Genomic DNA, 288,358 nt, shown 5'->3' on the forward strand with positions numbered 1-288,358 from the left:
GAGGTAAAGAGGAGAGGAGAATTAAAGAGAAGAAACAAGTGTAACCATTGCTCAGGTTCATATTGAAAAAAATGAAATGATGAGTCAGTCATGCCCAGTGTCTCTTTCTAGTCCAATATTTACTATCCATGTGACTATGGGCAAACCTTCAATGTTCTCATATGTAAAATAGTAACTTCACTTAAGAATGCTGTTCATATAATATGCAAAATGACTAGAATATACACGAACTATCTTCTCCTGTGACAAATACTAGTTATAACTAATAAGAGGACAACTTTCAATCTCTGAAGGACTGAGATTCTTGAGGTAAAGTTTATTTATATAGTTCATCTGTATGATGGAGAAAATCTGAAAATAATCTATTTTCTTTAAATTTGAAATAAGAGAATTCATAGCTGCACAACTCATTAAAAAATAAATAAATAAAGATGAGTACATTACTCAAAATCAGTCCAAGAGTTTAAGTTAAATAGTATCTTTAGGACCACCAAAAATATAAAATATTAAAAAATAAGGTCACTATACTTCAATAGAGAAACTTCAGTGTACAAGGTTCTATAACATTTCTATAACATCTCAATGAGAGTGATTCTAGTATTTTAACTTGGATTTCTTTTCCCAAGACATTTTGATGAGGGCAAAACTTGTAATTAGTAGCCTCGAAATTTAATTGTGTCATTACTCTTGTACATCCATGTAGTGTCCACCTTTCCCAAATTAGCTTACACAATTAGCTCACGTTGTTTCCCACCTGTAAGGACAGAGTCAAAGACTGCATGGGAGAAAAGTAGCACTGGCCAGCAATGTTTCTTATATAAGTCCTGTCAAGGTGTTTTAGGCTCCTAAGCAGTTTGGAGAAAGGGGAGCAGAGATAAATCTTGCTATGGGCACTTAGTGCCACTCTTTAAATTTCACTATATGGCCCAAATTTCAATCAAACATAAGAAGTAATTGCACCCTTGTGCTTGAATCTGCCTTGGCTAATGCCTATCAATATTTTCATGACTCATTTTGAGGTGTGGCCAATGGTAAATGTCTGAGTACTAAGCAAATAGCATTCAGTGTCTCAGTACTAGGCAAATACAATTCAATTAAATGCATAGAAAAGAAGTTTATTCAAGAAAGATAGAGGGAATCACAGCACAAGTTTTGTAGACTGTGGTTAAATCTAAGCTCTTTGTCACACTTTCTTAAAGCCTTTTGAGTATATATGGGAAATTGAGCTAATGCTTTGGGTTTTTGTAAATTGAGTTTGGTAGTAAACTCCCCTGTAAAAACACCATTTGACATGCATTTTACCTTGCATTTCTTCATCTCAATTCCCTGAAACTGAAAAATAAATATGTAAATATAGTCTACTTTACATGGATTTACAGATTAATCAGTGTCTAATGACTCCACACTTTGAAATTAAGAATTATATAATTTGTTAAAGCTCACAGCATTCTTCTTTCTTAATGACTTATTCCCTGTCTTCCTAATTTACAAATGCTGACTCAGGCATCAGTAGGAAGATAATAGTGGTCAGTATAACTTGGGTCTTAATCAGTTTCAGAAGTATTTCAGAGAAAACCATGCATAGTGCTTACTCATGTTTGCATCTGGTTTTTTGATACTGTCAGATGTTTTGTGGGTTAAATTCATTATTACAAACTTATGTCAAGGAGCTACTCACATTTTTATTGCACTAATTATCACAAAAAATAATTTAACTGTATTAGATTTTTTTAAAAGAACACATCCACTGAATTGGAAATTTCTTTCATAAACATAGTTGTGTTTGAAGATAATATTGGCCCTGGAATATAATTTTTGAACACTTAAATTTGCATTCTTATTTGACATGATCCCTTCATATCTCAGCTGTACAGAAAGAGTTAGGGACATGACTTATGTCGACATAACATGTGGTGCTTAGATACATGAAAGATACGTCTTAATCACTTCTTCAGTTCCTCCTACCTGAGATTTAGTTCAGCTGTCCCACTCCATCAAAAATTTTGCACTCTCAGAAGTGTTTTCTATGATAGTTTATAAGAATTTAGTGATCTGCTTTACTTCATAAAGAAAATTATGAGGAACAAGGTGGAGAAATTACACTCCATGTTCCCTCTGTATAGTGACATCTGCTGGGCTATAGCCACAGTGATTTTTAAGCAAGTACCTGCTCATTTTATGGAGGTCGAAGCTCATTTCTCCCGAAGTTCAAATATCTAGTTCATTGTGATCCGGAGAAATAATTTTCACTTAAACATCAAAGTCATTCCAGAGTTTAACAAGTTTACCTGAAAGTAGTGCTGGAAATATAACCCCTGAGGTCTAGATTTGTAAACCTCTATCTGTTGGCATAGTTCAGAACAGCCTTCCTCTACAAAACTGTGAAATAATTTCTTGTAATTATGTTTTGGGAATATCTGGGAGGGTGGAGGTAGAGTATTGTATTATGAGTCAACGTGGTGAGGTCAACAGAGTTACTGCCTTTCGGACATTAAGGAAACACAATAGGAAACAATACCCATTAAAAGGATAAACTTCTGCGATGAGACTGTTGGTTCATCTCGACCGGTTTTAGAAAATTTTCTACGGGAAAAGGACGAGACTCATGCCCTTTTAAAAACGCATCTCTTTGCCTTAAAAGGATTTAGTGATCCTTCTCTTGCAAAAGCTGCTTTGCACTTTGATATTTAAGGCCAAGCTTAATCTTGAATGCCTTCCAAGAGCAGCCGGTAACAAACAAAAACCTTGGGGCACACCCTGTAAGTTGTTCACTCCACTGCAGAGCGCGAAAGCAGCAGAGGTGTTCAGTTCGTCCCCCAGACTGCTGCGGCGCATTCCTGTATCTCTAGGGCGGCTCGTCCTGGGGTCGGCCCCGCCCTGGCGGCTCCCTGCCACCCTCTCGCGGGCGCGCTCTGGGTGGGGCCTCGCGGCGGGTGGAGATGCGGCCGAGCGTGCTGGGCGGGTGAAGCGAGCCGGCTGGGCGGCGCGCCGGGGCAGCCAGAGCCGCGCGCCGCGTCGCTGTAATCGGACACCCGAGCGCTCGCCCCATGCGCCGGCCACTTTCCATTCACTCCGTAGTGCTTGATTGAGCGACGCAGAGCAGGGCTCCGGGTGCCGCGCCACTGCAACGCTGAGGATTCCTTTACAAAGAAACTCAGAGGACCGGGAAGAAAGAATTTCACCGCTGGGACGCCCTAGAAATTACGGTCTTTGGGGAAAAGGACTACAAACACGCGGATCCAAACCTGTAGCAAATTGACGACTTTTCCGTGCTGATCGCGTCCCACCTCGGTAAGCTGGATTCGTTGTTTTCAGCATTACAAATTTAGAAAAATATAACTTTTGGGTCTGTGTATAGACTTTTCACATATCGACGTGCTCAGGTCTGGATATTTTCTTAAGAGCGCTTGCAGTTTGTCATGGAAGTGTTTCCCTTGCTGAGAGCCCGGCTGGAATTGTTTCTTTAGGTTGTGACACCTGCGGAGAGTTTAAAGCTGAGTATTTCCCTGCCTTCTAAGGCAAAATTACTCGAGAGGATTTTATAAAAGAGTCCTTTTCTTACGTGTTATTAGTGTTCAATCAGTACAAGTGAAAACAACAAGCAGCATGTCTTAAGTGTTTGAGTTAAAGGGAAGAAGTCATAAAATATGAGGGGCGGAGGCGTGTATGAGACACTTGGCTTTCAGTCCCTTCTCAACTCTAGGTTGGCTTGAAATCACATTGCTCTGTATACTCACTCCACTTGACCTGTCATTTCATCTCCAATATTATTCTTTGCAATTTGTGGCATATGTAGCTCTCGTGGAGGCATATCAGATAAGATATTGTTAATAGCAATATGTAGAAATGCGTGATTATTATCAGCCTGCTTAATAAAGAGACAAAGTTTAGGCATATTTATAGCTTTGTGGGCGGGGGGGGGGGTACTTTATACATAAAGTCAACAAAACCACGGAGCAAATTACTAAGGGAAAGTCACCCTATAAAATCAATTTTCTTCTAAGTTAATTTAGGGATGACAAGGTGAAGAGGTTGTGGAAGCAGGAAGAAAGTGTTTCTTTTGAAAATTACCAACACAAACATCTCTAGGGTTTCCTCCATCTGTGTGGTAAAAGAAGCATACAATTTTGTTTCTGCCTCTTATAACATATGTACCACCTAGGAAATCAACTTATAATTTTTGCTTACAATGGCATGTTCGGTTTAATTGTTACTTTGCTTCTGTATTACTAAAGCTTTTCTATTGCTTCTGTTACTTTTCAAATTTTAGTGGCATTTCTTTATTGAATAAAATTAGTGGTAAAATTTTAATTTTGAAAGCCACATAATATTGAAGATCAGTATTGTTGTAACCTGTAAAAATAAATTTCTAGATTAAACTCTGTCATGTCATCTTATTGTATAATTGTGGTAGATTCAAAATGATGGGGTTTCTTTTATGGTCCTGAGTTTATTTTGCATATTGTGGCCACTAGAGCTCCTACAGATATGAAGTTACACATTACCTGATCTTTGTTATTCAGACATTAGTTAATAGCATGTATTAATTTTATAGCTATAGTTTCAAACAGTAATACCTGTCTCTCTGATTTATCTTTTGACATTTTGACAGCCCACTTTCTAGTCGATTTATTTTAAATATGCATTGAGGGATATATGGTTCACTCGATTGCTCACCACTAAGTCATTGGTTTGAATTTGGCACAAATCCATGGTTACCTCATCTACATCATTTAACAGCTGTATGGTCATCTGTATAAACTGGCAGATAACTAATTCCAGTGATCAAGGATTGAGCACTAGTAGATCTCTGTGTAGAAATATCATTTCAGAGATGGTTACTCCAAAAGAGCTAATGAGTGTGTGGAAGTGAATGTTCATGTGGGATTTTCCTACTGCTACTATATTTATGGTAGAAAGAGAAGTTTTCATCCACTAATACTTATCTGCATCATTCTCAAGTCTTTTCAATGTAATGTGTTTTTTAAAGAGAAGAACAAGTTTAAATATCAGCTTTTCCTTTGGGAATCAGTAACTTTTTCCTGGCTGCCTTGTTTTATATTAGCATTATTTTGCTGGAAGATGAAATAATTTCACTTTTAACAAAGACTGCCAGACACAAATGAAATCAAATCCAAATTTTCACATCTAAGAAACAGTCACAGCACCTCCTACTGTTTGCATGACTGTAAAAGTTCAGCTGTGTCTTTTGTGAATAGAGTGCTCTGTCTAGATTGCTGGTTTTGTGTGGGGGGGGGGGGGAGGGGGGGTGTGCTCCTAAAATGTGAAGTGAAATATAACAAACTTGTTATCTTTATTTTAAAGGTATTTTCCCTTGGATATTAACTTGCAAATCTGAAGAAATGGCATTCCAGGCAATTTGGGTCTTGGTTGGAGTATTTGTTTGTTCTACCTGTGTGAAAGGATCATCTCAGCCCCAAGCAAGAGTTTACTTAACATTTGATGGTAAGAAAGTTGATAAGCACTCTGAGGAAAATGTTATTTGAAGTCTTTTTTTCTTATCCAGATTCAAAAATTACTAAAGACAGTAAAATATTATTGAGTATTGATTAACTTTAAAAATATCTAGTGGGCAGCTTTTTGGATGACAGCTATTTTAAATTATTGGTTAATAGACAAAAGCCTCTATTGCATTTGTTTATGAAAATGCTTGAAGTATATTCTGCCCTTTCTGAAGTTTCTTCTGTGTTTGCATGCACATGTATGAGGAGATGGTGAAGAACTCAAAGCCTAAGATCTTTGATCTTAGTAGTCATTTGGCTTTGTTGAGGAACACCCCTTAAGTGCTAATCCTCATCAGCAGAAAGAGCTATGCAGGTTTAATTATTGAAATTTTTTCTAATACATTTTGGGCCTTAGCCTCAAAACTGGTCTCTCCATACATTGTTCTACTGGTGTTTCTTCTATTTCCATGAGGAGTTCCTGAGGTTGGCAAAGTCTCCTAATTAATTGAAAAGGACCTAAAAGAATAGTTGGAAATAGGCTTTTGATTGCTGTTGTATGCAAATGTTCTCTTCAGAACCTTAGGGAAACGAGTGTGATTTCAAATTTTCACAAACATGAAAGGCTTAAGGTCCTCTGAGGGTATGGTTTGCCAAATGTGTGCATGAGCTTTAATGTATATAGTTCAAATGACTTGCAGATGGATGATTTTGGTCAGTCACGTAACCCATACTAATTGGACAGATGGAATAAGAAATGGATCAGGAAGATCATCCTGCCAGTCAGGGTCATTTATATTTTTATTACTTCTTTCAGCTCTGTCTCTGCTTAAACCTCAGTGTCACTGGGCATATTTTCATTCATTTGAGAAATAGTATACTCTCAAGCCTTATATAGCAGGATGTCTTTGAAACTCTATCTTGAATGTCAAACAGCAGTATGACTGACACTTATCACTCAAATGGCTATCTTTTTTTCTTTCTTTCTTATATCACCAAGTGCTTTCCCCAAGGTCATCATAAGCACTGAAGGAGCCTTATTTAGAACTTAGAGTGTGTGAGCTTCTAATTGTTTCCTTAGCTTCTGAGTTAGGCATTCCCCTCAAAAACCCATGGCTATCCAGTTAAGTTGGGAAGAAAGGAAAAACAGACCTTTGAAGTATCTTTTTTTTTTTTTAATTACTAACAAATCTTGCAGTCTGCTAACACCTCTTCTCCCAAGTTGAGAACTATGTATTACCTAATCAAATAAAAAGAAAGGCATTAAGGAACAGTACAATTTCTCCTCAGTTTTCTGTATTTCTCTCAGCATACAGGAAGATGGAGTGGTCTCATAGATGAGGTATCTAAACCTGCTCTCTCTATTACATTGAAACTAATCGAACTTCTTTTAACTGAAACTTAAGCCAAAATATGTAAATATTAAAAACAAGTATGTCACTAGAGATAATTCATCAAGTCTGTGTTTGAAAAGATGATTACAATTTACCTTTTACAGAGGAAATTAAGTAATACAATCTTTTAAAACCAAACTTCAATACCATGTAGGACAATGACTGCTATTTACAAAGTGACTAGAAATTATGATGGGCTTTTTAAAATTCTGCATATCTAAAATTTTAAATGCTCTTAAACTCAAAACAGATTCTTACAGAATAATACTTTAATTTATAACATATGCAGAATACAGCATGATTAGATAAGCTAATGATCTGAAAGTCTTATAATTCCTATTTTATTCTTCCCAAGAGTCTTACTAGGAAATAATTAGACAGAAGTCACTTAATTAGAATACTGTTTTAAAGAGATATATCAACAAGCATAATGAAATGCCACGATTGCTAAATTAATACCAAAAAAACTCCAAAAATGAACTGTATAATAGACAAAATATCATTGGGAAAGTACCTTGAGCAAAACCAATTGTTAAAATGTATATATTTTAATCATTAATTCGTAGTAATTTTCTTAAGAGATTTGACAGTGTACCTGCTTGAGATCTTGTTCCAAATTTCTTATCACTTAAAGTGTCTCTTTGATCTTATTATGACTTCTCTGAGTATCACACTGAATAGGTTACTAAATTTCTTCCAAAATGGTTTAGTCTTAACATCAAAATATAGAACTTTGTACAGGGTTGACATATATATGAATATATGTTAATTTAAATATATACAGATATATACTTTCATTTATTTCATGTTTAAAAATTTCTGAGTGACACATTAGAAGAATCCTCTCAGTCTTGTCTTACTGTCCAATTAAGAATCACAGTCAATTTAAAGGTGTGTGAAATAAGAGATCTCTTCTCCCATCCAAATTCCATCCTTTCTTGTGGTGGTGATAACATTTGGGAAACAATGATTTACACATTTGCCTTCCCTGTTCATCTAGTGCAAGGTCAACAAGATGGTCATCACTACTACGGGAGAATGTACTTCAGGTGCTATTAATTAGTTACATTTGTGCTAGATAAATCTTGCATGTTAAAAGAACTGTGACTCCTCTTAGATATTGCATTTCATAATTTTTATAATTCTTATTTTATGCCATATACCTTTTCAAATGAATAAAAAGTTCATGCAAATTATTTTTGTTTGAGTTGAATTTTTCTTGAAAAAAATTCCAATTGTTTGACAAATTCACATTTCATAACATTATTGTCCTATTTTTTTTCCAGAAAATCTTTAAGATCAATAAGGGTCATAAGGAAAGGCAAGGCTATGTATATAAATAGACAAAACTTGTTTTGCTTGCTAATATACAAGGGAAATCATTGTTGAAAAGATTCTGCTTTATCAAGAAGAAATTTTAGCACGTAATCTTTTACAAAATCAGGAATAAATACTCCATAATTTGACAGAAGATATCAGTTGCATGTAATTTTAAGAAAAGGTGCTGAGCTTCAGAAAAATGGAAATATTGTCTATATTTGAATAGACATGAAATCTGATGACTGCTTTAAATGTGTTAAATATTGTTTCTATTTAAAAATGAGATAGATTCTTTTCTCTTTTGTTTACATTTTTATTGAGATATAATTGACATATAACATTGTATTAGTTTTAGGTGTACAACATAATGATGCGATATTTGTATGCACTGCAAAATGGTTACTGCAACAGGTTGTTACCATATGTCATTGTGGAAAGTTCCAAAAATTATTTTTCTTGTGATGAGAACTTTAAGATTTGCTTTCTTAGCAACTTTCAAATACAATAGTATTAATTGTAGTCACCATGCTATATATTACATCCCCATAACATATTTATTTTATACCCAGAAGTTTATATCTTTTGACCCCTTCACTAATTTTGCCCACCCCCCACCCCCTGCCTCTGGAACAACCAATCTGTGCTCTGCATCTAAGACTTGGATTTTTTTTTTTTTTAAGATGCCATATATAAATTAGATCATACAGTTTTTGTCTTTGTCTGACTTATTTCACTTAGCATAATGCCCTCAAGGACCATCCATGTTGCTGCAAATAGCAAGATTTCATTCTTTTTTGTGGGTGAATAATATTCCATTGTATATGCATATCATATCTTCTTTATCCATTCATCCATTGACGGCAACTTAGGTTGTTTCCATATCTTGGCTACTTTAAATAATGCTGCAATGAACTTGGGTGTTCATATATCTTTTGAGTTAGGGTTTTCATTCTCTTTGGATAAATACCTAGAAGTGGAATTACTGAATCATATGGTAATTCTATTTTCAGTTTTTTGAGGAACCTCCCCAATGTTTTCTATAGTTGCTGCATCAATTTACATTCCCACCAACAGTGCACAAGGGTTCCCTTTTCTTCACATTCTCGCCAACACTTATTTCTTGTCTTTCTGTTGGTAGCCATTCTGACAGGTGTGATCTAAGGTGAGCTATCTCATTGTGGTTTTGATTTGCATTTCCCTGAAGATGAGTGATGGAGTATCTTTTCATGTGCCCCTTGGCCATTTATATGACTCTTTGGAAAATGTTTATTCATATCTTCTGCCCATTTTTTAGTCAAATTATTTGTAATTTTGCTATTGAGTTGTATGAGGCCTTTATATATTGTGGGTAATACCCCTTATTGGATATATAATATGTTTTGCAAATATATTCTCCCATTCAGAAGGTTGCCTTTTTATTTTGTTGGTGGGTTCCTTTGCTGTGCATCAGCTTTTTACTTTGATATAGTTCCATTTGTTGATTTTTGCTTTTGTTGCCTTTGCTTTTGGAGTTAGACCCAAAAAATCATCGCCAAGACTGATGTCAAGGAACTTATTTCCTGTGTTTTCTTCTAAGAGTTTTTTGTTTCTGGTCTTACTTTTAAATCTTTAATCCATTTGGAGTAAATTTTTGTGTATGCTATAAAATAATAGTCTGGATTCTTTTTTTTTTTTTTTTTGCATTGGGCTGTCCAGTTTTTCCAACACCATTTATTGAGGAGGTTGTCCTTTCCCCATTGTATATTCTTAGCTTCTTTGTTGTAAATGATTGACCGTGTATGCTTGAGTTTATTTCTGGGCTCTGTGTTCTGTTACATTTACCTATGTGTCTGTTTTTATGCCAATACCATACACTTTTGATTACTACAGCTTTGTAATATAGTTTGAAATCAGGGCACGTGATATCCCAGCCTTATTCATCTTTCTCAAGATTGCTTGGCTATTCAGGGTCTTTTGTGGTTCCATACAAATTTTGGAATTGTTTGTTCAATTTCTGTGAAAGACGTCATTGGAATTTTGATAGGGACTGCATTGAATCTGTATATTGCTTTGGGTAATATGGACATTTTAACTGTATTAATTCTTCCAATGCATAAGCACAGAATGTCTTTTCATTTCCATGTTTCTTCTTCAGTTTCTTTCAGTATATAGTTTTCAGTGTACAGGTCTTTCACCTCTTTGGTTAAATTTATTCCTAGGTATTTACTCTTTTTTTCCTTTTAGATAAACTTTACTGTTAGAAGAGTTTTAGATTTAGAGAAAAATTAAGAAGGTAGTACAGGGAGCTTCCATATACCCTACACCCAGTTTCCTCTCTTGCTAACATCTTATATTAATATGGTACATTGGTTACAATTAATAGACCAATATTGATATATTAGTATTAAATAAAGTCCATTTTTTTAGATTTCCTTAGTTTTCACCTAATGTCCTTTTTATGTTCCAGGATCCAATCCAGGATAGCACATTGCATTTAGTCATCATGTCTTACTCAGCTCCTCTCATATCTGCTTTTCAAAGCAAAACAAAGAGAAGCTCCTCCATAGTTCCTGTGGTAAATTAGTCTCTCCTGCTTCTGTCTTTGGTCTTGGGCCATGCACAACTAAAAGCTTAATATTTAAGGCATTCTTCCTGATGCTGGTTTTTGTAAGAACAGAAAATAATGGGGAACAGTAATATTCTAACACTCAAAAATTCATAGCACCAATGTAGGTGCTGAATACATACTTCACTGAGTTTATGTAGTGATCCAGTGAGGTAGTGTGTATGGAGTCTTCCAAAGCCACAGTCTGTGTTTTCATTGATGATAGAAGTGGGGATGCTCCCTGGCTGTCTTGGTCCTCCAAATTTCTTTACAAGTATGAGTGGCTATGCGACTCAAGTTTAGCCAATGTGATATAAGAGAAAGATACTAGGTAAGGTTTATATAATGCACAAACTCACCGGCATTCATTTGGCCCTTTATCCTTTGCCCTAATCCATGATTCCTATCTGGAATATCAAAAATGGTTTTGATTAATAGAAATAAGGTATTTTATTCTTTCTGATGCAATTATAACGGGGGGATTGTTTTCTTAATTTCTCTTTCTAATAGTTCATTGTTAGTGTATAGAAATGCATCCAAATTTTGAATATTGATTTTGTACCCTGCAAATTTACTGAGTTTATTAGTTTTAACAGTTTTTTGGTGAAGTCTTATGAATTTCTATATATATAATCATGCTGTCCACAAATAGTGACAGTATTACTTCTTCCTTTCCAATTTGGATGTCTTGTATTTCTTTTTCTTTCCTAATTGCACCGGCTAGGACTTCCAATATTATGTTGAATAGAAGTGGCAAGAGTGGGCATCCTTGTCTTGTTCCTAATCTTAGAGGAAAAGCTTTCAGCTTTTCACCATTGAATATGAGGTTACCTGTGGGTTTGTCATATAGGGTCCTTATTATGTTGAAGCATGTTCCCTCTATACCCCCTTTGTTGAGTTTTTATTGTGAATGAACGTTGAATTGTGTCAAATGCTTTTTCTGCATTTATTTGAGACAATAATGTGATTTTTCTCCTTCATTTTGTTAATATGGTATATTATGTTGATTGATTTGCAGATGTTAAACCATCCTTACATCTCTAGAATACATCCCACTTGATCATGGTGTATGCTCTTTTTAGTGTATTGTTGAATTCTGTTTGCTAATATTTTTTTGAGGATCTTTGCACCTATGTTCATCTGGGATGTTGGCCTGTAATTTGTGTGTGTGTGTTTGGTTTCCTTTACTGGCTTTGGTATCAGGGTAATGCTGGCCTCATAAAATGAGTTTGGAAGCATTCCCTCCTCTTCAATTTTTTGGAAGAGTTTTAAGAAGGATAGATATTAAATCTTCTTTTAATGTTTGGTAGAATTCACCAGAGAAGCCATCTGGTCCTAGACTTTTGTTTGTTGGGACATTTTTGATTACTGATTCAATCTCTTTATTAGTAATTGGTCTATTCAGATTTTCTGTTTCCTCATCATTGAATCTTGGAAGATCATATGCTTCTAGAAACTTATCCACTTCTTCTGGGTTGTCAAATTTGTTGGTGTTTAATTGTTCATAGTAGTCTTTTATGATTCCTTGTATTTCTATAAAGTCTCCTTTTTCATTTCTGATTTTATTTATTTGAACCCCCTCTCTTTTTCTCTTGGTGCATCTAAAGATTTGCCAATTTTGTTTATCTTTTCAAAGAACCAGATCTTAGTTTCATTAATCTTTTCTGTTGTCTTTTAGTCTCTGTTTAATTTATTTCCACTCTGATCTTTATTATTTCCTCCCTTCTACTAATTTGGGCTTCATTTGTTCTTCTTTTTCTAGTCCATTTAAATGTAAAGTTAGATGGTTTATTTGATATTTTCTTGTTTCTTGAGGTAGGCCTGTATCACTATGATTCCCTCTTACAACTGCTTTTGCTCTATCCCATAGATTTTGGTGTGTTTCATTTCTTGTATTTCCATTTTCATGTGTCCCAAGATATTTTTTGATTTCTCCATTGACCCATTGGTTGTTCAGTAGCGTGTTGTTTAATCTCCACATATTTGTGGGTTTTTTTCATTTTTTTTCTTGTAATTGATTTCTAGTTTTATACTATTATAATCAGAAAAGATGCTTGAATTGACTTCAGTCTTCTTAAATTCATTGAGACTTGTTTCATGGCCTAACATATGATCTATCCTGGAAAATATTCCATGTGAACTTGAGAAGAATGTGTATTCTGCTGCTTTTGGATGGAATGTTCTGTATACCTGTTAAGTTTTTCTGGTCTAATGTGTTATTTAAGACTGATGTTCTGTTAATTTTCTGTCTGGATGATCTATCCATTGATCTTAGTGGGGTACTGAAGTCCCCTGCTATTATTATACTGCTGTCATTTTCTCCCTTTAGGTCTGTTAATATTTGCTTTATATATTGAGGTACACATATATTTTGGGTGCACAAATATTTACAAATGTTCTATCTTCTTGTTGGTTTAACCCCTTTATCATTAATGACCATCTTTGTTTTTTTTTTTTTTACATTATTCATTTTAAAGTCTATTTTGTCTGATATAAGTATAGCTACCCCATCTTTCTTTTTGTTTTGTTTGCATAAAACATCTTTTTTCATCCCTTAACATTTAGTCTATGTATGTCCTTACGTCTGAAGTGAGTCTCTTGTAAGAAGCATGTAGATGGGACTTGTTTTTTAATGCATTCAACCACTCTGTCTTTTGATTGTAGAATTTATTCCCTTTACATTTAAAGTAATGTTTAATAGATATGTACAAATTTGCTAATTGTTTATTTGGCTGTTTTGTAGTTCTTCTCTGCTCCTTTCATCTTCTCTTACTCTCTTCCCTTGTGTTTTGATGACTTTCTTTAGTGTTATGCTTAGATTTTTTTCTCATCTTTTGTGTATCTACTATAGGTTTTTGCTTTGTGGTTACCATGAGGTTCACATATAACAGCTTATATACATAACAGTCTACTCTAAGTTGAAAACAAGTTTTAAATTTGAATGCATTCTAGAACTGTATACTTTTACTCCCCCCACCACCTTTTATGTTTTTGATTTCACATTTTACATCTTTTTAGTTTATGTATCCCTTAACTAATTATAGTTATAGTTATTTTTACTACTTTTGCCTTTTAACCTTCACACTAGCTTCATAAGTGATTAATCCACTACCTTTACTATATAGTTACCTTTACCAGTGAGATTTTTATTTTCATATGTTTTCTTGTTATTAATTGGTACCATTTCTTTCATCTTAAAAAAGTCCCTTTAACTTTTCATAAGGCCAGTTTACTGGTTATGAACTCCTTTAGCTTTTTCTTGCCTGGAAAACTTTATCTCTCCGTCAATTCAGGATGATAACCTTGTGGGGTAGAGTATTTTTGGTTGGAAGTTTTTCCTTTCAGCACCTTGGATATATCATGCTATTCCCTCTGTCCTGCCAAGTTTCTGCTGAAAATTCTGCTGATAGTCTAATGGGGGTTCCCTTATATGTAACAAGTTGTTTTTTTTCTCTTGCTGTTTTTAATATTCTTTCTCAATCTTTAAATTGTGACAATGTAATTATGATGTGTCTTGGTGTGGATCTCTTTGGGTTCTTCTTATTTGGAACTCTCTGGAATTCCTGGATCTGGATTCTGTTTCCTTTCCCAGGTTAGGGAAGTTTCCAGTCATTATTTCTTCAAATAAATCTTCTGTCTTTTTTCTCTCTCTTCTCCTTCTGGGACCCCTATAAGGTAAATGCTGTTTCTCTTTATGTTGTCCTATAGGTCCTGTAAACTATCTTAACTTTTTAAAATTCTTTTTTTCTTTTGCGGCCCTGTTTGTGTGAATTTCCACTGCCCTGTCTTCCAGATTACCGATTCTTTCTTCTGTTTCATCTAGTCTGCTGTTGAACCCCTCTAGTGTATTTTTCAGTTTCGTTTTTGTATTCTTCAATTCTGAGACTTCTGTTTGGTACTTTCTTATCTTTTCTATATTTGTTCAAGTTCTCAGTGTGTTCATCCAGTCTTCTTCCAAAGTCAATGAAAATCTTTATGACTAGTACTTTGAACTGTTTATCAGATAAATTACTTGTCTTCATTTAATTCAGATTTTTTCTGAGGTTTTATTTTGCTCTTTATTTGGAACATATTCTTGTTTCCTCATTTTGCTTAACTCTCTGTATTTGTTTCTGTGTATTAGATGAAATAGCTACCTCTCTCAGTCTCAAAGGAGTGGTCTTATGTAGGAGATGAACCTTGTTGTTCAGCCTTGCAGTGACTCTTGCTTGTCTCTCAAACCTTTGTGATTGTCTAAGCAGCCTGATTTATTTTTGGTATGTCACAGATGTTGAGGGTGTACCAAGCCCCATCAGTGTTCCATAGGGAGGGATCTCAGAGAGCACCTAGTTTCAGGCTGATTGGAAAGAATACCCTCAGGTAGCAGCTTTTAAAGTATGCAAATATATACAGCTCTGTGGGACCACAAATGTAAGCCCTGCTGTCTTCCAGATCAGGTGATGTGGAGGTGTCCCCTGGATGACAGTTGCAAAACTCAGGGCTCCAGACGAGTGTATAAATTCCTTTCTGGGAGGCACCAGTGAGCTGTAGTGAGGCCAAGGGAGGAGAATACAATGATGGCATTCCCTGGCCTACATTCCCTGAGAGCACTTCCATAGCTTCTAGATGTGTGGCAAACCTTAAGTCTCCCCCTCAGGCTGAAGCTCAAGAAAACAGGCCTTTTTACACAGAAAGACTGGGGTTGTGTTTCATTTTGCTGTCTGTTCAATGCCCTGGGTGTGGTAGCCTTCCAAGAACTGACTCTCTGATTCAGTCCTGTAGGGCCCAGAAACGAAAGCTCCCCTGGCCACTAGAGGCAGGTGATCAGTGTGCATCTCCTGTGTGGACTGTGCACACCTGCTGGCTTTAGCGAGGCAGCAGGAGAACTCAGGGTCATGATGCATCTGCAGATGTTAACTTTAGAGATGGAGCAGGAGAGTACAGTAATGCAACTTCCAGCTTTAGAAGGCAGCAGGAGAACACAGGGCAGGTCATGAATGCCAGAGATTTAGCGGAGCCACAGGAAAGTGCTGTGACTGTATGTGCCTGGTGGCACTAGCCAGGTAGAGGGGAGAACACAAAAAATGTCACCCACCAACACCTCCATCCCCAGAGAGAGTCCTAAAAGGCCACTACCCCTCCAGCAGATGCTTTAAGATTAGCAAATGAATTGCCTTCACATATAGACTAGGAGGTTTTCAAACTGCTACTTCTGTGCTGAGTCCCAACGCGAGTTGTCTGTATGTAAAAGCCCTTTAATAGCAGAATCTCACTTCCCAGCAGCCTTTTGGGTCTCCTGGACATAAGCCCCTTTGTTTTCAAAACCAGATATTATGGGGCCTCATGTCTCCTTTGCAAGTCCCAAGGGTTGGGGTGCTTGATATGGGGCACAAACCATTCACTCCTCAAGGAGAAGCTCCATATTTGTGAGATCCCTCCTAATTGTGGGTTGCTGTGCCAGAGGTGGATTTTTTGGCAAAGAAGCACTAATTCAGTCATGTGGATGTTTTGGTTTTGTTAGTACAAACCTCTAAGTTATCAGACCTTATTTTTTTAAGTAATCCTGATAAATACTGGATTATCATTTTTGTTTATGTTTTTAGATCTAGAAAGATAATATTCTGAAATAAAGAAGTAGGATAAGACTAAGGTACACTCAATAAAACACAAGCTTCAAAAAGCCTGAATATCATTTTACTGAATAGGCAGCTGTCCGGCTCCACTTCAAGTTTTCTTTTTAGAGTTTCTAAAAAACTCTTATGAGTTATCAAGATAACCATGGAAATATTTTAAATTGCTTTATAAAGCTATGAATGCTCAAAAATAAATTCATTGATAGTTAAATGCATGGCAGAAAAGTCAATTATTTGTGACTGCTAGTAATTCCTTGCTATGTTCAGTAAAGACTTTGTACTACTAAACTGTTCCTCACCCCATTTAAGCCTGTGACTAATTACCTAAAACTCAAAAGAAAATACAATTAAAAGATTAAAACTCCATAAAGATTTTTACTATTTGGATACCTAGCTAATATTGGCCAATTTTCCAGCCCAAGGTTGGGTTTTACATTTACATTTACATATGCATGACAGTGGTTTAAAAACATAAAAATGTCAGTGTGAGTTGTATTGGGAAACAAGTGTATTTAGTGTAGAGACTAGGGTTGCATAAGATTATAAGCTCTTTCAGTTATTTACTTTGTGATTCTTTTTGCCTTCTTTCAGTGCTGAATTTTAATTAATAAAGTTGTCAAAGTCTCCAGGTCATTGATAGTATACAAATGAAAGATGATGGAATTTTACAAAACATCTTTTATCTTTTAATATCTGCCTCATTTGACAAAAAGCTTAGTTAATTAAACAATAAATGAAAGGACCCCTGTGAACTAGTAGGCTGAATCCAAAAGCTGATAAATTGTTATTGGACAATAAACTCAAAACAATAAATTGCCTCTTTATGAACTCTGGTAGCATTAACATCGCAAGGCACATTTGTTGAGAACAGTTTGTCTACTGGTTGCCCAAGAGATAAAAATAAAGCCTTGATTATTCCATTAATATTGGAGAATGCTCACTCTGGTTGTATTGAATCTTCTGAAATACTTAGTTCTTGGGAAAACTTGTGTTACTACAATTTCCTTTAATTTCCCTTCCAGTGGTCTCAGTTAAATGTCAATTAAACATCTTAAATAACACCTGCATGTTTTAATAAACCTAACTCAACAAGGGGTGCTGTGTGAATAAGAAGCTCTTTGCATTCTTCCCCTGTGAGAGAGTCACTGAACTCAGGAAGGGATTGATGAATGCAAGTGTGAGTTGGATGTTACCTAAAGCATAAAGAGTCTTTAGAGTAGCACTAAATTTGTGATGTAAAGAGCAAGTTAAAACAGTTGTAAAATACTGTGGGAATAGAAAATGAGAAGAAATTGCCAAAAAATTCATATGTCTATTTTGCCCTAAGGTATATATTGACATGGGACTCTAGTAGTCAAAATAAGACAAAATCTGTTTCATAGCCTTGAATTGGAGGAGAGAAGTTTTAAGTATAGCAAAGAATGTCTCTTGGGAAATATTAGGATAGAAATGTATTACAATGTATGCCGTGGATCTCTTTTTAAATGATTTTTAGAAAAAAAGTTGGAAACATATTTTCCTGTCATAAAAAAGTAATTCTTGTTCTAGGTGAGTTTTCTCAGAATCTAATAAGCTTAATTCTGTTGCCAAAAGATGATGTTGTGATGTTAAGCCATTCCTAGAGGTACAGGGTTCCTGCAGTTGGGAACAAAGAGGGATGCTTCAGTAATCTGAAATCAGAAGAGTGAGCTTATGTGCTCTGTTAATTTAGTCAACCAACTATAGCAATTCCATGAAAAAATGTGTCATATTCCATGATTATCCATAGATACATGTGAATATTTATGATTGAACTGTCAAATGAAGGTGGCTCACGTGATGCTTGATAGATTATTTTAAATCCATTTTACATGTTGATCAAATATGTGGATATGTTTTTCACAAGTGTGGATAATAGGATACGTTACATAGACTTTCTTTGCAGTTTTGATTTAGAAAAATATACCTAGAACTAAATATATGCATTTTTCCATCCTTCATAGATGTGTGCTACCATTTTGTCTTCTGTGTTTCTAAAATATTTTGATAATTTATTTGTATTCATTATAATAATAATCACTAACATTAATGTTGCCTTTGTGCCAGGCACTATTCTAAATACTTCACATTATCTCATTTTATTCTCTAACAACACTGTGAATTAGGCCCTATTTTCATCCTCATAAAATGGAGGTACAGAGAAAGTAACTTAACCTGAGGTCACAGGAATGGAAAGGGACATGATAAAACACAAGCAGTCAGAGTCCAGAGCCAGAACCATTTCTGTAGATGCTGCTAGAATTAGTTTTAAGGTCCACAAAAATCACAATTTAAATAAAAAAACATTTTCTGAGGAAGTCACACTATAACTCACTTTATCATGTTAAGGGTGTCACAGTATATTTTTGCTCTTCTCTTGGAACAGCAAGCCTTCCTGAAAATAAAGGAAATAAAACTCATTCTGTACACCATTCCTAATTCCCTCTTCAATTTCAGTTTCATCAAGGTAAGGATGAGGGAATCACCCTCTGGAACAAGTTTATTTTGTTGCTGCAGGTGAGGTCTCCTTTTGTGGCTGTGAGAGCAAATCTGAGCTCAGACAAAGGATAACTATAGAAAAACTTATTATTCACTCTCCTTACCTCACTATACAGATTTATCAGGGTGTGTCTCCATAAGTTCAATATAGCCTATACTTTCTTTTAAAGAAAAAAAAAAATTCAGGTGTTCTTTTTTATGGATACCATTGCAGCGTCAACTAACTATAGCACTGAGACACACTCAATTTTTTCAATTTCCAAATATTTCTTATATAATGAGGTTAAAAAAAAGCCAGTCATTTTTATTTTAGTTCCATTACTGTCAAAAAATAAAAGTATTCATAAAGAGAGCTGCAGGCTTTGGGCAAACTCCAGGACTCTTTTGCCTTCTGCATTTCCATTTATGTGTTACTGAGAACCTCTGCTGTTAATGAAAACAGTTAAAAGCAAGGAACAGAAAGGTTAGACGTTTTCTAAGGCAGAGTATGAGTTGGCAAGAAGGGCATATAAAAGGCAGAGCTGAGTGCTGAGCCATGTGCTATTTTAGGGCAGCACTAGCCATGAAACAATGTGCTGAGCTGTAAAAGATGGCAAGTACAGTCTACATTTCCAAGATGCATGCTCAGAAACAGTCATTTCTACACTCCCTCCTTATTCAGTAAGAATTAACTGCCTTTGAGCACTCAGTAGTAATATTTTACTTCTGCAGGGTGCTTTTTACTTTTTGGAGAATTTCCACATGTTATCTCATTTATTACAGAATGCTTAGGCAATAGGTGGGCATGGAGGCCCCAAGGAGCTAAATGTCTTGGCTAAGGATCTACAGCTTGATGGTAACAGAGACAAGACTGGAAGAGGGAAATGGTATAGGAAAAAGAAAATTAATTATGTAGAGAATAAGAGACATTCTGCAAATGTATATTACAAAATCTGCAGAAATGCCAGGCCATTAATTTCAATATTAGCAAATTTGTCACATGCTATTTGCTTCCCCAAAATATGTACAACACTGTAGCTTTAACATACCTTAAATTTTTAATTAACTACTGATTTTTAGCAATAATTTATGGATTATTATATGTCAGGCTTCAAATATATTGAACAACATATTAGAAATGCCTGTAAATTTTCTTTGAAAAGATTGAGGCAATACGTAAATACCAGAAGTTCATATTTTTGTTTCTAATTCATGTAAGTTAATGAACATACTTTCCTTGCCTTGCCTTCCCCAAGTCACTGCTTTTGTAGTCAAGAGTTTCACTTGCTGTGCTGTGTACATTAGGATTCCATTTTCCCCTTTGTCAATCTTTAGAACAGAGTATTCTATGTATTATCTTAGAAGGAAACAATCATTAAAATAACCTTAAGATCTGGTTTGAAGTGATGCCAGTGAAAGTGCCTAATATTCTTGCCTTTCTCAACTTTAACATTTTCTAACATTTAAGATTCTTGATAATAAAAGTGTAAAATATTCTACCTAATTAATTCCTAAATTACTACTATACTGAAACTATTTTCTTATAAAAAATTAGCAGATACCAGACTTTGGATATAAGATTGCTTATATTTAAGCTTATATATAATGTAATAGCTAATGTCAATTCTCTAGCCTATATGGAATTGATAGGCCAAAGGAGTCAAAGCAATATAATTTTACAGAAGATAATTGCTATTTATCTAAGAAGAGGGTCAGACTGCTGATCATGCGAAAAGAAAACCTTGAGTCTCTTTAGGAGTAATAGCACTAAAGAAACAGTTGTTAAATTCTTTCATGAAAAACTTCCTCTTTCCTTGGTATAGATTTTCACTTTCTAAAGATAAATGAATTATGGAGAGGGGGTATATATCTGAGTAAAGATAAATGCATAATCTTTACACACACATACATGTATACACATACTCTGTGGGTAAAGATCAATTATATTTCATTACCGTTTTGGTGTTTTCTAAGTATATGTTCTCTTGTAAGTGCATATAACAAAAACTGAGAAGTCATGAAGAAAAGAGTTGAATTCCTGTTATCATTTTCAATGTGTTACTCATATGTTTTCTTACTTTAAAGTTATAATTAGCACAAATTTATCATTTAATAATTGGATAATTAGCTTGGCAAACACTTTAGTACTCTAAATGTTACTGTAACACTTAGTTATACAGTAATAGCTAGTGCAAGTGAGCTGAGGACCAGGACAAGAAACTCTGGTGGCTTGTGTATTTGAGCTTTGCCTCCCTCCCATTATTTATGGCTAGTAATAGTGAGAACAAAATGACTTGCTGCCAGAAGGAGGTAATCCATCCTTAGCACAGAAAACAGGAACTTAAAGGGAGCGAATGGAAAAAATAGTATGTAAAGGCACTGTAAAATAAATACCTAAATTTGTTTACAACATTTGCTTCTTTTATAACCGTAAAGTCTTCCAACCCAAGTGGCTAGTGTGATTATAGTTAGCATCTATTACCAAAGACTTAGCAGAGTCCCAATTATAGCGTATGACACATAATCTTTCATTATGAGCTTCTCCTTTCTAAAAATCTTTGCAAAATTTAGATTAGAAAATCCCTTTTGTCTTTTGTAAATAGACAGAACTTTATACAAACTGTGTGACGTGCACCAAGCTGGGACTTCATTCATTGCTGAAATTTTATGATGAATACAAGGGTCTGAAGCTTTTAAGACAGCACTAACAAAATTAGAAACTGAGACTAAGAGGAGTAGAACATCCTAGTATTCCTTTCCTTGCTTATTTGGGTCAGGTAGAAGTGGTGCATGTGTCCACAGTTTCTTTTAAATGGTAGAGACTATTACAGTTCTACAGAACTCTAATTCTTAACACAGGGACTTCTTTTTTAATGAAGAAGTGAGTAGTAGTAAAGTGATAATAAAATTGGCTTGTATAAAAAAGCATTATCATTGAATTTCATTATGGAATTAGAGTTACGTCTATATGTATGCAAATTATTCAATAGACTGGATTGAAAATATTTTAATAAAGAAACTTAAGATGATGACCAGGCATGCAGAAGTTTTGATAATATGATGTGGTGAATATTTTGAAGCTCTTTTTATAACTTTTCCATCCTCTTAAATATACGCTAGTTGTCATAATTCAAGCAAAAACAAAACCTCATGACTTAAATTATCTCTTGATTTGAAAGATTCTTTGGATAATTAATTGTGTCAGTTGCCAATAAGAACCTTAAGTGATCTCTAAACATCATCAACCTAGTTCTGTATTCACACCTAAATGTCATTATGTAATAATGATGCAGACAATGGGAAGAGATTGGAAGCTCATTGCTATTATCTACAAATCTAGGTTTAAATAGAACCATTCCTTTCAGAAGCAGTCTTTCTGGCATCAAAAGTTTCCAACTTTTATTGGTCTATCCAGCCAGATTGTCGCTCCATAAACTCAAACTCATGGATTTTTTTTTTCTTTTCCCTGAACAGTAATACTCAGAACATTTCAGGAGACCAGAACATTAAGCTGGAATAAAACAATGAGCGTATTATCATCACCAGAAGAGCATTTTGAATTTTATTAGAAGAAACCAATTAAGATGTTATTTTCAAGCAAAGGGCTTGGCAAGACTTCAGAAAGTTACAATACTTTCCGGAGTCGGGTAGGGGTTTAGTTGGCACAGAGGGCAGATCTTTAGCTTAGAGTCTTGACAGCTTTAATGCACATGCAACTGGGATTTTTTTGTTTAAGCTGATTCTCTTAAAAGCCATGCTTCCTGCCACTGTTCAACATAATTGCATCAATTCCACTTTCCATTAGTACTCAAAACCTGCTGATATGACTGGAGTTTTAAAACCTTTGTGTGAAAATCTAATTATGCATATTTTTTCCAGGGAGATCTGATAATGCATATGTTCTACAAAGTTATGTTTTTTATTCTGATATCTAGCATAGATTTTTATGCTAGTCATATACTTTGGTTATTCATTTAATTGTATTGACGACAGCGGTGTAAGCAATTTTCTATTACAGGAGGAGAAGAACATTCAATGGGCTCTATTTTGTTGAAGGACAAAGGAGCACATACCTATTTGCTATAGAATAATAAAATATTCTGATTTCAGGTGAAAGGAAATGATGATCTTTTTATTATGTGTATAATATCTATGTCCCTTTTATAATGTGCTTATTTTCAACACTTTGTCTTTATAGATATTTTATAATGATCTGCATTGATTTACTTCATCTCATATTTCTACTTTTTTGATATGTATTTGACACTTTTCTATACTTACAGTTATGTATAGACATTTCAGATATTACATTAGGAATTTAAAGTGTAAAATGTATTTATCTAGCAGTTTATCACCTTGCATTTGTTTTCCTCACTTTCTTTCTTTGGTTTTTCTTCTTTTTCAATTGAATTAAGAAAAAGATTATTAAGCTTAGCCTGGACTCATTCACAAAATGGTGAAAGCCTCAGAGCCTAGGTGCTGATGGAACATGTAGCAGGAATTGAGTTAAAGATGGCCTAGAGTTAAGATGCATCGTTTATATATGCTTTGGAAATGAAATGTAGTGCCATAAGCACTTAGATGAAATTACCTTTAAAGCAATAACCATCTTTGGTTTCCAAATTTTACAATAAATATTTGATACTAAGGCAAAATTTTAAAACCTTTTCTAAAATTGCTTCTGGGTTAAAAAAATAGAATTTTAATAACCAAAGATAAATTTGCTGAGGCCCATTAATAATAAAGCATAGATATTTTTCAAGGTATGTAAGTATCTGTATTAAGTTCCAACAGCACACATTATGTTCACCTTAAAGTGGAAGCTGGAAAATCTGGTTAGAATTGATTGTTGGCAAATTATGGGTCAATATAAGAAAAAGCTTTCAGGCTTTTATAAAAAATGTTGTATCCATCTGTCTCTTATCCCTTTACTCCCCTCTCATCCACCCTACTTTGGAGAGATTCCATTAAATACATTGTTCCATTTTTTAAAAAGACCCAAAGAACTGCACTGAATTCCACGAATATTTTAGAGAACCTACCTTGTACAATGTGGTTACTACATCTATAGGTACAAAGAGAAGTATGGCATGAATCCTGTCCTCAGTAACCACCCGTTCTAATCAGCAGGGTAAGCCAACTACATAAATACTACACCAGGCACAGCCTAATGTATGCCATAAAAGGGACACAAACAACTTATAGAAGAAGCCAGTTTTGAAATAAAAACATTATCTTAAGTTGGTGTTGAAAATTGGCTTTAAACCCATTGTGGGCATTAATCATTCTGCAAGCAGGGATTACAGTTTTATCATGGTTATAAACTGGACTGAGAGGGGCATTCAACTGGAATGCCAAGAAAGAGGTTATTGCACTTAACCAAGGTTCTCCAAGCCTCTGGGGCAAAGCTCTTTTGCTAGGGTTTGTTTTGTCTTGTTATTCACCTCTAAATCTCTAGCAGTCCTGTACAATGTAGAATCATTATGAGTGATATACTGACAAACAGTTTGGCAGCAGTTTGCCAAACTGTCTCCAAATGCCCAGAGCATTTAAAATCCTAAACTGTCTATAGTGGTGGTAGGAGCAGGGGACTGTTTTTAGAGTCTTCTCCATTTCTCAGTTTCCAAATCTCTCTTGTTCTCTTATTTGATTTCTCTCTCTCTCTCTCTCTCTCTCTCTCTCTCTCTCTCTCTCTCACTCTCACACACACACACACACACACACACACACACACACACAAATACACAATGTTGGCCATGTGTGAGGCATAGAACAAAGACATGAAGCAGCCTGTCTTAAACATCAGAAGTTCAAAATAACTAGGTCTTGAGAAATATCTTCTTTTATACACGAAAATGAATTCCATACCAGAGGTCAGAAGCTCCTTTCTCTGGGCTTTCATTCCCATCAGCAGTTTGCATCTCATCATAAGACTACAAGACAGAAGAAATTAGACCAGGGAAAAATCTATAACTCTAAATGTTTGGAACGACTGATCATGTTAAGCCCAAGACTTTATAACACTGATTCTCCATGTTGGCTACACATTAGAGTCACCTGGGAGCTTTAAAATTCTGCTTCCAAGGCCGCGCCCAGACCAATTAAGTCAGTATCTCTAGGGATGAGGTATAGCCACTATTGTTTTTAAACTACTCCAGGTGATTTCAATCTGCAGTCATGTTTAGAGACCACTGCCTCCAAATCCCTAAAGTTCAGTTTCTGTTAGAGAACATGAAACCTCCAAGGTTCTTTTAACAATGAAATATAATTCTATTCAGTCTATTGCTCTAATGGTTTCCAAGATAGAGTCTTTGCTAAACATTGAAATATAGCCACTTTACTCAACAGTGGAGATTTTCAATGCCAGAAAAATCATCATTAGTGTAGCCATAATGCAGCTTGAGTGTTCACTACCCATTGAGTGAACAAATACCCTTCACTTATTTCTTTGTGAAATATGAAAGTCATGTAAAAGTTATGACCTAGAGAATTATGTTCTATTTTCTATTTCCTTTATATTTTGAAATGTAGTGACATCTCAGTGAGATTCTTGACAACCTAAGCTAGTCTTGATTTAGGTTATGTCGTCAGGTCTAACAGAGCCTGGTGCTAAGAAAATTCGGTAAAGATCTGTGCAGTATGTACTCTCTCACAGACAATTTCATTTGTATGTGTTTGTGTCTAAATGTGGGATAGCAGACTCTCTAAGACAAAGAGGCCGTCTATAGTGGTAGTGGTAGGGAGGGAGAGTGGGAGTGGAAGATAGGGAAGGTTTCTTCTCACTCAGGAAAAAATATTTCGCCTATGACAATGGGAACAGATTCTGATCCTTTTTTGTATACCATTCTTTTTCCAGTCTCTTTAATGATGTATGATACATAGTAGATGCTTAATAAATTCTTGAAAGTAAAAGAATGAATGAATTATGTCTGCATTAGCAGCTTTAGAGAACTGGAAGAGAGCAGAAGTAGGTCAGAAAACACAAAAATGGAGAATCAAACCCTGTCCAGCTCTGTGTTCCAGGATCATAAGTTGCCAATAATTCAGAGAGGCCTTTCTTAATATGCTTTTAACCTTCCTCTTGGCAAATTATCTTGGTTTAGATCTCTATCCTTTGTACTGTGATCCTACTATTGCCATGAAGGCAGGAAAGCCATGGAAAGCTTTCATTAGTTTATGATAAATATCTGCAATACTCACAGTTGAAGACTTTCTGGAGAAAAAAAACTATGTGTAGGGGTTACTAGGTAGAAAAAAACTAAGCAATATTATGGGCAGGTCAATAGTAAACAGAACACAAACTGAGAACTTTGGGCCTTTGAAAATGTCAGTATTCGCTGTAAAGGACATGTCATGTTTACCTGTTCTTATTAAAACAACATGAATTAAAACGTTTTCTTGGCCATTGTCAGGAGCTTTATAGTATATGTTTGTTTACCAAAATGATGTCTTTCATTAAAGGAGAAATAGGGAAAAAACTCTCTTTTTGTGGAAGATGTAAGTTTAACACCTTAAAATGCACAATATACCTCAAATGGGCAAGTTCAGAAAAATATGTTTTGCTTATTGGATGCAGTTTAGGAAAGAAAACAAGCAGGCAGCTATCTTATTAAATGAAACAGCAAATGATATTCTAGGACAGTGTGGGTTTTTAGGATTCTAGTCACATCAAGCTAAGTTATCATTCTTTCCATGCTTCCACCTATAACTTTATTGATTGATCTTTAATGGAAAGATATGTATCTTGCCTTTGAAAGAATTAGATTTAGTGTGCTCCTATTATTTAGGACTTGGTCTGGCAAAGTAAATGAGGAACTCACAAGTAAGAGGTAAATGCTTAAAATATTTCCAGGGTAAAATACCAATATCTGGCTTAGCAGACTGTAAGAATACAGCTCCGTGTGTGTCAAAATGCAAGTTACACAACTGTACTTCTCTGAAGGGTATAAAAAAAATCGCTTTGCTTAGTGGAAATTACTGCTGTAAAATACTAAAATAGCTACATTAGTAAATTGTGGAGTCAGGTAGTCAAAGGTAGTTTTTATTTTTCCTGGAGTATTTCACTTATCATTTATTTGTTTTGGAATATTGTTGTTAAAACCCAAATTATCATTTAATTCTAACTTGACAATCAGAAAATTTGCTTGACTATCTTGTGACATTGAGGTTCTTAATTCATTTCTGGAGTTCATCCACCAAAATAAAGTGTGGTAATTCTTTCTACCACCTTCTTCAGCAGGCAAAACTATGACTCATTTCCCCCACCCAGTTACTCCAGAACTGTTCACTGCAATGTTACAAAATGAGGTGTGATAGTACAATATTTCCCAATTTATTTTTGAGCCACTCAAGCAATGTATGCAACATCTTCTGTTCTAGGGAACACACACTAAAACACATATTACACATTTTCCATACTTCATTCTTGTCTCTGTGTTATCTCAGTAGTAAAGAGGGGAAAGGTGATAAACTAGTCATGAAAGAACTATATTTTATAAATTCATTTGTTATATAGAGGGACTTTACTTATATTTAATGAACAATTTATAGGACAGTAGTGAATGGGCCTTCCTGTTATCTTTGCCTTGTTTAAACCAAAATGGAAATTATTTTGTTTTGCACAATCTCTACTAGCTAACGCAAATGCTCAAGTCTAGGTCAGGCCCAGGAGCAAATTGCCTGAGTTTGAAACATTGCTCTACCACTTATGAGACATGCAGCTCATGGCAGTTCCATCAACTTCTTTAAACTTTGTTTACTAGGCTATAAAATAAGGATAAATTAGTTCCCACCTGATAATGTCATTGTGAATATTAAACAAGGTAACGTATATAAAACACTTAGCAAGACATGACAACAGTAAAAGTAAGTACTAAATGCTAGATATTATTATAATTATTTTGTATAAAGTGAGAGAATTAAAAGATGACTAGGATATATTCCATCACCTTAAGAAATGTATTGTCTAGTTATATTAAGAATCATTATTCTAGATGTGGAAAACTTGTGGGACACTGGCCTAGAAAAGGATGTTCTTGGCTCACATAATATTTAACAATGAGTAAGATGCTAACATTTAAGAATCAGGAGATTTTAGTTTATAATGTATATTTATCTTTTTTCTTGAAAAGTCAGAGGAGCTAGGAAGCACTGACAGGGGCTGAGTAGGACTTTCCCTTCTAGTCTGGTTTCCTTTATTCACTCATGTTGCCTGTCTGAACCTCACCAACATGGACTTTTCTACTCTTGGGTCTAGAGTGGGACACGATGACGGATAAAAAATAATTTCTAGATAAAGCAATAGATCTTGTAAGGATCCTGTCTCCTTGGTGGTATTGGGGCATAAAAGAAAAGAAAAATAGAATTCTTTCTTTCAAGGAACATATAGTTAGGGAAAAAAGGAAATAAAATCATAAAACAAGACATATCATATCTTCCTAAAAATACATATATCATTTTCATGATACCCACACTGAAAATAATATAATACATTAACTTTTGTCTCTGCTTATGAAAATATTAGTTTGTTATGAAAAAAACAAGTTGAGAATATAGGGCATGTAAGAATGCTTAAATAATAGGAGCCCACTAATCTAATGGTTTCTTTCAAAGGGAATCAACAACAGCATTTCTTTTTCATAAATATATATGTATATGTACGTGTGTTGCGCTTTGCATGAAGGCATAAATCACCTATAAAATAGTCTAGGCTATGTTGACAGACTTTGGGAAAGAATTTATTGAGCCATTCTCTGATCAGCAGTTCTAGTTTTTTGATCTCAGAGAAGTTATGGGTAGGCTGTGGTTAATGATGTGAAAATATGGGCTATTATTCTCTTATTTGTCAAGTTATTGACAAAACTTTTTACTTCGTCATTTCAATGAAAATCTAGTGTCAGCTATCCTCGCTTCATGCAGATTTATTTAAGGAAAGAAATATCCTACATAAGTTTCCTGATACTCAATACCAAGTTATTACGGAAGTGTGATGCCCAAGTCCTGTGAGCTGCAAGATTGGTGTGATTTGGTTCTACCCATATTTTGCTAAATACTGATAGACAAAAAACACTGCCTGGAGCATATGTATCCTAATGAGTACAATAATTCTTGTTTTATTATTAATTATTATGACACATCTTTATCTTTGCTTCTGTTCTTATACATGGAGCTCAATGTTACTCATCTTTAATAAGAAGTATTTCACATTTAGTATTTGGGTTTATATATTTTTCATCTTTTAATCTGGGAAATTATATAGAAAAAGTAAATCTTCTGGAAATGGTCAACATAAACTGCATCTAAATACTCTCTTGTTATTGTTTATGACAGTTGGCAAGAGTTTTAGCAAGTCATGTTAAGCTGTAACTACAAACAAAAAAAAATACAATTTCCAAGTTCATGAAGAGTTTAGAAAGTTTCATTATGTATTCATTCCAACATAATTTCTGCACTATCTGACTATACTGTCAATGAATAAAGGTACTGAATAACAAACTAAAAAAAGTCTTAATTTAAAAGTTGATAGTTAAAGTAGCACAGTAGCTTTAATCTTTAAACTATAAATGCAACAACCTTCTTAGCTTGAATTTTCATTCAACTCTGTTTTCCTCAGTAGCAAATCTTGCAATCAATTAATAGCTTCACACTGTTTTTCAGTATTTTTCTTCAGCTAGTTATCTTTCTGCTCTTTGATTTTTCTGATTTTCATTTCTCCCTCTTCTTCACCGCTGAGCACTCTTTTCTACCTGTGTGTTCTGCCATGCACACCTCCTCTCATTTTTCCTTCAGTTTTCTTCTCTGGTGTTCATGAAGGGAGGCCAGAATTGACCTAGGCATGTAAGCAAGTCTGAAGACTGTGGTTTAAAGCTTACCTAAGCAATCATTTTACCACTAAACATCTTCTATAGTCTCCAACCCCCAAAAGGAGACATTACTTCCCTCTGGATATCTGCTTATTCCTCAAAGAGGTAAAAAAAAAGATGTTGATTTTTAATGGATTGTTTGTTGTTTTATGTTTTATGTTTTGGTGGAAATTCCTAAATTTAATGTCTCCATTCAATGCCCTACAACCCCATACACTGCTGCACAACCCAGGAAACAAAAATGAATAATTTTATCTAGCCCTAGTTTATTTTAGATCTTCATTTTTCTAGTAACTACTAAAAGGGAAGTTAGAGGGAGAAGAAGAGAATAGAATTACTAACTTTCAGAGAATGTAGGCTGGTGGATTAGTTGGGCCATGCAAGCTGCTGGATGGTTGCATAGCCCCATGCTGCCCTAAGGGGTCTGTGTGACTCTGTGCCTCTCTCAGCCCCATCTCCCTCCAAAGGTGGTACTCACCAAGCCTTGCCACCCTGCCACACACAGTCTTATCAGATCTCCTTTATTGAGAGGTTAATTCTGGAAGAAGCTGAATACAAAATAAAAGCTGGCACAAAAGGAAAAGGAGCCAAGATGTAGGCTAGCTGTTTTGCAGGATGGCCAGACTAGAGTAGACAACACAGAAGTGATGGCCACTTCTGAAGGAACAACCACTAGGGTTGATTGAGGGTCATAAGAGATCCATTCAACTATTAGAGCTACTAGTGTACTCCAGTTGAGGTCCAGTTTATTGTTGGGCTGGTCCAGGTGGCTGCTAAGATAACTTTGTTGCTTTCCCTTTCTATTTTTTTTTTTTTTTCTACATAGATCCTTTTACAAAAGGTAAACTCAGATATACCTGTTCTTGATAGGTATATGATTGAAGCCTAGTTAAATGACAGCATCTGGAGATAGTGAAATGAAGAACTCCCATAGTTGGAGTAACTAAAGGGCAACAACAAGAATTTTTACTATTACCTTGATTTAATGAAAATGATGATACCTATAGGTACCCAGAATAATCACATTAAGATCCTGATTTTATTGAAGTTGGGAGCATTTTCAAGTTCTCTGCAAATACATTGTTATTATAAATTAATAAATAAGTCCAATGTTTATAGTTGTAGGGCTATTTTAAAGCCAAAAATCTACTATTTAAGCGAATTAAAAATTAAAGCAATTTAAATATCATATTGTGGGAATTCCCTGGCGGTCTAGTGGTTAGGACTCCACGCTCGCACTGCCGAGGGCCCGGGTTCAATCCCTGGGTGGGGAACTAAAATCCCATAAGCCATGTGGCACGGCCAAAAAAAAAAAGCTGTAATAAAAATCATATTGTAAAGTGAATTATAATATTGTGATTACGCTAAAAATAGTGTGGGAATATTGAGTAGAATCAACATGGAAAAGCTAAACACAAATCTTACATTCATATTACTGTATTCTCTGTATTTTCTCTTTTTATTTGATAACATTTTAGAAAATATTATGAAAAGCATTAATTAAGAAGTGCCTACAAACTTTATTTATATACCAACATCATATGCCTAAAGATCAGTCAATGTAAGGGTGAATTGTGTAAGGAAATTTTTAAAATGAGAGTAATTGAAATAATTGATTTTTGTAGGATAAACTTTGCCTTAGATCGCCTAAATTAAATCATCCCTTCATTTTTCCAGGTCACAGAGATATTTTAGAAAATGAGGTAACTGTTTGGATGGTTAACAGGAGATTTTTTCAGGCATTTTCCTCTGTGTTTTTTAGTGTCCCTCATTTTTCTAGACTTAGATAATTAATAGATTGCATGTATTACTGAGACCCTTTCATGTTTAAACTTAATCTCTGCAATTTTCTAATCATTCTGTGCTAATGTGTAGTTTGATGTGCATATTAGGAATTTGGATTTGTTTTATTTATCAGTGATTAGAATTTCTGCATATTTGTATTTAACACCTTTATGAAAGTTTGCCACTTTGTTGAGCATGGTCAAGAAATACATTTTTAAAATTAAAAGATTGCTGTATCTGAACATTGGATGCAGGGAACACTGCCCTGCATTGTCAGTTTACATAGGGAAAACTAATGAGGCTATAAAGAAATACTATCTGTTTTATTAGAATTGTTTTACTAGTGAAACAGCTGGAAAAACAGAGTTAGTCTGCTGGCTTCCATTTTCCATTGCTTTGTGCCCTTTAAATTCAGATTTCCTCTTGTTCGTGACCACATGCTCACCACACACAGACTCCTTGGTTTGTTACTTTAAGCCACATGGAGATTAAGCACCATTAGTAAAGACTAGTTTAAGAAAGGTTTTAACTAAAATAAATGGCACTTTCAAAGAGAATGAGGATTTATGGAGTGTGTGTGTGTTTGTGTGTTGGGATAAATCAGTAAGGAAGAAATCAGATCATAGTGCTTGGGTTGGGTGCCATTAGTCATTGAGACATATCTTATGTTACAGACTTATTTCTAACAGTTTAATCGTAGTAAAAATGCCAAGTGGCATCGTAGTGACCAGAAAGAATATGCATCACTTTACTGTATTTAGAATCAGAATTCTATTGCTGAAAGAAAAATTAGATATCACTTAATCTGGCCCTTTTATATTACAGCTGAGGCCCAAAGAGATTAAATGTCTCGGCCACTAGGCAGAATAACTAGAACTTGGGTATACTTGTTACTTGTACATAGCATTCCCACATCATCATCACTCTCTTCTCTACCTATCTGCTAAAGGGGTATATGGAGAAATTGGAAATGCAGTGTGAAGGATGATAAGGGAGAGGATAGAGTGGAGCCAATCAGGCTTTAATACATAACTGTGAAAGGTAAACTGACACCAATAAATTGGGAGAGTTTTTGGACTACAAGCAAATGAAAATTATTTGATTTTTTGAAAAACACCTATTGTTTGCAGTTAGATCTGAAAAAAAGAAGAAATGAAAGCATTTATAGTTATCTGCCTCCAAAAACCCATTAAGTGCTAATTAGCCAGTATCAGAGAAGGTCCAAATCTGTCTACTTTGGAAACATGCTCTTTAGGGAAATATATGAATTTTGTTTAAAAAAATAGCATCTGTTGGTAGAAACATGCATCCATGACCTCTACATTTCTGAAAAATTCCCATAATCATTGTGGGAAAAAGAATCTGAAAAAACAAATCATGTAAGTTTAATTCTAACAAACATCCTACTGCAATGATAAAGTGAAATAACTGAATAACACATGAAATACAGCTTATATTCCACTTTATCAGGGAGGCACAAGGAGTTTAACTTACATGTATCCAAATCAAATTCACTGCGTTTTTTTAATATTCTTTACCAATAGAGGCCACCACATTAAATAAGAAAAAAATAGTATATTCTAATACACTCTCTTATTCAACTGCCATAATTAAAATGATAATTCACAATATTCACAAACTAGTCTGAAGTATTTGTACTATCTACCAAGGGAAGAATTATCTCGTTGTTGTACTATAAATTGGGTATTTATTTCATAACAATGGCAAAAGTGGGTTGTCTTTGGGAGGTAGGATTAGTTTTCTCAGCATTCATGTGTGACAAAGGTTAAAACTCAAGTGAATCATAGCAATAGTATTCAAAATAGAGAAATGTCTTCAGTTACCTTTCAGTGATGGTACAGCATTAAAATTCTTGTAACTTTTAAGGGTTTGTTTACGTTTTAAAAGTGCTTGGCTGTTTCATAATGGCTGAGGGGCAACTTAAGTTAATTTTTTGATAGGGTGGTCTTTCTTTAGTTTTCAGGAATTATTTGATATACTTTGGAAATATCCTTAATATAACTCCCTGAATTATTCATGTAATCTCAGAGCTAGAGTCTACATCAATACAGGATGACAGCTAACACAGTTCACAATGGTACACATAAATCTGACACCTCCCTCAGCCTTTCAAGGTATTTTCTAATTTAAAATATTCTGACTGAGAACCTACCACATTTAAGGCATTATCTCCTCTTTTGAGTGGAATATCAGTAAATGATAGATTTCTTGCTTTCCAGGAATTTACAGTCCTATTAAGGAGATGAAGAGAATAATAACTATGCAACAGATGACACTGTTAATTAGTGTTGAAGGCTAAAGAGATAAGGAAAAAATGAAAGAGGAGTGGTACAATCTGAGCTTTACCTGAAGAAAGAATATAGTTTAAAAATATACAAGCAAGAAAGATGGTAGAAAGTGCATCTGATAGAGCAATGGTGTAGAAATCGATTTCTCAACCTGATCTGTTTGAGTCTAAGATCAAGTCTTTACCATGTGATGGATTTGAACAATGTTGACTATAGGGATTAGGATGAAATGGAACTGGAGAAACTAACCTGTCTAACATGTCGTCCAAATAGTGAGGCAAGTTGCCATGGCAAGGCAGTTGGGTGGCATTCAAGGTACAACAGTAGGAGAAACGGAGGGCTAGACAAGGAAACCAATATAAATAAACTAGTGAAAGGGGATTATTATGATTTAAAAATAAGTAAAAACTCTAGGTATCACATTTTTTGCCTCTTCCTCATTAATTATCTAATGAAAGAGTTTAGGGACAAAAGGTTTCATAAGGTTGAAGTACAACTTCAGGCTATCCAATGCAGCACCATTCCTAGCTTCCATCCTTTTCTGAACAATGGAAAAATAATCAATAGTCAATGTTGAAATATTCCTTCAGAATAAAATCACAAGAAATTTAATCTTTTCTTGTTACAGCAATAATAAATGGAGAAAAAAAGATCATAATATAGCCACATATTCCAAACTTTAACAGTGGAGTTAGTTATTCAGAGTGGGAGTTTTGTTAGGAACCTGAGGAGACAGAGAGCAAAGTACTTACACCTGAATCATTAGAAACACCTTTTTTAAAAAAATGCATGTTAGATAACATAATTTTCAGTAGCCTATATTTGTGAAAATGATTTAGTGGTTTATACTTCTCAACTCAAAAAATATTGGTGTCTCTATAGTGTCTATTAGGTGTAGGACACTATCTTGCTCTTTTTTTCCCTTCGGTTTCAAAGTTTTTTAGTGTATCATTTTCCTACAATGCCTAGGACCTACTTCTGTCTCCTTTTTAGACAATGTACACACTGAACTTAATCACAGTTAGGTCTATAATAAGAAGTAGAGAATCATCTGAATAGAAGAAAACATCATGACTATCTTTGAAATATTGTGCATATACCCCCAAGGAAAGAATCTATATAACTGCAGAATATAAATTACCTTGGTATTATAATAATCAAAAAAGACTCACATTAACTGTTAAAGTGAAGAATGATCTCTATAAATACACTTCAATGATCTGTACTATCTCCTATAAAACATTGCTATGTATTCAACTTTTAACTATGAAAGATTACAGAGAACTGCAAGATAAATTAAATGTCAAAGTGACCTTAGTCAATTTGTATAGCAATAGTTTATTGTCTCCTGTAAAGATATTACCTACACAAGCCAATGATTTTATATGTGATCCTAAGGTAGTACCATTATGCTAAGAGTGATTGCAAAGCTGTATTTCTAAATGAAACAGCCTATAACCAATAGAAAAATAAATGAGAGGAATATATGGTTTTTAAAAACATTGACTACTTCAGACTTTTGTTAAGGTTATTATCCTAAGCATATAGTAGTTACTTTTAGAAGGGCGAGAGGAAAAAATAAATAAATTTTCCTAGTTGATCATTCTTGCCTGAATTCCACAATTTCTAATGCTTTTTACATTCAAGAATAAATGTTATAGTAATACCATTTTCTAGTTAGCATGGGAAAAATAATCATTTAGGGAAAGTATAATAGTTCAATTATCTGGAGAACTTTTTTTAGATAAGAGGGTGAAATTACTAGTCCTTGTAGATTTGTAATTTCTAGTTTGATTTTGACTATCATATTCAGCAAAAAAGATAGGACATTTTTTCCCAGGACTCAAGAAAATAGTTTGCATATTTTTGTTTGTTCTTTAAGGAAATTTGATATTTTCTTCTTTGAATATAAATAGTTTTATCAATTCATCTCGCTTATGTATTTTATTTAAAACAAGGGAAAAAGCATGAAAAGGGAACATATTTATGCCTTCTTGTTTTTCTTTGTTTTTTTGTTCTCTTTGCCTCATTCCCATTCCTCTCTGTGTATCCCAAATTATTTGAAGATTTTGTATGTGTGTAATGCAATGGATGACGTCCATTTATAAGCAAGGCTGGAGAAGATAAGCTGGTTCTATAGGCTACTACTACTACAGAAACAGTAGAGGTATCAAGGGGAGGCGGAAAAAGGGGGGAGACTCACTCTGCAACAGGTTGTGCATGGTGAAGAGGGACACCCATCAGGAGTTTGGACTCAAGAAGGGGTGCACAGGAAATATGGCAGAGGGGTTTCAGTGACTGATGAGACCCCTCCTATCTCACTCGTAGACTATTTGTAAATTTGCTAAGCATCACAAAATGCTGAATGTGTCCAAAATTTCAGTGGAAACCAGCAAAAAGTGGAAATTTCCAAGCCCTATCTCACATGGTGCAGAAGTGTGCTGACTTTTCTGAACCAACAGGCGAAGCAGAGAAAAAGCACAAGAGATGTGGAATTCCTGGGAGACTTTTTTTTTTATTTATTGGAGTATAATTGCTTTACAATGTTGTGTTAGTTTCTGCTGTACAGTGAAGTGAATCAGCTATATGTATACATATATCCCCTCCCTCTTGGACCTCCCTACCCCCGCATCCCACCCATCTAGGTCTTCACAGAGCACTGAGCTGAGCTCCCTGGGAGACTCTTAATTGTATCAAGCCCAGAAATATGGGGTCTGAAGCAAGATCCACTAAGTCTTGTAAGTCATGCAGGGCACCTTGGTAATATACAGATTGCCTGTGCATATGCCTCCCAAAGAAGCCCACTGAAATCCAATACTGCAATGATCATAAAATAATAGCATTATACCTAGATAATGCATACATTTGATGCACAGGACATTTGACTGTTGTTTTGGATTTTGGAGAAAGTGATAATATGCTAGTAATATCATATGGCCTATGATAGTATTTGTCTAAAATCTTGTCAGAATCTAAACTTTCCCTATAGAGACATTTCTCTGACACTGAGCTCTTGGTTCTTCTTTCGTATTTTTGGAACTCCATGAACTCTGTAGTTCATTGTGTGCCAAACTAGTTGGGGAAAGTTCAGTCACTACTGAACATGTATATTTCAGCCTGAAAGCAACAGATTTAAAAAGTAGAAAGTATATATAATAAAATAACTCAGCCAAACCTCAAGTGAAAAACAACTTTGGTCATTTTTGAGCCTTTAGATTTGGTTGTTTAGAAGTGGTTTCCAAAGTTTATTTTACCAAGTGCCATTTCAAGATTTTAAACTTTCTGAACTTACTTTCATTTTTCTTTATACACTCTTAAACTTGTCATTAATTTTTATTGAGCTTTATGGTCTATGTTGAAAGGGTGCTGCAAGTAAAGGGAGGGATACTTTTGGAACCTTGGAAGGTCCTCAGCTTCCTTCAGGAAGCATTTGCCCATATCAACAACTGAGGAGATCAGAAATAAAAATAAGCTTTTGTTTTTGCTTGCCCTTGCTTGAGCCATGGTAAAATTTTATCCGAAAGTAACAGCAACAAGCATTAAAAATTTATGTATTGAAAATGTGATAGATTAAATTGGACAAGTGCCCAGATTGTCAAAGACAACAGACTTTTTAGCCACAATATAAGTGCCTTCAATATGTCAAACTTCTAAAAGCAAATGGTTTCCTCTAACACACATCTAATCTGATTTTCTTCTGCACATTTTAATTACTTTTTCCAATTATGAGGACAATAGACTACATATAAGGAAACATTTAAAAAATGAATAATATGGCTTCTAATTTTGCTTAAAGTTGCCAGAGGTATAATTTGAATGATTGTTCACCCACTGTCAACTCCATACAGTTGACTTCACTGAATTAGTTATTTGTCATTGTGTTATTAAAAATTGTCATAAATGGAAAAAATATTTATATTGTTGGGTATTATTTAGGAAGGGTGCTACAAATAAATCCTTTTTTTTTTTATAACAATATATGATGTGTCCTCATATCTATCGTCATATTTATGCTTAAGATAACTATAGCTCAGCCTTTAAAACACTGTGCTGTATTTGGAAATGTATACAATTACTTTGATTTGTATTCATGTTATCTAAAATAATATATATTTTAACTAATAATGCATAATGAATTTGTAGCCATACTTCTTTAAGAAAAATATATTTTGCAGGTTAAACTAAATTATAATTTTGAACCAATATAACAGGTGTCTTAAGTCTATTACAGGGATGTGTGGTAATACAAGAAAGAGGAAAATGGCATGTTCTGTACTAAAAGGAAATCATGAATAATAATTATTTGCAGATTTATTTATAACATAAAAAGATGATTATATATAACACAAAGTATACAGGATTAGGATGAGACCTAGATTCTAGTTTTAATTTTACTATGTCTTATTCCTTTAAACTTCACAATCTTTCCTTTTCTCACATCAAAATTAAAATAGTAATAGCTACCCTTTCTCAAACAGGGCTATTGAGAGATTAAATGGAAAAAAAACATTTATTTTTGTAATATAAAATTCAAAACATATTTCAAGTTTAAGATCAAATCAAAATATGCTTTTGCACTAAACTATGAGACAAAATACAGCATACATTATCTCCTTAATTAGATTTAATAACTTTCTTTAATAATTGTGGTTATAAATATTTAAAATGTTTATTATGTCTAAGCATAATCAAAATCAGTTCAAGGATCCTTATACATTTGAGACATGGAACAGAAGTAGTGGTGTAGACAAAAATTCAGACACCTAAGAATGGTACCAGACCTTCTTCATTCTTTGTTAATAACAATGTAAATAGATATTCACTGTATACCTCCATCCTTTCAGATGTCTCTTCACTAAATTAGTGTTGTAAACTTAGTGTTCATGTCAGTATCTCATATAATTACAAAGTTATTTCACTTTAAGTTTCCTAGAGGCCATCTCAGGAATCATCTCTGACTTTAATTGGTTTAAGGGGAAAAAATGCCAGTACACATCTTTCTAAAAATGTTTTGTTTATTTTATAATTATAAATTCATTAATCTTTAAAACTTCTTTAGAGAAATAGTATTAGTCTATATTTCTGTCTTCCAAACTACATTCTTTATATAGATGGTTTACAATTGATAAACTAAAATTAAAATTATAGTCTTTGGATGTCTAAGATAACATAAAATATCAATATTTATAAAACTTCTATAGTAGACTATGTTAAATATTTGAATATTTCTTTAGAGAGATGAATATATTTGGAGTCTTCAGATTATTTTCCATGGTATGCAATTGCAGGTAGTTATCCAATCTCAATTACTCTTTATACTCAGGGTAGGCAGTGCTTTCAAATCTGTGTGATTATATAATTAACTCTAAGAAATGTGAAACCTGTAACCAGCATCTCGATAACTGGTTTGACAGACCGAAGGTAATTGTCTTTAACCTTTGCTTCAAGGCTACTGTATCTTTCAATACTGTAATTTGTTAGACATACTACCAATGCTTTGATTTGGTGATTCTATTCATCCATTTAATCTTGGTTTATGGAGTTGAACCATTGATTTAATCTTTCTACTTTTTCTAAATTCAGTATATTTCCTGGAGATAGAACCTTAGTGAGAGGCATTCAAAAACTCAGTTATAAAATTTCAATGGGTCACTCTTTTCTATTTATTAACATTTATTCTTCAACCTGTCTATTTCTGTTATACCAGATTGAAATAAATGTTTTGGATACTAACTAAAAAGTGGTAAGCTCAACTGTTTAGATATTTGATATCTCTGTCCATTTAAAACTTTGTTTTAAATACTTTACATATTTAAATACATTTAAATAACTATTTAAATAAATATTTCAGGTGAGAAAATGTAAATGTACTTGATGTATCATGCTTTAAATTGGATCTGCTCTATAAAATTACATAGCTACATTAAAATAGAAATCTTTTCATGCAATATTTTAATTTAACTATCTAGTAACTCTGAGTATAAACTAAGCACTGAGAGAAGGACAATGCATGCCATAGTTTAATTAACATAACCTGTTATTGATTTTACACATACACATACACATTTAAAGATCTTAGTGGTCAATGTTGGAAAGAGAGGAAAATCCGTCAATATTTGTTACTTAGAAATACTCTAATTCTTTTCTTATTGGTCTTGTTATAAGGAAATATTGACTTACTGAGATTTTTAAATACTTATATAAATTCAACTATATTTTCAGCATTAAGGACTAGACTGATTTCTGGTGATTTTTTAGCACAAGGCTGGTTTAATAAATTTTAAGATATTACATTTAACTAACTCCTACAATTCTGCCCACCAAGCAATATTTGCTAAGGGAAATCCTGAGAATGCAAGTAATCCTTAAGAAATTTAATTTCTAACTAAGTACACACTCAGCTGAGCCTTTTTTCTTAGATACATGGACATATCAATACATACTGCATATACAGTATAAGTTTATTGCACAAATGCCAACTTAGAAACACTTTACCAGATGTTAGAAATAAACTCACAAAAGTAAAAAAAAAAAAAGAAAATAGATATGTGCAAAGCTATAATTAATTAATTTGCTCATTGGTATTTACTGTTAGATAGCATCTTCAACGGGACATTCATTAACTGTCCCTCAATTTGAATTAGTTTGAATGGATAATGTGAGTATGCTCTGGACTCAGTGGAATCTTACAAAAAACACAGCTGCTCTAAAGTCTCAAAGGGGAACAACTGAAACTAAAAAATCAATATGTCACCAGCAGGTTTGTTGTAATAGATACTTAGCACAGCAGGTTTGTATAAACTAATGGCTCACTAGGCAATGACAAGACAGTTAAATTAAAGGACTGCATAGGCAGAATCACTGGGGCAGCAAGGCATGCAAATATATAAATGAAGTATTTTTTTGGCGGGGAGAGGGGCAGGCAGGAGTGTGGGCCAGAGTTCATAGGTACCTGTGTTGGGATATAGTATTGAAAACAGATTTTAAACATAACAAATTTACATGGATGTAACAATCGCTTTGAATTGACTCATGTATTTCAAACTCATTATCAAAGAGCTGTTAATTTTTTCTTTAAACTATTGTAATTTTATATGAATTCACCAATGTACAGGTTTTTTAAGAAGGCAAAAATTATTCTTTACACAATTGATCTAGGGATCGAATAGGGAAAAAAGCTATGTTCTAAATATCTGAAAACATAAAAAGAAATTCTATTTATACTTAAGAGATCAGGTAATAGTCTGCTTCAGAAGCAACATATAGGGGAAAATCCCGAGCTGTAAAACGTTAAACAGGTTAATCATAAGAATAATCTTCTTTGTCTCATTCTAAAGAAAAATGTTATCACGATACTGTAATCTTATGAAAGCTTGCAACTGAAATGATTTCATTAAAAAAATGACTTCAACTCAACAGTAAAATATTTTACTTATACTACCTCATGGGAACCAAAGATTTCCTTACAAGGCTTTTTTTAAAGGCACTAAAGCTGTGTTTTTTAATCCATACACTGACCTTAATATTTATTATTCTCTAGTTCGTTACACAGCTTTTCTGTACCGTCAACGTATTATTACAACCTGAATTGTGATGTTTCAACACAATCTTGTGACCTTTAAGTAGAAATTTATAGTGTACATCAAAACAGTAATAAACACATAAAGAAATTCTTCTACAAAGAAACACAGTTATTTCAATATTTCTGCTGAACATGTGGCTAGAGTTTACATCTTGGTTACCTTGCACCAGCTTCTATGAAAAACAATGCCACTATTTGTAGGAGAATGTACTGCTTATGTTCTCCCATCAACACTTTCCCTCCAAGGCTGGAGTTTTTCTCTGCCTGGCCTTTCTGTTTAGACTGCTGGAAAATATTTGCTGCTCATCTTCACTATAGAATTGCCCATAAAAGTCTGTAAAAACACAGGTTTTATTCATTTCTTTACCATATTGTAGGATAGTTGTATTTTTTTAAAATCAGAGAGTCTTCAGTGTCTCTCATGTTTGAAAAGTTAGTTCATGGGGCCTTGAATTTTTGTAGCAATTAAATAGAGGCTAGTTATGTAGTTAAAAGTCATCTATAGTGAAATCAAAAGAACTTTACCTTGATTCTTTCACTAACAGCCTTATGATCTTGGACCATTCTCAATTTTCTTACCTATAAAATGTAGAAATTCAAATGGATCCTTATATCTAAAATATTTCACACCTTTTAAAAGGAACAAGTTTATTGAATATACGAAATTTTACTTATATATGCTAGTATATAAAATTAGGGATACATTTCTTTTGCTTACAGCTTTTTTGACTATAAAAGGAAAATAAGCTTACCCATGAATTAAAATTTAAATTTAAAACTAATAAAATTCAAATGAAGACTGCTAAGTTAACATAGCAAATGTTTTATACTGAAATGACATTTTTGTTCACAAAGTAGCCGTGACACTGACTTTAATCCTAGAGATTAGGGTATATAGTGCCTAACACTTAGTGTGGACTCTAGAAACATTTCTTTTACAGGAAATAATGACTACCAAGTGAAAATGAAAGATGAGTGATGATTCTTGCGAATTATGGGTTATGATGGCATGAGGTAATTTTGTTGACATCGTGGATCTTTTCCTCATGATTTAAAGATGTGCTTTGATACTGTGAAGGACTACAGAGCAGTGAACCAGTGCAAAGCTGCCTGTGAAGCTTGTCTTAGGGAAAATTGTGAGCCTTTATTTGTGTCCAGGGTGGGAGGAGCAGCAAGAAGCATGCATGAGTCATAGGACAAAAACACAAAATGTCATTCCAAAGAGAGAGTGGTGACCTTATGTCTGAGGATGCAGAAACCGAATTGGGGAAGTAAGCTGTTTTGTTCTCAAAGGTCACGTAATGAGGGTAAAACCAACTTTTTCCCTTAGAAGGTTATACCATTGGATTAGAATTACTTTTATTTGATATTCCAAGTGAGTTACCTCTGATTCAGTTTGAAACTATCCCAGATCAGGCAGAGTCCAAACAAGGGGTGCTGTTAAGGTGTGTGCTTCTGCCCTCTGAGATTTGGAACAGAATCTAAATTCTGTGTAGGTTGTGATGTACTTAGGTAGAATCTACTTTTCCAGGCCCGTTTTAATTTTAGAAAGAGGCTAAATGTTCGAATTACCATTCATTAATTTGTATATTTTTTATTGATTGCTAAATATAAAAAGTACAAAGGGTAGGTTATGGCATATTAGCAAATACTCAAGAAAAAAAGTATTATAATAATAAAACATGAAAGAAGTCATCACTTGATGGAAGAGAACTTCTTATTTTCTGAGTGTCTGGTGTCATGGAATGTCAGGGCATGGAATCCTCATTCTTCTCTTTCAGGTGTTTACCATCATTCCTTCTTTTTGACAAATGGGTTTAGGTGAATTTCACTTACTGATAGGAGCCTCCTCTTCAGGATCTTTTTCTTTTTTAAATTTTTGTATGTGTAGATCCATTTTTATGTGGAAACTGTCCAAATTAAACATTTGTGTATAAAAGTTTTCCAGAGAACTCTCAAAGAGTTCTATTGGATGTCTTTACTGTATTATAGGACTTATACTAAAAAAATGGTACAAAGAATATATCCAATTAAAACAAGGAAAGAACTCTTGAACCCAGCCATGCATACAAGAAAAATAAATTGTCTGAAGTGAGACATGAGGTAATAGTGACTCCTCAAGGGGGAAGCCAGTACTAATCTGGCTTCTAGTGTGCTGGTTGGAGATGAAATGTTTCATTGACATTAATGCTTAACAAATCACCAAATATTCGATGAATACTTACTGTGAGTCAGGAGCTCTGTTAAATGGCTTTTCTTCATATGACTGCATTTCAGCAAATATGTAAATATATGAGGCATAGTTGACAGTGTCAAATACCAGGAAAAAATGCATTTCCTATAAATTCCAGAATGTATTTTGAGGTTTTACTCAATGCTATACAGTGATTCAAAGTTCTTGCTACAGTCTAGCCTCTGAGAAAATAAAAATACCAGAAGGTGTATTGCATTTCAGGCCATGAAAACACTTCCCAGGAAATGAGGACTGTGCTCATAGACATGACTAACACATCTCATTTCATATATTGAGATTATTTGCGATGGGTGGGGGGTACATTTTAGTGGTCTAAGCCATGCAGTATTGAATCATAGTATTTGGGGAACTAGGTGTAGTAATCTATATGATCAGTTATAATGACTAACGTCAACTTCTATTGTGGTTCTTTTTCATATGATCACAGTAAATTTAAAAAATGATCAGGACATTTAAAAGAATAGAGTCACTTCCTGTGTGCCCAAAGGTTTCTGTACGCTATCATTTTTCCCCTTACAGCTATATTTATGTTTTACTTAAATATAATGCATTCCAAAATACTTATTATTATATCAAATCAACAGAATTACATGAGTAGTTTATTTCATTATTTTCCCCCAATAAACAATATTTGTATTCATTTATGGACGAGCTTTTTCAGGCTTTTATGATTTTCAGCAGGCTTTCTTTGTCACTACAAATTTTATGTGGCTTGACATTTTCTCCTCACACTGTCTTTATGGTAATGTACCAGCTAATTAGAGGTTTTTAGCCCTACTCATTGGTTATCTCCCCAAAGAACACTATGAATCCAGTTCTTTAACTTTATTTCAACTCATTGCTGCTGCTCCTGCTGTTGCTGCTGCTGCTGCTGCTGCTGCTGCGAAGCTGATTGTAGATGCAGATAATTGTTTCCATGATTACTAAGATAAGCACCACATGTAGGAGAGGTTTGATTTTTCCATACTACAAAAGATAATCCCTGGGAGAATGTAGCAATTGTAGCATTCTGTTTCCTAATCAATTACACAAGCAAAACTCCTCCAGTGATGCCATAACTTGTCCATTATTTCTTGCAAGCAGTGTGTAAAACTCAGAGTACACTCAGAGGAAGTTATCAATCTGTTTTCTTGGAAGCTAGTGCTGCTACGTTAGTGTTAAAAACTTCATCAGAAACCACATCTTATAGGTTGTTTTTGAATATAAAAATGATACAAGATTAGCTAAGAAACTATTGATAGAATAACATTTGGGTTTCCTTTGGAAGAATAATAATGTTGGTCTTGATGAGTTCTTGGGTAAAATGATTGATAAACTTGAGACTGTGTGTGTGTGTGTGTGTGTGTGTCCTTCCCCAGGCAATAAAAATAACAATTAGGCTTAAAAATTCTTGGTAGAAGATCATTCTTTCAGAAACACCACTGTACATCCTAGCAATCAAATTAACTTTCGTTGTTTTTCATCAAAGTTATAATTCCATAAGAATGATTATTATTGAATATTTACAATGCAAGGGACTTCCCTAAAAGACATGCTGATTTATTTCTTGCTGTAGTATGATCTACATTTGGATAAGATTATTTTGAATGGAGGTAAGAGTGAACATTTCAATATCCTAAAAGGCACAGATCTTTTGAGAGATTTCTATGAATTATGTAACATGTATTTCTAAGATAAGCAACCACCATGATTTTTAAACATAGTAAATCTCCAGGACATCATTCAAATCCATTCATTTAATTAACAAGTGTGTATTATTTAGCACTATTATGTGTGGGATATTCTTACAGACACTCAGAACGTATAAGTGAACAGAACAGATACCCCTTCTGTAGTGGACCTTATGTTCTTGTGGAAGGGGACAGATAAAAAACACAAAACATGACAAATAAATAAATTAGTATCTTAGACAGTGGTAGGTACTATGGAAAAGAAAAAGTAGAATAGGTTAATGGTGTTTTGCAGAGATGGGGGAGGGCAGCTTTAAGTGTTAAAATGGTAGTCAGGGTAGGTCTCTTTTAGACTGTGAGATTTGCAGAGACTTGAAGAAGATGAGGGATAACCAAGGGAATATCTGTGGGAAGAGCATTCCAGACAGAGGAAAAGAGCCAGAGTAAAGACCCAAAGGGGTAAGGGAGCATTCCTGGAATATTCTAAGAAGAAGCCCAGTGTGACTGAAGCAGAGTGAGTGAGAGATAGAATAGTAGGGATAAAGTCAAAATGAGTTGAAGGGGGGTTGATGCAGATCTCTTTACGGCAGTACCGTGATGAGTGTCCTTCAAAGAGGAGAACTGGATTTTATGAAAACCGGATAGAGAAGCCTTTTAAGCCTCTGGGCTCAAGGTCACTTGAATTAGGTTTGGTAATGTGTCCAAATTCATTTTAAATATCAGCTAACCTCTTCATGGTTTGTCTCCTGTTATTCTTATATTCTTACTCCATGCTGGTGTGGCTTTAGCACAGACGTGCACACACGCGCACACACACACACACGCACACAAAACTAGATGGATGGATGGATGGTTGGATGGATGGATGGATAGATAGAAAGAAAATTCTTTTCTAGGTCCAATTGTATTTATATATATAAATAAATATTCATGAATAATTCCATAAATTTATGGATCCCTAAAATTCCATGAATAGTTGAATGCATGGCCTGAAATGGGGTTTCACAAAGTGTTATATGTGTTTGGAATCTGTGCTCCTTTGCCTCCCCTTCCTTCTGCATCTTGAGGACACAATCAGGTGCCTGCAATCTTGCTGCCTCTATATCTCTGCCTCTTGCCCTCTTGACTGAAAAGAATCAAGTGTTACTCTTTCTAATGCTATTTGATTCCCTGTGCTTTGGAATTCTGTATCCTTTGTCTGTGAAGGGACTTTGTTCTGTTACTTATTGTCCTTTGTATCTCCAACAAATCTTGTTTAAATGACCAATTCCATTAATACATGCTCAGATGTCCCCCATCATTAAACAATTGCTTTCTAGGCCCCGTTTTCTAGCAGCACCTGCCTGTTTTCTCCTTTTCAATACCAAGCTCTTTACATGCATTTCTGTGTTTGCTGTTTGCACATCATCTCCTCCCCTTTAGTCTTCAGGCCTCTACAGTTGGGATTTTTCCATTATCTCACTGAAGAGTCACCTACCTCTTCACTGCTACGTTAGTATTATTTTCATTCTTTATCTGATTTGATCTATTTATAACATTTGAGGCAATGGACCAATTTTCTCCCTGAAAATATTCTTTTCTTTAGCTTCAATGACAATATTCTGTCATTTTTTTCAAGTCTACCTCTGAGGCAACTTATTTCTAATCTTTTCAAATTCCTCCTTTTGCACACACCCCATAAATACCAGTGTCCCTAGAACGACATTCCACACTCTGGACAATCTGAACCCCTGGCAAAACTTCCATCACCATCTTCATGCTATGATCTTTCCCAGATGTATCTCCAGTTGAGGTCTCCCGTGAATCCAATGTTCTTATATAGAACCATGACCTAGACACCAGTGTGAAAATCCATATCCCATAGGCACCTTCAAATTCAAGATGTCTAACTCTAAAACTCTAAACACCTCCCAACTTCTTTCTCTTCCTTGTCCTGTATTTAGTGATTGGCAGCCCTAAATACCCCACTGTCCAAGCTAAGAACCTGAGAACCATTTTTTTGGAGAAGTATTGGATTCACAGCAAAATTGAGAGTAAGGTATGGAGATTTCCTATATACTTCCTACTCTTCCACATGCACAGCCTTCCCCAATATCAACATCCCCCAACAGAGTGATACATTTATTACAATTGATGAACCTACATTGACACAATATTATCACCCAAAGTCCATAGTTTGCATTAGGCTTCAGTCTTGGTGTTATACATTCCATGGGTTTGGATAAATATACAATGACATGTATCCATCACTATAGTATCATACAGAATATTTTCCCTGTGAGCACCATTCTTGATTCCTTTTTCACCGCCCCTATATGATCAATTACTTTGACTTTTATAGTTTATAACATAAAACTTCCTAAATTACCTCGGTGTCCCAATGTAACTTCTTGTGAAATTATGTTTATTTTTTATTCTATAAAACTTGAAACAGATACAATAAATTCCATTGTGAAAATAAAACTCACATTAATGGAAGAGGCTCTAATCATAAAAAGTTATTAAATTTAAATGAAGAATATAAATTTTAAACTTGTCATTACAAAAAACACTAATCAAGAGTTTGATTTAGGTTGAAAGAAATAATTCCACCCTTAGTGGGAATTCATTATGTAAGATCTACTGAGAGAAATTTTACCTCCTTTGACTCATATTGCTTCCAACTGCACTACATCCGATCTCATACATCATAAACTATACTTTACGTTTCAAAATCTGTGAAAGAGTTAATTTGGGGAAATTTTTTTTAAATACAAAATACTTTGTTAAACCAGTTTTCTTATCAATGCAGAACAAAAGACTAGATGGGAAAATATATTTAAATTATATAATCACTAAAACTGTGTAAGATGGAATTTAATTTCAAAAAAAGAGGAAAACAGTGTGAATGTATTTTTTATTTTAGTTCCATATGTCAACTAATAAGTATATTTAAAAAGAAATGTAGTAAAAATACTGTTTGAAACATCAGTGGCCATCATCACCACATGGCATGAAAACACTGAGATAAGATTAGGTAGTAGAGTATATGGCAGTTAAAATCACATTTTAGATTAATCTTTAAAGGAATTTTAAAAATAAACATTTAATATAAAGGAAAGTGTTTCTGCCAAAGTTAAAGAACCTCAGGTTACAAAGAGCTTAGCAATTGGAGGAGAATGAGGCAAAACATTTCAAATTTGAAGAAAAAATCAGTAGGGCATGACTAACAAATGTTATAACTGGGAATGTATAATAAACTAGCACACTTGTTAAAAATATATGGTAGCCACTGTAGAGAAAGTTTATAATTAAGAGTGACTTACGTATGTTTCCTGTGATATTATGCTTAAATTTTGTAACTATATATGATCAATATATGCTCATAATCTTGCCATTATCTTTTTCCAAGATAACTATAATTGCTTCAGACATTACAAGGTTGGCTCAGAAGTAAACTGTAGCATGTCAGAAAAGTAATCTCCACAACTCACAGCTAGCTAGTGGTCATCTAACATAACAGATGGCGCCCTGCCTGTCCTCAGCAGCTTGTGGGACAAAGCTGAATGTCAACACCACTGGGATGTAATTATTGCAATCTCTTGGGTCCAGTTTGGCGTGACCCTGAAAGCAATTCCCCAGGAACTGCTGAAAGCAATACAGTGATGGAAAGAGCAAAGAAATGGGAGCTTTTTGAGACCAGTAGCGTTTTCATTTTACTGACAAGTGTTTTCACGCTGCTTGAGAATAAGTATTTTTCATGCGACAAATCAAATTGACAAGGAAATTGAAAATTTCTTTCAGTTTTCAGTGTGACCTAATTTAAATATTATCAGTGTGGCTTTTATTTATATTGCAGAAGGAGCTATTCAACGATCAAAATAATTTTGAAAAATATTTTTAATGATTAAGAAGCAGTATCAATTATATTTAAATTCTGTTTGCTAAATAACTTGATAATGCTTTGTTATATTTGGGGACATACATTGTAAATTACTACCAAAACTTATTTAATCTTTAAAACTACCCTGTAAGTTAGATCTTAGCACTAGCTCCAATTTACAGGTGGTGAATGAGGCACAGAGAAGTTATGACACAAAACCAGTGATAGATCGAGGGCCCAAACCAAGCCATCTAGTTCCAAAGCCCCTGTTCTTAATCATTTTACTTCTCTGTATTCTGCCTTGTATGTTTCTTTAAAATGCTCAACCTACCTGTGTAGTGTAGTAGTACCTACAAAGATTATGGGGCTTGGTACTGAATACATAATGTAAGAAAATCTAAAATTCCAAAGATACTAAAAAATAGGTCATTAGAGAAATTATTAATATATGAATTGATTACTCATAAATTTCTCTCCAGAAAGGTGCCTTTAAGTAATATATATACTGAGGATGCTGAAAACGTTTTTTATTACTAAAAAATTAACGTCACAAAACAGGTATGCTTTCAAGTGCGTTTTAGTGGGGAGAACTTTGTAAAAATGTCACAAATTTTTTTTCTGATTTACGAATAGCACAAACATTTCTCTTGTACATGAGAACAAGCATCTAAAGGCCCTGCTGCTGATGGTAGTTAAGAAGAACTGAGCACTGTTATCTCATTTAATCTTCACAGCAGCCCATGAGGGAAGTGCTGTTTATTATAACTTCACTTTACAGGTGAAGAAACTTGAGAGAGAAGATAAATAACTTGCCCATAGTATTTTAAATAATACGTAGAATAAGGTGATACCTCTGTGGTAAAAGCAATTGTACGTAGTATAGATAAAATTCTGGTCATTTCTCAAATGTTTGCCTATCATGATCAATCAACCACTAAACAAGAGATGGTGACAGCCTAGACAACATGAGGAAAGCACCTAAGGAACTGTAATTGCTAGTTGTGATTTTTTTCTTGTTGGGGTTTGTAGGAGCAGTCAGTTCTAGGTAGTAGAAGCAGTAGAGAGATATATTCAGGCTCTCAAAGAATTTACAGTCTATGATGAAATTACTCTTACTGTGAAAAGCTCTAAAACCATGGATTATAAATTCTTTGTGTAAACAAGGAATAGCATAAGAGCCTCAGGGGGCGATTGTGGTCTGAGGATACCTCCCACTACATCTCCACTTTGAGGTAGATCTTAGAGGAAGAAAAGGTAAGGTAAGGTGTAAGTGGGAGGAAGGGCATTATTGTTGGGAAAGGCAGGAGCGAAGACCAAGTTCACCATGCTGGAGGTGGGTGGAGGGGGGTGGAGCCTGGTGAACATTTCAGAGGAGCTTCTACTCTTGCCCCTATAATTACTTTCCACACAATAACTGGTTGTCTTTTAAAAACATAAATGAGAGCATGTTTCTCCCTGCATACCACAGTTCAAAGATTTTCCATTTCAGTTATAATCAAGAAGCAAATGCTGCAAAAGGAGTCCCTGCTTAGAGGTTTCACACATACAATGTATGTGTGGGACAGGAAAATGAGTTTAATGAGTGAATCAGGCCAGAATGGATAGCACTGGAGAGGGCTTCAGCTTTGAAGAAGCCATGGGGAGTGGTGTAGACTATGGCTCCTTCAAATGCGGTATTAGGTGCTACTCAGCTCTAGCTGCCCCATGTAGCAGTAGCTCTCCTTTTGCCTGGTGTTCCGGTCTGCTTAAGAGCATCCAGAAATCCAGATTTTTAAGTGAAATCCCCTTTTAAAAATATTTGGCTCAATAAGAATAGTGGAAGAAAAAAAAAAAAAAACACGGTGCAGACAAAATACATCTGCAAGACAGATGTCTAGATCAGAACCACAGGCCACTAGCTTCTGACCTCTGCCCTGCTCAGTCTGGCTCTGCCTTGCTTGGCAACCACAGTTCATACTACCCTTTCCCCTGCTCACCATATTATCACCACAGTGGCTCCCTTTCAGGTTCTCAAATTTTTTGAGCTCTTCCATACTTTGGGTCCTTCATGTTTCTTGTTTTCTCTGTCTACAGTTGTTTGGGGGCCTTCTCATTCTTCAAACCTCAGCGAGGCTTTCACTTCCTCAGAGTGGTATTTCCTGACTCCTATCTAAAAGTGCTACCCCACCCCTTGCCCTTTGTTTCCTTCCCTTATACTAGTGGTTCTCAAAGTGTGGTCTGGGGATCCCTGAAGACCCCCATGATCCTTTCAGGAGGGCCCACAAGGTCAAAATTAGTTTCATTGTAGTAGTAAGATGTAGCTTTCTTTTTTCACTTTTGTTCCTTCATGACTGTATAGTGGAGTTTTCTAGAAGCCGTATGACAGGTGTTACTGCAACAGACTGAATGCAGAAGCAGATATGAAATTTCTGGTCACTTCTATTAAACCAGGCATTAGATCTGAAAAATATGCTACTCTTCTCATTAATCTTTTGCTTTGAAAATATAGTTATTTTCATAAAATCATATTACTTACATTAATATGTAATGGGTTTTATGGTTATTCTTAATATATTAATACATATTTAAACTTTTTTCAATTTTAATTTCTATTGTGGTAAATATCACTGAACATAGACACAAAACAAGTTCTTTGAGGTATATAATAATTTTTAAGTATGCAAAGTGGTCTTGAGGCCAAAATTTTTGAGAATTGTTCCTTTATAGATATATATCAAACACTAAAATTACTTCTCTTATCTACTTGTTTCTTTTACTAAACTATAAGCACCATGTGGGCTGGGACTTTGTTATATTCACCATTTTAGCACTCTTCAGCACATAGAACAGTGCCTGAAGCATAATGGACACCCAGCAAACATATGTAGAACAAGTGAATTAGTAAATGAACCTAAGATGTCTAAATGGGAGTTCTGTTTAGAAGGATAGGTTTGAGCTAGCTCTGTTAAGAAGTTTTGCATACAAGGCAGGACTGTTAAACTGATCGTGCAGTTAATGCAGAAAATTAAAGGTCTGCAAACGAGGAAGTAACAGGATATAAGTGGCATATTTGAGAAATGATTTTATAGTAAAAGTTAAATGAAATAAAATCATCTTTAAATTTTTCTTCCTTTTCCCACACATCTTTATCAACTCTTCAGCCCACTCTCCCCTTGGCTTTTTGAGTGGGGAGAAATTTTTGAAACCCTTGTACATTTCTTACAGCTATACATACATTATGTCCTAATGAATGAGATCACATCGATTTAAATGGAACACTGACAGAAAACACAATTTAGTTCATTAGTAAGGCATGACAAATTTACAGCCAGAAACTCATGTTGACTTTTATAGAGGAACATAAATTAAACATGGTCCGTATTAAAGTCTGAACTCACTCGGGCAAAAATGCACATATTCCTCCAAGGCAAGCTGTTAACATAAAGCGAGGAGGTGTGGTATCTGTGGTGTGATTTGAAGGGCTCCAGGGGAGGTCTTTCTCCCTCCCACGCAGGGAGCACAAGTGTCTAAACTCTACCATTAGAGAGACATTCTTTGAAGTGACTCTTTCTGCTGTACTCTTTTAAAATACAAATCCCATAGAGAACGTTAAGAATTTGGGCTCTGGTACCAAGCTGCTGTGTTTAATTCCGCCTCCATGTTATATTAGCTGCATGACCTCGGGCAACTAATTAAACATTTCTATGCTTCAGTTTATGCATTTGTAAAATAGAGATTCCAATAGAGTAGTTGTGAGAATTAAATAACACATGTAAAGATAGTTGGAATGGTCCCTGACAGGAGGTATTCCCTCTGGCAGTGTTAGTGTTTATTGTTATGGCATTGTGGGTAGCATAGGAGGCTGGGTGTCAAGGAGAACTAACTTAACAACTAAATGGCCAAGAAACCCTGATTAAGTAATTTAGCATGTCTAAGCTTTGATCTACTAATCTAAAAATAAGAAAAGTCTGACTTTAGTTCAATTAAAAGGGAGAAAATGTATTCAACAAATGGATGTGCTGAGTGAAAGGAATAAAGAATGACTTTCTAAAAAAAAATAAATAGTGGTCTCAGGTAGTTTACAGTCTAATGGGGATAGAACTAATGTAATGCACACTCTGCCGAGCACTTTAATGGAGGCATCTACAAGGTGCTGTGAAATCATGGAAGAGGAAGATGAGAATGTTGACTACTGTCATCAGAAAAGACATGGAAGAGAAAGGAGCTTCTCAGATGGGCTTTGGACATATTAGAAGGGTGTTGTCATGCTACTCAAGTGGGATAAGGTAATTCCACGTAGGGAAAGGCTCTGATTGAGCCTGTTTCTATATGGAGGAATGCACAGTGCTTAGCATACAGTAAGAGGTGACGTAGTGGAAAATCAATATGGGAAAAAAAGAGTTCAGAAACACTGTGGAGAACATTGAACTTTGCAAGTTATAGGCTGGGCTTTTACTCTGCAAGAAAGAGAGAGTCTTTGAAAATTTATAAATATGAGAGGTTTCGATCATCTGTTATCATCTGTTCTATAAGAAAATAAGCTTTGGTAACAAGGCAAAGGAAGAATTGGTGAGAAGAGACAGTAAAGTCTGAGAAAGTAACCGGAAAAAAGAGGGACTTGAAGTTGCAGTTAAAGATGAGGAGATCCCAGACGTGAAACCATAGACATGAGGCTCTTTTTTGGTTTGAGAAATGAAGGAATAAGGGTCAAGGATGATACTGGGGTCTGAATCCCAGAAACTTGAAAGATGCCTTTAAGTAAATAGTGCTTTCAGGAAAGGAGAAGCTGGTTTAGGGAAGAAAATAATACATCTAGCAATAAATTCTCTGATTCTAAATACCAACAGAAGGAAAACATATTAATCCAAAACATATTTGAGGTGCTCACAGCTCCTATAATTCACTTCCCTCCTGCCACAGTGCCTGGCATGAAGAACATCAATAAATATGAATCCAACTCTGATGGAAGGGCTCTGTTGTGGGTCTGGAAAGGCGAAGGAGAAGAATGTAGAAATGGGAGTGAGGCTATGTAGAAAAACATCCCATACTGCATATTTTTACTTCTTCTGTGAGAGTTTTTATGAGGCTATAAATGTTAAAAGTAACACAGAAAATTTGTGCTTTTAACATTTAAGAACTGATCTATGAACAAGTAGGTTTATACATCGAACAATCTCTGCTTATCTTGTAATGAGATGCTGATTTTCTTTGCTGCTAAAAAACACACTTTCATTAACATTTTCTAGCTAATTACAGTTAATTATAACATTAAATTCATATGTGATTACTTACAGGAGTGCCAGGTCTGGGGGAGGGGAGCATTCTAGTTCATTCATCCAAGTTACTAAAAATTGCACTGAGTTGTAATAATACCAGGATTTTACATAAAAATACCCTTTTGAAAAATCTCCACTATCCTCATTGTAGTTAAAATTTTAGTTACTCATAATTTATCCATTTGAAATATACAAGGCATTTTATACTCTTAAATATACATTTAACTTAGGTTTTAGGAGTAGTAAATAGTCTTTCCTAATTTTAAATGTGTATTTTAGTGTTATAATATAGCTTTTGCTTTGATGACGCAAGCTTATTATGCATTTAATATGGGTAATTCCCAATTTACAGATACATTGTTTTCTAAAATGTTGTTGGTTGTTTGTTCCAGTTCCTTTTATGACACCTGGTATAGCCACAATAGCAGCTATAGAATCACACAGACATCAGCTGTGGATTCCTGCAATCGGCTATTTGTGGAATTTCTCCAGCCAACTGTAATAAACTCTCCTCCCCCTACTCCAAACAACAAATTTTGACATCATCATATAAATTTCATGAATAATCTTTGCTTCCTGAGAGAGGAAAGTATATGGTCATCAGCTGGTTACAAATACATGACTAATGAATATCTATATTAATAATCAGTATCGTATTTTAAATTATAAGGGAGGGATCTAGAGAGGAAAGAAGAAATTGCTGTTCCTGGTGCTGCTGTTTGTTTTGTTTGCCTTAACTGGAAGACAGAAGTGCAACATCCTGTATTCTGGAAGTCACAGATTGCTACCTGCAGGTCAGATGACTCACAGACATGTAGACCTTGATCTACACAGTGTTAAAAAACTGCGGAATTAAAAAAAAAAAAAAAGGATACAGGGACTTCCCTGGTGGCGCAGTGGTTCAGAATCCACCTGCCAATGCAGGGGACACAGGTTCAAGCCCTGGTCCGGGAAGATCCCACATGCCACGGAGCAACTAAGCCCGTGCACCACAACCACTGAGCCCGTGTGCCACAACTACTGAGCCCGTGTGCCACAACAACTGAAGCCTGTGCGCCTAGAGCCTGCGCTCTGCAACAAGAGAAGCCACCGCAATGAGAAGCCGGCGCACCGCAATGAAAAGTAGCCACTGCTCACCGCAACTAGAGAAAGCCTGCATGCAGCAACAAAGACCCAATGCAGCCATAACTAACTAACTAACTAACTAACTAACTAATTAAATAAATAAAGATGTACCTGCGTATGTGTACAAAGATTTCTTTTAAAAAAATGATACAAATAAACTTATTTACAAAACAGACTCACAGACTTAGAGAATGAACTTATGGTTACGGTGGGGGGGGGGAAGAAAGGGGGGGAGAGATAGACTGGGAGTTTGGGATCGACATTTACACACCACTATATTTAAAGTAAAATGCCTTTCCATGAAAAATAAATAAATAAAATAAAATAGGTAACCAACAAGGACCTACTGTATAGCACAGGGAACGCTGGCTCAGTATTCTGTAATAACCTAAATGGGAAAAGAATTTGAAAAAGAATTGATACATGTATATGTATAACTGAATCACTTTGCTGTACGCCTGAAACTAACACAACATTGTTAATCAACTATACCCAATATAAAATAAAAAGTTTAAAAAAATTAAAATAAAAAATGCCTTTCCATGAATAAATAAATTAATTAATCAATTAAATAAAATAGATAACCAACAAGGACCTACTGTATAGCACAGGGAATGCTGATTCAATACTCTGTAATAACCTAAATTGGAAAAGAATTTGAAAAAGAATAGACAGATGTATATGTATAACTGAATCACTTTGCTATATACCTGAAATTAACACAACATTGTTAATCATCTATGCTCCAATATAAAATAAAAATTAAAAAAAAACCCTGTGGATTAGTTATCTAATTTTGTAAACTGCGAAATTTCATAATAAAAACTAAATTGTCTGTTTCTCTTGAAAAATTGGAAAATCTGTCAGTACAGAGACTATGGTAGCTAAGAAATGGCTACCCCCTTTATAAGGGCATGCACTTTCTTATTTCTACTGTCCTCATCATGCTTTACTGTTATCCTAAAACTGAGACCAAGACTCAGTTCCTATTGACCATCAGTTTATAGTATCTCCTGGCCTGTTTGACTCATTTGCATTATATACGTAGTCTCTAAATGTATGGAGTACTTCCCTCTCATGATGTCTTCTTCAGGGAGAAGGTTAACTAGTGTGGTGTCTGTGTGTGTATTTATACATGTGGATATATAAAGAAATGATAAATGTGTTCTCAGCATTATAATGCCACTCTGCACCCTATTTTCTTCCCTGGTTTCAGATCTATTACATGCCTCCTGCCTGTACTAACAATTCACAAAGCACTTGGGACAACAAGACAGGGAAACAAGGGGAGGTCAATCAACTCAACACTGTAGACAAAAGTAAGAACAGAATTAACTTCAAAATATTATTATATGTTAGTGATTTCCAAACTGTAATACTTTGAAATATTGGCATTTTTATTAGGACATTTGTCCCAATATAAAAATAATTGCCGTATGTATACACCAACATAAATACATTTTCTCTTTGCTTGAAATGATATATTTTGATTATTTCAAAATATTTCCCTACAACCATTAATCAGAAAATATTATGAATTCCCATAGTAGCATGTTAAATTGGTAATTTGTTGTTTATCTCATATATTAACAAATAAATGCTTTCCAAATAGGGATTTCTCAAATAGGCATTCCAAGGGGACCCCTTCCCTGGAATTCTCTCACTTTTTTCTGCTTATCTGTACTCATTTTTGTTGGTTCACAAGCTTCATTGTTTCCACAACTTCAGTCTCACATTACTCTCTGCATTCTTTCTAAGCATATCTAGTTAAGCAAATACGTCAGCTTTTAAGCTATGTAGTCCTAAGAACTTACTTCTGTGGAAATTTTATATTCTTATTTATTTATTCTACCATAGAAATCTTATGTTAAAAATGCAGTGTCTCTAAATGCAAATAATGTTCCATATATTTTAAATGCTTCATATGTCAAGTGATTATTTTAAATTACTAGAGTTATAAGAAGCTATAAGGATGAGCTCCTTCAACACTAAGTTACTATTTGTTTCTTCAGAATGCCCAGTTTTCGGTCAAAACAAGCACCTTCTCCAGCTGCCCTGGCACCTTGCAGGAGTGCTGATTATAATTATGCATAGCCATCATCATGGAATTCACTGATAAACTAGGTTTTAACCAGGTGACATGACCACTTCTTAAAGAACTGTGAAAAATAAGTGGAAGTAAAAATAATTGTGTTAGAAGGAAACTTTTTACAGTGTGGTTTTCATTGTTCAAATACATTTCTTTAAATTTGAATATTGACCATAATATTATAGAAAAAACACTGAACCCCTCAGAAGAGAGTCTTTCTTTTAATCTCAGGCCTGAGTATCACCATCACTAGTTTATATAATCACCGATTATATAATCTTGACAAATTACTTAACTTACCTAAGAATCAGTTTCCTTATATGTAAATTGAATCTGTGAGTTTTATGGGCATTAGTGGAGGAAATATCAGAAAGCACTTTGGAATCATTAACCTGATATTTCCAATTGTTAGATAATGGTTATTGAAGAGATACTTATTCAATACTTACTATATGCAAAACACTGAATTAGGCACTACAGGGGACAAAAAGAGAAGCAAAATATAGTGCCTCCTCTTAATGCATTTATAGTTAGGAACTATAATGTAAGGAATTATCTTCTTACAGATCAAGCAAAGTAAAAGCACTATAAATTAAGTGATACGGACATTGAAAATAGAGAGGTCAGGAAAGTCTGGATATTTGGTTTGCATCCTTAAAGATAGAAAGATGAATTTGGAGAAAGAACATTACAGATAGAAAAGACAATAAAATTCAGGACATGGAGATAGAATGATTGGAATATGTTTGTGGCATATTAAGTAGATCAGTAGGCCAGAGTGGAAGATAAGTTTAGAGGTATCATGGATGATATGGCTAGAGAAGTTAATTAAGTATTATTGTCTAAGTATATATACAGCTGACCCTTGACCTACACAGGGGTTAAGGGCGCTGACCCTCCACGCAGTTGAAAATCCACATATACCTTACAGTCAGCCTTCTGTATATGCAGTTCCTCCATGTTCACAGATTAAACCAGTGGTGGATTGTGTAGTACTGTAGAATTTACTATTGAAAAACATCCAAGTGTAAGTGGACCCACACAATTCAAACCCATGTTGTTCAAGGGTCAACTGTATTTTGGAGGCTTTAAGGTGTTTGTGGGGTTTTTGTTTGTTTTTCTTTATTATTTTTTAATCTCCTACATTATACTCAATCTTTCTTGATATTTTCTCTAATCACTGGATAACTGGAGTTTACTTTAGTAACTACATAATAATCCTTGCAGCATTGAACATTGAATAAAAACTCCATACAGAGAGAAATATGGTGTTTAATTCAACATTGTATTCTCAGAGCCTAGTGGCTGACAAATAATACACACTCAGGAATATCCTTTGAAATAATTAATGTTGCTATGTCAATGATATTTACATTTTTAAAACTTTAAGATCATCTTTCTAAAGGCTTTAACCATTTAAATTTATAGCTATTTAATTTGCATGAACAAAGCTGAATTCTGGCTTGGTATATATTTCACTTGATATATTGCCCAAATAATTCTTATAAAATATGATGTGGCCATAAAATGAAGTAACTTATAGAATTTGGGTATTTTATTGGATAGTCAAAGCAGGCCCATAATATTGAAAACCATTGCAAGTAAATATGTGACTGTGACATCATGCTACTCAGAACAAATTTAACTGCATATTATAATATTACAAATGACTGAATTATTTCTAATGTATTTATAAGTTTTCAGAACTAACTGATCTGGAAGCAATGCCTTTTGAACATACTTTATGATATATATTTTTTCCTTTTAAGGATAGACACTCCTGTGGTTTAGGAATAATGGATGGATGAATAGATTTAAAAATCAAAGTTTTACTGAATATAGGAGAAAGTAACTTTTTTTCATGTGCCCTACACTCAAAATCTGTTCTGTAGTGCTGTTGTCAGGACATAAAATGGCAAAGGAATGCTCATATTGCTATGTTCTCATTTTCTTGTGTTTGGTCAACTGGATAAAGGTCTTTGTTAATTAAGTGAAAATCCATATTATTTCATCCTGTGTGCCTTTGATTTAAAGTCACACATAAAGCTATGTCAACATTGCTGACATTAAATAAACAAACATCAATTAAAGAACAAAACTGTGCTTTGGAGGTATCTACAGAAGAAAAAGCACTCACCAAGCAGTAGGTCTCCCCAGACAGAATTTTTCAAGCCCCACAGCACCTGTCTTCACGGTATTCTATGAAAAGAAGCAAGCAAGAAAACAAAGGTTTGTGTGGGTGGCCTTCTACTCACTATCTATCCCCTTTGATTGAATGGACTTGCCAGTTCTGCCTCTGCCACTGCTGGAAGAATAATGGCTGTGGGCCCTTGACCTCTGCAAGTCTGGGATCTCAAACCTCCACTCTGGGTTTCTGCCAATTAAACTTAGATCTTGTTCCCTGATTGAGATTATTTTAATATTATCAAATAGAAACAGAATAATGCCTCTGTAGCCCTCAGGCTGTTGGACAGAACTCAAGCTATGTATAGGTTTTACCATGTTAAATCAGTTTTCTCTGTCATGTTGTAGCAGTGTTTCAAGGGACGCGGTTGGACCATTGTACGTCCAGAGACTCATGTTAGCAGAAATGTGATGGTGCTCCACTCTGAAAGTGGCTATAATAGAAATGATGAAGTATCTTAGGGAAGCAATAACAGGATTCATATATTTCCAAAATCTTAACAAAGAAGCCAGAAAATAATTGGCCATCGTGGAAGATTCGTAATCTTTTTTAAAAGTTTATTTTTATGATTATAAACTTAAGCTGCTGGACCTTAGTCATAGTTTACTTTATTCAGTAAAAACTAGGCAATAGTTAACTTCTCCTAGGAAATAGTAGTATTGCTGAAAAGTGAGTGGGATAAAAATGCTAGTCTATATGCATTTGCTGGGCATACATTTAACCACAAGGATTATTTCAGTGGAATTAAGACTTATTTGAGTAAAACCTAAGGGGGATTTATATAAATAGCCTTTTATATTTTCTTCCCTCTTCATTAAAATATTTTTCCCAAGTTTAAATATAAGTTTAGAGCCCAATAGATGAGACATTCTTGAAAACTGATTATTTAAAAAATAAATTATGTCTGGCAGACTTAGAAAGGGACTCCTAAACCAAAACATATGTGAAAGGTGTTAGAGATTTCTAAATTTCAGTTCAGTTCAGAAACATTTTCTGTGCCAGCCCCTGAGCTGGGAGCTGAGCTATCATCACCAAATAAGGCCTCATGCCTCGTCTCAGAGAGGAGCTTACCATCCAATGAAAGACACCCAAATGGAGGCTGTCAGCAAACTGTGGCAATGGAAGGATTTTCAAAATGTGTGCCCCCGAACAATTGTTAACATAGAAAACACACACGCCAAAAGTCATATCTTTGTTTTCAACATGGAGTTCAGTTCATGCAGTTGTATAGCCATGATTGAGAGGACTAGTTGCTACCCTGGCTTAAAGAGGAGCTTGTAAGCATTTGTGAGCTCACTAGACCAACCTGAGGCTTGATGTGAATATTTAGGATGAACTTGGAAATGATAGAGTAGAAGATCAGTTATCCCTTGTGGAGAGTGTGTTGGGTACTTTCCCAAAACAACCATAACTCTAAGACAAGCATACCAAAATTTAGCAGTACACCTGTTATAAAAAGCAAAGGAAGTGATTTCTAGACCCATAAACATTAAGGAAAAAAAAGTTATCTAAATATGTATGTCTAAGCATATAATTAGGGTAAACCATTATAATACCTCATCTATATAGATGAAATAAATGTACTTCTTTTTACATACAAAAAAACTGGGAAATTATCTTGAGTTTTCACCTCTATTTTTTCTTGGATTTTTGGTCTAAGAACTAAAGTGAGATGAGTGCCTGTCTCAGGAGGGAGTTTTAGGCAAAAGTTTCAAATGATGAAAGGTGAAAGAGAGGAAAAAAAGCCTGAAAAATCATAAGCTCCTATAAAGTCTGAGTGTTGCAGTGAAGGAGACAAATAATGCAACTCTAAGTAAGGAGCCTGAACTTCGTCCTCTTTAGATACCATTCAGTTCTACATGTCTAAGGTTCAGTTATATTCAAATTCAAATTGGATTGAAAAGGTTTGTTTCCTCCCTAAGCTAAGACTCCTAAAATAAATGGAAAAGACCAATGGAGAGTTACCTCTAATTCACAGTTGCTCTATGTAAAGCTAGATCCAGTCTCGACTAAAATGTATCTGGTCTAATTAAACTTTGCAGGGCTGTGTGAAAGGATGTAAAAAGGTTGGGCTCTGATCTACACCTGGCAGGTTCATGGCTCAGCCTGATGTAGCTCAAGCTTCTTATTTCAATTTTTAAAAAAAAAATTTTTTTTTTTTATTAATTAATTTATTTATTTTTGGCTGTGTTGGGTCTTCGTTTCTGTGCCAGGGCTTTCTCTAGTTGCGGCGAGCGGGGGCCACTCTTCATCGCGGTGCGCGGGCCTCTCACTATCGTGGCCTCTCTTGTTGCGGAGCACAGGCTCCAGACGCGCAGGCTCAGTAATTGTGGCTCACGGGCCCAGTTGCTCTGCGGCATGTGGGATCTTCCCAGACCAGGGCTCGAACCCGTGTCTCCTGTATTGGCAGGCAGATTCTCAACCACTGCGCCACCAGGGAAGCCCTTCTTATTTCAATTTATCTTAAGCATTTAAAAAAATTTTTATTCATTTTATGTACTCCATCTGAGCATGTGTGATTTGTAAACACCAGTACTTGATGTAGCATTTACTTTATTTGATGATTTCCTTGTCTGTAAAAATAGGGACTGAAATTCCTCCTCCAAAGTTTTGTAGTTTTATGAGTTTACAACATAAATCTCTAATCTCAAAGTCTCTTAAGTGCAGTACCTTAGTTTGCTGTACAGTATTCACAGAGGTTTTTCAGTTTGGAATATATCTGGACTTCTGCATAACTAAAAATTTTCCTTTGGGGTTTAGTGTCAAGTCATCAGTTAAACCAGATGGAAGCCCTAAAGGCAAATATCTTTGTTCTTTCATCATATAGATTAGTAGGTCTCAAACCTGCTTGAACTTCAGGATTCTCAGGAAGATTTATTTAAAGTATACATTTTTGAGCCCCATCCAAAGGAATTGTCAGCCAGTGGTTTATAGTAGGGTCCAGGATACATATTCTTATATGACTCTCCTGAAAGCCTTCCTCATATACAGATAGATTTAGAAGCCTACATAATCTAGGGTCACAAATGCCTAAGAGTATTTTCAATTTGTCAGTGCCGTAAGTGTGGTTGAGTCCTTTAGATGCTTTAAAAAAATAAGGTGAAATTAAAGCAATATCTTAGATAACACAACAAAACTCCCCATATCAGTGTCCAATATCTGAACATTGTGGAAGTTTTAAGGGAAGAAGAAAAAATCATCAGGCTGTTTGATTCAGTTTCCAACTTTGTGAACATAGAATATCCTTCGTCATATTTAGAAACATCACAATTAATAACAAGATATTAACAAACATGTCATACAACTAAAACACTGGTAAATGTTTAGCTGGTAAAAATGTTTGAGCTGATAGAAATTTTTAGTTTGTTTAGTTAGCAAAGAATCCTTAGTTCCTTTAAAATATTCTTCATGCTGACTCTAAGCTAACTGGTCTGATCAAAATATTTCCTTCAATATTATTGTCAAGTGGTCAGGAGTCTAGAGAAAGGGAAGAGCTGGCCATCCTCTCTAGAAAATAAGTTTCTGACAGATTTAAATGCTCATAAGTATATGATTTTAATTTTTTATGATGTATTCTTGGATGGAGAAAAATCCATTCATATCAGGTTATGACTACTAATTTAAAAAAATTTAATATACCTTCAGCAAACACTTCATCTAGTGATAAGTAATACTGAGATGTCATGGCTAATTTAGCAATCAATCATGCAATTAAGACATTGTTTTGTTTCGTTTTTCTTTTTTTGGTCTTTTCTTGCCTTTTCCTTTCCTTTCCTTTCTTTTAACTTTTTCCTTTTCCTTTCTTTTAACTGCTGAACATTTATGAAATTATTGTTTTGTTGAGTGATTTGTTGGGTTTAAGAATATATGGCACATGGGCACATCCTTGAAAATTCAAATTCCCTTCAGTAAAGGACCCTATGTCACTGACGCCAAAGCCTGCATCATTTGAAGTATTTATGTCCTCTTCTTGGAAGTCAGGAATTTGACTTGAATTTAAGGAACATATATATATACATAAGCAGGCAAAAAGAAATTAAAATGGATTAAATTCAAGAATCAATTTAATGAAAGGCTTAGGTGAAGGTGAAGAGAGACTTTCTTTTTTTAACATCCATTGATGATGAAATTTGTGAGGTTAGGGCCTCAGTGACTGCTTCTCCTGATCCCATCCAGTGGCATGTGGCTGTTAGAATGAAATAAGAGGGAGGAAGAGGAGAGGAAGGGGAGGATGGAGCTAATGTTGATTTTTGCTTCAAGCTAAACCCCAGAGGCTTTAATTTTCATCTCGAAACAGAGGGGAGGCAAATGGAGTGACCATTTAGGTTGATTAACACCTTGAATTTCTTCCATACTAGGTGACATGGTGTGGGTGGGGCGGAAGTCTCCTTGGTCTCTCACTAAGGGCCAGAGGCCCAGGTAAAGGATCAGATCTGTTTCTTTACTCAGTCACAGAACCGTCAGTAAGATAATAAGATGTTTATAACATTTTTTTTCAGAAAAGAATTTATATCTACAATGCTCCTTTGTTTATTAATCCTTAGACTCTAAGATTAAAGTACACAGTTTTTATCAGCATAAATTCCTCTTCTGACCTACTTTTCCCAACCATTGCAGGATTGTGTGTCCTTGGAAAATCTCTGACCGGGGTGGCACCATTATTTTGAATGCAGTGCAGCACAGCAGTGCCAGCCTCTCCTGGCTTTTGCTCACCCTTGTTCCTTCCAGGTTATCATTTTGTTAGTTCAGGGTGAATTTATATTCTTGTTTTTTGTTTGTTTGTTTGACATGCCTTATCTGCTAAACAGAGGAGAGAATGGACAAAAAACAACAACTATTCTAAAATGCAGCCTCAAAGGGATCATTTTTTAAGTTTAGATCATCTGTTAAATCCATTGTTATCCTGACACCTTTATGAAATCGGAAGAATGGTAAATTTTTACCTGCATTCATGGAGAGCCTTTTAAGAAATAATAATTATAATTTTAAAACTCTAAAAAAATCAGTAACAATAGTTAATTAAAAATTCTTTTTCTGATTTATTAAAGACTATTTTAAAACTGGTTATCTGAATACATTTAATCCAAATATCCCCCCCACGCAAACCCTTTTTAAAGAAGCAAGCAATAAATTCATAAAGGCTTATCTTTTATAGAAATACATGATAATGAGACTGCTAAATAACATGCCAAGTCTGGTTAAAACATAATATGAGAAACTGAGAAAAAGAAAGCTCTTTTTAAAAAAAGCTTCAAGGTGAAGTGAAATCTAAACACAAACAAAAAAGTTATCTCCTCAGCTCAAACTGGTGTTACAACTGAATATTTCAAAGGAGGTAAACTGTTAACATTATAATCTCCTTTTATCTCTATCAGTTCCTTGGAGTTTGCATCATGTTGATTCTACTACAGTCCTCCAGGGTGTGATTAAGATCAAGGTCTCTGGAGCCAGGCTGCCCAGGGAGCCAGGCCTGATTCTGCCACTTAGTAAATGCTGTGAATGTGGGCACATCATTGAAATATCCGTGCCCAATATCCTCCTCTGTGTAAGGCTAAAAATAATATGTATGGTAACCATCCATCATAGTTTGCCAGGGACAGTTCCCATTTATGACAGTTGTCCTGAAGTAATTATAACTAGCTCCCCCTTTCACACTCAAAAATGTCCCATTTTAGTTGATAAATTATAGTTTCTTTTCTTAAATGGCTATTGTGAAGATTCACAGTTATGTAAAGGGCTTAGAGAAATGTTACCTATAAATGTAAGATTGTTGTATTTCTTTTAAGATTACTGTATTTCTTGTCTATTATGATTCCAATATAATTCCAATATAAAGAAACAGAATTGACAAGGGAAATCTAGTAGTTCCACATGCCCTGTGCAATAACATAATGGACAGTGGAATAGCATGGGCATCCTAAATACTCGCAAAAGTCTATTTTCAAAGAATCTGGTTGTGTCTTGTCTTATATATAAATATAGAAACAAAGTTGTTATATCAGTAGGTCTACATTCCAAAATTTTCAAACCAAGGGAGTAATAAAATGCAAAAATGAAAAATAATGCTATTGGTAGAAAAACAGGTACGGATGTTAGTCTTTCAAGCAGACATCATTTTAGGCAAACAATAGGTTATACATTAGCCATAATATAACTGGGTTTAGTTGTTGGATAAACATCCTCTCCGTAAAGATATAAAAGAGCACAGATGGCCACCCATTAATACAATGGCCTGATATTTGCCTGATAAGCATCAATATACCTGTGCTGTTATTAAAATGTTGAAAAACCCCAAGTAACCTTTCCCAGCTTTGTTGCCTCAGCCTTACCCAAGAACCTTGGTCTCACCCAGGATCCAGCAGCTAAGAGGTTCATTTTTGCCCGGGCTGTGGATCCCCAGAACTTGGCTCTAGCTTAAGCCTATGACCTTTCTAATGGGAGGTACCTCTGCTGTTCCTTTAATAGTCCCCCCTCCCCCAGAGTGGAGGGCATAATGAAATTGTTCCAAAACATAATTGGGTAAAGGAAAGTAAGTCTCCCCTCTCCATGTAAATTCGTAAGCTTGTGCAAGTGCATGTGGAGTCTGCTGTGAAGGTCACCTCAAGCAAAGGACAGATGGGAAACTTTGGAAAGACTTTTGGTCATTGTCTTTGACAGAATTTTGGGAGGAACATATAATTTTCCAGAATTAAAAGAATATTTTTATCAGTAACCTCACCTTAAAGTACATAACCTATTTTTCAGGATCATTTTAATGCCTATTTATAATCGAACTGTATTAGTTAGAGCAAAATAAATTTTTTTTGAATTTTATTTTATTTTTTATACAGCAGGTTCTTATTAGTTATCCGTTTTATACATATTAGTGTATACATGTCAATCCCAATCTCCCAGTTCATCACACCACCACCATCCCCGCCCCGCCCCCCCCACTTTCCCCCCTTGGTGTCCATACGTTTGTCCTCTACATCTGTGTCTCTATTTCTGCCCTGCAATAGAGCAAAATAATTTTTAATTGTGTAGTAACCTTAGTATTCATTATGGAGATTATGCCAATGAAATTATTTTATTTTCTTTGTAAGGATGTCAGAAAAGAATCTCCTCTTCTTTTGAAGAAATTTGTGAATAGCAAGTGACCCCAGCTACTGTTCCAAAGGGACAGGCATGCATTTCAAACCAGTGACATCAATAAGGTCAGGGATTAAACTGCACACGTAACAATAATGTGAGGAACAGACACTTGAGAGTATCTTGATTTTCCACAGGGATTGCTTTCAGAGACCCAACTGGGGACTATAGTGAAAGGGTTCTTTTGCTTCTAGCAAAATGTGTCTGAGTCTTGTTGTAGTGCCAGGGCGATGATGAAATGCTTGATCTCTAGCAACACTCTGTCAGTGTGTTTGCATTAGCAACCTGAGTAACTCTGCATAACAGTAATAAGCACAGGCATTTAAAGGCAAAGGGTTTCAGAAGTGTGGAAAACAAACGGAAACAAAAATTGTTGATGATATTCACCTTTCAATCAAATTTTTATCATATGAAAGTTACCATTTTCACTGGTATAATTTCTGATGTACAAATACAGTTAAAATTAATATTCTCTCTTTTCATGAAAATGTACCACATTTTAGGCACATGTTGATTTCTTTTACCAACAGTGGACTATATTAAACTTTGTTTTTCTTTATCACTTGGCATCTTTTGTGGCCATTTTGGACTGTGACGGCCTGTTTTTGTCTACATGTTCCAATACCATTATCCATAAAAATACAGTTTTCCCTCTTCTGTTCCATGAGGGATTTCAGCTGATTCTAGTACTTTGTTATTTTTCTCCCCTCTGAACTCATAGTGATTACTGTCAATGGCACTAGGTATGGTAGGCTGAATAATGGCTCCCTGAAAGATGTCCACATCCTAATCCCTGAAACCTGTGAACCTTACCTTATATGGCAAATTTGACTTCACACACATGAATAAATTTAAGGTCTTGAGAGCTGGAGATTATCCTGGATTATCCAGGTGAGCCCTAAATACAATCACAAATTTGCTTATAAGAGAGATTTGACACAGAAGAGGAGAAGGCAATGTGACCACAGAGGGAGAGATTGGAATGAGGTGGTTTCTAGCCAAGGAATGTCAGTAGCCCCAGAAACTAGAAGAGGCAAAGAAGAGATCCTCGCCTAGAGTATCCAGAGGGAACGTGGTTCTGCCAACACCTCGATTTCAGCCCAGTAATACTGATTTTGGACTTCTGGCTTCCAAAGCTGTGAGAGAATAAATTTGTTTTCTTAAGCCGCAAAGCTTGTCGTAATTTGTTATGATAATGAGGAAACTAACACACCATGATTCAGAGACTATGTACAGATTTAAATACCTTTTCTTTTCAAAACTACGATTTTCAACAAATCATAGATACAGAAAAATTACAAAAATCATCATTATAAATAAATTACCACATGAGTTGGCACATACTTGTGTAACTACCACCCAGGTTGAAAAATATGTGTGGTTTCTTTTTGTCCATCTCAATAACTATCCTCTCCTTTTGATCCCGAAAGCTCGGTCTCTCTTCACCGGTGCCAAATCAAATCTCAGAGACAAGAGTTTTGGGTGAAGTAGAAAAGAATAGCTTTATTGCTTAGCTAGGCAAAGGAGGACACAGAGGGCTCCTGCCCTCAAAAACTATGTGTCCCAACTTGGGAGGATTTGAGGAGTTTTATAGCAGTAGTTCAAGGGCGGGGTTGCTGACAAGATTAGGGTGTGTGCAGGGGCTGCACTCTTAATGTCATCTCAGGTGGACAGTCTCCTAATCTGATGAGCTTCTCTGGTCCCTTTAATCTGGCCTCAGGTGGTTTCTTGACTGCTCCTCCCTTGATTAGCAACTGTTCGAATCTGCCCTTTGGAACTCAGGGATGGTCATGGAGGCTGGAGTCTTACCCATATGAAAACGGGGAGACAGAAAGGCTTTCGTGCCTGGAAGCCCCACAGGGTCCTTCTTGTTTTCAACTTCTCCTTGAATGTATCTACTGTCCTGATTTCTAACACCATAGATGAATTTAGCCTGATTTTGAACTTTACGTAAATGGAGTTGTATAGTATATTTCTTCTTTTGTCTGACTTATTTTGCTTAATATTTTGTTTGAGACATTCAGTGACATTGCTATGAGTAGAAGTAGTGTATTCCTGAGCAATACCCATTGTAGGAAAATACCATAATGTGTTTATCCATTCTCCTGTTCATAGACATTTGTGTCATTTCCAGTTTGAGGTTATCATGAATAAAGCTGCTGTGAACATTTTCATATCCTTCTTTTGTACATACCTAAGAATTGAATTGCTGGGTCGTATTGTATGCATATTTTCAAACTGAACAGTTAAAGCCAAATTATTTTCTAAATGGTTATATAAATTTATACTCTTTTAGCAGTATACAAAGTTGTTCTATATCCTTGATAAACTTGAAAATGACCATACTTGAAAAAAAAAATTTATTTATTTATTTTTTGGCTGCATCAGGTCTTAGTTGCAGCACGCAGGATCTTTTGTTGCGGCACACGGGATCTTTCATTGCAGCACGTGAGCTCTTCGTTGTGGTGCGTGGGCTTCTCTCTACTTGTGGTACGCAGGCTCCAGAGCATGCGGGTTCAGTAGTTGTGGCACGTGGGCTCTCTAGTTGTGGCACATGGGCTCTCTAGTTGTGGCACGTGGGCTCAGTAGTTGCAACACACAGGCTTAGTTGCCCCGTGGCACGTGGGATTCTACTTCCCTGACCAGGGATCGAACCGGTGTCCCCTGCATTGCAAGACCGATTCTTAACCACTGGACCACCAGGGAAGTCCTGACCATACTTTATTTTATTATTTTTGTGTTGAGGTATATTTGACGTACATTATATTAGTTTCAGGTGTATGACATAATGATTTAATATTTGCATGTTGATAAATGGTCACCACAATAAGTCTAGCTAGCATTTGTCACCACACATAGTTACAGAATTTTTTCTTGTGATGAGAAGTTTTAAGATCTTGTCTCTTAACACCTTTCAAATATGCAATACAGTATTATTAATGGTAGTTGCCATGTTGTATATTACATCCCGATGATTTATTCATTTTATACCTGGAAGTTTGTACCTTTTGACCCCTTTTACCCATTTCACCCACCCACCCCAACCATCCACCTCTGGCAACCACCAGTCTGTTGTCTGTATCTATGAGCTTGGGTTTGTTTGTTTGTTTCTTTCTTTGTTTTTATATTCCACATATAAATGAGATCATACAGTATTTGTCTTTCCTTGTCTGACTTAATTTCACTTCGCATAATGCCCTCAAGTTTCATCCTTGTTATTGCCAATGGCAAGATTTCATTCTTTTTTAATGACTGAATAATATTCTACTGTGTATATCAAAATATATGGCGCATTTTCTTTATCCATTTCTTTGCCAATGGACACTTAGGTTGTTTCAATATCTTGACTATTTTAAACAATGCTGCAGTGAACTTGGGGGTGCACGTATCTTTGCGAGTTAGTGTTTTTGTTTTCTTCATATAAATAACCAGAAATGGAATTGGTGGACCATATGGTAGTTCTATTTTTAATTTTTTGAGGAACCTCCATACTGTTTCCCATAGTGAGTGGACCAATGTACATTCTTACCAACAGTACTCAAGAGTTCTCTTTTCTCCACATCTTCGCCAACACTTGTTATTTCTTGTCTTTTTGATAATAGCCTTTCTAATAGGTCTGAAGTCATCTCTCATTGTGGTTCTGATTTGCATTTATTTCCCTGATAATTAGTGACGTTGAGCATATTTTCAGGTACCTGTTAGCTTGTATGTCTTCTTTGGAAAATGTGTATTCGGTTCCTCTGCCCACTTTTTAATCGTTGTTTGCCTTTTTTTCTTCTTTTATTTCTTCTTTTATTTTTTGCTATTGAGTTGTATGAGTTCTTTATATATTTTGGATATTAACTCCTTATCAGATATATAATTTGCAGATAGTTTCTCCCATTCAGTTTATTGCTTTTTCACTTTGTTTATTGTTTCCTTTGCTGTGCAGAAGCTTTTTAGATTGATGTAGTCCCACTTATTTATTTTTGCTTTTGTTGCCATTGCTTTTGGATGGAAAAGATGGAAATGGCCATCTTTATTATTTATTTTTATTTTTATTAAAACAGAAATTTTAGTGAACCTGGTAGCAATATAGTGATATCTCACTGTAGTTTTAATTTGAATTCTCTGGATCACTAACGAGTTTAAACACTGTTTCAAATGTTTATTGGTAATGTAGATATCTTGCAGAGTACAAGACGTTGCCTATTTTATTTTAGTTTATATTTTTCTTATTGATTTCTAGGAGTTCTTTATACATTTTGGATATCAGCCCTTTATATATTATATGTATGAGTTTACAAATCTTCTCCTATTATTTGGCTTGCTTTTTCACACACTTAATGATGCTCTTGTATAAATGGAAATACCAAATTTAGTGTATTCCAATTCATCATTCTTTTCTTTATGACTTATATTGCTTTTGCTGTATTTAAGAAATTTTTACCTATCCCAAGGCCATAAAGATAGTATTCTGTTTTATTCTCTAGGGGATTTGTTCACCAACTGAGATTGAAAGTACCCTCACCTATAGTGTTTATTTCCTTTTTTCTTTGAAAAATTATCATGAAATGGTACATTATTATCTACTACATTCAGTAGCACACCTCCTTTAAGAAAATGTATTTTTATGCATAAGAATCTTTTTATTATGTGTGAAGTAGAGACCTTAATAAAAATAACATATAGTCTATCAGTTTAAAAGATATATTAAGGCTTTAAAATCAGGGAAAAGTATTATGTCAGCAATGGTAGTTTTTCCTTTTATGTATCTACTCAACAAAAGTGTCAAAGTTCTTTAATTCTTACTCTTACTAAAGCTTAGTCATGCTACTTCCCCTCTGGTTTGAAATTCTAGATGGAAAAGCTGTTTATAAATGATACAAAATGAAGGCTAAATAAATATTCTTGTATTATTTTTCATGCAGAACAGTAACTGTAGAAGATTAAGCAATTATCCACTCATGGTAGAATTAGGTAGACATACTTAAAGCTAAATTTAGAAACTTAGCTGCAAAATGATGTTTTGTATGACATTCAAAAGCTGGATGAAAGAGGCAGTAAAATCTCTTGCCTTAAGAAACATGTGTTGCTGTGAAACATGATAAGGGGAAGGGTGCCAAAGTGAGTTTATGAGTGATCTTATCTCCCCAAGTAAGAGACTGTGGTCAATTTCAAGAGAGGGATTCTAGAGTTAGAAAAAGGCAGAATTCCTTCATCTAGATTTTACAACGAAATTGTCATGAATAGATCCATCATAGATTGAAAAATGGAAGGAAAATATGGATGAAAATGACTACGTTCTATAAAATACAAAGGCTGAGTAAATATATGTAAGAAAGAAATACTTCATTAAAACAAGATAAAGAAAGGAGGATGAAAAAGAATGTTCTGTTTGAAGAAATATTTGGACTTGGAATATTTTGCCTATGTTTTCTAAATATAGTTAACAGAGGAATAGAAAGAGTAGAAATCCTTTGAAAAATAAAAACATTGAAAAGTATAAAAAGGATGGGACTAAGAAGTTGTTTTAGACTTCTCTAAAGAAGGCTATCTTTTTTTTTTTCCCCAAGTGTATTAAGGGAAGAAATATTTGACAGTGCTCCATGACCTGACCTTGGCCATATTCTATTTCCAGGGTATGGAGACATGAAGGTGGTAAAGTTATCATCTAATAAATGTTTAAATTGCCTGATTTATGCATAGCATATACTTGCTGTTTGTAGACACGCTGGATCTCATGCCTGCTGCCATAGTAAACTGCAGAGACTACTCAGTATTGGAAGACTTGTTGACTAATTACATTATTGACTCATTGTCTGAAATGCATCATAAGCAAAATGAGAATGCCAAGTGAATTTGCTTTTATTAATTTTGGAAAAGGAAAAAGCTACTCTGTACCAGTACTATTCAGATTTGGTCTCTCATAAATGGCAGAGAGTGCCCACAACGTGGTAAATACAGAAAATCAGACTGTTGTCAGTCCACAATGTGGTCAATACAGAAAATGAGAGTACAACCATTTGACAGAGTACTGTACAGTAAGTCCCCTACATATGAACCTTCAAGTTTCGAACTTTCAAAGATGTGAATGTGCGTTTGCATGTCCAGTCACGTAAGTTCACGTGTCTGGCGTATATTGTCACGTGCTTACATCCTCTACAAGTGGTTGTGCTTTTGTGTACTTTACTGTACAGTCCTGTATAGAGTACAGTATCTTTATTTCAAGCTAGATCTGCAAAAGGATGACTTCATTGAACTCCTTGCTGTGCAACACAAGGAGCTTACTAATGAAGACCTGATGGAATTGGAGGCCCAGAGAAAGGACGAAGAGAGACAAGAGGAAGAAGAAGTAACTGAAGAACCAAAGAGATTCACAACACAGGAAATGGCAAGGGAGTTTTCTTTATTTGAGGAGGCACTGTTAGTTTTTGAGGCACAGGAGCCGAATGCAGAATGGTACACGAAGGTTGCAGCAGCCGTTCAGAATGCAATCTAGTGCTACCGTGTCATCTATGATGAGAAAAAAAGAGCTACTATCCAGACATCACTGGATCGTTTTTTCAAGAGGGTAGATAGAAGTGAATCCAGCAAGGAACCAGAACTTGTGCCATCAACGTCAGGCATGAGTGAAATTGCAGCTTGCCCTCCGTCTCCTATAGCTGAAGATCCTTCAGCTCTACCATCTCCCACCTCCTCTCCCTCCTCCAATCAGTAACACTTCTTGCCTGTTCACTCGATGCCAGCCCCTGTATGCCAGCTGTTGCAGTGTACTACTGTACTTTTCAAGGTACTATACTGTAAGATTAAAAATGTTTTCTTTATTTTTTGTGTTTGTTTTTTATGTATTATTTGTGTGAAAAGTATTATAAACCTAGTACAGTACAGTACTATATAGCCGACTGTGTTAGTTGGGTACCTAGGCTAACTTTGTTGTACTTAAAAACAAATTAGACTTAATGAACGTGCTCTCGGAACGGAACTCATTCGTATGTAGGGGACTTACTGTAATGTCAACTGAATCTAATGTTAAGAAATTTGGGATTGAATTTTGTATGGCTGAGTTGTTAATTTTCACTTACCTAGAAATTCACTTTTATTATATGTTACAAAAATAAAACAAACAAAACACTTGTCCTTCACCACTGATCATTTGAAAAGGATTAGTCTATACCACTCTGGCCTCAAATTCCCTCCATGGTGAATGACAAATAGTTGAAGTCAGGCAACACTACCTGCTGGGACAAATAATCCTTTCTCTTCTCTTCTCCCTCCCTCTCCCCCAAATTGAGTTGAAAATTGAAGGCCAGTTTAAGCAATTTTTTATTGAACAGGCACAATCTCCCAATGTCTCTAAAGCATTCCTGAGGTTTCTAAAATAAATAATAAAATTTTAAAAAAGTGCCCACATTTGTGGGACAGATGCATCTGGTTGAGTCCAATATGTATAAGAATAGATGTGTACTCACTGTGTTACAATGGAAAGAACTTCAGAGTCAAGCTTTCCTGGATTCTAATCCTGACTCTACCACTCCCTAGCCATAATCCATCGACACACTTAACTCCTCTAAGCATAATTTCTTTATGTATAAGACACGAAGTACAAAATATACACCTCGCAGTGCAAAGATTAAATGTATGTAATTAAAACACCTATCTCAGTGCCAGTAAAATAGTATGTTATTAATAAAGATAAGTCATTATTTTCATTTCTCACAGGAAAAGTGGGAATTGGTTAAGACTCTAAAGAAAGTGTAGTATTGGCTAAGCCTAAAAAACATGGAAAAGTTAGCAAGGCAAATAAGACAAAAGAGACTAGTATGAACATAGCTGAGAGGCATGAGGTAAGAAGATGATTTTTAAGACATTACCGGCAGCTCTACTGGCAGGACCATAAAGATCAAGGAGGAAATACCAAGTGCTGGGCTGAGGAGGTAAGCAAGGGTCAGGTCATGAAGTGTCTTGCTTAGTACACTCATAGGCAAGGAATTTTCTCTTTAGGTGGGACATTTATAACGTGAGTGTGTGGACCCCTACCTCCTATGCATCACCCCCATGGAACATGGAGGGATACTTGAATGAATTCCAGAGTTTCAGTGATACCCTGAAGTTTCACACATTTTACGACTATGATCATATATGAAATTTTTGAGAAAAAAAGTACCCCATGGCTTCTAACAAGCTTGTAACTATTGGTGTAGAAAATAGGAAGTCACTGAATAGATTTAAAGTGGGACAGAAGTGCTAAGTGTAAAAGACATGGTCATGGTTAGCTTTTGGATGGTAGTTAATTCGAGTAGAAGCATGAAGCTGATGTGAGAAATCCACTTGACTCGTAGAGTGGAGTCTAAGTCTTTTATCCCTAGCTCCCAGCACACAGACTGCCCCATAGTGCCCATGTTTCTCCAACATTCAATAAATATTTGAACAAAGGAGAAGACTAAAAGCAGGAGGAACAGTTAGAAGGTTCATGCAATTATCTAGTCAGAGACATGATAAGTGTCTAGAATTAAAGAGTGATAATTGGGATGGAGAAAAGATGACAGATTTGAGAGACATTTTAGAGGTAAATCGGCAAGACTCAGGAACTGATTGGATTGGCTGTGAGGGAGGAATTAAGAATGATTTCCTGGTTTATAGGTTGGATGATGGATGCTGGTGCCCTTCTGTGCCTCGCTTTAAAGGCAGTTATCTTATACTGCCTTATATTACCTTGAACATACCATATCTTCTCTTGAAGACTGTAGGTTTCTAGAAAGTTTTATTTTTTAATTTTTATGGTATTCTCAATAGCAGTTGGTTTAGCCATGTCCAGCTAAGAAGTACTCAGGAAATATCTTTTAAAAAATTAAAGATGCCATAGAGGGTATAGTTCAATTTCTAGAGCCTGTAGGAATGATTACCTTTTGTATCCCATTTTCAAACTTTCTGCCAGTTTTGGCCTCACAACAGTTTTCAGTTTATGTGAGGAAACAGGAACCTCTCGTAGAATGGGAGAGAAAAGCTGAGCAGTATGACTGACTGTGCTTTGTAAATAGTGAAGTAGGAGAGGTCGGATAGGTAGGGTTTGGGAGTTCCTACTAGAGACTCAGAAAGAGCCGTTTCTCACTGAGCTGTTTTATAGTTTGACTTCTGATTTCATTTGGAAAGTTCTGCTTCTGAAGCAGGTAGGGAATGAAACCCTCTGACAAAGAGATATGTTTTCACAGAACAGATACAGAGAATTTAGAGGGATATTTTCATGGTGGCTGCGTTATATATCTTGCAAATGATTTCAATGATGTACTAAATTATCACATCCCATGCATTTCCTCAAAAAGACATGGTCCACTGCTGGTTGGGTAGAGTTCAAAGGTTGGTGCCCTGATAGTATAGAAAGTTGGTATGGTGAAGTGGATAGGACAGTGGTTCTAGTGACAGAAAGACCTAATTTCACTTTCCTTCCATTGTCATTTTCATTGTGTGACCTTGAAAAAGATGTCTGATTTTTCTGAGAAATATTAACCATTAATCCCTGAAAATAGTAGTAACAATAATAGTTACTATAGTATGAGCAATGTAATGTGACTATAACTGTTCTTACTGCTTTAATTTATTAACTTAATTCACCCTAACAGCAAATCCATGAGATAGATGATATCATTATCCCCACTTTACAGATATGTAAATGGAGGCTTCAAGGAATTAAGTAACTTTGCTCGATAATACAAGGAGCAAGTGTCAAGGAGAGCATTTACCCTGGCACTCTGGACCCAGGGCCTAAACTGTGTACCACTATAGACCTTATAGGACTGTAATGAAGAGAAGTAATTTATGGAACAATCTTAGAAAATATTGGACAAACATTTGATTCAATATTTTCAGTAGAAATACTAACATGACAGTTAGATTTTCAGGGAGAACTGTGGATCTTAGTACAACTTATAACATTGGGTTTTTTAAAGGAAAAATTAGTCTTGAACATCAAATAATTAGCTTGGTCATTAATTTTTGGATCATATTTGTATATAATATAGGGATTTTCTGTACCAAAAACTGGGGAGAAGGCCTTTCTGCACAGGTATTATAGCTGTACATAGGGCGTCAGTCCCTCTTGCCTATTTCCTTCTCACACATTTTTGAGACTCTTTCCAAATTCTTTGTGGAAAGAGGAGAAGTGGGCAAAAGTGTAAGTTATCTCTGATCTTCACAAAGTCTTGTGAAGAAAAGTAAGTTCACCTTTTGGAGGATCTTGAATTCTTTGTCAGATGGCTTCAAATTAAAGTCATTGTCAAAAATTAGCACATAAACGCATAGACTCCAAAAACCATTCTTCTAGTCACACACTGATATTCATTCCACAACCACCAGCATAATATGTAAAACAAAGTTGAGGCTTTAGGCCAGAAACAATTTTAAGACCTTGAAGATAATAAAAATAGAGGTAGTCCCTAGTAATATGGGAGGGGCTTGTTTAGATAAAGTGGGAAGGGATATCCCTCCAGTGAGGTGTCAGTTGAGTTCAGAATCAGAAGAAGGAAGCAGTCTTTGGAAGATCTGGTTAATCTCCTTGGCAGCAGCCCTGGAGTGTGTTCAGCAGAAAGATCCGAGAAGACCCTCTGAATAAGTATTTTTGGAAGGAACTATTTTTATTCCTGTGAATTTTTATTTTTAATAAGCAATTCACATATCTCTTATGTGTATTAAAATTTGAAAACCACTACTATATTCAGGGAAAAGTGAAGGAGGCCAAGTTCTCCTGCCGAGTATTCCTAGCCTCCTTGAATTGCCAGAGAACGTGGACTTTGGATCATACAGACTTACATTCAAAACTTGAGAAAGTTACCCAAGATTCATCCAAAATTTTTTCCGTATGTTTAACGCAGAAAACAGTAGGACCAGTTTATAGGCTTGTTGTGAGGATTAAGTGAAGCAGCGTAAACTTTTCTTAGTAAATTGGGTACTTTGTATGTTCTCAACAGATAGTAGGTAGCACGAGTGGTAATTTAAGAAAGGCAGACTGGAAGAAGATCAAGAAAAATTGTATTCTACAAAAATCATTTACTTTTGTGTTGGAATTGGAGAATTATTTTTGCTAGAATTTTGAAACATTATAACATTTTATTGGTGCACAGATTGCACTTCTATACAAATTAGATGTTAATTCAACAAACTTTATTTAGTAGGATTAACTCAGAAAATAACTGCAGAGTAATGCCCCAAAGCTATGACAGTGCACAAATACCCTGTTTAAAATTGAAACTCTCGTCTTAGCACAGAAACTGAGCTATGAGTGATAGCTACTATGCTCCAGGAGCTTTACACCTATTTTCTCTTTCAGTTAGCACAATTGTCCCCTGAGATAGGTATTCTTATTCCATCATTCAGGTGGGGACACTCAGGCACTAATAATTTAAGTTACTTACCTAAATCCATGTAGTTAGATGCAGTGCCAAAATTTGAGTGTAGATGTCTCTGTCTCCAAACACCAGTCTTTATTCCAGAAAAATGCATTGTTAAAAAAAAAAGAAAAAAACTGAGTTTTATTTTAATTATCTGTATATCTTAGGTTAAAACTATTTTGAGACTTGAATTGTACTAACTTGAATTAATTTTCCACTTGGATGTTAAAAGACAATCTTGGTTGTTTTTACGTTCATTATTTATGAGTAATCAAGCTTGCAAAGTTTTAAAATTAAGGAAGTAGAACTTTTATGTCTTTGATGAAGATAAACCAAAGGCAAATGCCTAACTAAAACCTGTTTATCCACTCTTCTAGTTTTAGGGCGTAAAGTGGCTTGTTTGACTTAGTCTTGCTAAGTCACTTGAATTGTGTAATGTGAAGTCCCTCAAATAACACCATTCCAACTATCTACACCTGTCGTTTTGCCTAATAAAATGTGTTTTGCTTTTTGAGATTCAGGGATAAAAATGGCTATAAATCAGTAGAATGAAACTTCCCTCCACATTAAATAGGCGACCGTGAGCTGTTAATACTTAGGTCAAACTTTTGGTTTTTAATAGCTTGTCACTTCCTTGTTTAAGTGTGCCTTATTTCCACCAAAAGATTTTACTTGTACCCTGAAAATTAAAGAGACAGCCTTGGCTAATGCTTACCTCATGGAAGCAACAGCATTTTGTAAAATAAATAAGCTTTGAGTCCATATTCTGCTATTCTCCTTGAAGTGCTTGCAGGAATGATAAACATTATGTCCCAGAGCAAAAGCAGAAAAGTGCAACACTGATCTTCTAGTTTGAAAAATTGAGTGAGGCTGCATCTACTCCTTCTCAAAATAGGATCACGTTAAATTTGGAAACAAATGGTTTCCCAATCTAGGATGAAGTAAAGAGAAACCTCTTACATATACATTGAAAAGCCATTGTATATGCGATGAGTCTTGGGCTTTTCAAAGCTGCAGGAAACATGGTTGGATCCTTTGTGCTTCTCTTGAAAAGAATCAAAGGGTAGCTTTATTACTGTGTAGAGGCACACTCCCAAGGACTGTTTAAATCTCCTCTGCAGCAGCTGAGCGCTGCAGTCACTGACCTTGTATTTTAGACAGTGTTAGGGGAGAGAGAAACAAGAAAAAAAGAGAAAAGGGAACTTGCGCATTGAATGACTGATGAATGTGTTTAAAGTGAAATGAACACGTCTCCACTGTCCTCTACATTTTCCCAAATGTGTTTCTTTGTTTTGAAGCCAAAAGCAGTAACTTGGCTAAACAGTGAGTCATGTTGAATTAAATAATGTTTAGATAAAATAGCTGTCTCTTTAGGAAAACATCTCTGTATTTCTTTTTTCATAAAGTCTGGTTCTTTAGATTTGAGATTTTGTGGTATACAGTTTATTGTATTTTTTTCCTGTGTGCAAATGAAAATGGGTTTAAAGATGCATCAAGTGAAAGCAGAGTTGAAGAATTTTGGTTAGTGGGAGGAGCTGGATTGTTAATTTCCAAATACTCCGTCTTACTGAAAGTTGTGGGTGGTCTTCCATCATTCTGAAAGAATCTAGAGATAGAAAAATTTTGGCAATATATAGCTGTTTTCCAGTTAGTGATAATTGGTATTTCTTTCCTTGTCTAGTTCAACACTTTGTTATATGTAGTGCAACCACATTCTGGTATGAGAATATATTTAAATCATAGAGGTGTATAGAGAAAGTTTGCACTGCCTGATTCTTGATTAAAGAGTAATTACAATTCTTTAAACTGACAGAATGTTGAAGTGAGCCATCAGTATTATCGGTTTCTTATTTCTAATTGAACACATCATGAAGAAGAATGTTAATAAGCTGAATTTTTTCCAAGACTTCTGTCCATGCATCTATGCAGGCATCTTATAGTTTAGTTATACAAAATGTTTTATTCTACTTTATTCACTTAATATTCTGTCATAAAATAATCTCACTCTTGATAACTCTTTAATAGTAGAATGGTCTTTGTAAAACTTGCAAGTTATCATGTAATGTGCTTTCTCAGGTTTTTTCATTGGTGCCCCAAGCAACTTTGAAAAAATTCAAGCACTTTGGTTTGATATATAAGGAATTTGCGTCTTTACAGGTTACTTGTGTGACAACCGAGAAGTTTGCATTTTTGCGTGTTGGTTGATTCCTTGATTCTGCCCACCCAAATCCTCTTTCTTATCAACTCTAAAAACTTCTAGACATATTTGAATCTTTCATCTCAGTGTTTCAACACAAGCTCTTTCTTCTCCCTGGAAAATGCTTATCTCTTATCTCTTTATTAAGTCATGTTTATCCTTCAGGTCACAGCTTATATGACACTCACAGAAGCTTTTTCTGACCCCTGATGTAAAGCAGCTGCCCTTGCTTTAAACACTTATCCTGTCTTTTACCATACTTTGTGCATTTATCACTGTGTATTAATTTAATAGAGTGGCTCAACTAATATTTGCTGAATGAAGAAATAAGGTCAAGTGCTTCCTTCTTTTTAAGATTTTCTTGTTATTTCCAGTAAGACTTAATCTTCCTTCCTCAATGTCCCCTTAATTTCCTGAGTCATCTTCTTGTACTGCAATTGTTTGTGTACCTCCATCAATGACTATCCATTTTGAAGGGAAACACCAAGAATTTTCATCTTTTAACTGGCCTCTGGCTCATTTACTATCTATTGAATGATTGAATAAATATATACCTCAAAGAATATTTTCATTTTGTGAAGAGCCTGCTGTATTTTTTTTTAAATGTAAGCTTTATATCATAGGGAACTGGCATGAAGGGTCAGAGAACTTTATGGGGGTGAGATGGGACAAGACACCCCACTCAGCACAAGGTATCTCCTACTACTTTTGCTCTAATCAAGTTTGCTAACTAGAAGTTCCCACTGGAGGGCCACAGGGTATCCAAAGAAAGTTTTATTGAAAGCATAGAAAATCAATAAATAGTATAAATGTTGTGATAGACAAGTGTTAAATGCTACTATAAGAATCTTTCCATATGATGGTTTGTGTGGGGAATGGTTCACACTGGGGATTAGAGTTGGGGGAGTGGGGTCTATAGTATTCTCTCTGCCCTGGGATTTTGCTGGCATGATACAACATGTGAGCTTTTCACCTCTCCCCACTGCAAACAGCTGAGTCTGAGGTATTGTCTCCCTACCTACTGTCCTCACCTTGGACCCACTGTTTTTGAATAACTTGCCCCAAAGCAGCTTTTCCAGAAGTGTCAAGAGCTCTAGAAAGGAGGTGTCAGATGAAGTGTTTCCTCCTTCACAAGTTTATCTCCCTTGTTTACATCTTAAGTGGACACTCTGAAGCTGCGGTCTTCCTGACAGTAGGAATGTCAATGGTAATGACAGCTCAGCTCATCCATGCTATCCTCTACAGCTTAGCAATAGGTTCAGATTTGGTTCTACTTTCCAGAAGTTACTTCCTTCTAATTTAAAGACTCTCAAGACATCTTAGCTATCCCCTAATTGTATATTCTCCATATTCTGAGAGACTCCAGCCACCATTTGCCACATACATGGAGCCAAAGATTGACATCTAACATCTTTTTTTTTTTTTAGAATTTTTAAAAAATTTTTATTCTTTGTAATTGAATTTTATTGAAGTATAATTGGTTTACAATGTTGTGTTAATTTCAGGTGTACAGCAGAGTGATTTACTTTTGGTTTTGATTTCGTTTTGTTTGGATTTTGGCTGTGCCTCATGGCATGCAGGATCTTAGTTCCCTCACCAGGGATGGAACCCATGCCCCCTGCAGTGGAAGCACGGAGTCCTACCACTGGACCACCAGGGAATTCCTGGCATCTAACATCTTTGAAGCCAGCTTTCATGTCTCCCAAGTAAGCTTAGAGGAAGGAAAGTCAGAATTTATAATTCTCTGGTTGATTGAATCACACAACACAAATGGAATATGCTTTAGGTAGGGAGAAAAAAAGCCTTGGTTTTTGGTTTAGCTTCTTTTCCAGAAAAGACACAGTTATATTACTGTGTATTATATATTGCTAAGATAGATTTTTAAAGAGGCCCTTTCTTCTTATCATTTTTATAGTAATATGAAGGATTACATTAGCTTTACAGATATTTTACAATAGTAGATAATACTTGTAAACAGTTAAAAAGGAATTATTTTCATGGACATTTTTATTGCTGCAGGGAACATTGGAGATCATTCTGGTTAATAAATAATCTCATTCCTCCTTTTATTTTGTAGATGTAAGACTTAAGGTGGGAAGAAATAGAAGAGGGGGGTGATTCGGTGAATGGGGGCAAACCAAGCCCTGTATCAACAAATGATGAAACAAGAACTTCAGCCCCAGTTGGCTCATTCCAAAACTGAGCCTTTCCCCCCATACACCTTACCTTTTAATAGTAATAAATTATTATCATGAAAACCTTAATTTAAAAAATTGGATAGCATTTATTTCACACTTTATTGGTTCATGCTCATAATTTATTTTTTGAATTTTATTTTATTTATTTTTTATACAGCAGGTTCTCACTAGTTATCTATTTTATACATATTAGCATATATATGTCAGTCCCAATCTCCCAATTCATCCCACCACCACCAGCCACGCCACCACCTTCCCCCATTGGTGTCCATACATTTGTTCTCTACATCTGTGTCTCTATTTCTGCCCTGCAAACCAGTTCATCTGTACCATTTTTCCAGATTCCACATATATGCGTTAATACACGATATTTGTTTTTCTCTTTCTGACTTACTTCACTCTGTATGACAGTCTCTAGATCCATCCACGTCTCTACAAATGACCCAATTTCGTTGCTTTTTATGGCTGAGTAATATTCCATTGTATATATGTACCACATCTTCTTTATCCATTCGTCTGTCGATAGGCTTTTAGGTTGCTTCCCTGACTAGGCTATTGTAAGTAGTGCTACAATGAACATTGGGGTGCATGTGTCTTTTTGAATTATGGTTTCCCAGTAGTGGGATTGCTGGGTCATATGGTAATTCTATTTTTTATTTTTTAAGGAACCTCCATACTGTTCTCCATAGTGGCTGTATCGATTTACATTCCCACCAACAGTGCAAGAGAGTTCCCTTTTCTCCGCACCATCTCCAACATTTCTTGTTTGTAGATTTTCTGATGGTGCCCATTCTAACTGCTGTGAGGTGATACCTCACTGTAGTTTTGATTTGTATTTCTCTAATAATTAGTGATGTTCAGCAGCTTTTCATGTGCTTCCTGGCCATCTGTATGTCTTCTTTGGAGAAATGTCTAGGTCTTCTGCCCATTTTTTGATTGAGTTGTTTGTTTTTTTAATATTGAGCTGCATGAGCTATTTATGTATTTTGGAGATTAATCCTTTGTCCGATGACTCGTTTGCAAATATTTTTTCCCATTCTGAGGGCTGTCTTTTCGTCTTGATTGTAGTTTCCTTTGCTTTGCAAAAGCTTTTAAGTTTCATTAGGTCCCGTTTGTTTATTTTTCTTTTTATTTCCATTACTCTAGGAAGTGGGTCAAAAAAGATCTTGCTGTGATTTATGTCAAAGAGTGTTCTTCCTATGTTTTCCTTTAAGAGTTTTATAGTGTCCGGTCTTACATTTAGGTCTCTAATCCATTTTGAGTTTATTTTTGTGTATGGTGTTAGGGAGTGTTCTAATTTCATTCTTTTACATGTAGCTGTCCAATTTTCCCAGCACCACTTATTGAAGAGACTGTCTTTTCTCCAGTGTATATCCTTGCCTCCTTTGTCATAGATTAGTTGACCGTAGGTGCGTGGGTTTATCTCTGGGCTTTCTATCCTGTTCCATTGATCTATATTTCTGTTTTGTACCAGTACCATATTGCCTTGATTACTGAAGCTTTGTAGTATAGTCTGAAGTCAGGGAGTCTGATTCCTCCAGCTCAGTTTTTTTTCCCTCAAGACTTCTTTGGCTATTTGGAGTCTTCTGTGTCTCCATACAAATTTTAAGATTTTTTGTTCTAGTTCTGTAAAAAATGCCACTGGTAATTTGATAGGGATTGCACTGAATCTGTAGATTGCTTTGGGTAGTATAGTCATTTTCACAATATTGATTCTTCCAATCCAAGAACATGGTATATCTGTCCATCTGTTTGTGTCATCTTTGATTTCTTTCATCAGTGTCTTATAGTTTTCTTAGTACAGGTCTTTTACCTCCTTAGTTAGGTTTATTCCTAGGTATTTTATTCTTTTTGTTGCAGTGGTGAATAGGATTGTTTCCTTAATTTCTCTTTCGGATCTTCTGTTGTTAGTGTATAGGAATGCAAGAGATTTCTGTGCATTAATTTTGTATCCTGAAACTTTACCAAATTCATTGATTAGCTCTAGTAGTTTTCTGGTGGCATCTTTAGGATTCTCTATGTATAGTATCATGTCATCTGCAAACAGCGACAGTTTTACTTCTTCTTTTCCAATTTGTATTCCTTTTATTTCTTTTTCTTCTCTGATTGCCGTGGCTAGGACTTCCAAAACTATGCTTAATAATAGTGGCAGGAGTGGACATCTTTGTCTTGTTCCTGATCTTAGAGGAAATGCTTTCAGTTTTTCACCATTGAGAATGATGTTTGCTGTGATATGGCCTTTATTATGCTGAGGTAGGTTCCCTCTATGCCCACTCTCTGGAGAGTTTTTATCATAAGTGGGTGTTGAATTTTGTCAAAAGCTTTTTCTGCATCTATGGAGATGATCATATGGTTTTTATTCTTCAGTTTGTTTATATGGTTTATCACATTGATTGATTTGCGTATATTGAAGAATCCTTGCATCCCTGGGATAAATCCCATTTGATCATGGTGTATGATCTTTTTAATGTGTTGTTGGATTCTGTTTGCTAGTATTTTGTTGAGGATTTTTGCATCTATATTCATCAGTGATATTGGTCTGTCATTTTCTTTTTTTATAGTATCTTTGTCAGATTTTGGTATCAGGGTGATGGTGGCCTCATAGAATGAGTTTGGGAGTGTTCCTTCCTCTGTAGTTTTTTGGAAGAGTTTGAGAAGGATGGGTGTTAGCTCTTTTCTAAATGTTTGATAAAATTCACCTGTGAAGCCATCCGGTCCTGGACATTTGTGTGTTGGAAGATTTTTTTTTTTTTTTTTTTTTTGTTGGAAGATTTTTAATCACAGTTTCAATCATTACTTGTGATTGGTCTGTTCATATTTTCTATTTCTTCCTGGATCAGTCTTGGAAGATTATACCTTTCTAAGAATTTGTCCATTTCTTCCAGGTTGTCCATTTTATTGGCATAGAGTTGCTTGTAGTAGTCTCTTAGGATGCTTTGTATTTCTGCAGTGTCTGTTGTAACTTCTCCTTTTTCATTTCTAATTTTATTGATTTGAGTCCTCTCCCTGTTTTTCTTGATGAGTCTGGCTAAAGGTTTATCAATTTTGTTTATCTTCTCAGAGAACCAGCTTTTAGTTTTATTGATCTTTGCTACTGTTTTCTTTGGTTCTACTTCATTTATTTCTGCTCTGATCTTTATGATTTCTTTCCTTCTTAACTTTGGGTTTTGTTTGTTCTTCTTTCTCTAGTTCCTTTAGGTGTAAGGTTAGATTGTTTATTTGAGATTTCTCTTGTTTCTTGAGATAGGCTTGTATAGCTATAAACTTCCCTCTTAAAACTGCTTTTGTTGCATCCCATAGGTTTTGGATCGTCATGTTTTCATTGTCATTTGTCTCTAGGTATTTTTTGATTTCCTGTTTGATTTCTTCAGTGATCTCTTTGTTATTTAGTAACGTATTGTTTAACCTCCATGTGTTTGTGTTTTTTATGTTTTTTTCCCTGTAATTGATTTCTAATCTCATAGCGTTGTGATCAGAAGAGTTGCTTGATATAATTTCAGTTTTCTTAAATCTACTGAGGCTTGATTTGTGACCCAAGATGTGATCTATCCTGGAGAATGTTCCATGTGCGCTTGAGAAGAAAGTGTAATCTGCTGTTTTTGGATGGAATGTCCTATAAACATCAATTGAATCTATCTGGTCTAAAGTGTCATTTAAAGCTTGTGTTTCCTTATTAATTTTCTGTCTGGATGATCTGTCCATTGGTGTAAGTGAGGTGTTAAAATCCCCCACTATTATTGTGTTACTGTCGATTTCCTCTTTTATAGCTGTTAGCAGTTGCCTTATGTATTGAGGTGCTCCTACGTTGGGTACATATATATTTTTAATTGTTATATCTTCTTCTTGGATTGATCCCTTGATCATTATGTAGTGTCCTTCCTTGTCTCTTGTAACATTCTTTATTTTAAAGTCTATTTTATCTGATATGAGTATTGCTACTCCAGCTTTCTTTTGATTTCCATTTGCATGGAATATCTTTTTCCATCCCCTCACTTTCAGTCTATACGTGTCCCTAGGTCTGAAGTGGGTCTCTTGTAGACAGCATATATATGGGTCTTATTTTTGTATCCATTCAGCAAACCTGTGTCTTTTGGTTGGAGCATTTAATCCATTCACGTTTAAGGTAATTATCGATATGTATGTTCCTCTTACCATTTTCTTAATTGATATGGGTTTGTTTTTGTAGGTCCTTTTCTCCTCTTGTGTTTCCCACTTAGAGAAGTTCCTTTAGCATTTGTTGTAGAGCTGGTTTGGTGGTGCTGAATTCTCTTAGCTTTTGCTTGTCTGTAAAGCTTTTGATTTCTCCATCAAATCTGAATGAGATCCTTGCTGGGTAGAGTAATCTTAGTTGTAGGTTCTTCCCTTTCATCACTTTAAATGTATTGTGCCACTCCCTTCTGGCTTGTAGAGTGTCTGCTGAGAAATCTCTCATTATTAGAGAACTCTTATTAGAGTTCCCTTGTTTGTTATTTGTCATTTTTCCCTTGCTGCGTTCAATAATTTTTCTTTGTCATTAATTTTTGTCAATTTGATTACTATGTGTCTCGATGTGTTTCTCCTTGGGTTTATCCTGCCTGGGACTCTCTGCACTTCCTGGACTTGGGTGGCTATTTCCTTTCCCATGTTAGGGAAGTTTTCGACTATAATCTCTTCAAATATTTTCTCGAGTTATTTCTCTCTCTCTTCTCCTCTGGGACCCTATAATGTGAATGTCGTTCCGTTTAATGTTGTCCCAGAGGTCTCTTAGGCTGTCTTCATTTCTTTTCATTCTTTTTTCTTTATTTTGTCCTGTGGCAGTGAATTCTACCATTCTGTCTTCCTGGTCAGTTATCCGTTCTTCTGCCTCAGTTACCCAGCTATTGATTCCTTCTAGTGTATTTTTCATTTTAGTTATTGTATTGTTTATCTCTGTTTGTTCTTTAATTCTTCTCGGTCTTTGTTAAATATTTCTTGCGTCTTCTCGATCTTTGCCTCCATTCTTTTTCCGAGGTCCTGGATCATCTTCACTATCATTATTCTGAATTCTTTTTCTGGAAGGTTGCCTATCTCCACTTCATTTAGTTGTTTTTCTGGGGTTTTATCTGTTCCTTCATCTAGTACAAATTCCTCTGCCTTTTCATTTTGTCTGTCTTTCTGTGAATGTGGTTTTCCTTCCACACGTTGCAGAATTGTAGTTCTTCTTGCTTCTGCTGTCTGCCCTCTGGTGGATCCATGCTCATAATTTTTAATTCACTAAAATTAAAAGATCATAAAACTCAATATAACAGAAAAATGGGATAGAGTGTGAATGAACAAAGAACTTTGTCTCATATTTAGAGGCAGTTTCAGATGCAAAACTATACAGAAGACAGTGCGGGCCTTAGCAAGTCATACAGTATAGTCCCCCACCCCCCAATCCATGGCATTTTAAACCATTTCAAATGATCTTCCAGGCAGCCTTTAAGAGAAGAGAAAATTCAAAGGGAAATTGAGCAAATCTCAGCAGATCTGAGACCTGACATCAAGAGACCTGATCAAGAAAGCCTTTATGAAGCAGTCCAATTTAAATTACACTGAAATCACTGCTTGAGTTATGAGTAGGAGTTAGAAAAAGGTAGGAAAAGTCCTCTCAGCAAGAGGAATAACATGTATAAAGACCCTAAGGCAGAAAGGAGGAAGGCAAGTTTGAAGATGTGAAAAGGTCAGAAGGGCGAGAACACAAACAAAATATCCAAATAGTGATGACTGAGATTTTCTAGTGAGGTAATCTTGAGCCAGATTATAGCAGGCCTAAAAGGCCATGTTAAGAATTTTGGATTTTGTTCTAAAAGTAATGGAAAGCCATTCAAGACAGGAAGAGAAAGCTTAAAATTAGACTAATCATTTAAACCATGAATCTTTTGAGAGTGTAAAGGGGGCACTATTGATAATTACACTGGTAAAACAGCCCAAAGCTGGGCTGTTTGTGGCAAACCAGGATAAGAATCATCTTTAAAAGCTCTTATATATTGGTTAATTTGCCCTCTGATGCAGTGCCTGGGAGATACATTCTGTATTCACTGTTGTCCTTCCCTGGCCAGACTCACTGAATAGAACTGTTTTCCTTTTTCTTTCTTATATCCATTTGGCAGTTTGCTTCCACTTAGCCAATCATACCCATCCATCAAAAACAGAGAAAAGTGGAACCGTTTACCTCTTACATGAAGCTATATCTGACTCTGATCTCACTCTCATGTAGCTTTTCTTGGACTTGGTGTGATGATTTAATGAGAACAGCATCACTGAGAATTTGATTATTCTCAAGTTGTTTGGAGTATGTTCTCCTCTCCCCACCCCATCTCACCCCCTGCTCCTCAAATTGGCAAAGAAAAAATTTGAGAAACTGAGGCATTTCTTTTACTATATTTGGCACTGCGCAGACTCATGGGCAGGTCAAGAACATAGTAAAAACCCAATAAATAAGTGTTTAAATTGTCAGTCTTACTTGAAAAACAAAAGGGTGTCTGATAGAGTTCACAGATTAAGGAACCCACCTTGCTTTGAATCCTGGCTCTAGCCTCTTCTATTCTTTCCTATGTGATCTTAGTTAGATTGCTCAAATGAACTGAATTTTAGTTTCCTTAAATGTGGAACAGGAATAATATTAAAGCCTAACAAAGATGTTTTAAATGCAAATTAAACAGGTTTTTTAAGCACCTAGAACAGTTACTCCTGCTGTTAAACCCACAAGTGGTAGCTATTTGGGTCTATTATTTTTGAGCAAGTGTACTTTTACAACATTCCTTCTGGTGTCTCTTTGCCTTAGGAATTAGGAACTGCAGTGTCAGCCTGCTGAAGTTTCACTGGTCTTATTTTTATCTGCCTGTTTGTCCTAAAGGGATAGGTGAAGTTCAGTTTCTAACCCACTTTCAAGATAGTGAGCCTCAGGGAGAGGATGGGTCATTTAAGCCCACTCTAGTTAAAATTCTTCTGAGATAAGACATTCAGGAGAGGAAATTATCCTGTCAGTAGCAATGTCTCCAAAGTAAAAGACATGCTAAGGATTTACTTTAAAATCTGTAGGTGTGCATTCTGCCAGAGGGAGAGCTGAGGTTTATGGTGAGGAAACTGTCATGATGGGCTTAGCCAAATAAAATAACGGAATGTAAGGCGAGATTTGGAATTGTCATAGGGGCCTGGTATGTTCATATTAGTGTCCTGTTTTGTGAGCAGATGTCTAGCCTGCCTTGATAAGGGCTTAATAAATATGCATTGAATATATAAATTAATAGCATATCGGGGTACATGTGTCCTTTTGAATTATGGTTTTCTCAGGGTATAGGTCCAGTAGTGGGATTCCTGGGTCATATGGTAGTTCTATTTTTAGTTTTTAAAGAACCTCCATACTGTTCTCCATAGTGGCTGTATCAACTTACATTGGCACCAACAGTGCAAAAGGGTTCCCTTTTCTCCACACCCTCTGGGGCACACTCACTCACTTGGTTATTCCTGCACTCCTTCCACACATCTATTCTGAGTAGCTGCTCTGTGACAGGGCCCATGACATTAACATCCCTTGATTTCCAAACCATGCTTTCGCTCTCTGTGATAACCTTCACAGCAGGGGCCCTGGGGATGGGACAGTCTTCAGGTGTGGTAGACACTTGGTCTTCATTAATTTTTCTATTTAATAAATAGTGTCTGATGGCAGAAGATGACCTTGTTGCTTTCCTGCTTTGTAGCTTCCCAAGGCTCACAAATGTCCTTAGAACAAAGTAGAAGCCTCTTATGTTGGTACTCAAAGCCTTTGTGATAGGGATCCTGCCTCTCTGATATTTACCAGAACTTCTTAACTCATCTTGTGGTCCCTAAAAATAAAATTTTGAAGTAATGTCAAAAAAATAATTAATTAATTAATTAATTAATAGCACATCATGAACTTTAAATATAATTAATAAGCCACCATTGCATATGCTTCTCATAAAGAGACCCCTGGGGATTGATTTTCAATCAAGTAATCTTTTGTTTGTTTTTGAAACTTATAAAAGGCCAAAGATAATATAGTATTCTGAGGGAATGTGTTCCCTAATCAGTAGTTTAACAGATATATATTATTCATAAAAGAGAACTCTAGACTCTCCACCTTCCTCCACCAAGATCACATTTTCGAGCACATGAATAAGTTCTGACTGACTTAGTCACCTCAGAAATGTTAAGATCACTAACAGAGAACAAAGGTTAATTCTTAATATGGTTAGGGATAGAGTGTTAATTACAGACAATATGTTCTGTATATTAAACTACGTTGTAATTGCTATAGCAGTGTGTTGACTATATTCAAGTGGTCCCAGAAGCTTATATTGCAAGGGTTTATATTTGGGGGGAACTTATTTTTCTCCCAGCCCTGGTTAACTTCCCAAGACTTACAATAGTTTCCATACAAAGATAAGCCCATGTCAATACATGAATTTCAGGTAAGCGTATCATGCTACAAATTTTCCCTCAGGGAACACTGCCATGGAAGGCATTACAGTAATTTTCCACCCTAGAACGCTACAATAATGTGGATTTCAGGATAGAAGCATGTCGTATTTTTTTTTAATACTGTTTCCCAGGAGATTTTCCCAAGGATTTAGAGACCTACACTGCCCTTTGTGGGGCCGCTGCATTTTCTAATACTGCATACTCTCAAAGTTCCTTCTCAGTCAGTTGAGCATGTCCTGAGAAACAGCTCAACTAGCTGTACCTCCAGTGCTGTAAAAAGAATGACATAATTATTAAGATGTAAAGAAATGTAGGACAGTGCCATTCTGTGACTTGTTTAGATGAGAGACCAATAATTGTGAGTTCCTTCTCTCACTGTAGCCAAATCATTAAATCATTTTCTCTAACTGTAGCCAAATTATTGAATCATTCATTGACTTAAGTTGGATCTGCATTAAACCCAAAATGATGGATTATTCAGTCATTCTCTTTATAGATAAAAATCCTGGATGCTTTGAACTCATCTCTTTATTCTCTAAGAAAAAAAAAGGTTCATTTTGATTTTTTTGTTTTTCCCAAGCCCCAGAGTTCAACTATAGCTAACTACCAGCAATTTAAATAGCATTTAAAAAAAATAGCCTTAGCTTCTAGGCTTCTAACAGAGGCACTTCTAAAGTAAATCTTCCTTGGTTAACAGCTGTCAGCTATCAATGAGCTATAGGTAATTAAATTTGAAGATAGCTTTATGGCCCAGAAAAAGAGATAAAATCCTTGGACCAGAAAGGCTTAAGTTAATGCAGTTATTGCTCCCTCTGGTATTTGAATTAATGTAAGAAATTGATTATTTTCTAACGAAACAGGTAAAGAGGAGAACTGCCATTGTTTGCTACTTGCAAGTAAAATTTAGTTGAGACTGTTTTCCCAGCTCAGCTCACACTCTTGGTTTTATTTCAACATACATTGGGAAGAGAAGGCAAAAAAAAAAAAAAAAAAAATTTTTTTTTTTTTTTTAAATAGCCATACTAAACAAACCATGGTGGAAAGAGTGAGGAGGTGTTAGGGGCTGTGAACACTGGAGAGATATTATCAGTTAGTAAGGGTTTAAACAACAAACCTCAATTCAAGGTGCCTAAAAAAAAGCAAGGATTTTTTTTTAAAAATCATGTATAACAGAAGTAATCCTGTAGTAGAGCAGTCGTAGGGTTAGTGCAGACATTGAATGATTTCTTATAGAACTCAGCATTTTTCCTAAATTTCTGCTTGCCATTCTCAGATAGCAATCTTTTTGGTAGCAGCAACTGCTGAAAGTTTTATATGCTCACTTACCAATGTCCAGAAGCAGAAAAAGAAATCACCTCTTTTTTGTGCCATTTTTAAGACCCAAGAAACCTCTTCTAGTAACTTTGCTGAAAGCTTCCCTCTAAATCTCATTGGCCAGAACTAGTCACATGGTCATATTTTTAGTCACTCACTTGCTGGGGGATCCACTATGGTTGGCATATGGTTCCCTCCCAACAGGGAAGAAAAAGAAAATATCTGTTAGACAGAGGATCAGTAATCTCTCCTGCCAAAAGGAGCACACTGATCTTCTACCGTGTGCTGGTGGAATATCCTTTGAGCTATGTATTAACATAACCAATTTATAGATGAGAAAATCGAAACCTGGGAGAAATCAGGTAGTTTTCTTAAAGTAACAGGTTAGTAAGTGATGAAACTGGGATCTCAACTCAGAACTGTCTGACTCCAGTTCTGTACTCTCTCCACAGTATCACACTGCTGCCTGTACATCATGACTCACTTTGAGTTTCAATTACAGAGATACTCTTTTTGGATCTAATGATCAGTGCATCTCTGTGTTTTGCTTTTCACTTTAGACTTACTCTTCCTCAGAGCTTCCTCAGAGCTGTCTACTCTCTGAGCTTCATATCATCCATGAGAAGAATTGGAAATCTCTCCCTGCAGATTTGATATTTCTAATGACAAATTAGTTACCTAATTTTACATGCTTGTGGGACATTTCCACTTTTACTTGAATTTAATCTATCAACACTCAAGTAATCTCTTTACCAAAGAAATTTCCCTTTTGAATCTCTCAAAATTAGTAAAGCCCATGTTCATTTATCCTGTTCTTAGTTTACATCTTTGGAAGATAATTACCTCTTCCTTTTACCCAAAGACCAACTTCATATAAAATCATTCCAAATCCCTTAAGTGACCCTCACATCAACTCCTCTCTTCCTCTCTATTTCTGGCAAATCAGGTCTTTATCATCATCATATCTGGAAGAGCATCTCTTAGTTTTCCAGTCTCACATGCCCCCAAATTATCCTACACACCAAATTATTATTCTTAAAAATGATTTATTATTTTACTGTCCTGCTCAAATAATTTGAGTAGATTCTACATGTGACAAAAACAAATATTAAATATATTAATACATATAAATCAGACAATTTAGTCTTCCATATTTTCTCCCTGTGTAAAGAATTGTTCTTCTTACTTGTCTGGCTGAAGCTTGAAGTCTTGTCCCAAGTCATAATAATAGGTAACCCATGTAACCCATGTCACTGTGAGACAGGTACTCTTTTAAGCTCTTGATGTATATTAACAATTTAAACCTCACAATACCCCTGTGATGTAAGGACTATTATTATATCCTGACTTTAAAGATGAAGACACTGGAGTCTAGAGGGATAAAGGCACTGGCCAAGTACATATATAAATGAAATGGCAGAGCCAGCATTCAGACTCCAGTGGCCGGGCCCCAGATGCCACGAACTCAGTCATATTTTACTTCTTTAATCTGTGTATTTCACTGGAGAGTTATTTATTCATGAGGTATTTGTTGAATATCTATTCTGCACCCAACCAGCACCCTACAAATGATGTTTTACAGGAAAATTATGCAACCGTGAATCTCCTCCATAGGATGAAAAGCAAGCTTTATTAAACACCCTGGAGTTTAGGCAAAATCAAAGGAGAATGTGTCTTCTCCAACCTTTGAGTGGCATTTGTTGCATTTTATATTCTCTCTCATGTTCTGAGCTCTTGGATTTTTTTCCTACTTCAGCAATAACCTCTGGTCTAGCAGAGGCTAACTTTTTTCCTGCACAACATCCCTCCACTCTTTTTTGCTGTCCTCGCGAAAGAAGGTGTTCCAGTTTTTAGGCCAGTCGCACCAGGGCTGCCAACTGCATCACCTGTCTGTCTGTGATATCTAGTGAGGCTCAGAAACTAGGTTAGCATGCTGCACAGTGCTCAGCATCTCAAATCTTTTATTTCCAAAGATCTGTCTTCCAGTTTCTTGTTTAAATGCTCTTTCAATGTCTTGTCTTTTTTCGTGAGTTACTTCTTTTTTTTTTAAATTTTTTAAATTAATTAATTAATTTATTTATATTTGGCTGTGTTGGGTGTTCGTTTCTGTGCAAGGGCTTTCTCTAGTTGCGGCAAGCGGGGGCCACTCTTCATCGCGGTGTGCGGGCCTCTCACTATCGCGGCCTCTCTTGTTGTGGAGCACAAGCTCCAGACGCGCAGGCTCAGTAGTTGTGGCTCACGGGCCTAGTTGCTCCGCGGCATGTGGGATCTTCCCAGACCACGGCTCGAACCCGTGTCCCCTGCATTGGCAGGCAGATTCTCAACCACTGTGCCACCAGGGAAACCTCCCCCCCAACCCCCCCACCCCCGCCGTGAGTTACTTCTTAAGACTCTTCTTAAATACTTCAGTGACTTGTTAATGGTTTCTTCCACATAAAAAATCTTACACTTTGCTGTTACTGAGTGGAAAGAATGTCAGAGACTTTGATTTAAGATCCTGTGTTAGTAATTTTAGGAATCTAGCTCCTTAAGTTTAAAAAAAAAAAAAAAAAGAAAAAGAAAAGAAAGAAAAGAAAAGAAAAAAGTAGGAAAATAGGCATCTATTTTTTTCTAATTTAATGCTTTCCTGTAATTAATGATTCAGAATTGATAATACTAACAGTAATAATTATTATAATTGATTGAATACTTCCTCTGTCGCTCATTTCAAATATTTACATGTATTCTATTGATTTCCATATGGACTCTCAGTAGAAGATACCATTATTGTTGCTTTTTACAAATGAAGAAATTAAGGCACAGAGAGGTTAAATAATTTGTTCAATGTCACAGAGAGTTTGGTGCCACAGGTGGTTTCATAATCACTATGCCGCTCCCATAGTATTTGTAAATTATTGGCTAGATATAAAACCATTTGAAGGATATTATGACAGACATTCTGAACTGTGGTGCCCAGAGAACAGGTTAAATTTGTTGCTTCTCTATCTTCACACATGGGATATGGCCCAGGTACTCACAGAATATAGTTTGTGGCTGCCTATAAGGGCTCTTATACTTTTTAATTTTGGTTTAAATCAATCCACAGCCCTATCAGAATTTCTTGAAATGTGTTTGTGATTCAATGACTAAAAATTTAGAAATAGTTCATCATTGAAAGAGTATCCCTGAAAGCAGACTCTTTTGTAGAGTTTGTCACTCTCTTAAGATCATGATCAAAAGAACTCCTGGGCTTCCCTGGTGGCGCAGTGGTTGAGAATCTGCCTGCTAATGCAGGGGACACGGGTTCGAGCCCTGGTCTGGGAAGATCCCACATGCCACGGAGCAGCTGGGCCCGTGAGCCACAGTTGCTGAGCCTGCGCGTCTGGAGCCTGTGCCCCGCAACGGGAGGGGCCGCGATAGAGAAAGGCCCACGCACCGCGATGAAGAGCGGTCCCCGCACCGCGATGAAGAGTGGCCCCCGCTTGCCGCAACTGGAGAAAGCCCTCGCACGAACCGAAGACCCAATACAGACAAAAATAATAAATAAATAAATAAATAAATAAAAAAGAAAATCCTTAAAAAAAAAAAAAAAAAAAAAAAGAACTCCTGAACTACTTGAATGGAAAAGTCTTCAATTGTGCAAAGGAGCATTTTGAATGGAAAGAAAATTGAATCTGCTATAATGATTATTGATTTTTTTTTTATTGTCCTGGTGCATTCATTGTCTTGAGAGTTCAGCTATACAGACACATATTTAATGTAAAAGAATTTAAGTGAACATGCGTCACTGCCCATTGAGATGATAAAAAATCTAAAAATTCAGAATATCTGAAAATTCACATTTTTCTTTTTATATATACATAGGCATATTGTCATTTAAATGACATTGCCTTCTGAACGACATGTAATGGAAAAAAAAGTAGGTCTGTTTCCAAGTAATTTATAGAAAAATATATTAAACTAGTTAGAATTACGTTGAGGAAGTAAGGTAAATATTCAGGGTAGGAAACAACAATCCTAAAATGATGAACGTATTGAGTCCAACCATAAAATATTAAGAGAGTCTAGGAAGACATTCACACCATCATTGCTTTTGTTTTTTGTTCAATCTACTCACTTGCTGTATTTTTTTGGGTGATTTATTTTAACAAGCTTTGAGCTGATGACAAACAGTAAACAACTGAGCTGAGGTCCTAGCAAAATATGAATAATTTTGTAATCAAGTAGTACTACTATAAACTTTAACATTGCATTTGTGGATTTATTTATGTTTTAATTCAGCATAGAGGCAATAAATAAAAATCTCCATTAACATAACTGTTTTAAAATTAATTTATTGTAGGAGGAAAATGTATTTTGACTTTTCTGGTAAATATTTCCATAAGATAATTTTCATTAAAATAATGGAATCAAGATACTCAATTTTCACTTGTGCTATTCACTATTTCAGAGCTTCGAGAAACCAAGACCTCTGAATACTTCAGCCTATCTCACCACCCTTTAGACTACAGGATATTATTAATGGATGAAGATCAGGACCGGCTATATGTGGGCAGCAAAGATCACATTCTTTCCTTGAATATTAACAACATAAGTCAAGAACCTTTGAGTGTAAGTTTATCATTTTCATGAGGGCAATGTTAAATTCCGAAGTGTCTTTTTCTTTAAAAGTTTCAAATACAATGAAAAAATTATGTGCATCATTAGAACAATAGAAAATACAGGTCATGTATCAATAAATACTTGGAAATTACTACTTATTTCAAGGACTGAAAATATAATCAATTCAATTCTCCATGTCTAGTTTCATAGTTTTTAGTCATCTACAACTTGAAGCTAAGTGAGAAAATACTTCCTGTGTATACATACATCGAAAGGGAAAAGGAGAAGCATGTAGTATAGCATGAAAAATGGTCAGATTAAAGGACAGAGTACCTTGTCATCTGTACATAAACCAAGAAGGCCTTGAAAAGAACACAATTATTAAATGCAGTGTTCTTTGAAGAAATGTGGCCTATGCAACAGGGATTTGAACTGCACGGGTCCACTTATATGCAGATTCTTTTTGGTTGTAAATACTACAGTACTGCATGATACATGGTTGGTTGAATCTTTGGATGTGGAACTGAAATATAGGGTCAGTGTCCCTAGCCTCTGAGTTGTTCAAGGGTTAACTATATTTATCATTCTATTTCACAGCAAGGAAATAAATTGAGCTTCATTAAAGTAAAGAAATAAAAGTAAATTAATTATAAATTTATTACAGCAAGAACACATCTGACTTTATTATTTTAACAATGAGCTACAGGCTGACAATGAAAAAAAAAAAAATCACCCCCATCAGACCTGACCCAAGGCTGCAATGACTTAGCATGCTAGCACAGTATGTCAGAGAGAGAATCTTTATTCAGGTTATTTTAGCTGTTGAAGTACCTAGTTTGCAGTAAATTCACCAGCCTAGCTGTGTAGTTTACCAAAAAAACCCCAAGATAGCAGTATAAACATAAATTCATTGTGATATAAGCAGTTGTGAAAAGTGTACTATAAATCAGAGGGAGGGAAATATACATTATATTGTGCACATCAATAATTTCCTTATTTTAAAATTGTACCATTAGTAAATGAGCACATATTATAGAAAGAATTGTTGACGGAAAAATTCATGGAACAAACAAAAACATAATTGTTGGAATAAAGTAATAAAATCTTTATTAACGAGTTCATAAAATGAAAGAAGAAATTTGAAATATAAATATAGAATTAAAGAAATCTGTTAGCATAAAGTAAATGAAGAGCACTGAGCTGTCATATATACAAGTGAGATTATGCAACCTTTATTTTCCTTTCTGAGCAGGTTTTCTGGCCAGCATCTACAATCAAAGTTGAAGAGTGCAAAATGGCTGGCAAAGATCCCACAGTGAGTGCTTAAAAAATCCAAAACTTAAATATTTAGTCTTTGAATTCATGTACTTTGAGTGCATCCAAGAATGAGACAAAGGGTATTGGTGTTTTGAATCCTCTGCTGGACACATGGTAAGAAATGTAAATGCAAAGTGATTGGAAATCTTAAACACTGTAACATAGGAATTCCTGACTGGGTAAAAATTTCCTGCGTTGCTTTCATTATTGAACCCTGACACTTTTCATGATGGATTTCAGTAATAACCCCTGTTCAAAGTGGATCCAACCTGCAGAATTCTCAGCAGGCTGCTGAAATAATGATAATTCAAGTGTCTGGAGTAGCTCCCAGATACCATGTGGGCTTTTCCAAAGAAAGATTCTCGTCAAAAGGGTAGTGGTTAGCCAGCACATTCCAGAAACATAAATCACCAGTAATGGCTGTTATCTTTGTTAATTAAAAATAACCACAGAAACAAAAATCAAGGCAGATACAAATATCAGTAAATGTTCAGTGTGCAATACTTTTACAAAATGTATTCCATATAAAGATTCCATATAAAGAATCAAGGAATAAATCTATATTGATTTCTACAAATGACTTGCTGAAACTGACACATTAAATTATTCTTGAATATTATAAAAAATACATGGAACAGCTCTTTAATGTGCACAAGTCATTTAATGTTTATAATGAAGCTTAGATGTCATTTCACCTTCTTGTCTCAAACTTCTTCCTTGTGGAAGAAGAAGTGTGGAAATGAAACTTTTATATTTTATTGATTCTTAGCAGTTCAGAACAAAGTTCTGAAAAAGCCTGGCTTAAGGCAGGACCACAGCAGACTCTGGAGTGCAGATCTCTGGGTCTCACCAGCGGGTGTTTTGGCAAGAGTGCTCACCAGGAGTGACTCAGCTCAGGGTTTCATTGTTTTAGTTTCATAATTCACCTTATAAGAGAAAATTTTAAATGGGCAAAAGGAGCTCACAGGAGCATATTTGCTACCCACAGGATCTGTTGGACCACAATCGAAAAGGAAAAAACTCCAGAAAAATGTGAAAGAAACATTCAAAAGAGTACATTACAATTGTTTTCTAGGGAACCAATAGCAGAATGAAGTATAATGTTGTGGAAAAGGCACTTTTTTTTTTGGTCCCCTGAAGCTATGATTTCAATAATTTTGCATGAATTAAACTATTTTCTTTCATCCTTTAATGTAGAGATTTTTCCCATTGATGTTTATGCGATCATGTCTCGCCTTTTGCCACAATAATATCCTGTGGTTGTAATTACTGGATTTAATTGTTCTTTGTTCAAAAAAATTTCTGTGTCCCATTCATACAAACTGCAACAGGCAGAATATATAGGATTTAGATACCTTTGCACATTCTCTTTCCAAAAATTATTGTTGATTTTCTGAAGAGTCTTAGCCAAGTCATTTGATTTCTTTCTCCCTTTGGCAAAGTAGAAATGCTCTGTTATTTGCTTTCTTATAATTAGACGTCATTAGATGAAATCTTCAATACATGCTTACGTTTTCACGTAGTTTTGTCATGCTGTAATATCATTCATGGATATCTTTATATTCTGCCACACGGCCAAGCAGAGGTAACTGGTAGTGGACTCTGTTGTAGTACAGCCAATGCTGTTGGGTCCTGGGAAATAATAACCAAACTAACTTTCAAATATATGTTCTGTCTATGCAAGAGAAGAGAATGTTGACAAATTCATCTCGCTTAAGGCATGTGAGGTACTTACAAACAAGTGTCCTTTAATCAGGATACCAGTGGCAGAAAAATGATGCTAAATAGAAGTTCTATAGAACAACATTTTAATTACACTTCTCAATGAAACCAAATATTTAAGAACCTCTTAGCTCTTTTGGAATAAATATCATCTAATTACTTAATATTTCATTTTTTAAAATGCAGGAACTGAATATTTTAATTTGTACAAATCGGTTAATTGAAGTGAAGGAACCAGAGGTAAATAAGGTGGAGTTCCTACCTTCAAGAGTCTTTACAATATACTGGAGATGATGAGACATATATACAATAATTACCAAGTAATACTAGCCAACACTTAATGCAATGGGCCAGGTGCTATTCTAAGTGTTTTATTTTAATCCTCATGACAATGCTGCAAGATGGACATTATTGTCGTCATCCACATTTTTAAGATAGATAAACTGAATCACTAAGAGAGTAAGGAACTTACCCAAAGCTGCACTGCCTGCAAGTGGGAGGCCTCTGTCCGACTCAGGCACATATGGCTCTAGATCTTTTTGCTCTTAGTTGATAAAACATGCCACTTCTCCGGGGAGAATATGATAAATGCTGAGGATACACACAAAAGACAAAGAAAAAATTCATTGCACCTGGGATATTTAGGAAAGTTTTGATAGATTTGGTGGCAATTATGCTAGGTCTTATGTTAACTTTTCCCCTTATTCTAGTTCAATAATACTGAAATTCAAATAAGTTGTACCCTTTCTCTCTTTCAGCCTTTGGTGCAGGCTACATGTGATTCTCTTCTTGTTGAATTACCTTCCCATCTTTTTAGCCTGGAAATCATCTACTCATCCTTTCAAATAACAGTGCAGATGTCACCTCTCTGGAGAGTCCTTTCTTGCCACCCAGGACTGGGCTAGCTGCCCCTCCCTGTGCGTGCACCTGAAACACTCTAGAACTTATTTCACTGCATTTTTAGTGATTGGATCCAGTGCCCAGATCTGTATCTAGGCACTTCATGAAATTTCAACAAGATCTGGAAAAATGGAGATGGAAGCAGTAAGCATGGGGATCTATTCCAAGTACTTTTCTCAGGTTGGGGGTAGGACACAGTGGATACTGAGTTATTAATACCTTTAGATTAATAAGTTTATAATAAATTCATTATGCACAATTTTTAAAGGTATATTTTGGTTAAATTAACTTTTTTACTTTTAAATATTATATTAGCCTTCTACTAAGAAAAGCATAAACTAGTGACAAATTTCATATTTCTATAACAATTGAAAAAAACCTGTAGAATCAAACATCTCTTATTCCTTTAGATTTTTTACTTATATCAAACTTTAATTAAAGCTATAAAAATAATACTCAATTATTAGAAAATAATGCAATATAATTTAAAATTTGATCCCAGGTAATGTGTATCATAATACTATATAATAAACTAATGTTTATCAGGAAAATAAATTATCATGGTGGGAATATAGCTTATTGTCTGCCTCAGCTAAGAGAGTATAACTTACCTCCCAATTTCCCTTTTTGCCCCTATTTATTCACATTCCTACATGCTCTATTTATTTCTGAACGTTAATATTTTATTCATACGCTAAATAAATTGAGCTTAAACAATAACACATGCTGTCAAACATATCCAATGAGATGGAGGATAATGAATGTGCTAAGTAAATACTGTATGAGATCATTGAAAAATTAAGCATGGTTACATATATTTAGACCTATATGCATTACATACACACAGTGTCAAACTTGATTTATTAATTGTAGAATATCAATTTCCCTGTTTCTGTGACCAGAGGATCCTAAACTATTTGAAAATATATTTTCTTTAGGAATACATTTATCAAAATACCTTGATATATTCCCCAGACCAAGAAGTATAGGCCAAGAAGAAAAAAATTAAGAGGTATTTTTTTTTCCATTGCATAATATGGACCATGAAGAGTCAATATTTTTAAAGCCCTATTAATCTGAGCTCCAGGATATATTATTTTAAAACATCTATTTTAAAATTATATAATTAATACCTGTTAACACAGAAATTTTTGAAGGCCTAGAAAAGCATGCAGAGAGCAACAGAAAACAAACTCTTATTAGCTCTCTGACCCTGGAGACTTAACCTCTCTGTGTCTCATTTTTCTTAACTGTGTAATGGGCTACTCATAAAACCTACCTTATTGGGTTATTAAGAGGATTAGTGAATTAATATTTGCAGAGAGCTTAGAACAGTACATAGCACATAGTAAGCACACACTGTTAAGTAAATAAAATAAATTACACTACCCAAACATAATAACTTAAAAATTGGGGGTATATTCTTCCAGCATTTTAGTATATGACATGTATATGTATATACATAAAATGGTATTACATTCTGCATAATGTTAGCAACTTGATTTCTCATTTAGCATTGTACCTTGAAATAGTTTTGAAAGAGAATTGAGCAATAAAAAGAAAGCATACATGGTACTGAGTTTCACTGATGTCTCATTCCGCAAACCTTTTATGGATGTCTACTGTGGTCAGGACCAGTACTAATCTCTATGCAGGACAAATTCCCTGTCCATTACACAGGGTTTGTACTGACAATTGGAACTGAAAATATATATGAAAGAACCTAATACCTAACACTGGGTATATTTATTATGTGCCAGACACTGTTCCAAGTGCTTCAGTAGTATACTGCTTACAACAAATATTATCATCACCATTTACAGATAAAAAGATTGAAGCACAGAGTGGCTAAGTAAGTATCTCAAGTTCAAACAGCTAGTAAAAGATAAAGCCAGAGTTTGAACCCAGGTTGTCTGGCTCTGAGATCTGTATACTTAAATTCACTCTCTGCTGCCCATCATGCTATGGCATGATGATAGTCCAGTTCTAATTGCCTCTCTGGTTTCATCACACAATAATCCTCTGTCCTCTCTAGGCACTATTCCCCAACTAAATCCTGCACTATCATGCCTCCAGTTTTTCTGTTCATGCTGTGTTTTCTGTTGGAATGTTCCTTTCTTACGCTTTTGCCTGTCAGAATCTCTAGCTTATTCTGCAAGTTCCAGCTCAAGTGACATCCACTCTCAAACCATTACACCCACTTCAGTATTACTCATTTCCTCTTTCTTTCTATAGCACACTTTGAAAAATATAACCCTATTATAGCATCTACTACAGCCTGACGTATTATGCTCCCCTTTCTCTGAAAACAGGAATTGAATCTATTCATTTCAGTATTGCTAGCACCATATACAGTGCTTTCACAGAATGAGTTCAGTAAATAAATATTTTCTGGATGGACTTGACACAACTGCAGTGGTCTAGGACAGAAATAATGTGGACAGAAACTAAGCACAATGGAAATGGAAGGGACCTAGAAAATGATTTTCAATAATTAAAGCAATTGATGTATTTTTCCTTTCATGTTTTTCTCTTCGGGGAGGCTTTGGAGGAGCACAGTAAAGCATCACCAGATAGTGTGGGAATTAGTCTTCATGGTGGAGGGTAGCCATGATTCAAGACCCAGAGTTATTTATTAAACCTAGAGCACTTCATTTAACATTTTTGAGGACTCAATTTCCTCATCACTAAAATGGGACTGAATACTTTAACTGGAACATTGCTGTGAGGATTAAAAACAGCTAACATCAAAGGATTAAGAGCTCTGTAAATATTAATAATTGTTATAAAAACTTCCCTGTAACAACTATGGAATTCTCACCCAATGACAAATTATAAAGTGGTTAAAAGTACAAGATTCAATGTAAAACACATCTGTGTTTGAAAATCTGCTTTACCTGTTTCTAGCTACATGACCTCAGGCGAGTTAACTACACAAGATCTAATAAGCTTTTGTTTTCTAAAAGGGGTTGAGTTGAAAAATCTGAATGAATATAAAGTGCCTAAGTACATATAGTTTGCTCAATAAATGTGGTCTATAAATGTAAAAAATCAAACTTCCTGGGAAGTAAAAGGGGTTAAGTATATAAAATGATTATTCTAATGTCTAGCACATAATTTTCAAAAATATTAGCCATAATAAGCATATATATAACAAATATGTTGCTATAAACATATACATGAAACGAGTATAACCTGTATTCGAAATGTAAAGACAGAACCTATTATTAATAGAATTGGATCGAATTCATGTTTTACGGGAAAATGTTATATACAGAATCCCAGAATGACTGGACTTGGATGTGAAAAAAATAAACACAGGTGTCATTGCTCACAGATACCCTTAACATAGGCATACTGTATATACACCGTACTTCATCTATGCTTTTTTCTCCAGAGAAACACATTTCATCTGCAGTTATGTAGTCAATTTCCAGGTACCTCTATAAACAGGTGTCAAGATACAGTGACACTATATATTTAACAAAAATCCTTAATGTCTTAAAATAAAAATAAAGTGTATAGTCTGGTCTGTAAGGATAAATTTATTTAACAGCAGAGTTGGTGATTGATGATTTGATAATATAAATCCATAGTAGAAACATGTGTATACAGTTACTACATATGAAAATAAACATATATTTGCTGGCAAGTAACAATGAGTATAAAAGGAGAAAATGATGAGAAAATATAAAATAATATTGACTTTTAGTTTCTATTTTAGCAAAGTTTTTTTTTTTTAGTTTTCTAATAATATAAACAATAAATGTGCATTATAAAAATTTAGTAAAATACATGGTACCTAGAAGAGAAAAAAAATTACACTGTTTGACCACGCATGGGAAAACCCGTTAGATTTTGACATATTTCTTTATAAAAATTTTTGTCTCTAATTTCTAACATTATTTTTAATAATGTTCTTTGCTAGATCAATGACTTTGTAAAGGGAACCACATTCAACCTCAGACTTGATTAATGTATAGTCAGCAATGGATAGTGACCCTGCAAGTGTAGAACATGCAAGGGTTAATTCAGTTTCAGAGATCTGCATTTGGTGCTGACCATGTTTATGTATTTCTGCAAAGTCATAATCAACTTATAATTACCATAATTATTTTGCATTCCATTGAGTGAATAAATGACAGCCTTTCCAATGGTTGGATTGGGAACAGGTGAGAAAGGAGTTTTGGGGGAGAGGAAAGTATTTTAGGGTATCAAGAGCAGAGAGATCCAGGATTCCATTATTTTTCATAGAAAGCCACAATGCTGGCATTTTGTTTAAGGTTTGCTTTATTCACCAATTATGAAAGCCAATAGTGTTTGCCACTGTAACTAATGATAATATGGACCTTCTATAAACACAAGTTCATTCAAAACATGTTTATATAATACGTGAGGGTGCGTGTGTGTATGTGTAATGTTTTGAGGAAAATCTGAGCAAACAATTTGGTGTACCTTTCAATTTCTAAACTTTCTCAGATAAAGAGTAAGCTCATAAAGTTTCAGAACATAAAAAAAAAACAAAGTTTCAGAACATAAAAATTTTTTTAATATATTTATTTCAGTATATAAATACTGAAATACGAGAGACATATCATTTTACTCATTATCTGGTAAACTACCTTCCTCCTAAAATACACCATGTTCTCTTGTTATCTCCTAACAATAATCAAAAAGGACAGAAAGGAAAATATATAACAAAGTATCACAGTGATACTTAGAAATAGCTATAAAAGTCATTCGGTTACTAACCGCTTATTTACCTATTGTTTTAGCATGGCTGCGGGAACTTCGTCCGTGTAATTCAGGCTTTCAACCGCACGCATTTGTATGTTTGTGGGAGTGGTGCTTTCAGCCCGGTCTGTACTTATTTGAACAGAGGGAGGAGATCAGAGGTAAGTGTAACAATTTGTCATTCTTAGTTTGATGTTAGTGTCAAAAGACTTCTTACAACTGTATTTAACAGTAAAAACTTGGAAATATCATTAATGGCCATAAAAAAAAGTTTCAAGCCCTTTAAACACAAAATATATTACATTTGGTTCCTGTCTGCCAGGTTACTTAAAGTGTAGCCTTTTGCCTTCAATTAAATATATATGTTTCTGAATGGAAAAGCTGCAGAAGATAAAGGAAGGAGAATGGTATAATTTCATAATTACGCAGAGCATAAGGCATTGATAATATTTGCTCCAAATTATAGAAATATTGTAGTATAAACTCACTTTCTCAAATCTATTTTAAGTAATTTCTTATTTATTATATTTTAAATTTGGTAAATTTTTATGAGGTAGACACCTGTAAGAGATGTACAAAGCAGGATGACAAGTGCCTTAGCTGAAAAGAACTTTATATAATTAATAAATCATACTTCCATTTTAGACCAACATTGGTCTACACTAGGCTATTATAGCTTTATTTTTACATTGGTTAAAATGATTTGGGGTTCTGTGAACAAAAGCATTTACTAAAGACTAAATACATAGCTAATTGTATAGTCAAATATAAGGCTGGTTGAACTTCACCTGTGATATTTAAGACTGTGTTTATCTCAGTTCACAATTATTGACTAAGGAAACTACGCATTAGATCAAAAGAGTTTTCCTTATTCTTTTAATGAAACATGTTGCTTTACTTAATACAAGTATTTTAAAACTGAATTCTTTCAAATTAACTTGCTTTTGTTTCATTATGCAACTTAAATCTAGAAAGTCCAGTTCTTAAATAATACCTTAATTCAATTTTAGAGATTAGAATTGTAAAAAAGGATTAAATATTGCTACTGATATACTTAAGTTTATTTTTCTTTAACAAGGATTCATCCACTTTAGTACTAACATAATTGAACAATGATTTCCTCTAGTCTTTTATTATTAAATTTTTTTCAGACATGTAATTTATATGCATCTATCTTTCAGTGAATAAAAAGCCATTTAAAAATAAATGAGTAATTATAATTTGACCCCAAATTGAGCCATTTACAAGTAGTTTAAGGTGATATGAAATATTAAAATTCTTAAAGAAAACTAAAGCTATGCTTCTTGGAAGAGTACAGTTGGCTGCATTGAGCTTGTCATTAGAACCACATGCCTGTGATCAGCTGATTAAATAAACTAGTGGCCCAGACGTCTGCAGTCTGTCAGACACTCCACTGAGGGCTGTGCAGTCACTGTACAGGCCAACTGCATAGCGGTTTTCATATTTTAAATAAAATCATTTTCCCATGTACAAATTGCCCACTATACACTTCAGGGTTTAATTGGGAAGTTGGTCCAAAAAATAATCCCCTTTGGAAAACCAGCATGGAATAAATTTTAATCACTTTACTAAATATGAACTACTTTAGTCTCACTTCAAAAGATGTGTTTCAAAGGGGAATCATTTCCATTAATTAATCTCTTTAAATAATATCTTAAGAGCCTATTTAAGTGTGAAAAAGATTATGAAATTTTAAGCTTTTTGTTTTCCTTAATAGTCAACTCAAGTCAAAGTGTTTCACCACATCATTTTTATATATCTGTAGTATATAAATAATAATATAAATATATAATGCACAGTTTTATCAGACATCTTATGTATTTATTTTCTTTAGTTTAGAATGAAAGACCACATGATGCAGAAAGTTGTATTTTGAGAGAATTCTCCTTATTCATCACTAACATTGTATTTTGTAGTGATCAGAGGTAGTACTTACTGCTAACACCCTATGTTAGTACTAAGATATGACAGTTTTCATGTATTTGAAACCACTTTGAGAGTGAACCAGGTTAGGGTGGCACACTCATTAAGTATTCCTGTTTATTTCTGAGACACTATCTACCATCTTTTATCTGCCTGTCTAATAGCAATTCACTGGTTCTCAGAGAACATTTTATAACCCTACTTAACATTTGGAACACCACGCACTTTCATGAGACTCTATGGCCCTTCCGTTATTTTGTGAGACTGATTCAGAGCTTTCCTAGAGCAATTCAATGGTGTCCATCCAAAGAGCCTACAATCTTTGCTACATAGATTCCTAACCATAGTTCTTCTCTTTTATCCACTGTCTTCTGTTTCTGGAAAAAAATAAAGCAACACAAGTAAATGATGACTTTAAATAATGAATAAAACATTAATAAGAAACAATTATTGGTTAATTGTGCTGCACATTCTTGGAATGTTACCTCTCATCTCTGGTTGATTTTATCAGATGCCTCCATAACATCAGTTCCCATAATTGAATACTGTTTAAGCCCTGGATGCTGCCACTCATCAAGCAGATAACCTTGCCTTTGACTGACCAAGAATATCACAGGCATTCAAATTATTCCATGTGCGTTTTGAACAAAATTAATCACCAAACTTTTCTGTTTATGCATCTTTTTGTAGCTTTTCTCTTGTCAGAAGAATAGCTGTGCATTTTCCTTATCAAGAAAGTTCTCTGATCTTTAGCCTTCACTGTTTTACGTCTTCATTCCCTTTCCCCTGTATTTACTCTTTTTTTCTTGTTCAACAATAAGTTTTCTTTCCTGTGACGTTTTTTCAACTCTTCTCCTTTCTCCTTCTTTTACTTTATCACAAAACTTCTCGGATTAATAGGCTATATTTTCAGCTTTTATAGTCCTATTTTCCATGTCTTTCATTAAACCTTTCTAATCGAAATTTCATTTTCACCCATTAACTGAAACTCTTCCCTAATGACCAAGATTCTCAGTGATCAAATGGACTCCCCCTAATCAGCATCCTTTCTCCTAGACCAATCTATGACATGTTGGTCATGCCCTCTATTTTTCAGTGCTGTTATTGACATCTATAACCATGGGACATTTTCCCATGCCTTCTTTCCTGATTTTTCACCACGTACTCTCTTTCTGGTCCTATTTTTTCTCTTATTGATTCAATCTACAAATATGTATTTATTTAATAAGAGTAATGGCAGAAACAAAATCATTTCAGAACTTGTAAGCTACCTTTAAGATACTGGTTTTTGTCCTGTGTCCAAGAAGAAGCAACTGAAACAACCTTAAGCAGAAAGTGCCATGAACAGAATTGTGTTGTCACTTGTATTTTACATTACATTGATGCTTTTGTTATTCATTTTTTGTTTGTTTGTTTGTTAGCTTCTTTAATTATAAAGTTGCCATGAACTGAGATGAGAAACAATGAAGAGAACCATGTCTGAGGTTAAAATTATGAGCCTGGGTTTGATTCTGTTGAGTCTGAGATGCTGCTGAAAGATACAAGTAGAAATATCAAGTAGGCAGCTGAATATAAATTTGTCTATATAAATGTTTGAGTAATTGTTTCATAAGAGTAACTGAAGCCCAAACAAAGTGTAGGTTTAATCATGCAGAAAGAGTATAGTATGAAAAGAGTGGTTATGACTGAGACTTGAGGATCTCCTAACTTTAAATGGCCAGATGGAGGAAAAGGGATCTCCAAAAAAAGACTAAAAAGAAACAACAAGAGGAGAGGGAAAAAAAAAAAAAAAGAGTATGTTGGTTCTGGGAATAAAAACAAGTCATTTAAAAAAGATAGAAGTGGACAACAATCTCAAATACCATTGAGAATCCAAGAAAGAAGAGGTCTAAAAAAATAAGCGCTCAATTGTGTACATGATAGTCATTAGGGGTCTTGCCAAAAAAGGGTTTCAATAGAGCAGTTGAGGTTGGATGCCCAACTGAAGTGGATTGAGAAGAAAGTGAGAACTCAGGAAATGGTGATGAGTATATGTAATTCTTTAAGAAATGTGATTCTCAAGGAGAGTAATGTATAAGAGCTGAAGGGGTTGTTGAAATAATGTTGTAAAGGATCCAGTTAATGAGATTAAAGAACAAGTAGGGGACTTCCCTGTTGGCACAGTGGTTAAGAATCCACCTGCCAATGCAGGGGATACAAGTTTGAGCCCTGGTCCGGGAAAATTCCACATGCAGAGGAACAACTAAGCCTGTGTGCCACAACTACTGAGCCCATGCGCCACAACTACTGAAGCCTGCGTGCCTAGAGCTCGTGCTCTGCAACAAGAGAAGCCACCGCAATGAGAAACCTGTGCACCGCAATGAAGAGTAGCCCCCGCTCACCACAACTAGAGAAAGCCCGTGCACAGCAACGAAGACCCAATGCAGGCAAAAATCAATAAATAAAATAATTAATTAAAAAAAAAAAAGAACAAGTAGGGATAATGGAAAGTATAAGTTGCCTAAGAAGACTGGATAAGATAGGATCTGAAACACTGGTGGAAGGATTGGTCTCAGAGTAAGAGAAATATTTCCTCTCGTGTATTAGTGGATGTATTAGCGTATAGTTATGTATTTGGTAGTGAGAAACTGATGCCTCATTTAAGGGCTTCACTTTCTCAGCAACATGGTTGGCAATCATATGAGCTGAGAATAAATTGGTAGATTTGACAATAGTGGCAATGGTTTGAAGTTATCAATGGAAGAACCAGTTGACAGAGTGTCTTTGAAAGGTTGCTGAGCAGTGTAGAGGGTTCATTTTAAGTTGGTGATCACAAATCTATACTATGTTGAATACACCTTGTTGGATAACCTTTGGCAAAATGCTTAGAAGTTTGGAGGCAGGTGTGGAGAATGTAGATAGATGTGTCTTTACAGGCTATGGGTGCAATGAAAAAAATCACAGATTCAAGGAAATTAATATTGATATTTTTGCAAAAAAACTTAAAGTTAAAAAGCATGGAATCTAAACTGGTTAATAAAGAAAGTCAAGAAGATAGAAGGCTGATAAATTGTAAAAAATAGAAAGGGTTCTTAGGCGATGAGTTTGAAGAATTGTTGCAGGGTGCTTGAATTAGTCATTATTCACGTGGATCACATCCCTTCCTGGTGATGACAAGATCTAGACTATCACTTTGTGAGTGCAAGGAAGCCATGCAATGGAGAAGGAAGTCAGTGGCGAGCAAGTGGTGCCTAAGTAATCTCTTCAATTCCTGCAGTGCCAACTGTCACTTTTTTAGTCAAATCTATGTATGACTCTGGCTACACAACCAAGTTTACTAAATTGTATTGTTTTCCTGCAAGTTTATCATTGTTTAGTTTAGTTATTATATAAATGATGACCTCTTGGAAAGCAGACATAGGAGTCAGGAGACTGAATTTTAATTTTGCTTTTGTCACTATTTAACTATGGGTGATCTTGGACAAGTCATATTTTCCTCATCTTTAGAGTTAATCCATGAAGAGCGTCGTGTTATAGGACCTTTCTAGGCTAGAGCATTGTGATTCTTTTTAAGCTGTCTAATTTGCCATTACCTCAGGGATTTCCTGCCAATACGTCAAACTCAGTATAACAAAAATGAACTAGTTTTATTTTCTTTAAAGAGTCAAAACTTCAGAATCAACTTTGTTTTCTTCATCTTCTTGAGTTACCTCCAATTTGTTATTGATTGCCAAGCTCTGTTGATTTTCACTTTACAAATCCTCTTACATCTTTACCACTCTTACCCTGACCACTGAGACCTAATTCCTGGACTACTGCAGTTCAAAACAAGTTTGTTTTCTTGAATCCAGTGTCTGTCTTTACAACCACCATTCTCAATCTTCTTAAAGCACAAGTAAGGCCCAATCTTCTTAAAGCAATGTTTTGATCCTTTTATTCCATGCTCAAAAATGTTGAGCCTGCATTTCATTCAGGATAATTTTGAAAAGCAGCTTGATAATTAAAGTCCTCCATCATTTAATGCAATCTACAAATGTGATCATTTTTCTTTGAATTTTAGTAGTAGCTTTTACTAACTTTATATAAGAAAAAAGATAAAATACCAACAAAATGCTCCCTCTCAGTGAGGCTACACTGACCATTATATTTCAAATTGAACCCACTGCCCCCCATCCGTGGATTTCCCTAGTCCCATTCCCTGCTTAATTTTTTTCCTAAGCACTGAGTACCATCTAACATACTTTATATTTTACATATTTATTCTCTTTATATTCTTTATTTATATTATCTGTCATTAGATTATAAATTACCTACAGGTAAGGATTTTTGTCTATTTTGTTTACTCTACCCCCAATGTTTTGTCAGTGTCTGGCAAGTAGTAGGTGCTCAATAAATTTTTGTCAAATAAATAAATGAATGAGTAAAAGAAGCATTTTTATCTAAATTATGAATTATTTTGTTGAATCTAGTATAATGCTTTATATAACAAAATAAGTGGTAACATAAAATTTTACGTTTAAAAAAAATCTTGATTATTTTGAAAGTGTCATAATTCTTATACACATTGTTTCTCTGTAATCAGTTTTCTTCTTTTGGCCAATGTTCAACATACCTAGTTCAGGTTTACAATGATCCTTGATTCCAAGTGTTTTTTATTGATGTTGATTTGAGAACTTGTTGGATCAGCTTTATGGGGAGTGTAGTAGGATGTGAACTTGACCTGCTGAGGTCAGCTTTATAACTTACAAATGGATTCCTCTTATAGGCCAAGAAAGTCTTAATATAGTAAAATTGAGAAGGCATAAGCAACCAAGTAGAAAGCATCTTATTTATGATGGTGCTTTGTTTTACTAAAGAACAACTGGTTAACTAAGATAAAGTAATTTATTGTTAACTACATTTCCAATTTTATCTGTAATAAAGGACCAAGTTTTCATGATTGACTCCAAGTGTGAATCTGGAAAAGGACGCTGCTCTTTCAACCCCAATGTGAACACAGTGTCTGTTATGATCAGTAAGTGGAAAATAAAAGAGGGAGGGGGAAATATTTTTTAAAAAAGGAAATTAAAGAAAATAAATTCATGATACCATATGTCCATTTTGGATAGCTGCATGGATGATAACACCTGAGTAAAATAATAGAAAGAATGTTGTGAGAAATTTTAATTTCTCATTTCCAAGAATATTCATGATTAAATGATAACCATGTATTTTTTCATCTAATATGACTGCTGTCATTTGTAGAGCAAGTCAACCATTTAAAAAGCGTATGTATGTATATACATATATTAACAGGTATTGTGTATATGCATACATATATTAATATATATTATAAAGTAAATTTCAGTGTTTTCTGTAGTTGTTTTTCTAGTATTAATTATATTCACTTTTCCTCATGTTTTAGTAATCTTTTACAAATGATTAAAACTGGTATTTCTTTCACGCGAAAGAATAACAAAGTGCATGTGTTAGCCAAGTACATTCTCTGTGGATTGTCTAGAAGTTGCTGTACTAAAAAAGATGTGCTCGTAAAATCACTTTTTTATTTTCTCATTTTTTATAAAATATATCAGTTAAGAAGCAGGCCCAGTTGCTTGCTGCTACACACATTAACAAATCAATGTCCTTGAGTCTCAATCATCCAGTGCCTGTCTATTCCTCACTTAAAAGACATTCTTTTCTGGCTAATTAAGACACTTCTAGAATATGTCTCACTTAACATTAGTTGACTATGGGACAAATCTTGGATTTCAGTATGCCGATTATATAGTAAATGCTTTTCCCTTTTTGTTTCTCTATGTATTGCCAGTGGTAAAATTGCATCATTTGACAGTAGAACAGGTGGAAAAATAATTAATTTGTTCAAAACCCTTTGCTTTGATTCATTTAAAAAGGCAACTCATCTTTCTTTCTCAGATCTGGAAACTAAATTAAGACAAATACATCCAGCACTGGCTGAAATGTGAGCTTGGAAATTAGCCAGTAAATTATTTCCCTATAGTCATTCAAATTGGGCAGGGAGGAAACGAAAGTGTATCATTAGGACAGAAAAATTAGAAAGCTTTGAAACAAGATATCCAATTAAGTCTGAGGCAGAGTATTTTCAAATAAGTTTCTAAATATTATTTAATAGAAGCAGTGTCTCAGAAAGTATTTTCTTCATGAGGAAGAAAATTTTATTCACCTTTAGAAACTGTAAGATTTGTATAGTACTAGATAAAAATATAAAGTTTTCACTTATTTCAAGTTAAATACTGTGAAAATAAACTTCAAAATTCTAAATTATTGTTAACATATACTGGAGTTTTATCTCATCAAATATTATTTAGAACAAAAAAGGGTTAAAACAAGGCAGTATAAATTTTCCTGTTAAACTGTAGTAAGTCATGTAATAGTTTTGCACTTTAGAGAATTGGATTCATTTATGAAATTAAAGTTGTTATTGCTCTTCATTTTTCAAGGACCTGAGACTTCAATTTCTAGGCTTATATTCCTATGCTACTTTTTAATATTTTGATTAACATTATAGTTTTTACTCTCAAAGAAAATCATTAAACAGTTTGTTTAACTTGAAACTTGAAACTAAAAAGAGCAGGAAGCTTTATAACCTTATATTTATCATCTTATTTATTGTACTGATTATCCCTGTAATATTATCTCTAATATTGTGCATTTCATTTGTGTAGTCATCTCACTTTGCCATTTGATGTTTTATCATTTCTGTTCAATTGCAGTGCACTAAATAACACAACTTGGTTAAAATATTTCTATCTATTAAAGTGCCAAGAAACATTGAGCATTAGAAGAATTTCAAATTACATAATATAGCGTGGAATCTGGCCCAACGTGCTAGTGTTCTTTTGCTATTTTTCGTAATTATTGTAGCAGAACAAAGTCAGATGACATCTCTTAAAGAACCTCTTCAAAACCTCATGAGATATTTTTTAGTCAGTGGAAGTACAACTGGAAAGCAAAATATTTTTGGATTAAAGTTTAAAAGGAGCAAGTTTATCTTTGCATAAACCCTACAATGAAATTCTGAAAAAAAAAATTTCTACTCTCAAATAAAATTCTTTCCAAAATGACATTAATTAAATATTTCTTACACAAAATAAAGCAGAAACTTTATTATTCTTAACTTGCTATTAAAATTGCTGAGAATTTAAGACAGGAAATGAAGCCAATTAGCCATCTAACTCTTTTGTAATGTTTAAGACATAACTAATAAGGTGGTATGCAGTAGGGTTAGAATCAGTCCTGTCTACCATAAACCATCCTCTGAGTGTCCTTTTATTTTCCTTCCTGTAAACAGATACGATAATTCAGAGCTGTGCTAATAAATCTATTGAATATCAGGAATTTATAACCTCCTCTTTTGGGCATAATTGGGTATAACAAAGCTGTGAAATAATTAATTACAAAGTTATCTCGATTTAACAATCATTGTATCTACAGAATACTTGTGTAGATGCTTCACAAATGTTCACAAAATTGTAAAGAAGCTAAATAGCTCAAAATTCTTTCAGGCACGTTTTGTTATCTCCCTATAATCTGTTCCCATGGACTTCAGATCTCTACCAGGAAGCAGAACTTGGCGACACAATGCCTGACATACCCACTTGCTAACTGGTAGGGGTCCAGTTTGTGACCTGGTGAGCACATATTAAAAACATTCCATTCTCCATTCTATCCTAGGCCAACTGGTATTGCTTATTACTAAACAGTGAGCTTAGAGTGTTTCAGTCCTGCCAAAATGACCACAATCTGAAGGTAGCCAGGGGAGTAATTCTAGAACATCAGTCAAAGAACACAGCTGCATGGTAGTTCAGTGGGCCAAACCTGATCAATTTTATTATTTTTTAAATAGATACTTAACTTTGTACTCAAAGGTCATATATACCAATTTACTGCTTACTCTCCTTACTAGAATAAAAATTAATGTGGATCTTAACAAATAAGCAAAATGTCCAGTGTTGTGAACATACAGATTAACATATCTTATTTTGTCATTAATGATGATAATTTAATTTAATTTTAAAATATCTTTTTTCTTATCTTTAAGTTTTATTTTATATGTACTAATATGTTAAGACATATATGGCTTATTAACATCATATTATATTGTTAACATAATGTTAACATGTTATGTGTTACAATTGAAAAAGTAGCAGTTTGTTTACCTTAGAGAAACCTTCTAGCATAAAGATCAAAACATATACATTTAATGATGAAATTGTTTTATCATTAATAGTACTTTGACAATTTGATGTGGCTTCCATCTCATGAAATAATAATAATAAAAACTATTATTTTCAATCCATTTAGTAAAATCATAGAGTTTTTAATATGTAGTGTAAACTTTTGATCATAATCCAATTCCAATAGAAGTTCGATATTCAGGGTACTAAATGACTTATCCCTAATTCCCAGTTTAACTACAGCCAAAATTAGAAATCAAGTTTTCTGACTCTTACAGTATTTTTTATTTATTAAAGAAGTAATAATTAAGCCATTTCTTTATTTTTATACCTATATTATTTCTGCCATTTCAGATACACACTACACTATATAATTAAGTTTAGTTAAGTATTTAGTATAATTAAGTACAGGCAGAGGAATTTTTATCTCTATATCAAAAAGATTGTTTTGGTCATTATACAGGCAATAATGAGACCAAATTAAACTTTATCCAATTTTTAAATTTAGTGGGCAATGGAAACCAATTAACAACTACAAATATTCTGTAATATGTGTCATGATCTAGTAAGCAAATTCTCCTTGATTTTAAAAATAGCCTTAAAAACAGTTAAGATTTGCTTTTAATTTTGTTCACATTTGCTTTTTCATAGATGAGGAGCTTTTCTCTGGAATGTATATAGATTTCATGGGGACAGATGCAGCTATTTTTCGAAGTTTAACCAAGAGGAATGCAGTCAGAACTGATCAACACAATTCCAAATGGCTAAGTGGTAAAATAACAGTTTATCCATTTTCTGAGAATCATACTTTAATTTGTTTAATTTCATAATGAAAATTACATTAAAATGGTTAAAAAGTTAAAATATGAGTAACAACAATTCTGTACTCTGTGATTTTAAATATTTAGGCTAAATAAGTAAATGAAATGAGCCGTATTTCATATTCTAACTCTTTATTAACAATCATAGAATTATCATAGGATATATGAATAAATAAGAGTGACAGTGATATTCATCATATGTACCTATAGACAAGAATCTTCTCCAGTTGTTTAATTGTTGCATATTACAATTAAACGTCATTTATTTATTTGGTCTACTTGTATATTTTAATAATGCCAAATCTAAACATTTTCCTAAATTTATGACAGATATAACAAATAGGGCATATTTAGGAACTCCTATTTGTTTTATGCTTAGATTCTAAAATTATAAAGCTGGTATATATTATTTTTCACAGTTTGACTAATACTTAATGGAAATCATAAGTATGATAATTTTATGATTATCAGTGTTCAAATGTTTTCAATTTTGGGGGTCACATGGAATTCACGTCATGAAAAGTACTCATTTGACTTTAATGTACAATTCCAATCAGTTACTGTTGTTTAGAGGCAGAAGAAACCACTAAGATCTTTGTCATTTCACCCTGGGGAAAATTTAAGCTGACCTTAGATTTGGCAATTCACTTAACATTGCACAGTTAAGCATGAATCACTACAGTTAAGCATCTTATTTCACTGACAGACCAGCACAAGAAAGCAGTGATTGTCCATTTACTTCTTCAAATTATTCCTCCAGTACATCTGGAAATAGAGTATTCCAAAAATTGTTTTGTTCTTGAAATAAGGAATCCCTCTATGTCGTCAAATGACTGCATTTTTTCCTTGAAAAGTTTCCCCTTCATTTCATATGCTGTATTTTAAGTAAAATGTGTTTTTCAGATCATGGACTCCAACTCCTCATTCTGCTTCAGTGAATTTGAGTTTATATGCACTAGATTGAAAACCACACGTTTAAAAACAAACTTTTTTTTCTGTGAAACGACTATCAGATCCCATGGGAAATAACTGGTAGAAAAGTTTTTCAATATTTTAAAACTCATCAGGCACAAAGAAGTTTTGCAATTAGTGTACTTCCAGAATGTATTTCAGACAGAGAAAAATAGTTTAAGCTTTATATCATAGCTATACTTTGTGGCACTTGACCTTCCAAATGCGGTATGTTCAGTGAATACAATTGCTTGCTTTTAGGCTTTCTGGCTATGAATATTGAATTGTTCCTTTATACCAAAGATGGAGAAGGCATGTGCCTGTGGTCTACTTGGATGGAGAGTAGATGGATTTTCATCATGAGTATATATATCGTCTTTGTATTTTTTTCTAGAACCTATGTTTGTGGATGCACATGTTATCCCAGATGGCACTGATCCAAATGATGCTAAGGTGTACTTCTTCTTCAAAGAGAAACTGACTGACAATAGCAGAAGCACAAAACAGATTCATTCCATGATTGCTAGAATATGTCCTGTAAGTATTAAAGTTGTTCTAATTTGAAGAAAGACTAAGAAATTCAAATTATGTAAACATGTCTTCTTTTTCCAATAGTTTATCTTCCTACTTTTTAAATCTACGGTTACAAATTAATAAAATATTAAAAGGAGACATTTAGATTTAATGTTTATTCACATCAGTCATACAAGATAAACACACTATTTTGGAAAATAATTTAATCCAAGGAATATTTTGGTTATGGTTTTACACAAACAGTTTTGATTACTTTTTGCTTTTTTCCATTTAATGCATTAGTATTAAAAAGAAATTGCTAAATTGTATATTATAGAAAGAAATAGAACAATTCTTGTGAATAAAATACAGCAAAACATCAGTAAAAGACAATTATTGAGAAACTGTCTATAATAGTGAGAATTAAGAAATGCTTTAGTAAAATACAGTTCTAATTACAAACTGATCAAAATGTTCTTGTGTATCAAGAGTAAGTATATGAAGAAACTCAAAATAACTCGTCTTCTCACATAAGAGTATTACAGGCTTGTCCTGACTCATTTATGATTAGCATCTTCTGTGCAAAAGTATTTCTTAAAATATTTACTGTTTAAAATAGTCTATTTTTTTTTTTTTTTTAATTTTATTTATTTATTTATTTATTTTTGGCTGTGTTGGGTCTTCGTTTCTGTGTGAGGGCTTTCTCCAGTTCCGGCGAGCGGGGGCCACTCTTCATCGCGGTGCGCGGGCCTCTCACTGTCGCGGCCTCTCCCATTGCGGAGCACAGGCTCCAGACGCGCAGGCTCAGTAGTTGTGGCTCACGGGCCTAGCTGCTCCGCGGCATGTGGGATTTTCCCAGACTAGGGCTCGAACCCATGTCTCCTGCATTGGCAGGCAGATTCTTAACTACTGCGCCACCAGGGAAGCCCTAAAATAGTCTATTTTTAAACATTACAATATTCCACCGATTTTGGAGCTTATGTGCTTCTCAGTCATTTGGAACAAGGCAGTAAAGCCAGCTGATGATGTGAAAGGCTTCAGGGAGTACAGAAAAAATGTCATTCAATAGAGACTATTTGTGAATGATCCAAATACCATTTTCCCTGCCCTGACCAGAGAAATATGTATATAAAGCATCTGATTAGAAATAGTAAGGATTAAATGATAATGCAGAGAAATGAAGGAGAGAAAATAGAATTATTGGGGACTATTTGGTGTAAGTATAAACCCACTCTCCTGACCACGGTAGAATCTGCACGCTTCCCTGTATACAATCATTTATGTTTGTACTGAAGAAAATGAGTTATCAAGAAAAGGCAAATTAAATTATGTAGTCTCCATAACAGTTTACTCATATTTTCATCAGAAATTTAGAAAGCGTTATGGCATATATTTATTACATTCATTTTGATACATTTTCAGTTGATATCATATTATAGGAGAATAACAGTATAACTAAGGCTATTTTTAAAAAATACTATAGATCTTAAATATTCCTCTTTAACTATTGATATGCAGATTTGGTTAACATTTCCATCTTTCAGATTATAACAAATCCCCAAATAGTAAAATTTACCCTAAGGTAAATTTTAAACACACTTCAACATTTATTGAAGCAATCTGAAATGTGTTTACGAAATGGTTTCAGAATGACACTGGTGGACTGCGTAGCCTTGTCAACAAGTGGACTACCTTCTTAAAAGCAAGGCTGGTATGCTCGGTAACTGATGAAGATGGTCCGGAAACACACTTTGATGAACTAGGTACGTAAATGTGAGATTGAAAAATGTTCTTGAAAGAGAGTTTGTAAAGTTTACGTATTTTAATAAACTCTCAAAAGAGGATGTATTTTTCATGAATGTTTTCAGCATAAATAAGTGCTGATTTGAATTAATGATCTGGATACTGTTCATGAATTTCCTGAAGTATTTTTTAAATCTGTCTTGCCCCTAAGTGCACTGCTGAAACATTTAGTTCATTGAATGCACATGATATATGAATCCGTGTGTTTTGTGTGTGTGTTTGTGTCTGTTTTAGAGAGAGAAGAGAGAGGTATTTATATTATTTACATATAAGTAATGATATGTTTGTGCTTTTCTAAAATAAATGTGTATTTCATATATATTTGAATTCTGATATTCTGGTTTAAAATCAGTTTGTATGAGAATACAGCTATATATTTTGACTATAGTTAATGGACAGAATAGAGGTTAGATGGAAAAGTGTCAGAGTAGAAAGTAGACTTGTGCTCCAGTTTTAGTTCTTCTTGGTGACCCTGGGACTAAATATTCTCAGCATGTGTGACATGGGGAGGGTTATGCTTTCCAGGTCAAATAAGGACTGACAATCTGATTCCTTTCTACCAAGGAACAGTTCTTTTTTTTAATTTAATTTAATTTTATTTTTTATACAGCAGGTTCTTATTAGTTATCTATTTTATACATATTAGTGTATACATGTCAATCCCAATCTCCCAATTCATCACAGCACCACCACCCCCCCATCCACGCTTTTCCCCCTTGGTGTCCATATGTTTCGAACAGTAGGATAACTTGGTACACATCATAGTATCATGTTTACTAAGTGCCATTTAGAAATGACTTTTATTTTGCTTTAATCCATTAAAATATAAAATGCTGGTTAGTCTCAAATACTGAGGCAGGTGATGAGGTAAGCAATAAAAATGTATTATAATATGGAAAAAATACTGGTTCTAGCAACTACAATAACTGAAATAGACAGTTGGTCTCCTCAAAAAGCCATTATGTTGATCACAGAAACACAAGTTTTTATTTCAGCTTTTCTAGAAAGAAGTTCTAAGTATGATTTCATGTTATAACCTAGTTACTCATTATTTCCCCCCAAATTCTTTGCAAGTATATTTATGTTTCAGTGACTTAGAATGTTTCAGTCTTTCCCGTTTTTAGGGAGAATAGAGAGTGCCAGCCTTTTATGGAAAGACTAGTGGTTATTAATTTATTGCTTAAGAGGTTCTAAATTTATTGTGAATAACAAAATACATCTTTCTTTGTATTGGTCAGCAAGAATCTTACTTGCAAAAAGGCCACTAAATCCAGATCTTTCTTGCATTCATAACAATTGGTTGTTAATTGGAATTTCCTATCAGAAATTTACTTCCAGGTTCTGTTATGTATTACTGCACCTTACGATCTATACTTTTGCCTTTGCCTCAATATACTTTAAAATTCTTGTTGTTAGGGGAACTATTGATTAAATAAAAATATCACTAGCAATTTTGACTGAAGGACAAAAAGTCTTATTTTATAAGTCATTGTGAAAAAGTTTTCTTCCATGTTCCAAATTCTAACCGTAGATTAAAAAGAAATTGAGATTTGTAATACTTTTTAAATTTAAAATGTAATATATTGTCATTAAGGATATTTAGAAAATTCAGGAAAAAAGAAGAAACAGGAAAATTTCTGTAGCTTTGTTAACCAGAAACACTCACTGGTAATCTTCTTATTGTATTCTGATGTATAGTTTTAAGGTTTACATGGTTCTGGTCCATATTAAATACCATTGTGTCTTTTCTATTTAATATTATTTCATTAGCATAGTTTCCATAAGTGTTTGTATAACATTTTATTTAATTTACTTTACCATGTGCTTATCATTTAGTTGCTGTCAAATTATCATGATGCTGCAGGAATATCTTTCTGAATAATACTTTTCGTAGTTGAAATTATTTCTTAGGATAAATTTTTTAAATATTTGGGCATCTTAAAAAATTGATATTTCCCTTTTATAGAGGATGTGTTTCTGCTGGAAACTGATAACCCAAGGACAACACTAGTGTATGGCATTTTTACAACATCAAGGTAATTATTAAACAATTGCATTGTATGAGTTAAACAATAAACTTTATTAAGTAATAGTAATTATTATAAAAACGTTCTTTTCAACTCTTTAATTTTACTTAACACTTAGGATGTAACTCTCTCATTTTATTACTTTTGCCTGATTACTAAAATATATTTAAGCTGAACTCAGAGTTTCAAAATAGTTTTGTATGGGGTATTTATAATGATTATATGCTATTTTTCTCAAAGAAAGGAAAATATAAACTGCAATGCAGGGATAATGTACATAAGCTATATTGTTTTAAGGAAATAATTTGAAGACTCATGATGCAAATAAAACTCTTGGCATTTCTATTATAATTTTTATTTCAATAGCAATCTAAAGTGATAACTATCAACACACTAAACCAGTTTTCATGTTCCATGTGACAGTATTTTAGATATTTGAAAATAGCTTTGTTTTCTAATTTATCTGGAATGCCCAATCCCAATTATCATGTATTTCAAGACAGTTCAGCATATTCTCATCCTTTCCTGTGTGTATTCCTGTGTACTCATTTTACACCAGGAATGTTATTCAGAATTCAGCACAATACTCCAGTTGTGATATGGCCAATTCAGAATGTCCTTTTCATCAGGCAGTCAACTACAAAATGAAAATCTAAAGATTTTACCATTCTTCTCTAGTTGGGGAAACATGGTAAAATTGTAAACTGTAATGAGCCATTCACAGTAAAAGAATATCACAGGGATATTGATTATAAATCATATTTACTTTGCCCTATAAGATATCTAAAAAGATGTCTTTCAGGATGAGTTTAACTCCTGTTTTAACAAAGGAAATAGTCTTGATTTAACTCACAAAGAATTGAACGAAGCAAAAAGAACCAAATTCTTAAGAAGAAAATGTTTGTCTCAAAAAAATATTTCCCTAGTTTCTGTGTTTCCCTAGTTCTGTGTTTCCCAACACCAATAACTTTAACATAGAAAAAATTTTGTCATTTCTGACTATTAATGCTAATGATTAATAATATATCTTGGTTTTCTCAATGGGCATCTAAGTTTCCCATTAGGCATCTAATTTAAGAGAAATATGTGATTCACAAAAATGTTGGTTTCAGTCAGTCTGCCTAGTGACAATGGAAATAGTTTTCAGTACGCATCCAAATAAACTTTATGAGAATTTATTGACTAAACATAATTTAAGGAATCTTTTTTGGACTCTATTGTTTACAGCAGAGTAGCAGGGAAAGTTTACAGCAATTTCTCCAACTACTATTTAGGACAGCATTGTAAGAATACTCTCACATTGAAATAATCTTAAGACAAAGAGATACAGTGTTCTCTTATTAATGAGATTTATTTCTGTGAGGTAAACTATGATAGGTTATGTTGACACTGATTTAGAATTCAAATCATATTTTTTAATAAATCATCAATTCACTTTTTGTTTAATATCTTCTGCAAGATAAACCAGTTGGAAATTTCTTTGTCTTGTCCTATATTTAGGACAAGTACATTGAGTACTTTTCTATAACTTATTGTCTACTACCAGCATGGGTGAACTAAATGTTTTGATGCTTTTCATATCAATGGCTTATTTCAAAACAGTAGAAGTTTTTTAGTTTTTTACAATGTGTACCATAACATTCAACTTTTCCATGATGAATTACATCAACTTATCACAAATTTTACCATTTATTTTTTAAATTGTATTTAAATTTTAAAAATAAGACAATTAATATTTTTCTATTTTCTTTTTTAGCTCAGTTTTTAAAGGATCAGCAGTGTGTGTGTATCATTTATCTGATATACAGACTGTGTTTAATGGGCCTTTTGCCCACAAAGAAGGGCCCAATCATCAGCTGATTTCCTACCAGGGTAGAATTCCTTATCCTCGCCCTGGAACTGTAAGTATCCAGGAAACTTTCTTTGTTATTTTACTTTTTTAAAAAGTATAAGTTACTAAGATATGAATATCATGCTGATGTTTATTAAATATAACTATAGACCTATTGGTATACTCTTTATAATTTTTCAGCTCACAAGTTCTTAGATTTGGGATTTAAAAAATATATATGTTACAGCTTTCTGTACAATTTTTTCTAAGTGCTATTGATAATAAAATCTCATTTGTATTTCAAGACAGCTGGATATGTTAGATAGGGAAGAGATATTTTCCTAATTTTACTGGCATAAAAACCATAGCTTGGAAAGTGTTAACATTCTGGAGGCAGCCTAAGAATTTGAATGCTAGTTGATTTTCACAATCCTTCCTTATATTAAGCAATCTCATCTACTTTAATGAAAGAATAATCATGTGAGAATTAGTTTAGAGATAAATCATGTGGAGATATTTCAATTTTAGGGATATATTTAGTTAAAAATTATACGTTGTGTGTATTTCTCAAAGAAATAAAATGGTATGTGTGAGCAGGTAATGACAATGAAAGTGATGTAATTCACATAAAATATTTATAAAGTTTTGAGGCATACAAATATAACCATGTCTTGCAACATTGTAGTATTAAGGGATATATTGTAAACTACCTTTTCCAGCTGAAGTTACAGTGTACTGGCAGATTGGAACTGAGTTTTTCTAGGACAATGATCACAGTCTTACTATTTGTTTTTAATTTGGACCATAATAGTGCTGCATTGCATTCTAAAATATTGATTAGTTTCTGTCTCTGTAAAATGTCATGCAACACACTGATTGAGAGGAGATGTTACACAACTGACCAAGAGGAATATAATTCTCTTATATCCTTGCATTTCATAAAGTAAGGTTATATTTATAAATTGGGTTGGAGGGAAGTAAAGAATGATTTTTTTTAATTGAAGGATTATTTATTAAAATAATATTTACTTAAAATGTTTTTCTTTTTATTTGAATATGAAATCCCCTTTGTCAACATGCTTTCAGACATTCATTCCTCGTAATTTTTACTGACTGTTGATTCACTTTAGTTTTGTGTTATTATTAGAGTTTCTTTGCGATGCATTATTTGCTCCTTTGTTTTCTCATCATTTTAAAGTATACTGCTGTCAAATTTTTTAAAAATAGAAAAAAGTGTGCTAAGACTCTAAAGAACATGTTTATTCAAAATTAAAAGGGCTTAGGTTTGGTTCCCTGGCTAGGAAGCTCAAAGATTAGTCATTGATATGTATTTTATTAGAACAATTAACTTTTAATTAATTTTGGAAAGATTATCAGAATTGCTACTTATCCAGGAAAGAATTGTTTTAAAAAGTTGTAGTTAATCACGGCTGGCAACAAAGTCTTAACCATAGAATTACCTTCTCCTTTTAAATGATTTCAATTTGATGCTTATAGCTCAACAGAAGATGGAAGAAACATTTAATTATTTGGTACCACACAAGGAAAAGAAGTCAACAGATATATCCATCTTAGGGTACCTCAAGTTGGAGTGTGTTGGATAAGAAGCAGGGTTTACATAGGAGAAGGGAAAGCAAAGGGGAAGCTGAGTAACTTTCAAATTCCATCATTAACTGAAGGCTCTCATTATTTCATTGAATGTAGTTCATGTATTTTCAAATGATTCACTGATAAAATATCCAAAGATTTGTCATATTTTTGAGAATTGCTTGCTATTTGAATTTGACCAAGTCATTGCTTCATCTTAAATCAGCAAATTAAGAGGCGGTTGTGATTATATATGCTTTCATCAGTTATTCCTTTGAACAAAATATATATGGGATTAGTACAGGAGCAATTGATTTGTAAACTGAATAAAATTCCATTTCCCCCAAATAAAACCTTAAGAGAAACCTCTCAGATACAGATAAAAGAGAGCCACACTCATTGAATCAGGGTTCAAGGCCTCAGAGCCTCAATGAGTGTGTGCTGGAGTTAGCTTGTACCTGGCTGGCAAGAAGAGATTGTGTTCACCTCATCTCAATTAAGGATATCACAGTAGCAACTGGAAATCAGCCACGGTGGGAGTACTACACCATGAAAATTGGCAGATGTTACAAATCAGGGTTTTTCCCCTAAAGAAAAGCACTCCCTGGTCCCGCACTGCCTCATAAGACTCTTCACCCAATGGCAGCTCAAAAGGACTCTGAGAAGGACACTCATGTTGAATGGCAATTATCCTACATAAAATGTGAGACTAGATAAATCATTTTTAGTAAAACAATATAAACCAACGCTAAATTAGAAAATTCTGCAAACAGTCCCACTTTTCACTATTTAACTCCTAAGAATAAACATTTTTTCCTGTTCCAAAGCAGTGTGACATAAGCCAGGGCTTAGTGACACACATTTGGAGGAGACTCCATGAAAAAAGGGAGTGAGTAGTCAGTACTTGAGACATATTTCTATAATGTGGTTTCTTACATCTGGTGCTGAGACCAGAGCAACTCCTTTAAATTAAAAAAAAAAAAAAAAATTGTCAGATGAGTAATCCTTAGGGAATAAAAGAGGCTGGGTGGAGGAATGACCTCTGGAACTGCTCCTGGAAAAACATACCTCCCTGAAGATGCAGTTCCTCCACCCTTCACTGAGCAAAACACCATGAAGTCAGCTCTCTGACTCAGAGTGGCCAGTATCTGTCTCTTTCTTGGGCTTCTAAGGTTTAATATCACCTTCATGTAGCCAGAAGGCCTACAGCCAATTGACACAAAGCATTCTTTTTCTCTAGGGTTAAGAATGTTGCCTCTGAAGCCTCCCAATGTAGGATCAACTATGATCGCCATACTTTATTTCCCTATACAGTAGTCCAGTTGCCAGGTCAACCTCATAAATATATGACTGGATTCTTAAAGAAATGACACTGGCAGAAATCCTATATCCTCATTCTAATGTTCCTGGTAGGTGCTTCTTTTAAAGCAGCATTGATAGCTGTGTTAGCAAACTCCCAACTAGCAAGCCCAAGTCAGTAGGAAGAAGCCTGCCAATTGTGTCATAATGTTTTTCCATAAGTAATACAAGTTTGTGGAAGAAACAAGACACCTTTGGTATGTTGCAAAGGGCAGCCAAGGACTGCAGATTCTCTCTGTGGCTGAGCTAACATATTACATTATTCTGATACAACATGTTTAAGCTTCTGTAGAAGATTGTGTTTGCTTATACTATACTGTTAAAGCAGAACCTCACAAAAGTCTTCAGTTTTAACATCTGTTTATAACTGGACCAGAACCATCTGCTTCAATCACCGTGCTTTGAACAGGTCTACAACCTGGTGCAGCAAAAGAACACAGAAAATTCATGATCCTGACAAAATTGCCGGCAAAATAGTTTCCCTTTTTCTTGGGACCACTAACTATATGGATAATGTTCAAAGCATCTTTTGGTTGTTCTTACATTAGAAGCATTTTTATTCCTCATAGACATTTTAAAACATAGTTAGCAAAGTTTACAATAAAATTGAACACATGAGGCATATAGGCATGAAAAGTTAATTACATATTGTTTCACATAATTATTCAAGACATATGAATAAAGCAGACAATAAATATTATTGAAGTCTAGAGAAAAAAGAGGCCGTCATGGGACAGCCCTGTTTGAAAAGGCATATAAAAATATATGAGATTGAGCTGGGCCTGAAGGGTAGTTGATGTGGATAATTTGGGTAAGTAAGGAGGGATGTTTCAGGCAAAGGTTACTGCATACATTACAAAGCAAAGACAGAAATTAATAAGTGAATCCTAGAAGCTCTGCATGGGCTAGTAGGACTGGAACAAAGAGCTGTTTTAAGTCGCGGAGGATAAGTACAGGGAAGATGAGGGCCAGCTGGTGCATAAATACAAGTCTTCAACTTTGTAATTCTTTGGGCTTTAAATAAAAGGCCTAGATTACCAAGGGTTTAAACATAAGATCAATTTCTCTCCGAACACAAGTTTCAAAGACCAATGCTAGAAACTAGCCGGGATTCTAGAATATCATTTATTTATGTCCATTTATTTATCCATATACCACTTGTCCGTCAAGTGTTAGGTCAAGCTCCTTTTGAACATGCCAGTCACTCCTTCTGTGAATAGTTTTGCATTTATTTTCTGTTACCTGTCTTTAGCCTCAACTCTACCTCTTTCTTTCACTTTGTGCTCTGTGATTCAGGATTGCCCCAGGATTTATAGTTCCCTAAATATTCCAAACTCTTTTTATTTTTTTTAATCTCTAAACCTCTTCACTAATTCTGGCAGCCTTAAGTTCTCTACTATTCTAAATTCATTTAAAAAATATTGGCTCTTATGGATCATGAACCAAATTCTGTTATTTATTTTATATTTATCTTAAATTGTATGTCTCAATTGTTATTTTACTTTGAATATGTCCATCTTCCTTACTAGAACACTTGTGTCTAGAAGACAGTGGTAGCTCCCTATTCTTAAGTCCCCAACTGGGCACATCAAAAAGCATTTTGAATAAAAGCTGTCCAAAGAATTGACATATGAATTAATATGTGAATATATTAATGCTGAAAACTAGTATAAATGGGTGAGTGGATTAGGAGCAGATGCTCAAGAATACCTGAGAATAGGAAGGAAATTTGTCATACTTCCTTAACATGGCATTCTTATTGTTCCTGCATTTCACTTAGAACTTTAGTAATCAAAACACTTAAAATGTCTTTACTCAAAAAAGGAGTGCTTATCACCATTTGATAAACAGAAGCCAGAACTGGAGAAAAACAAACACTTAAAGGAGAAGTTTAACCAAAATTACTTAATGACTATTTGTAGAGCAAAATTATCCTTCTTAAGAATGAGACAACAGCCCAATTAATGGACAAAGGCTTTATTTTATGGTAGCACGTGGGTGTTATATTATCTTGAGGTTTCAGTACACAGGCTTTCATATATCACAAGGTGAGGGATACGTTAATCACATCTTATTTATACTTGGCAGTTTTATACTGAGCAAACTCACAGTTCCAGATGGAAAGTCTGCAAAGGGTAATCAATTTTTGTTCTTGTCACCATCACTGTCACTCATTCTGTGTCTTATCTGCAAGCTTTATGCCATGAATCAATGGAAAAATTAATTATTGTCAAAAAGAATTCTTCTGTAGTTTTGAAAACAAACTTTTACTAGGAGACACTTGTTTCTAAGTTAAAAGTTTATTGTGAATATAAAACAAAAGTCCCAAATGGAGAACATTTGAATGAATATAAAATAATTGATTTGAGTTGATTTATTTGGGTTACCTATTTAATAACTATGGTTTTGAGCAACTGAACATAATTTTTATCTAAATTTCAACTACTATTAAGTAAAACCCAGAAACTAGACACTTACAATTTAATAAGCTTATCACTCATGAAAATCATTGCTAACTGGAAATTGTATAAATTGCCTAGTAATATATGCTAACTTTGGATCTTTCTGGAACTTACAAATGAGAATACTTGCAAATATTTAAGGAGATATCTCAGCTTAGTAGACCATCATTAGTGGTGTTTTATGAAGGACTGGAACTATTTAAATTGCCCATGCATTTGTTCTTTCCATGTTTTCATTCAGTGAGCAATGTATTTCCCGTTTTCCACTTTGTGTGAGGAATGAGGGTAGAAAAAACCCATAATACTACACTTTTCAGAAGTATGGGACACACCCATCAGTTTAGAATACCCTCACATGGAATTTTTTGTCCTCATTTGGTCTTTTAGTGTAGGCAATTTATAAACATGCATAAATATAATACTTCTTCCTAAAAGAAAAGCATATGAACCCCAGATGAACGTCTACTTAATGGGATAATGAATGAGAAGCTTGGTTTTATTACTTGTCTCATTATCTCTCTTCAGTGAAGTCATTTAATTGCTCCTTATGCCTTTCTACAAAAAGAGAACTATATTTACTTGTCCTAGAAAAAAATTCTAGTAATGTTAACTGGTCAAAGTTAGTCTAAAAATTGCATTCAGGATGATACAGTTCAAATGAGTGAGAGCACATTCATAATCTGCTGAGACTTATTTGCAAATGTAGGACTGACTGGCAACACTGGCCCAGAGGCAGTGACATTGTAGGTCAGCTGTTGCATGGATTTAACCCAGAAATTGCCATGTTTTGTTTGGTCCCTAAAGTTGTTTTTCTTTTTTTTTTCATTGAGTCAACATTAAAATTTTGGCAGATTTCACATAAAATTCCACATTTCTATCTTCTGTTGGAATATGGCCACGCTAGGCTTATATTCCTGCATAGGAGCAGTCAACTAGAAATAAGTGTTCATTGCCACTGTCGAATGAGCTATAATTTTCCTTTTATTACTGTCCCCATCACATCTTGCTATTCACCACAGATGCTGTACCCATTGCTATTGAACAGGAAGTTTGCTTTGTTGCTTTCCTTTCACTTTGTACCTCTCTAAAGAGGATAAATGAAAGCTAGAACAGTAGTGCTTTTGTTTTAAAAAAAAATGACCAAGTATTTTTGTTTCTGAAAGTAGAGGTATTGACAGTGTTTAACAGGGTTAGACAAATAATGTTTGTATGTGTTAAAAGCTTACATGTTGCTCATATAACTTAACACTCAGCTCCTATTAGTGAGTGTGTTTAAGTTCCAAGCTTCAGCACCTCCCAGCCTACCCATGAGTTTGGCCTCAGATGCTCTGTAAATGGAATCCTCTTCTCAGAAGCCCTTGTCATGCTTCCTTTCCAGAAATGCTGAAACTGTCCAGCAGTCATTTTTAGATCTCATTACTGCTTTCTCTCTGCCCCTTTAAACTTGATGCTCTGAATCTCTCCTCTCCTCCCCAGAACTGAGGCGCCTGGTTCATGCAGCCCCTGCACCAAAACTGGATGCCAGATATAATAGAGTAATTCACTCATTCAGCTACTCTTTGTGGAATATTTAATATTCTTCAGCTTTATTTTAGGTCTGAGGGTGAAATCATGAACAAAATATACCCAGTTAAGACTAATTCACAGCTTACATTGTAGAGGAAGAAACAGACAATAAAGATATAAGCAACAAATATATTACATACAGGTAAATAGAGCTGTGAAGAAAAATAAAGCAAGCTAAGGAGATAGAGAGTGGAGATGGCGATGGGCAGCTATTTTTGTATGTGTCATCACCTTTAAGGAAGTAACTGTTGAACTGAGAACTGAATGAGCCAACAGAGAAAACCATGGAACAAGTGCCAAGGTCCTGGAGTGGGAGCTGGCTTGAGGCTCAGGAAGAGCAAGAACTATGGGAGGGGTAGATGCAGATGCAGGCCAGACATTCAGGGGCTTATAGCCATGCTAAGCTGTTGGGATTTTATTCTGAGAGTAATGGAAATCACTGGAGTGTTTTCCAGAGGGAAATTATAAGGTCTAGTTTACCATATCCAATCCAAGCTCCAACTTCGGAGAGCCCTCTTTTGGGAGAGGGGATCAGATAGAATAAAACTCTCTCAGGTTAGAGTTCTGATTGAATTTGATAATGATAATCTAATTTATTTTAGTCAGTAGCAGCATTAGATTATATCCACAAGATTTTTTTTTCTAACAACATGACCTGGCACAGAATAAGAAATAGAAAAGTGATGGATGAGAAGGGTGAAAATTTATATCCTATACCAAATGGTGTCAGCTCCCCTCCCCTCTGAAAACAAACAGTGCAGGATAAGTGGACTTAGCCTATTTAAATGACCAAATTATACACCTTGTATGTTCATTTTCTACAGATAGTACTATGCATAGTCACGCAGTTTTCTCCTCAATCGGTAGCAAATACACTTACAACAGCTTGAGCTTCTAAGTAATTTGAAAAATAGAGGTCTTTTGATTATTATTAAAATAAAGCCACTATTATATTAACTTAGTCCCTTAAAAATTTTTTTTTAGTGCCCAGGAGGAGCATTTACACCCAATATGCGAACCACCAAGGAGTTCCCGGATGATGTTGTCACTTTTATTCGGAACCACCCTCTCATGTACAATTCCATCTACCCAATCCACAGAAGGCCTTTGATTGTTCGTACAGGCACTGACTACAAGTACACAAAAATAGCTGTGGATCGAGTGAATGCTGCCGATGGTAGATACCATGTTCTGTTTCTCGGAACAGGTAAGTATTTGAGCTCAAACTAGCTTAATGTGTAGTAAAAGAGCGTAGTTGCTAAGGGCATGATATTGAAATCAGAAAAACTCCAGTGTTTACATGTGTCTGACTCTGAGGTGTTTAATGTCTCCATGCTTCCGTTTCTACATCTGTAAAATGGAGTTAAGATAAATTACTTTACAGGATTGTTGTGAGGAACAAATGGGTTAATATATGTAAAGCACCTAGAACTGTTCCTGGCATATATTGTGGCAAAATAAGGTAATGAGATGAATGAAGGGATGGGAAATTTTAAGCATGAGTGTTCTCTCAACTAAAACAAATTCTGTGACCTCTTCATAAACACGTGGAGCCATCTATGCTTTCCTGCCATCTCCAGGACATTTCTTTATCAATTATATTATTATATACTTTATTCTTCCATTTCATCCTCCACTGAATCCTTGGTTTAGAAACCTTACACCAGCAAATCCTTGGTTTAGAAACCTTACGCCAGAAACTAGGCCTGTACCTTCACCTACTGCCACCTCTGCTATACTGCTGATTTCGCCAAGGTCTTCAGTGTTCCCATGAGAAAATCCAAAATCCTTTAATCACTGAAATGCCTCCATATCCTCTTTGCCTCATTTGGCGTTTTAGAATCACCCTACCTGTTGCTTCAGCCACAAGGCATATAATTTTCCTCTGTCTCTAGCAGTTCTCTCAGTTTCCTTCAGTAGCCTGGCTTTCTCCTCCCCATGAGTGTAGGTGTTTCCTGAGGTTCTTTCCATGGTCCCCTTATTTTTATGTATTCTTTGGCCATCTCATTCATTCATTTGGTTTTAATTAGTCTGTGCAAACAATCCCAAATGTGTATCTCTAGTCCTTGCCATTTTGTGAGCTCAGTATTTGCATTTACAACTTATTATTAGGTAACACAAGTTGTATGACACGTTAACATTTCAAACATCATGCTTCAAACTTAGTTTATTCACTTCTAAGACTCTTTAACTAATGCTTAATCCAGTCTCCCACATTTGTATTCATTACCACACATTCCTTTCAAGATTCTGTTTCTCCTTGATGTGTCATTTCTCTCTAGGCATATCACAGTACCGGGTAACCTCAGTAAATATTTGTCAAGATGAACTGAAAATCATAACTATATCCATTGCTACACGTACAATGAAATGAATTCATAAATGATTGCAAAAGCTAATCTTCACTTGCATAAAACTGTGTTCTCCAAAGATGTTGCCTCCATATAAATAACTACAAAGAGTTTCTTTTAGTCTTGATTCTGATCATCCAATGTGGAGTTTGCATTTGAAAAAAAATTTTTTTCCTGAAGTGAAGGGGTCATTTAGAGTCACACCTCTCTCTAATGTCTCATATTACTCAGAAAAAAATGACTGTTTTCTTATTTTCCTTTTGAAGGCTGTGTTAAATGTAGACTCTTTTCTTCCCCAGTTTTATTGAGATATAATTGGCATACATTACTGTATAAATTTAAGGTATACAACCTAATGGTTTGACATATATATTGTGAAATGATTATTGCAATAAGTTTAGTTAACATCTATCATCTCATATAGATACAAAAAAAGAAAGAAAAAAATATTTTTTCCTTCTAATGAGAACTCTTAGAATTTATTCTCTTAACAGCTTTCATATATATCATACAGCAATGTAACTGTAGTACATCCCATAACTATGGGGGTGTACATTACATCCCTAGTACTTATGTATCTTATAACTGGAAGTTTGTACCATTTGATTGCCTTCATTTAATTCTCCCTCTCTCCACATCTGGTAATGAATGTGGTTTTTCATTTTGTTTTTGTTTTTGTTTCTTTATATTCCATATATAAGTGAGAGCATACAATACTTGTCTTACTCTGTATGACTTTTTTTCACCTAGCATAATGCCATCAATTTCGATCCATGTTGTCACAAATGGAAAGATTTCATTCTTTTTATGGCAGAGTAATATTTTAAACCACACTTCTTTTTCTATTCATCTGTCAACAGACACTTAGGTTGTTTCCACATCTTGGCTATTGTGAATAATGCTGCAGTGAACATAGAGGTGCAGATATCTTCTCCAGTTAGTGATTTTGTTCCTCAGAGGTAGACTCTGATATCACATTCAGGTTGTTTTTCATGAACGTCTACATAAAATATGTAGGTTTCATGGACGGAATTTTCTAGTCTTTATAAACTGTTCAGCAGTGTTTATTTAGATAGAAGGCAGTAAGAAACATGCTTTTGCACAAATTCTTTGGCTTTTCTTGCCACATAAGTATCTGGCACCTTTACATAGACTTTTTGTGTTGGTATTTAAAAACTTGTATCATTTTGGAGACCTTCAAGATGGCGGAAGAGTAAGACACGGAGATCACCTTCCTCCCCACAAATACATCAGAAATACATCTACATGTGGATCAACTCCTACAGAACACCTACTGAACGCTGGCAGAAGACCTCAGACTTCCCAAAAGGCAAGAAACTCCCCAAGTAACTGGGCAGGGCAAAAGAAAAAAGAAAAAAACAGAGACAAGAGAATAGGGATGGGACCTGCACCTCTGGGAGGGAGCAGTGAAGGAGGAAAGGTTTCCACACACTAGGAAACCCTTTCGTGGGCGGAGACTGCGGGTGGCGGAGCGGGGAAGCTTCGGAGCCACGGAGGAGAGCGCAGCAACAGGGGTGCAGAGGGCAAAGTGGAGAGATTCCCGCACAGAGGATTGGTGCCAACCAGACTTACCAGCCTGAAAGGCTTGTCTGCTCACCTGCTGGGGCGAGTGGGGGCTGGGAGCTGAGGTTTGGGCTTTGGTCGGATCCCAGGGAGAGGACTGGGGTTGGCTGGGTGAACACAGCCTGAAGCCAGCTATTGCACCACAGCTAGCTGGGAGGGAGTCTGGGAAAAAGTCTGGATCTGCCTAAGAGGCAAGAGACCATTGTTTTGGGGTCCGCGAGGAGAGGGGATTCAGAGCACCGCCTAAACGAGCTCTAGAGATGGGCGCGAGCTGTGGCTATCAGCGCGGACACCTGAGACGGGCATGAAATGCTAAGGCAGTTGCTGCCACCACCAAGAAGCCTGTGTGCAAGCACAGGTCACTATCCACACCTCCCCTCCCGGGAGCCTGTGCAGCCCACCACTGCCAGGGTCCCGTGATCCAGGGACAACTTCCCCGGGAGAACAAACAGCACGCCTCAGGCTGCTGCAATGTCACGCTGTCCTCTGCCACTGAAGGCTGGCCCCGCATCCGTACCCCTCCCTCCCCCCGGCCTGAGTGAGGCAGAGCTCCCTAATCAGCTGCTCCTTTAACTCCGTCCTGTCTGAGCGAAGAACAGACGCCCTCAGGCGACCTACACACAGAGGCGGGTCCAAATCCAAAGCTGAACCCCAGGAGCTGTGTGAACAAAGAAGAGAAAGGGAAATCTCTCCCAGCAGCCTCAGGAGCAGAGGATTAAATCTCCATAATCAACTTGATGAAACCTGCAACTGTGGAATACCTGAATAAACAACGAATCACCCCAAAATTGAGGCGGTGGACTTTGGGAGCAACAATATATGTGTTTTTTTGCTATTTCTCTTTTTGTGAATGTGTGTATGTATGCTTCCTTGTGTGATTTTGTCTGTATAACATTGCTTTTACCATTTGTCCTAGGGTTCTCTCTGTCCAATTTTTTTTCTTTTTTTTTTTAAGTATAGTTTTTAGCGCTTGTTATCACTGATGGAGTTGTTTTTGGTTTCATTGCTCTCTTCTTTCTTTTTTTTTTTCTTTTTAATTTTTTTCTTTGTAATAATTATTTTTAATTTTTAATTTTAATAACTTTATTTTATTTTATATTATTTTTTTCTTTCTTTCTTTCTTTTTTTCTCCCTTTTCTTCTGAGCCGTGTGGCTGACAGTGTCTTCGTGGTCTGGCTGGGTGTCAGGCCTGTGCCTCTGAGGTGGGAGAACCAAGTTCAGGACATTGGTCCACCAGAGACCTCCCGGCTCCATGTGATATCAAACGGCAAAAGTTCTTCCAGAGAACTCCATCTCAATGCTAAGACCCAGCTCCACTCAACAACCAGCAAGCTACAGTGCTGGACACCCTATGCCAGACAACTAGCAAGAAAGGAACACAACCCCACACATTAGCAGAGAGGCTGCCTAAAATCATAATAAGGTCACAGACACCCTAAAACATACCACTGGACGTGGTCCTGCCCACCAGAAACACAAGATCCAGCCTAATCCACCAGAACAAAGGCACTAGTCCCCTGCACCAGGAAGACTACACAACCCACTGAACCAACCTTAGCCACTGGGGGAAGACACCAAAAACAATGGGAACTATGAACCTGCAGCCTGTGAAAAGGAGACCCCAAACACGGTAAGTTAAGCAAAATGAGAAGACAGAGAAAGACACAGCAGATGAAGGAGCAAAATAAAAACCCACTAGGCCAAACAAATGAAGAGGAAATAGGCAGTCTACCTGAAAAAGAATTCAGAGTAATGATAGTAAAGATGATCCAAGATCTTGGAAATAGAATGGAGAAAGTACAAAAAACGTTTAACAAGGACCTAGAAGAACTAAAGGGCAAACAAACAATGATGAACAACACAATAAATGAAATTAAAAATTCCCTAGAAGGGATCAATAGCAGAATAACTGAGACAGAAGAACGGATAAGTGACCTGGAAGATAAAATAGTGGAAATAACTACCGCAGAGCAGAATAAAGAAAAAAGAATGAAAAGAATTGAGGACAGTCGCAGAGACCTCTGGGACAACATTAAATGCACCAACATTCGAATTATAGGGGTCCCAGAAGAGGAAGAGAAAAAGAAAGGGACTGAGAAAATATTTGAAGAGATTATAGTTGAAAACTTCCCTAATATGGGAAAGGAAATAGTTAATCAAGTCCAGGAAGCACGGAGTCCCATACAGGATAAATCCAAGGAGAAACACGCCAAGACACATATTAATCAAACTATCAAAAATTAAATACAAAGAAAAAATATTAAAAGCAGCAAGGGAAAAACAACAAATAACATACAAGGGAATCCCCATAAGGTTATCAGCTGATCATTCAGCAGAAACTCTGCAAACCAGGAGTGAGTGGCAGGACATATTTAAAGTTATGAAAGGGAAAAACCTACAACCAAGATTCCTCTACCCAACAAAGATCTCATTCAGATTCGACGGAGGAATTAAAACCTTTACAGACAAGCAAAAGCTAAGAGAAATCAGCACCATCAAACCAGCTTTACAACAAATGCTAAAGGAACTTCTCTAGGCAGGAAACACAAGAGAAGGAAAAGACCTACAATAACAAACCCAAAACAACTAAGAAAATGGTAATAGGAACATACATATCAATAATTACCTTAAATGTAAATGGATTAAATGCTCCAACCAAAAGACATAGACTGGCTGAATGGATACAAAAACAAGACCCATATATATGCTGTCTACAGGAGACCCACTTCAGACCTAGGGATATGTACAGGCAGAAAGTGAGGGGATGGAAAAAGATATTCCATGAAAATGGAAATCAAAAGAAAACTTGAGTAGCAGTTCTCATATCAGACAAAATAGACTTTAAAATAAACACTATTACAAGAGACAAAGAAGGACTCTTCTTTGGAAGGGATCAATCCAAGAAGAAGATATAACAATTGTAAATATTTATGCACCCAACATAAGAGCACCTCAGTACTTAAGGGAAATGCTAACAGCCATAAAAGGGGAAATTGACAGTAACACAATCATAGTAGGGGACTTTAACACCCCGCTTTCACCAACGGACAGATCATCCAAAATAAAAAATGAGGAAACACAAGCATTACATGATACATTAAACAAGGTGGACTTAATTGATATTTATTGGACATTCCATCCAAAAACAACAGAATACACTTTCTTCTCAAGTGCTCATGGAACATTCTCCAGGATAGATCATACCCTGGATCACAAATCAAGCCTTGGTAAATTTAAGAAAATTGAAATCATATCAAGTATCTTTTCCGACCACAATGCTATGAGACTAGATATCAATTACAGGAATAAATCTGTAAAAAATACAAACACATGGAGGCTAAATAATACACTACTAAATAACCAAGAGATCACGGAAGAAATCAAAGAGGAAATCAAAAAATACCTAGAAAAAAATGACAATAAAAACACGACTACCCAAAACCCATGGGATGCAGCAAAAGCAGTTCTAAGAGGGAAGTTTATAGCAATACAATCCTACCTCGAGAAACAAGAAAAATCTCAAATAAACAACCTCATATTACACCCAAAGCAATTAGAGAAAGAAGAAGAAAAAAAAAAAACTCAAAGTTAGCAGAAGGAAAGAAATCATAAAGATCAGATCAGAAATAAATGAAAAAGAAATGAAGGAAACAATAGCAAAGATCAATAAAACTAACAGCTGGTTTGAGAAGATAAACAAAATTGATAAACCATTAGCTAGACTCATGAAGAAAAAGAGGGAGAAGACTCAAATCAATAGAATTAGAAATGAAAAAGGTGAAGTAACTACTGACACTGCAGAAATACAAGGGATCATGAGAGATTACTACAAGCAACTATATGCCAGTATAATGGACAACCTGGAAGAAATGGACAAATTCTTAGAAAAGCACTACCTTCCGAGACTGAACCAGGAAGAAATAGAAAATATAAACAGACCAATCACAAGCACTGAAATTGAGACTGTGATTAATAATTTTCCAACAAACAAAAGCCCAGGACCAGATGGCTTCACAGGTGAAATCTATCAAACATTTAGAGAAGAGCTAACACCGATCCTTCCCAAACTCTACTGAAATATAGCAGAGGGAGGAACACTCGCAAACTCATTCTACAAGACCACCATCACCCTGATACCAAAACCAGACAAAGATGTCACAAAGGAAGAAAACTACAGGCCAATATCACTGATGAACATAGATGCAAAAATCCTCAGCAAAATAATGGCAAACAGAATCCAGCAGTACATTAAAAGGATCATACACCATGATCAAGTGGGGTTTATCCCAGGAAAGCAAGGATTCTTCAATATATGCAAATCAATCAATGTGATATACCATATTAACAAATTGAAGGATACAAACCATATGGTCATCTCAATGGATGTAGAGAAAGCTTTCAACAAAATTCAACACCCATTTATGATAAAAACCCTCCAGAAAGTAGGCATAGAAGGAACTTACCTCAACATAATAAAGGCCATATATGACAAACCCACAGCCAACATCATCCTCAATGGTGAAAAACTGAAACCATTTCCACTAAGATAAGGAACAAGACAAGGTTGCCCACTCTCACCACTATTATTCAACATAGTTTTGGAAGTTTTAGCCACAGCAATCAGAAGAAAAAGAAATAAAAAGAATCCAAATCAGAAAAGAAGTAAAACTGTTGCTGTTTGCAGATGACATGATACTATACATAGAGAATCCTAAAGACTCTACCAGAAAACTACTAGAGCTAATCAATGAATTTGGTAAAGTAGCAGGATACAAAATTAATGCAGAGAAATCTCTTGCATTCCTATACAGTAATGATGAACAATCTGAAAGAAATTAAGGAAACACTCCCATTTACCATTGCAACAAAAAGAATAAAATACCTAGGAATAAACCTACCTAAGGAGACAAAAGACCTGTATGCAGAAAACTATAAGACGCTGATGAAAGAAATTAAAGATGATACAAACAGATGGAGAGACATACCATGTTCTTGGATTGGAAGAATCAACATTGTGAAAATGACTGTACTACCCAAAGCAATCTACAGATTCAATGCAACCCCTATCAAACTACCAATGGCATTTTTCACAGAACTAGAACAAAAAATTTCACAATTTGTATGGAAACACGAAAGACCCCGAATGGCCAAAGCAATCTTGAGAAAGAAAAACGGAGCTGGAGGAATCAGACTCCCTGACTTCAGACTATACTGCAAAGCTACAGTAATCAAGACAGTACTGGCACAAAAACAGAAATATAGATCAATGGAACAGGATAGAAAGCCCAGAGATAAACCCACGCACATATGGTCACCTTATTTTTGATAAAGGAGGCAAGAAAATACCATGGAGAAAAGACAGTCTCTTCAATAAGTGGTGCTGGGAAAACTGGACAGCTACATGTAAAAGAAGGAAATTAGAACACTCTGTAACACCATACACAAAAATAAACTCAAAATGGATTAAAGACTTAAATGTAAGACCAGATACTATAAAACTCTTAGAGGAAAACATAGGAAAAACACTGTGACATAAACCACAGCAAGATCTTTTTTGACCCACCTCCTAGAGTAACGGAAATAAAAACAAAAATAAACAATGTAATGTAAGCAATGTAAGTGTCCATTGACAGATGAATGGATAAAGAAGACGTGGCACATATATACAATGGAATATTACTCAGCCGTAACAAGAAACGAGATTGAGTTATTTGTAGTGAGGTGGATGGACCTAAAGTCTGTCATAGAGAGTGAAGTAAGTCAGAAAGAGAAAAACAAATACCATATGCTAACACATATATATGGACTCTAAAAAAAAGAAAAAAAGAAAAACGGTTATGAAGAACCTAGGGGCAGTACAGGAATAAAGACACAGACGTAGAGAATGGAATTGAGGACATAAGGAGGGGGAAGGGTAAGTTGGGACGAAGTGAGAGAGTGGCATGGACTTATATATACTACCAAATGTAAAATAGATAGCTAGTGGGAAGCAGCCGCATAGCACAGGGAGATCAGCTCGGTGCTTAGTGACCACCTAGAGGGGTGGGATAGGGAGGGTGGGAGGGAGGGAGACGCAAGAGTGAAGAGATATGGGAACATATGTATATGTATAGCTGATTCACTTTGTTATAAAGCAGAAACTAACACACCATTGTAAAGCAATTATACTCCAATAAAGATGTTAAAAAAAAAAAAAGAAAAGAAAAAGCTTGTATTATTTTCAAAAACAGTATTTAGGCATCTGTTTTTAATTGTAGTGGGACGCTTCACTAATGATTGCTTACAAAGCCACATAAGTCTCTTGAAGACTGTATCCTAATGGGAAAGTGCATGTTATGATAATGCCTCTGCCAACAGCACCTTTCTGAATAGGTGGTAACTCACTTAACCATTGAACCTTATCCTCATGGTTATATCAGACCACATTGTAATTTTTAAAAGTGATTTCAACTTTCGTGAAACTCTAAAAAACAGTATATCGTGATGAAATATTTTCTGCCTAAGTAGATCTTGGATTTCTGGTGAAATTTCTTCAGAAGAGAGTTCTCTGTGCTTGTTTGCTGCTAAAAGTGAATAAAATAGCCTTTTCTGAAATAGAACTTAGGAGAAACACAGGTCACTGTTCCCAAGATTTCTTAGCTTTGTGTATCTAAATGTCTTAGGAAGGATATAATATGTCTTGGGTGTTGTCAAATCCCCAAGTACCAAATAGCTCTTTAGCTGTTATAAATAAATAATGATGCTTCAGTTATTCCCACAATGAAACAAGCTTCTCTCATGGCTTCCCTTTTCTCTGTACCTTCACGGAGAATTCAAGGAAATTTGATGAAGACATTGGTTGTCAAAAAAGTTGCCATAGGAAAAACTTATGTGACAGGTCATTGGAATGCAAATATGTATCTTGTAACTGTATCCACTTTGACTATTATGAATGATTTGTAGTTCACAGAATCTCCATGGTAGTTGTGTGGGCTCAATGCCCAATAACTGTTACAGTTAGTCCATTACAGTGTACTACTCTGGCTGAGCTTGAGAGGCTGGTAATCTGGCTTTCCACCCTCCTAGGACTGCCTCATTAGTTTTTGTGTGCTGTCAGATGACAAAATAAACAAACAAATAAATACATACATACATACTATGTACATATGTACATTTATAAGTAAATAAATAGAAGGAAGGAAGGGAGGGAGGGAGGGGAGAAAGAAAAGTAAGCTTTGTCCTGTCATCTTTTCTTTCTGAGTTTGCATTATCAATGTCTAGTCTAGGGATCAGAAAACTACAACATGGGCCAGATCTAGCCCACTGCCCACTGCAAGTATGGTCTGTAAACTAAGAATGTTTTGCATTTTTTAACTACTGAATAAAAAATAACAAGAAGAATGTTACATGAGCAGTGAAAATCATAAGATTTTTATATTTTAGTGCCCACAAATAAAGTTTTATTAGACCACAGCCACGTTCATTCATTTACATTTTGTCTGTGGCTGCTTTTGTGCTACTACAGCAGAGTTGAGTAGTTGCCACCGAGACTGCTTAGCCCAAAGAGCCTAAATTATTTATTATCTGGCCTTTTACAGAAAAAATTTGCTGACTCCTTTTTATTTAATAATTATATAATTTTAGAAAAATTAAGACTTCTGAAAGAAGCTGTTTTCTAATATGTAGCTATAATACAAGAATTTGTAATGTTGCTTCATATAAATACATCTTCTTTAATCTTGAGTAAAAAATGTCTTGCTATTCTATTAAAACGTAAACTAGAAACCAAGTTTACTTAATTATTTTCCCATTCATTCCTGCTACTACACCCCCTAAAAAGGAACACAGGTTGAAAAAAATGTAATTTAAAATCAGTGCTTTCTAAAATTTGGTATTATTTGTTGATATTCTGTAGCATTTTGGGTTTTTCGTTTTTTTGTTTTTTAGTTTTTAGTATTTAGGGCGATGGGTATTTTTATGTTCCGTATTCTTTTTTTTTTTTTTTTTTTAATTTTAGGAAGGGCTATAAAACAGCAGGCAAGTGTTCTCATAGGATTAACATTTCTATTTTAACTTTGCCACCTACTGCTTATGTCCAGGCTATTTGTTCAAAGCCAAATATAATGCACAGTGAAGAGATTTTTGCCTGTTTTCCTTTTGCCTCTGGAGTTATGAAAATATTTAAGTGTCTAGGTCAACTTCAGACACGTTTTGTCAAATTTACATTTTTAGCACGAAATATGAATCAGAATGCCATGCGCTTTCTGATGAAAGAGTGAGAGTATTCTTGTGAATGTTTGTTAGAGGTTTAGGATGATTTAATGCCATCATGATTTTTTAATGTAAGCTCAATACATGTGCTACTCTGCGAAAATTCTTATATAGTGTGTAGTGTTTCATGCTCTTCTTAACGTCTGTTTAACTGGACGAGTACTAAGTTGGACTGTGGACTCCAATAAGTCCTTTGAAAGTGTGGAGTTTTGAAGTATGTGCCCACATATGTGACTCAAACCTTAATATGTTTGCCTTGCAGCATTACAGGATAACTGCCTTCATAGTAACTAACAAGTTCTGGCAGTCACAGCTCTTGGAACGGCACACTTAATAAACTGCAGAGCCAAGCATTTTGATTTTTAAAGAACTCCCTAAATTACTCAAGATGTAAAATTTGATAGCTGGAACAGTACGTTTGACTTCAGAAAAGACTATACTGTTAGTTGGAAGCTGTGCATGAGTGTCACTCCTTTGCTTAGAAGTAAGGAACAAATCCCCTTATAAGTCACTGGTTTTTAATAACATTGTGGTTCACTGCTTTCCAAAGCAGAATCTGGAAACTTCTGAGAGTTTACCAAGGATTCTACAGGGATTTTTCACAGCAGGAAATACTAATAGAACAGAGTGGAGTGATGGCTGAATTGACAGGAGAAAGATGATAAATCATGGTGTGATGACTGCTTGATCATGTAGAAGAGTAGCAAAAGGGATATGTGAAGAGAAAAAAATGTAAGAGAGCCCATATAGTGATTGTTAATCCAGAGACAAATGTTCTCATTTAATTTTACTTTAAAAAAACAATTTGTTAAAAATAAATATATAGATAATTGCTGAAAAAAAGTTTTTTAAGCATAATTCTTTTCCTTTAGCTACTCTTCAGAGATACATTCTTTTAAAGCTAGCATAAAATCTCACATAATTATTATACAAATTTTAGTGTTGCTAGTTTGCCTGAATTACCCATTTACTTATTTAGTATGTTACTTATTAGGCAAATCAGTATACTGTTTCAAGTTTCTGAAATATTTTATTACTATTATAGTGATGCTAATTAAAGTTATTTACAGTGCTTATCTTTTGCCAGATATGTTATTGAATCACCTCCAGCCCTTATAGCTACCCGATGAAGAATTGTGAGAATGTAGACTCCATAGAGAGCAAGGATATTTGTCTGATTTATTCATTGGTATATCCTCAGTACCTAGAATAGTGCATCACTCAAAGTTGTCACTCAGTAGATATTATTTGAATGAATGAGTGAATGAGTTGCACTTATCCTCCATCGTGTTTGACAGAAGCTCAGATAAGTGAAGATCACATAGATATTGAGTGTATGATACAACCAGAATATCACCTCTTGCTGTCTGATTTCACATCCTGAGCATTTACCCTCTTCAAGTTAATTACCTCCTCTACCATCACCACTTTACGTATTTTCCTTTTATGAAGTTAAGGTAATTTAATTTATATTGTCTCATTTTACTATGAATTAAATGTTTCATCCACATATGTCAAGAAGATATTGCTGATGCGTTGGCATTCAACATTAGCATCAGCATTGCTTTGTTTGAATGACATCACTCACTTTTGCCCATCCACATGCTGTCACCACGTCTTACATGTAAACGAGATACATCTTACAAGGTGACAGAAAAGACTTGGAACAGACTGGATTTGTATGTGAATTAACCAATTAACCTGTGATTCTGATATCTTTTTATGTCAGTTACCATATATTTAGGAGTGAAGGAGGTAATACTTTGGGGGGAGAGTAGAGTACAGAAATGGAATAGTACTTCATCTTACTTTTTGATATATCACTAAATCTTTGTGCGTTATTAAACTTGTTTTGAACTGGGGCTTATATCTGTGTCCAAAATGTCTTATGCACTCACCAAAACACATATATCTAATTTGCAGGTTTCTATTTACTTAAAATAGATTTTGCATATTCAGTAGATAGATATGGAGGATTTCAGAGTATCACACAAGGAGATAGTGCCTCTCAGCAGGAGAGATGGCAACGATATGCTCTTTATCACTAGTTCTTTTACTATTTAATCACTAATATAAAACAACTACAGTCAAACCTAATCCGTATGTTGCCTTCATTTAACCCCTTACTCTTATATGAATGTAAGAAAATTTTCTAGCCTAAAGACATTAATTTATGAAGTCTTCTGTCTGCATCTTAAGAAGAAATAACCACACTCTGTTCTTGTTCTTGATGTGCTGCCAAGCTTCCCTGAAGCGGACTTGGCAGCCTTTGTCCCCAGGAGAAAATCTCACAGCCCACTACCCAGCCAGGCTAGGCCCTCTCTATGTGACTACCCAAAGGAGGTGCGTAGCCAGGTGTCAGTTCTGAGGGTGGTCTTTGTGGGAAGCCAGTTTTTAAAAAAAGTTTTATGGAACTGAGAAAAGTTCAAATTGTCAAAAATGGAAAGAAAGGTTTCATTGTAGAATATGAAGTGTAGTGTGAATTGAACCAAAAAGATTTGAAACTGGATTTTCTGAGGTAAGTCATAAATGTTTTACTTAGTTTAGAGCCATAAATGTTTTACTTAGTTGTATGCTTATTTTTCTCTTTCACTAATGTGGTCAGCAGAATAAGAGCCCCCCAAAGTCCTAATCCCTGGATCATGGTCTCTCTGCTCAGGGTCCCACAAAGCTGCAGTCAAAGTGTAAACCAGACTGCATTCCTTTCTGGAGTTTAAATTCTCTTCCAAGCTCACATGGTTTGGGGAAAAATTAAGTTCCTTCCTGATGCAAGAATGAGGCCCTGCAGTTCCCTGCCATTGGCCATTCAAAACATGATTGTTTGCTCCTTCATTCTGCTAACACGGGGTCTCATACAATGGAGCATAATCATGGGAATGACATATCATCAATTTAGCTTTATTCTTTGGCCTAGAAGCAAATCACACATCCACTTGCACTCAAGGGGAGAAGTTATACAAGGGCATGACTTAGTAGGGTTCACCTTAGCATAGGTCAGTCACTGCCCAGATACAGTTAAATAGATCTCTTTGGCATTGGTGGGGAGGATACATTACAGACTGAGGAAAGAAGGCCAGTTAGGAGACTTTTGTTTTTTATAGACAAGAACTGATGAGAGCCTAAATTAAAACAGCTATTAGAAGTCAGAGATTGAGAGAGATTATCAAGAGGTATTTAGGAAGAGGAAAGGACCTGGTGATAACAAATTGATGAGGGAAGGGTAGGCAGATGAAGAAAAGTGTCTAAAGTGTTTTGTAGATTTATGGTCTGGCAAAGGGGTGAAAAGAAGTACCATTCACTGATCAAGGGAATATAGAATCAGCAAGCAGATTTGGGAAGCAATGAATTCCTTCTGAAGAGCACACCTGTCTTTTCCTCTGACCTGTTATGATTAGAAGCTGAATTTACCACCTAAAATACACTATCTCATTAAAACCTCATAGCATCCCAATGAGGTAGAATCATTATCCCCATTTTACAACTGTGTAAACCGAGCTTATGTTTGTGAAGCTATTAGAAAGAGTAATTAAATTCCAACCCAGGTCTGTCTCACACTGAGTTAAAGATTTTGTGGACCATTCAGATGGATAAGTCAAAGAGGGTGTTGTTGTAGATACACTTCAGCAGAGAGGGCTGTGCTAGAGATGTAGATACAGGAGTCATTAGCAATGTAGGTGTTAGCTGAATCCATGACAATTCTTGAGGTCAATCTAGGAACTATACAGATAAGGATTTAACTCTGGGGAGCTCATTTAAACGGTAGGAAAATAAAGAGTATTTACTAAGAAAATGGAGAAAAAGTGACCATGAAAGTAACAGGAGAATAAGAGGAAATAATATCATGGTGACCTGGAGAGAAGAGAATAGCAGGCAGGAAAGAAGCCGTGGTCGAGATCATCAGATGTAGCACAGTTATGTCTGACTGCCCTTGCAATACGTTCCTTTCCTCATTAGCCTGTCTTCTTGAAGACCAGTGAAGTTTGAGAGGAGAACAACCATTCCAGTGGAAAGAATAAGTTGTGAACAGAAGGCAGTAAGAAGGCGTTAGCATGAGCAAGTCCATGGTGGATTGAGAGATGACTAAATGAAGAGGGGAAAGCTCCTCTTTACCCAAGCACCCAGAAACATAGGTAAATGTTCCAAGTCAGCTTCTGTATGTGCTTTAATTTTTACAAATTAATGCAGAACAGCCTATCTTATGGTAAAAATGGTGCAGAAAATAATTAATGACCATAAAATTCATTAATCTCAGATGAGTAATTCTTTCCCCAAATGATAAAGGATTAAGTAGAAAGAGTTAGGTCCAATTTTGCATCTTTGGAAATTTAGTTATTTCATCCTGTGTAGAATCAGTAAAACTTTATATAGGACATGCATCTGCATGTAAGTCTGTTTGTTTTAAATTGAGATGTAAATAAAACATTCATGATATAATGCAGTGAAGGATAATGAAACATGACATGTACCTTTTGGTAATTTACAAAATCCTAAAACATTAATTTTAGTGATTCCTGAGACCCTATTTGAGTATAATTTTTAGCTGTATCACCAGGAAATAGCTACAGTAATCCATATGTTGATGGATTATCCCTTGGTCTAATACTGTTAGATATTTTTCAAAATCATTACAGGGAAAATTAGCTTCTAGAACCAGAACATATTATATTGTAACTTAATTAAACACATTTTGATACATTAGATATTTTTCATGAGGACAGAAACCTTAGTTGAATAAATAATTAAGTCAACTTTTTAAAATGGCACATTTTGCTGTATTCTGATTTTTTGGTAAGCCCCAACTAAGTCAAAGCTTATAATTTAGTCACTCCTTATAAAATTGCCAGTTTACTAAGATTGTTGGCCTTAAAAGTTTGCCCCAGAAGTCTACTTCTCAATTAGCTTATCTAGATATGTAACTCCAAAACTTTCTACAGCAGTAATGGATACAAGCGTGTGTGTGCTTACCTGTAAAATCCTAGGTCCTACATATGGCAGTGTGAAATGGGAAATTAAAATTTCCAGAGATATTCTCATAATGATCAATTCTAATTTTGTTTGGGATTTCTCCAAAACCTTGTTAAAAACAGAATAACTTGTTAGAATAGTTATAATAAGTTATTCTTGGATAAATTCTAGGCTGAGGGTTAGGGAACATGCTTTAACTTCAAAAGACGTATGTTCAAATTCTGCTCTGTATCATCTACCAGTTATATGACCTGGAGCAAATTATATAACATCTCTAAGCCTGGTTTTCTTAATTGTACCTACTTTATGGATGTATTTTAAAGATTAAATGAGATGATGTGTATAAAACCTTGAATGTACTGCCTAGAAGTTAGTAAGCATTCAACAGGTACATATACACATGTATCTATACAGTAGATACATATTTATTGACATCAATCATACATATCTATGAATATAGATATGCATATATATAAGTATATTTGTGCATACATAAATATTTTTGAATTTCTATTGCAAATCCTGATACTATTCTATTCACCAAAAATAAGCAGTGAAAAAAATACACAAGTGTCTCTCTTTTTATAAAGTTCATATTCTTGTGGGAGGAAACAGGCAATGAATAATATGTGCATAATTATTTTACAGCATTACTTAAATTTGAGTACACTGTATTAGGAAAAGCAGAAAGGAAACAAAACCTTTAATGGCAGACCATAGATGAATTTGCCTGTAATAAATGAGAGGCATTTCTTTTGTTTGGAAATTATAGATAAAAGTAAAGTGCTGGTATATAAGAACAGTAAGTAATTTATGTAACAGGTAAAGAGTGACAATAAGGAATGACAATTTCAGAACACTAAGAGAAAAATTATACTCTCTGTAGAGTTTACAAAGAAGGTTCCCGTAGACTTTTGCCTTTGATCTTGAACAGCCTTGTCGGGTACGTAAAGCAAATACTATATCCACATTTTATAGAGAAATAAAAAGGCTTACAGGAGGCAGATTTGCTCAAGTTTACACCATTTTCAAATATAAAAGCAGAATGGATAAGAATAGAGGACACTATTGTAGGTTTGGGGAAATAGGTGTATTTTTTTTCAGTAGTGGTGTGGGAACTGCCATTCACTGGGATGTTAATAAGCAATGCTTATCTACTCCTGAGAGCTAACTGCAAAAAGAGAACCATCATAGAGCGCAGTTACACGTGTACTCAGTGTTCAGCATATGCTGAAACAGTACTAACTGGTTGTATTCCTTCTAATGTAACTGATGTTAGGCAGACTCAATAGCAGTGTCCTGAATTATACAGTAGCTTTAGTTTACTTCTGAATACTTACATTCTACTTTATCTTTTTAGTAATAACCAGAACATTATTTCGATCTATAGCTTTACTTAATTATATCTCTTAAATTATTATTTTTTTATTGCTTGAGCTAAATATTTTTTAATCAAGAAAATGGATGAACAAAGAAAAGAAAAAAAAAAGCAATCCTAGTTTTCATTCCCTAATTTGAAACCAAATGTATTGCAGCATTAAGAAGTATGTGAATAGGACAAGGTAATGTGTACATATATATTAGATAAAATGGCTTGTAGAACCTTGGATCACAGTGAAATGTACAGTACTATTTCTACAGTGAAACATAGAAATCTTCAAACCAAGTGTAATAAATAAAGACCATAAATAGCCTTAAGTAAGTGCAGGTCAAATTTTGTGACCAAAGGAGTTCAAATCAGGGCAGATTTTAACCACCAAAGCACTTAAAGAAAAAAAAAAAAAAACTTTTGAAATTTAGAGTTGCAGAAAAAAGATTATAAGCCCATATTAAAAATTTAGTGTAGCCCACTACTTATACAGAGGGATTATACTATATATACTAATTATTTTTTTACTCTGTAATATATCACAAATAGCTCTGCTTGGCATATTTGGGAGAGAAGAGAGGGATATTTTATTTTACTGACACTTAAGATTCTCATAAATATTATTATTTACATTTTGTTACAGATTTATTGGTTCACAAAACTGAAAAACACAATTGTAGAATGGTTTTACATGTTGTTTGACCAGGACCCCAGCTTCTTTCTTTGGAGTTTTTGGCTCTGTCCTCCTTAGCAGGGAACAGAGATCAGCTTTGTTCTTAGGTTAACTTTTCTCATGTTTGCAAATGGCTGCAGAAGTTCCAAAACATATCTACAGACCAATCAGCCCTAATGGAAAGAGGTCATATGTGATTCTCTTTATTCTTCCTATAAACCTGTTTCTATTTTGTATTATTTCCATTGACTAAAAGACATCCTTTAGCATTTCTTCAAATGAAGGGGGTCTGCAGGCAACAAAATTTCCCAGCTTTTATTTATCTAAAAAATGATTGATTTCATCTTACTATTTAAAGAATATTTTCAATGGGTATAAAATTATGGGTTAACTCTTTTTTTCTTTCAGTATTTAAAAAAGGTCACTCCATTATCTTCTGGCTCCATTGTTTGTAATAAAAAGTCAGCAATAATTATATTCCTTGTTCTCATGACATAATGTCTTTTATTCTCTGGCTGCTTTCAAAGTTTTCTTTCTATAAGTTTTGTTTTCAGCGATTTAAATATAATGTGCCTATGCGTGGCTCTTTTTATATCTATTTAGCTAGGGTCTCACAGAATTCCTAGATCTACAACATATTGTTTTTCACTAAATTTGGGAAATTTTCAGCCATTATTTCTTCATATAGTTTTTTCTTCCCCAGTCTCTCCTTATTCTCCTTTCAGAACTCTAATTACACATATATTAGACCATTCAGTAATGTCAGGCATGCCCAAAAGACTCTGTTTATCTTCTTCAATTTTTTTCTCTATGTTCTTGCAACTGGATAATTTCTATTGATCTGGCTTCAAGTTCACTGACTTTCTTCTTTCAACCCCAATCTGCTATTGTCTATAAAATTGATATTTTATCTTAGTTATTATAGTTTAGTTCTAAAATATCCATTTGAGTTTTTATAGTTTTTATTTCTTTGCTGAATTTTTCTTGTCTGTTCATTCATTAAGACCATAACTTCTTTTCATTTCTGATTCCCTTTTAATTTTTTGAACATAGTTGTAATAGCTATAATAGCTGCTTTAAAGTTGCTGCTTGCTAAGTTCAACATCTTGGATAATTTTAACTTCTTTTTCTTCCCAAAGACTAACCACTCATGCATTCATTCCTCTTCTCTCCCTCTCTCTCTCTCTCTCTCTCTCTCTCTCTCTCTCTCTCTCTCCACATACAATAATTTTTGTTGCTGTTGATACTGGACATTGTAGATAATACCTTGCCTTTAGGTTCAAGCAGTCAATTAGTTGATCACCTTGAATTTGTTTAGACTTGCTTTACTCTCTGTTAAAATTCTTGTGCTCAAGCACTCTAATTTAGCAGGACTCAAACTCCAAACTCTCTCCCTTGTATCTCTTGTCAGATCTTGGTTACAAGTTGTGTTAGGGCAGACCTAAAGTAGTTCTTAACTCTAGAATGTGGCACTTACTCTTATAGGATCAGCCTTCTTGTGTCAGCTGGATGCCAGGATTTTTAACAAGGTATTAATGCAATCTGTCTACTCTAATAGAACCAGAACTCCAATCTAAACCAGGATTGCTCTTCTCCAGAGCTGCTGCACCCATAATTTGTCTGTTCCATACTCCCAGTAGGAGTTGCAATCTGTTAAGCCTTGGGAGTGTCATCCTGCAAATGTCTAGCCCAGGAATCAGCCATAGACCCACAGGGGATTTTCACATGGCCTTCTAGAACCCCTTTTCTGGACACCTCCCTTTCTCTGATACCATGTGTCACAGAATTAATTTGCTTCTGCTGCCCTAAATTCTCATACCTGCCTTCTCATCTCAGTGGGACTACTCTGCACTACTTGGACACCTGCTCTCTGCACCTCTGTTGAGAAATTGTTCCCAGGCAGAAAGTGGGGTAATCATGAAGACCACCTTGTGATTTTTTTCTTCTTTTAGTCTTGTACTGTCTGTTATCCATTACCTAGAAAGAATTGTCTCATATAACTCATCCAGTTTTACAGTTGTTTCTTGCAAAAAGGATATTCTAGTATCAGTTACTGCATCATGACCAACTGCCATATTGCCCTCCAGAAAGATTTTTCAGAATGCATTTCTACCAAAAGTATATGAAAATACCTATTTCTTTATATCCATACCAGCTCTAGGTTTAACAGTATTTTAATGTTTGGAGATTAAGTGGGTATTTTTGTAATTTCATATGTATATGTATATACACTTTTTAGATATATATACTTTTTTCATACATGTACACTTTTACATACAAATCATATACACTATGATTTTCAAAATACCTGAAACTTTGTATTATCATTTTGCTTGGGGACTCTCCCAGAGTATTTTAGTACATTCCAAATAAGTCATTAATTTTATATATTCATAGAAAATATGTTATTTTAGCTGAACTTAGGCAGAAAAAAATAAAAAAAATCAATAGATATTTTTAAATGAATTTAGTAGCTTCTTCTTTGACAAATACAGACAACTACCAAGAAATGAAATAGCTTAGAAAGAAGTACATGTTCATCTTTTGTGATTTTCAAATGTTTGAGCAGATATATAGTTATTTTGTAAAGCTTATTTAAAATTAGCACTTTTAAAAATTATAAGTCTGTGATCTGACGTGGGAATCAACATCAAAATTTTTTGGAAACTCCCTAATTTTTTGAGTGAGGTGGATTGAAAACCACACTTTGAGAAACTATTTGTATAATAGAACATGGTATCTAAAAGAGCATGGGTGGTAGGTGCTTGGGAGTCAAATGAAATTAATGGTATCAGCAAATAAACTTGAAAGTCACTGAATACTATATTTTCCTCACAATGTGGAAAAGTATTTTAACAGTTCTGAAAGGTTCTGCAGTAAAGAGCAAAGAAACCTATTTAACTTAGGTTAATCTAGTACTATCCAAATTTATTCAACCCTACAAACTTTTTAACATTATCACACTCAGGGAGAGGCTGAATAGATAGCATTTGTTGATACTGTCTTTCCAAGGACCTCCCTTCAAATAGAGATACTTAAGATGCCTTTGATGACCAACTAGGGCTCTAACTGCCCAAGGGCTGAAGCTGCAGGTGTCAACATCACAGCATTTAGATAACCTACTGAGTGTGAAAAGCTCCGCTAAGTGTGAGAAATTGTGCTAAATGACCTAGTTTAGAAATACATATATATATATATGTGTATATATATATATATATATATATATATATATATATATATAGTAAGGGGGGTCATACATGAATAGAATTGCCACCTCTTAAAGGTGTATTCAGTAAACTACTAATAAAGATTTTATAAACTTATGATTCAGTTTTATTCTCAAATTTTAAAAAATATTATTAAAAGAATGTAGCAGCAGTTTGATAAACTAACAGGATAAAGAAATCTATTATGAATATATGTTTTAACTAACATGAACTAAAGCAGCCAATTGGTAAGGTCTAATTATAGAAACTAACAATGTAAAGTATCTAGTCATTTCATTCTTCCCTATATTATCTATAAAGCTTTCATTTGCCAAACAGAGCTTTTGCAGCTCTTTTTCGGCTTTATAATATATTTCTTAATTTTAATAAACAAATTGGTGCAGAAAACTATAATTTAAAAAGTACTGTTATTTAACACATATAGTGATTTTATCTTAGATAATACTAATTTTAATTAATAAACACTAGAACTGATTTTCCTGCAATAATTAACCTCTGAAGTCATGCATAGGACTGCTTAGGTTGACATTTAGAGACACTATAGTGAAGATTGAGAAAAAGGAGGAAACAGTTAAGTATATGACTTTGGAATTTGTATGTTTGTCGTTACTAAATTGAATGAAGTCCCTCCTTAGCTGGTACAAATTGCTAGCTTTAATTACCAACACCTAGAATAGGACTGGCTACGTAATTTGCAGGGCCTTCTACAAAATGAAAATTCATGGCTTCTTGTTTAAAATTATTAAGAATTTCAAGGAGGTGACAACAGAGCATTAAACTAAATATGAACCCTTCTGACCACAGAAATATGTGTGACTGAACAAGTCTAACACCCATGAAGCCAACCCTGACTGGAATATTTTGCAGAATAACAACCAGGGGTAAGGGACTGACTAAATCTGATTAAGGAGGCAATGTTCTCCCAAATCCCTGGGCAGCCAGAAGCCCAGGGGCAAGCAGACAGCTTGGCAGAGCAGTCTCTAGGGAAACCTCTAAGGACTAGTTTAGGGGAGACTCAGTAGACAGATACACATACACTGTTCAAATAACCTGTACGTAATGAGTTATGTTTGATCACTTGTTTATACTGTGCTATAAATACAAGCTGTTCTCTCATCTGGAGACAGTGATAAGGTTTAAGGATAGTATTGCTATGATCTGTTGTACTAGAAAGAAAAAGAACACTTAGATGTTATAAAATATATAATACAGGAAAGAAGTTTGTCTGGGGAATTTTCTTTAAAGATTCAGTGAAGTAGAAGAAAATTAAGAGCACTAATATGGGTTGATGAGTCTACTATGCTATCATTGTATATAAGTTTACATTATGCAAATCACTTGTAAGATGTGTCTTGCTTGATTCATGTCACAATGCTTTAATGTATTCAAGGCATGCCTATTATGTATACATCATAGATAAGAAAATTGGGGTTCAGAAAAAATAGTGACTCCAATAATGTCAAAAGTTTAGTAAGTGGTTGAGCTACAAATAAAAAATAATTTGCACTTATTGAGGGTATACTATGCACTAGACATCATACTAAGCAATTTCCAAGTATTATTCATTTAGATTTATTAGTCAGAACTCTTTCAACTGAAAGTGACCATAAGCTTTACTTAAACTAGTTAAAGAATAATAATTTTTTTTTTGTGTTCAACTGGGAAATGCAGGAGGCAGCCTCAGATATAGCTGAATTTGTGCTAATGGGATGTTTTCAGAATTTATCTTACCAACTTTCAGCTCTGCCTTCCACTTTGTTTATTCTCAAATGGAGTCTGTGCATGTGGTAGCAGGGATGGCCTCAGCACCTCCAAATTTACAAGTCTTTAACAGTCCTGATCTCAGAAAGAAAGAGGCTCCCACCTATCTAATTCCCAAGGAGGGCTAGGCCCTGACTTGTTTCTATGCCCACTCCTGCATGAATCATAGGGGCAAAGAGATGTTCTAATTGCACAGGCCTAAGTCATGGCATCTCCCTGGGGCTGAAAGAGAGATTCTCCACTCCTTAACCATGTAGACTGAGAATGAGAGAGGTGTTGTTTCCAGAAGACGTCTCAGGGTGTTATTACCAAGAAAGGGGAAGTGATTCTAGGTAGACCTTAGTAACAGATATCCATTACAAAAGTTAAGATTATTATTTACATTTGCACACAAGCAAACTGTAACTATATTGTAGGCAAGGTGCTTTTCCCAAGGAAATATAAGCTATATCCCAATTCTGCAGAACAAAAGCAAAAAGAATTTATGCTGCATATATTCAAGAAATGCCATTCTCACTACCGCCAGAAGGAAGACATTTGATAACTATATTATCATCTTCAAGCTAAAGGCTCAGAGATGGCTTTATGTAGACATAAGTAATTGGGAATTTTATGGACATTCCGGAATGCATATTTTTAAATGACTAACATTTAGTGGGAACACACTATTCAAAAAACCATAAAAAAAACACAAAACTGTAAATTCTAGACTGTGAGCTCTTGAGTGCCATGCCCATTTATCTTTGCGTTCATACTGGTGATAGTGCCTGACATACTGAAGATACTCAGTAATTTCTTGTTGAGCCAATGAGTAAAAATGGGTGGACGACAACCCAAGTCCTTTTATTTACTTAGTAGTGAATGATTCAGCCCAAGGATACCTCAAAAGTATTTTCTATACTTGGAACTGAGGTTTTGTGAGTATGTTTTGAAAAGAAACCGAAGGTGTCTACCGTGACTGCATTTTGAGAGAAATTTTCCCATTACCCTGGGCCAACTTAAGGAGCAGCCATGGGTGATATCATATATATTGGCTCCTTCCTGGTGCCCTAACTGATTGAAATGACACATTGGCACTTGACAACTGATCTCTCCACCAAGCAACAGTTTACAGTGTGCCTTCATCATGACTAAATTGGACCAAATTAAATCTGCCTCTTGAGAATCTGAACTGGAGATTGTGGGAGTCTGGCAGTTTGTAAGAGGAGCAGAAATATAAAGACATCTAGAGTGGAGCCTTGTAAATGTGTACACTACAGTTGGGATCTCTGTTTATGAGGTTCCAAGTGCTAGAGATCCTGACCAATCACCTAAGTTGTTGATCAACTAGAACTCCTGCTTTTAAATAGTCCCATCTCAGTGAGGTCTGCATTGTGGTAAAACAACTGCATAGTCATGTATAATTCTGAGCACCACATTTTAAATAGGATAATCCCAAACTGCAAGGTGTTCAGAGAAAAGCAGGTAAAAGTATCTGATTTTGAATTTGAATAAGATATACTTGAACAGAGTGATCATGCTTAGACCAGAGCAACAGAGTATGGAGGATATAAAGATATACTTAGAGAGATGTGAAAAAGAGATTGAGTACTGTATATTCTTGGCAGCTGTAGAAGAAAGGCCAATGAATAAAATAAACAGGGAGGTAGAGCTATTTGCATTCAACTAAAGAAGAATTTTCCAGCCTTTTGCTAACTTGTGAAAAACTGATCTTGGATAATAAAATTGTAGTGATAAGATATTGTAGATGAGATTTCGTTGGATAATTAGAGATTCTTCAATTTAAAGAAAGTATCATTGTCCAGTTTTATAGAAACTTTCTTTTTTTAGAAAACTCGGCTAATTGTCAGAGGTGGACTTACCAGAAACTTTAGAGTTCCTCATTTGTAATTGTTTGGGAAAGGTCCAAACAATTCTGTTTTTGTGTTTATGTATTATTTTACTTAAAGAAGACCCCCCCCAAATTATAAAAGTTCAAGGTCTCATAAAATCCGAATTAACAACTGTTAATAGTGGTGATTCTCACAAGGATCTAAAGCTATTCCATTCATACTGAATCCACAAATTTGAAAGACTTCTAATTTATGTATAAAAAGCTTTAATATGTAGAATGAGAACAAATATGTTCGTTTGTGACACACTGATGAAAATTGAACCAGTGTAATGAAGAACTCTGCAGATATGCTACCTTATAAAGTACCAATTCAAGTCTAAATGTGGAAAAGTAAAGGAATTAAAATGCATATTTACATTCTTGAAATAATATATTTTTATCATAGATCCAGGCACATAGTAGGCATCCAATAAATATTTGTTTCACTGTGGGGATCTTGCATTTCTATGATTTTATTTAAACTTGATTTTGAGGTAGAAACATTACCAATATTTAAATTTACTTATATTTCTGTAAGAATTTCAGATAAGTTGACATTTTACTAGGTAGAAAAATATATATTTTTAACCTTTTAATTTTTTTTTTAACTTTTTAAAGGGAAATCTACCATCATTACCAGCAAAACAAAAAATGACTAAAATAGGAAGGCAAACAATAAATAAAAGTGTTTTATCTTTCATTGCAAATGAGTCAAAACCAAGTTTTGCATTGTCTCTTTATTAGCCCATTTTTATAGCTGCTCTTTGTGTGATATTTTATAAATGGCATGAATAAAATATGTTTGTTGTGGGTTTTTTCAGAAGAAATGATGATTTAATTAGAATAATGTTCTCATAGTTAGTTAAAACATTAGGTAAAAAAGTAGCCAGTTCTCTCATTTGAGAATACTTAAAATTATTTTCAAAGCTGATAGTTTTATCTTTGGGAACTCCTGTAATCAAGATTTCCTCTCATGCAGCTTTATTTGGGACTACGGTTATACACTGCTTCTGCTCAGTCTCTACTCAAGAAGTGGTCATTGCTGTCGTGTAGAATGGCAGTGATCCTTGCAAGCTTCAGCAGGGAACCGTAAAACGCTGTTGTGACTTAAAAAAAAGGGTGTGATCGTTATGATAACATGACCTAAAACAAAGATAGTTTTACGCCCTCATCTTTCACCCACCCACTCACACAGACACACCACACACACACACACACACACACACACACAAATACCACACAAATCCTGCCCTAGCTGTTATAATGTCAAGGCTTTAATTTTAGGGTTTTTGGTATATTCTATTCCTGTAGAAGTTTACACTGTTCTTTGTGATGAATTGTTCATAGAAAATGGGGAACACCTCCAATCACATTTATCCATTTTCACTTGTGATGTGTCTCTGCACCATATCCCCAAATTTTTTTCACTTCCAATTTATACCTGCATTAATTATCTTCCAAGAAAATAGTACAGATTGGTACAGAGCTAATTCTTAGGAAGCTGAACGGTGAAACAGAGAAACTTCCAAGTTTCTTAAGTACACCTAGAGCCTGGAAATCTTTAGGATTTTTGTTTATTTTTGAGTATGGCTTAAGGAGAGAATTTTAAATTACAGAGCTAGTTTGAAATTTCAAAGATCAGGTACTTGAACTTTGCAATCTCACAAGATTCAAGGGTTGTTCTGGCAAAATCTCTGTCATTTATTATTTAGTACGTCTTAATTTTTTAGTTTGTTAGTTGGTAAAATTTTAAAGTAGAGTTTATTTTTTATTAAGAATTATTTTATCTTCCAGTTAGGTTCATAAAATAGAAACTATAAACAATAAATAGGATCTTATATGTTAGAGTAATGCTTGCCTGTGTGGTTGCCCAGCTTGAGATGTGAGATTTGAGATTTGTGGTATTGGTATTCATCACTAAATGATTCCTAGTTGTAAAGTCCTGTACAGCTCAGTTCAAGTTACCTCTTCTTAGTGACATTTCTCAACAGAATTAGAAGATGTTTTAGTATCTGTTGATGATAATATACCTGTCCAAATTATAAATTCACAGTTACATTCTTATACTTTAACAGAGTGATGACTTGATATTCATGAAGCAGCTCATTAATTATTTTAATATAAACATATTTTGGTGAGGAAATATATTTTTACTTTCTCAGATCACTCACAAATTTGCTTTAACCCCACATTGCTAAATTTCAACTAGTTTCTTTTAAACCTCAAATTTAAGTGATTGGTAGAGTGGCATAATTATATGTTTAGAAAATGCTTATGTTACATATGAAACAATCTTAATTAAAAATCTTGACATAAGTAACATTTTCTGTATATAGTACATTTATTTGGGCATCTCTGTTTTTGGCAATCTGTAATTGAGAAATACAAGTACGTTTTTTATTTGCTTAAGTTTATTCAACCCATCTAATTTTGAAATTTTCCGTATATTTTAAAAATACCCAAAGAAACATTCCCAACTGATAAAGATAATTGTGAAAATCATAGAATTATTCTATGAATAGGTGTCCACATCTGAAATAAAGTCATAGCTATGTTTCTGCTTTGAAAATTATTTTGAATTGTGAGTAAAACATTTTACCAAGTCTAAAATCTCTCACCGCTACAGATCAAATGTCAATTTCTAGTACTAGTGATTTATTATAAAATTATTATAAAAACTCATTCATAGTAATTTTTTTCTCCAATAATCAAATCATTATGTGTCAATTTTAACAAAAATATGAGAGTGTCACTTTATAATGTTGGTTAGGAGGAGTAATATTCTTAAGGGCCAAACTTAAAGTTATGTATTACTATTTCAAGAATACACACTTGGTTCAGAAACAGAACTTTTGACTTCGTAAGACATTTGGACATTCCTTTCTTCTCTCATAATTATGACTGTACCAAATATGTGCAAAATATAAGATGTTCCTATTAATTCCTTTTGAATTTTACATAATCTCATTTTAAACATATGAGATTTATAATGAAATCAGAATATTGCAAATGGTAATAGCTCAATGTATATAATCTCTTTTTTGATGACTAAGTAATTACATAAACAATATTCTAAATTCTAAGCCAGTAGTAGCCTTATGTCTAAATATCTTTGTTTCCTACATCTCATTGTTTCTTTCTCTGATTTAGATCGAGGTACTGTGCAGAAGGTGGTTGTTCTTCCTTCTAACAGCTCTGCCAGCGGTGAGCTCATTCTGGAGGAGTTGAAAGTCTTTAAGGTTTGAACATCTATTCTATAAGCCTCAGCACACGCATGATAAATGCAATTCTTTAATCTTACAACCACTTGGGGAGGGAAAAAAATTTGATAAAAGATCAAATAAATGAATGTTATAAATTTTTGAGGGTAGGAAACACCAGATAAAATGAGAAATAAAGAACAAGTATTTTTCTGAAGTAATTTTTTACATTTTAAGTTATCTTAGCATAAAATAATTAGTTTTTAGCTATCATCACTACTTGAAGAATTTTGGTCATCATTATTTTTAAAAAATGAGTTCTTGTGGTCAAGGTCTAGAAGATTTGCCATGAAAGGGCTTTTATCATTTGCTTCACAAGCCACCGAGACCCAAATTCTTCCACATTATTGATTGTTAGATAAACTTTCTCATATTTTTTTAGCCAGGAACTTCAAGAAAAACTGCTCTGTTTTCTCTTATTTTATTGCTTTCAACTCAAATGTCACTCTAGTTAAATAAAACAAATGTTGTCTCTTCAAACTCCATGTTCTGTCTGAAATTGAGATTGCATTGTATTACTCTCTTTGTCCTTGAATTTGGGATAAAAAGAAAAAAGAAAAAGAAAACACAACAAAAAACAGGCACATAGAGGAAAATTCAGTCCTGTAAGATGTAACCTACTGAGGGCAGAGTGCCAATTCTTTATGTGTCTGTGAGCCTGGAGAGCAGGTACATTATGTCCTGCAATCCCTTCTCTCCTTAAAATATAAGTCATTGCAGTTTAAGTGGTCCCTCTTACCTGATTTGGAAAGATGGGTAGAGCACAGCCAGAGGATTTCAAAGAAACTTTAGTATGGAATCAATCCTACTGCAAACTTCTATTTCCAACTAAACCAATTAAGAAACAATGGCCAAGGACACCAAAAAACCAGAGTCAGCCTATACTGGAGTAAAAATAGCACTTCAAAGCCCCTGGGAGCAGACTATTGCTAGTCCAGTAAGTTGCCTTGCTTTGTTGAGTGGACTCAGAATGTATTAACTTAATATATATTCCCCCAGTCACTAAAAATATTGGATTTATAAGCACATAAGTGATCAAGATACAATGATATTAGATTTTACTAATACATTTTAAATATGAAGAACTATTTTAAAAATCAAATAGAGAAATTGAGGAATTCTGGCAATTTCCCAATATGTTATTAAAGTTACAATTTTTAATGCTAGACTAACTTTAGCATAAGGTTCCTTGTGGTTAGTGCATTAAAATTATGCTCATAAAATATTAACTATGTGCATTCAAGTGCCTTTGCTATGCCTTGCTTTGTAAAGAAATTGTTTCATTGGATTAACCAAAACTGCATTTTACATATAATATATATATATAATATATTTCTTCTCATTCAATTCAATAGGGACAACTTGGATGGCCAAAATAATATAAAGTACATTATTCAGTAGTTTTCTTGAAAATAGCAAAAAGGCCGTATTGCAGCACTTCATTTTTAATTCTGAAATATCTTTTTTTGATAATAAGGAAACATTAATTAAGTGAGTGTGACACAAACATTAATTAAGTGAGTTTGATAATAAGGAAACATTAATTAAGTGAGTTTTGCATATGTTCTGTGGAAAGGTCTTAGAAATGTGAGTTATTCTGATCATATGCTAACTACTTATGGTCTGTTATATGAGTTATGCTGGTGTTAAATCATAAAGAATAAACTCTCAGTGGAAAAACAGAGTCAGTCAAAATGCATGTTGGGGGACATCAACCCAAGAGAGACTAAAGAAGTTTGAGCTTCCTTTCGGATGCGTGTGCCAGTGATTGATATGTCTAAATTGAGAGACACAGTTACCAAATACAGTTACTGTCTTCAGCATGGTGTTTGTGTCACATTTTCTGAGGTGAGGTGAAAATAATTGGGTGTGTATGATATACTGTGATGGGCACTTGAGGAAATAATACATTTAAATTGAAATAAATTCCTTAGCTAAGTGTTACACTGATATACTGCAGGAAACTCAATGTAAAAACCAGGCACTTTGTTTTTAAAGAGCGCAGAACCATAACATATCTTTTAATCCTCTGTTCAGAATATTTTCTGAAAATATGTACAACTTCCCTAAACTTAATTTGAATTGGAGGTACAACTATTAGTAGTTGCCTAGGTGGATATAAATTGCAAACTTGTTTTGTATGCGTGTGTATTTCTGAATGAATGTCATGATCTGTTGCAACTGAGTATTTAAAGATATCACCATTTTCTCTTTAAAATGTTTGTAGGAACACACAACTCCAGAAAGTGAAATAATTATGGGCACAGTTGACTTTGAGAGCGTGTTGCCACTAGACTTATTCAAATAAAACTTCACACATCATTATCAGGTTATCACGAGTCTAATTTTTAATCTTTAAAAGGAACTAATAATGTTTAAGAAGTAAAGTTAAGAATAGAGGAACTTTCAGAAAGGATGACTATTTCAGATAACTCTTAGGTTCTTTCACTAATTCACATTTATCAAAAGAGGACCTTACCTAACAATATTTCTTTGTATTCAACAAAGAGAATAAGTATGGCTCAGGCAAATACTTCTTGGCATAGCAACATTTGGCAGGTGAACAATAGTGGCTTATGCAAAGTGCTGTGTTGAGGAGGGGTACCATTCCACAGCCCCCCACCCCAAGTACCCAGATCCAATCCTGAGTTATGCGCTGTGTTCAATATTCCAAGATACAGTTTTTTCAATTCTCTGCAATTTCTCAAATTTTCATTTTTTTCTAATGACTATATTGATAGATGTGTTATAATTGCCACTTTTTTTAGTTTAGGCATATATTTGTGTAACAAATCTGTCCTTATTCCAAACAGAGGAAATGTATTTTATAGACAATTATTGCTAAACTTTGAAACTCTATGTGCATATAAAGAGAAATGATGATTTCTTGAATTTTAACAGAAACAAGAAAAGTTTTTGAATGTAAAATCTGTTTTAAGGATTATTTGAGCAACTAACAATGTTTTTCTAATTTTTTTAGAATCATGCTCCTATAACAACAATGAAAATTTCATCCAAAAAGGTAAAAACAACCCCATTTTTATTTTCTTTGTATGTAAAAATTTTACTATTGTGGAAGAATGTATTTTATAATTTCCAAAAATTTAATTTTACTATTAGCAAATACTGTTAATAGTATACCACATACTTAATTTTGATATGGAATTTAGCTTTAGTGGAAGACAAAATAGGCTTATTTTTGTACAGAAGTTCATCAGAGTAGAATATATATATATATATATACACACACACACACATATATATATATATATACACATATATATATATGCAGTAAGATATTCCAACATTTGTATATCTCTATTCTCAAATATTACAGTGTATGAAGCCAACCAAAATAAAAATAATCTTTCTGAAGGAAGAATTTAGCATAATGTTTGGGCTACTGTAGCATCACGAACCTTCTCAGGGACTTGGAATGAGTAATCAATCCTCTTTTGAGTTCCTGTTGCTGTCACATGTTTGAAATATGCAGTGCATTCTTTTATGCTTATTTCTAAGGAAGTGCTATTTTATAGGGTTTACATGTCATTTAAAAAATCTGAATGTCTCAAATCTAAGCCATATCAGGGTTCAGGATCTGGGGAATAAATGTTTTACTATGATTATCAGAAATGTTTGATCTTCTAATTTGTGCCTTCACGCGCAAATACTCAATGATCATGGAGAGGAAAAGCCCAATTCCAGTCTCTACATGTGCAAAACATGCACCTCTCCAGACCTCAAAGTTGCTATCTCTAAAACAAAAGTTCTAAGGGGCAGAGCAGTATAGTCAAATATGGGGTAGGCTTCAGAATGGGACTGACATGCATTTGAACCCAACGTGACCTTAAATTATAAACAAATTATTTTACTTCACTGACCTAAGTTTCTGCCTCTGCAAGGTAATGCTTTCTCACAAATGAGTTAACTTATATAAATTGCCTAAAATAAAGTGGGTCTTCGGTAACTGCTGTTTGTAAGAGCCTAAGACTTATTTTTCTTGGAATATGGAATAAAGGTTTTATGTGTTGGCATAACTGATGATATAACTTTAGTGTTCTTCACCATATTTGGTCTGTTACAGATAAAGAAGTATTCCATAGTCAGTCTTGTACTCTTCTCACTTGACTAAATTTTATGAAGAAAAATAAATAGGGTACAAGGGAGCTAACGATCTCATCTGTAAAAATGTTTGTATGGTGCATAACAAACATTTTCCCAAGTAACAAGAAGCCATTTGTCATTTCCCCCAATGTCCTAGGGAGCTGATCCCAAGTCAGAATTGTCTTTGAAGTCAGCATGGAATCCCTTTGTTTACAGTAGTTTAATGGAAGGAGAAAGTATCAGAGCAAGATTCAAAATGGACACAAAGCCATTGGTGTGGCATAGTAGTACAGTATACAATTATAGGTTTCAGCTCATAATTCAACTGGTGAACTTGTAATACACAATCTATTCCATTAAATTGCAGTGTACAGCACAAACATACACTGGAAAAACTGAGTATTAAATTTGTTTCAACATCTTATATTGTAGATAATTTAAAATCTTTAATTAAAGCAGTTAGATTCAGGGCAAGGTAATTGTTCGATTTGGGGGAGAATTCATTTACACAACTACGTATTGCATTATTTTTTCAGTGTGAAAGAACTACAAATTGCCAATGGTATTTTATATATTTTTAAATTCCACAAATTTAGTACCTTCTCTAATGCTCAAACTAAAAATTTTACTTTTCATTTTATGCTCCTTTATTCTCTAATTTATCCTTGCATTCCGTATAGCAGAAAATAGATGAATAAAAAGATAATTTCTAGAATGGAATTACCTGTATCCTTTCCTCAAATAAACAAGTTTCCTTGAAATATTTTAATGAAGCTGATGCATTCACTCTATTATTTATTAATGTACTCAATGAACATTTATTTCAAATATTTCTAGAGAAATGATTATTTTTTTTTTAATTTATTTATTTATTTTTGGCTGTGTTGTGTCTTCGTTTCTGTGAGAGGGCTTTCTCTAGTTGTGGCAAGCGGGGGCCACTCTTCATCGCGGTGCACGGGCCTCTCACTATCGCGGCCTCTCTTGTTGCGGAGCACAGGCTCCAGACGCGCAGGCTCAGTAATTGTGGCTCACGGGCCCAGCTGCTCCGCGGCATGTGGGATCCTCCCAGACCAGGGCTCGAACCCGTGTCCCCTGCATCGGCAGGCAGATTCTCAACCACTGCGCCACCAGGGAAGCCCGAGAAATGATTATTGTCAAAACATGCAGTTGTTTTCTTATAGCTTGAATGTCTCAAATGGCGATCAGTAATTTTCAGCCTATTTTCTGAAAAATTCACTGATCTGAATAAAATAATTATTTTATATTAGACATGCTAGGCTGAGATGTGATTCAAATGATTAATTAGAATTGAAAATGTATAAGTTGCTAACATGTTCATTGGTAGTTTACTAATACTATTGCTTAATATTCATTAAGCGCTTAGGTGCCAGAAACTATTCTAAGCATTTTATGTGGAGTTAGCCCTTATATTTAGTTCTTACATAAAATCTATGGAGTAAGTGCTATATTGTCCCAGTCTTACCAAAGAGGAAGCTGAGATTCAGAAAAGTTAACCAGCAAATTTGTTGTAGCTGGGATCTGAATCTCAGAGATATGCCTCCAGAACCTGATAGACCAATGGTGCCCTCACTGATTTAATTTTAAATCTACATATAATTTTTAAATTTATATATAATTTCTAAATTTATATACATATATACATACAGATACACACACATACACACCCATATGTGTGCACATGTGCATGTATTCAAGTTCCAGCTTAGAAATTCTATGTTAACTTGAATTACATATTGTCAGTCCTTTGTAAAATAAGCACTGTGAATTAGAAACATCCCTTCAACTCCTGAGAACTGCTTTATGCACAGCTAAAAGAGTTGGAGAAATATCATAATAAGCTCTTGACACTGCACAAGTGAAGGAGGACGAAATCTTTATTTATGACTTAGGCTGCTGAAGATCTCAGGATCATACAGAAAGTTTAAAAGATGTCTAAATATAAATACTTACAGTCTTCTAAATAATTTTAAAATTGCTCTGAGTAATAAGTCACTTTCAAAGGCATGTGAAATTTTAAAAAAAATTTTATCTAATACTTACCATCTATTTTTTCTAAACATAAAAGTGCCCTTTATTTTAGACTCGACTTTTTCAAATTTACAAGGTGATGGTTTGCCAGACTTGAAGAATAAGAAAGCTGCCTTGTGCTTTGCCAAGAGACAGCATTCAAAGAAAAAAGACAAACATCATAATTTAAATCTGTAATACATTAGCTCAAATCTGAGAGAACAATGACTCCCAATGTCTAAAATGCATTACCATTCTACATGGTGCTCTGAACTTTTTTTTTTAAACAGGAAAGTGGTAATGTTATAGGCATATTAATGTAGGAAAATTCTATTTATTTTGGCTTTATACCCTTCTGTACTTTGCTTCTTGTTTTTAGTCTATTTCAAAATGAATCCAAGGGTTTGTGGGCATATATTATATTGTGTTCCTGCTGAAAGTCCACTTTTAACTTCCACATCTGAAATAAATCACCATCATTCTTCTAATAGCAACAGTTGTATGTGAGCTCCAATGAGGGACTTTCCCAAGTGTCTCTGCATCGCTGCCACATCTACGGTACAGCCTGTGCTGACTGCTGCCTGGCAAGAGACCCTTACTGCGCCTGGGATGGCCATGCTTGCTCTAGGTTCTACCCAACCGGGAAACGGTGAGTATTAATATTCAGCTGAAAATCAAAATTGACATCATCAGACAATTAAGCAATGCTCCACATTATTAGAATCAGTTCTATTGCAGTACTCTGTAAAATGATACTAAAAGTAGTAGCTAAGTTTAGCACCATATGTAGTCTTTGAATAAAGAAAATGGCCATTCATAGAAAACAAACTTATGGTTGCCAAGGGAGACAGAGGGGTGGGGGTTGGGAGGAGATAAATTAGGAGTTTGGGATTAACATATTAAAAAAAACAGCAACAACAAAACAGAAAATGGCCCTGCTTTATAACTTGAGATTCTCACAGACATATTAGAATGCAGTACTTTGGAAAAATTCCTTTCTCCTTTTAACGTTCCTCTGCAACACAATCCCCACCTCAAATATTTCAAGCAGCATTTAACTTTCACATTACCTAATTTTTATCTTTTTTGTTTTATATGCTTCAGATATCCTTAAATCTAACTTTCCTAGGATTTCCCTGGCCGCTTAATTCCCCTGTAATCAAATGCTTGTCCTACTTCAGGCAACAGGAGCATCGCTCCAGAATGGGTACCATGAACACTTTCAAAACCTTGATGACCATACTTTACCCCTTAGAATGGTGAGTGCATGATTGCTGGTTAGATTCAGAGGTTAAGGCAGTCTGAGGCATAGTGCCTTTTATCCAAGAGAAGACTTAGTCAGGAAACTCTGAACCAACTTGCACCAAGTTGGAAGGAAACACCAGTAGTGAAATTATAAAACAAAGAATAAGCAGAATTTAGGTTTAACCAAGGTCACAGCTATTTTCAGTCAAAGTTTGATATGGGTCATGAGGGGTGACAGGAGGAAAACCTATAAAACACAGGTCATCAGGAGAGAGCAAATAGGACCAGCCTTGAGCACCAGTGATATTTCAAGTAAAATCACTGGGGTGATGGTGTTTTTTTTATAGCTCCTTTATTCTCTGTTAAAGATATAGGCCTTTAAGGACTTGACATATTAAAACAACCCTAGCACTTCTGCCTATCAAGATTATTCTGATCCTTTTATCTATTACTTCAATAAATTTGTATCATGAGACAATTATTTGCCAGGCAGTATTCTAGAGCTAGGCATATAACATGAAAAAAATAGCAGCAAAAGGACAAAAATCCCTGCCTTGATGGATAATAAGTTCTAGAGGGAGAATACAGACAATTAACAAAAAAATAAAGAAACCCTCCAGTATATCAAATAATGATAAGGCCTATGACTTTTAAAAGAGCAGGGAAAGGAGATAGGGCATGTGGAAGCAGGGGACTGCATTGTTAAATGGGTGGTCAGGGGAGGCCTTACTGAAGGTATATTTGAACAGAGGCTTGAATGTGATGAGGAATGATACCATGAGGTGATACCACCATTATTTGGGAGAACAGCATTTCAGAGAGAGGGACCAGAAATCCTTAAAGCTTAAGTGTGCCAGGATTGTCAAAAAAACAACACCAAGACTAATGGGAAAAAAAAGGGTAGGAAGACAAGGGATCAGAATGCCAGATGACATAGGACTTAGTAAACCATTGAAGGGCTTTTTATTTAGAGTTAAATGGAAAACTGCTGAGAGTTTTTGAGCTCAGGAGTGATATTATTTGACTTTTGGTTTAAAAAGATCGTCTGGTTGGGTTTGGCTGTGATTGAGGTCTTGGGATGGGAAGAGGATGTGGGAAAGAGGAAATAGAAGCTGCAAGACAGTTAGTCTACTAACTAATGATCCAAGTGAGATACAATGTTGGCTTGCAAAGGGATGATAGAAGTGGAGGTGGCCAAAAGCGGTCTGATTCTGGATACGGTTCACAGAATCTGCTGACATATTACATGTAGGGATGTTAGAGAAATAGAGGACTCAAAAATGAGCAAGTTTTCAGAACTGAGCATTGGAAGTATGTACATGTCATTTCCTGAGAAAGAGAAGACTGTGGAAGGAGCAGGTTTGTGGGGAGAAAGATAATGTTAAGTTAATGCTGCCTATGAGATATTCAAGTGGAGATGTTGTGTAGGCAGTTAGAAATATGAATCTGGAGCAGGGAAAAGTGGCCTGGATAATTTCAAAGTCTACAGATTCAAAGTAACCCCTATCAAAATTACAATGACATTTTTCACAGAAATAGAACACACAATCCTAAACTTTGTATGGAACCACAAAAGACCCTGAATATCCACAGGAATCTTGAGAAAGCAGAAAGAGCTGGTTGAATCATGCTCCCTTACTTCAGACTATACTACAAAGCTATAGTAATCCGAACAGTATGGCATTGGCATAAAAACTGGCACATAGATCAATGGAAGAGATGAGAGAGCCCAGAAACAAACCCAGGCATATATGCTCAATTAATTTACAACCAAGGAGCCAAAAATATACAATGTGGAATGGACAGGCTCTTCAATAAATAGTATTGAGAAAACTGGACAGCCACATGCAAAAGAATGAAACTAGACTACTGTCGTACACCACACCCAAATATTTACTCAAAATGAACTGAAGACTTGAACATAAGATGTGAAACCACAAAACTCCTGAAAGAACATGTAGGTAGTAAGCTCCTTGATATGTCTTGGTGATTAGTTTTTGGATCTGACTCCAAAAGCAAAAGTAACAAAAGCAAGACTAAACAAGTAGGACTATATCAAACTAAAAAGCTTCTATACAGCGAAGAAATCCATCAACAAAATGAAAAGGCAACCTTCTGAATGGGAGAAAATATTTGCAAAACATATATCCTATAGGGGTTATTATCTAAAATGTATAAAGAGGAGGCGGAGTCAAGATGGCCGTGTGGGAAGATGCAGAGTTAGTGTCTCCCCACAACTAGGGCACCTGCTGGCCACTGGTAGGAGACTCTGATGCCCAAGGAGACGGGAGGAACCCCAAAGTGAATGAGCAGGACGTAAGTGGACTGTGGGGAGAGGAGAAGTGGAAGCCAGACAGGATCTGCGCCCCTGAGGCCAGGGAGCTCAGGAGAGGCAGGCAGAAAGGGCCCTCCGGGAAGAGCAGGAAAGGAGCAGAGGATGAGTGCCCTGCCCACTTGGGCCCAGGGAGCCTGCTGAGCTCTCAGGCTGATGCCCTGCCCTCCAAAGCCCCCTCCAGGGCATGTAGGTCCTTGGGGGCATAAGAAGGAGGCCAGGGAGATCAGGAGAGGCAGGTGGGAGGGGCCCTCCCAGACCAGAGGAGTAGGAGAGGAGAGGAGGGCATTTCCCCACCCACTCATGCCCAGGAAGCCTGTTGGGATCCCAGGTGAGGTCCCCCGCCCTCTGAGACCAGGTGTGGGGGGCACACGTGGGCCCCTTCTGTTCCATTGAGCCTAAACCCCACCCCCCACAGCCCATAGGGCCTTTTCCAGACCTGTGGGTTCTGAACATTGGCCCCACCCCCAGCCCAAACCTCGCCCTTGCTTAAGCCCTGTCTTCCACAGCCAACGCCTTCCCCCCCCTTTTCTTTTCTTTTCCCTCCTCCTCTTTTTTACTATTGTGGTACTAATGTACCTTCCATTTGTTGATTCATCTGTGTTTTTACTTTTATATTCTTCCCCACATATCTGTTAGTTTCCTAGTCTAATTTTATTTTTTACTTTGCTATTATTCTTTTTTTTTTTTTGCCACCCCAGGTGGCTTGTGGGATCTTGGTTCACAAACCCAGGGTTGGGCCAAAGGTCCTGCAGTGGGAGCTCTGAGTCCAAACAACTGAACTAACAGAGAACCTCAGACCCCAGGGAATATTCATCAGAGTGAGGTCTCACAGAGTTCCTTGTCTCAGCACCAAGACCCAGCTCTACCCAATAGCCTACAAACTCCACTGTTGAAAGCCTCAGGCCAAACAACCAGTAAGACAGGAACACAATCCCACTCATAAAAAAAAAAAAAGGACACGGCAAAAAATATGTCACAAATGAAGGAGCAAGGTAAAAACCTACAAGACCAAATAAATGAAGAGGAAATAGGCAATCTACCTGAAAAAGATTTCAGAGTAATGATAGTAAAGATGATCCAGAATCTCGGAAATAGAATGGAGGCACGGATTGAGGAAATACAAGCAATGTTTAACAAAGATCTAGAAGAACTAAAGAACAAACAGAGATGAACAACACAATAACTGAATTGAAAAATGCACTAGAAGGAATCAATAATGGAATAACTGAGGCAGAAGAACAAATAAGTGAGCTGAAAGACAAAATGGTGGAAATAACTTCCAAGGAGCAGAATAAAGAAAAAAGAATGAAAAGAATTGAAGACAATCTCAGAGACCTCTGGGACAACACTAAACACACCAACATTCGAATTATAGGGGTCCCAGAAGAAGAAAATAAAAAGAAAGGGTTTGAGAAAATATTTGAAGAGATTATAGTTGAAAACTTCCCTAACATGGGAAAGGTAATAGTCACCCAAGTCCAGGAAGCACAGAGACTCCCATACAGGATAAACCCTAGGAAAAACACACTAAGACACATATTAATCAAACTAACAAAAATTAAATTCAAAGAAAAAATATTAAAAGCAGCAAGGAAAAAACAAAAAAACAACATACAAAGGAATCCCCATAAGGTTACCAGCTGATTTTTCAGTGGAAACGCTGCAGGCCAGAAGGGAGTGGCAGGATATACTTAAAGTCATGAAAGAGAAAAACCTACAACCAAGATTACTCTACCCAGCAAGGATCTCCTTCAGATTCGATGGAGAAGTGAAAAGCTTTTCAGAAAAGCAAAAGCTAAGAGAATTCAGCACCACCAAACCAGCTTTACAACAAATGCTAAAGAAAGTTCTCTAAGCAGTAAACACAAGAGAAGAAAAAGACGCACAAAAACAAACCCCAAAAAATTAAGAAAATGGTCATAGGAACATACGTATTGATAATAACCTTGAATGTAAATGGATTAAATGCTCCAACCAAAAGACACAGACTGGCTGAAAGGATCCAAAAATATGACCTATATATATGCTGTCTACAAGAGACCCACTTCAGACCTAGGGATATATACAGACTGAAAGTGAAGAGATAGAAAAAGTTATTCCATGAAAATTGAAATCAAAAGAAAGCTGGAGTAGCAATACTTGTATCAGATAAAATAGACTTTAAAATAAAGACTGTTACAAGAGATAAGGAGGGACACTACATAATGATCAAAGGATCAATCGAAGCAGAAGATATAACAATTATAAATGTTTATGCACTCAACATAGGAGCACCTCAATACATAAGACAAAAGCTTAACAACCATGAAAGGAGAAATCAACAGTAACACAATAATAGTAGGGGACTTTAACACCCCACTTACACCAATGGACAGATCATCCAAACAGAAAATAAATAAGGAAATACAAGCTTTAAATGACACAATAGACCAGACAGATCTAGCTGATATTTATAGAACATTGCTCCCAAAAGTGGCAGAATACACTTTCTTCTCAAGGGCACATAGAACATTGTCCAGGATAGATCACATCTTGGGTCTCAAATCAAGACTCGGAAAATTTAAGAAAATTGAAATCACATCAAGCATCTTTTCTGACCACAATGCTATGAGATTGGAAATCAATTACAGGGGAAAAAAATGTAAAAAACACAAATACATGGAGGCTAAACAGTGTGCTACTAAATAACCAAGAGATCACTGAAGAAATCAAAGAAGAAATAAAAAAATACATAGAAACAAATGATAATGTAAACATGACAACCCAAAACCTATGGGCCACAGCAAAAGCAGTTCTAAGAGGGAAGTCTATAGCAATACAATCTCACCTCAAGAAACAAGAAAAATCTCAAATAAACAATTTAACCTTACACTTAAAACAACTAGAGAAAGAAGAACAAAGAAAACCTAAAGTCGGTAAAAGGAAAGAAATCATAAAGATCAGATCAGAAATAAATGAAATAGAAATGAAGAAAACAATAGCAAAGATCAATAAAACTAAAAGCTGGTTCTTTGAGAAGATAAACAAAATTGATAAACCCTTAGCCAGACTCATCAATAAAAAAATGGAGAGGACGCAAATCAATAAAAATAGAAATGAAAAAGGAGAAATCACAACTGACACTACAGAAATACAAAGGATTATAGAGACTACTACAAACAACTATATGCCAATAAAATGGACAACCACAAAGAAATGGACCAATTCTTGGAAAGGTACAATTTTCCAAGACTGAACCAGGAAGAATAAGAAAATATAAACAGAACTATCACAAGTAATGAAATTGAAACCGTAATTAAAAATCTTCCAACAAACAAAAGTCCAGGACCAGATGGCTTCACAGGAGAATTCTATCAAACATTTAGAGAAGAGCTAACACCTATCCTTCTCAAACTCTTCCAAAAAACTGCAGAGGGAGAAACACTCCCAAATTCATTCTACGAAGCCACCATCACCCTGATACAAAACCAGAAAAAAGATATCACAAAAAAGAAAATTATAGACCAATATCACTGATGAACATAGATGCAAAAATCCTGGACAAAATACTAGCACACAGAATCCAACAGCACGTTAAACGGATCATACACCATGATCAACTGGGATTTACCCCAGGGATGCAAGGATTCTTCAATATACGCAAATCAATCAATGTGATACACCACATTAACAAATTAAGGAATAAAAACCATATGATCATCTCAATAGATGCAGAAAAAGCTTTTGACAAAATTCAACATCATTTATGATAAAAGCTCTCCAGAAAATGGGCATATAGGGAACCTACCTCAACATAATAAAGGCCATATATGACAAACCCACAGCAAGCATCATACTCAATGGTGAAAAACTGAAAGCATTTCCACTAAGATCAGGAACAAGACAAGGATGTCCACTCTCACCACTCTTATTCAACATAGTTTTGGAAGTCCCAGCCACAGCAATCAGAGAAGAAAAAGAAATAAAAGGAATACAAATTGGAAAAGAAGAAGCAAAGCTATCACTGTTTGCTGATGACATGATACTATACATAGAAAATCCTAAAGATGCCACCAGAAAACTACTAGAACTAATCAATGAATCTGCTAAGGTTGCAGGATACAAAATTAATGCACAGAAATCTCTGGCATTGTTATACACCAACAATGAAAAATCAGAAAGAGAAATTAAGGAAACACTCCCATTTACCATTGCAACAAAAAGAATAAAATACCTAGGAATAAACCTGCCTAAGGAGGCAAAAGACTTGTACTCAGAAAACGGTAAAACACTGATGAAAGAAATCAAAGATGACATAAACAGATGGAGAAATATACCATGTTCTTGGATTGGAAGAATCAATATTATGAAAATGACCATACTATCCAAAGCAATCTACAGATTCAATGCAATCCCTATCAAACTACCGATGGCGTTCTTCACAGAATTAGAAGAAAAAATCTCACAATTTGTATGGAAACAGAAAAGACCCTGAATAGCCAAAGCAATCTTGAGAAAGAAAAAAGGAGTTGGAGGAATCAGGCTCCTCGACTTCAAACTATACCACGAAGCTACAGTAATCAAGACAGTATGGTACTGTCACAAAAACAGAAATATAGATCAATGGTACAGGATAGAATGCCCAAGAACATACAATGGAGAAAAGACAGCCTCTTCAATAAGTGGTGTTGAGAAAACTGGACAGCTACATGTAAAAGAATGAAATGAGAACACTCCCGAACACCATACGCAAAAGTAAACTCAAAATGGATTAAAGACTTAAATGTAAGACCAGATACTATAAAACTCTTAGAGGAAAACATAGGAAAAACACTCTTTCACATAAACCACAGCAAGATCTTTTTTGACCCACCTCCTAGAGTAACGGAAATAAAAACAAAAATAAACAAATGGGACTTAATTAAACTTAAAAGCTTTTGCACAGCAAAGGAAACCATAAACAAGACAAAAAGAGAACCTGCAGAATGGGAGAAAATATTTGCAAATGAAACAACAGACAAAGGATTAATCTCCAAAATATACAAACAGCTCATGGAGCTCAATATCAAAAAACAAACAATCCAGTTAAAAAATGGGCAGAAGACCTAAATAGACATTTCTCCAAGGAAGACATACAGATGGCCAAGAGGGACATGGAAAGATGCTCAACATCACTAATTATTAGAGAAGTGCAAATCAAAACTACAATGAGGTATCACCTCACTCCTGTTAGAATGGGCATCATCAGAAAATCTACAAACAGCAAATGCTGGAGAAGGTGTGGAGAAAAGGGAACCCTCCTGCACTGCTGGTAGGAATGTAAATTGATACAGCCACTATGGAGAACAGTATGGGGCTTCCTTAAAATACTAAAAATAGAACCACCATATGACCCAGCAATCCCACTGCTGGGCATATACCCCGAGAAAACCATAATTCAAAAAGAGACATGTACCACAATGTTCATTGCAGCACTATTTACAATAGCCAGATCATGGAACCAACCTAAATGTCCATCTACAGATGAATGGATAAAGAAGATGTGGCACATATATACAATGGAATATTACTCAGCCATAAAAAGAAAGGGAATTGAATTATTTGTAGTGAGGTGGATGGACCTAGAGTCTGTCATGTAGAGTGAAGCAAGTCAGAAAGAGAAAAACAAATACCGTATGTTAATGTATATATATGGAATCTAAAAAAAATAGTACTGATCAACCTAGTTGCAGGGCAGGAATAAAGAGGTAGACATAGAAAATGGACTTAAGGACATGGGGTCGGAGAGCGAAGCTGGGGCGACGTGAGAGTAGCATCAACATATATACACTACCGAATGTAAAACAGTTGGCTGATGGGAAGCAGCAGCATAGCACAGGGAGATCGGCTCAGTGCTTTGCAATGACCTAGAGGGGTGGGATAGGGAAGAGGGGAGGGAGGCTCAAGAGGAAGGGGATATGGGGACATGTATATGCATATGGGTGATTCGCTTTGTTGTGCAACAGAAACTAACACAGTATTGTGAAGCAATTATACTCCAATAAAGATCTATTTTAAAAAAAGTATAAAGAATTCATACCACTCAATAGCAAAAATACAAATAATTTGATAAAAAATGGTCAGAAGATCTGAACAGACATTTTCCAAGGAGACATACAGATAAACAAGGGGCACATGAAAAGATGCTCAGCATCACTAATCATTAGAGAAATGCAAATCGAAAACCACAATGAGGTATCACCTCATACCTGTTAGAATGGCTATTATCAAAAAGTCAAAAAATAACGAGTGTTACCGTGGATGTGGAAGAAAGGGAACCCTTGTGAACTGTTGATGTGAATGTAAATTGGTGCACCCACTATGGCAAAGTGTATAGGTTCCCGAAAAAATTAAAAATAGAACTACCATGCAATCCAGCAATTCCACTTGTGGGTACTTATCCAAAGAAAACAAAAACACTAATTCAGAAAGATATATGCTCCCACATGCTTATTGCAACATTATTTTCAATAGCAAACACACGAAAACAACCCAAGTGTCCATCAGTGGATGAATGAATAAAGAAGATATGGTAGATAGATAGATAGATGATAGATAGATGATAGATAGATAGATAGATAGATAGATAGGTACATACATACATACATACATACATACACACACACACAATGGAATACTCTTCATAAAAAATGATGGAATCTTGCCATTTGTGACAACATGGTTGGACCTTGAGGGCATTATGCTAAGGAAAATAAGTCAGACAGAGAAAGATAAATACTGTATGATCTCACTTTTATGTGGAATTTTAAAAACAACAACAACAAAAGCAAGCTCATAGATACAGAGAACAGATTTGTGGTTGCCAGAGGTAGGGTTGGTGGTGGTGGGAAAAATGGGCAAAAGGGGGTCAAAAAGTACAGACTTCCAGTTACAAAATAATTAAGTCGTGGGTATGTAAGGTAAAGCATGGTGACTGCTTAATAATACTGTAGCTCATATTTGAAAGTTGCTAGGAGAGTAGATCTTAAAAGTCCTCATCACAGGAAAAAAAAAACTTTTGTAATTGACTACGTAAGGTGACAGATGTTAACTAGACTTACTGTGGTGATCATTTTGCAATATATATAAATATGAAACTGTACACCTGAAACTAATATAATGTTATATGTCAATTATACCACAGTTTTTTAAGTACAGATAGGAAAAAAAACATGTATCATGGGCTGAAAAATAAACTAACGATTTAAAGAGTTATCTTGATACCTCTAGCAGTGTCTTAATTCTATCACAGAGATCCAAAAAAAATACTGTATATATATATATATATATATATATATATATATATATATATATATCCATTCTAATAGGTGTGAGGTGATATCTCATTGTGGTTTTGACTTGTGTGTATTTGTGTGTGTGTGTGTGTGTACATATACACACATATATAAGGTATTCCTTGGCCTACGCTTACCTGTCTTTGGCTAGCATACTGGGAGTTTCATTAAAACTATCTATACTATTTAAATTCTCCAAATTATTCCCAAACTTTTTTAAGCATACAGTTATAGTGAATGCAAAACATGTTTGCTGCATGAATTATTTCCTAAATTCCCATATGTAGCATTTGTTTTCTTTAGAGATTAAATAGTAATAATGAAAATGATCATTTGGAGTACTTTTCATTTTCTTTAATAGTGTTAACTTACCTGGTTTTATTTCGATTGCACTATCTAACTGGAACACAAGGATCATGTAGAGGAATTCATAGGAATGAAAAACAAAAACATGTCCTTTGTATGGAAACAAAGAAGTACAGTTACACTTGGAAATCAATGGAGGTTATATTTTGACATAATAGAGTTGTTAAGTATCATTGGCTCAGTAGTTTCTCTTTTTTTAAAAAAGTTTTATCATAGTAAACAACATAAACATTTTTCCTCTTCACCCTCAACTACCTTTATTTGTGCATCTGTATCAAATATTACAATTTAATCTCAAATGTTATTTATTCTGGATTCAGACATGAAGTTGGAAACTTTAAGACAAGATAATCGGTTCACCCTTAAAGTAAATATCTGCTTTTTACACAAGAAGTAGATGATTTCATTGTTTATCCAAAAGAATAGACTATAATGGCGGAAACATTGGCAACTTGAGCCAAATCTCCAATCCTACATGCAATATAATATGACTGTCTACCCTCATGCTTTCACAATGCTATACAAATGCCTGAAAGGGAATCTACACATACAGAAAGCTCAGATGGCTGCCTTGTTTTCATCATTTAAGCCAAGCCATAACAATGGTATTTGAATGGTATTTGAATGTCTGGAAGCTATATGATACTGCAAATTCAGATCGCCCAGCTTGGAGGTTCATGTACTTGAGTAAACTGTAACATAGTGCTGACCACAGGACAATAAATTTAACCATTGTGAGTAATATTGCTTGTCTAGATGGCTGAAAATGACCAGTTCAGCCATAAGAACTGTCATATGGTTCTCATATAATATACGCTCACAAGTTAGCTGGTAGTAAATAATGCTGTGACTTCAAAATATAGCAAATACAATGCAGTAAAAACCTGACATAGGAGCTATTCTAAAGTACAGTATTAATCATAATTTCTGAGACAAGAGTGACTTCCACTAGTTCGTGTGTGTGTGATTGTAAAGAAATATACAATTGAATAAGCATCATGTGGCTTTTTGGGAGAAACAATACTTAAATGACACAAAAATGGTACTCATATTTTCGTAAATAGATGTATATAATCCCTTGATTATTTAAACTACTAACTATTTGCTGTAACCTTAAAATAATTGTTTTCATTATCATTGACTTTGAGGTTCGTTTTGCTTTGCAAATTTTATAATCCCAGTGTGATTTTAATATTTCCCTTCTTCTTACTGAATATTTTAATTTATCATTAAGGTTAAAAATATTGAGAGACTTAACTAACCCAATTAAGTTATATGCTTATCCATATATACTTTTCAGCGTTGATAATAAACAACCGATCTACCCCTGTACTCCCAATATTTGAAGAGCGTTCCCTTTCTTCTCTCTTATAACAATGTTCATGTCCACGATTCATTGCTAAGAGAATTTCAGTTGGTCTATTTTGATTTGTTGCCCTATGTAATACAGTTGAAGCTAATATGTAAGTGAATCTAAGACAAGAAATTAAATAGTTTGCAAGTAACTTTAAACTTTTATTTAAATAATGACCAACTTACAAAGGATGTAACTAAATTTTTGAAATGCTTAAGTTGGTGATATGTAACAAGTAAATGCCCTGAGTGAACCTTGATTGGATCCTGAATAAACTTTAAAAAATTCATAAGGGATATTTTGGGGACAAGTAGTGAAATTTTAATATAAAATGTGTATTATATGGTATTATTAAATAAATATTGATATCTTTAGTATAATAATGATATTGTTCTTATGTAGGGAAATTACTTATTCTTAGAAGACACATACATTTAAGGGTGTAAAATTACCATGTCTGCAACTTATTTTCTAAAGATATTCATATATGTGCATACACAGTATATACATGACATATACTTGCATATGAGAGAAAAAATAAATATGGCAAAACACGATTTATGAGTCTAGGTATACCATCATTCATTGTATTCATATATCTACTTTTCTGTAGTCTTGAAATTTTTCAAAATAAAAGCGTGAAGGAAAATTCTTATTCTAGTAAATGAAAAATTTTGCTTAACTTTATACTAAAAATCCATGCTCTCTGTATCTCTTGTTCTGAAAACTTTTTAGTATATCTGGAAATGGTTTGAAAACATTGACTTTTGTAAGAGAATTATACTTATTTAAGAAAAAATTATAAGGAGGTGGATGCTAGTGAGTTTATACTTTGGAGTTATCATCTTAGAAAATTTTCTATGAATGTCTCTAAAATAAAAATTTACACTATTAACTTGGAATCTAGCATTTAGCCAGGACGTACGCATAATAGGAGGTTCATCTATCACAAGTGGTAGATGGGGAGAGTTTGAATTAATTCATATTGAAAACAAGGTTAAGTACCCACACTATATTTGAAGCATTGAACAAAAAAATGCAGATAATCAGACCACTTTTTCTTTATGAAAGCTTAGGCAATCAGAAGATTGCAAAATTTAAACTGAAGTCTTTTAAATGTGGTATAATTGGCAATGTTAATTCTAAGTCACTTGTATATACTTCTGTGCTTTATAGGAGGAGCCGAAGACAAGATGTGAGACATGGAAATCCATTGACTCAATGCAGAGGATTTAATCTAAAAGGTAATTAAAAGTGGTCAAACTTGGTAAAGAGTAGCAGTGCTCAATATCATATTTCAGTAAGGGAAACCTCGTAATAGATTAAAGTATGTCATTTTAAAGAAAGATTCACTATAAAAATTAGTGGTATTCATATATGGTAATTAAAAATTAAATGTTATTTGTATGTATACTAAGAATTTTGTAAAACAAAAGTCCGGGAACACAGATACCTTGGGTATGTTAGTAGGTAAGTCTTTCACAAAGATAGTAATTATAGATTTTCCTAGACATTATTTTCTTTCTGAAGAAAAAAATTTACTTATTTTTTTGTTTACCACTGAAGAAAAAATAACATCTTGTTTGTTTGTTTTTTACTGTGTTAAATTACATACAAAATTTACTATTTTAACCATTTTACAGTGTACAGTTCTGTGGCATTAAGTACATTCACAGTGTTGTGCAACCGGCACCACAATTTTTTCATCATCCCTAAGTTAAACTCCATGACCATTAAACACTAACTCCCTATTCCCCCTTTCCCAGCTTCTGGCAACCACTGTTCTAATTTCTGTCTCTATGAATCTGAATACTCTAGATATCTCATATAGGTGAAATAATACAATATTTGTCCTTTTGTAAATGGCTTATTTCACTTAGCCTAATGTCTTCTTCAGGATTCATTCATGATGTAACATGTGCCAGAATATTTTTTTTCCTGTTTAAGGTGAAAACATAATCCATTGTATGTATAATATATATCGCATTTTGTTTACCCACTCATCCATCAATGAACACTTGCACTGCTTCCAAATGTTGGCTATTATGAATTATCCTGCTCTGAACATGGGTGTACTTTAGTGCCTTGGTTTTACAGTTTACAACCATTCCATTTACTTCTGGCAGTCCTGCCTTGTATCTTACAATTAATCTAATTCCTTTCTTCCCATCCTGACATGGAGATATTATGTTATTATACTTTTCCCACTGACCCCTTCCCTCCACCTCCACCCCACCAACAGAGGGACCTTCCTCCAGGCTCACCAAGGTGCTACAGAGGTACTGTTGTTAACTGTTAACACTGAGATTCCTGTTGCTAATCTTTTTGAGTCTGGGCATTTTTGTTTTTATTTAAAGAATGAAATTCTTGTCACTAACTACACTAACTACAAGAAGAAAATTGAGACACATTTTGCTTAATTGTTCCATACATCTAATTGAGGGAATAAAGCCAGGTTACTATTTCTCTGTTTGCTGAGTATTTTATAAATCTGAGTGTCAGTCATAGTGGTAAGAGTATTTGCAGTGGAGGTAATGATGAACAAACACCAGTGTTGATTTTGTGTCAAAACCTGAGCTAAGTGCTTTTTAATGGATTGTTTCAGTGCTCAAGAAATTATTCTTAAGTAAGGTCTATTCCTATTCCCACTTTATGAATGAGGATTCTGCCCATGTCTAAGCTACCACATGATTATACTAAATACTCTTCCTAATTTAAGACTTTCTGTAAAGAATGTCTGAAAATGTCTGTTTTAGAACCAAGTAAAACTGAAGCACAGAGATATTAAATAACTTCTCTAAGGTTACACAGCCAGTAGTGATGAAGTCAAGATTTTACCTCAGGCAAAATCTGATTTCAAAGATCGTTTTCTCAACCATTACATCCCACTGTGGCCACACCTTGCTTTCTGCCTTTTCCCAATGTTTCTGAATTTAATCTATACCACACTGAGTATGGAGTTAGGGGTGGCATGAACTTGGCTTCAGTAATGCCTGGCACTTACTAATTCTTTAACTAGGATATGTTTCCTCATAACTCACAGCCTCAATTTGTTCAGCTGTGAAAAGCTGAGAAAATTTAATTCACAAAGATGTTATAATAATTAAATGTTCAAGATGATATTAAGTGCATTCCTTCGTGTAAAGCAATTCTTGAATAAACATTGGTTCCCTTATATCTTTCTCTCCTTCCCTTTAGGTTAAACAAACCAGGCAAACAATGTATAATAGTCTGCTTGTTAAATGATTAAGACTGCCTTTGGGGTTTGCCATAGTTGCTCACAATTTTATAGAGAAACAAACATTCATATAATAGAATATGTTCCAAATTCCATTGTCATCCTCTCTCCTTTTATTTTTGCTCTTCAGCATATAGAAATGCAGCTGAAATTGTTCAGTATGGAGTAAAAAATAACACCACTTTCCTTGAGTGTGCCCCCAAGTCTCCACAGGCATCTATCAAGTGGTTGTTACAGAAAGACGAGGACAGGAGGAAAGAGGTGAGTAACTCAGCAGAGCAGCAATCAGTCAGGGCTTTGGAAAGAGCATTAAATCACCATCCCTCAGGGAGGTTCAGATCAAATGAAAAAGGAAAGACATATGAACATCCTTTAATGTCTCTGGGATGACAAGTGCCACCTTCTTTAAAATCCTTTGTCCATAGAGTTGACAGATTAATTAGAAATCCTCTCTTCCTGCTCACCTTGATAACACAGTGATTAAAACAAGAGCTTGCACACTCAGATGGGGGTATTGATGTGAGGAAGCATTTGTAAAAGAAACAAGATGTGTGCAAATCCAGAAGCTAAGTTCTCACACAACAGCACCTTTGTGTGATTCACAAAATAAAAGGGGCTTTTAAAAAAGTTCAATTTTCCTCAGCAAGAAATGGCAAAGAGCATTTTTCTGCTGTGTGGTAATCTGTTTCCATTGCTTTATTATTCATAACTCCTGGGGTTTTGTTAGGTAATATGTGGAATCATTGTGTATGGGACCATTGCCTTTATTTACTGATATGTAAAAAAAACCTCGATTTTCAAATAAAAGGACACTTACATTAACCTTTCACTGATTGTAAAGAGCTGCTTTAAAAGGAAAACATTGTAAAACAGCATACAGTGAAATATTATAAATAATGAATTCTATGATATTGATGTCACGTTGTCCTGACAAATGAGAGGATAAGAAGAAAAATATATATGGATATATAAACCGTCAAAGTAGCCTAGACTGCAATGGTATTAACAGTACATCATAAAGTCTGATGCAGCAAAGAGAAAATAGAGCCTTCTGCATTTGTGTGTGTTCTATTGTAGGCAGTTTCCGTACTACATATTAGGTTAATGAGGGCTATGTAGAATGGATACAATCCCAAGCTGTAGAACACAGGCATTGCATCAAAATTACTGAAACAGATGTTGGCTCTTTATGAGGAAATACTTACCAATTCTCAGACCTGCCTATCCAAAGATGTTATGAGTTGTTTAGGAAATTTTGTGTCCCCTGTCACTGGAATATTAAACCATAGGCTGATGACCACTTGCATAAGATGAGACATAACTATCAAAGATGAGCTCAATGGACTTCAGGGCCCCTTCTTGCCCCAGATTTCCATGATATTAAATTTTTTTTTTTAGTTTTTTCATTAAAAAAAAATATTGTTTGAGACCTATTTTCTTTGCTATCAAATCTATCATCAAATTAGTCTTGAATTGTCTGCAGTCTAATTAATTTTAAATTATTTTGAATGGATATGGAGCATAAGAATAATTGCCTTGCAAAGTAATCTGGGGTAAAATTTATAATGTACTATGATGATTATCATACAGAAATGGAATTCTTAGGCTAGAACATGACATGTGGACATGAACCATCCTTCCAGAGAAAGTCTGTGTGTGTGTATGTGAATTGGAAATCCAAAACTCAAACGGGGGCTTACCTAACATAGATAAAATGCTTTTCTTTTATTCAGTAGAAAGTTCAGTGGAATAATATGTAATGAGTGAATGTAATTTCTATTATGTAAAATTGAAATAAATGAATATATACAGTCTTGAATACATGTCACAGGAATTATCAAATGAAATTTAAAAGGGAATGGATCATGAATTTTATCACTTTTATGATATTTCTAATGTTCTATTTCAGAAGTTTCAAGAATGTGGAGACTCAAATATGACTATCTTGATTTTTCTTCCAATCTCAAAAAACAGAAGAATGCCATAGTTTAAGACTATGAAAAAATTAACTCTAATGTAATTACGAAAATCTGTTCTGTCCAGAATTCAAGCAGATCACAATTCCACTCAGTCTCACTTTAGCTGAATAAACTATTAATATTTAATTAAATTTATTTTAATTCTTCTTTAGTAGCTTAGGCAAACATACACATATTTCTCATATTAATGGTGTGTAAATATTGAACTTTTATTTTTGAAAAGTAAGACAAATGGTAAAAAAAAGCTTGCAGAGAAAAATGCAAATAGTTCATATTGAATAGCATAAGTGAAAACTAAAAGCCCTCCTCTTCTCCACTTCAATACTTATTCCCACTTCTCAGAGTATAAGGCTGCTAAGAATTATATATTCCTCCAAATAGTCTCCATAATCTTCCTATTTTCTGCTCTCTCTTTGTCTGTCTCTGTCTCTCTGATACGTACACACAGACACACACACACACACACACCATATCAGTACATGTGGAGCTACCTTATTTTTCTTGGCTGCATAGTATTCCACTGTATGAACATACCTTAAGTTTTCTAAAGCTATCTACTGGTTACATTATTTCTTGTTTTTCCTCTTATCAAAAACATCATGTAAATGAATATCTGCATACTTGTAAGAATATATCTTCTATATAAATTCCTAGAAATAAAATGTCTGCACTGAGTATTATATACATGCTAATAGATATTATCAAATTGGCCTCCAAAATTTTTCCCAATTTCACACAAATGGAAAAGGCTTTCTTTTCTTTTATTTCTGAATGCATTCCTACATTATTTAAAACTGTTTTCAAGGCACATTTAAACTTTAAAAATTAAATGAACATAAAAAAATTTGCTTTATGTATTTCTGTCCTTACTTTTTCCTAATCTCTCTTTTCTAGTTCTGTTCTATTTTTTGTATTTCAATACTATATTTTGCCTTCCCTTATTTTTCTTTGGGTAAAATTTCTTTCTTCCCTCAATGAAAGAGCATTCCTGAGTATACATGTGAAGGAACTACTTACCACTTAGATTTTTATGTGTTCATTGACAATACTATAGCAGGAACTGTAAGGAAATGGATTTCAGCATTTAGTTTATATCTAGAAAATGATATTTTTTCCAGTATAAGCCTGTAAAGTAATTAAATATTCACCTCATAGCTTCTTATTACTTTTCCTTGGAAAGTAAAACCACTTGGAGTACTTATAAGATAATGAGTTCCAGCTTATTTTCAGTCATTCTTTGTGTTAGATAATAGGAAAAAGCCCTTGATAATGTTCAAAACGCTGCCTCTGCTTATAAAATTTTTAGTTAAGGGAATATTCATTCATTCATTGAAGAAAAGGTAAAATTCAACCCTTTAATTGTGGCTTCATGTTATTACTCAATAAGTGAGTATTTTTGTTACAATAAAAGGCAAGAACTACAGGATAAATAGACATTTTAAACTATCTGTGAATTTCATTTTTATATGTTGACTGTGATTTACATTCCAGAAACATCCAAAACTCTGGCTTATATGTGGAGAAACTACTTCTATCCAAAGAGAATGCACTTTAAGCTATTTTGGGCAATATGAGTGATAACTTCACCCTCTCTTTAATAGATTCAGTACTGCTGAGACTAGATTTCCTGAGCAAAAAAAAAAAAAAAAAAAGACAATGGAACTTACCAAAAATCTGTGTCCACTAAGAAGGAAGTTAACACTCTGTATTGTTGGTCATATCTTTTTAGAAGATATAGAGTTAGGTATTCAGATCTTTGATATCTCTCTTTTAGGTCAAGCTGAATGAGCGAATCATAGCCACTTCACAAGGACTCCTGATCCGCTCTGTTCAGGATTCTGACCAAGGACTGTATCACTGCATCGCAACAGAAAACAGCTTCAAGCAGACCATAGCCAAGATCAACTTTAAAGTTTTAGATTCCGAAATGGTGGCTGTTGTTACAGACAAATGGTCTCCGTGGACCTGGGCCAGCTCTGTGAGGGCTTTACCCTTCCACCCAAAGGACATCATGGGGGCGTTCAGCCACTCAGAAATGCAGATGATTAATCAGTACTGCAAAGATACTCGGCAGCAACATCAACAGGGAGAAGAATCCCAGAAGATGAGAGGGGACTATGGCAAGTTAAAGGCTCTCATCAACAGCCGGAAAAGTAGAAATAGGAGGAATCAGCTGCCAGAGTCATAATGTTTTCTTAAATGAGGCTTATGCTTCCATCAGTAAATGATCTGTCTTCAGTGATCAACTTCTGAGCAAAGAATCTTGTGCTTTACCCATGGGAAATTCCTGAAAAAGGTGGTTACTCACTCCTAAAGGTGAACGTTACATGAACTGAAATGAGTATGCATTTTCTTGTATGATATTGACTAGCACTAGACATGTCATGGTCCTCATGGTGCATAGAAATATTTAACTTAACCTAGATTTTATTTATATCTTTATTTACCTTTTCTTCAAAACCAATATGGCGACTATAAAACTAGAATTCTTACATCCCTTAATTGAACGAGGGCCGTAACCTGTGATCTTCGATCCTTGCTTTAAGGGTTTAGAGTTCTAACTGTCAATCATTTGTATACAAAACCAAATGCCACGTTCACAATTTTTACATAGTAAAAGTTATATAAATGCATGTGACAGAGTAGTTGTCAAAAGAAATGTAGAATAGAAAAGAGACAAGGAAGAGGGAATCTAAAAGTTGTATAAAACACAAGCGATTTTCATAAAAAGATAACATGGAGTTTATGTGCTTCCAGTGAAATATAGTATTAGTTACTTTTAAGATTGCAAAAATTATCAGTTGTTGATATCTGTCATTGATCTCTGTTCCCTTGTTTCAGGAAGATAAAAGGACCACTAACCATTAATATCTTTAATATTGGAATTATATCAGTGAAGCATTTAAGTTTATATTGTTATGTAATCATCTTCCAAACAAAAGCACTTTCTTTTTTGGAAGTTATTTAAGTTATTCTAGGCTCAGAGAATATAATCTTACACAGTTTAATTGATAAATGTGTTTATTCTAATTTTGTACTTTGTATGGCATTTTAAAAAATATAAGAAGAAATTTCTTTTGAAATATCAAACTTGTATATGAGGGCCGAAACAATCAAAATGGAAAAAAAAGAAAAAACAAGGTAGGAAATGCAATTTTATTGACAGAAGTTTATTAAAAATGTTACTAATTTTTAACTTCAATAATTAATTTCAATGATTAACTCACTTTTTTTTGTTTACCAACCTCAGATATCATACTGATTTTTAAGTCACCGATTCTTTTTTTTTTTTTAATACTCTTTCATGTGTGCTGGAGAGACGCTCATTTTGTGGAGAAGTGAGAAAAATTCTAATTTGAACAAAAATAGACATACTTTATTTTAAAAGAATGTTGGTACATTATGTTCACTGGTATATAAATACAAATGTGGTAAGTTTGTGACGAATAAAATAACTATCTTCTAATTGTATGTTTGGATCCTTTTATTAGAGTAATTTAATAGTGATTTTTTTTTTTTACGCCAAATAACAACTAGATGGGAGAAGTATGAAAATTTTCTTCATATCCTCATATTTCTTTTAAAAACACAACTTTTGCTCTTTCATTTTACTTACTTTTAAAGACATTTTCATGTTCCTAGGTGCAAACAGAACTTATATCATATACCTAATCAAAATCTAATACAAAAGTTTTATTTGTAGTTAACAAGCCATGAAGAAGGTAATCAAGGTAGATATATTACCTTCCTAAGCACTACAATATAAAGCGTCAAGAACTAAAATCATTGTCAAAATGAATGTAATCACTGATCAGAATCTAGGAATAAGATTTATTATTTAAATGGTGGTAAATTATGATATTATAAGAGGAAGCCTCAATGGGGCAAAAATAGCAGTTAACAAATGCAACATAAATAATGTTTATTCAAAAAGAAGCTATTAAATAAAAGCTATTGTTCCAAATGTATATGATTCTAAAGTAGTCTCTAAAGCAGTTTGTTTTGCAAGTAGGTCATTATTTCTACTCTACATGCACAAATAGAAATGTGCATAAAGCCAAAACCATCTTCTGTATTTATGGCCAATCTATTCTATGTACAGAGTTGAAAGTAAAATTGTTTTAGACTCAGAGGATAGGGTAAACTATACAGGTCCCCTTGCTTCATGTAAACCCAAACTGATGGACAATAGGGTGTTTAGTGTTGTAACATTATTTGTGCTATTTAATATCTTCTACTTTGAACATTATTAAATTGTATATACTTTTATTACTTTACTTTTAAAATTATAGAGCCCCTTTTGAACAAAACTGCCAAATGTAAAGAAAATTTTCTTGCTTAAAACTATTGTTAACATATACTGAATGTTGGTGGTTGATTGGTTGGTTTTATTTTGTGTAGTTTGACAGTTCGATGACTTGATATGTTTTCCATTTGTACATAAAATTTCCTAGAAATGCACTTTTTTTCACAGTGTAGGTTTGTGAATAGATTCTAGCATGATGAAACTGTCATTACAGTGAATGTTCACTCTGTGTTAGAAAATGTAGTTAGCACAGTATTATTTAATTGGATATTGAAGAAATCATGTGCCTGGCAAAATAAAACATGTTGAATTCCCCAAGGATGTCTTTAATTTTCCTTTTTAATGTTGGGCTTACAATTTCTTGTTGGCATGGTAGAATCTACTGACTCTTGTAATTGTTCTTTTTTTCCCTGTTTTATTTATGTATCCTTTTTTTTGTGAAAGTAATGCATCTGGATTTCAAAATTCAAAACTTCCAGAAAGATATACTTGGAAATCTCTCCTTGCACTACTATCTCTCCTTTATGCAAGTCCTACCCCAGAAGCATCCAGTGTTCTCAGTTTCTGTGTGTATTTCTATGATACTTTATAAACAGCAAGCAAATTCATATTTGTTTTCTCTTTAAGAGGCATGGTACATCCACTCACGTCTGTGGACAGTTATTCAGACTTGTGTCCACAGTGGGAAAAAAAAAGTATAGTTTATAAATGCTTGGGCTTTGGAACCAGACTGCTAGGATTTGAATCCAAGCCTACTGTCTTATCATGGGAAAGTTATCGAATCTCTCTCCGCCTCAGTTCTCTGCCCAAGTTCATCCTAGTAAAGTGTTAGGGCAGAACATATCATATAATAAGTAATCAATAAATATCTTAATATTTGTTTATTTAGAAAGTGACATATTGCTAGAACAGGAAGGAATGTTTAAGTTGTGTCCTTTGACAAGTTAAATGCCAATGGTCTAGGCTGGGGAGCCTGTGGTCAGTGGATCAGATAACACCTTACCAAGATAAATGAGCCTTTATAAAAGTGAGGGAAAGGAAGCCACAGGAAAAGAAACAACAAAAAATAAAAGTAATCTCAACAAATCTTCCAACCTGATGATTCTGCACTACTCCCTAATTGTTTCATTTCTCAGTATCTCCCTTGCTTCTATTTGAACTTAACGTTAGTTTAAAAACTTTTAAATGCATTTCTTACCATTTTAATGCATTTCTGATGCTTTGTGCCTCCTACCTAAGTGAAAAAATTTTTTAAGGAAAGGATCACAGTTTCCTATATTTACTCTCTGGGTAAAGTCAAGCGAGACACCGCAGCTTTGTTTTGCAGCACAGTCAAGTCCATTGAAAACTTCAGTCTAGACAAAGAAATAAGCAGACTAAGTAAAATGGTTACTTAACCAGTGGCATTGAGAATTTCTTTGAATTTTATGCATGGTGACAAAGTTGTGGAAGACTATTGTGAAAAATATTTTTTTTTCATAAGAGTTATCCCACCATCATTTTATCCAATCACCTTTTGCACAAGAATACAAGCCCCTCTGCAAAATCAAAACCAATTGCAACAAATTCTGTGTATGTGCTTGTTCAGTGAACTTCACTGTCAATGAATTGTTTTTCCTAAGGGGCCTCTGGTATATATTTCAATTTTTATGATTTCATAACAACTTTACTTTCATAGTGCACAGGTATTGAGAATTGGAAGAACTACCTCCAAGATAAGAAAATGCCATCTTCACTCTAGTGACTAATGTATTTGTCTATGTACCTCATAAAATAATACTTTCCATACAGGTTGAATTGTATATTTCTCAGGGCTATTATGTTGCCATGCTTGAGTGTTACTTACATAAAGTGCTATTAAAGAATGCCATTATAACAAACACATTAAAACTATTTATCCTTTGTAAGGTTATCTCTCAACCCCCAAGTACAAAAGTGGGGTGAATTATGTTCCTTAAGTGTTTTTTCCTCTGAGTTATTCCTCTGAATTATAAACATGCCATCCAAACACTTTATGAGATAAAAAACATAATGATTTCTGCATGGCCAAATGGATATATGGTGGAATTATTATAAAAATCAAAGCCATTCCTATTGTTTCTCTGGATATTTTTTAATATCTTGTTTAATTTTTTCCCTTTCACTGATTTGTGTGGGTCGGGGGTGGAGAGGGTATGATTAATAATCAACTTCCCTTCTCTGCTGCATCATGGCTCATCAAACAGAGAGCTTGGACCTTCAAAGTATCTTTTGAGTTGATGAGAACTCACAGTTGTAAGCCGTGAATAGGAAAAGCAACCATGGGAACCAAAAAACACTGAGGAGGTACTACCCAAGCCACATCTGCCTGGCACATTCACTGGATTCCCAGTGATATTTTCATGGATGCAAATGTATGTGTGTTGTATCCACAGATCATGCACATCGAGATCCACAAACCAGCTATATTCAATTCTTTTATTATTTCAAAATGAATCTCAGTTTCTGCTTCAAGTTCCCATTCCAACTTCTCCACTTAAAAATGATACAGCCTGGGAATGTTATGTCCCTCTTGATGAGATGTTGCTTTCTCTAAAATTGGAATTATAATAATATCTTTCACATGTAGTAGTTGTGAAAATTAAATGAGTTAATACATGTGAAATTCTTATAGTACCTGATGCATAGTAAAAGCTCAATAACATAAAAATCACTAAACAAAAAAAAAATCTTAAATGAAGATGTATATGAGATGGATGTAGCATCTCTTTCTTTCATTAATTAAATTACCTTGGATGAAACAAGATTGAACCAAAATGCTATTTCTAATTTTTGTTTTTAGATATGAAAGTGTGAGGAAATGTACTTACATAATTGGAGATAGAAGAAGTTTCATTATAGTGCTGCTGTTCAAATATGTAAGTATCTTCTGAAGAATATGTCACATAGTTATTATTAAAGTTTATTTTAGTTAAAAACTGACAATTTCATTAGGTTCTCTTGCAATTTTATTTTTTAAAATGTTTGGAAACCATCCTTCTTCTCAATACTTGTACCTATAGTTCCAATCATGCCTTGATGGGTTGTGTGGCTCAGTGGACCCATATCCATGGATTTTCCAGGATAATCATCTGTAATGCAGACTCCCAGCAGCCAGTTGCTTACTGAGTGGCCTTGGGAAAGTTACTTAACCTCTTTGTACCTTGGGTGCCTCATCTGAAAAATGAGGATAAAAATGATAGCAACTCACAGGGTTGTTGTGAAGGTTAGAATCATATTTATACATAAAGTGTTTATAACATTCCTGCCACATGATTATATATTATTATTAGTTGAATTAATGCTCTTGTTACGTGCTGTTATAAGACCCCTCCACTTCATTCAGAAGCTCCAGTGAGGATTTGTTATCTTTATTGTTGCTCCTATTTTCTTAGTCCCCTGCCACTGGCCAGCAGACATTCTGATGATCATTATCATGTTATGCACCTGTGGGTCTTCATTTTTGACCCTGAACTTTTATTTTCCCAATTCAAGAGTAGGGTCTTGACTCATTCTTTCCCCAAGTTGAATTTCTTCTCCATTCACCTTGTAATCTTGAGTTGCTGGGAGAAGCTGGCTCTCCTGGAGCTTAGATTTACTCACCCTGGATGTTAGCTGTCATCTACAGTGTTACAAACTTGACCTTTATCATAAGGGTCCTCGGTATTCCCATTCTATAGCCTCCCATCAGATCTCTTCTGGCAACCCTCCAGGCATGGTAAATCATGGCTGAATTCATATTGGTAAAGAAGGTAAACTATGTGCTAGGGAACTCATAACAGTCAACAGCTATAGCACCAGAAAACTACCACAATTATCACCCTCTTACAAATAACCATTTACTGAGCATTTTCTGTGAGCATTCCTATGTAAAGGTGCACACTATACATAGTTATCTGCTTTCTTCGTAAGATCTTCTGAAGGTATTAGTCTGTTTTGTAAATGGAAAAACTGAGAGTCTAATGCATTTAGATACTTTCCCTGAGTTAAATAACTTTCTAAAGGCCCCAAAGTATGAAATACAAAGAGTCTAGCTCCAAACTTTAAGCATCTTCTATACTTCATTACTTAGAGTCTCACCAAGAAGGCTTTTCACTACAAAAACTTTCATACACAGCAGCCTTCATAATATAATTTATAGGACTCTGGGTAACATCTAGCCCAGGCCATGGAGTCAGAATGCCTAGACTCAATTTTCTAGGTTACTACTACCTAACTTTACAGGTCTGACATCACTATGATAATATCAATCTCATGAGAAAGTGAAGATCATGATAATTCATGTAAAGTGCTCAAAACTTACCTGATGTAAAATGAATATCAGGTAGTATTAACTATTTTATCACTATGTCTTTGCTACTGGAAATACCATTTATTAATTCTTTCATCAAATATTTATTGAGCACTTACTATGTGCCTGGCAGTATTTTAGGCATTGAGGGTATAGCAGGTAACAAAGCAACATCCTTGCTGTTGTGAAATTTACTTCCTGGATGGAAAAGTTAAAACAAACACACAAATAGCTATGTAAAGGTCAGGCTGATGGTGGAGAAAAGGGAACCCTCTTGCACTGTTGGTGGGAATGTAAATTGATACAGCCACTATGGAGAACAGTATGCAGATTCCTTAAAAAACTAAAAATAGAACTACCATATGACCCAGCAATCCCACTACTGGGCATATACCCTGAGAAAACCATAATTCAAAAATACACATGCACCCCAATGTTCACTGCAGTACTATTTTCAATAGCCAGGACATGGATGCAACCTAAATGTCCATTGATAGATGAATGGATAAAGAAGATGTGGTACATATATACAATGGAATATTACTCAGCCATAAAAAGCAACGAAATTGGGTCATTTGTAGAGGCTTGGATGGACCTAGAGTCTGTCATACAGAGTGAAGTAAGTCAGAAAGAGAAAAACAAATATCGTATATTAATGCATATATGTGGAATCTAGAAGAATGGTACAGATGAACCTATTTGCAGGGCAGGAATAGAGATGCAGACATAGAGAATGGACATGTGGACACAGGGAGTGGGGAAGCGGGGATGGGATGAACTGGGAGATTGGGATTGGCTTATATACACTACTATGTGTAAAACAGATAGCTAGTGGGTACCTGCTGTATAATGCAGGGAGCTCAGCTCCGTGCTCTGTGGTGACCTAGATGGGTGGGAAGGGGGGGGTGGGAGGGGGGAGGTCCAAGAGGGAGTGGATATAGGTATACATATAGCTGATTCGCTTCGTTGTAACTAACGACAGAAACTAACACAACATTGTAAAGCAACTATATACCCCGATAAAAGAAAAAAAAAGTTAGGCTGAGATAAGTTCTCTGAAGGAAATTAAAGAAAGGTGAAAAAATCTTGCAAAGATCAGGGGAAAAGAGCATTTCAGGCAGAGCGACAAGCTAGTAAACGCTCTGGGGCAAAAATAATTCTGGCAGATTTGAGGAAAAGAAAAGAAAACCTGAGTGGCTTGATCTCAGTGAAAGAAGAGAAGGCAAGGACGAGACTGTATCCCAAAGGCAGAGAAACAAAGTCACGTGGGTCCTGATGACCACGGGGAGATGTTTAGATTTGATTCTAAGGAATACAAAAGCCATGGAGGCAACGACATCACATTAGTGATTTACATTCCATACAAAATATCTCTGGCTGTATTTCAGAGGACTTTTGAGAGCAAGGAATGCAAACAAAGAAAACAGAAAGACCAACTAGGAGCCAAAGACATATTTCTAAAAGAGCACGTAACTGGTAGATTTAAGTATTGACTTTCACTCACAAAGAGGTATAAACAACTGGTAATAGTTCCTCCTGGAGTGTACTTTTGAAATAAAAGGCAGGGGTGATATGAGAGTACTCATCCCCTGAGGTTGAGGAAGAATTGTTGGAGTAGCCTGCTCCAGAAGGGAAAAAGGGACACCAAAAGAGGTCAAAGGTGGTTTGTAGAGAGCCCTAGGGGTGGTCCTGGAGCTAGAATATGCAGAAACTGTCAGAAAGAGGGATTTATTATGCAGTAATAGCCAGAGGAGGAAGTGGTTTAGGTTTCAATACTGAGAACTAAATCAGTCATGGATAAAAATCCAAGAGCCATTAATGACAGTGTTGTGTGAATGCTTTTAAGACAGGCTGGGGTCACATGGCCAGGGGCTGTAAATAACTGACGATGCAAACAGCCTTCATGGTTGAGAGTCCACAGTAAATAACCTCACTGAATGTGTAGTGCGACGTGATTAAGAGACCAACAATTTGTAAAGACCAGCTGCCTTAATAATCCAGTTAATTAATCCTGATTTTATTTACTGGGCAAGTGATGCAGTTTCATCCTGCATTTAGAAACAAGCTGTCAAGTGAGTGAGAACTACTTAGAGAATGGAGTGTGTGGTAAAATATCCTTTTTCAGAAGGGTGAAATTACAATGCAGTTTATATAGGAACTCAAATCTTTAATTAAGGCACTGGGGTCAGCATTGAAGCAGTGATTCTGGAGCTCTTATAGCTCTTCATAATGGACCCTTCTCCACCCCAGATGACTGTTTCCTCTGCCATGTTAAAAAGGGAAACTAAGCGTTGCTAGGAAAGATGGTTTCTGGACTGACTCCCTTGAGAAGGCTTCATCAGAAGCTGTCATTGAGGCTTTGAAAACAGAGGGAAATCCAAGTGTCTTCTCAGGAACAGAGTAATTACGGACATTTGTGGATAAAAATATCTATGGAAGATGAATTTGAGGAAGGGAAAGAAGGAATAAGAGACCGATTCATTTCTGAATAAAGAGCATTAGCCTGTACCACCCCTACCACTACCACCACCAAAACCACTAGCTGGGTCAAGAAAAAAATATTTACAGCCAGAGAACAGCAGGGGAAGTGCTTAACATTTTCTGAGATTACCAGAATTTTTTTTTAATTCATCAAGAGAAATCCTAAAAACCTTTCTGCACACTTCCTTGTAACACTTTTTTTCAGGAAAAAAACTGCAGCTCTGTGAGGCTTTCTTCCACTTTCCCAGGTTGGTTTATTCCTCCTTGCTGTTCCATATGGCTTGTCCACATGTGTCATAGCATTAGCCCTGTTTATTAACATTTAATCTCTTATTTTTGTCTCTTGCCAGCTACAGTGTGTTTTTCATTTTAATCATTTTTTATTCTTAGTATCTAGGACATTGCTGACTATATAGTAGGTGCTTAATAAACACACGGCATCTTCCCTTTTAGATAGTATATAGTAAATCCTTTTAAACTCTAATATCTAATGAATAGGGAATTGATACTGTATACTGTAATACAGATTTCAGAACGTGAACAGTTATTGGTTTGAAAATCCATTATGGTAACTAGAATACTCAAACTTATCATCAACCAACAATTTAAAATATTAATATACCATCTACCTCTGTGTGAGAAATGAATAACCCCATCTCAATTGTACAAGAGAAAGCTAAGACAAATTTAAAATATCTGTTAGTTAGTAAAAGATGATAAACAACAATCAAATAATTCATATTACAAGGGCAACAAGAGAACATGATTAAAATATCTACTTCGTTCTATGAGTGTTCTATTAACTGTAAGTCCGATGTATTCAGTAGTTCATCTAATTCCCACAGCAAAAATGATTTGGTAGGCATTGTTATATGAATTTTACAGATGGAAAAACAAGCCCAGACGTTCCCACCATGGCTAGCGCGTTACTGGGCTGAGACTGAAAAGCACGTTTACTTTTCGGCCCATACCGCCCAAGGAGTAAGAGTTGAGAGAACAGAGACTATACTATAGTAATCGGGGAAGGTTCCTTGCTGCAGAAAGATCTTGAAATGGACTGTGGAGAATAGAATTCACATTGGTTAATGTGGAGGAAGGACATTTCTGGAGCTTCAGAGGTGGGAGACATAATGGGTATGCAAAAAGGAACCTACTGATTGATTTTGAGAGTTGAAGTTATGGAAGAGCAAAGTTAAAGTTAGATGTGAGTGCAAGTGAATGCAGTAAATAATGAAATAAACATGGTTTGCTCTTTGTTTTTGAGGATATATTTAAGAAGGGAGAAATGAGGGGCAAACATTTACTTTAATTGATTGATGGGTGCCCTGGCTGCTTCTCAAAGGAATCTGAAGTGAGAAGATACTATTAGGGGTCAATAAGGTTAACGTGGTAGAAGAGTAATGAACGCTTATCATTTCTCAACTCAGTGGGCACACTGAGGCTAGGTTTGTAATGCATGTATGTGTCAAAATTAAGAAGGCCCTTGATATTTAGATGTGAGTTAAATATTGAATAATTGTTGAATGGATTAGAATATTACCCACCTTGTGGTTTATTTATGTTTTTATATAAGAGAAATACTACTACTACTACTACTTATAATGACAATATAGTTAACATCAATGGGACGCTTACTAATTGCCAGGTAGTGTTGCTTATATGCATTTTCTTGTTTAATTCTCATCTGCAAACCCAGGAAATATACACTACTATTATTTACCTTCTTACAGATGATGAAACAAAGGCACACAACTATTAAGAAATTTAACATTAATAAGAGAGTTAGTAAGTAGAGTATTCTAATCTCTGGTGCCCTGTTATATTATAATGAGTCATTCATAGGTGCTCTATGAGACTCAAGTGATCTGTAACGTTGGTGATAAATTTTGGTAGGAAATATTAGAGTAATATCTATAAATGAGGACTTCCAGCTTTGTCTTCCTATTTATAGATATTTGTCTCTGTAGATAACATGGTTTCAGCATATCAGAATTTCTAGTAACCACCAACTGTACCAACAACAATTGTAGTGTCTCAGGACATCACTTTATCCCAAGAAAAATCAGTGATTAAGATTAGGTTAAAATAACACCCACATGTAGAATTATACACAATACTTGTGCGCAATTTAGTTGAGAAGATCTTTCTGACAAATTTAACAAATGTAAGGCTCAAGAATCCAAAAAATCTAAGGCAAGGGGAACACACTGTCAGGACACACTGAAACAGCTAGAGCCAGAGGACAAATGTTCTTAGTAAATGGCTCTTCCAGATGAGAATACTCTGGGGTGAAGAGTATAAGGCAGGTGGGAAGACAAGGGTGGTCCCAAGAGTTGTCACACACAACCATTTTACAGATGATGAAACTGAGAGCCATAAAGAGGTCACATATTTTGTTACTAAGAACTACATTTATTTCTCAATGTAGTGCTTTTTCCATATATATAAGTGACCTAGAGATATGGCTATCTAGTGCAGAAAAGTTCACACAAGAACAAAAACATGATTCTTTTTGGCTGTCAGCATCAAATAAGTAAAAACTTGAGTTTCTGGGATTCCATATTATTGCCTGGATGCTGTTCAATTGTGCTGTCTCACTAGAGCAGATTTTTTGGGTCAGTCTCATTTGGCTTTGCTCAGCTACACGTGGCCTCTGTATAAAACAGGGCCAAAGTGAAAGAATATGCTTTTCCTTAATCCACATTTTCTGCCTGGTGAAAAAATGAAGAGCTTCGCCCTCAGGGTCACAACAACAACTTTCTCCAATTTTCTCAGCAGTAGTTGAGAATTATCTTGTCAGCATCACTGTCTTTTTTAACAGGTGCCGGGAGGGGGACAAGCAACCACAGGTGTAGGGGATAGAAAAGTCATCTGAAAAAAATGTCGTTAAAAAAGCCCAAGTTTGTCCTCTGTTGTGCCTGTCCTTTGTAGAGAAGCCAGCGTACTATAGCCTGACAACCGAATAGATGTGCCTCTGGCCTAACCCCGCATCCCCTTACCCTCCATCCAAGCCCCTTCCTTTCCCTACTTCTCCCATGCTTCTGTCTCTTCCATTCCAATGCTTCTCAAGCATTAATATGTGTATGAATTACCTGTACCTTGCTAAGAGGTAGATTTTTCATTCAATAAGATTGCTCTGGAGGATCTGCATTTCTAATAAGCTCCTAGGAGGTGTCCATGCTGCTGGTCTGCAGATCACACTATGAGTGGTAAGGTTCTATGTCTACTTTTGTAATTGATGGTCGAGAGGATGAAGGTAGATTTTGGAGGAAGAGAAAAGACAATTTCTTTCTCCTTTTCTCCCATGCTTCACAGTGAAACAATTGTTTCATTTCTCTGCAAACAATTAGAAACAATCTTCCTTGGGACAGCTGACACAGACTTGAAAATATACAATTTATCTTTGCATGCAGTTACCTGTCTCTTTTGTAGTAATATATGGAGAACATTTCTCCAAAAAACTTAACTTTGCTTATTTTTCATAGCCATAGCTCATTAAATTAATGTGATTTTTCTATGTTTATTTTAAAAACAAAGGGGGAAAAGCACAATTATTTTCACCAAGTCTTAACCTGAATTAGGATAGAATTAAGATCAGTGATGCTCTGGTCAACGTTTTAACTAGGTCTCCAGAAGAAAAACCAAAGAAATTATACCCATTTCCATGACATAAATGCCACCACTATGGTTACCAATATGAGATCACAGGATACAAAACCAGGAAGAGATTCATATAAGAGCCTTCAGAGCTGGTGCAGGAATCACTGAGGGCCTCTCCACAAACAGAGTTGAAGCTACAAGGAAGGATGGCATCACTCAAGGAAAATTACAAAGGAAAAAGAATGTTGACAACCATTTTCTGTAGAACTTTGTATTTATACTGTCTTCTATTACATTTATCTTTGTCTCATAGTTAATTTTGGATTCGTTCCCCAGACATTAGATCATAAGTCAGTGTTCTAAATGTCTTTAGTCCTTTATATTTATAGTAAATGGTTTTTAAAAATATATGTTGAATTGCAAAAGGAGGGGAACATAAAGTTGACTCCATTAGATTATTTTTGAAGCAAAAAAAGACTGAGTTTACAGGTACAATTTTTACTGAAAAAATAAGAGGATTGATAGAGTAAATCTCTATGGTGATCATCTGTGATTTTTAAGAACAGACAGTATTTCCTAAATTATGGCTATTCTAAGGAAATTTCTATATTTCTGAGACTAATTTCACCTAAAGTTGTGACTCAGGTGTGAAGCAGCCTTCCAGATTTAAGTTGGAAGAAAGGTGAACCATAGAATCCTGAGAGAGGCAACAGGTAGTAATTGTCTGCTTATGAACAGAGATAAAATCTAGTTGAGGAAGCAGAGAACAGAGAGACAATGGAGCCTACATTTGGAGCTAAGGAATAGAGTCGTACAAGGATTTCTCTTCACATAATTTAAGTTCACAGACAATTAAAACAAAGAATCAAGTGACTGTGAAGAAGTATTAAACAAAGTGGTATTTAAGTATAACTCAGAGACGTGCATACCTGAAAATATGGAGTATAAATAGAAAGCTGCTGGGTAGAACAATTTTAAAATTAAACAACAAAATTATATATTAAAATTTTCTAAGCTGGATGTTTTATTGAACTGTAGACTTGTCAATGATCTACCTATATATGAGTTTCCTACTTGCACAGACACATACACATACACACACACACACTCTAACCCTCATCATTTTAAGTGGCTTCTTGAGAATGTTGAGATTTGGCTGATTTATCACAGAGGATAACTGGAAATGTTATCTAATGTTGAGGTCAAGGTTATGATTAAAGAGTCTATTGGATAATATCCCTGCTTGTTTTATCACAACATCCAAGCATATGCAGATGTCATTATTTTAGAATGTAAACTATAGTTTTGAACGATCTATTCTCTCTCATATTCTGCACCTCACTGGTCAGCACAGGATACAAGTGGAAAAATAGGTACATGACATTTTTTAGAAGCAGAATTATTTGCACTGCTATCATCATTGCGCTATACTTACAATTATATAGATTTGCGTATCTAACATCTGCTTCTCCAATAACAGTTACCCAGAGGTGCAGGCTTAGATCTTTCTTGAGATAAGTGGCTAAAATATTTTCTTAGCTAATGAATGGATAACGACGCTCTCAATTTTATCACTTGTGCAAATTTATCTTTGGACACTGTATTCAGATTACCCTCAAATGTGCATTTAAGTATCGGATACCACATAAATGTCAGAGGGAGAAAAACTAGACGACTCTTGGCAGTCTGCAAGAGCGATGTTGTCAAGGGTCATCAACAAGTCTGACAAAACAGTCCTCATTAACAGTGTCTGTCAGCACCTCCATTTGGAAGTAATTTGGATATTTGCAGTGACCCCGTCAGTTCTGATTGGCTGGGCAGTGATCTTGACCAGGGTGAAACCTGTTCAGTGTAGCTCAGATAATGCACTGTAGGTGGAATCCAGGATGACAGATGGCAGTGGGGTCAGTGAAGAGGAACTTGTCCGTCATTGCTATTGAAGATGAAGCCACTCAACAGTGTAGTTCAACTGACACAAGAGCTGTGGTTTGCATACGCCACAAGAGAATTGTCCAAGTTCCTTTATTTTTAAAGAAATGCTATAGTCTCATGATCTCAGAGTGCATGAGGTTGATGAATAAGTGGACAAGAAAGCCTAGCTGTTGGAGTTTAGCAATAGACTAGACATTTCAAAACTTGTCTTTGACTTAATAGCCAAGGTCTGATAAGTCTTGCTGGCTGTATCTTTATTGTGGATAACTTCTGGACCAAAAACTAGTTCCTGTGATATTTTTCTTCATTCTTATTCACGAACCTGGTTAGTGAGAGTAATAAACTTACTCTTCTAGTAGACACATCCATTTCTTTTCCCTCCCTCGCATACCACAGAATCAATATGAAATGTAACTTTGATAATAGAGTGTATTATACTTTCTAAGTGCTAGAATAATAAGGCTATAAAAGCAATTATATTCTGGAAATAATTAACCTTTGATAAAACAATCTGGATCTGTTTCTGTAGTTTCAGTGGCACTTTTTTTTTTTTTTTTTTTAATATGAAAAACCAGGACTGGATAGGATATTGAGTGATGTATAGCACAGCATTTTGATTCTGGGCTCTGAATCTCTATCATTCAAAAAATACAAGACCCTAGACTGATAAGCTAAGGACCTAATGGAAACACATCAACATCCAAGTAACCCAACATGATGAATAAATAAGAAAATACACCTAACCTTCAATTACTCATGGGATGTTTAACAATCTTGAAGAAAATCTCTTAAAGATCTTTCCTACACACTGACTGCCTGAGCTCAGGCGTTTTTACTAAATCTTCATCATTGGCTTCTTCCTTGCAATGTTCTTGGACCAAACAGCCAACCAAAAATGAATTAAAAAGTGAATAACTTCATAGAATAATAAAGTATTGAAACTACAAGAAAACTGACCGATGATGCAGTTAAAGTGATTCCCTGCCTTGTGTATTACTCAAGGTTCATATCTAGCATGTAGATGTGCCTCAGAGATGTTTAGGACAAGATGAGAGTCCTTAGTAAGAACCCACGGAACTCTACTTAATAATTAGGCATCATCATTTCCCCTATTTATCCTAGTTTAAAAAGGAGCTCCCTGCGAGGCAAAATACTACCCTGCCCATCCAGACCCCCAATATACAGACATTCACGCTTTCCTTATCAATTTAATTTTTTCACTTGGTCACTTTATACATAACAGATAACATCATCCAAATGGCTTTTAGGATAATGCATCATTTTCACTGAAACGCTTTGCCTAACTGAATTTGAGATCCTCCCATTTGGGTAGAGCAGCTTTTATAAAAATTGCCTCAACCAGGCTCATTCCAGCTAAATTTACACCACCTGTTTTAATGTGCATATTGTCATGACCCACAGAGACTGCATTAAGTAATTAAGAGACAGACCACATAGTGTCATTTGCTGTAAGTGAATCTGTGGATTCAATCAATAACCACCTGAAAGTGCCTAGAGCTACAGGATTAGGGCGAAACCTGCTAAGACAAGCCCTGGGGGGTCCAAATGAGGGTGCATTAATTTGAGACACCATTATGCAGTTTTCAGTCCATTTTAATTAGTCATAAAACATAGTATAACCCACATTGTTAACAAAATCATCCAAGACAGATTCTGCTTTGCCTTAGCAAAGACTCAAAACAGAGCTCAAGATAAAATCAAATAGCCAGTTGAGCAGAAGAAGAAAAGACATTAATCTTATCTGCTTTTCTAAGGCATGGTTTATCTCCTAAAGAAGAGCTGAACCCTGGGATTGCTGCAAGCTCTCTTATTTTCTGCAGACAAAAAAAAAGAAAAAGCCATTTTTGAAGTGCTAATACTACTGTAAACAAAATTTATTTTATGCAAATTTTTATAGGTCTACTAGTGAAAGGGTTGAGCAGCTATTGTTTGCTAAACTGTCATTTGTTTGGTTAAAAGTTCGTCATACTCATCCAGAGTATGGTCACTGCTTAGGAATCAGATGACCACACCAGAGCTACACACTATATGGATCATATAATTTGTTTTGGATCAGGTTCCTTCCAGATGGTAAAATCTGGTGTGTTTGTTGAGAATTGGCTTAAGCCCTGATTCACTCTAGAGTTCAGCTGAAACAGACTAATTGGATGGGACCCATCCCAACACACATGTCTTCTCCAAGCTGAAAGTGATTTAGGGTTTTGATGGCAGTTAGTGACCACTGGGTGGATTTGTATTCATTCTAGGCGGTCAGCAAGAGACAGTGTTTCCACCCTATGAGAAAACTTGAGGAGATTATTTCCCAGGTGGCTTTTTCAGACAGAGGTCTCTTACAAAAGAAGAAAGGAACACTTTGACAAAGTCCAAAGAGCAGCTCATATTTAAGAATTTTTGATGGACAAATTCAGGGGCCTTTTCAAACTCTACAGGGTGCTTTTGGAATATGTTTGGAATGTAAACACGTACTTGAATTGCCCAGCTGCCACCTGGCTTAGAGCGTGACCTTTCATATCATTTTTGTATTTTAAAGCAAAAAAGGAATCTTGGTGATCATCGGGGTCAAACTGTTGCTTTACAGACAAGAAAAATGGGACTAAGGTAAACTAAGTAATTCACTCTCATGAACTTGTTTTCCACATTCTGTCCCATCCCAGAGCACATAGGTTCTATGGCATGGGTGCACCTTAGCAGAATGGCACTTATTGGTGACATTCTCTCTCTCTTGCTTTTATTTATATTTTTTATAAATTTATAAATTTATTTATTTATTTATTTATTTTGGCTGCGTTGGGTCTTTGTTGCTGCACGTGGGTTTTCTCTGGTTGCAGTGAGTGGGGGCTACTCTTCGTTGTGGTGCGCGGGCTTCTCACTGCGGTGGCTTCTCTTGTTGCAGAGCACAGGCTCTAGGCATGTGGGCTTCAGAAGTTGTGGCTTGCAGGCTTCAGTAGTTGTGGCTCGCAGGCTCTAGAGTGCAGGCTCAGTAGTTGTGGCGCATGGGCTTAGTTGCTCCAGAGCATGTGGGATCTTCCTGGACCAGGGCTCAAACCCGTGTCCCCTGCATTGGCAGGTGGATTCTTAACCACTGCGCCACCATGGAAGTCCCTCTCTTGCTTTTATATTCACCTCTCTCCTTTTCACTTCTGCTGCTTTTTCTTGCTTTCCCCCACATTACTCCTACTCTCCCACTCCTTTTTTTGCCAGCTCTCTTTTTAAAAGCATCTCCCAATTCTAGCTCTGTTTTAATTATAGTATCAATAAGAATAGCCTTCTGAAACAAAACAAAACAAAACAAAAAATGCCTACTGAATAATTGCTCACGTGATTTCCAACTTCTCTCAAGTTTCACCTGAGAGTGTTTATTGTATATAGCATTTGTCTGAAAAATGTACTGCTTATGACATTTGGGGCTCGCTTGTTATATATTTAATTTTATTTTTTAAGCATATATCCAAAAGCAAAGACCTCAAAGTATTTTGAATTCCTCCCAGGACCTAGTACAGAGCTATCTGATTATTCAAAGAGGTTGATTTTCTATCTGGATCTTGTAGATCAATGGCTTTGATTTACAAAATGTGTCTAATCAATCAGATGGTTGCTTACAACTAGTTTCGGGGGGAGGAAACACTTCTAAAATGCAGATTTACCTATGTATCTTGAATGGGACTGGAATTTGAATGCTCCATTTCACAGTGGCCTCAGATAATCCTGGTATTTAACTGAGGCATTATAAGGATTTAGAGATTTAACTTCCCTACACTAATGAGAAGTAGTTTCAAAACTTTCATTAAACCTTTGTTTCTACTACACACACACCCCTATACCACTACAGCTGGAGTGCAAATGTACAAAAGAAATAAGTTCATTTTAATCATAAAATTTCATTAACCTAATCTTTAGTGCTATATGTCCAGAATTTGTGCAATAACCACAACAAAATGAGTGTTAGAAATACTATGCTAGAATTACAGAAATATGTCATAATCCTGATCATTAAACATAACGGAGTCTATAAATTAAGGAAGTGAGAGTAACCCAAGACAGAGAAAAGTCCTTGTGAAAGAACAATAGAAAACTTTTACGATAAGACAGAGGCGGGGAAGTGTGGCACGAGAAGTGCAAGGTTGACTCACAGAAGGTACGGTGGCCCGGATCAGACCGAAGGTGCGAGAATGAAGCCGAGCCCCTGGGGAAGGGGGCGCAGAGCGCACTGGCACGAGGTGCGATGGCTCATGAAGGTGGAACGCCTGAAAGACCACGCAAGGGAGTGAGTGGGCCAGTGTCAGTCATCACTGATGACTAATGTGGGTCACAGGGATGAGAAGGTCAATGAGTGGCAAACCATAGTAGTTTGTACTATATAACTACACAGGTGCCAGAAGTGAACTGTTAAAGGAGCGTGTGTGTGTCTGTCTGTGTGTGTGTTCAACTGTGGCAGGATAGATTATGGAGATACTTTATTTTGCCCTCACTTTATTTTGCTCTCAGGGTGTTTGTCCTCCTCTCATCTGCCCTTATACTCCAAAGCAAGTAACCGGGCACAGTACTCCCTCGCTCCCGCGGAGATTTGTGTAGCTTGATTGAAAATCAAAATTGCCTTAGGAAAATTGGTTCTTTAAGATTCATTACCTGCTCTTCATATTATGTTAATTAACTATATAAATTAACTTTGTTTCCTAAATAATTGCATTTAAAAGTATGTTTAAGGTTTATATTTTTATTAATTTACTATTTCCCAGTTTTATTGAGACTTAATTGATCTATAGCTCTGTATAAATTTAAGGTGTACATACAGCATAATGGTTTGACCTACGTATAATGTGAAATGATTACCAAAGTAAATTTGGTTAACATCATCATCTTGTATAGATACGAAAAAAAGAAAGAAAGAAAAAGAAAAAATACTGGTTTTTTTCCCTTGTGATGAGAACTCAAGATTTACTCCAAGCTTACACATATGTGTAAAACACAGCGGTGTATGTATAGTAGTCATGTTGTACATTACATCTCCAGTACTTACTTATAACTAGAAATTGTTACCTTTCACCACCCGCATCCAGTTCCCCCTCTCCACACATCTGCCTCTCATAACCACAGACAGATGTGATCTTTTTTTCTGTGAATTTGTTTGTCTCTTTTTTCTTTCTTTTTGGATGGCAAGTAGGCAAAGAAAGGAGTTACCATTATCACTAGACGTGGTCCTGAATACCATAAGCAGGGGCTGCTGCAACAAAGTGTGGGAAGATGGGAGTACTTATAGATCCCTGTGGTTCCCTGGAGCATCTCTTGGTGTTTTCATGCCAACTGAGGAGTCTAACAGTCAACTGCAGTAAACCCTTCGGCAATATTGAAGCAAATGAAAGCTCCAAACCCTTAAGCAGTAAGCCATCTAGAGTGAAATTTTAGCTAATGGTGAGGAAAGTATAAAACTGATGACAGAGGAACAGGAAAACAAATATCACCTGTACCTTTTTAACTAGTTGCAACAGCAGAGACAGTAAATTGTTTCAGTAACTTCTGTGTATTAAGTCATTGTGTGTATCCTAGAAAAAATTTTGAAAAATAAATGTAGTCTGGAGTGGTCAGCCAATGCGATCATTCATACATAAAGTTATAGTGAATGGATTTACAATAGCCAGGACATGGAAGCAACCTAAATGTCCATCAATGGAGGAATGGATAAAGAAGATGTGGTATGTATATACAGTGGAATATTACTCAGCCATAAAAAGAAATGAAATCGTGTCATTTGCAGAGACATGGATGGACCTAGAGACTGTCATACAGAATGAAGTAAGTCAGAAAAAGAAAAACAAATATTGTATATTAACACATATATGTGGAATCTAGAAAAATGGTAGAGATGATCTTATTTGCAAAGCAGAAATAGAGGCAAAGACATAGAGAACAAATGTATGGATACCAAGGGGGAAAGGGGGTGTGTGGGATGAACTGGGAGATTGGAATTGACATATATACACTAATATGTATAAAATAGATAACTAATACGAACCTGCTGTATTAAAAAAATAAAATAAAATTCAAAAAAAAAAAGAATATACTGTGTAGCACAGGGAATTATAGCCATTACCTTGCAATAAACTCTAATGGAGTATTAAAAAAAATTTATAACACAAATGATTATAAAAATAATTAAAAGAGCCTCTAAAATTAACAGGGAAAAAAATCTGTGAACTAATCATAAAATAAGCAAATGATATTAACCAATCATTTACCAAAGAAGGAAATATAAATGTCATTTAAATATGAAAAGATGCTCACCCTCACTCAAAAATTGAAATACCATAATATATAGATTTTAATTTATCTATCAAAATTTAAATTGTATCTGATCCATTACAACGCAATTTTTAATAACAAAAAATTGAAAACAACCTAAATGTCCATCAATAAATTATAGCTATACAATGATGGCTCTATATAATCTATGACACCATTTGCAAGATATGATACATTTTAAAACATAAGGTTAAGAAAAAAGTATTTAAAAATCTGTAGAGGGCTTCCTTGGTGGCGCAGTGGTTGAGAATCTGCCTGCCAATGCAGGGGACGCGGGTTCGAGCCCTGGTCTGGGAAGATCCCACATGCCACGGAGCAACTGGGCCTGTGAGCCACAATTACTGAGCCTGCGCGTCTGGAGCCTGTGCTCCGCAACAAGAGAGGCCGCGATGGTGAGAGGCCCGCGCACCGCGATGAAGAGTGGTCCCCACTTGCCGCAACTAGAGAAAGCCCTTGCACAGAAATGAGGACTCAACACAGTCATAAATAAAAAAAAAAAAAAAAAAAGAACGTGAATTTCTAAAAAAAAAAAAAAAAAAAAAATCTGTAGATAAAATGGACATGTGTGTATAGTATATGTGTACATGCTTTATGTGCATAGATTATCTAGAGACATATATGTTACCTATAATTATGTTTACCTTTCAGGGGAAGTAAAATGGAGACTGAGGGGAGCTGATTACTTTTCACTATACACCCTTGTGTATTCTGAGGCGTTTTCAGGGCTGGCCTTGAAAGACATCAGTGAGGAAGAATCCTCCTGATGGGCAGAACTCTTGTTGGTGGGCCTTGTCCCTCAACTTGTACGGAACGAGATTTGGCCGGAGGTTAGTGCCTCCCGAATGCTGAGCCTTCGTGCCTCATTGCCTCACATTATCCTGGCCCTGCACGTTGCTGCACCCCTCAGAACCAGGCAGGCTGATGGAGATGGGCTGGCCTCTTAAAAGCATAGCTGAGGTGCCAGCTTGCGGAGGACACCCTGAGAGGATGGTGCCACCTTCCAGGGTGTCACGTACAGCCTCAGTCAACTAGTATTGCATGGAGCTGTGTGCATAGTAGGGAGAATTCAGAGGCTTGGGAACCAAATTGTTGAAGTAGGAGTGGCTCTTATTACATCCACTCCCCGTGATCCCCTTGCAGGCAATTTGTGCTTTCCACCCGTACTGTTGTAGAATTTTTCCATTACAGTTTCAATTTTTTTGTTAGTTGAGATGTGAAGGGCCTTAGATTTTATTGTGTTGCTCTTTGAGATTTTAATAGATTTTTGTGTATTGCTCTTTTATTGATCTCCTTATGGAATTTTTATGAGTTTTTGCAATTTTTCATTTTCTTTAGGGTTTTTTCCAGATAGCGGTTTTTATCTTTTTAATAATTTGTATCTAATTTCTCTTTTGTTCTTCTTGTTAGCTAGAACCTGCTATATGGTTCTCTGAGATGGACATTTGACTGCAGGAAGATTTGGGGGTCGTGCCCTTGAAGGGTGAGGGAAGAGGAGGAAACGAGATTGGGCAGATGATAGAGAAGGTGGGTTGTTATGCAATCAAAATATTCCTTTGCAACCCACATGGAGCTCTAAAGCTTACAAGATCCTTCAGAGTTTTGGCAGGGACCCCGGATGTCCAGTCACTGGATGCCGGCTGTTCCTGAAGGGGGGCAGGGGCTTAGGCCAGGTGACTCACATCAAATGATGCAGTTCCCGAAGAGAGCTGAGCGCTGAGGGCTGTTGACCAGGCAGCGCTCTCGGCACCCTCACCAGCAGCGAGGAAGTAAGTGTACCTGTCCTGAAGGGGGATCTGGGTGGCACGTTACAGAATTCACTACACAACTTCCATGAAGGACGAGGACATTTTTTCGTTATGGTTTGAATATGATCAGGGATTAACTGATTTATGTAGTTTGGGACAAACTACTACTAAAACTTACGTGACATTTGCGCTACCTTACGTGTTGGGAGTTAGCACGATTTCCCCTCGTCTACTTCCCACCCCTGCCCCCTCTCCACAGCCGCCCCGGGCTGTCCCCGCCCAGTGTAACAGCTAGACGCCTGGGAACTACCTGGGCCAGATTCTCTCCCAGGTGGTTCCAGTTTAGGTTCCACTAATCAGAAGCACCTGCTTGAGGTTTGAAAAAGCCGCGGACGCCATTGTCTTGTTCTTCGGGCAGCGGGAGGCGGAGGTACGGGTTTCAGCAGAGAAATTGCCGCAGCCTCTGGCTGTTTTCCCGGGATTCTTCTGCCTCAGTTCTCACAGCACAGTCTCTCCCAGCGGGTTGCAACGTGTCAACGTCACCCGGGAACTTGAAACAGTGCAAATTCTTGGACTTACTCCAGACCTACCCGCTCAGAAGCTCTGGAGGTAAGTGTTTTCCTGAGTCCCCTGCTTGCTTCTATAAACCAGAGTTGAGAACCGCTGAAGCCTGTTTTAATACAACAGAGCATGGTGTAGTTTTCAAAGTGGGTCGGTTTTCAGAATTACCAGGAATGATTCTGAAAACTACAGATTTCCGGGCCCCATCAGTATCTCCCTATAAATAACACTCTACAGGAAAAGGTCCCGTGAATCTGTAGTCTCACAAGTATCCCAGGTGATTCTGATTGTCAAGTGTAAGAATTTGATCAAGTATTGCTCTGTGGTCTCCCCAGTTTCTTGTTTAAACAGCATTCCCTTTTCCTTATAGTTGCAAAGGTAAGGAAAAGCAATTACAGTTTAATGAAAAAGCCGTGACTTGTTTGGAAAACTGTGCTCACTCAGCATAATATCCCTTTTTAAAACTTTTGCATTCTGCAGTTTTGTTTTTCTCAGTACTAATTCAGGATGACTTCATCACAGTCATAGTGATCTCATCACAATCACAAAATTGCAGATACCTGGGCTCCATTTAGACATATTGAACTTGATCTCAGGGCATGGGGCCTGCCCAACAAACACACCAGCACATGAAAATTTGACAGCCACTAAGCAAGTTTTCCCTAGTTTATACTAGACCACAGGAGGAAGTATCACCAGATGTGCTATGTATACTACAAGCAAATATGAGAAAAGGATACCTACAAAGAGTCCTGCTATTAGCTCTGGGCTTCAGTTTCTTCATGGGTAGATGAGAGTGTCAGAATAGATTACCTCTAATTCCTCTTCCTTGATCTAAAGTGCTAAATTGTGTATTTATCAACCAGTACCCATAGCCACTTCCAAGAACCATAAATAATGTTATATGGTTTTCCTTGGGCTTCCTGCTTGACCACATTAATTACTGCATTGGCTAGAGGCAGATATTTCAACTTTATCACGCCTGTTGGTGCATAACAAAGGGGAAGGAGACAAATGCTGTAAATATTTTCTTCACATTTTGATCCATTTCTTCCAAATTTTTTTTTACTCAAAAACTCAAAATGATCATACTCTTGGACAATCTTACAAGATAACTGAATTAGATTTTACTTCCAAATGAAAATATTAAATACTTAAAACACCAAAAAGTCAATAATATCCAAAACATTCCATTTTATCTCAGTATCTAATTTTAGTCAAGTATTCTTTATTGTAAAAATACAGTCTATATTAATATTCTTTTAATGGCTTATGGGACTACATGTTTAACCATTCAGGCTTTTTATGATTGGTTTTAGCTAAATGTGTCCTTTTTGGCTATGAATAAGTGATGATAAGCAATCTATACGCTTGAAGAGAAACTAAACCTGTGTTGAGAAGCATTAGCACCATGTCTTGCATTGGCATTTAGTAAATGTTTCTTGAATGGTGATGAATTACTCCACAAATTATTTCTGACACAAACAATGATTTTTAAAAACGCCTTTGCATGATTTGAACAATAAAGAGTAAATCCATCTATGGGCTTACAGATGCTTCAGGTCTTTTTGTCTACAATTGTAATGTATCTTAAAATAATTTCCCATTGCCCTGAAATGCTGAAATTGCTCTGGATTAATTAAGAGTTCCCATGGGCATAGAAGTGACAAAAGTGAGATTGCAGCAGAAACCACGTTGTTTCTTTTGTAATGGAATTTTGGTGTGTGCAGGGACCATCTTATTGAATACAGATGTATCAGGAAATATTTGGATAAAATCCAGCAACCATCCAAAATTGATTAAAAGTTCTCCTGTTGTTTGGTGACTTAATCTAAAATGATAAGTAAATAGAAAGTGTTTGTTGGCTTTTCCTGTCAGTTTTTAAAATGCTCCCCAAAGCCAATTTAATAGTCACTTATTTCTGGAATATTCCACTCTGGTAAAGTGTTCTGAGTTAAGGACAAGGACAGTCCAGACCCATGGCTTGCGGCTCAGTAAAGCCAAGTAGAGTAAAGCCAAGTCTATTCTCCTTCAGGGCTCAGTTCAGAATCCATCCGTTTAGCCAGATTTTTTTTTCCTAATTGGGAAAAAGTCAGCCAGTTCCTTAATTTCAAAATTGCATCAATTCATTTTATTTTGATGGGTTTATTTTTATATCCATAGTTTGGTGATATTTGATACTGGTACATTTTTAGAAATAAAAGTCTACGGTGATTAGTATGTTTTTGGCCTTTGAGTAGGTTTCATTTTGTTACTGTTAAAAATAATACTGGTGTACCTATTAACAAACTGAAAAATAAAAACCATATGATCATCTCAATAAATGCAGAAAAAGCTTTTGGCAAAATTCAACAACATTTGTGATAAAAACTCTCCAAAAAGTGGGCATAGAGGGAACCTACCTCAACATAATAAAGGCCATATATGACAAACCCACAGCAAACATCATTCTCAATGGTGAAAAATTGAAAGCATTTCCTCTAAGTTCAGGAACAAGACAAGGATGTCCAGTCTTGCCACTATTATTCAACATAGTTTTGGAAGTCCTAGCCATGGCAATCAGAGAAGAAAAAGAAATAAAAGGAATACAAATAGGAAAAGAAGAAAAACCGTCACTGTTTGCAGATGACATGATACTATACATAGAGAATCCTAAAGATGCCACCAGAAAACTACTAGAGCTAGTCAGTGAATTTGGTAAAGTTGTAGGATATAAAATTAATGCGCAGAAATCTCTTGCATTCCTATACGCTAACAACGAAAGATCAGAAAGAGAAATTAAGGAAACAATCCCATTCCTCATTGCAACAAAAAGAATAAAATACCTAGGTATAAACCTACCTCAGGAGGTAAAAGACCTGTACTCAGAAAACTATAAGACACTGATGAAAGAAATCAAAGATGACACAAACAGATGGACAGATATACCATGTTCTTGGATTGGAAGAATAACATTGTGAAAATGACTATACTACCCAAAGCAATCTACAGATTCAGTGCAATCCTTATCAAATTACCAGTGGCATTTTTTTTTTACAGCACTAGAACAAAGAATCTTAAAATTTGTACAGAGACACAAAAGACCCCGAATAGCCAAAGCAGTCTTGAGGGAAAAGAACGGAGCTGGAGAAATCATACTCCCTGACTTCAGACTATACTATAAAGCTACAATAATCAAGACAATATGCTACTGGCACAAAAACAGAAATACAGATCAATGGAACAGGATACAAAGACCAGAGATAAACCCATGCAGCTATGGTCAAGTAATCTATGACAAAGGAGGCAAGGATATACAGTGGAGAAAAGACAGTCTCTTCAATAAGTGGTGCTGGGAAAACTGGATAGCTACATGTAAAAGAATGAAATTAGAACACTCCCTAACACCATACACAAAAATAAACTCAAAATGGATTAAAGACCTAAATGTAAGACCGGACACTATAAAACTCTTATGGCAACTCTATTTTTAGTTTTTTGAGGAACCTCCATACTGTTTTCCATAGCGGCTGCACCAATTTACATTCCCACCAACAGTGTAAAAGTGTTCCCTTTTCTCCACACCCTTTCCAGCATTTATTATTTGTAGAATTTTTAATGATGGTCATTCTGACTGGTGTGAGGTGCTACCTCATTGTAGTTTCAATTTGCATTTCTCTAATAATTAGCAATGATGAGCATCTTTTCATGTGCCTGTTGGCCATCTATATGTTTTCTTTGGAGAAATGTCTATTTAGGTCTTCTGTCCATTTTTTGATTGGATTTTTTTTTTTATTGAATTGTATGAGATGGTTGTATATTTTGGAAATTAAGCCCTTGTCAGTCACATCATTTGCAGATATTTTCTCCCAGTCTGTAGGTTCTCTTTTCATTTTGTGCAAAAGCATGTAAGTTTGATTAGGTCCCATTTGTTTATTTTTCCTTTTATTTCTATTGCCTTGGGAGACTGACCTAAGAAAACATTGGTATGATTTATGTTAGAGAATGTTTTGCCTAAGTTCTCTTCTAGGAGTTTTATGGTGTCATATCTTTAAGTCTTTAAGCCATTTTGAGTTTATTTTTGTGTATGGTGTGAGGAAGTGTTCTAACTTCATTGATTTGCATGTGGTTGTCCACCTTTCCCAACACCACTTGCTGAAGAGACTGTCTTTTCCCATTGTATATTCTCCCCTCCTTTGTCAAAGATTAATTGACTGTAGGTGTGTGGGCTTATTTCTGGGCTCTCTGTTCTGTTCCATTGATCCATATGTCTGTTTTTATGCCAGTACCACACTGTTTTGATTACTGTAGCTTTGTAATATTATTTGAATTTGGGAGGGTTATGCCTCCTGTTTTGTTCTTTTTCCTCAGGATTGCTTTGGCAATTCTGGATCTTTTATGTTTCCATATAAATTTTAGGATTCTTTGTTCTAGTTCTGTGAAAAATGTCATGGGTAATTTGATAGGGATCACATTAATTCTGAGGATTGCTTTGGGTAGTATGGATATTTTAACAATATTAATTCTTCCAATCCAAGAGCATGGGATATCTTTCCATTTCTTTGAATCATCTTCAGTTTCCTTTATTAATATTTTATAGTTCTCAGCGTATGTCCTCCACATCCTTGGTGAGCTGTATTCCTAAGTATTTTATTTTTTGAGTTGTGATTTTAAAAGGTATTGCTTTTTTACATTCCCTTTCTGATATTTCATTGTTTGTGTAAAGAAATACAACTTATTTCTGTATGTTAATCTTGTATCCTGCTACCTTGCTGAACTCGTTTATCAGTTATAGTAATTTTTGTGTGGAGTCTTTAGGGTTTTCTATATGTAGAATCATGTCAGCTGCATATAATGGCAATTTTACATCTTCCCTTCCAGTTTGGATACCTTTTATTTCTTTTTCCTGTCTTATTACTGTGGCTAGAACTTCCAATACTATGTTGACTAGAAGTGGTAAAAGTGGGCATCCTTGTATTGTTCCAGATTTTAGTGGGAAGGCTTTCAGCTTTTCACCATTGAGTATTATATTGACTGTCTGTCATAAATAGCTTTTACTATTTTGAGGTATGTTCCCTCTGTACCCACTTCCATAACGGTTGTTATCATGAATAGATGTTGAATTTTATCAAATGATTTTTTTGCCTCTATTGAGATGATCATGTGTTTTTTGTCTTTTCTTTTGTTGATGTTGTGTATCACATTGATTGATCTGCGTATGTTGAACCATTCTTGTATACTTGGAATGAATCCCACTTGGTCCGTGGTGTATGATCTTTTTATGTGTTGTTGAATTCAGTTTGCTAATATTTTGTTGAGAATTTTTGCATCTATATTCATCAAAGATACTGGCCTGTAATTTTCTTTTTTGGTAGTGTCTCTGTCTGGTTTTGGTATCAGGGTGATGGTGGCTTTATAGAATGTCTTTAGGAGTGTTCCTTCCTCCTCAGTCTTTTGGAAGACTGTGCAAAGGATTGGTATATGTTCTTCTTTGTATGTTTGGTAGAATTCGCCTGTGAACCCATCAGGTCCTGGACTTTTGTTTGTAGGTAGTTTTTTAAAATTACAGATTCTATTTTACCTCTAGTGATCAGTCCATTTAGGTTATCTATTTTTTCTTTTTTTTTTAAATTAATTAATTAATTTATTTATTTTTGGCTGTGTTGGGTCTTCATTTCTGTGCGAGGGCTTTCTCTAGTTGCGGCAAGCGGGGGCCACTCTTCATCGCGGTGTGCGGGCCTCTCACTTTCGTGGCCTCTCTTGTTGCGGAGCACAGGCTCCAGATGCGCAGGCTCAGTAGTTGTGGCTCACGGGCCTAGTTGCTCTGCGGCATGTGGGATCTTCCCAGACCAGGGCTCGAACCCGTGTCCCCTGCATTAGCAGGCAGATTCTCAACCACTGCGCCACCAGGGAAGCCCCCTATCTATTTTTTTCTTGATTCAGTTTTGGTGGGCTGTACGTTTCTAGAAAGTTGTCCATTTCTTCTAGGTTGTCAAATTTGTTGGCATATAATTGTTCATAGTGTTCGCTTATGGTTTTTTGTATTTCTGCACTATCAGTTGTGATTTCTTCTCTTTCATTTCTTATTTTGTTTATTTGGGTCCTTTCTCTTTTCCTCTTGGTGAGCCTGGCCAGAGGTTTGTCAATTTTGTTTACCCTTTCAAAGAACCAGCTCTTGGTTTTATTGATTTTTTTAAATTGTTTTTTAAATCTCAATTTATTTCCTCTCTGATCTTTATTATTTCCTTCCTTCCACTGACTTTAGGTTTTCTTTGCTTCTTCTTTTCCTAATTCTTTTAGATGGTGGGTTAGGTTGTTTGAGATTTTTCTTGTTTCTTAAAGAAGGTCTGTATTGCTGTGAACTTCCCTCTAAGAGCTGCTGTTGCTGCATCCCATAGAATTTTGTATGGTTGTGTTTTCATTGTCATTTGCCTCAAGGCATTTTTAAAATTTCTTCTTTGATTTCACTGTTGACCCATTGGTTTTTTAGTAGCATGTTGTCTAGTCTCCATGTAATTGGTTTTTTTTTTCTTGTTTCTTTTTCTGTGGTTGATTTCTAGTTTTGTGCCATTGTGGTCAGAAAAGATACTTAAAATAATTTCTATAATCTTAAATTTGTTGAGGTTTGTTTTGTGCCCTAGTGTGTCATAAATCCTAGAGAATGTTCCATGTGCACCTGAAAAGAATGTTCCATGTGCACTTTAAAGAATGTGTATTCTGCTTGTTTTGGATGTAATGTCCTGAAAATATCAATAAAGTCTAATTGTTCTATTTCTATTGTATTACTTAGGATCTCTTTTGCCTTATTGATTTTCTGTCTTGAAGATCTGTCCATTGATGTGAATGAGGTGTTAAAGTCTCTTACCATTATTGTATTCCCATCAATTTCTCCCTTTATGCCTGTTAGTATTTGTTTTGTGTGTTTGATTGCTCCTTTACTGGGTGCATATATGTTGATGAATGTAATATCCTTTCTTTGTATTGATCCTTTTATCATTATATAGTGTCATTCTTTATCTTTCTTTATAGCCTTTGTTTTATAGGCTATTTTGTCTGATATGAGTATTGTGACCCTCACTTTCTTGTCATTTCCATTTGCATGAAATATCTTTTTCTGTTCCCTCATTTTCAATCTGTGTGTATCCTTTGCCCTAAAGTGGGTCTCTTTTAGGCAGCATATTGTAAGCTCTTGGTTTTTTAATCCAATCTGCCACTCTGTGTCTTTCAATTGGAGCATTTAGTCCATTGACATTTAAGGTAATTATTGATAACTATGTATTTATTGCCATTTTAAACCTTATTTTCCCATTGATTTTATATTTCTTCTTTTTCCCCTCTCTTTTTCTTTTTGTTTTTTTCCTTCTGTGGTTTGATGTGTTTTTTTTTTTTTTTGTATTATGCTTGTATTCTCTTTTTGTTTTTTGTTAATCTATTGTATGTTTTTGATTTGTGGCTACCCTGTTTTTAAAGTATGTTAACCCTTTACTATATCTACTTGCTTTAGACTGGTAGTCATATAGGCTCAAACACACTCTAGGAAAAAAAGTCTACATTTTCTTACTCTCCTCCCCATGTTTTATGATTTTGATATCCTGTTTTACATCGTTATGTTCATCCTTTTGATGTTCATGTGGTTATCACTGCTTTCACGGAAATGTTTTTATTTAAAAAAAAAATCTGTGTACTGGCTTATTTAAGTAATTTACTTTCCAATTGTGATTTTTCTCTTTCCTAAAGATTCTTACTTTTCTATTTAGAGAAGACCTTTCAATATTTCCTTTAGGATAGGTTTAGTATTGCTGTATTCTATTTTTGCTTGTCTGAGAAATTCTTTTTCTCCTTCTATTCTAAATGATTATCTTGTTGTGTATCCTAGGTTGCAGGTTTTTCCCTTTCAGGACTCTGAATATATCTTGCCACTCCCTTCTAGCCTGCAACATTTCTGTAGAGAAATCAGCTGATAGCGTTATGGTGGTTCCTTTGTAACTGACTCTGTTTTTCTCTTGCTGCCTTTAGAATCCTCTCTTTAACTTTAACCATTTTAATTAAAATTTGTCTTGGTGTAGGTCTGTTTGAGTTCATCTTGTTTGGGACCCTCTGTGCTTCCTGTACTTGGATATCTGTTTCCTTCTTTAGGTCTGGGAAGTTTTCAGCCATAATTTCTTTAAATACATTTTCAATCCCCTTTTCTCTTTCTTCTCTTTCTGGGATCCCTGTTCTGTGTAGATTGACATGCTTTACATTATCCCATTGGTCTCTCATTTGGCTTTCTGTCTGCTCTTCTGATTTGCTGACATCCAGTCATTCTATCTTCCAGATTGCTTATTCATTCTTCTGCATCATTCATTCTGCTATTCATTGCCTTTAGCTCAGGTTTAATTTCTGTGAATCAGTTCTCTAATTTTTCTTAGTTCCTTTTTACAGTTTCTCATTCCTTTTTATAGCAATCTGCATTTCTATCAATAGCCCTTCTTAATTCCTTCAGTATTTTCATTATCTCCTTTTTGAACTTGGTGTCTATAAGACTGAAGAGGTCTGTTTTATTGTTTGTTCTTTCAGGGGAATTCTCTTAATCTTTCAGTTGGGAGTGATTCATCTGCTTCTTCATTTTACTTATATTTCTCTTGCTGTATGAGTTTAGGAGATACAGTTATCTACTGCAGTCTTGGAGTGCTATTTTTATGTGAGAATGTCCCTGTGTAGCCTGCGTGGGTTTAATATTTTTGGTGTGAGGTCTGTTTTTAGTATGGATGTCTGCCACCTCTTTCCTCAGTGTATGCTAGCCATTATCCCCTTGATAGGAGGTGTGACTGGTGTTGTGGTGACCAGACCCTGCCTTGGATATTGACCAGGGCCTCCTCTTTGCTCTGTGGTTGTCACTGCGTTGTCAGGGGCAGGGTTTCCTCCCTAGTTGTTGGAGTACAAGCCCCCAGATTTGTTTCTGAGCTGCAGTATGAGGTAGGCAGGATAGAAATGCTCCTTGCTGGGAGAGGAGCCACTGAGTATTCCTTTGGCACAGCTGTCGACCACTGAGTGCACTCTGTTGTGTCACCTGTCACCCATTGTGCAGGCTTATAAAATACACTGTTTCTGTCACTGCCCTAGGCCCCACTTCAAACATGGGAATGCCAGCAATCAGCCATGGTGTCCCTCAGGCATTGTTTTCACAAGGCTACTAGTACAGATCCACTGAAGTCAGGTTTGAGGACTACAGTAGCTATGCACCTGGACCCACTCACTGTGGGAGTATGGAGACAGCACAGACCCTGGCCCAGCAGACCCAGCCCCTGAGTACATGCACCCACAAAGCCCACTGCTGCTGAGGCCAGACTCGTCCCTGCAGCAGGAGCACCTGTTATCCACTCAGATGTCCCGAGCAGGTGCTGAATTTACAAAGCCAGCAGCGGAGGTGTAAATCCATGGCTCATGCAGCTGCAGGGAGAGATTTCAGCCTGCTTCCTAAATCGTAAGGCCCCTGGGCCTCAGCTATGATTTCAGCCTCCCCCCCCAACCTCTGTGGGTGGGCAACCTGCTGGCCTCTGCTCCCAGAGCCTGCTGAGACGGTGGCTGAGGTTTGGGAGCCCGCCAAGGTGGCAGCTGGGGCATGCACTCCCATAGCCCATGGAGATGGGGCTGGTGTGCAGAGAAAGAGGCTGCTGTGGCGGCCCTGGCCCTCCCTTTGCCAGCCACTTAACAACGGTGCTTTGCTTCTTTGGTGGACCCAGGCTTCTTGTGTGAACATTCTTGGTTGTGGACATGCCACACTCCAGCCCCTTCAGGCTTTCTCTGCACAGCCAACACCAGTCTTCTCCCCTCCCCGGGTCTGTCCTCTGAAGCCCGAGTTTCAGCACCCAGGCCCCACTCATACCAGCGGACAGGTGTCTCAGGCTGGGGTGCGCAGGGCAGTGGCACTGACTGTCTGTGCAGGTCTCTCTCTGTTCTGCCTGCTACAGGCCGGTTGTCGTGCTCTCCTCTGAGCCTTTGAGGCTCCTTTTCTGTCCTGGCTTATCTCTCCACCAGTGAGAGGGCTTCCAGCATGTGGTGTGGTAACCTTTCCCCTTTTACAGCTCCTTCCCAGGGGCGTAGGTCCCATCTGCTTCCTCTTTTTCTTTTTCTTTTTCCTTTCATCGTACCCATTTATGTGGAGATCTTTCTTGTCTTTTCAGGTTTTTGAGGTCTTCTGCTAGTGATCAATAGGTATTCTGTGAGAATTGTTCCATTTGTTATTGTTATTTTGAATTGTTTGAATTGTTATTTTTGATGTATTTGTGGGAGGAGGTGAGTTCCATGTCCTTCTACTCTGCCAGCTTGATTGGAGCCCCCCCACCCCGGTGTTATCTTTCTAAAATGCAAATCTGATCATGTCCAAACTCTTAAAAATGACTTGCAAGGTTGTTCATAAGCTCCAGCTTCATCCATTCACTATACTCTCCCCAAATTCCTTCTATGCTGTAGCAATACTGATGTTTAGTTTAGTATATTAGTTTGAACCCAGTGTTTTCTCTCTCTTCCTATCAGCAGAACATGTTATTCTCTCTGTTTGGCACACTGCTTCCTGACATTTGGTCACCTCACCATTACTCATTCATCAATTACTTATCTGAAATTCCCTGTGGACTAGAAAATTAAAGAAGGTATTGTCTATATATTCATTGTAAATTTTTCATTCCTAGATATAGCACACAGCCTATGCATAATATGTTTTCAATAAAATTTTATTGAGTAAATGAAAGGATGAATTTAAGATAACCTCAAAACAGGAAACACATCCAAATAGCAAATTAAAGGTAAACAAGTAATGAACCAAAGAAAAAAACAATAATGTAATATAAAGTCAGGAGTGAAAGTAGTGCATTCGATGTGCTATGATAGACATAGGACCCAGATGACTGATCTCCCAGTTAAATGGCCTTTTTCTTAAACCATCCTGACAGTTTAATCCTTTTCTTCCCATCTTGTGTGAATTAACCGTTGTTGACCTGAAATAAGTAGAATGCTAGATATTTTTCCAGCAAAGATGGGTTTATTCAGGATCGGCAGAGAATTGCAATTTGGGGTCTGCAACCATAGCAAGCCATGTGTAATTTCCCCACACAGCAAGGAGAGAACACTTCTATAGGGGGAAAAGAAAGCTGGAAGGGCTGTAGTAAATAAAGAGTCCATGGCTTTTCATTGGCTGAGATTTTGCCCGAAAAGAAGAGGGTTCTTTCTTCTTCCTGTCAGGCTGTACTATCATGGCAGGATATGAGAGCTTCCCATTCTGGTCTCCAGACTCTATTTAATTGAGCTTTCTGTTGATTAATTTTTTACATTTCCCCATCTTGATCAAGATCTTCCTCTGAAAGCATTGCTGATCAAGAGTCAGGTTTTCTAGTTTCAGTGCCGTTTTTGTCCCTCGGTGTCAGGAAGGAGCTTTACTGGGTGCAGCGTCTCATGTCCAAGGGCACATGTACATATTGGGAACCTATTGATGTTACATGAGAGTAACAAAGAGGGGTAAAATGGAGAACTCTCAGGCACTTTTTATCTAAAGTCCATATGTTATTAAGATTATAAACATTGGAGATCATCTGAAGCATTATGTCATCATCAAAGATTTGGTGATAAAATTCCAACAATCATGGTCTGGATATTTTGAGAAAGCTGCCTTATCAGATGCTGTCTACTTCAGTTCCAGGAAATCTTTACTTTCAGGTCACTAGATGATGTGCAGGTCCATTTGGGGTTCCATGCTTTCTTTAAGTGTGTCACATGAAGCCAAGAGTCTATTCCTTGGAGTTTGTTGGCATGAGGGTTGGTTAGCAGTACCTGATAGGCGCCTCTCCAGTAAGGTTGAAGAGAATTCTTCTGCAGGTGTTTTTTCCAATACACAAAATCCCCAGGTTTCAAAGTGTGACGCTTAAAGTCTTCGTCTCCTAAGAGCGCACAGAGAAAAGATTGCTCTACCAAAACATGACTGTTTTTAGAAAGTAATTAGGTTTTTGCAATATTGGAGTGTCTCTCCTTTTATCAGTTGTGAGTCAAAAGAAGAAGGAACCAAGTGCATTTGGCATCCTGTGACTATCTCAAATGGTGAGAGGTTCTGAGTTCCAAAAGTAATAGATCTAAGATTTAGAAGGAGTAAGGGTAAAGGTAGTTGGAGGGCCTCTACAGATTTTTCCAACTGAGTCTTAATAAAGCAGTTAATGTGTTTGACTAAATCAGAAATTTGAGGGTGGTAAGCACAGTGAAAGTGTTGCCAAATAGTGCAGATTTGTCAAAATTTCTGACCAGCAAAATGGGTTCCTGTGTCACTGTAAAGTTCAAGAGCAATTCCCCAGGTAAAGATAGCCTTTTCCAAAATGACTTTAACCATAGAAGAGGCAGTAGCCTGTCTACACAGGAAGGCTTCAGTCCAGTGTGAGAACATACAGACTATGACTAACACGTATTTATATCCATGAGATGGAGAAAGTTGTGTGAAATCCATTTGCCAGAACTTGAGTGGTCCATTCGGCAGTTTAAAATGTCTGGGGGCAGTACAGACAGGCTTCCCTGGGTTGTACTTTGGACAAGCTGGACAAATGATGTAGGCATTTTCTGCACTCTTGTTAATGTTTCCCCATCAATATTGATTCATGCAGGCTATTATTTTGTCAGGTGACCAATAGTTTAATGCATGTATGGTGGTGAGGAGTGGGAGTTTTAGAGTCTCTAGTAGGACTGGGTTGTTATTTGGTCTAAACCAGAGCTCTCTCTTTTTGTCAAACCAACAATTGTTGAATTTCCAATCCTAACACAATATTTGCCATTGTCACCTTTTAAATAAGAACCATCAATGAACCATGAGAAGTCAGTGTTACCCAAAAGTGATCTACCCTGTAGATCATCCCAAGGAGTCTGGAGGTGATCTGTCAGTATTAAGCAGTCATGAGGGACTTCATTGGTGACAGAGAGGAGAAGAGTAGCAGAGTAATGTTTTTATAAAAGTTATGTGAGGAGCAGATAACAAAAGGACTTCATAGGAGGTGAGGCAGTTGACAGAGAAATGTTTTGTGTGATTGAGAATTCAGGAGAGCTACTACTGCATGAAGTGCAAAAGTAATGATTTTCACAGTGGTCTTAACCAGAAGAGCAGTGGCTGTAATGGCACAGGCAAGAGGGGTAGCCCTGTGTCACAGGGTCCAGTTGCTGGCTATAATACCCTATGGGTTGATGGTGGTCCCACGTTTTGGGGTGAGTTCCCCAAGAACATTCCCTTCCTTATCACATACAAAAAAGGTAAAAGAGATCTGATAATTGGGATGCCCAAGAGCAGGTGTGTTCATCAAACTCTCCTTTAAAGTCTTGAAAGCTATGTTGTCCAGTTCTTCCCGTAAAATTGGGTCTGGATGTTACTTTTAGTAAAACATACAGAGATCTGGCTTTGAGAGAAATTTAGAATTTAATTTCAGCAATAACAACTAGCCTGAGAATACTTCTCAGCTTAGTTTTGGGTTTGGGAAACTTAGGACACCATGAAGTCTCTCTGGATCTAGGTGTAGCTCTTGTTCTAATATCATATGCCCTAAATATTTAACTGGGTTTGGGCAAACTGAAATTGTTCTTTTGTGACCTTATGACACTTTAATGCTAAAAGCTTTAGCAATTGGATGCTGTCTTCAAAGTAGAATCTCTAGGGAACTTTACATCACCCACATCAGCCTTCAGAATTTTCAAGAATAAGAAGGACTCTCAGTAAAACCCTGAGGCATTATAGTCCAAGTGAGTTGTTTTTATTCTCAAGTGAAGGCAAAAAGGTATTGGCTAGCTTTATCAACTAGAACACTAAAGAATGCACTGCACAAACCAGTTACAGTAGAGAATTTGCTTCCAGTGGGAATGGATTTTAGTGGTGTATGAGGGTTAGGAACAACAGGGTGTAGAGGGATAACAATGTTGCTTATTGCTCAGGGTCTTGGACAAACCTCCACCCTTGGCCCTTAGGTTTTCTCACTGGTAAAATAGGAGTATTAAGGGACTGGCCAAGGGGCCTTGAGCCTTGTAATCTTCTATTAGGGGCTTGATGCCTTGAAGGGCTTCTTTACTTATAGAGTGTTGATTAATTCTGGGAAGAGGTTTTGAGGGATCTGTATGAATCTTGATGGGAGGTGCCTTGTGAATTTTGCCACTATCAGTTGGAGATTTTGCCCATAAGGAGGATGGGAGCTGACTCAATAGGGACAAATGATCAGTGTTTCCAGAATCAAATCTAGTACAATCAGAGATGCAAGGGTCATTTAATTCACCTAGTTGATTACATTGATGACTACTGTCAAATTCTAGAATGATTTCCCCCTTTTAGGAGAAAGAAATTCTGGCATGATATTTCTCTAAGAAGTTTCAGCCTAATAAACTGGAAGGGACAGAGGAACTAAAGAGAAAAGGATGTGTTTCTCTAAAGAGCCTAAACAAAAGGGAGTAGGTTCAGAGACAGGAACCTCTTGAGGTTCATTAGCGATCCCCATTATTTGAGCTGTTCTAGTACTATTCTGAGGAAGGGGCTGTTTTATAGTAGTAGGGTTGAGAACTGAGTGTTTTTCTGGTGTCAACTAAGACTGAAAGAGATTCATCACCAATCCAGAGAAACGTTTCTCCAAGCCAATTAAGAGGGAGAACTGGAAAGGGCCTCTGTAGTTCTTGGAGCTCCATCATTGAGAATTGGGAGAATGCTGGGAAGGCTGGTTAGAGGGCTGTAGGCACCTAGTGCACTTAAATTTGTAACAATTTCTTTTGCAGTGTCTTGAATAATAACTAGGAGTGTTCTGGTTTCACTTAGGAGCCTTCATTTGCTGGAGTTGAAGATTAAGAATTTTGGCAGTCTTCCTTCTGGGTGATTCATTTAGAGTGAGAAAGCTTGTTTGCCAGATTGACTAAATCTGGAGTGGAATGGGACAAGTTTCTCATTCCATCCTGGTCCTTCTTACTAGAAGTGAAAGGTCGCAGTTCAGCCCATTAGTAAACATAAAGTTAAAAACTACCTGGTGGAATCAATATCTGAAGGAAGATGAGAGTTTTCTTTAAAAACACTCTGAAATCAATTGCAGTAGTCATGAAAAAGGTCATCAAATTCTTGTGTGCAAGCCTGAATTTTGTAACAAGCAACAGACTTTGGAAAAGCCCTAGGAATTACTTGATGATGTTGCCTAGTGATTGCCAGAGCCTGTCATACAATAAATTAGTTAGTGGGCTGGTCTCCTGGTTGTAAACATGGAGACATTTCAGGGTTTTTCCCAATTAGCAGTTTTCATACAACACTGGGCCTGGCTTTTACTGACAAGCATATGAACTAGCTGATATAAGTCAGAGAAACCAGGTGATAAGTTTGAATGACTATATTAAATTCCTCAGCAAATCTGTGTGGATATTCAGCTACTTTGGAAAAGTCCTTGTCTATGGCTCACAGCTTTTGTCCAAGCACTATAAGAAATTAAGGGTTTAGTCTCTGGACCCTCAGAAGGCTTGATTTTAAAGAAATAGTTTCTGATGAGTTCAGAGGAAAAAAGAGTGAAGAGAGTTAAAAAGAAAAGAAGTTTGTCAAGAGAATTTGTATGGGTGACTTGAGGGTATAGAGGAGGTAGAGGGAGCATAGAAGGAAAGGAGGAAAATGGCATTGGAGGTAAAGTCTGACCATGAGAAGCTTAGGGAGAGAGAAAAAATGGTGCCAGAGGCAGAGCCTGAGACAAAGAAACAAGGAGGAGAGAGCCTGAGGCTTTGGGAACCATTTTATGTTACTTTAAACCTTTGTTTGCTTCAGTTAATCTTAAAATTTAATTTTGCAGAGAGACAATTTTAGACTCCTCATCATGCATGGAAGCCTCAAAACCCCAGTCAAAATAGGCATACCATTCAGTTCCAGAAATTTTTGAGCAATTGTAGTACTAGGTTTTAAGGAAATTAAGTTTGGGGATTTCAAAAGTTTCCCATAATGGCCATTGGTATTCTGCATTGCCTTTGGTCAGATCAGTCCATTTAATTAGAAATGTACCTGAGAAAGGACAATGGTTTATAAAGGTAAAATTGGCTAAAATTCCTGTATGAGGGGGGATGTCTTCAAAATACATAGATAACTAGGGTTCCATTTCTCAGCGGTTTTTCTCTAGAGTAAAAGAACAATTCTCAAACAGTTTTAATGGGTTACAGCAAAAAAACAGCTCAATTCAAACAGCTTGCAAGCTAATACTAGCCAGTTCTACAGTGATAGCTTGGTCCAGGAGGAGCCAGGCCAAAGGCTTTTTCAGCCAGTTTATAGAGAACAGCCCCTATTCCAAAGGAGTGGACCAAAAGCTTTCCTGTGACTTCCCCGGCATGTGCCACAGCCTGAGCCAAATGACCATTCCAGCCCTGCTTGCTTCATGACTTAGCTGCACACTGGGACAAGGGCTGCTGTGGCCAAGGAGAGAGCTGGGCTGTGAGACACAGAGGTGGCTCAGACCCAAAATGCTGTCTGCGTGGGGCAGGGGCAGCCATTATGGTGCTTTCACAGGCAGCCCATCAGAAGCAGTCCCAATCTCTGCAGCCAGATGAACACACCCCATGCCCCAACCCATGCTGAGCACCTGCACTGGCCCCACCTGCACTGTGTCATGGCTCCACACCAAGAAAATGGCAGCAGAGGCCAAAGGGAGATCTCAGCTATGAGGAACAACGGAGGTTCAGACTCGAAGCAGTGTCTGAGCAGGGCGTGGACAGCCATTTCTGGTGCTTACAGGGGCAGTGTATTGGAAGCAGTCTGGGCCTCTGACCCCAGCTGGACTGCTGCTGGCCATGCCCTGACCCACACCGAGTGCTCATTGCCAGGTCCCTTTGTCCCAGCACTGCTCCCCTCTGGGGCAAGGGTGCCAGTGCTCAGAGAGGGGACAAAACACACTTAAAAGGAACAGAGCAGCATGGACCCAAACCTCAGGGCTTCGGCTCCAGCAACTTGAGACCTATCCGCACCCCCTATAGGGTGGTGACAGCCAATGAGCAGAGGAGAAGTCCTGGTTCACACTTGGCTCTGGCCCCAGCACCTCCATCTCCAGCCCTACCTTCTACCAAGGTGATAACTGCCAGTACACCCTGAGGAAAGGCATGACTTGTATTCATGTCCGGTCCAGTTCTCCCACCAAAGCACTGGACATACCTAGACTATATAGAGATGCTCCTACACAAGGACACTACTTCAAGACCACAGTAGATAGCTATTTCACCTAATTTCATAGAGACAGAGAAAGTTAAGCAAAATTAGAAGACAGAAAAATTTTTTTGAAAGAGCAAAAGGAATCCCTAGAATAATTAATGAAACAGAAATAAACAGTTTACCAGATAAAGAGTTCAAAGCATTAGTAATAAGAATGCTAATTGAATTAGGGAAAAGAATAGATGAACACAGCCAGAATTTTAACAAAGAACTAGAAAATATAAAAAAGAATCAGAATACAATAACTGAAATGAGAAACACACTAAAAGGAATAAACAACAGACTAGGTGATACAGAAAAACACATAAGTGGTCTGAAAGAAAGAATAATGGAAATTACCCAATCAGAATAGCAAAAAGAAAAACCAATTTTTAAAAATGACAACAGTTTAAGGGATCTCTAGGACAATATCAACATTTCCATTATATGAGTCCCAGAAGGAGAAGAGAGAGAGAGAAGAGGGTCAAAAATGTATGTGATGAAATTCAGCTGAAAATTTCCCAAATGTGAAGAAAGAAAGAGATATCCAGGTTCAGGAAGCACAAAGTGTCCCAAACAAGATGAATCCAGACAGATCCAGAACAAGACATATCATAATTAAAATGGCAGAATTTAAAGATAAAGAATTTTAAAGCCAGCAAAAGAAAAACAAAGAGTCATGTAGAAAGGAAACCATTATAAGGATATCATCTGATTTTTCTGCAGAAAGTTTGTAGGCCAGAAGGGACTGGCATGATATGTTTAAAGTGCTGAAAGGGAAAACCCTGCAAACTAGGATTCTCCACCTAGCAAGGATATAATTTAGAAGAGAAGGAGAGAGAAACAATTTCTCAGACAAGCAAAAACTGAAAGAGTTCATCAATACTAAACCACTGCTAAAAGAAATGTTAAAGGGGTCTTCTCTAAGTGGAAAAGAAAACACTATAACAAGAAGTAATAATCTATAGAAAAGGAAAAATCCCACTAGTAAAAACAAAGGATCAACCATTTAAAGAAGATAGTATGAAGATTAAAAGACAAAAAAGTAAAATCAACTATAACAATAATAATTAGTAAAGGGAGAAACATAAAGATTTAAAATATGACATCAAAAACAAAATCTTGGGGAAGGGAGTAAAAAGTGCAGATCTTTTAAAATGTGTTTGAACTTAAATGACTACCTGTTTAAAACAAATATAGTTATATGTTAACTTATATGAACCCCATGGTAACCACAAATCAAAAACCTACAATAGATGCACAAAAAGTAGAGAGAAAGGAACACAAGCATACCACTAAAGCAAATCATCAAAACACAAGGGAAGAAATTAAAAGAACAGAGAAGAACTACAGAAACAACTGGAAAACAAGTAACAAAATGGTAATAAGTACATATCTATCAATAATTACTTTAAATGTCAATTGACTAAATGCTCCAAACAAAAAACATTGGGTCAAAGGTGGCTGATTGGATTAAAAAAAAGACCCATCTATATGCTGCTTACAAAAGACACACTTCAGAGTTAAAAACACACAGACTGAAAGTGAGAGGATAGAAAAAGATATTTTATGCAACAGAAACAACAAGAAAGTGGGGGTAGCAATACTCATATCAGATAAAATAGACTTTAAAACAAAATCTAAAACAAAAGACAGAGAAGGGCATTATATAATGATAAACAGACCAATATAAAAAGAGGATGTTACACTCACATATGCACCTAATACAGGAGCACCTAAATATATAAAGCAAATATTAATAGACATAAAGGGAGACATTGACAATAATAGTAATAGTAGGGGACTTTGAGGTCTCATTTACAACAGTGGACATAACATCCAAACAAAATCAATAAATGATACAATAGACTAGTTGGACTTAATAGATAGCTACAGGAAATTCTATCCCAAAACAGAATACACATTCTTTTCAAGTGCACATGGAATGTTCTCCAGGATAGATGACATATTAGGCCACAAAACAAGTCTCCACAAATTTAAGAGGAGAAATATTATATCAAGTGTGTTTTCTCACCACAACAATATGAAACTAGAAATCAATTACAGGAATAAATATGGAGAAAAAAATGTGGAGAATAAACAACATGCTACTAAAAAACCAATGGTCAATGAAGAAATCAAAGAGGAAATCAGAAAATACATCAAGACAAATGAAATTGGAAATAGATCTTTCCAAAGTCTGTGGGAAACTTCTAAGAGGGAAGTTTATAGTGCTACAGACCTACCTCATGCAACAAAAAAAATCTCAAAAAAACCTGAACTCTCATCTAAAGGAAAAAGAACACACAAAGTTCAAAGTCAGCAGAAAGAAGGAAATATTAAAAATCAGAAAGGAAATTAAGAAAATCAAATGCAATAACAACAACAATAAAAAAGATCAATAAAAACAAGAGCTGGTCTTTTGAAAAGGTAAATAAAGTTGATAAACCTTTAACCAGGCTCATCAAGAAGAAAAGAGAGAGGATGCAAATAAACAAAATAAGAAATGAAATTGGAGAAATAACAACCAATACCACAGAGGAACAAAAAAATCATAATAGAATACTACAGACAGTTATATGCCAAAAAATTGTGCAACCTAGAAGAAATGGAAAAATTTCTAGAAACATACAAACTTTCAAGATGGAATCAGAAAGAAATAGGCAATGTGAACAAACTGATCACTAATAGTGAAATTGAATTTGGAATTTAAAAAACTCCCAGCAAACAAAAGTCCAGGACCAGATGGCTTCACAAGGAAATTCTACCAAACATATAGAGTTGATACCTATCCTTCTCAAATTATTCCCAAAAATTGAAGAGAATGCAAGACTCCCACATTCATTCTTTAAAGCCACAATTACCCTGATACCAAAACGAGACTAAGATACTACAAGAAAAGAAAATTATAGGCAAATATCTCTGATGAATATACATGGAAAAATACATGGAAAAATCCTCAACAAAATATTAGCAAACCAAATTTAACATTATATAAAAAGGATCATACACCATGATCAAGTGTAGTTTATTCCAGGGATGCAAGGATGGTTCAATACTTGCAAATCAGTGTGATACAACACATTAACAAAAGGAAAGATAAAAATCACATAATCATCTCAGTAGATGCAGAGAAGCATTTGACAGAATTTAGTATCTATTTATAAGAACTCTCAGCAAAGGGAGATATGGAGGAAACATATTAACATAATAAAAGCCATTTATTTAAAAAAACCCACAGCTAGGGGCTTCCCTGGTGGTGCAGTGGTTGAGAATCTGCCTGCTAACGCAGGGGACAAGGGTTCGAGCCCTGGTCTGGGAAGATCCCACATGCCGCAGAGCAACTAGGCCCGTGAGCCACAACTACTGAGCTTGCGTGTCTGGAGCCTGTGCTCCACAACAAGAGGGGCCACGATAGTGAGAGGCCCGCACACCACGATGAAGAGTGACTCCTGCTTGCTGCAACTAGAGAAAGCCCTCGCACAGAAATGAAGACCCAACACAGCCAAAAATAAATAAATAAATTTAAAAAAAAAACACACAAAAAAACCCCACAGCTAACATCATACTCAATGATGAAAAACTGAAAGCCTTTCCTCTAAAATCAGGAACAAGGCAAGTACGTCCACTCTCACCACTTTTATTCAACATAGTACTGGAAGTCTTAGGCACAGAATTCAGATAAGAAAAATAAATAAAATTCATCCAGATTGGAAGGGAAGAAGTAAAACTGACATTATTTGCAGATGATATGATACTGTATATACAAAATCCTAAACTCTCCACCTAAAAACTATTACAACTAATAAATGAATTCAGTAAAGTTGCAGAATACAAGATTAACATAGAGAAATCTATTGCTTTTCTGTACACCAGTAATGAATTACCAGAAGGAGAAAGCAAGAAAACAATCGTCTTTAAAATCTCATCAAAAAGCATAAAATACCTAGGAATAAACTTAACCATGGAGGTGAAGGACAGAAAGACCTATACTGAGAAAACTGTAAAACATTCATGAAGGAAATTGAAAATGATACAAAGAAATGGAAAGATAGCCCATGTTCTTGGATTGGAAGGATTAATACTGCTTAAAATGTCCATACAACCCAAAGCAATCTACAGATTTAATGCAATCCCTATCATATGCCCATGACATTTTTCATAGAACTAGGGCAAATCATCTTAACATATATATGGAGCCACAAAAAAACACATATTGCCAAAGCAAATCTTGAGAAAAAAGAACAAAGCTGGAGGTATCACATGCCCTGACTTCAGACTATACTACAGAGCTATAGTAATCACAACAGCATGATATTAGCAAAAAAAAAAAAAAAAAAGACAAATAGATCAGTGGAACAGAATAGAGAGCCCAGAAATAAACCCACATAGTTATGTTCAATTAATCTACAACAGAGGCAAGAATATACAATGGAGAAAAGACATTCTTTTCAACAAGTGGTGCTGGGAAACTGGACAGCTACATGTAAAAGAATGAAATTAGAACATTTCTTCGTACCATAAACAAAAATAAATTAAAATGGATTAAAGACCTAAATGAAATACCTGAAACCATAAAACTCTTAGACGACAACATAGGCAGAACACACTTTGACGTAAATTGTAGTAATATTTTTTGGATCTGTCTCCTAAGGCAAGGAAATAAAAGCAAAAATAAATGAATGGGATCTAGTTAAACTTAAAAGCTTTTGCACAATAAAGGAGACCATTGACAAAACGACAAGACAACCTACTGAATGGGAGAAAATATTTGCACGTGATAGGACCGATATTGGGATAATACGCAAAATATATAAACTGCTAATACAATCCAATATATTAAAAAACCTGATTAAAAATGGGCAGGAGACCTGAATAGATATTCTTCCAAAGAAGATATACAGATGGCCAACAGGCACATGAAAGAATGCTCAAAATCATTAGTCATCAGAGGAATTAAAATCAAAACCACAATGAGACATCACCTCACACCTGTCAAAATGGCCATCATCAAAAAGTGTACAAATAGCAAATGTTGGTGAGGATATGGAGAAAAGGGAATTTATTACAGTGTTGGTAGGATTGTAAATTGGTACAGCCACTATGGAAAACAATATGGAGGTTCCACAAAAAACTAAAAATAGAGCTACCATATGACCCAGCAGTTCCACTGCTGGCTATATATCTAAAGAAAATGAAAATACTAATTCAAAAAATAAATGCGTACAATATTCATAGCAATAATATTTACAACAGCCAAGACATGGAAGCAACCTAATTGTGCATGAACAAGTGAATGGATAAAGAAGATGGGGTACATATGTATATACCCACAGAGGAATACTACTCAACCATAAAAAGAATGAAATTCTGCCATTTGAACAATGTGGATGGACCTAGAGGGTATTATGCTTAGTCAAATAAGTCAGACAGAGAAAGACAGATACTCTATCATTTATATGTGGAATCTGAAAAATAACAAATGCATATAACAAAATAGAAACAGACTCACAGATATAGAGAAGAAACTAGTGGTTGCCAGTGGGGAGGGGCAAGAGAGGGGTAGGGCATTAAGAGATACAAACTACTATGTATAAAACAACAAGGATATATTGTATAGCACAGGGAAATAGAACCATTATTTTGTAATAACTTTAAATGTAGTATAATCTCTAAAAATATTGAATCACTATGTTATACACCTGAAATTAATATAATATTGTAAATTATACTTCAGTTAAAAAAAAAAAAAAAGGAATGGGCCAAAGGCTGAACCAGTACTGTTTTTGTGAAGCAGCCACTGTTCCCAAAGGAATGGACAGAGCGTTGACAGCTTCAGTGGAAAGAGTCATCTCAAAATCAGAACAAAGTGCCAAACAAGTACTTGTGTACAGAACAAGGTCTTAACCAGAAAGATGAAACCTTAAAATAGATCCTGAATAAACCTAAAGAGTTCCAAATGCAAAAAGGGCATGAGCTCAGATCCAAGAGAAATATGTATCTTCAAACTCCAGGGTCACCAAGGAAAACAGTAAGTGACAATGGGCTCGATTTGTGGGTACTGCACCTATTTGCTAACCAGTCCAAGGTGTCTTTTCTGGTCACCGGCTGGGCCACAAAAATGTTGACCTGAAGTGGACTGCCAGATATTTCTCCAGCAAAGTTGGGTTTACTCAGGATCAGTAGATTTGCAATTCAGGGTGTGCAGTCATGGCAAGCTACATGCAGTTTCCCCACACAGCAGGGAAGGAGCACATTTTTATAGAGGGGAAAGGAAGTTGGGAGGGCTATAGTAAACAAAGAGTCCATGGATTTTCATTGGTTGTATACTTGCCAGAAAAGGAGTCTGTTTTCTTCCTATTGGGTTCTGCTATCTTCACAGGATATGAGAGCGCCCCCTTCTGGTTTCTGGACTCTATTTAATTGAGGTTTCTATTTATTAAATTTTTACACTGTCTTCTGGTAAAACATTTCAGAGAGATGCTGTTGTCTTATTAAAAGGAAGTTCATATTTCTTAACTTTTCAGCATTTCCCATACTATATTCCTCAAGCACTAGATTCACAAGATTTTAACAGACATTTCATTTAAAATTTTCTCTGCATCAGGAGATATGAGGTTAAATTAAGTAGAGTTCTTTAGTACAGAGACATTCAGGACCTTTGTTATGCTAATCTACTTTGTAAATCTCTGAAACAGGAAAATACTAAGCATTTCTTTGGAATATTTTTGAGAGATGTCTTGCACAATTGTCATTTATTGAAACCATTTGGGAAACATTAGTTCAAAAGTATCAGTAAAATTTTCACTCCAAGGAAGTTGAGGGGAAAAAAGAGGGGAGGATTCTCCAGAGAGATTTCCTCCATCTCTCAATAAACTAATTGATCAGAATTATTTTCTGAATTATGTGAGCTCAAAAAAAGAAAATCTGTATATAAAATAGTGATCAATTTATATATTTTCAAGGCTATTTGAAAGTATGCATTAAATGTGTACATTATGCAATATGATAAGTATTAGATATTGATCTTTCTACAACTGTAATTGTATGTTCAACTCTAACACTTGTTGAACATACAATTCACAGTAGTGCATAGGTGTTCTAAATTGTAAAGTCTATAAATGCATAAGAGTTCAGACAAAAAGTATAGCAATGTTGGCTGAAATAGATGAGGAAAACATAAAGGAAGGACCAAAATGGTCTGTGAAGGAAAATAATATGGGACATTTCTGGAGTCTTGGCACTTTGGGTTCAGATTATATTGAACAGTGGAATAAGGCATCATTTGTTTCCAAAGTTAGGCTTTGGGTGTCAGTGGGTGGATTTAGTGGGTGCCTCTCCCCCGTGTATGCATTTATATTTAGGAGACTTCTTGGAGAAAAGGCACTCACACCTTGATCGCTGAAATTTAAAGTCATAAAAGCATATAGGATTGACCAGAGTAGAACTGGCTGAGTGAAGCTTGCTGTTCTCAAGCTTGAGTTTCTCAAAAAGAGACTCACCTCAGTAAGGGAAGCTGGACCAGTGAATAATACTTAATGCCAAGGTATAAGTTATCTGAGGAAAGTGACTTTTTAGGACCGTTGTGCACTTAATTCCAGAACCTCTCTGAGCAGCCTTCTGGCACTGACGGGAAATTTGGAGACTGACAGATTGACATGTTTAAGCCATAAGAAGAGCCATCAAAGAACTCTTATACGTGAGGCCATGGAACTTGTTAGTGTAGGACCCCTAAATAGGACTAGTTTAGAGTGGCCTAGTGGACATTGTGTGTGTGTGTGTGCACGAATGCATTCTTGCTTAATCACTACTGTTTCCATTGGGGAATGTTCCTCTTCCATTCAGTGTGGTTCTGAGGGGACCTGTCAATCACATAGTGCCACCATCTCCTAGCAACAAGGCTGGGCTCCACATCTGGCCTGGCTCATCAGGATAATCTATCTCGCTAATCAGTGAGTGCGATAGTTCAATGAGTAGACGTGCGACCCAAGCAGGACCTACCCGAGTCCTTCATGAGATTGGATAGACACTGGGAAAGAGAGAGGCTCTCTTTGTTTTGGTTCATAAACTACGGAGATATTGACCTGAGGCTGACAGCAGCCATTTTTGCTACCTGGTGGAAAAGCTCGCATAAGAAGGACATCATCACATAGAGGCAAGCAGAACCCAGAGATAGAGAACTGAGTGTGACAGCTTTTTCAGAAACCCTGGATCTAAATGTGCTCAATGTCTACCACGTGCTTAGACTTCCCAGGTGTATGAGTCAATACTTCATTCATTTACTTGCTTATTTGATTACTTACTTATATCAGCTTGAACTTGCATTTGGTTTCTTTTGGAGAGAGGTTTTCACTAATGGATAGGCCATCCTTTTTATAAGAAGGAGGAAAGGAATGGATGAGGCCACTGGCCGAAAACATCAGGATCTTGGGGAGCATGGCACTAGGGATTCAGGAAGAGGTGATTGATGTTTAGGTGGGCCACAGACTTGAAGAGTTGCTAGGGCTTCCAGCAAAGTTAGCAGTGACATTTTATGTCCAGTTGCATCACTGGGAGGAACAGCAGTCACTGTCAATGGCACGTGGGCCATAGAAAGAGGTTTAGAAATGGAGTTCGACCTCTAGGAGCTTTATTTGAGGTATTCCTACCTTGGAGTCTGAAGGGTAAGACCAATGACAAATGTTTTATAATTCACTGTAAGCAAATGTTAGAAATTTCTAGAAAACTGTAGTCCTTACAAATACTGGAATTTCTGTAAGCAAGGTTGGTAGAGACTTACGGTTATTATGATTTAAGGTACAGTTTTAAGTGTAACCTCAGACTAATTATACTGAGAAAGAATTGAGGAGAGGTTATTCCAGAGAGAGGAAAATATTGACAATTAAACTTTGGCATATTTATAAGCTTTTGAGAAGACCAGGTTGATAAGACAAGGTGAAATTTTGGACAAGGTTGTGAGAAATAAGCCTGGCTAATTATAAGAAGGCTGGATTAGGGTGCAGTTTGCCAGAGAAGTTTAAATTGGAGTTAGTATGAAATAGGAGGTAAAAGGAGGGGTCTTATATCAGCAATTAATATGAATTTGGTATCACCTGTTTCACTTGTTTGCAATATAAATAAAGTCACACTTTTATTTTCCAGTTAGTTGTTTGAGTTTTCAAGTTTCCTTATATAGTGTAACATCCTCTATTTCCCTTTTCAAGATGTCCCCTTACATTCCCATCCCAATCCCACACTGAATTGTCTAAGAACCAAGGGGCTTACTGCCTACCAAGGAGATTAGTTCTGCTTCCAAATACCAGACAGGAAGAGAGGACTGTGAGGTCAGATTAATCCTCATCCACCACTGGTTTGGTCATGGGCATTTCACCCAGTCAGATGATGTTTCTCCCCTCCTGCAGGGGTGCCCTTGTCACTTCTGATAACTGATCAGCATAGAGTTGTGACCATCTTTCAGCTTCAAGGATACGTATCTTAGATAAATATTTTCTCAGACATTGTTTCCTAGAACAGGACACCACACCACAGTGGCTGGGTCTGAACTCATGCTGACTCACAAGGGAGCAAGACCGCAGAGATCTTCTTAGAGGGTGAACTCAAAATTCCACAAGCTCTGCCTCCTGGCAGCTGATCATGGAATAAACTTTGCTGCCCTGCTGCAAATTGGCTTTAAGTTTAACAATACCAAGTGCTCTTGAGGATGTGAGTAATCGGTAAGCTTTATAGAATGCTGGTAGGAGTACAAATTGCTTACACACCCACCTTGAAAAACAATTTCACATCTAGCAATGTTCAAGATGTGAACTTGCTTATACTTACTAATTCCACTTCTTAAGTATATGCTCAAGAAAGCATGTTCATGGCAGTATTGGCAAAAGAAGGGGAAATGGTCGAAATGTCCAGCAATGGAGAATGACTACATAAATTATGATATGGTCATGGAATGGATTAAAATTCAGCAGTGAAAATAAGTGAACAAGAGCTACACGTGTCAACATGGATAAATCTCACAAAAGATGTTGAACAACAACAAAGGCAAGTCACAGAAGAACACATGCAGTTTGAGGCCATATATCATTTCAGAAATATGAAAATTTAAACTATATTGTTAAAGGATATGTACATGTATGGTAAAGTAATAAAGAAACACAAATAATAGACAAAAATTTCTGGATCCTAGTTAGCTCTTGAGGGGATGGAGCAAACTGTTACCAGAGACAGGCATATGGGAGGGTCCACAGATATTGTTAACTTATACAGTATAGAGAACAAAGTGTTTTATTCCACTTTAACCCGAACATATTCATTATTTGTTTTGTGCACACCCATTTACATAAAAACACATATATAATTTCATAATTAAAAAAATTTTAAAGACTCATTTAAGTGGGTTCTGTAGTTATATAAGTGCAAGTCCAGTCAGAAAATCTTCACGGCTCTCTATTGACTCCCTGGATTGCAAAACTCTAGGGAGGTGAACAGCCATTTGCATAAGAATCTCAGGGGCTTTCTGAGAGAGGAAAGACCAAAATATCACCACCTCCCTCCTCTCTGCAAACAACCACAGATATTAGTGACCATGTCATCAGATGCTGGGAGAGCTTCCTCACGCGAAAGGCTTCCTGTGGATGACAAGCTGCCCACATCTTCTTCCAGCAGTTTTACCTCCAAGTCTCTCTTCTCCAGGCAACCATGCCTCTTGTTTACCCATCAACTCTATATTTCTTGAACATTTCTACTCTTCTTTTCTCCTCTTTTCTTTACTTACTTCCCTATTTTTAGAACTTCATTATCTACTTTCCAAATTCTTAAAGCTCAAAGTAGTAGAGAAGAGATGGGGTGGGAAGAAGAGAAAAAGAAAGAAGTACTTCCAAAAGTAGTTCTAAATAGAATCATTGTGTTCCTGTAGGTCTTTGAGAGGGACAGAGTCTTCCTTATCAATTAAATACAGCAAATGTTGTAAAAAATGTTTTGTTTTGCTTTGTATAGTATGCTGTTTATTTCCATTTTTTTGACAAAAATTTCCATTTCCCAAATGCTTATCTTGGATAATACTATGTTTAGTGTAAACATTATGGGAAATACTGACTTTGAATTATGACCAAGAATGTTCTCGTAGTAAAAGGAGAAGGAGGTAAATATTATACTATTTTTACATTAAATATTGGTAATAAAATATTTTAATCAAATATTCCTACTTTCTACAAGGAACTCTTTGTTTAAATGGATATAATAAATTCTCCATGATAAATATTGTGGTTTAATGAATGCTCTCTCAACATATTCACCTTTAAACATTTTTTACTTTGTGCTTTCTCCCCTAAACTGGATGAATGTCTGCTCTATTTTAGGTACTATCTTAGTGTTAGGGACACAATAGTGAACAATATAGACATAATTACTGCCCTTTGGAGAATTTATGTAAGAATAAAATCATTAGAAATTAGTCATGTGGCCATTAAATGTAGTAAATATAGTAATAAAATAAAGAACAAAATTTTAAGGCAAATTTAATGTGATTTTTTTCCCCATTTTTTCCCCCAATGTTTACAACTCTGTTTAAGTAAAAACCTGAATTGGTTACCTGCGTATTCATTATTTTAGCTCTCCATAGTAAAGAATATTGCATAGGGAAGAAAAAGTCATCATATGATGAAAAATTCATTTAGAGCTTTCAATTCAGTTAGTCCCTGCTCAAACATCCTTCTTCTGTTAATAGGACTACATTGTGTCACCATGACAGCAATATCCTTGCCCATCCAGGCTTTTAATTATTGTATTTGTATTTTATGACCTGATGTTCTATGCAAATATGTTTCAAATCAACTGTGAAGTAAATTTACCAATGTTATTGAGAATATAAGATATAACGCAGTTGATGAAAATAATGTTGGAAAAGTATTGTAATCAAATCCAATAAAGAAATGAAAATCTGATAGAATAAGAATTGTTAACAAAGAAAAATATTTATAACACTGATAACAAAATAGATTTTTCAGAGGTGAATAATTGTGAGGTGCTTGAGAAATTTGGTATGCCCTCAAATATATTTTCAGAAATGCCTCTTTAAGATCATTCCATAAAAGCCAAATATAAATGCAGTCATACTCTATCACATTAAACAATTATACCAAAAGAGTCAACTTACTTTAATCTTTATTCAACAAATTAGACCCCAATTGAAATGTAATGTAAGTTTTGTTCAACATATGTATTTTTAAATTTTTCAATTTTATTTGTCAAGAAAACATCCAATCATTCTTGGTTATCATTAATTATTATGGACTCCCCCCCCACCACTTTATAAAGAGATTCACCTTAAAAGCCTTTTATTTAATTATTCTCAGATAATGAAGATTTCCTACATTGGTATTCTCCTAGTTTAAACATACATGTAGAAGTCATATTGAAGTTTGGAGCCCTATTTTCTTAGTAAATGTGTTCCTGATTCTGGTGTTGGCAATTGTAGTTAGCTGACTTAGTCATGTGCCTGAGATTGTTAAAATATTGTACCTTTCATCTTCAATAGGATGTTATTTGGTTCCAAGTGCTGTGCTCTTGACAGCAGAACAATGAAAACAGTGGCTCTCTCTGTAGGCTGAATAATGGGTCCCTAAAGATGTCTATGTTCTAATCCTTGGAAGCAGTGGATATATTACTTTACATGGTAAAAAGAACTTTGCAGATGTGATTACATTAAGGATCTTAAAATGCAGGAGAGGATCCTGTATTATCCAGGTGGGGCCCCATGTCATCACAAAGGTCCTTAGAAGAGGGAGGCAGGAGGATTCTAACATTTATGGAAAATGTAAGGGTGGAAACTGAGTTCAGAGAGAAAAGATTAGGCTGCAGGTCTTGAAGGTGGAGGAAGGGGCCACGGGGCAAGGGATGCAGGCAACCTCTAGAAGCTGGAAAAGACAAGGAAAGAGTCTCTCCGGGAGCCTCCCAATGACATGCAGGCCTGTGGACCCATTTTAGACTTCTGACCTGAATTGTAGGAGAGACTATCTGCATTGCTTTAAGGCACTAATTTAGTGGTCTTTGCTACAGCAGCAAGAAGAGATCAAAATAGTCTCATTTAGAATTTTCTGCTTTCTGCTTTGCTGAAAACTCAAGGAAAACTTAGCCTTCCCCTGCCCATTTCCCTTTCAGGGGGAGCTTGGCAAGGAACAGAGAAATAGTTTTCCTATTCTAACCATTCCTTTTATGGGTCAGGTCAAAAGTCTTTTCCTCCTTGAGGCTTTAAGTTCATCCCCTGGCCTCTCGTGTCAAGTGTTTTTTACTTACTTTATTTCATCCCATTGCACCAATTCTGAATGAAATTGGTAATTATGCTAGAACAGGGATAAACTGGATCATTTCTGGGACAGACGGTCACCGTATTTATATTTCTACACATTTTGTTTTGTTTTTGTATTACAATTAAATACTTTCTCTCCATCTTCTTCCTCCTTTCAGAGGTAAGAGAAGTTTTCCTTTTCATCTCCATTCTGCATAATATATCCATCATCATCGTTGCCTGCAACATCACTGTCACCATCATGATCATTATAATAGCTGAATCTACCATCACACTTAAATGCTGGGTACATGGTCACATTATATGTAATAACTCAGTTAATCCTTGCAACAACTATATAGGAGGGTGGCACTATGTTATCTTCATTTTAGAGAAAAATTATTTGGTGCTTGGAGAGGCTAAATAACATGCTTAGGTCCGCACAATGGGAGGTGGCAGGACCAGGATTCAGTTTCAGACACTTTGGCCTCTTTATCACTATTGTCCCCAATATTTACCCTTTTCACAGAGAAGGATAAATATTCATATGAAAAGTAAAGGACACCTAGATTCACATGTATATATCCCTAATTCTGAATACTAATAGAAAAAAGGGTTTAGAAGATAAACAATAATTTCAGTATAATTTTTTCTCTCTAAACCTTTATGCCAAATTTTAAAAAACTATCCACACACAATGTTGTACTTGGTCTTTTGAAACTTAAATTACAATTATTAGAATTGATTTGGGGAAATAAGAATCATTAAAAGGAGCATATGCATTATTTTATTTTTCTAATTTTTTCTGTACATGTGTCAACGATGTGTATAGTTGACATAGAGCACTGTATAAGTTTAAGGTGTACAACGTAATGATCTGACTTATACTTTGTAAAATGATCACCACAATAAATTTAGTTAACATCTCTCATCTCATATTGATAACAAAATAAAGGTTTATTTTCCTTGTGATGAGAATCTTAGGATCTACTGTCTTAACAATTATCATACATATGATGTATGTATATATCAAATATACCATACTACAGTGTCAACTATAGTAATCCTGTTGTACATTGCATATCTATTAATTATTTATCTTATAACTGGAAGTCTGTACCTTTTTACCATCTTCATCCAATTCCCCTCCTCTCATCCCCTTTCTGGTAACAACAAATCTTGATAACCACAAATCTGATCTCCTTTTCTTTTTTTACATTCCACATGTAAGTGAAATCATACAATATTTGTTTTTCTCTGTCTGACTTATTTAACTTAGAACAATGCCCTCACGGTCCATCCATTTTGTCACAGTTGGCAGTATTTCCCTCCTTCTATGGCTGAATAATATTCCATTGTATATATTTACTACATCTTCTTTATCCATTCATCTATCAATGGACACTTAGGTGGTTTCCATGTCTTGGCCGTTGTAAATTATGCTGCTATGAACATGGTGGTACAGATATCTCTTCCACATAATGTTTTTATTTCCTTTGGTTATATTCTGAAAAGTGGAATTGCTGGATCATATGGCAGTTCTATTTTTAATTCTTTTGAGGAACCTCCATACTGTTTTCTGTAGTGTAGTGGCTGCACCAATTTACATTCCCACCACCCGTGTACAAGGGTTCCCTTTCCTTCCTCTTCTCCCCAGCATTTATCTCTTTTTGATGGTGGCCATTCTAACAGGTATGAAATGATATCTCATTGTGGTTTTGATTTGCATTTCCCTGAATTAGTAATGTTAAGCACCTTTTCATGTACCTATTGGCCATTCATATTTCTACTTTGTAAAAAGGCTTATTCAGGTCCTTTGCCTATTTTTTAATAGGATTCTGTAGTTATTTTATTATTGAGTTGTATGAGTTTCTATATATTTTGAATACTAACCCCTTATCACATATATTGTTTGCAAATATTTTTTTCCCAGTCTGTAGGTTGTCTTTTCATTTTGCTGATTGTTTCCTTTGCTGTGTAGAAGTTTTTTAGTTTGGTGTAGTCCCATTTGCTTATTTTTTATTTTTTTGCTTGTGCTTTAGCTGTCATATTCAAAAAAATCATCACCAAGACCCAGGTCAAAGATATTTTTTTCTGGGTTTCCTTCTAGGAGTTTTATTGTTTCCAGTCTTACATTGAAGTCTTTAATACATTTTGAGTTGATTTTTGTGTACAGTTAAGTCCAGTTTCATGCTTTTGCATGTAAGCTGTCCAGTTTTCCTAATAACATTCATTGAAGGAACTATCCTCTCTGCAGTGTATATTCTTGACTCCTTTGTCATGAAGAAATTGACCACATGTGTGTGGGTTTATTTCTTGGTTCTGTTCCATTGATCTATGTGTCTGTTTTTATGCCAGTACTATACTGTTTTAATTACTATAGCTTTGTAATATAGTTGGAAATCAAAGCATGGATGCCACCAGCTTTGTTGTTCTTCCTCAAGATTGCTTTGGCTATTTGAGATCCTTTGCAGTTCCATACAAATTTTAGGATTGTTTGTTCTACTCTGTGAAAAATGCCATTCAAATTTTGATAGAGATTGTTTTGATCTGTAGATTATGTTGATTAGTATGGAAATTTTAACAATATTAATTCCCCCAGTCCATGAGCATGGAATATTTTTCCATTTCTTTCTGTCATGTTCAATTTCTTTCATCAATGTCTTACAGTTTTCAGTGTACAGGTCTTTCACCTCCTTGGTTAAAATTATTCCTACATGTTTGACTCTTTTTGATGCAATTGTAAATGGGATTGTTTTCTTAATTTCTCTTTCTGCTAGTTATTATTAATGTGTAGAAACACAACAGATTTTTATGTATTGATTTTGTATCCTGCGAATTTATTGAATTTGTTCTAACAGTTTTTGGTAGAGTCTTTAGGGTTTTCTATATATAATGTCATCTGCAAACAGTGACAGTTTTACTTCTTCCTTTCCAATTTGGATGCCTTTTATTTCTTTTTCTTGCCTAATTGCTCTGGGTAGGACTTCCAGTACAATGTTGAATAAAAGTGAAGAGGGTGAACATCCTTGTCTTGTTCCTGATCTTAGAGGAAAAGCTTTCAGCTTTCCATCATTGAGTATGATAATAACTGTGAGCTTCTCATATATGGCCTTTATTATGTTGAGGTACATTCCTTCTATGCCTGATTTGTTAAGAAGTTTTTATCATGAACAGATGTTGAATTTAGTCAATTCTTTTTCTGCATCTATTGAGATGATTATATGATTTTTTCTTTCATTCTCTTTATGTGAGGTATCACATTAATTGATTTGTGTATGGTAACTGTCCTTGCCTCTCAGGTATAAATCCAACATGATCATGTTGAATGATCTTTTTGATGTGCTGCTGAATTCAGTTTGCTAGTATTTTACTAAGAATTTTTGTATCTGTGTTAATCAGGGATATTGGCCTGTTGTTTTCTTTTCTTGTAGTGTCCTTTTACTGGCTTTGGTATCAGGAAAATGCTGGCCTTGTTAAATAAGTTTGGGAGTGTCCCTTACTCTGATTTTTTTTTGGAAGAGTTTTAGAAGAATTGGCATTAATTCTTTAAACATTTGGTAAAATTCACCAATGAAGTCATCTGGTTCTGAGCTTTTCTTTATTGGGAGATTTTTGATTACTGATTCAATATTTTAAAAAAAATTTTTTTAAAATTCTTTTTGATATTCTTTTCCATTATGGTTTATCACAGGATATTGAATATACTTCCCTGTGCTATACAGAGGACCTTGTTGTTTATCCATTCTATATATAATAGTTTGCATCTGCTAACCCCAAACTCCCAATCCATCCCTCTCCCATCTCCCTCCCCCTTGGCGACCACCAGTCTATTCTGTATGTCCCTGATTCTGTTTCTGTTTCATAGATAGGTTCATTTGTGTCATAGTTTAGATTCCACATGTAAGTAATATCATATGGTATTTGTCTTTCTCTTTCTTACTTCACTTAGTATGATAATCTCTAGTTGTATCTGTGTTGCTGCAAATGACATTATTTCATTTATGGCTGAGAAGTATTCCATTGTATATATGTACCACATCTTCTTTATCCATTCATCTGTTGATGGACATTTAGGTTGTTTCCATGTCTTGGCTATTGTGAATAGTGCTGCTGTGAACATAGGGGTGCATATATCTTTTTGAATCAGAGTTTTCTCTGGATGTATGCCCAGGAGTGGGATTGCAGGATCATATGATAATTCTATTTTTAGTTTTCTGAGGAACCTCCACACTGTTTTCCAAGTGGTGGCACCAGCTTACATTCCCACCAACAGTGTAGGAGGGTCCCCTTTTCTACACGCACTCTCCAGCATTTGTTATTTGTAGACTTTTAAATGATGTCCATTCTGACTGGTGTGAGGTGGTACCTCATTGTACTTTTGATTTGCATTTCTCTCATAATTAGTGATGTTGAGCTTTTCATGTGCCTATTGGCCATCTGTATTTCTTCTTTGGAGAAATGTCTGTCTAGGTCTTCTGCCCATTTTTCAATTGGGCTGTTTGTTTTTTTGTTGTCAAGTTGTATGAACTGTTTGTATATTTTGGAAATTAATCCCTTTTTGGTTGCATCATTTGCAGATATTTTCTCCCATTCTGTAGTTTATCTTTTCATTTTGTTTATGGTTTCCTTTAGTGTGTGAAAGCTTGTATGTTTTTTATTAGGTCCCATTTGTTTATATTCATTTTTATTTCCATTACTCTGGGAGATGGATCAAAAAAAATATTGCTGCGATTTATGTCACAGAGTGTTCTGCCTACGTTTTCCTCTAGGAGTTTTATGGTATCCAATTTTAAATTTAGATCTTCAATCCATTTTGAGTTTATTTTTGTATATGGTATGAGAGTGTTCTAGTTTCATTGATTCACATGAGGCTGTCCAGCTTTCCCAACACAACTTGCTGAAGAGACTGTCTTTTCTCCATTGTATATTCTTGCCTCCTTTGTTTAAGATTAATTGACTGTAGGTGTGTGGGCTTATTTCTGGGCCCTCTATTCTGTTCCATTGATCTATATGTCTGCTTTTGTGCCAGTCCCACATTGTTTTGATTACTGTACCTTTGTAGTATTGTCTGAAGTCTGAGAGTGTTATGCCTCCTGCTTTGTTCTTTTTCTTCAGGATTGCTTTGGAAATTCTGGGTCTTTTATGGTTCCATATAAATTTTAGGATTCTTTGTTCCAGTTCTGTGAAAACTGTCATGGGTAATTTGATAGGGATCACATTAAATCTGTAGCTTGCTTTGGGTAGGACAGGCATTTTAACAATATTAATTCTTCTAATCCAAGAGCATGGGATATCTTTCCATTTCTTGGAATAATCTTTAATGTCATTTATTAATGTTTTATAGTTCTCAGAGTATAAGTCTTTCATCTCCTTGGTTAGGTTTATTCCTAAGTATTTTATTTTTTGAGTTGTGATTTTAAAAGATATTGCTCTTTTACACTCCCTTTCTGATATTTCATTGTTGGTGTAAATAAATGCAACCAATTTCTGTATGTTAATCTTGTATCCTGCTACCTTGCTGAGTTTGTTTATCAGTTCTAGTAGTTTATGTGTGGAATCTTTAGGTTTTTTTATATATAGTGTCATATCATCTGCATATAATGACAATTTTACATTTTCCCTTCCAGTTTGGATACATTTTATTTCTTTTCCTTGTCTGATTGCTGTGGCTAGGACTTCCAATACTATGTTGACTAGAAGAGGTGAGAGTGGGCATTCTCGTCTTGCTCCAGATTTTATCGGGAAGGCTTTCAACTTTTCACCATTGAGCATTATATTGGCTGTGGGTTTGTCTTAAATAGCTTTTACTATTTTGAGGTATGTTCAATCTGTATCCACTTTGGTAAGAGTTTTTGTCATGAATGGATGTTGAAGTTTGTCAAATGCTTTTTCTGCATCTATTGAGACAATCATGTGGTTTTTGTCTTTTCTTTTGTTGATGTTGTGTATCACATTGATTTGCGTATGTTGAACCATCCTTGTGAACTTGGGATGAAACCCACTTGGTCATGGTGTGTGATCTTTTTCATGTGTTGTTGGATTTGGTTTGCTAGTATTTTGTTGAGAATTTTGATTCAGTATTCTTTTTTTTTAAAATTAATTAATTAATTTATTTATTTATTTTTGCCTGTGTTGGGTCTTCGTTTCTGTGTGAGGGCTTTCTCTTGTTGTGGTGAGCGGGGGCCACTCTTCATTGCGGTGCGTGGGCCTCTCACTATCGCGGCCTCTCTTGTTGCGGAGCACAAGCTCCAGACACGCAGGCTCAGTAGTTGTGGCTCACGGGCCTAGTTACTCCACGGCATGTGGGATCTTCCCAGACCAGGGCTCGAACCCATGTCCCCTGCATTGGCAGATGGATTCTTAACCACTGCGCCACCAGGGAAGCCCTGATTCAGTATTCTTAATAGTAATTGATATGTTTAGATTTTCTGTTTCTTCCTGATTCAGTTTTAATAGGTTGTACATTTCTAAGCATTTTTCCATTTTTTCCTAGGTTGTCCAGTTTGTTGACTTATAGTTGTTTATAGTAGCCTCTTATGAGCCTTTGCTTTTCTGTGGTATCAGTTCTAATGTCTCTTTTTTGAATTATAATTTTGTTGATTTGCATTCTCTCTATTTTTTACTTGGTTATTCTAGCTAAGATTTTGTTTACCTTTTCAAAAAACAACCCTTAGTTTTGTTAATTTTTCTGTTTTCGTGTTCTCAATTTTATTTATTTATGGCTAATATTTATTATTTTCTTCTTCTACTAACTTTTGGCTAAGTTTATTCTTTTTTTTTTTTTTATTGTTCCTGGAAACATACAGGTAAATTGTTTGAGATCTTTTTTTTTCTTAATGTGTTTATTGCTATGAACTTACCTCCTAGAACTGCTTTTTCTGCATCCCTTAAGTTTTGATATGTTGTGTTTCTATTTTAATTTATATCATAATACTTTTTAATTTCTTCTTTGGTGCATTGGTTATTCAGGAGAGAGTTGTTTAATTTTCCATGTATGCATGAGTTTTCCCCATTATTGATTTCTAGTTTCATAACATTGTGGTAAGAGAAAATACTTGGTATGATTCCAGTCTTTCTGAATTTGCTAAGGATTGTTTTAACCTAACATATGGTATATCATAGAAAATGTTCCATGTACATTTGAGAAGAATGTGTATTCTATTGTTGGATAGGATGGTCTATGAATGCTTGTTAGGTCCATTTGGTCTATAGTGTTCAAATCTGCTGCTTCCTTATTGATTGTCCCATTGCTCTATCCATTGTTGAGACTGGGGTCCCCAACTACTGTTGTATAGCTATTTATTTCTACTTTTAGCTCTGTTAGCTTTTGCTTTATATATTTAGGTGTTCTAATGTTGGGTGCATATATTTGTACAATTGTTACATGTTCTTGAAGAACTGAATGCTTTATCATTAGAAAATGACCTTCTTTGCCCTTTTTACCATTTTTAGTTTAAAGTCTATTTTGTCTGAGTAGAGTGACTCATTTTTTTTTTCTTATTTTTGGTTACCATTTGCTTGAAATATCTTTTTTCATCCCTTCACTCTCAGTATATTTGTGTCTTTAAGACTAAAGTGAGTCTCTTTTAGACAGCATATGGTTGGATCTTGTTGGGTTTTTTTTTTGTTTGTTTGTTTTTTCATTCAACCATTCTGTCTTTTGATTGTAGAATTTAATCCATTTTTGTTTAAAGTAATTATTGATAGGTAAGGATTTACTATTGCCATTTTATTAATTGTTCACTCACTGTTTTGCAGACCCACTGTTTTTACTTTTTATTCTGTTGTCTTTGTGTTTTGACGTCTTTTGGTATCAGTGTTCTTCGACTTTTTACGATGTTAATAAGCCTTCTTTTACTTCCACTCAGAATCTTAAGCATTTCTTGTAAGTCAGGTCTAGTGGTGATGAGCTCCTTCAGCTTTTGTTTGCTAGGGAAAGTCTATTTCTTCTTCCTTTCTGAAGAACAGCTTTGCTGGGAATGGAATTCCTGGTTGACAGGGTTTTTTTCTTTGATATTTTGAATATGTCATCCTGTTTTCTCCTGGCTTGAAAAGTTTCTGTTGAGAAATCTGCTGAATGTCTTATGGTAGTTCCCTTGTATGCAACTTCTCTCTTTTCTCTTACTGCTTTCAAAATTCTTTCTTTTTCTGTACTTTTGTCAATTTAATAATAATCTGTCTCAGTACAGTGCTATCTAGGTTCAAACTCTTTGGGGGTCCTGTGGGACTCACGGATCTGGATGTCCATTTCTCCTCGCAAGTTTGGGAAGTTTTCAGTTATTAGTGCTTTAAATAATACTTTCCCTCCTCCTTCTTCTCCTTCTGGAATTCCCACAGTGCAGCCATTTTTTTTTGTTGTTGTTGTTGTTTTAAAATTACGTTCCATAAGTCCTGTAGGCTTTCTTCATTCTTTTTTCCTTTTGCTTTTCTGACTGGGTACTATCAAATGTTCTGTTTTTGAGGTTACTAATTATTTTTTCTTCATAGTTGAGTCTGCTTTCAAAGCTGTCTATTGAATTCTTCAGTCATTGTATTTTTTTCAGCTTTAGGGTTTCTGATTTTTTTTTTAAAATGATTTCTATTTGCTGTACTTCTTGTTTTGGTCATACATTGTTTTCCTAATTTTGTTTAGTTGCCTGTGTGTTCTTTTAGTTCACTAAGCTTCTTTAAGAGGATTATTCTGAATTCTTTATCTGACAGTTTATAGATCTCCATTTCTTTCCAGTCAGTTATTGGAGCTATATTAGTTTCCTTTGATAGTTTCACATTTACCTGATTTTTATAATTCTTGATTCCTCCCTTTGGTATCTGTTCATTTGAGTCCTTGGTCTGCTTTTCCAAACTTTATGGTTTAGTTTTCTGGACATGTCTGCTAGTAATGTCCTTGGACAGGTGGGGCTAACTATTGAGGTCTACTTCTGGGCAAGGCCATTGCCCAAGCTCTAAGGTCGTGAGTGGGAGTGGGGGATGCTGCTTGTTAAGAACAGTTGGATAGGACTGTTGAATTGGTTTCCTGTCCAAGTAAGACCGTAGGAGGGACTCTGTGGTTGCCTGGCTTTTCTAGATAATCAGATTCTTCTCTAGATTATCTAGGCTTACTAGATAATCAGACTTGGTACTATACTCAGCCATAGGTGGGGCTATAAATTAGCTGTTCTGCTCTGGGCATGGTGGTGTGGGGACTCAACAGAATGGACACCAGAGTGTGTTTACATGACTCATTGTTCAGGGACCCAAATCAAGCAAGATTATGCACTGAGTTCCCTGGCCAGACAGGTCACCGGTTTTGTTCTGCAAGCAGGGAAAGTGATGGGCTGTACTCTTTGTTCAAGTGCCTCTGTAAGCAGGGCTTTTGGATGTGCTATGCAGTTTCCCATGTGCTCCTTATCAGAGGGGTTGAAAACTGTATTTAGTAATAGCTGGGGCTACAGATTAGCTTCCCTGCTTGGGCAGAGTGGAGAAACCATCTTCAAGCTCAACAAGGCTCTTTGTGGTCCTGACCCAAGCCAACCCACTCCTCAAGTTCCCTGGCTGAACGGTGTACTGGCTTTGCTCTGAGAACAATCAGCTCTGCCTACGAGACTATGTGCTCAAGCGTTGCTCACCTAGGTAGCTTCCATGTGTCCCCAAACATGCTTTCTGGTCAGGAAGGGCTAGGAGCTCTACAGTACTCAGCAGTGTGTTGGGCTAAGATTCAGCTCCCCTGCCTGGGCAGGGGCACATCAGGCTCCAGGATTGGCAGAGTTCTTTATTTGAGGACCTGAATCAGGCAGACCTTCACCCTGCTGAGTTCCCTGGTCAGACTGTACCACTGTCTTGGCTCCACAGATGAGCAAAGCTACTGGTTGGGAGTACACCATGGGCCCTGCAGGTAGGAACTTGGTCTGCCACCATCCAAGTACTAGTTATTGCAAGCCCATCATGACTTCTCCATAACAATCAGATTTCCAGTGGTCAAGTCCTAGAGATTCCCCTACAATTCTTAAGGGGCAAGACTGGAGTGGGAGCTCCCAAGAAGCAGCCCACAATTCTGGGAGAGCTGATGTCCACCCTAGGCTCTCTTTTCCAACTGGAGGTACCGTAGGCTCAGGGGAGATCTCTCAGCACAGTGCTGTACCAGCCTGGAGGAGGGGCAGTGTGGTCAGTGTGTAGCCATTCCTTTTATTCTTCTGATGTGGTCTGTGTTGGTGTCTGTGGTGTGGGATGGTACTTCAGCCTCAGCCTCATGTTCTAGGATTCTCTCAGTGGTGCCTTATATATGAATAGTTGTTAGTTATTTTTATGAGGGGGAACAAAGTCAAGAAGGACTTACATTGTTCTTGTGGTGATGTTACTCCTAATTTATATTTCTATCTAATGTTTTCTCATAAATATTTCATATAGTAAATATATTAAATTGTTTATAATATGTTATATAGTAAATATATGATATAGCTATATTAATTTATATTATATGAATTATATAAAGAATCTGTCAATATATTAATATTTAGTATATTACTATAGCTAATAGTATTCACATTGTTGCTCCCATCATTTGTCTGGATAATAAAATCACCCTCAGTGATTGTTGAGTCTGAGAGCTTTCATTTCTCATCTCTTTTATATTATATCCTCTAAATTTGGAAGGAGAAAATTGGATCCTTTGCTTGTTGGGCTCTAAGAAGCTGTTGATGCCCTTGTCAATCTGTAGCAGTAGATGCTGTTTTGAGGCACATGGTTAAATAACTCCAATGCTCAGAGTGTAGCGACTCATTAGTATCAGGACACCAGGTCCTGAAATAGGGGTACCCGTAAGTCCCAAGATAACACTGTTCCTCAAATATGAGATGAGCAGAACACTCTCAAAATTATTTTTAAAACCTTTGGCTCATGTGATACCCTTCTTTCTAAGAATTCAAAACCTTTTCACACATAGATAAGAGAACCTGATATTCTATTTCAGGACACAATACACCCCTGGGAGACAAGCAGGGCAGATTCTTCCCTCAGCTTGTCTCCCCCACCACTCTGCCCCTTACCACAAGAATGGCAATAGAATCTATTCACCTTTGTGGGTCTCTAAGATGAATCATACTCAGCTATGTTACTGAAAGAAGATAGTTTACCATGATCTCATTTTGTGCTTTCAACATTCCTCAAAATATCAGTTGATTCTGGAAATACATACAGAAAATCTGGTCACTAGATGAGGAATACCAGCTTTTTCTTTTTCTTTTTCTTTTTTAAAGGATACTATACCTGCTTGGACATAACTTCTTTTTCTAATTTCCTATTTATATGGACTCATGAAGGGTAATAAGTTGCTAAAGTGTGAGGTAAGGCCAAGGAGATGGTTAACTTTGCTTTACTTTCAATCTGGATAGAAACTGCAAGTAAAGTGACTTCCCTGGTGGTGCAGTGGTTCATAATCCACCTGCCAATGCAGGGGACACAGGTTCGATCCCTGGTCCAGGAAGATCCCACATGCCATGGAGCAACTAAGCCCGTGTGCCACAACTACTGATCCTGCACTCTGGAGCCCGCAAGCCACAACTACTGAGCCCACGTGACACAACTACTGAAGCTCACGTGCCTAGAGCCCATGCTCCGCAACAAGAGAATCCACGGCAATGAGAAGCCTGTGCGCCACAATGAAGCGTAGCCCCCCGCTCGCTCCAACTAGAGAAAGCCTGTGGGCAGCAATGAAGACTCAACGCAGCCATAAATTAATTAATTAATTAATTTAAAAAGAAAAAAAGAAAAAAAAAGAAACTGCAAGTAGAAATTTATATTAGCATGATTAGGTGATTGATGCCTTTGGTACCCGTGACCTAATGCAGTCAGTCAACTACAGTTAACCCTTGAACAATGAAGCAGTTAGGGTCACCAATTCCGTGCACAGTCAAAAGTCCATGTCGAACTTTACAGTCAGCCCTCCACATCTGCAGTTCCACATCAATGTATTCAACCAATCTACTTTGGAACGTGTAGTACTGTTGTATGTATTTATTTTTAAAAATCTGTGTGAAAATGGACCTGCACAGTTCAAACCTGTGTTTAAGGGTCAACTGTACTTAGTTTTTATATTCTACAAGAGAACACAAGAGCACCCAAGAGAAGTTTGGGAGATGGTCCTCCCCAGTGTTGGAGCTAAAGCAGATTCAAAACCATGGGTGAATTGATAGCTCATACATATGCATGACCTGTGTGAGCCTGTCAGTAGTGATGCCCTTATAGGAGCATCTTTTCCTAACCACGCTCTGGAATACTAATCCTCCCCCCTGCAGGCAGCTCCAGCAAGCAATGCTGCTCACTGCATTCCTGTCTTCTTAAGTAGTCATACTTCACTAATATTTAACAGCTGAAGAATTCTGCAGTAAAGCAACCTGTTTAATTTTGTATACTCCATCCAGCTTTGCTCAGAGTTACTCTCACAGCCTGTTCCTCCTTTTTTTTCTTTGAGTACATAGCATCAACATTCTTTGGGAACAGTATTCCAAGATCATGTTTTGGAGAACACTGCTCTTGACCATTTAAAAGTGAGTTATGTCCAAAGCAAAATAGGCCTTGCCGAGGTAGAAAGCTTGTATATTGCTTTAAAATTATTTTACCTTGGCTTTTAATCCTCTAACAAGATAAAGTTCTTTAAATTACATTAAGTTTTATTAACCTCATTTTCCAATAGTTAGAATAAAGAAGAAAATGGGAGTATCCTAGCGAAGTAGAATGAGGGATAAAAATTCAGAAATCTAAATCCTGGATGTGTGCTGAAAGAGGCTTAACCTTTGCTTAGGGCTTTAAGACTTGGTCAGCTATCAGGCTGGACATGCTTAGTCCATTGCACTCCTCAGTTCATAGAAACTGAAAGCATGGTAGTCTAACCCGAATGTTAATCCCAATTGGCAGTAAGAGATATCCAGGAATTTTGGGCCTGACTCCTGATTCTCCAAGTCCCTGGGCCAGATGCAAGACCACAGGGGAGTAGTGACTCCAGAAGATGGTGAAGAAGTTGGCAGTATCACATGTAAGTCAGGAGGAGAAAGGGTCCAGGTGGGTGTGCCTGACAACGAGATGTGCAGTGTGCTATGTGTGAGGGTCTCTGTGTGAGTAGAGAGCCAAAGGGTACCCCAGGGACTCTGAGAAGCCAAACTGAGTCAATTACATATACAAGAAGAGGACAGTTAGGTCACGGGAGAATTCAGCTGTAGGCCGGAGTTGCTTGGTAATAATAAATACATAAATTTATAACAGACATGACAGCAGTATTTATAACACTTCCAGCTTTTGGAAATGTTTGCTATTAGCATAAAAATTATAGCTTTGACCAGAAATTACCACTATTTGCCTATGATGCAGTTATTAAAGTTGTAGTCTTGTAAACTTCCCATTTTATCGTCATCTTCTTCGGCATGCAGTTAGAAAACATCCTCATTCTAATTCTCCAAAGTTATTTAGGCGCCTAAGCTAAGTGATTCCTTTTACATACCACCCTACCCCAGTCACTACAGGATCTAATCGTTGATTGGTCATGGGTAGGAGAGAAAGGCAAAAGGTTTAGGAACTGCAGCCTCAGCTGGGTGAACAGGAGAGGGACACATACAGGAACGTGCACCTCTACATTAGGGTTGAGTTGAACTTTGTAGGCTTTCTAAAGCTCATCAAGACAATCTGCTTGCAGAGAAGACAATGTGCTCACTGAGGCTGCAGTGTAAGAGGCACAATCTGGCAGTTTTAACACATGTCACAACAGTCTTGCTACCTCCTTTTAGTGTTTTGATTAATGTATATGATGAGATTCAGTCATTGACCTCTTTTCCTCAGCTAGAACTCTTGAAAGAGTTACATACATGTTTTTTTTTATACTTCCCAACACTTCACTCACTCTTGGGCAATCTGGTTTCCACCAAGGTTCTGCCCCTGCTCCCCTCCAAGGTTCAGCTTAAGGATGGGGGCTGCTAATCACTGATGCTTCCTTCCTAAAGCAAAGTCTTTTCTTGGCTTCCATGGTGGTTCTCCTTCTACCATTCCTGGCATTCCTGTTAGGTTTCTTTGGAAAGGCTTCCTCTCCCAGCCAATCATTTATAAAGTTAGTGCTTCTTGGGATTTTGTTTAGGCTTGTATTTTTACTTAATACACTTCCTCTGGATGAATTCATTCACTTCCATGGCTTTAATTAAAGCTCTGTCTAGCTCCATTTCTTGAGTTCCACTTATTTATCCCATATGCAACTGAAAAAATAGCACTTTTACGGCTGAGCACATCACTTCACCCCACCAAAACCATACCTACTTTTGTGTTGCCTATGTCAGAGATTGGCATATCCATCATGTTGCCCAGCCATTTAAATGACGTCCTCTTATAGCCCACACATTAATCAACAGATCCTGTCAATTCCATTCCCTTACTATTTCTTGACTACTTTCCACATTCATTTCAAACTTGAACTACCTTGGTTCAGGTCACTAATATCTTTCACTAAGTTCGTTATAACATCCTTCAATTGACTCTCTACACAGTAACCACAGTGATCTTCCTAAAATACTATCTGGTCATGTCACTCTCTTACCTAAAACCCTCAATGTCTCTAACTTGTCCTCAGTATGTCCAGTACTCCTTAGCCTGCTTCACAGATTCTTTTCTGTTCGTCTCTCAGCCCCACTCTTGCCAATCCCTAGCTTGCACTTGAAACTGTAGACACATGAAACTTGTTTTTGCTTCTGCAGGTGAATCTTCCTTCTCTCTAAATCTTTTCATGTGATGTTAATTCTGCTTAGAACTCTCCCTGTTTTGATTTCATTAACAATTTGTTTTCTGATCCTTCCTGTTTTTTTTTTTCCATTTCTCTCAGTCTGATTGACCCATAGCCTACTGTCCTGACCTGATTATAACAGTAAACAGTGTTATTACATTTCTCTATTTACTTATTTGTATCCCCACTAAATTGAAAGCAATGTAAGTTGATCTTCTTTATAGTGGGGTAAGTGATGGAATCATTCATTAATATAGGGAATAAAGGAAAAGGATAGGATAGGAAAGGGTACTTAGTTTAACACATTTCTGCTTTCTCTAATCTCTCCATTATGCATCCAGTGTATTTTTTTCTGATTTTGCATTTATATTAACTTCTCATTATATATAAAACTAAAAACAGTGCAATTTTTGTTGAGAAAAATTAGCAAGTTGAACTTCAAAGCCTACAAAAATAAGCAATAATTGTTTGGAATTGGAGTTATGAATTTCAGGGAGAAGGATAGCAAGAAATTTTCATATATTGCATGATGGCCTGAATTAAATTTGATATAGCATTTTTCCATAGGTCACTAGAAAAATTTTAAAAGTGTTGAGGCCTTAAAACACCAGGGAGAAATCTGTAAATATCCTTTAGATGCAAAGTTAAAAGAAGAAAATCAATCAGTGAGTGTGTTTATTGTTAGATCCCAAAGGAGACCACTCCTGTTTTTCTTAATTAGGAAATTCAATAGAGAGTTCTTAATTTTTATAATTGCGGTATTAGTAAAATGTATAAATATAAGTTATCCCTCTTATGTTTCAGCTCAGTATAGCTCATATTCCTAAATCTTAAATGCCCCACCTTTGAAAAATAGTTTTGAACAAAACATTGGTCACTTATTTACCTGGGTTATTTCCTGCTGGGTTTTATTAGATCTTAATATGCTCAAACAAGCCATTTATCTCCTCTATTAAATTTATTTTGTGTTTACATCTTATGTCACTAATTAGATAATTGCTTCCTTGAAGGCTTCCTTATATTTCTCTCATTTCTCCCATAGCAAATAAGAAAGTTCAGGCACATAGCAGATGTTCAGGAAATATGCTTTAATTGAGTACATTTGGATCTTTCTTCTGTTTAATGTTTGCAGTGTTAATCCCCATCTATGTCTCCATGTAATCATTTGTCGATAATTGTATCAAAAATAAGCATGCTACCTTTGGTGATGCTCTCCTCTAGGTCTCTGCCTCTTTAAAATTCACCCAGATTTATAGGTCAGCTTGGGTAAGACAACCTTGTATACACACACACACACACACACACAGAGTTATTGGGCCGGGGGTGGGGGTGGGTGTGAAGGTGGAGGGTAACCCTGATGTTGTTTTCTTTAGGAGTAAATATATTGCTCCTTCCACATCTGGTGCTGTCCCGAATTCCTCTCTTCCTACAAGTGTTCTGCTCAGAGTTACCATATGTGCGTGGGTTTTAAATGTTTATCCTTTCAACAAACTTTTTTTTTTTTTTAAATAACTTTTATACTGCCTACCCTCAGAGACTCTCACAGGGGACACAGGCAATTATACTCATTTGTGATAAATGCCATATGAAAATGAAATAAAGGATTCTGGAGAGCACATAGGAGGAATAGTTACCTTATACCTGGGTGGGAGAAATGGGGAAGGAAAGTGCAGAAAATTCTTCTCTGCAGAAATAATTGGCAGAAGCCTGAAAGATTAATAAGAGTCACCAGTGTTCTGGTTTTCTATTACTGAATGTCAAATTATCCCTAACTTAATGGCATAAAACAGCAACAGTCATTTGTTACTGCTATCATCGCTCATGGTTCTGGTGTGAGCCAGCCTGAGGCAGGCATTTTAGAATAGGATCTCTGTTATGGACTGAATGTTTTTGTCCCCTCAAAATTCATATGTTGAAGCCTTATCCAATGATGTGATAGTATTTGGAGATGGGGCCTTTGGGAGGTAATTAGGACCAGATGAGGTCATGAGGGTGGAGCTCTCATGATGAGATTAGTGCCCTTATAAGAAGAGACACCAGAGAGCTTGCACTCTCTCTCCCCACACTATGTGAGGACACAGCGAGAAGGTAGCTGTCTACAAACAAGAAAGAGAGCGCTCACCAAAACCCAACAATGCTGATAGCCTAATCTCAGATTTCCAGCCTCCAGATTGCGAGGCAATAAATTTCTTCGTTTTAGTCACCTAGTCTATGGTATTTTGTTATAGTAGCCTGAGCTGATTGATCAAGCTCTCTATTGTTGTTAGAGTCAGATGGTATTTGACACTGGAGTCGTCCTCAAAGCTTCCTCACTCCCATGTTGGAGTGGGCTAAGAAGAGTCACACAGCTTGAGACTGGAAGCAGTGGGGCTTCATAGGTGTTTCTCTGTCTCTCTGTGTTTTCTCATCCTGGTCTCTCCAGTACTGTGGTTTTGGAGTGTCCAGCCTTATTACATGGTGGCCCAGTGCTCCAAAGGGACATGTTTGAATAGAGAGACAAAGCCATGCAGAAGCTACATCACCTTGTAGGACTTAGCCTTGGCAGCCATGCAGCATCAAGTCCGCCACATTCTACTGGTCAGAAGTGAGTCACTAAGGTCAACCCATATTTAAAGGGAGGAGAATTTGACTCTACCTCTTGACTGAAGAAATATCAAAGAATTTGTGGGTATGTTTTAAAGTCACCATGCCCAGTGAAGGAGTATCTGCATGCTTTGTGTGTATGCTGTGTGGATTTATAGTATGTGTGCTGGTCAGAAGAGAAGAGGGAAGAGGAGGCTTGTTTTGTGGGAAGAAGCAGGGTGCAAGAGTGATCATAGAACACTTGTAGAGATATCAAATTTATTCTCACAGAGTTCCTCAAGCCACCATATCCAATAGAATGTTCTTTAGTCTTTATCTTCTTTGATACTCCTGACTGTTGCCCACTCCAGGAAGAGTTCATTCTTTGCCTCTCATTATGTCCTCACTCTCCTGGCTTTTTTTTTTTTTTTCTAACATCTTTATTGCAGTATAATTGCTTTACAATGGTGTATTAGTTTCTGCTTTATAACAAAGTGAGTCAGTTATACATATACATATATCCCCATATCTCTTACCTCTTGCGTCTTCCTCCCTCCCTCCCACCTTCCCTATCCCACCCCTCTAGGTGGTCACAAAGCACCGAGCTGATCTCCCTGTGCTATGTGGCTGCTTCCCACTAGCTATCTACTTTACATTTGGTAGTGTATATATGTCCATGCCACTCTCTCACTTTGTTCCAGTTTACCCTTCCCCCTCCCCGTGTCCTCAAGTCCATTCTCTGGTAGGTCTGCGTCTTGATTCCCGTCTTGCCCCTAGGTTCTTCATGACCATTTTTTTTTTTTTTAGATTCCATATATATGTGTTAGCATATGGTATTTGTTTTTCTCTTTCTGACTTACTTCACTCTCTGTGACAGACTCTAGGTCCATCCATCTCACTACAAATAACTCAATTTTGTTTCTTTTTATGGCTGAGTAATATTCCATTTTATATTGAAGATGTGCAACATCTTTTTTACCCATTCATCAGTTGATGGACACTTAGGTTGCTTCCATGTCCTGGCTATTGCAAATAGAGCTGCAATGAACATTGTGGTACATGACTCTTTTTGAATTATGGTTTTCTCAGGGTACATGCCCAGTAGTGGGATTGCTGGGTCGTATGGTAGTTCTATTTTTAGTTTTTTAAGGAACCTCCATGCTGTTCTCCATAGTGGCTGTATCAATTTACATTTCCATCAATAGTGCAAGAGGGTTCCCTTTTCTCCACACCTTCTCCAGCATTTATTGTTTGTAGATTTTTTGATGATGGCCATTCTGACTGGTGTGAGATGATATCTCATTGTAGTTTTGATTTGCATTTCTCTAATGGTTAGTGATGTTGAGCATTCTTTCATGTGTTTGTTGGCAATCTGTATATCTTCTTTGGAGAAATGTCTATTTAGGTCTTCTGCCCATTTTTGGATTGGGTTGTTTGTTTTTTTTTTTTGATATTGACCTGCATGAGCTGCTTATAAATTTTGGAGATTCATCCTTTGTCAGTTGCTTCATTTGCAAATATTTTCTCCCATTCTGAGGGTTCTGTTATTGTCTTGTTTATGGTTTCCTTTTCTGTGCAAAAGCTTTTAATTTTCATTAGGTCCCATTTGTCCATTTTTGTTTTTATTTTCATTTCCCTAGGCAGTGGGTCAAAAAGGATCTTGCTGTGATGTATGTCATAGGGTGTTCTGCCTATGTTTTCCTCTAAGAGTTTGATAGTGTCTGGCCTTACATTTAGGTCTTTAATCCATTTTGAGTTTATTTTTGTGTATGGTATTAGGGAGTGTTCTAATTTCATTCTTTTACATGTAGCTGTCCAGTTTTCCCAACACCACTTACTGAAGAGGCTGTCTTTTCTCCATTGTATATTATTGCCTCCTTTATCAAAGATAAGGTGACCATAGGTGTGTGGATTTATCTCTGGGCTTTGTATCCTGTTCCATTGATGTATATTTCTGTTTTTGTGCCTGTACCATACTGTCTTGATTACTGTAGCTTTGTAGTATAGTCTGAAGTCAGGGAGCCTGATTCCTCCAGCTCCATTTTTCTTTCTCAAGATGCTTTGGCTACTCGAGATCTTTTGTGTTTCCATACAAATTGTGAAATTTTTTGTTCTAGTTTTGTGAAAAATGCCAGTGGTAGTTTGATAGGGCTTGCATTGAATCTGTAGATTACTTTGTGTAGTATAGTCATTTTCACAATGTTGATTCTTCCAATCCAAGAACATGGTATATCTCTCCATGTCTTTGTATCATCTTTAATTTCTTTCATCAGTGTCTTATAATTTTCTGCATACAGGTCTTTTGTCTCCTTAGGTAGGTTTATTCCTAGGTATTTTATTGTTTTTGTTGCATTGGTAAATGGGAGTGTTTTCTTAATTTCACTTTCAGATTTTACATTATTAGTGTATAGGAATGCAAGAGATTTCTGTGCATTAATTTTGTATCCTGCTACTTTACCAAATTCATTGATTAGCTCTAGGAGTTTTCTGGTAGCATCTTTAGGATTCTCTATGTATAGTATCATGTCACCTGCAAACAGTGACAACTTTACTTCTTCTTTTCCAATTTGGATTAGTTTTATTTCTTTTTCTTCTCTGATTGCTGTGGCTAAAACTTCCAAAACTCTGTTGAATAATAGAGTGGGCAACTTTGTCTTGTTCCTGATCTTAGTGGAAATGGTTTCAGTTTTTCACCATTGAGGACGATGTTGGCTGTGGGTTTGTCCTATATGGCCTTTATTATGTTGAGGAAAGTTACCTCTCTGCCTACTTTCTGGAGGGTTTTTATCATAAATTGGTGTTGAATTTTGTCGAAAGCTTTCTCTGCATTGATTGAGTTGATCATATGGTTTTTCTCCTTCAATTTGTTAATATGGTGGATCACATTGATTGCTTTGTGTATATTGAAGAATCCTTGCATTCCTGGGATAAACCCCATTTGATCAGGTGTATGATCCTTTTAATGTGCTGTTGGATTCTGTTTGCTAGTATTTTGTTGAGGATTTTTGCAGCTATGTTCATCAGTGATATTGGCCTGTAGTTTTCCTTCTTTGTGACATCTTTGTCTGGTTTTGGTATCAGAGTGATGGTGGCCTCGTAGAATGAATTTGGGAGTGTTCCTCCCTCTGCTATATTTTGGAAGAGTTTAAGAAGGATAGGTGTTAGCTGTTCTCTAAATGTTTAATAGGATTTGCCTGTGAAGCCGTCTGATCCTGGGCTTCTGTTTGTTGGAAGATTTTTAATCACAGTTTCAATTTCCATGCTTGTGATTGGTGTGTTCCTATTTTCTATTTCTTCCTGATTCAGTCTTGGAAAGTTGTGCATTTCAAAGAATTTGTCCATTTCTTCCAGGTTGTCTATTTTTTTGGCATATAGTTGCTTGTAGTAATGTCTCATGATCCTTTGTATTTCTGCAGTGTCAGTTGTTACTTCACCTTTTTCATTTCTAATTCTCTTGATTTGAGTCATCTCCCTTTTTTTCTTAATGAGTTTGGCTAATGGTTTATCAATTTTGTTTATCTTCTCAAAGAACCAGCTTTTAGTTTTATTGATCTTTGCTATCATTTCCTTCATTTATTTTCATTTATTTCTGATCTGATCTTTATGATTTCTTTCCTTCTGCTAACTTCGGGGTATTTTTGTTCTTCTCTTTCTAATTGCTTTTGCTGTAGGGTTAAGTTGTTTATTTGAGCTGTTTCTTAAGGTAGGATTGTATTGCTATAAACTTCCCTCTTAGAACTGCTTTTGCTGCATCCCATAGGTTTTGGGTCGTCGTGTTTTCATTGTCATTTGTTTCTAGGTACTTTTTGATTTCCTCTTTGATTTCTTCAGTGATCTCTTGGTTATTAAGTAGTGTATTGTTTAGCCTCCATGTGTTTGTATTTTTTACAGATTTTTTCCCGTAATTGATATCTAGTATCATAGCATTGTGGTCAGAAAAGATACTTGATATGATTTCCATTTTCTTAAATTTACCAAGGCTTGATTTGTGACCCAAGATATGATCTATGCTGGAGAAAGTTCCATGAGCACTTGAGAAGAAAGTGTAATCTGCTGTTTTTGGATGGAATGTCCTAGAAATGTCAATTAAGTCCATCTTGTTTAATGTATCATTTAAACCTCGTGTTTCCTTATTTATTTTCATTTTGGATGATCTGTCCATTGGTGAAAGTGGGGTGTTAAATTTCCCTACTATGATTGTGTTACTGTTGATTTCCCCTTTTATGGCTGTTAGCATTTGCCTTATGTATTGAGGTGCTCCTATGTTGGATGCATAAATATTTACAATTGTTATATCTTCTTGGATTGATCCCTTGATCATTATGTAATGTCCTTCTTTGTCTCTTGTAATAGTCTTTGTTTTAAAGTCTATTTTGTCTGATATGAGAATTGCTACTCCAGCTATCTTTTGATTTCCATTTGCATGGGATATCTTTTTCTATCCCTTCACTTTCAGTCTGTATGTGTCCCTAGGTCTGAAGTGGGTCTCTTGTAGACAGCATATATATGGGCCTTGATTTTGTATCCATTCAGCCAGTGTATGTCTTTTGGTTGGAGCATTTAATCCATTTACATTTAAGGTAATTATCAATATGTATGTTCCTATTACCATTTTCTCAATTGTTTTGGGTTTGTTATTATAGGTCTTTTCCTTCTCTTGTGTTTCCTGCCTAGAGATGTTCCTTTAGTATTTGTTGTAAAGCTGGTTTTGTGGTGCTGAATTCTCTTAGCTTTTGCTTGTCTGTAAAGGTTTTAATTTCTCCCTCAAATCTGAATGAGATCCTTGCTGGGTAGAGTAATCTTGGCTGTAGGTTTTTCCCTTTCATCACTTTTAATATGTCCTGCCACTCCCTTCTGGCTTGCAGAGTTTCTGCTGAAAGATCAGCTGTTCACCGTATGGGGATTCCCTTGTATGTTATTTGTTGTTTTTCCCTTGCTGCTTTTAATAATTTTTTTGTATTTAATTTTTGATAGTTTGATTAATATGTGTCTTGGCGTGTTTCTCCTTGGGTTTATCCTGTATGGGACTCTCTGTGCTTCCAGGACTTGATTAACTATTTCCTTTCCCATATTAGGGAAGTTTTCAACTGTAATCTCTTCACATATTTTCTCAATACGTTTCTTTTTCTCTTCTTCTTCTGGTACCCCTATAATTCTAATGTTGGTGTGTTTAATGTTGTCCCAGAGGTCTCTGAGACTGTCCTCAGTTCTTTTCATTCTTTTTACTTTATTCTGCTCTGCAGTAGTTATTTGCACTATTTTATCTTCCAGGTCACTTCTCCGTTCTTCTGTCTCAGTTATTCTGCTATTGATCCCTTCTAGGGAATTTTTAATTTCATTTATTGTGTTGTTCATCATTGTTTGTTTGCTCCTTAGTTCTTCTAGGTCCTTGTTAAATGTTTCTTGTATATTCCCCATTCTATTTCCAAGATTTTGGATCATGCTTACTATCATTATTCTGAATTCTTTTTCAGGTAGACTGCCTATTTCTTCTTCATTTGTTAGGTCTGCTGGGTTTTTACCTTGCTCCTTTATCTGCTGTGTGTTTCTCTATTTTCTCATTTTGCTTAACTTACTGTGTTTGGAGTCTCCTTTTCGCAGACTGCAGGTTCATAGTTCCCGTTGTTTTTGGTGTCTGCCTCCAGTAGCTAAGGTTGGTTCAGTGGGTTGTGTAGGCTTCCTGGTGGAAGGGACTAGTGCCTGTGTTCTGGTGGATGAGGCTGGATCTTGTCTTTCTGGTGACAGGTCCATGTCTAGTGCTGTGTTTTGTCTGTGAGCTTACTATGATTTTAGGCAGCCTCTCTGCTAATGGGTGGGGTTCTTTTCCTGTCTGGTAGTTGTTTGGCATATGGTGTCCAGCATTGTAGCTTGCTGGTCGTTGAGTGGAGCTGGATCTTGGCGTTGAGATGGAGATCTCTGGGAGATTTTCACCATTTGATATAACGTGGAGCTGGGAGGTCTCTGGTGGACCAATGTCCTGAACTTGGCTCTCCCACCTCAGAGGCACAGCCCTGACGCCTGGGTGGAGCACCAAGAGACTGTCATCCACACGGCTTTCGTGCCACCCTAGTCTCGAAGCTCCCACCCCTGCTCCTCAGGTCAGGGCCCCATGGTAGGCGGGCCTGTGTGCTGACGCTCTCCTGGCTTTTTTGTTTGCCTCTTCTCCTTTGACAGCTCATTCTCATCTAACAAGCCATATCCAGTCACTCATCAATCCTGACATTTCTGTCTCCTACTTGTTGCTCAAATCTATCTACTCCTCTCCACCATAATTACCTGCTCTCTTGGTCCATACCAAGATGGCCATTTCTTTTGTTCAACATATATTTCCTGAGCAAAAATGAAGGGACTAGGAATGACATGCAAAATTAAATAGTGTGATTAGGGAAGATCTCTTGGAAAGGTGATTTTTAAGCAACAAGGTTGAATGGGTGAGGGGTTAAGTCGTTGAGTCTAGAACTGAGTGACGTAGGGAGAGAGGAACAGGAGGTAAAGTCAGAGAGTTAAAGGTGGATGGTGGACTGATCACCTGGGATCTTGAAGGATAGATATGTGTGGGAAGGTGTAAGAGTCTGGGCTCATTGAAATCATTCTTTGCTATGCACCTTAACTATTTAGGGCCAGTATCCTGTTTTCTCCATCCTGAATCCCCTAAGGGTGCACCATCCGGGGACACCTGTAGTAGCTGATGGCTTGATGGCCACAACATCCTTTGTTTATGGATCTGGCAGGTGACATTCTTTGCTCACAGTACATCCTCTTGGTCATAAATTCAACTAACATTTGGGAGGCATTTCATGACCAGTTTTGTCCTATAGCACTTAGGAAGGCTCATTCCTAGATCAGCACAGATTCTCTTGATAGGCCACTCAATGTGTTAAGTTTTGGATTAGGCCCTGTTGATAATCTAAAATTCGCTGGATTGCCTGCCTTACTAGTCTATTATGATACAGGAAATGTTTTCCCTTGTTCCTCTTCCCATATCTAGAGTTGCACTTTATTAACTTGTTGATACATACTTAAGTATGTATCAACCCATACATGCTGATACCATTCATGTAGCCTCTTTCAAGTCAAATCATTCCAAACATAACCTTCCAGTTTGTTGCAACTCTATCTAGTCATTTGTCTCTATTTCATAACAAAAAGACAGAAACTTAATGCATTATATAGACCAGTAAAAGATGCTAGGAGGCCTAAGTCTAATGAATTTTTTTTTTAAGGGCCTTAGAAACCAGTTAAAATCCCAACCATTCTTCCTGCTTCATTCTGTTCTGATTCCTTTGAGATGTGAAAAGCTTTGGAAGGAGTGCTTAATTTAATCTGAACTTACCAGATATTTATCATCCTGTGTAAATGCAGGTCTGAGAGGTAGAATTTGATGGGTATAAAAAGGAAAAGAGTAAATGTAGGGATATTACTGGAAATTGGGAGAAGCATGTGACCAGAGAGGAATCACAATGGCTCAACAGCACCTCCTTCACAGATGAGGACAGGCTTATCTTGATAATGACATTGACAGTGAGGAGTTAAACTGTTACTGTGAAAAATTATTAATGAAACGGACAGAGGAAAAGTTTTCATGATAGAACACATCTTTCAAATAGCCTGTAAATTTCAGATAAATATTTCATTATTTGAAATTTAGAGTTTATTGCTTAGAAGTTTTGCAGACTATTCAGACTCCCACTATTCCTGCAAGCACTGGCTAGATCGCCTTCTGATTCATGCACTTGGGTCACACTTAACGAGAATTAGCCGCAACCTTTGTTGGAGAACGTTCTACAACATATTGTGCTAACCAGCTACAGATCTGCCGAGAAACATTCCCTCTCACATATGGGATAGCGCAATTGTCTTCACATGTTGCCTGCTTAGTTAGAACTTTGGGTCTTAGTCCATGTCACCTCAGACTGTGGTAATTAATTTGAATCTGAAACTAAGCTTTATTGTAGGGATGTTGTTTGCAAGTGGGAATCTATGCTTTTCTTGGAGATAGAGAGAGTTGAGGAAATCGCTGAGTCTGAATGACTAGAGTGTAGACAGTACCAGCAGGGAAGCAAAACCTCTACAGAAAGGCTACTGAAAGGCAGAGGGAAGTATGAGGGGACAAGTTTGACACCATCTGGCTTCTGTTCCATAGATTTGAAAATTAAATGACTCTAGCAATGTGACTTTGAATCAGTTTCCTGTTTTTCTCTCATGAGAGCCAAGTAAGGGCTTTAACTCATAGAGCAAGCATCCTTGTGATATACAGTATGAGAACCAGTAGAATGTTTTACCTGGAGTAGAGAAACTTGAGAATATCCATAGAAATCTGGAAATCAAATACAGACAGCAACCACTGGAGCTTGAGGGCACTGAGGGTGCTTCCCACGGAGGGGTGGGGGTTGGTTAAGGGGAGCCTACATGACTTGAGGTCCTCAGCCCCACCATCTGTCTGAATCACAAAAGGGGGGAAAAGGCTTCGAAATAACAGTAATCAACACTTGCTTAGTGCTTTATAGTTTCCAAAGCGATCTTCCATACAACCCTAAACCCCTCTAATTTAGGTAGTGCTTTAGTATTTATTATTTCCAACTTATGGGTAAAAAAATGAGATTGAGAGAAGACAATACAGTTCCTCAAAACTCTGAGTAGGACTCAAGCCTCTTTTTATATACTTTTCTACTATACCCTTGTCTGTATATCCATGCCATTGGTTCAGTGTTAAACTAACGTATAGAAAGTGTTTCATATAAAGTATATCTCTGTATATTAGTGATAGGAGTCTATTAATAAATTGAATAAACATGTCAAAGTCAGAAGCTCATTCTTTGAAAAAAGAAATATTTGCTTGTCCATCCCCCCCACCCCCGTCCCCCTTCAAGCTCACTATATTTAACATTGGATTTCATCTGCCATCTAGTGGAATTTTGATAAACCACATGTAAAAACTAAGGAGTCATTCCCTGCAGTAGGCTGTCCAATGTATTTCTGAAATTTCATCTAATTTTTTATGTTCACCTTACACTTTTAAAACACTTGTATGTGCAGATTATTTCCTATATCAAAAATTAGTAAGTATTCTATCACCTTGAATTTTTGTACAACCTAGTTCTTGACTACTAATATCTTATGTGACCTAGGATAATTATCTCTCTCCTTATTTTATTTTACTTTTTTTCTGACTCTCTGTTTACTCTTCTACAAAATGAGGTTAAAATCCCTGTCAGCTATAAAATTCAATGGCACTATGCTACATTTTGACTTAATAACAGTTAAAAAATCAGTATGTTTTTAAAAATTTGTTGATACTCTTCCCCTGTTCCCATACCTAACTCTTCCCTACCTTTACTCAGATCATTCCTACAGATCAGTGAGCTATTAGAAGACCAGAATTATGTGGAAAATCAACAAGTGATGTTTTAAAAGATGGTTAATGTATGTCACACATGTCATGGGAAAGAGGAAAAAAATACCACTGAGAGAACCATTGAACCTACATAATTAACTTACATAGATAAAATATTTAAAAATTTTATTTAATCATTACATAAAATTTCATTTTATCTTCACAGTAGCTCTGTGAGGACTTTGGAAATGGTATTGTTATCATTCTTTGCCAGTGAATAAACAAAGGAACAGAAATATTTAGATGATCAATCTCACAAAGGCAGGCGGTTGTAGAAAATGAATTAAACTCAAATCTGTGCTACTGCCTGCAGAGTAGCAGCTTCAGGATCACCTGGGAGAACTTCCTGGTGGCACAGTGGTTAAGAATCCGCCTGCCAATGCAGGGGACACGGGTTCAAGCCCTGGTCCAGGAAGATCCCACGTGCCACAGAGCAACTAAGCCCATGTGCCACAACTACTGAGCCTGTGCTCTAGAGCCTGTGAGCCACAACTACTGAGCCCGCATGCTACAACTACTGAAGCACAGGAGCCTAGAGCCTGTGCTCTACAGCAAGAGAAACCACTGCAATGAGAAACCTGCATGCCACAATGAAGAGTAGCCCCTGCTCACCACAACTAGAGAAAGCCCGCACACAGCAACAAAGAACCAATACAGCCAAAAAAAAGAGATCACCTGGGAGCTTGTGAGAAATGCAGACTCTCAACCCACATCCTAGACCTAAAGAATCAGAATCTGAATCCTACCAAGATCCCTAGGTGATTTGATGCTCATTAAAGTTTGAGAAGCAGCAAACTAACCCATGAACCATTTATCAGACCAAGATGTCTTTCCAGGGCATGTAAGGAAGCCATGTGGTCTTTGAAGACTGTTTGAATCAGTTTTAGTCTGAACAAAAGCTTAAATATGGGAAAATATTGTCTCGAGTGAGAGGGCAAATTTCAAAATAGTCAAATCTCATCAGATATGTAAAATAACAAAATGCTTTGAATGATTTGGTTTTTTATTATTAAAAAAATTTTATTGAAGTATAGTTGATGTACAGTTTTACGTAAGTTACAGGTGTACAATATAGTGATTCACGGTTTTTGAAGGCTATATTCCATTTATAGTTACTATAAAGTATTGGCTATATTCCCTGTGTTGTACAATATGTCCTTGTAGCTTATTTTATACATAATACTTTGTACCTCTTACTCTCCTACCCCTATATTGACCCTCCCCCCTTCCCTCACCCCACTGGTAACCACCAGTTTATTCTCTATATCTGTGGGTCTGCTTCTTTTTTTTTGTTATATTTCTTAGTCTGTTGTGTTCTTTGGATTCCACATATAAGTAATATTGTACAGTATTTGTCTTTGTCTGACTTATTTCACTTAGCCTAATGTCCTCCAAGTCCATCCATGTTGCTCCAAATGGAAAAATTCCATTCTTTTTCCTGGCTGAGCATCTTTTCGAATTAGTGGTCTTGTTATTTTTGGATACATACCCAGGAGTGGAATTGCTGGGTCATATGGTAGTACTATTTTTAGTTTTTTGAGAAGGCTCCATGATGTTTTCCACAGGGGCTGCACCAATTTACATTCACACCAACAGGGCACTAAGGTTCCCTTTTCTCTGCATCCTTGCCAACATTTGTTATTTGTGTTCTTTTTGATGATAGCCATTCTGAGAGGTGTGAGGTGGTATCTCATTGTGGTTTTAATTTGCATTTCCCTGATGATTATCAATGTCAAGTATCTTTTCATATCTTCCTGTTGGCCATTTGCATATCCTCTTTGGAAAAATGTCTATTCATGTCTTCTGCCCGTTTTTAATTGAGTTATTTGGTATTTTTTGGATGTTGAATTGTATTAGCTATTGATACATTTTTGATATTAACCCCTTGTCAGTCATGTCATTTGCAAATTTTTCTCCCATTTGTTGTAGGTTGCCTTTTTGTTTTGTCTGTGGTTACCTTTGCTGTGCAAAAGCTTTTAAGTTTAATTAGGTGCCATTTGTTCATTTTTGCTTTTATTTCTTTGGTATTAGGAGACAGATCTAAAAAAATATTACTATGATTTATGTCAAAGAGTGTTCTGCCTATGTTTTCCTCTAGGAGTTTTATGGTTTCTGACCTTTATTTTAGGTCTTTAATGCATTTTGAGTTTATTTTTGTTCATGGAGTTAGAGAATGTTCTAATTTCATTCTTTTACGTTTAGCTGTCTGGTTTTCTCAGCAACACTTATTGAACAGACTGTCTTTTCTCCATTGTGTATTCTTGCCTCCTTTGTCATACACTAATTGACCATAAGTACCCAGATTTGTTTCTGGTTTCTCTGTTCCATTCCATTGATCTGTGTGTCTGTTTTTGTGCCATAACATGTTTTGATTACTGTAGCTTTGTAGTATTGTCTGAAGTCTAGAAGGGGTATGCCTCCAGCTTTATTCCTTATCCTTAAGATTGCTTTGGCAATTCTGGGCCTTCTATGTTTTCATACACATTTTAATATTAATTTTTTCTAGTTCTGTGAAAATGCCATTGGTATTTTGGTAGGGATTGCATTGAATCTGTAAACTGCCTTGGGTAGTACAGTCATTTTTCCAATCCAAGAACACGGTGTATCTTTCCATCTGTTTGTGCCATCTTCAATTTCTTTCATTTCTTTCATTCATTCTTACAGTTTTCATAGTACAGGTCTTTTGCCTCCTTAGGTATAGTTATTCCTAGGTATTTTATTCTTTTTGATGTGATGGTTAATTGGATTGTTTTCTTAATTTCTCTTTCTGATAGTTCATTGTTAGTATATAGAAATGCAACAGATTTCTGTATATTAATTTTGCATCCTGCAACTTTACCAAATTCATTGATGAGCTCTTGTAGTTTTCTGGTAGTATCTTTAGGATTTTTAATATCTAGTATCATATCATCTGCAGATAGTTGTAGTTTTACTTCTTCCTTTCCAATGTGCATTTCTTTTTATTTCTTTTTCTTGTCTGATTACTGTGGCTAGAACTTCCAATACTATGTTGAATAAAAGTGGTGAAAGTGGGTATCCTTGTCTTCTTCCTAATTTTAGAGGAAATGCTTTCAGTTTTTCACTGTTGAGTATGATGTTAGCTGTAGGTTTGTTATATATGGCCTTTGTTATGTTAAGGTATGTTTCTTCTATGCCCACATTCTGGAGAATTTTAACCATAAATGGATGTTGAACTTTGTCTAAAGATTTTTCTGCATCTATTGAGATGATCATATGGTTTTTATTTTTCAATTTGTTAATGTGGTGTATCACCTTGACTGATTTGTGGATATTGAAAAATACTTGCATCCTTGGGATAAATCCCACTGCATCACAGTGTCTGATCCTTCAATGGATTTGATTTGCCAGTATTTTGTTGAGGATTTTTGCATCTATGTTCATCAGTGATATTGGCCTGGAATTTTGTTTTTTTGTAATATCTTTGTGTGGTTTTGATGTCAGGGTGATGCTGACCTTCTAGAATGAGTTCAGAAGTGTTCCTCCTCTGCAATTATTTTGGAATCGTTTCAGAAGGATAGCTGTTAACTTTTCTCTAAATGTTTGATAGAATTCACCTGTGAATCTCTCTGGTCCTGGACTTTTGTTTGTTGGGAGGTTTAAAATTACTGATTCAATTTTATTACTGGTAATTGGTCTTTTCATATTTTCTATTTCTTCCTGGTTCAGTCTTGGGAGAATGTATCTTTCTAAGAATTTGTCCATTTCTTCTAGGTTGTCCATTTTATTGGCAGATAATTGTTCATAGTAGTCTCTTATGATCCTTTGTATTTCCTTTTTAAGATTTTTTTGATGCAGACCATTTTTAAAGTCTTTATTGAATTTGTTACAGTATTGCTTCTGCTTTATGTTTTTTGGTTTTTTGGTCATGAGGCATGTGAGATCTTATCTCCCCTACCAGGGATTGAACCTGCAGCCCCTGCGTTGGAAGGCAAGGTCCTAACCACTGGACCACCAGGGAAGTCCTGATCGTTTGTATCTCTATGGTGTCAGTTGTAACTTGTCCTCTTTCATTTCTGATTTTATGGATTTGGGCCCTGTCTCTTTTTTTTTCCTCGATGAATCTGGCTAAAAGTTTATCAATGTTGTTTATCTTTTCAAAGAACCAGCTTTTAGTTTGGTTGATCTTTTGTATTTTTTTAGTCTCTATTTCATTTTTTTCTGCTCTGTATTATTTCTTTCCTTCTACTAACCTTGTGTTTTTTTGTTCTTCTTTCTCTAATTCCATTAGGTGTAAATTTAGATTGCTTATTTGAGATTTTTCTTGTTTCCTGATGTAAGATTGTATTGATATAAACTTACCTATTAGAACTGCTTTTGCTGGGTGCCATAAGTTTGGATGTTTTTGTTTTCATTTTTCTCTAGGTATTTTTAAATTTCCTCCTTGATTTCTTCAGTGATCCATTGGTTGTTTAATAACATATTGTTTAGCCTCCACATAAGTTGATGTCTAGTCTTACAGTGCTGTGGTCAGAAAAGATGCTTGATATGATTTCAGTTTTCTTAAATTTACCATAACTTGTTTTGTGGCCTAGTATGTGATCTAGCCTGGAGAACATTTCATGTGCACTTGAAAAGAATGTGTATTCTGCTGCTTTTGGATTAAATGCTCCATATATATCAATTAAGTCCATCTGATCTAATGTGTCATTTAAAGCCCGTGTTTCCTTATTGCCTTTCTTGAGGACCTGTCCATTGATGTTTATTTTAAAGTCTGTTTTATCTGATAAAAGTATAGCTACTCTGGCTTTCTTTTGATTTCTGTTTGTGTGGAATAAACTTTTTCCATTCCCTTATTTTCAGTCTGTGTGTGTCTTTAGATCTGAAGTGAGTCTCTTATAGGCAGCGTATGTACGGGCCTTGTTTTTGTATCCATTCAGTCACTCTTTGTCTTTTGATTGGAGCATTTAGTCCATTTACATTTAAGGTAATTATTGGTATTTATGTTCTTGTTGCCTTTTTAATTGTTTTGAGGTTGCTTTTGTAGTTCTTTTTTCCCTTCTTTTGTTCTCTTCTCTTGTGATTTGATGACTATCTTTAGTGTTATGTTTGGATTCCATTTTCTTTTTTGCATGTATATCTATTATAGATTTTTGGTTTGTGGTTACCGTGAGGTTTTTATATGGATACATATATATATGATCCCAAATTCTTTGATCATCTTTGTGATCATTACCCTGAACTCTTTTTCAGGTAGATTGTCTATCTTCAATTCATTTAGTTCTTCTTCTGGTGTTTTGTCTTGTTCCTTCATCTGAAACTTGTTCCTCTGTTGCCTCATTTTTCCTAAGTTACTGTTTGTATTTTTATATACCTGGTAACTTAATTATGTTTCCCAACCTTGGAGAAGTGGCCTTTTATAGGTGACATCCTATGCATTCTATCAGTGAACTCCCCTTTTGTCATACAAGCTATATGTTCTAGAGTTTCTCCCGATGAGAGCTGCATGGGTCCTTATGCTGTGGCAGGCTGACTATGTGGGAGGTCTGGTAGGCTTGGTTGACTCTTGGTCTGGTTGGTTGCCAGGCCATGCCTTGTTCAGAGGCTGCTGGCTGGTGGGACAGGTCATGAAGTGGCTGACTGCAGAACCCCAGGGGACCCCAGGGTTAGTGCTGAGTCACTGGTAGGCAGAGTCATTGTCCAGAAGATTCTGGGGCTCTTGCCCACCCTCTGGTGGGTGAAGCCAGTTCTTGGGGTTAGTGCCGGACCACTAGCAGATGGAGCCAGGTCCTGGAGTCTGGTTACAGGACCCTGGGATCCCAGAGCTAGTGTCAGATAACTGGTGGGGAAGGGTGGTTCTTGACACGGTTGGGAATGGGGTCTGGGGTGTATGAAGCTTGTGTTGGCCTACTAGTTGGCAGGGCTGGGACCTGGCTGGTCCTAGGGCAGTGTCTGGCCTGTTGTGGGCAGGCTGGGTCCACAGGCTGTGGGATTGTGGTTTTACTGCATGTGGTCTCTGCCCCCTGGTAGGTGAAGCTGGTCCAGAGGCTAGATAAAGCTTTCCGAGTGCAGTGCTGGGCCCAGAGGACTCTGAGGCTGGTGCCTGCCCGCTGGTGGGTGGATCTGGGTTCTGGACTCTCTGGTGGGCAGGGCCATGTCCAGAAGCTGCTGTGGACTCAGGAGATCTTTAGGCAGTCTGTCTACTGATGGGTGGGGCTGTGTTCCCACCCAATTAGTTGCTTGGCCTGAGTCATTTCTGCACTGGCACCTAGAGACTGTTGGGTGGGACCAGGTCTTCATGCTAATGACCTGGAGGAAGGATCCTACAATGGCACTCACCAGCACAAACATCTACATAGTAGAAGGACTTTTCAAGAATGGCTCCCACCAGTTCTTATGTCCCCAGGGTAAGCTTCAGGCACCCCCTGCCTCTCTGGGGATCTTTCTAAGACAGGTAGGTCTGGCCCGTGCTCCTATCAAGTAACTCTTTTGCTCTGGGTCCCAGAGTGTGTGAGATTTTTCTATGCTCTTTAAGAATGAAGTCTTTATTTCCCCAAGTCCTGTGGGACTCCCAAAATTAAGCCTCACTGGCCTTCAAAGCCAAACACTCTGGGGCCTTGTCTTCCTGGTGCAGGACCCCTGGGCTAAGGAGCGTGACATGGGGCTTAGCAGTCTGACTCCTGTAGGAGAACCTCTGCAATGTAATTACTCTCTAGTTTGTGGGTCACCCATCTGGGGGTGTATGGTACTTGACTATATCACAAGTCTGCCCCTCCTACCCATCTTGCTTTGGTTCGTTCTTTGTCTTTAGTTGTAGAAGATCTTTTCTGGTAGGTTCTGGTCTTCTTACTGATGGTTTTTCTGCAAATAATTGTGATTTTGGTGTGTTTGGGAGAGGATGTGAGCTCAGGGTCTTCCTAGTCCACTATCTTGGCCTATCTCTCCTGAATAATTTCAATCAGATTACTTTCAAAATATAATCCCTGTTGTTCTTGTTTACCAATTTTCTTGTTTAGTGTATTTCTGTAACAGTGTATTATAAGTAGGATAGGCTTCTTTAAGAAAATTTAGAGTTTTCAAGATAAATAGCACTTAGTTTAGCTTCAGTTTACAGATGAAGCAAATCAAATCCACTCAGAAAGTTATTGGCAGTTAGGACTAAATTTGGCAGCTGGTCTATTTTTCTTCAAACAGTTCTTCTTTCCCCGTCACATATATGGATCATAATTTGTCTGGATGACCATTTCCGAGGGCCTGCTCTACACAATACTCGTCCTGCAGGTTGTTCTGCAAAAATATGTTTGAGAAATACTACATAACATAGCTTGTTCTTGGTGATTCTTGGTACATCCTTATAAAAAATGAGAGAATCTATTTTAAAGAAATCTAACTCCTCACCTCAGTTTACCAAACCCTGAATGAAATGTGCTTGCCTTCTTCCCTCTGATGTTTCCTGCTACATTACTTTTGCCTCCAGGCGAAAAAAATTCTCTGCTTTGAGGACTCATGCAATTAGTTCAGACCCACCTGCATAATTTCCCTATTTCAAGGTCTGTAACCTTAATTACATCTGCAAAGTTCCATTGCCATATAACAAAACATACAGGTTCTAGGGATTAGAGCATAGGCAACTTTGGAGGGCCACACTGCTTATTGCAAATTCCAAATCATGTCTTCCCTGATTACCCAATATGAAGGAACTACTCAGCCACTTTATCACATCACCTTAATTGAATTCTTTATATATGCCTTTTTCAAAAAATGTTATATCACTTGCTATAATGTAAGCTTAATAAGAAACGAGAACTAGAATCTGATGATACTGGAATAATATTTGGCACATAATAGCTGTTCAGTAAATATTTTCTGACTGAATTTTGTTAAATTCAGGTTTTCCGAACTTATTGCTCATACAATTTAGGATTATGCTTGTTCGAGAAACCAAATATTGTGTGAAACAGGACAGTTTTTATGTTCTTATCTGTATACACATGCATATATAAACAGACACATATATGCACACATGTATATAAATATACATGTGTGCACGCACATGCATTTGTGTGCACTTGTATTTCCATTTGTTTATCTGTTTCAAAATTTTATATGTAATAGGAAATTTTTCTCATGACTGAGAAGTTAAGTTTCAGGTGCTTTAGGCACCCACTCAAATAATCTATTTGCATTTGGAGCTTGACTGCTGCCAGCTAAATTTGAGTGTTGTCCTCACTTATTTCCATTCAAGCACTTTCTTAGGAGTAAAGGGGCTTCTTTTTTGAGCCAACATGTATCTTTTTTGTCTTCCTTATATTGTACCCATTTATCAGGAGCTCATGAAATATATGAAATATACATAATCCTTCTATCACTTAGCAGCCCTATTGGAAAGAAGTACTAAACATTTCTCTATGTTGGCTTTCCCAAATTAGAATTCTGTGTTACTACCCTAAATATTTAATGGAAAAAACCGTGTTCCATGCTTACATTTAGAAAACATTGGATTAAAGGAATATTTGTGTCTTGGAACATATATCATGCTTTTATATTTACTGACTCCCCAAGAGGGCTATTTAGTTTGCAATATTTCCCAAATATTTTACAAGAGGACCAGTTTTTCCTATATAGCATCTATTATTATATACCAGAATTAGTGTTCTAAGGGACGCCATTTAGTAAACATGACTACAGAATATCTTAATTCTCAAATATGAGAAACTTCAAGATTTCCAATTTTATTAACACAGGTAGTATATAGGCTGTTGGTTACTTCAAAGACAAATTTAAAACCTTCTAGCTTTGGGTGTTCTTTTATTATTCAAAATTGGTTTTGTTTTTATGATAATATAACTTAACAACATCTCCATGGCTTGACACAACAGCAGTTGATTTCTTTCTCATAACACATGCCTCACACTTGAGAGCTGGTGGGGCTGTGCTCCACACGGTCCCCCAGGAAGTCAAGCTGATGGGAGCCCACCATCTCATCTGCACGTGGTCAGGTGCAGCAGCAGCTGATAAGAACCTGAATGCTCTGCACTGCTTCTGAGGAAGTATTTTGTGGCGCTTCCATCCGTGGACAATCAGCCAGAATTTATTGCAAAACTGCTCCTAATTGTAGGGGTCTGAGAGATGCAGGGGAGTGGACAAAATATTTGGGGCTACCACTGCATCTGCCACAGCTAATAACACTCCTTAACTTCTTTTCATGAGCAAAATTGCCATGGCGTTAACCGATTGGTGTCTCCTGAATGTCATGTTAGTTTAATGTAAATATTGTACAATGGTGAATAGAATTTGTCACAGAATGAGGACATATTAAATATAAAGGAAGATTAAATCATTAGTAAGATATCTCACATGTAAGAGTAAGAGAAGAATTTCAGAAAATTACAGCAGGGAATTAAAGGAATATTTAGCATTCAGTTAAAAATGATAGCTGTGTGGTCCAGGAATGTGTTATATGGTACAAAAAGTTAATAAAACAATGCAGTTACTACCATGATCAGATGATTAAAGTTAGCATGTAAGTGAAAGCCACAGAATAGGGAAAACAACTGTTTCAAATATTGAGCACTTTATATGTACTTCTTTCTGCCTAAGCACTTTATATTCATGCATAGATTAAGTATATTACAGTGTTCTTTTTAAAAAAAAAAAGACAAGAAAATAAATTGTGAGAGGCAAGCAAAATAGCAGCAGCCAAGAGCACTTTTTAAAAATGTACTTGGCATTTATAAGTATTAAGTAAAAAGAAACCATGGTCATTAAACTTTGGGAAACACTGAACAGTAATTTTTCCTCTTGGATATTTTATAGCACATTAAGCGCTCTGAGAAGTTTTCCCAGAAGAAATCACTTTAGTGTCTTTTACCCACGTTTACCAAACTTTTTATCATATAGCCAGAAAGAATAAAGAAAAACTAACCTATTATACCCTGCTCAGCCTGGCATACAACTGAAAGAAACAAAAAGAGGCCTTGCTTACTGCTTGCTTTCAAAGTGGTAGATTCCTGAAATTCAGTCTTCCTCAGCTATGATATAAGCCTACTATGTGCACAGTCCATTTGACCTTGTTGCATCTCCCCTGTGAGATTTGAGGTCAAGGGGAACTGACAGCCAATAGGCTAATACTCATGCTTTTTTACTGAGCTATAACAAAGTATTTAGTCTTTGTCCCAGGAGTATCATGTGCCTTCTGCCAACATCCGTGAACAGTTTAGGCTAACTTATTAGCCTGTAAGTAGGGTAAATTCAAATCCAGGATACAATAGTGCAATGTAGTAATAATAAAATTTTTGCTCTTTCCATAAGTTGATTAATTTGAGTAATTTTCCTGGGCTACTAATTTTGACAGAGGAGAAGTATGAGTTACTAGACAACCAACTCACAGATGCTATGATCTAACAGAGTTACAAGGCCTTTTTGTGTGTGTGTGTCAATATCACATGTTATTTTTTTTAATTTAATTTTTTATATTACAGCATAGTTGATTTAAAATGTTGTGTTAGTTTCAGGTGTATAGCAAAGTGATTCAGTCATACATATACATGTATACATTCTTTTTCAGATTCTTTTCCCATATAGGTTATTACAGAATATTGACTACAGTGCCCTGTGCTATACAGTAGGTCCTTGTTGATTATTGATTTTATATATAGTAGCATGTATATGTTAATCCCAAACCCCTAATTTATCCCTCCCCCCACTATTCCCCTTTGGTAACTATAAGTTTGTTTTTGAAGTCTGTGAGTCTGTTTCTGTTTTGTAAATAAGTTCATTTGTATCATTTTTTTAGAGTCCACATATAAGTGATATCATATGATATTTATCTTTCTCTGTCTGACTTACTTCACTTAGTAAAATAATCTCTGGGTTCATCCATGTTGCTGCAAATGGCATTATTTCATTCTTTTTATGTCTGAGTAATACTCCTTTGTATATATGTACAATGTTTTCTTTATCCATTCTTCTGTTGATGGATATTTAGTTTGCTTCCTTGTCTTGAGTATTGTAAATAGTGCTGCAGTGAACACAGGGGTGCATATATCTTTTTGAATTAGACTTTTCTCTGGATATATGTCCCGGAGTGGGATTACTGGATTTTATGGTAGTTCTATTTTTAGTTTTTTAAGAAACCTCCATACTGTTCTCCATATTGGTTGTATCAATTTACATTCCCAACAACTGTGTAGGAGGGTTCCCTTTTCTCCACACTCTCTCCAGCAATTATTTTTTGTAGACATTTAGATGATGGACATTCTGACCAGTGTGAGGTGACACCTAATTGTGGTTTTGATTTGTATTTCTCTAATCATTAGCGATGTTGAGCATCTTTTCATGTGCTTTTTGGCCATCTGTATGTCTTCTTTGGAGAAATGTCTATTTAGATCTTCTGCCCATTTTTTGATTGGGTTGTTTGTTTTTTATGTGATATTGAGCTGCATGAGCTGTTTGTATATTTTGGAAATTAATCCCTTGTTGATCACTTCGTTTGCAAATATTGTTTTCCATTCTGTGGGTTGTCTTCTTTTGTTTATGGTTTCCTTTGCATGCAAAAGCTTTTAAGTTTAATTAGGTCCCATTTGTTTATTTTTGTTTTTATTTTTATTACTCTAGGAGACAGCTCAGAAAAGACATTGCTGTGATTTACATCAAAGAGTGATCTGCTTATGTTTTTCTCTAAGAGTTTTATAGTATCTAGTCTTACATTTAGGTCTTTAATCCATTTTGATTTTATTTTTGTGTATGGTGTTAGAGAATGCTCTAGTTTCATTCTTCTACATGTAGCTGTCCTGTTTTCCCAGCACCACTTATTGAAAAGACTGTCTCTTCTCCATTGTATATTCTTGCATCCTTTGTTGTAGATTAATTGACCATAGGTGTGTGGTGTTATTTCTGGGCTTTCTATCCTGTTCCATTGATCTGTATTTCTGTTTTTGTGCCAGTACCATACTGTTTTGATGACTGTAGCTTTGTAGTACAGTCTGAAGTCAGGGAGCCTGATTCCTCCAGGTCCTTTTTTTTCCCCTCAGGATTGGTTTGGCTATTCAGGGTCTTTTGTGTTCCCATACAAATTTAAGAGTTTTGCTCTAGTTCTGTGAAAAATGTCATTGTAATTTAATAGGGATTGCATTGAATCTGTAGATTGCCTTGGGTAGTTTAGTCATTTTGACAATATTGATTTTTCCAACCAAAGAATATGGTATATGTTTCCATCTGTTTGTGTCATCTTCAAGTTCTTTCATCAGTATCTTATAGTTTTCAGAGTACAGGTCTTTTGCCTCCTTAGGTAGGTTTATTTCTAGGTATTTTATTCTTTTTGATGCAATGGTAAATGGGGTTGTTTCCTTAATTTCTCTTTCTGATCTTTCCTTGTTAGCGTATAGAAATGCAAGAGATTTCTGTGTATTAACTTTGTATCCTTCAACTTTACCGATTTTCTGGATGAGCTATAGTAGTTTACCGGTAGCATGTTTAGGATTTTCTGTGTATAGTATCATGTCATCTGGAAACAGTGAGAGTTTTGGATTCCTTTTATTTCTTTTTCTTCTCTGATTGCCATGGCTAGGACTTCCAAAACTATGTTGAATTAAAGTGGTGAGAGTGGACCTCCTTGTCTTGTTCCTGAACTTAGAGGAAATGCTTTCATCTTTTCACCATTGAGTATGATGTTAACTGTATTTTTGATGTATATGGCTTTTATTATGTTGAGGTAGGTTCCCTCTATGCCCACTTTCTGGAGACTTTTTATTATAAATGGGCGTCGAATTTTGTCAAAAGCTTTTTCTGCATCTGTTGAGATGATCATATGGTTTTTATTCTTCAGTTTGTTAATGTGGTGTATCACACTGATTGATTTGTGGATATTGAAAAATCCTTGCATGCCTGGGATAAATCCCACTTGATCATGGTGTATTATCCTTTTAATGTGCTGTTGGACTCAGTTTGCTAGTATTTTGTTCAGGATTTTTGCATCTGTCTTCATCAGTGATATTCACCTGTGATTTTCTTTTTTTGTGGTATCTTTGTCTGATTTTGGTATTGGGGTGATGGTGGCCTCATAGCATGAGTTTGAGAATATTTCTTCCTTTGCAATTTTTTGGAATAGTTTCAGAAGGATAGGTGTTAATTCTTTAAATGTTTGATAGGCAAGCTCTTAACATTTGAGTGCTTACTCTCTTTCATTTACTGTGGAAATGACTTTATATGCACTAACTTGTTTACTACTCAAAGGCACTCCATGATGGAGGTGCCAGTATCTTCATTTTACAGATGAGGAAACTAAGACACAGAGGAGTTAATTAATTTTCTCAAGGTCACACAGTATGTGGTAGGCCTGGAATTCAAACCTAGGTATCAGAACCAAATTTCTATCCATCACATCAAGAGAAAGGAGATATAGGAATTTAAAATTTATTCACAGTAGAAACCAGAACAATTGTTACAAAAATAATAATAAAAGATCTCATTGAAGAAAGATTTTTTGAAATATTAAAAACTTGAATTTGTAAATTTCTACCCATTAAAAGAAAAGCAAATCAAAATTTAATTGTCTAACAAGTGTAAGGAATACCTGAGATGAGAGCAAATGAGTTTTGAACTAAAAGGGAGGGCCCTACCGATTGAAGATACAGTTAACACTTCTTATTTAATCATTCAGATCATATCAAGCAGAGCAGCCCCATTCAGATGGTAACACGGGCCTCTAATCCCCAAAGTCCAGAGTTCATTGTTGGTGTGGCAAAGCAATTCAGTCAGCTGAAGAATAGCTGTTTTATGTAGTCCAAATTCAACATAACATATACTTTACATAGCTGTGATTGGTTAGCATAATTGTAGTGTTGTAGGAAATTTTCAGGTCAACCAAGCCACTCAAAATGATTACTCATGATACCAAGATCTACAAAATTGAAGCATCTTCTGCTACAGGGGTCAACAAACTATGGCATGTGGGCCAATTCTAGTTCACCCTTTGTTTTGTGAATAAATTTTTATTGTGACACAGTCACACCCATTTGTTGGGTATTGTCTATGACTGCTTTGTGCTACAATGACAGAGCTGAGTAGGGGCAACTGCCACAGAGGCCATATGACCTGCAAAGTCTGCAATATTTCCTATCGGGTCCTTTACAGAAAAAGTTCGCTGGCTCCTGTGTTAGTCCTTTAAGCACATTTTCATCAATAATAAATATCTTCTTCAGCGTGTATATAAAAGTGAGTCAAACATGCAGCTTTAATGTCTAAAAGTGAACCTTACTATTAGTATATGCTGAACTTTGAGAATTTTTATTTGTAAATATTTCTACAATGTGACAGTGAATTAGATTATTTGACCATAAATGTTTATCTCTTTTACTGATGTCAGTGGTTAAACCTACACGTTAACTTGCCCATTTCATAGTTACCTTTAGGGACTTTTCCTTTCCCTAGAGGTCGAGGGATTTTCTCTCTTAACATTTTTCATGATACACCTTGCTATCTGTTCGTGGCCTTTGGTCTACACAGATCTTGGACTGTCTATTTATCTTTCTGAACCAGTTTCAGTCTTTCTCAACCAAATGATTTCAGGCAACTACTATCAAACCGTTGCTAAAAGAAACTTATTTGCCACCTGGGCTTTATACTGCATACACTATTTGTAATTTTTTGTTTATTTAGCAAGTGTGTTGAATATTTTCCTTGTATTTTGCGTGCTGGGTTACTCTAAATAAACAGAAATTTGTTTTTGATCCCAACATAACTATAGAGTTGGGTAGGAAATTACCTTGACACAGTAGTGGCCTCCAAATACACTTTGAGGCACTCTCCCAGTGATCTTAGAACAAAAAATCTCAGAGAACTTTAGATGGTTGAGTACCATAACTTTAAATCAGTTTAAAATACATAGTGAGAAATTAGGAGAGAGAGATGGGGTAGGTTTCCAAACTTTGGACGGGGTGCAAGCAGGGCAGAAGACTCACTACACCTGAATCCTGAGGTACATGATTCAAGAGCAGGGGAGTCCAAAATACAGAAGGTACTTGGTGTCTAATTCTACCCTTGTTGTGTTGGAGAGACACAGGAGCAAGTATTGCCACAGCTGTAGACAACCAGTGACCTGATGGACAGCATAGTTTTCACTTTTGTTTTTTCCCTGTGTGATACGGACAGGGGACAAATAGGATACCTCTGTGTCTCCTACAAATGTAATGTCTTACACATTTACTGACTCATGTGTACTTGACATTTCCACCCCTTCCTTTTTTCAAAAAATGCTACACTTTATATCTAATGAGTCACACTAGCTTCTTCCTTTCACACTTAGTTTCATCTATTCTTGTTATTTGTTACTCTTATTAGCATAGCTGAATACACTTTAAAAAAAACTCGTATAATTGAGAGACAGTCACTGCTCCATATCCACAGGCTTCCCATCCACAGATTCAGTCAAACTTGGAGTTCAGTCTGTGGTTGGTTGAATCTGGAGATGCGGACGGTGAGCATGGAGGATCAACTGTACTATCCCATTTTATATATAAGGCACTTGAGCATCCCTGAATTTTGGTGTCTGTGGGTGTCCTGGACCAGTCCCCTGCAGATACCTAAGGATGACTGTCTAACATTACCTTAGTTTCAGGTGTACAACATAATGACTTGATATTTGTATATGTTGCAAAATGATCACCACAATCAGTCTAGTTAACAGCTATCACTGTAAATGGTTACAAATATTTTTTCTTTTGATAGACTTTTAAGATTTACTATATTAGCAGCTTTCAAATATGCAATACATTTTTATTAACTAGAGTCATAATGTTGTACATTACATGCTCAGGACTTATTTATTTCATAACTGGAAGTTTGTACCTTTTGACTCCCTGCACACATTTCCCCCACACCCACCCCTTGCCTCTGACAGCCACTGATCTGTTTTCTGTACTCTTGAATTTGTTTTCTTTTTTCTTTTGGATTCCACATGTAAGTGAGAGCATATGGTATTTGTCATTCTCTGTTTGACTTGTTTCATTTAGCATAATGCCCTCAAGGTCCATCTGTGTTATCATAAATGGCAGGATTTCAAGTTTCATGGCTGAATAATATTCCATTCTCTCTGTGTGTGTGTGTGTGTGTGTGTGTGTGTGTGTGTGTGTGTATCAGATTCTTTATCCATTCATTTACTGATGAACACATAGGTTATGTCTAGATTTTGGCTTTTGTATATAATGCTGCAATGAGCATGAGGAGTGCATATATCTTTCAAATCAGTATTTTTGTTTTCCTTGGATAAATAGCCAGAAGTGGAATTGCTGGATCGTATGGTAGTTCTATTTTTAATTTTTTTAGGAACCTCCAACCGTTTCCCAAGTGGCTGCACAATTTACATTTCCAAAAACAGGACACAGGAGTTCCGTTTTCTCCATATTCGTGCCAACACTTGTTGTCTCTTGTCATTTTCGTAGTTGGTATTCTAACAGGTGTGAGGTGAGATCTCACTGTAGTTTTCATTTGCATTTCCCTTATGGTTAGTGATGTTTGAGCATCTTTGCATGTACCTGTTGGCTATCTTTATGTCTCCATTTGAAAAATGTCTGTTCAGATTTGCCTATTTTAAAATCAGGTTGCTTTTTTTGCTGTTCAGTTTCATGAGTTCTATATATATTTTGGGTATTAATCCCTTGTTACATATATGGTTTGCAAATATGTTCTCCCATTATGAGGGTTGCCTTTTAATTTTATTGGTTTCCTTTGCCTTGCAGAAGATTAAGAGTTTGATATAGTTCTATTTGTTTGTTTCTGCTTTTGTTGCCTTTGTTTTTGTTGCCAAATTCAAAAAATTTTCACCAAGAATGATGATAAGGAGTTTATAGCTTATGTTTTCTTCTAGGAGCTTTATGGTTTCAGAGCTTGCATTCAAGTCTTTAATCCATTTTAGGTTAATTGTTGTGTATGGTGTAAGATGGTGGACTAATTTCTTTCATTTGCATGTGGCTCTCCAATTTTCCTAGTACTATTTACTGAGGAGACTATTCTTTCCCCATTGTATATTTTTGTCTCCTTTGTCATAAATAAGACAATCATATATGCATGAGTTTATTGCTGGGCTATTTTGTTCCATTGATATATGCGTCTGTTTTATGCTAATACCATACTGTATTGATTACTATAACTTTGTAATATAGTTTGAAATCAGGGTTCATGATATTTCCAGCTTTGTTCTTATTTCTCAAAATTGCTTTGGCTGTTCAGGATCTTTTATGGTTCCATACAAATTTTAGGATTATTTGCTTTATTACTGTGAACAATGCCATTGGAATTTTGATAGAGATTGTGTTGAATCTGTAGTTTGCTTTGGGTACTACAGACATTCTAACAATATTAATTCTTCCAATTCATGAACATGGAATATCTTTCCATTTCTTTCTGCCTTCTTCAATTTCATTCTTCATTGTCTTACAGTTTTCAGTGTGCAGGTTTTTCACCTCGTTTTTGCCCCTTTTATTTCTTGTCTGATTGCTGTGGCTAGGACTTTGAATACTATGTTGAATAAAAGAGGTAAGAGTTGGCACCCTAGTCTTATTCCCAGTCTTAGAGGAAAGGCTTTTGTGTTTACACTATTGAGTTTCATATTAGCTGTGGGCTTGTCATATATGGCCTTTATTATGTTGAGGTAAGTTCCCTCTAACTTTGTTAAAAGAGTTTTTATCATACATGGATGTTGACTTCTGTGAATGTTTTTCTGTATCTATTGAGATGGTGATATGATTTTTATCTTTCATTTTGTCAGTGTGGTATATCACATGGTTTGATTTGAATATTTTGAACCATCCTTGGACCCCTGGAATAAATTCCACTTGAACATGGTGTATGATCATTTTAGTGTGTTGTTGAATTTGCTATGCCAATATTTTATTGAGGATTTTTGCACCTATGTTCATCAGGGATATTGGCCTGTAATTTTCTTTTATTGTGGCCTCCTTATCTAGTATTGGTATCATGGTAATGCTGGCCTCATAAAATGAGCTTGGAGTGTTCCCTTCTCTTCTATTTTTTGAAAAAGTCTTAGAAGGATTGGAGTCATTTCTTCTTTCAATGTTGGGTGGACATCACCAATGAAGTTGTCAGGTCCTGAACTTTCGTTTGGCGAGAGGTCTTAGATTACCGATTCAATCTCTTTACTAGTAATTGGTCTATTAAGTTTTTCTGTTTCTTCATGATTCAGTCTTAGCAGTTTGTATGTTTCTAGGAGTTTATCCATTTCTTCTCGGTTTTCAAATTTGACATATAATCATCAATAGTTGTCTCTTAGGAACATTTGTGTTTCTGTGGTATCAGCTGTAATGTCTTCTCTTTCATTTCTAATTTTTTTTTTTATTTGGGTCCTCTTTATTTCTTGGTGTATGTAGCTAAAGATTCATCCATTTTATTTCTCTTTTCAGAAAATCAGCTCTTAGTTTCATTGAACTTTTCTATTTTCTTTTAGTCTCCATTTATTTCTGCTCTGATTTTATTTCCTTCCTTCTACTAACTTAGGAGTTCTTTTTTTCTCTTTTTTTAGTTCCTTGAAGTGTGAGGGTAGGTTGTTTGAGATTTTTCTTGTTTCTTGAGGTAGACATTTATCACTGTGAACTCCCTCTTAAAACTGCTTTTGCTGCATCCAATAAATTTTGGTATTTTGTATTTTCATTCTCATCTGTCTTAAGATATTTTTTGATCTTTCTTTTGATTTCTTCTTTGACCCTTTGGTTGTTCATTGGGATAGTAGCATGTTGTGGAATCTGCACATATCTGTGAATTTCCCAGTTTTGTTCTTGAAATTGATTTCTAGTTTCATACCATTGTGATCAGAAAAGATGCTTGATATTATTTTAATCTTCTTAAAGTATTCTTAAATTTATTAAAATTTGTTTTGTGGTTTAACATATGGTTTATCCTGGAGATCCATGTACACTTGAGAGGAATGTGTATTCTGCTTTTGGATAGAATGTTCTATCTACATCTATCTGTATCTATATGTATATCCATATCCATATCTATATCTATATATAAGTCCATCTTGCCTGACATCACTTAAGCCCAATGTTTCCTTATTGATTTTCTGTCTGGATGATCTATACATTGATGTAACTAGGATATTAAAGTCTCCTACTAGTATTGTATACTTGACTATTTCTCCATTTACTTTTGTTAATATTTAGTTTATGTATTTAGGTGTTCCTGTATTGGATGTGGAAATATTTACAATGCTTCATCCTTTTTTTTTTTTTTTTTGCTTTATCCTTTTTAGATTGACCCCTTTATTATTATGTAATGCTCTCCTTTGTCTCTTATCAGTCTTTGTTTTAAAGTCTCTTTTGTCTGCTATAAGCATAGCTACCCCAGCTTTCTTTTGGTTTCCAGTTGCATGAAATATGTTTTTCTATTCCTTCACTTTTAGTCTATATACATTCTTATGTTTGAGGTAAGTTTTTTGTTGGCAGCATATGGATGAGTCTTTTTCTTTATAATCCATTCGGTGACTCTTTGCTTTTGATTGGAGAATTTAGTCTATTTAAATTTATAGTAATTATTGATAGATATGTACTTACTGTCACTTTGTAAATTGTTTTCTATTTTGTAGTTTCTCTCTGTTTCTTCTCTTGTTCCCTTCCTTTTTGTTTTAATGACATTTTTAGTGGTAAGCTTAGCTTTTTTTCTCTTTCTCTTGTCCATCTATTATAGGTTTTTGCTTTGTGGTTCCCATGAGACTTACATATAACAACTTATGTTTATAATGGTCTATTTTATCTTGATATCTACTTAATCTTGAACACATCCTACAGGTCTACATTTTCACTCTCCCCCTGATATTTTGTTTTTGATGTCACATTTTACATGTTTTTATCTTATATATCCGTTAAGTAATTATTGTAGTTATGGTTATTTTTACTACTTTAGACTTTTAAACTTCATACTAGCTTTACCATATATAATGTTTACCTTTACCAGTGAGATTGATACTTTCATATGTTTACCTGTTACTAATTAGCACCCTTCTTTCATCTTAAAAGGTCTCTTTAACATTTCTTGTAAGGCTGGTTCAAAGGTAATTTCTTCCTTTAGCTTTTGCTTGCCTGGAAATTTTTAATCTCTCTTTCAATTCTGAATAATAACTTTGCCAGGTAGAGTATTCTTGTTTGGAAAATTTTTCTTTTCTTTCTGTGCTTTGAATATACTATGCCTCTCCCATCAGTACTGCAAAGTTTCTGCTGAAAGTTCTGCTAATGGTCTTATGGGGGTTCTGTTGTATGGAACAAGATGTTTCTCTCTTAATGCTTTTAAGATTCTCTCCTTGTCTTTTACTTTTGATGTTTTATAATGTGTGTTTGTGTGGGTCTGTTTGGGTTCATCTTATTTGGAACTCTGTGTGCTCCTGGATCTGGATGTCTGTTTCCTTCCCCTAGTTAAGAAAGTTTTCATCCATTATTTCTTCAAATAAAGTCTCTGCGCCTTTCTCTCTTCTCCTTCTGGGACCACTATAATGCAAATGTTAGTCCACTTGATATTGCCCCATAAGTCCCTTAGACTATCTTCAGTTTTTTCATTCTTTTCTTTTTGGTGTTCTGACTGGATGAGTTCCACTGCCTTGTCTTTGAGTTCATTGATTCTTTCTTCTGCTTCATTTACTCTGATATTCAACACGTCTAGTGTATTTTTCAGTTCAGTTATTGTATTCTGCAGCTCTGTGACTGCTATTTCATACTTTCTTACATTTTCTCTCTCTGTGTTGAAGTTCTCATTGTGTTCTCCTGAGTTCGGTGAGCATGTTTATGACCATTACTTTGAACTCTTTATCAGGTAAATTACTTATCTCCATTTCATTAAGGTTTTTTTTTTCTGAGGTTTTATCTTGTTCTTTTTGTGGAACATATTCCTTTAATTCTTTATTTTGCTTGACTCTCTGTTGGTTTATATGCATTAGATGAAATAGCCACCGCTTCCAGTCTTGAAGGAGTGATCTTTTGTAGGAAATGAAACATATCACTCATTTGTGCCCTAGCTCTTGTTTGTCTCTCACATATCCGTGATTGTCCAAGCAGCCTGTTTTATTTTTAATGGCTGCAAGTATTTGAGGGTGTACAATGCCTATAGTGTCCCAAAGAGGAGGAGTTCAGTGAGCACCTAGATTCAAGCTGATTGGAAGCCAGACCTCAGGCTGCAGCTTTTAAAATATGCAAATTTATACTATCCTGTGGGACCACCATTGTAAGCACCATTAGCTACCAAAGACAGATATTCCAAAGGTGTTCCCCTGGGTGGCAGTTGCAAAAATCAGGGCTTCAGCCAAGTGAATAAGCTCCTTTCTGGGAGATACCAGTGAGCTGTGGTGAGACAAAGGGAGAGAAAGAGCTGGCATTCACCAGCCTATATTCCATGAGAGTATTTCCATAGGCCTCTAAATGTGTGCCAGTCCTGAAGTCTGCCCCTTAGCAAAGCTCCAGGGCAAACAAATAGGCCTCTGTCACAGAAAGAATGGGGGCGTTTCAGTCTGTTTTCTGTGCAGTGGCCTGGGGGTGGTAGTCAACCAAGAACTGTGTCTCTAATTTGTTACAGTCCCATGAGACTTAGGAACACAGGGCCATCTGGCCTCTAGAGTCAGGCAATTAAGGGGTATACCCTGGGAAGTAGACTCCAAAATCACGGCACCACATATAAAAGCAGAATCACCAAATTCGTGTAAATTTGGTCCCCTCTATGATATACAGGTTCTCCTTAGCACTGCATAGGGAGAATGTGAAACTGGCATCTGCTGGCTGGAGTGAGGCAGAGTGAGAGCATAAGCATGGTGTCCATGGTGGGGGTAGGGGACAAGGAAGAGGAAGAGTGTGAAGATGATGTCACCAGCCTCTGTCCCCAGAAAGTATCCCAGCAGGCCCCTGTATGTGTGTTAAATGAGATGCCTGCCCCTCAGTCTGACATTTTAAGGTTAACAAATGATCCTCTTTC

At 35.8% G+C, this 288,358-nt stretch overlaps 1 protein-coding gene across 1 annotated transcript; it reads left to right on the forward strand.

Moving 5' to 3' along the window:
- Window positions 1-2,803: 2,803 nt before the first annotated feature.
- SEMA3C (semaphorin 3C) lies at window positions 2,804-187,524 on the forward strand. Its single transcript, XM_057549730.1, has 18 exons — window positions 2,804-3,291; window positions 5,326-5,466; window positions 96,918-97,078; window positions 98,322-98,384; window positions 105,784-105,903; window positions 112,589-112,679; window positions 116,515-116,634; window positions 118,030-118,172; window positions 119,797-119,911; window positions 121,918-121,987; window positions 123,735-123,879; window positions 131,768-131,990; window positions 159,987-160,075; window positions 163,077-163,118; window positions 166,720-166,877; window positions 180,018-180,085; window positions 182,210-182,340; window positions 185,833-187,524. The coding sequence occupies exons 2-18, from the start codon at window positions 5,364-5,366 to the stop codon at window positions 186,244-186,246; spliced, it is 2,256 nt and encodes a 751-aa protein (XP_057405713.1). The 5' UTR covers window positions 2,804-3,291; window positions 5,326-5,363; the 3' UTR covers window positions 186,247-187,524.
- The last annotated feature ends 100,834 nt before the right edge of the window (window positions 187,525-288,358 follow it).

This window comes from Balaenoptera acutorostrata, chromosome 7 (assembly GCF_949987535.1).
Source record: "Balaenoptera acutorostrata chromosome 7, mBalAcu1.1, whole genome shotgun sequence".
Classification (NCBI taxonomy): Eukaryota; Metazoa; Chordata; class Mammalia; order Artiodactyla; family Balaenopteridae; genus Balaenoptera; species Balaenoptera acutorostrata.

Bases quoted from the DNA above. Each gene is read 5' to 3' on its own strand.
- SEMA3C (XM_057549730.1), top strand. From the start codon at position 5,364: ATGGCATTCCAGGCAATTTGGGTCTTGGTTGGAGTATTTGTTTGTTCT. The intron at 105,904-112,588 runs GTAAGTGTAACA...TCTGTAATAAAG, and splicing joins ACAGAGGGAGGAGATCAGAG to GACCAAGTTTTCATGATTGA. The intron at 131,991-159,986 runs GTAAGTATTTGA...TCTCTGATTTAG, and splicing joins TGTTCTGTTTCTCGGAACAG to ATCGAGGTACTGTGCAGAAG.